At 43.1% G+C, this 281,974-nt stretch overlaps 17 protein-coding genes across 24 annotated transcripts in view; 7 read left to right on the forward strand and 10 right to left on the reverse strand.

Moving 5' to 3' along the window:
- The window catches only part of stub1 (STIP1 homology and U-Box containing protein 1), a 6,633-nt gene extending 2,046 nt beyond the window's left edge, over nucleotides 1-4,587 (forward strand). For all 3 annotated transcript variants that reach the window (XM_069665137.1, XM_069665135.1, XM_069665136.1), the window contains 5 exons: nucleotides 1-32; nucleotides 160-235; nucleotides 341-397; nucleotides 1,304-1,420; nucleotides 2,770-4,587. The exon at nucleotides 1-32 is cut by the window's left edge and continues 134 nt beyond it. In XM_069665137.1, the coding sequence (XP_069521238.1) occupies nucleotides 1-32; nucleotides 160-235; nucleotides 341-397; nucleotides 1,304-1,420; nucleotides 2,770-2,895 (408 nt within the window). In that variant the 3' untranslated portion in view covers nucleotides 2,896-4,587. The remainder of the gene's footprint in view (nucleotides 33-159; nucleotides 236-340; nucleotides 398-1,303; nucleotides 1,421-2,769) is intronic.
- A 4,034-nt stretch (nucleotides 4,588-8,621) lies between these two features.
- On the forward strand, nucleotides 8,622-10,570 carry crp1 (C-reactive protein 1). Of its 2 annotated transcripts, XM_069664347.1 has the most exons (3): nucleotides 8,622-8,703; nucleotides 8,827-8,893; nucleotides 9,012-10,570. In XM_069664347.1, the coding sequence occupies exons 1-3, from the start codon at nucleotides 8,695-8,697 to the stop codon at nucleotides 9,620-9,622; spliced, it is 687 nt and encodes a 228-aa protein (XP_069520448.1). In that variant the 5' UTR covers nucleotides 8,622-8,694; the 3' UTR covers nucleotides 9,623-10,570. The 2 variants fall into 2 exon arrangements, with proteins under 2 accessions (XP_069520448.1, XP_069520446.1); XM_069664345.1 differs by lacking the exon at nucleotides 8,622-8,703 and having other exon boundaries at nucleotides 8,765-8,893.
- A 23,848-nt stretch (nucleotides 10,571-34,418) lies between these two features.
- Nucleotides 34,419-36,980, forward strand: prr35 (proline rich 35). Its single transcript, XM_069663862.1, has 2 exons — nucleotides 34,419-35,818; nucleotides 36,161-36,980. The coding sequence occupies exons 1-2, from the start codon at nucleotides 34,419-34,421 to the stop codon at nucleotides 36,978-36,980; spliced, it is 2,220 nt and encodes a 739-aa protein (XP_069519963.1).
- A 2,455-nt stretch (nucleotides 36,981-39,435) lies between these two features.
- LOC138593457 (toll-like receptor 13) lies at nucleotides 39,436-45,438 on the forward strand. The gene is made up of 6 exons (XM_069664470.1): nucleotides 39,436-40,263; nucleotides 40,351-40,913; nucleotides 40,996-41,143; nucleotides 41,251-41,621; nucleotides 43,327-43,420; nucleotides 43,500-45,438. Exons 1-6 carry the CDS (start codon nucleotides 39,436-39,438, stop codon nucleotides 44,250-44,252), a joined length of 2,757 nt encoding a protein of 918 aa, XP_069520571.1. The 3' UTR covers nucleotides 44,253-45,438.
- Nucleotides 45,439-45,550: 112 nt separating this feature from the next.
- LOC138593053 (myosin phosphatase Rho-interacting protein) lies at nucleotides 45,551-95,183 on the reverse strand. Of its 5 annotated transcripts, none has more exons than XM_069663885.1 (26): nucleotides 94,378-95,183; nucleotides 92,131-92,208; nucleotides 89,887-89,952; nucleotides 70,887-71,038; nucleotides 68,590-68,674; nucleotides 65,845-65,898; nucleotides 64,890-65,115; nucleotides 64,051-64,609; nucleotides 62,708-62,849; nucleotides 62,446-62,562; nucleotides 60,463-60,519; nucleotides 60,273-60,341; nucleotides 60,072-60,161; nucleotides 57,832-57,941; nucleotides 57,643-57,681; nucleotides 55,892-56,672; nucleotides 55,686-55,802; nucleotides 51,075-54,797; nucleotides 50,137-50,284; nucleotides 49,940-50,045; nucleotides 49,674-49,833; nucleotides 49,482-49,589; nucleotides 49,311-49,397; nucleotides 49,064-49,226; nucleotides 48,442-48,527; nucleotides 45,551-46,935 (listed from the first exon to the last, which is right to left on the reverse strand). In XM_069663885.1, the coding sequence occupies exons 1-26, from the start codon at nucleotides 94,495-94,497 to the stop codon at nucleotides 46,864-46,866; spliced, it is 7,515 nt and encodes a 2,504-aa protein (XP_069519986.1). In that variant the 5' UTR covers nucleotides 94,498-95,183; the 3' UTR covers nucleotides 45,551-46,863. The 5 variants fall into 5 exon arrangements, 3 of the variants coding, with proteins under 3 accessions (XP_069519986.1, XP_069519987.1, XP_069519989.1); XR_011308313.1 differs by lacking the exon at nucleotides 51,075-54,797 and adding an exon at nucleotides 48,093-48,175 and having other exon boundaries at nucleotides 46,848-46,935; XM_069663886.1 differs by lacking the exon at nucleotides 51,075-54,797.
- Nucleotides 95,184-97,152: 1,969 nt separating this feature from the next.
- On the reverse strand, nucleotides 97,153-115,670 carry LOC138593312 (actin-binding LIM protein 1-like). Its single transcript, XM_069664263.1, has 21 exons — nucleotides 115,361-115,670; nucleotides 110,673-110,816; nucleotides 108,412-108,595; nucleotides 108,215-108,324; nucleotides 107,478-107,604; nucleotides 107,284-107,377; nucleotides 106,969-107,056; nucleotides 106,800-106,861; nucleotides 106,616-106,672; nucleotides 105,247-105,321; nucleotides 103,195-103,365; nucleotides 101,650-101,679; nucleotides 101,386-101,515; nucleotides 101,155-101,244; nucleotides 100,428-100,475; nucleotides 99,348-99,412; nucleotides 99,150-99,195; nucleotides 99,030-99,037; nucleotides 98,641-98,715; nucleotides 98,092-98,172; nucleotides 97,153-97,766 (listed from the first exon to the last, which is right to left on the reverse strand). The coding sequence occupies exons 1-21, from the start codon at nucleotides 115,668-115,670 to the stop codon at nucleotides 97,653-97,655; spliced, it is 2,109 nt and encodes a 702-aa protein (XP_069520364.1). The 3' UTR covers nucleotides 97,153-97,652.
- Nucleotides 115,671-117,151: 1,481 nt separating this feature from the next.
- On the reverse strand, nucleotides 117,152-122,633 carry LOC138593718 (lysosomal dipeptide transporter MFSD1-like). The gene is made up of 13 exons (XM_069664806.1): nucleotides 122,523-122,633; nucleotides 121,177-121,277; nucleotides 120,985-121,094; nucleotides 120,839-120,894; nucleotides 120,598-120,741; nucleotides 120,354-120,512; nucleotides 120,115-120,230; nucleotides 119,926-120,026; nucleotides 118,704-118,815; nucleotides 118,438-118,575; nucleotides 118,181-118,320; nucleotides 117,994-118,105; nucleotides 117,152-117,885 (listed from the first exon to the last, which is right to left on the reverse strand). The coding sequence occupies exons 1-13, from the start codon at nucleotides 122,542-122,544 to the stop codon at nucleotides 117,745-117,747; spliced, it is 1,452 nt and encodes a 483-aa protein (XP_069520907.1). The 5' UTR covers nucleotides 122,545-122,633; the 3' UTR covers nucleotides 117,152-117,744.
- A 2,758-nt stretch (nucleotides 122,634-125,391) lies between these two features.
- LOC138593980 (lysosomal dipeptide transporter MFSD1-like) lies at nucleotides 125,392-137,363 on the reverse strand. Its single transcript, XM_069665067.1, has 13 exons — nucleotides 137,342-137,363; nucleotides 135,350-135,450; nucleotides 135,080-135,189; nucleotides 134,934-134,989; nucleotides 134,693-134,836; nucleotides 134,449-134,607; nucleotides 133,150-133,265; nucleotides 132,963-133,063; nucleotides 127,070-127,181; nucleotides 126,836-126,973; nucleotides 126,576-126,715; nucleotides 126,389-126,500; nucleotides 125,392-125,523 (listed from the first exon to the last, which is right to left on the reverse strand). Exons 1-13 carry the CDS (start codon nucleotides 137,361-137,363, stop codon nucleotides 125,392-125,394), a joined length of 1,443 nt encoding a protein of 480 aa, XP_069521168.1.
- A 5,019-nt stretch (nucleotides 137,364-142,382) lies between these two features.
- On the reverse strand, nucleotides 142,383-155,217 carry LOC138593979 (lysosomal dipeptide transporter MFSD1-like). The gene is made up of 13 exons (XM_069665066.1): nucleotides 155,196-155,217; nucleotides 153,204-153,304; nucleotides 152,934-153,043; nucleotides 152,789-152,844; nucleotides 152,548-152,691; nucleotides 152,304-152,462; nucleotides 150,673-150,788; nucleotides 150,486-150,586; nucleotides 143,304-143,415; nucleotides 143,070-143,207; nucleotides 142,810-142,949; nucleotides 142,623-142,734; nucleotides 142,383-142,514 (listed from the first exon to the last, which is right to left on the reverse strand). Exons 1-13 carry the CDS (start codon nucleotides 155,215-155,217, stop codon nucleotides 142,383-142,385), a joined length of 1,443 nt encoding a protein of 480 aa, XP_069521167.1.
- Nucleotides 155,218-160,253: 5,036 nt separating this feature from the next.
- On the reverse strand, nucleotides 160,254-173,113 carry LOC138593952 (lysosomal dipeptide transporter MFSD1-like). The gene is made up of 13 exons (XM_069665037.1): nucleotides 173,092-173,113; nucleotides 171,101-171,201; nucleotides 170,831-170,940; nucleotides 170,686-170,741; nucleotides 170,445-170,588; nucleotides 170,201-170,359; nucleotides 168,570-168,685; nucleotides 168,383-168,483; nucleotides 161,175-161,286; nucleotides 160,941-161,078; nucleotides 160,681-160,820; nucleotides 160,494-160,605; nucleotides 160,254-160,385 (listed from the first exon to the last, which is right to left on the reverse strand). Exons 1-13 carry the CDS (start codon nucleotides 173,111-173,113, stop codon nucleotides 160,254-160,256), a joined length of 1,443 nt encoding a protein of 480 aa, XP_069521138.1.
- A 6,013-nt stretch (nucleotides 173,114-179,126) lies between these two features.
- Nucleotides 179,127-192,733, reverse strand: LOC138593951 (lysosomal dipeptide transporter MFSD1-like). The gene is made up of 13 exons (XM_069665036.1): nucleotides 192,712-192,733; nucleotides 183,449-183,549; nucleotides 183,179-183,288; nucleotides 183,034-183,089; nucleotides 182,793-182,936; nucleotides 182,550-182,708; nucleotides 182,310-182,425; nucleotides 182,120-182,220; nucleotides 180,135-180,246; nucleotides 179,901-180,038; nucleotides 179,554-179,693; nucleotides 179,367-179,478; nucleotides 179,127-179,258 (listed from the first exon to the last, which is right to left on the reverse strand). Exons 1-13 carry the CDS (start codon nucleotides 192,731-192,733, stop codon nucleotides 179,127-179,129), a joined length of 1,443 nt encoding a protein of 480 aa, XP_069521137.1.
- Nucleotides 192,734-198,681: 5,948 nt separating this feature from the next.
- Nucleotides 198,682-202,432, forward strand: eme2 (essential meiotic structure-specific endonuclease subunit 2). Its single transcript, XM_069664924.1, has 8 exons — nucleotides 198,682-199,231; nucleotides 199,600-199,721; nucleotides 199,838-199,933; nucleotides 200,056-200,177; nucleotides 200,273-200,351; nucleotides 200,530-200,645; nucleotides 200,759-200,948; nucleotides 201,999-202,432. The coding sequence occupies exons 1-8, from the start codon at nucleotides 198,766-198,768 to the stop codon at nucleotides 202,152-202,154; spliced, it is 1,347 nt and encodes a 448-aa protein (XP_069521025.1). The 5' UTR covers nucleotides 198,682-198,765; the 3' UTR covers nucleotides 202,155-202,432.
- A 44-nt stretch (nucleotides 202,433-202,476) lies between these two features.
- spsb3b (splA/ryanodine receptor domain and SOCS box containing 3b) lies at nucleotides 202,477-206,373 on the reverse strand. Its single transcript, XM_069664904.1, has 6 exons — nucleotides 206,245-206,373; nucleotides 205,232-205,565; nucleotides 204,884-205,071; nucleotides 204,629-204,731; nucleotides 203,639-203,764; nucleotides 202,477-203,544 (listed from the first exon to the last, which is right to left on the reverse strand). The coding sequence occupies exons 1-6, from the start codon at nucleotides 206,371-206,373 to the stop codon at nucleotides 203,009-203,011; spliced, it is 1,416 nt and encodes a 471-aa protein (XP_069521005.1). The 3' UTR covers nucleotides 202,477-203,008.
- A 2,597-nt stretch (nucleotides 206,374-208,970) lies between these two features.
- Nucleotides 208,971-211,778, forward strand: nubp2 (nucleotide binding protein 2 (MinD homolog, E. coli)). The gene is made up of 7 exons (XM_069664253.1): nucleotides 208,971-209,017; nucleotides 209,550-209,665; nucleotides 209,836-210,034; nucleotides 210,204-210,358; nucleotides 210,553-210,663; nucleotides 210,742-210,811; nucleotides 211,313-211,778. Exons 1-7 carry the CDS (start codon nucleotides 209,002-209,004, stop codon nucleotides 211,450-211,452), a joined length of 807 nt encoding a protein of 268 aa, XP_069520354.1. The 5' UTR covers nucleotides 208,971-209,001; the 3' UTR covers nucleotides 211,453-211,778.
- An 83-nt stretch (nucleotides 211,779-211,861) lies between these two features.
- atp6v0cb (ATPase H+ transporting V0 subunit cb) lies at nucleotides 211,862-219,870 on the reverse strand. Its single transcript, XM_069664254.1, has 3 exons — nucleotides 219,591-219,870; nucleotides 214,312-214,495; nucleotides 211,862-213,356 (listed from the first exon to the last, which is right to left on the reverse strand). Exons 1-3 carry the CDS (start codon nucleotides 219,661-219,663, stop codon nucleotides 213,152-213,154), a joined length of 462 nt encoding a protein of 153 aa, XP_069520355.1. The 5' UTR covers nucleotides 219,664-219,870; the 3' UTR covers nucleotides 211,862-213,151.
- Nucleotides 219,871-222,893: 3,023 nt separating this feature from the next.
- tbc1d24 (TBC1 domain family, member 24) lies at nucleotides 222,894-234,474 on the reverse strand. The gene is made up of 7 exons (XM_069664512.1): nucleotides 234,405-234,474; nucleotides 229,514-230,623; nucleotides 227,962-228,120; nucleotides 227,083-227,146; nucleotides 226,384-226,479; nucleotides 224,167-224,413; nucleotides 222,894-224,064 (listed from the first exon to the last, which is right to left on the reverse strand). Exons 2-7 carry the CDS (start codon nucleotides 230,500-230,502, stop codon nucleotides 223,910-223,912), a joined length of 1,710 nt encoding a protein of 569 aa, XP_069520613.1. The 5' UTR covers nucleotides 230,503-230,623; nucleotides 234,405-234,474; the 3' UTR covers nucleotides 222,894-223,909.
- A 3,964-nt stretch (nucleotides 234,475-238,438) lies between these two features.
- LOC138593925 (alpha-1,6-mannosylglycoprotein 6-beta-N-acetylglucosaminyltransferase B-like) lies at nucleotides 238,439-251,930 on the forward strand. Its single transcript, XM_069665008.1, has 17 exons — nucleotides 238,439-238,464; nucleotides 240,665-240,780; nucleotides 243,071-243,200; nucleotides 243,290-243,429; nucleotides 245,754-245,818; nucleotides 246,765-246,938; nucleotides 247,036-247,203; nucleotides 247,401-247,570; nucleotides 247,688-247,819; nucleotides 248,106-248,239; nucleotides 249,435-249,577; nucleotides 250,408-250,563; nucleotides 250,657-250,803; nucleotides 250,903-251,019; nucleotides 251,098-251,172; nucleotides 251,320-251,480; nucleotides 251,732-251,930. The coding sequence occupies exons 1-17, from the start codon at nucleotides 238,439-238,441 to the stop codon at nucleotides 251,928-251,930; spliced, it is 2,253 nt and encodes a 750-aa protein (XP_069521109.1).
- The last annotated feature ends 30,044 nt before the right edge of the window (nucleotides 251,931-281,974 follow it).

Here is a 281,974-nt window from a genome sequence, read left to right on the forward strand (position 1 = left end):
CTCACCAAACTCATACTTGCTGAGAAGGAAAGGTAAGGCTGCAGGGCCTTTGTGCTTAGTGATGAAGGCTGCAAATCACTGTAATGAGTGTGTCATGTGGGTATCATTATTACGTTGTTCTGAGTAGAGGTTAAATCATCCTAACTTTTGTTTACGCAGAGAACAAGAAGAATACAAAGAGAAACAGGACGACAATCAAAACGGAGGCGATGTGGCCAAGATTGCATCTAAACATGTACAAATGTCTTCAGCTTCCTATGCTGCCAAGCTTTAAGTAAACAAATACAGTGATTATAGATTCTAATTGAATATGTGCTGACATGCAAATGTGTGCTCTTAGGACAAGTATCTAATGGACATGGATGAGCTCTTCTCTCAAGTGGACGAGAAGAGAAAAGTGAGTATGAAAATTAACTTGTGATGACTGTCGCTTCAGCATGTTATTGTGTGTAGACGTATTTATCCATGCAGTCATTTCCTATGCTAACTTATTCCTATTATAGGAGAAGTGGAGTTAATACTGGCATGCATTGAGCAAAAAGCGGGGAAACATCCTGCATAGGTCACCACCATCATCCATCACGGGGCTAACAAACAGACACTGATTACATTCACCCACACAAATGCATCTTTGCAAACAGCACACACCTACTTCACACCATCTCCTTTGATCGTTGACATGGCAACAAGGGAAATAGACGGAAACACTCTTTCAGACTGTGTGCAGTTATGAACGCTCTTTTTTTTTGTAGCAGGTGGACATTCTGTCCGCCTGTGTTGTTTAATGAAGCTGTCATTAATGCTCTGTGAGAGGAGCACATTTACCAAAGACAGACAGACGGTTATGTCCCATTACCAACCCAAACTGTTTCCATGGTAACCGTCAGTATTTGTTGCAGGGGTGTAAAAAGGTTCATTATCCTTGCTGTAGATAGCTGAGCTGAGGTAGTTGTCATGTAATTGTCTGCTGCGATGACACCTGACAGACTGCTAACAGGGTGTCTGTCTTCTGAGGGTGTCGAACGAGGAAATCCTGATGGAAGAAATACAGTTTTTGTTCTATTTTGTACCTTGATGTCAACAATTTGATGATATTATGGGATGAGCATTGTTAGCTTGACAGCTTTTTATACAATATTCTGTCTGAACTTGGATGGATGACGTAGTTTCAGAGGGGAAAAAACCTTGGAGTGAATTGCCGAGGAGTTAATAAGCATGCAACACCAGAATAACACAAGATAACTGCTAACATATGTTTGCTTTTTAAGCGTTTGACTCTCTTTGTGTTGCCTTGTTCGTTCAGAAGCGGGAGATTCCTGATTACCTGTGTGGGAAGATCAGTTTTGAGCTCATGAGGGAGCCCTGCATCACACCCAGTGGAATCACCTACGATCGTAAGGACATCGAAGAGCACCTACAGGTGAGATCAGCAGCAGCAGCTGCACTCTGCATCTCTTATAGAGTTTAAGGGGCGCTTTCACACCTAAAGTCAGTTTGTTTGGTCTGAAATCAAAGACCAAATTCTTACAATGTTGCATTTTGCCTGGAGTTTGGTTTGTGTTCACATGCCAGCTTTTACCTGCAGAAAAAAGTTTTGATGCGCGAGGAAACTGCTCTCTGATTGGTCAGAATTTCCATGTGGGAAATGAAACGAAGTAAACTGAGAGAGAGAGAGCACACTCCTCAATCACACTCAACACACTCACGGACTTTTATGTATCGTTGTCAGGGTTTTTGACTTTTAACCAACATTGTTCCACAGATCGATCAGTTCCATTCTCCTTTAGTTTTCCACTGAACAGTTTGAGTACCTCCGTGTTCTTGTGCATTTGGACAAACATTTGTGAAATTGTTTAGTCAGCCCATATTTCTATTAGCGCCCTCACCTCGTCGCTCCCCCACGTCTGTCATCTACTCGTCTTGCTGCCTGGCTGCGTGGCCGTCTCTGCCAATGTCAAATCGAACCGGACTGTGGTTCGTTCGGAAACGGACCAAGTCCTGTCTTTTCTGGTGGACCATTGTCAAGTAGTTTGGTCCGCACCAGAGTTAGAATGTATGTTCTCACCTGTCCAAACGAACCAGACGTTCAGAGTAAAGTCCGAACGTCCAGACCAAAGCTGTCAGTTGTGAAAGTACTTAATATTCTAACTAGTTGGCCTTTTGTTCATAAACCCCAGTCACGTTAACATATTGCACCCAGACATTTTTTACGTTTGAACAACCTAAACAGGGAAGAAGAAATACTGTAGTGTGCCAAAAACGTCTGCTGTCACAAAGTAAACAGGAAATACTGTTTAAAATAATGTGTTTACTTTGGTTAACTTAACTTCTGTTAAACTTGTTTTGTTTTTCTGTCAATATCGAAAAAAAGCATAAGCAACTGAATACTTATAGTTTTAATATTATTACTTGTCAATGCTTAATGGTGAAATTGCTTTGACTACCACTGATGTGCAGTCATTGTGCTCTCAATTACACTCTTTGAAATTTTCAGTAGTTAGTTAACGTTGTGCATTTTCAAAAAACATTATTTCCAGAATTTACATTAAATTTTTGTTACAAAAGTTACACATGTCTAAATGAGGTCATACCCAAAGACAATACAATACAATTGTGGCAGTGTAAGCAGTGGTTTTGCCTGTAACCTTCAGGAGGGTGAACAGAAAATACTCTTTTACCTAAACACATAAAAGCTTTATATTTGCATAGAATATGTGTAAGAGTTAAGCACAGATGCTAACGTTAGCATGTCACCTGCTCTGTGTGCAGCGAGTGGGTCACTTTGACCCGGTCACCAGGAGTCCCCTGACCCAGGACCAGCTGATCCCCAACCTGGCCATGAAGGAAGTGATCGATGCCTTTATCCAGGAGAACGGCTGGGTGGAGGACTACTGAAGGGCCCCCCCCCCTTCCCACCTCCCATGTCTCCATCATACCCCTCCCTGATCCTCAACACAAAGCCTGGACAACACGAGACTATAGAGAACAGATCACCCTCTTGCCTGGATATGAACTCTACACAAGCGGGGAAAGCCACACTATGGACTACCAGACGGGAGCCATGTTCCTCTGTCCGCCTCTCTCTCTCTCTCTCTCTCTCTCTCTCGCCCCACATTTTATCTTTGCTGTAAAACTTCCCGCTTCAATCTTCTGAGGCGTTCAAGGCCTGCTGCTCCCTTTAAAAACCTCCTTCAATCTGCTCCTTCTGTACTCTTCTCTCTACTATCACTTCCTGTCATGATGTTTCTAGTCTTTCAGGCCTGACTCCTTTCTTTACTCTTGATAAGGGGCCATGCTCTCAGGTCTCTCTCCCTCCCTCCTCTCTCTCTCTCTATCTCTGAGTGCCACAATCCTTGGAAAGCATCAGCATTGCACTCCAGTCTTTCACAGAAACCACCGATATTTAAAAGATGACACATGGTGGTGGAATTCATTAAGACGTTGGCCTTTATTTGGCATTTACTCCAGTATTTCTTAGTCTTTTTTTTGTTCATTTAACAGTGAAAGTTTGCCCACTTCTTGATGTACATTTGCTGAAGTGGAACTTAAAATGCCAAAAACCTGTTCTCACGAGGGTGACCAGTTTGTATGCAAGTTTTACATGATCATAATAGAGTAGTAGTCATAGAGAGATAAGCCCCTTCTCCCCCTGTTTGTCAGCATACTGTAAGATTTTAAGTAGAATGCTATTTTTCTGTTTGCATATCAATCACAGCTCGTTACAGACAATTTAAATACGTTGAATGTATGCATCATCTACTCTTTAGGTTTAGTTTTGACCTACGGTAATTCAAAGTGTTTTTTATCAGGACAATGAACAAAGGTTTTCATGAGAAGCGGCCTTGAACTGGATACAAAACACGAACGGAAACAACCGCTGCTCACATTAAACAGTTTTCACATTGCTGGATATTAATCGAAAGTGTTTGAATTTTGATGGAAGACATCAGCTGCTCTGGTTGATGTCGCGCTGGTCTGTGCTGTCTGTGTCGATCATAGAAACAAAAATGTGTTTGGACGTCGTGTTTGGCTCGTGCTGTCTGCCTGGAATGAAATTGGAACTCACATGTTCACGCATGAAGTGAATTTATTTTCCTTAAAAAAGACGTCTCGCCTTTTTGCTGTTAATTTGATGGATCTCTTCACAGTTATTAAGAAAAACGGTTGCAAACAGCTTCAATCTTTGTTATAAATGCTGGAAGAGTTACGACCATCTCCTCTCATCCTTACCTCAGTCCAAGTTCCCGTGTGCTGGTTTGCTGGGATTCTCCATTAAAGCAACATTTCTGCTTGTATTTCACAGGTTTTTCAGCTGAACGTGCGTCTGTGGTGATTTAGGCCTGTCGGTGGTTCACGTCCGCGTGCAGGCAGTGTAAATAAGTTGCTTGTGTATCTCAGATTTTATTTCTTGACAACATAGGTTTCTTTCTTTCTTGAGATTCCTAGAGCTTGAGAAAGTGTATTAAATGTAGATATGTTGATAACATAAACGCCTGGTTCAGTTTTCATTTGTCCCCATTAAACGGTGAACTTTGACTTTTGTTTGTTGTTGTGTTTTTGACACAAGATTATCATTAAAGAGATACCAAGTATGATGACTGTAGTCTTTCTCATTTCTATAGGAAGCAGATTGTTTCCAACACTGAATCATTTATTACTTTTGTGCTACTGATTAAACAATATCACATGAGAGGGAGTGATGCTCTGCTGAATATCACAGTTCTGATATTCAGTAGAACATCACCACCTCAAGTGTGATATTGCTTCTTAACAACAGTTACACAAGCATCAAATAGTAGTAAAAAGTAACACTCAACAACAGGTTATTTTTTGCTCCACCAACTTAACTGAAACTGGACTTTTGTTGCCAAGCAACCCAAACATCTCCTGCACTCTGTGTCTACAGGTAGCACAGATCAGCTGTTTTTTATCATGTACATTTATGTTGGTTTTAATTTATCATCAACCAGTGAAATAAGAGTCTGGTGTGTGATTCTGATCACCTGGCCGAGGCGGAGTGATATACTGAGTGAAAAGTCCCAGAGATGTTGTACACTAGCAGCACTCATGGAATGCCTCTTGTCCAATCAGATTACTAACTGTAAATGTTACTAAACTGAAACTAACTGCTGTATAATTAAAAACAGATTTGCAGAACAATTCATGACCTGGACGCAGCAATAATGCTGCGTTCCAGACAACTGGGAACTCGAGAACTTCCCAGTAGAAATTTCTAGCATCCGAGCTCAGAGCGTTCCAAGTGTACGACGCCAAGTGTAACTAAAAAACATGGCCGACCGTGACGAACTGATGTTTCTTTGGCAAGTCTTTAGCTAATCAGCAGTTCAGCCTACTTGCCTAACTTAACTTAACTTTTTGTTAGACCTATTACGGCCTGTCACAGACCTAGATTTTATCAGAGCATTGATTCATGGATTGGTGTTGGGATGTAAAGAGAATTTCAGCGAAGACAACAGCAAATGCTTCAAAGATTATTGAACCATAAGACCTGCTGTTGTGAATGGCCGACAAAGCTAGCAGCCAGCCTCTCCAAAACGGGCAGTCCCAGCTGGAAATGTTTTGTTCTAAGAACGTCCTGCGAATGTTACATGCCATGTTCTGGTAATGTCTTGAGAGGGAAGTTTTTATTTGGTTTCCAGAATGTTCCTTTTAATATTAGCAGAACCTTCAAAATCAGCAAGAATGTTCAAATCACATTTCAGGAATGTCTTATAAATCATGTTCTGACAGTTAAGGCCGTACTAACATCCTGAAAAGATCCTCAGAATGTTGCAGTCAGCATTTTCTACCTTTGTTTTTATGTAACATGGAGCAAATGTTTTATAAAGGGTGTTCTGACATCCCAGGCCTCAATAACATCCTGAAAATATCTTCAGAATGTTGCAGTTACAACGTTATGCCTTAGTTTAAGTTTTAACGTTACAAGAACGTTATTTGAAGTGATAAACATCCTTAAAACGTTCTTTGAATATTAGATTAAAACGTTTTCTTTCAAACGTGATTAGAACTAGTAGCTAACGTTAGCCAGTGTTATGGGAACCTGCCCTGCTAGCTGGGCTACCCACTGCCATCTACTGTAGGTGATAAACTCACTACTGGTTAGTGAATGGTAAATGGACTGTACTTCTACACTACATGTCACATTCACCCTTTTACAGTCACGTTCACACACTGATGGCCTAAGTGCCAGTCAGGAACTATGCACATTCATAGCTATGTGGGGTTCACTGTCTTGCCCTAGGACACCGCAACATTTTTCTGTAGCAGTCAGGGATTGAACCCTTAAGCCTCCGATTAGAGTTACCTACCGACTGTACCACTGAACCATAGCCGTACCTCATACGACCCCAATTAAATCAAAACTATCTTTAAAGTAGACTTGAGATCTGTATCAGAGCATGACTGATAAATCTGCAAGGTCCCGCGTGCTGGTTTGCTATTACTTTTGTGCTACTGATTAAACTGCTGAGTATCACAGCCGTGCTGATATTCAGTAAAACATCACCACCTCGAGTGTGATATCTCTTCTTAACAACAGTTACACAAGCATCAAATAGTAGTAAAAAGTAACACTCAACAACAGATAATTTTTTGCTCCACCAACTTAACTGAAACTGGACTTTTGTTGCCAAGCAACCCAAACATCTCCTGCACTCTTTGTCTACAGGTTACCACAGATCAGCTGTTTTTTTATCATGTACATTTATGTTGGTTTTAATTTATCATCAACCAGTGAAATAAGAGTCTGCTGTGTGATTCAGAACACCTAGCTAAGGCGGAGTGATACACAGAGTGAAAAGTCCCAGAGATGTTGTACTCTATATCGACACTCATGGAATGCCTCTTGTCCAATCAGATTACTAACTGTAAATGTTACTAAACTGAAACTAACTGTTATATAATTAAAAAACAGATTTGCAGTATAATTCATGACCTTACCATGACAATTCCAGACAACTGGGAACTCGAGAACTTCCCAGTAGAAATTTCCAACATCCGAGCTCAGAGCGTTCCAAGTGTACGACGCCAAATGTAACTAAAAAACATGGCCGACCGTGACGAACTGATGTTTCTTTGGCAAGTCTTTACCCAATTTAACAGTCAGCAGTTCAGCCTACTTGCCTAACTTAACTTAACTTTTTGTTAGACCTATTACGGCCTGTCACATACCTAGATTTTGTCAGAGCATTGATTCATGGATTGGTGTTGGGATGTAAAGAGAATTTCAGCGAAGACAACAGCAAAATGCTTCAAAGATTATTGAACCATAAGACCTGCTGTTGTGAATAACTTACAAAGCTAGCAGCCAGCCTCTCCAAAACGAGCAGTCCCAGCTGGAAATGTTTTATTCTAAGAACGTTCTGAGAATGTAACATGCAATGTTCTGGTAATGTTTTGAGCGGTTTGGTTCCCAGAATGTTCCTTTTAGTAGTAGGAGAATGTTCTCTGAAAACATCTTCAGAAAGTTCAAATCACATTTCAGGAATGTTTTATTAATCACATTCTGATAGTTCAGGCCAAACTAACATCCTGAAAAGATCCTCAGAAATTTGCAGTCAGCATGTTCTACCTTTGTTTTTATGTAACATTGAGCAAATGTTTTATAAAGGGCGTTCTGATATCCCAGGCCTCAATAACATCCTGAAAATATCTTCAGAATGTTGCAGTTACAATGTTATGTCTCAGTCTAAGTTTTAACGTTACAATAACTTTATTTGAATTGATAAACATCCTTAAAACGTTCTTTAAATATTAGATTAAAACGTTTTCTTTCAAACGTGATTAGAACTAGTAGCTAATATTAGCCAGTGTTATGGGAACCTTCCCTGCTAGCTGGGCTGCCCACTGCCATCTACTGTAGGTGATAAACTCACTACTGGTAAGTGAATGGTAAATGGACTGTACTTTTACACTACATGTCACATTCACCCTTTCACAGTCACGTTCACACACTGGTGGCAAAGGCCTAAGTGCCAGTCAGGATCAATGCACATTCATAGCTATGTGGGGTTCACTGTCCTGCCCTTGGACACCGCGACATTTTTCTGTAGCCGTCAGGGATTGAACCCTGTCTACCGACTCTACCACTGAGCTACAGCCGTACCTCATACGATGTATCAGTACAATGACTGTATATATATATATATCTCTCTTTTTACACAGTCTATGTATCAGCTAAAATCATAAAGCGGATGTGCTTGTTTTCTTTTGTTAATTTAGTGTTAACTAATGCTTTAAAATTGCTGTACAAACACCCTCTATCGTTCATGGACCTGAAGTAATAGTTTTGTAGACCTGCTCTTTTGATAAAGTGTCTCGAGATCATTTGGCGCCATACAAATACAATTTGATTGATTGATTGATTGATTGATAACAACAAAACAAACTGCAGAGATCTCTGACACTCGCTTACGAAACATTATTCCAACACTCTGTAAGTCTACCATGTGACACAGACACACACTCACACACACTGAGGGGACAGTATGTGTGTTTACACCAGTCACACGATAAAGGCAGCGTCACTCGGAAGCTCACACACCGGGCCTTTTGTCAGAGCATCCTCTGATGAAGAGCTGACATCACGGCCGGTGCCAGGAGGGACGAGGAGCGGGGCACGCGGGCGTTAGCAGGCGGGACTGAGTTAGCAACATCGAGGAACAACAACACAACATGAAAATGGTAAGAGAGGCTGATTTTTCTTGTTTTCACATATAGTTTACTCTCTACTGCGACGTGTGTGTTCAGGGAGCTTAATTATGGGATGTTGTTGGATGATAATGGATGTTTTGTGTGTGTTTGCAGGGTGTCAACACTGTGAGGTTTGCTGTGGTCGTACTTGGGCTCTTTGGACTTTCCTCAGCCACCCAAAGTATTAATTCAAAACTCCATAAGAAAATGTTAATTTTACTCCTGCTGTAGATGTATGCTGTTTAAGACTTATTGTTGGTGTTTCATTAACTCTCTCGTCCCTGTTTGCGTTCCTCCAGTGGGTCTCAGCGACAAAGTCCTGATCTTCCCGTATGAAACCGACTTCAGCTTCGTGGCCCTGTTCCCGCAGAAGGAGATGGGACTCAAGGCCTTCACCCTCTGCATGCGAGTGGCCACTGAACTCCCAGAGGAACGTCAGATCATCCTCTTCGCGTACCGCACGGCCGACTACGACGAGCTCAACGTGTGGCGCGAGAAGGACGGCCGAGTCTCCTTCTACATGAGCGGCGACGGCACCTTCTTCCACCTGCCGCCCATCACCACCTTCCGCACCAGCCTCTGCCTCACCTGGGAGTCCCGCACCGGCCTCGCTGCTTTCTGGGTTGAAGGGAAACGCAGCACCTACCAGGTGTACAAACCGGGGCACACCATCCGACCAAAGGGCACCGTCCTCCTGGGGCAGGACCCGGACAAGCACCTGGGCGGTTTGGAGGCTGTGCAGAGCTTCGTAGGCGAGGTGACCGATCTGAACATGTGGGACTACGTGCTCTCCAGGAGCATGATCCAAGCGTGGCACTACGGCCACAAGGTCCCCAAGGGCAACGTGTTCGACTGGGCCACCATGGAGTACGAGCTGAGCGGGAACGTGATGGTGGTGGACGATGACTGACTGGATGTGGAGTCGAACGGGAGGAGGGACGAGGCTTTGGAGATCTGTGTTGGACTGATACTCATATGTGTGATGGTCCTGCTTAGATTCAGTGTTGTTTTATGTTAGGGTCTATGGTCTAATGTTGTGAGGAGAACATCTAGAAAACTGGGTAAAAATCTTGGTATCTCATCATCTTCCTGTATGTAACCTGTAGCTTTTTTTCAGCATCAAAATGCACTAAAAACACCAAAATCAGTTGTTTTAAATCATAATTTCTAGATTTATTTAATCTCAAAGCTTCCTCCTGTGATTCTCTGAAAGCAAACTAGTAAATATTAAGCAGAAAATGTTGCCTGATGTGTCCATGAGGTGGCACTCTACTACTAGTTCACATCAAACAGAAGCATCACTGTGCTCGCATCCGGCGCTGTGATTCGGCACAGATCCTTTAACAGAGGTTTTTAACAAGGCCTACAGTGAGTGATTAAAATGTAATGCAAAGATTTAGACTAATTTAAATGTATTTATGGTGGTTTTATTTGCAGAGGAAGATTAAACAGAATAAAAACATCACATGATTTAGTAATCAGCTGACATCCTCATCCCCAGAGCCTTTAATAATCACATTTTAAATTAATAACTGCAACTATCTAACATTATAGAGGATAAAAAATCAAAATGTTTTCTAAGAGAATTGAACATATCATAAAATATTATAGATGCCTGTAATAAGTACACAGCACTGACGGATTCCTCCTGCAGACGTCCTGATTTAACGGCACTCTGAGACAAATAACAATTATCATGTTTAATATCCAGCGTCGTGACGCTGCCTTCGGTCAGAGGGCTCACTCATGAATTTTCCATGTTATGATGTAAGAACGCTTTCGGGTCTGAAATAAAAATCTCACCACGATGTGCAGAACTAACAATGTTTGTAATTAAAGAGGATTTTTCTCCTTTGAACTCTTCGCAGCTTCCTTTTCTTAAATATTTCAATTTTGGGGGGAATTTTAAAAGGACTAAAAACTTGGAAACATAATTCTAAAAGGGGAGTTTTTATAGTGTATTGTGTCATTTATAGGATTTAACTCATCTGGCTGAAAGAGGAACAGGACACTACATCTTTTTAGAATCAGATTCAAAAAGTGGGTTTAACAACTACAAGGATTTTTCTTGGTGTTTTGGTTCACAAAAATAAACAGGAAGTAAGCAGCAGCACGCTTCTACCTGCAATAACTTAAATAAAAGTGGAATTATCTATCATGGACTCTGCTTGTGCTCCCTCGATAAAGTCTCATTTTCAGACGACCGTTTGAAAGCTCCGGGCTGGAAGAGAAAGAAAAACTCACAGCTCACAGTTAAGGACAAGGGTAAAACAAGTGATGGTTAATAAATGCAAGGACAAAATGACATTAATAAATTACAATAATAATAAACATACGCACTATGTACACCTTTTAGTTTTTGCTCGACAGAAGAATTGCACGGTGTGTATCATGCTGACACGGCTGTGGTCGTGTGATGGATGGCCTGCGGTGGCGCTTCTTCTTGCAAGGTAGGTGAAGAGAAGCTGTCCGTTCTTTTTGGGCCTTTTCTCCCACATTTTATTCTCATGTAGACATAAAGTGCCCCTTTTTGTAATCTCTCTCTGTATTTGTTCAATTCTTGTTCTCCTTTCCGTCTGATATTTTCCTTTCTTTAACCGGTCTTTCCAGGTCGTCATGGTGGAGAGGAGGTCGCGGGGTCACGTTCCTATCTGTTTGGCAGCACCTGGAAGTTGCGCAGCTACCTCCTGGATCCACATTCTTCTTTTATTTTTACATTTTGATTGTTTGGACATTAAATATGCACAATCTTTCCTCTGATATTCTTCCTAAAGTTTCTACATTTTTTCCCTGTTAAAGGGCTTTTAGCAGAGTGTTTACCCGTCCAAATCAAGGGTCAGGGTTCAGGCCTAGAGAGGGTGTGGAGATCTGCCCCTTAAGACAAATTTGTGACTTCAGGATGTATTAATAAAACAGACTTGATTTGACTTAACTCAGATGAATTGTTACATGCTTCTTGCAGAAATCGACTCATATGGAGCTCCTTCCTGAACAACCGCCCTCAGAATAAGCTCAGGGTCAGCCCCTCTCCATCCGAGTGTAACACAGTAACCCCAAGTTCCTCTCCTCCTCCTCCTCCTCGCTGCCTCGCACCACCATCGTGACCTCCTTGCAGAGACGAGGAGGGAGAAGTTTCCAGCGCACAGCCCTGCGCAGGCTCCCTTCAGGGTGGGAAAGTGCTGGGTCTTTTCTGAGTGTGTGTGTGTGCGTGTGTGTGTGTGTTTATTCCGACCGAATCAGCCGTCGGCTCTCTCGCTGCAGCTAAATAAGGAGAAGGAGGGCCAACGAGTTCTGACTGCGGGTCAGCAGCCAAATGTTCCACCTTCTTGGATGTTGCAATGCATCAATCGCAGTGCCCACTCACTGTGCTGTAACACCTTTGTGGACCATCTGCCCAGGCCTGGCTTCTCAGCCCTCTGGTACACACACAGTAACGCACACAGAAACACACACACACAAGGTCTGTTATTTCCTTCTTTTTGCATCTCTGCCCAAGAGGTGGAATAATCCGTCTTACATGCAAAAATTCCGACTTATAAACCTTAAACTTCGGTGACTTTTTTAAGCTTCATTTCAAGTTGAAATCATCTCAGAATTCTGCACAGAATCTAAACTTCACGGTTCATTTTAAAGGTTTGTTTTGCAGATAAAATGCTGGTAAAATCTCAGTTTTCCTCCAATAAAAACCTTTTGTTTCTGGAAATGTTTGGTCCTTTTTTTGCAGATATTCTGGGGCCACACACTCTTCTGTTTCCGCACCAAAAAAAGCGACTTAAAATAAGTGACAGAAGGACAAAAAGAGTGTCCGGGCCTCTTCACAGACTGGATAATTACTCCCTCTGTCTCTCTCTATTGCATGTTTTATCCACCCGAGCAAACAGTTGCAGGGCTCCTTGTCCCGCTCGCGGACAGGGGCCCCGCCAGTGTGGGCCTGTGAGATCTGCATATTGGCCCATGGTGCTTTCAGCTGTCTGAGGCGAGGCGGTGCCCCCTGCGCTGACTGTGTGTCCGTGCGTGTGGAGCTGGTGAATGTGTTTTCCACGCGAGAGGAGATAGACGGCGTGAGGGAGGCCCGCGTGAGCCGGGGCGCGGGGGGGGGGGAGACAGAAGGAGGGCCGTTCTGGATTCCTTCGAGCAACTCCAAATAGATTTCCAGGCAAAACATATTTGCATACGCTAAGACAGTGCTACGAGCTATCTGAGGGAGCTGCGGCATGTGTGCATTGAACAGATGGGTAATTTTTTTAGAGCTTTCTTGCAGAAATTTCAGCCCATTAAAGCGAGAGCTCGGGCATCAGTCAGCCTGCGTTTTGTTCATGAAGCTCATACAGAACAACCCGGATCAAGTTGGTCTTTATTAGCAGATCTGATCACATTATAGATCATAGATTTATAAATTTAAAAAAAAGGAAACATTAAAGAAACTCTGCTTCTTCTGGGAATTCATGCATTAAGAAATCAGGGATGCAAAGGAACTTGAATGCAACACAGAAACCTTTGAAAGCACCACAGCTTGCTGTCTACTCATTTACAATCATTTCTTTCTTTTATGCGCAACAAAAACATTTGTTCTGATCCAAATATTTGCCTTATTATTAAGCCGTTTTATTTTTAGAGAAGAATTAAGTGTAAATTGAACTTTCAGAGGCTTGTACTTAAAAAATGTTGTGACTTCTGTAAAGTTTAAAGCACCTTTTCTTAGATAGAAGGTAAATCTACGACCTGGATGTCACTACTCCCTCACGCTCCTGCTCTCTCTCTCTCTCTCTGTGCCAGTATGCTCGCTCGTCCTCCCCCTCTGGGCTGTATGAAAAATTCACCAGGCCTTCCCATTAGAGTCAGTCCGAATCAGGGTGCAGGCGTTGCCACGGCCACACACATCACACTTTCATCAATCCACGCTTAGCAACGCAAATGTTGTGTTTACCAAACAGGAAAAAAAAATCACAGCACTTGCATTTTTTCCCCTCTGCAGGTCAGGTCAAGTACACACACAGCTGCACGTTCACAACCATCAGCAGTCCTGCAGAGTTCAAAGCAGATGGACTTTTTACCCTTTTCAGTGCAGCTTTTCACACTGATGGTGCGAGAGCTGACCTTTACTGTGAGCGAGGGCGAGAGCAGTTGGCTCGTCGCGGTGCGACACCTCCTCCGGGCAGGACGGCTGACAATGCAGCGTGTACCTCTGAGCAACCTGCTTCTGTCAGGAGGAGTAATACTGAAACATGAAGCAGTGAGGGGGGACAGGGAGAGGCCGAATCACAGGAACACCTGGGAAGAAAGTAGTCCTGCAAAAACGTATACTTTTATGGAAGATAAAAAGTGTGTCCAAGAGGTTCAACTATATTAAAGAGTCTACAGGCTGTAATCTTTGGTTTTGATGCATTACCATAAGTGAAAATTAAAGGGCCAGTACGCAAAATCTACACACATAAAGACAGGTCATTGGAAGTAGTTTTACATTTTTTTAAGTGGCTCAGGTTTGTCAGAACAATTTCTGATTTTTACTAAGAAATGAGGCGAAAGAAGCAGCCACTTTACCCCGATCAGTATGGAGGCCTTTGATCCATCCATCCATTATCTATACCGCTTATCCTGTCCAGGATCGTTCGTGCTTCTCAGTCTATCCCCGGATGGCAAGAGGCGAGATACACCCTGCTCTGATCACCAGTCATCACAGGGCTGACACACAGAGACAGACAACCTTTCACGCTCACACTCACGCCTACATAAACCTATCGAGCGTGTGTTTGGACTGTGGGAGGAAGCCGGAGTACCTGGAGGGAACATGCAAACTCCACACAGAAAGGCCCACTACGTTCGAACTGGGATCCGAACCAGGAACCTTCTAGCTGTGAGGAGACAGTTACAAACTTGCTGTATGGAGATTAAATGATTAGTATAAAAAGTAGGAAAGGTTTAGTCTGTAAGATGCTTTGTGCCGAATTTTTGTCCGACTCTGAGCTAAAAAACTAGAATATCTTTGCTCTGCTGCAAAAACTTCTTTTAAAATCTGTCTCCAAACGAAATGAAATAAGTCCCCAAAACTATATAACTCATAAAAAATCACTGACGAGGCCTTTAATGTTTTTTACATTTAATTTTAATTTGACAATCAATAGATTATTGAAGCCGTTTATTAAACAAAGTTATCAAAGAGTTTCTGGTTCAGCTTCTGAAATGTTGATGGCTGTAATTTAAATATTTTGGGATAAAACAAACATTTTAAAGAATTCGCTTTAAAGCATTTTCTTCACATCAAATAAATATCAAACAGATATTCAAGAAATGTATTAACAATATATGACACAAATGTATTTTTAATGACATTGGAAATGATTTGTGTTATTTTGTCCCTCCCCTGCAGAAACCTCTCACTTTGGATGTGATGTTGTTTCATGTAGATTTAATTAATTCATACAAAGAAGTGACACAGTTCATGTTGTATTTATGAGACAGCAGCTCAGTCAGCTGTGGCTCTGCAGTGTGTGATGGTTCAGGGGATGACTGTTTTAATCCTTACAGTATTTAATCAGCATATTTAACAACAAAAGCAGAAGCTCCAGTCTCTTTACATCCTTTTCTGTAACTTACTCTGGCTTGGTGTTCTCCTGCCGGCTCCATCCAAAGACCCTGCAGAGTAAAAGCGAGTGAGGGGCTCTGTGGTTTGAGTGCGTTGTGGCTTTCAGCAGCGAGTTCCCTCCGTCGCCTCTGGGCTGGCCTCTCCTGTGAACATATGAAGCGTGCCACAGCGTGTGGCGCTGCGAGACGCTCCACGGCCTCCTGATTAAATATTACAGGCCTCTAAATGGATGGAGATTAGCCTCTGTGGGAATGTTAGGGCTTAATTTACCCCCCGGCCACATGTGTGTGTGCTTATGGGACTGTGTGTGTGTGTGCGAGGAAATGAAAGGGAAGCAGGCAGGGCTTGTTGTACATGTGCCTCAGTGTAAATGCATGTTGCAGCAGTGGGTCAGCGGAGGATGAGCTGCGGTTTGATGTTCCTGCTGCAGCTCAGAGGTGTGAGCGGGTTCACAGGGTCCTGCTCAGCCGATTGGAAAACATTTCTCCATGTCGGCTCTTCAGGTTCAGTATTTAAAATTTGAAAAAGAAGAGAATTATAAAAATGTTTTGGGATGATGGTGAACAATTAAAACTTAAAATACTAGAGGAGAGAAGGCCGAGTGATGAGCATAAACACCTGATGGCTATAATCCAAACTTGTACACTTATAACCTGTAAAATAAACTGCAATACGTCACACACACGTTTCTAAATATCTATAATAATGCACACTTAACCCTACAGCAGTCTCTGCTATATAAATGTTTCTCAAATGGTTTATTAAAACAGAAGAAGAGAAACAGATACTTCTATGTAACATTCTACCACAATACAGACTTGACTCCTGCAGGACAGAAAGCAAGAGTGTGAGATCAATTTATTTCCTTGACAGAATATTATGTTTTAATTACCATAAAAGAAATCAGAATAATCGTCAGAAAAATGTTCACACAGGTAAATAGTAATCTAAATTACTACGGAAGCCCTAAGTGGCCATGAATCCATATTCACCTTGCTTTCTCGAGATCTCGACTTATACATCCCGTTATCTCGTGATAACAAAGCTTGTTTTCTCGCGCTAACAGTATAATTTTCTGGCTTTAATTACAGACCAGGGCATGCCATGCTGCCATTGCCCACACTAATGAGGTACGTTAAGCCTGCTTCTATGTTTGTTGTGGTTATGTTTGTTTTGTTGCTTTTGCAGCTCTGGGGATACGAGTCATGATCATCTGACGTTACGGTGGTTCGGCGTTGTTATCTCGAGATAAAAAGTTTTGAGAAAACAAAGGGAAATTCCTCATTATCAAAGGAAAATGTAAATAAAATGTCAGTGAATTAAAATCAAGTAAATAAATGTATGGATGCATGTCCGCTTAGGGCTTCCGTAGAAAAAGAAAATGGTTAAAATAAGTTTATAAAAAGGTTTTTTACATCTTCACTCACACATAGTCTCCAACATTTTCTGTATAGCTTTTAATATGATATAAACTGCTTAAATGAAATTAAATAAATAACTAACTCAATTCCCGTCCACTGTGTTCGTAGTGAAGGAATGGTTCAATCACACATACAGAGTGAACGACTGTCATTTTAATTGCAGCCTGTTCTCTGTGTTGTGTTATGCCATCTCGACATCCGCTCTGAATTATTGATCGGCTTGGTTTTGTAGTTCACCTCGTTTAAAATGCTTTTAAGGACGTGAGTGCGTGTTTTGAGGTCTTTGCATGAAAACCCTTGAACTTTATTATTTATAAACACACGTAACCTTTTTCTATTTAATGTAGTCTTTCACCTTTATGGTGCGCGCTCTCACGTGGACGTGTCTGCAGCCCCGATAAACATATGTCTCCTGCTGCATCAGATGTATCACTGCGAGGCCTTAATTCTGTTCATTTTCCTCTCAGAGCGGACAAACACATCCATCAAACACACACCACATATGTGTACAGCATCCACAGACAATGGCAACTGCATACACACACAAAAACGCAGCAAAACACCCTCTCACACATGCACAAACACACACACACACACACACACAAGCACTCTGCGCCACTGGGCAGGGACTAGCCTGAAAGATTGAAAGCAATTAAAACTATCATCTGCAGTGGCTCTGGGCAGGCCTGTGGCTGCGAGGGGGGAGCTGCCACTGTGCATCAGCCTCTCAGTCTCAGCAACGCGCAGCGACATGAGAGGGAGAGTCGCAGCCGCACCGAAACACACAGCCACTGACACACATGTACGCTCGCGCAGGGCTTTGTCATACAACTGCCATAACACTTAATCCACACTGCAGATCTTTCACCTGCTCCTGTGTCTCTGTGTCTTCTTCTAAAGCTGAGCACATGATGAAGCTCACAGCTGAAGTCTCAGAACACTTGGACTCTCTGTGAAGTTCAATAACTCCACGTGCAGGGACTGAGATAAGCTGTTAGATTGCATTATTGAGATTTATACCACGGTCTGGGTGAATGCTCAATTCTGATTGGCTAAAGGGTGTCCATTATTTCCCGATAATTTAACACCTATGAAGTCGTTTGGGTCTGTTCATTGTTCTGGGTACATATCAGCCTTTGGTTTACATTAATGATCATCTCACATCCTATTGGCTGTTACACTCGCTACTTAAAGCTGCGGTGGACTGTAAAGATGACCTGCTATTAGTTCATGAAAATCTTGATGGCTGGTTAGCTAGCTAGTCTTCTTGTTAAACATACTGCCAAATTATATCTGTTTTATGTCGACTGTACACAATGTAGTTGACTGTAAATCTTGTTAGCATACCGTTAGCTTTCTGGCTAATAGCTGAACCACGAGCTGCATAATGAATCTCCTGTTGCTAATTTGTAGTTAAGATCTGTTCTATTTACTGGAGTAGTGAACAACAGGAGGAACAGGAGTTGCATCTTGTTAAAAACTTCAGAATTTTGATTGCAAAATGCATCAAAACAAAATGTAATGGTTTTATTTTTATCTTTAGCAAGTGACCATGGTATAAGCAGGACAGCTCCTTTAAAGAAGGGGTCATATTCAGGAATTTATGGACTCCATGTCCTGCATTAAATCCCTGATAATGTACACCTTGTCAGGTGTCGTTCCTAGCAGGAACAGTGTGTATGGCTTCATAATGCGCCTGGCCTGAAGCACAGGTAACCGATGTGTCTCCAGAGGTGAAGTAACACAAACAGTGAGGAGGGAAAAAGTTTTGCGAGATGCCTTCAGTGCCCTGATAAATGCTTGTTTTTTCTACGTGCATGTCTTACACAAAAAGTGTGCAGAGCCTTGGGTACATTCCAGCGCAAACAGAGGAAATAGTTATTGTTCCAGTAAATACTTTGGTGGTTCGGGATGCTTCGTTGGAGCACACACACACACACACACACACACCTGCACACATGGCTCATCAGTCTGCTCTCATTAAATGTAAAGTGCTGTATCTCCAAGCTGTTTGGGCCAAACTTGGAGCAGTTTACCTGCGTTCAGATCCCTGGGAATGATCCCTGTCTGCCTCTGTCTGTACCGGCCCTTAACAAGTCTCCTCAGGACAACCACGCGACCATTATCAGCGACTGTTACTCTTCCTCTCTCTCTCTCTCTCCGTCCTCTCCCTCCGATCAGCTCTCCACCTGTCACTCTCACTTAGCGTCGACATTAGCACCGGTGTTTTCCTCATCCTGGTCCTCTTCACCCCTCCCCCGCCACCATCTCCCCTCGGTGCGTTTGAATACATATCTCCGATATTCTGCCCCTACTTAATTTGACAGGCCCCTGTTTTGTCAGTCTGACAGGCCCATAGCGAGACACTAATAGGCCACGGAGACCACCAGCAAAGGCACCAGCCAGGGAGGCCCCCGCGGTGCCAGTCCCCATCACACTCCGCGTCTCTCGAGGCCATGCAGGCAGGAGAGAGGGGGTCAGGGTTGGCCGTGCTGTCACACCAAGGCCACGGCAGACTGGACCAGGCCTCAGCGCTGACACCCGTCACTGCTCCACCACGCACACACACAAAAGAGGGCGAAAAGAGCAGCCAGTGGGGGTATCGAGGGATCTAATGACTGCGCCTGCCACTCACAGCCGTGACTGGAGTCGTCACAGAGATGGCTGCTGAGAGGGAATCAACTCCACGCTGTTTGATGATGGACCCGTGGTGGAGCAGCTGGGACGGAGGAGGCTTATCTGTGTTTATGTGTGTTTGTGTGTCCCTTTAGGCGCCTGTCTGACTGATTGTGACCTGCGAAACTCTGATCGTAGTTAATTGGTGGCCGGTGGAGGTGGACGGAGGTACCCTAAATTTGAGACAGTGGCTCGTTTTCTTCTTTTGTCTGCTTCTGAGACAGGTAACTAAAACAGGAAGTAACCATGGTAACCAGAGGATGAACCCTACTGACTTTTGTGACCCCCTGTTAAAAGGAACTTTTTCAGGGTGTCGGTTCTCAGCGGGCCCAGTCCTTGACGCAGCAGCCTCATGTTCAACTCCAACCCTCGGCACTTTGCTGCAGGTCATCCCCCTTTCTCTCTCCCCACATTTCCAACTCCATCCACTGTCCCATCGAATAAAGGAAAATCCCCAGTTTTTCCATTCCACTGTTACCACATGCGTTCACATGGTGGATTACTGTTGGGTCTCTGTAAATGATATAACAAAGAGTACAGTCTAGACCTGCTCTTCTTCATGTCCTGAGATAACTTTTGTTGATTTGGCAAAATATAAATAAAGTTGATTGATTGATGGATTTGCAGAGAGGTTCCCAGGAGCCAATGGTTTTGTTTATGCTCACACAAAATGTGGTACAGACATGTATGTCCATATAGTAGAGGTGTTTCACCATAAAAAGCTTCCAATAGAATCTACTCAATAAAACTGAGGCAACAATTTGCACTTTATTGGATTGAGTAAATTTTACCCTGTTTTGAGTGAAGAGTAACTAAATCTAACAATTATATGATGCACTAAAATAAATTAGTTTGTCATTAGATTACACAACTAATTACTTAATAAAAATGAGTATCAATAGTTCTTGACACGTAGGGACAACTTTTCAAGCTCACACTCACAGGCAATTTAGAGTCACCAATGAACCTAACGAGCATGTGTTTGGGAGGAAGTCCCGGAGGGAACCAACGCATTCACATGCCAACTCCACACAGAAAGGCCCGCTCCGTCCGATCCGGGGTTCAAACTATAGGAACCTTCTAGCTGTGAGGTGACAGCGCTAACCACTGCAGCACCGTGCAGCCTTTGGGGAACTCAAGATGCTCAAGTAAAAAAGAATTATATTTAACAACATTAGCCTGCCCGTGTTAATTTGCTGACTAGTATTCAGGAAAGTCGGCCAGTGTAAGCGCACACAGCAAAATGTTAAATAGGAATCTTAACCGCAACCCTGATGGCACACAGACTCTGCCAATACTCGCACCGATTAATCCAACTCTGCAGCCTAGAACAATCATTGACACGTGCTCACTTTGCAGGCCCGATATCTTTGGGTAGACTTTATTAGCATTAAAGGCAGAGTCACCAGACTGATCAACAGCTTCCTCCCACAAGCTGTTTGGATGCTGAACTGCAGATCTGGAATATGCACACTACTGCACCTTAGTCTCAGTTAGAGTCATAGTTCTAGTTTCAATTATTTATTCTTGTAGTCATTTTAAATTTTTTTATTTTGCACTTTAATCACAGGTTGCTGCTATGGACATTTTATTACTGTCACTTTTATTGAGTCCTAGAGAAACGCTCTATGTATGTATGGCCGAATGACAAAGTTTGATTTGATTTGATTATGTTATTTTGGGTTCCATTGGTCACTGTTGAAAATTAGGTAATGCAGGTAAACCTTATTCAGTTCAATTAATTCACTCGCTGACTGATATACTTTTAGTATAATGTACATAATTTGCATGGATTTTATTTACTACCCTTAAAAATCTATTTTTACAGTGTGAAGAAGAAGAAGAAGAATCAACGTCTCTTGCAAATATTTTTTTCGTCTTAATGTCATTGTGCTGATGTCAGTTGGTGACTGATTGCACATAGGAAGGAGCTTTTTGAACATATGATATTTATGACAGAAAATGATGCTCACGAATGAAACATTTTAAACATGGTTTAACACTGGAAACAACTGCTGATGAAGAGAATGTGATATATAATGACTAAACGCACTTTGTGATCACATTGATTTCTTAACTACCGTCTGGTCTCATGACGTTTTGATTCAGAGCAAAAATTCAATACGTATCAGAACGTCTGCCAACAGCAGGGCGTTTATTATTTAGGACTAAGTGGATGTTTCTGTCAGTCGCAGGGTCAAAAGAATAAAGATAAAATGTCCTAACAGATATCATCAGCCGGTTTGAATCCTTCTGGACTCTTGTCTTCGATTCAGACTGTGAACAGGCACGCTGACAGAGAGCGAGAGAAAGATCCAGGGGACGTACAGGCTGGGATGAGAGCCAGAGACAGGGGGTCGGTCGGGGGGACTCCGGGGGTCTTTCATTTAGTGAATTATTAAGGTTTACTAATACTTCATAAATCTCCTCTTTGTCCTGTCCATTACCAGCCTGTCACATCCTCTCGCCGCTCCTCCACTGACTCGCTGGCTTCATCTTAATGACAGAAGTTAAACTGTGTTCCAGAGGAGATGGGGGAGGAGGGGTGGAGCGGGGAGGGGGCAACAGCACTCTGCAAGTAGGCCCCAGGGCTGGATGGCTTGGTGAGGGTGTGCGTCAGTTCAGACTGTGAGTGTGTGCGTGTCGCTCCTGCTTGTGTTTGTGTGTCTCTCGACTCAAAATTGAAGTAAAAGTGAGTATTTGAAGAAACAGGAAGTCAGTGTGTATCGTTTCTCAGGTCCACGCTTCCTCATTAACTCCTCATGCATCTACACCACCAGCTCGCTCCCTGTCCTCCCCCCCCCCCGCCCTCCTCCATCTCTCCTCCTCCCAAAACAGCGAACCTTGCCTCAGTGCGTGCCTGGCGGACTCTCTCCGCGGTCTCGACAGCCGAGCTGGTCGTTGCCCCGAGCGCTGAGGAGCTGTCGCCTCTCGTTAGTGTCGCTGCTGCGACCCAGAGTCCTGCCTGCCTGCTCCTTGATTAGAGAGTGAGGTGGATGGTGTGTGTGTGTGTGTGTGTGTGTGTGTTTAGAGGAGCAGGGGGGGTTCGTACTCAACTCCTCGCCTGCCCGCAGAGCTGCTTTTAAAGATCAGTGATTTGGTCAATTGGCCTGGCAACTCCAATCCCACGGAAGGTCATTGATGACTCAATGGACCAGTCAGCGAGGCAGGCTGTCATGTCACTTTGTGTGAGTCCATGTTTGTGTGTTTGTGTGTGGATGGCAGCTACCAAGCCCCTGACAAAATCAATGAGGGCAAAATCTATAAAAATGTGATCGGTATGTCAGAAATTCCACAAGATCGCTCCGGCTTCGGTTACTTTAAGTTACATAAAGCGACCTCATGGATTAAACTTTACATAGAGATGTTTTACAGAACATATCCAAGAGAAACGCTGCAATACACTTTGACCTGAACTTGAACTATTCACAGTCATAGACGTGAAAGAAAGTGTAACATGGGTCACCAAATTGAGTTTCACTGCTTTATGTTGAAAGGGTCCTGAGAAATCCTCAGCGCACTTCTGTTAGACAAATCCTAGCTTCCTCCTCCTGTAACCTCAAACTTTGATGGATGATAGATGGTGTCTGACCTTGGGAAAAACTTTGGACAGCCAACTGTCTGCTGCAGCATGGCCAGGTCAGTGAGTCGCTACACCCTGAGGGAGCCATAAATACTGTGTGTGATTTCACTTCCTGTATGCCCTGCCCTGGGCACAGCTGTCCATCTCTGGGAAATTTCTCTGCCCAAAGGGAGGACTGACTGGCTGCATGGACCTTGTACACAAGCTGCCCATCTGTTTGAGACTGTCTTTCATTCACCCCCTGGAAAACTGAAGCAGACAACTTGTTTCATTTTGAATTTAAATTATAACAAATTAAATATACAGTCAGTGAGATTGAACTCAGACTGGACCGAGCTAAAATTCCCTTCTAAAATTAGCATTATTGATCTTCCAAAATGCCCAATTTGAGAGACCCAGAGCTGAGATTAGTTCAACATTTTTGGTGCTTCAAAACCAAAGACCAAGACTATATCTCAAACATATTGGATGGATTGCTGTGATTGCAGGAGTTATTCATGGTGCCCAGAGGATGAATCCAAATGGCCTCCATGATCTGGTATCTTCTCTTCTACCGTCACCATCAGGTCAAAGGTTTAGTTTGCCCAATATTTTGGGTCTTAGCATGTGCTACACGTATCCACCAACCTCAGCTTTACTCTGAGTTTAATGCAAGTTAGCAAATATGAGCATACAAACACTTAACTAGGATGGTGAAAATGCTAACACACTGTTTCTGTACCATTTATGAGCATGTTGGAATGCTGACATTAGCATTCAGCTCAAAGCACCACTGTACATCCTCACAGAGCTGCTAACATGTCTGTAGACTGTAAGACTTGCAGATAAGATATTTGAGGTTTGGTATAACTTATATCTTAAAGCAATGCTTAACTGTTTTTGATAATTGGTGCTTCGTTAAGACTTTTGTCGTTCCAAAAAGCAAATGCTTTTGCAGCACAGGAAAACCTGATTATGTTCAAGACAATATTTGTTGGGGTTTTATTCGTCCAATGCATGCAGCTTTGGCATGGTTAAGGTTAAAGAAGGATTAGGTTAGGGAAAATAAACTTAAGGTAAGTGAAAGTTAAGGGATTAAAACATACTTGGATATGGTGATAGATCAGGGTGAAGGATAACACAAAGGGAAATGCTACAAGACTGTTCCCAACTTTGACCTTCACCACCTTCTCTTTTTTTACTGGTGACGTGGCTTCAAAACATTATGAAGCCTTACAGTTCTTTTTTCTTTATCAAAAGTGTAAAAATCCATTGTACTTGATGGACTATAGATAAAAGACAAAAAAAGATATCACACATTCTCCATCATCCATCTACTGTGTACCACAGCTCTAAATCGCTGGATGTGAGAGGAGAGAGTCTGCAAGCAGCAGTGAAGATCCGAGAGCCACTGAGAGGGAAACAAGACTTCCCTCTAGCTATGGCTTCCTGACTTGTTTATTTGCTAACTGAGTGGGGGTGGAGAGAGCGGGGGTTGGGTTGGGGAGAGGGTGAACATATGGTTTGCTAAAACATGGACTTGTAGTTGGGAGGCCAAGGCACCCTAAGGGATGGAGCTGACGGGCTTTGGTCCCTGTCTCCCTCAATTCCTCCCGCTTGGACAGCCAGAGTCGAACAGCCGTCCTCCCGGAGTTCGCAGCACACTGCAGCCTCTCTCTCTCCCTGCTGCTGCCCACACCCCCACACCCATCCATCCTCGGTCAAACCTAGAGAGGAAAGAGGGGGAGGTGAGGGGCTAAAGGCATTGGGGTGGTTTATGGGAGGGGGCCCCGGCTGCAGCTGGGAAACTGACTGACACCATCCTCTTGTCCCTGGTCCCCAGAGTGTGCCGAGCCCTGTTGCTGAGGGAATAAAAGCTCTGGTTCCTGCAAGAGGGCATGCTGGTACTTTGGTCCCAACACATATGGATGTTTGCTGTGCATTAGCGATCAGACTTTGAACACATTTGTTGGGTAACAGATAGTCTCTTCTCTGGGAATTTGTCAGAACTCGAAGAGATGTGGGAGGAAAAGATCAGTAGCTCACAGAGACGATACTAGGTAGGCCAGGAGCTTACAAGAGACGGTACTGGGTAAGGTCAAGAGTGAGAAGAGACAGTACTGGGTAAGGTCAAGATTGAAAAGAGACAGTACTGGGTAAGGTCAAGAGTGAAGAGACAGTACTGGGTAAGGTCAAGAGTGAAAAGAGACAGTACTGGGTAAGGTCAAGAGCTAAAAGAGACAGTACTGGGTAAGGTCAAGAGTGAAGAGACAGTACTGGGTAAGGTCAAGAGCTAAAAGAGACAGTACTGGGTAAGGTCAAGAGTGAAGAGACAGTACTGGGTAAGGTCAAGAGTGAAGAGACAGTACTGGGTAAGGTCAAGAGCTAAAAGAGACAGTACTGGGTAAGGTCAAGAGTGAAAAGAGACAGTACTGGGTAAGGTCAAGAGCTAAAAGAGACGGTACTGGGTAAGGTCAAGAGCTAAAAGAGACAGTACTGGGTAAGGTCAAGAGCTAAAAGAGACAGTACTGGGTAAGGTCAAGAGCTAAAAGAGACAGTACTGGGTAAGGTCAAGAGCTAAAAGAGACAGTACTGGGTAAGGTCAAGAGTGTAAAGAGACAGTACTGGGTAAGGTCAAGAGCTAAAAGAGACAGTACTGGGTAAGGTCAAGAGTGTAAAGAGACAGTACTGGGTAAGGTCAAGAGCTAAAAGAGATGGTACCGAGTAAGGTTCGAATCTTAAAAGAGATGTTATTGGGTAAGGTCAAGAGCTAAAAGAGACGGTATAGGGTAAGGTGAAGAGCTTAAAAGAGATGGCACTGGGTAAGGTCAAGAGCAAAAAGAGACGGGTATAGGGTAAGGTCAAGAGCTTAAAAGAGATGGTACTGTTAACTCAGAACTCAAAGACAGTACTAGTTAAGTCAGAAGCTTTGGTTGGTGAGTTGAGGGTTGTCAATGACCTGCCAGCTACTGCAGCTATCTTATACAGATCACTGCACTGAGATAGACTGTTACACACACCCTCATACACACACCCTCGAGGTCTATGTGTTTACAGACACACTCATCCACTGAGATCAAGGCGCTAATGTACACACATGGTCTCACACACCCTGCATTGATGAACAAACATATGCACACACTCGCATACTCTCCCTGTGGGTCAGTGACTTAATATGCACATACTTACACACACACACACACACTGGGTCAGTTGTTGATAGACTTACACATGCACACGCCCTGCACACACCCTGAAGGTCAGCGCTGTGATGGACAGCAGTCCTGATGCGCTCTGACAGACTCGCCTGCTTCCTTTCATTTCCACTTGCTTTTCCCCCATCAGGTGACACCCACAGGTGCCTTGGCAAGTGAGACCCCGCCTCCTGCGGGTGTGTTCGGGGGCAGCTGGTGGAAACGGGAGGGTGGAGACTGAGATGATGAGCGAAAGAAAGTGGGCGACCAAGACACCAGCTGCTTCCTGTCAGTGACCAGCAGCACAGCCGTGGGTGTGAACTCCACCTCTCCTCACACTCACAGATATGACTGATAAACAGTGAATGTTAGGCATCAGCTGCATCTCCTTCCAAGTGAATGACCCTGACAGACTGATAGTTGCCCCTCTTACCCTCTGATTCTGCCACAAACTTGGATCCATACCCAGAGTTGGAACTCCTTGAAGGGCGTAGATATCTGCAGAGAAAAATCAGACGAGTCATTGGTCCAGTCATGACTAAACGTTCACGTTGCCCTTTTCAGTTATCAACCCGGCTCACATTGAAGGCCGTGTTTTCATCTTGGATAACAGCCAGTGTTCATCTCACCCTCTTCTGTATAATTGTGTGTGTTCATTTAAGTGTGAAGCTCAAAATGTCTCATAGTGCGCTCCCAGCGCTGTTCCCTGACATACTGTGGGGGCAATTCACCTCTGAAAAGGACACTTGTCTGTTCGTCAGGACTGTTGGATGTGGAAAGTGCATCTGATAGCTTAAGAGACATTATTGACCTTTGGAAGGAGTAACTCTTACAAAGACGCTTATTTGATGATGAAAAGATACAACTCTCTTGTCTTCTCATTAAACGTGAAGGTATGAAGAAGGTCAGCAACCTGTTAGCATAGCTTAGCATAATCAGCATGTAGGTTATGTGTTTGCTGGGAGCAGGGACTTCCTGGAGCCGTGTAAAATCACAGATTGACATTTTCAAAATTTTGTTTTTGTAATGTTTGAGCATCACACTAAGCTAAGCTAACCTTAGATAGCAGCCTTCAAAATGCACCATTATCTTTAGCATACAGACATATTTCCAATCTTTACACTAAGCTTAGCTAACCTAAGCTAGCAGCCTGCAAAATGCACCATCATCTTTAGCATACAGACATATTTCCAATCTTTACACTAAGCTAAGCTAACCTAAGCTAGCAGCCTGCAAAATGCACCATTATCTTTAGCATACAGACATATTTCCAATCTTTACACTAAGCTAAGCTAACCTAAGCTAGCAGCCTGCAAAATGCACCATTATCTTTAGCATACAGACATATTTCCAATCTTTACACTAAGCTAAGCTAACCTAAGCTAGCAGCCTGCAAAATGCACCATCATCTTTAGCATACAGACATATTTCCAATCTTTACACTAAGCTTAGCTAACCTAAGCTAGCAGCCTGCAAAATGCACCATCATCTTTAGCATACAGACATGTTTCCAGTCTTCACACTAAGCTAAGTTAACCTAAGCTAGCAGCCTGCAAAATGCACCATTATCTTTAACATACAGACATGTGAGTTGTATCAGTCTTCTCGTCTAACTCTTACCAAGAAAGCATAAGAATGTTGAGCTATTGCTTTAAATATGCACTTGCACTTCTTCATAAAACAAACAAACATTGTCAGACACAGATGCATCAAACTTAGGAGGAAGAAAACTGATACATCATTAAAAAAACTGTAGCACAAAACGACGGCTCAGTTTGAACAGAGGTTACAAAATGTACATTTTACACACAACAGCCATCTGCACTGTGAATCATATCAAGACCTTACTCATTCCAGTTGCAAAGAGGTCAAGCGGACACTGCATACAGCTCAAAATCACAGGTTCAAGCCTCTGTTGTTGGATCTACTCTTCTGAAGTGTCCTTGAGCAGAACGCTGAAGCTCCTCTTGCTCCAGGACATCTCGAGTGCCTTTAAGGAAATTTAGGCCCCAATACAGAGAAAAATGTGTTCAATTATAGATGAAGCAGCTGAAGTTTATAGTTTTATTGCAACAATGACGTAAGACCGTTATTAGCATGTAAAAGAATATTATTAAGATTATAATGACAATTTGAAGTTCTAAAACACACCTAAAGAAAACTGTGTTAGTAAGCTGGGAATGGCTGTTGGAGTTGATCTCCTTTGAAAATGGGAGAAAAGAGGGGAAAGAGGGGAAAGAGGGGAAGGGGGTGGTGAATAATTGATAGTGGCTGAGAGCGATATGAGTTTAGTTAATGTGCCCAGCAGCGCAGGCTAAGAGAGGAGCAGTTAGCTATTCCACCTCGGGCCTTAAACTCAGGCAGTGGAAAGACGACTCAGCCTGGGTTAGAGGTCGCTTTATTACTCATCCATCTTTCTATCCGTATATATGTCTCTCAAACCGCATCTCGTCGGATGATGTTTGCACGTGTATGTTTGAGCTTCTTTTATTAATTTGCATGGGTTTGTATGTGTGTGTGTTTGGAGGCGTCTGCACAGCTGGATCTCCCTGGTAGCGGTGTTGTTGCAGCCCTCAGGTTCCTTTCTCTGAGTGGTAATAGAGTGCTCCTGTCAGCCGCCCCAGATGCCGCTCCATAAGGACTCTCAACTCTCGCAACTCGCCAGGAGAGTTCTGCGTTCACACTGCAAGTCTCTGCTTCTTCACATTCCTACTTTTCCTGCTCTAAGTAAACACTGCAGTTTATACTTGTATAGTTTGAATAGACGTTTATACTTTATAGACTTATATTCTATCTGCTACTTGAGATATGATCTACAGTACAGGCACAGAAAAGCCAAGAAAACAGGCCGTGCCAAATTGAGGGCGTATGTAATATCCTACACTACATCCTGAGATCATTTGTGACAATTAAATCATTTAGTACAGGTTAGACTGATTCATAACGTTCCACAGTGAAATATTATATTCATCTTTTACACATATACAAATTTGTAGGATTACAGTTAAGCCTGTAATCAGTAAATGTTTTTGCGTCCTTTCCCAAAAGCAATAAAAAAATGTAAACACAAGCGCAACAGCCATTTTTCAGGGTTAATTGATTTCTGCAGTGTAACAAAGGAGTCAAACGCGTCAGCCACAAGTAGCTGCCAATGTATTTTAAAAACCAGACAGACTCGTATTAAACTGTGGATAAATGAGATCTAAATATAATGCATGCATTTCTTAGTGGAAGTCGGAAATGAGAAACAGCAGAAAATAACGACGCTTGACGAAGCTTTCTGCTGACTACATTCACAATTATAGGGCTTTTTAAGGTGAATTATTATATATATATACAGTATATATATCACACGACAAAGGCCAGATTGGGAATATGTGTGGCAAAAAACTCCATTAACTACAAAAAAACATCCTGAATAAATATGAAGTTGGTGATTGAATGAGCCTGGTGTTTGAGTGATTGAACAAGGCATAAAATGTTGTATTACTCATGTTCTTTTTTTACATACTGATTTGTTTCACATATTAGAATGCTGCACTAAAGATGAATGGATGCTTTTTTGGTCGCACGTTCCTGATCCTTAAGACTGTAAATTAATCATGTCAACTGTGTATGTAGCAACACTCCAATGTGCACTTAATGGCTTTATTATAAGCAATGCAACACTATTTTACTCATGGTTATTTATGTGATTTAGAGGGAAACATCACATATTAGTGGTTTATTCTGATTTAATTCCTTTAACACTAATATTTATATTATTTGTTAAGGGTTAGACTGTATGAATTAGTTGCACTGTTCAAACATAAACACACATCGTATTTGACATGTTTCTCTGTATTTCTCCATTATAATTTCGTTACTTATGTGAACTTATGGGACTTTGAATTTGAAATTAATTTGTAAGAGTTTTAAGAAATCAGTGCAAGAGAGATTTGGGTTAAATTAAATATTAGACTGTAAAAACTTGCATCTCTAATTCTAAAAATCTTCCCCCAAACTACAACAGACTGATGAGAAACACTGCAGAAGGAGTCAGTCCTCAGTTTACACTCTTACACGCATCAGTAGAAACTGATGCCGTCTCTGTTGAGGAGAAACAGTCTATTACTCTACTGGAAAACTAACTGACACCATTTCCCATGTGCCCTTACTTTAAGAAGTGCAGTGTCTTTCTCCGGCTTCTCCTCTTCCTCCTCCATGTCACAGCGCGCTCCTGTCGTTCCTCCTGATTTACCAGACATCCTCTTTCCCCTGCTGTCACATTTGGTACAGATGGTTAGGCTCGTTGGAGCGGCCTGTCAGTCTCCATTTGGCCGCCTGGACGTGACAGCGGGTCTGATGGCTCGTGAAGGCCCCCCGACTTTCCCAGCACACGGACACTGACATTTCTCAAAGGGGCTCGCATGCACGCTTCCCGACCCAGCCAGAGGAGGGAAACCAAGAACCTGGAGTTGACCCAGAGCCCGCCACGGGCGAAGAGAGGCAGGGATGGAGGGAGCAAGGAGAAAGAAGAGGATACATATAGATTTAATTTGGAAGTAGAGGAGAAGGATAAAGTGCAAGGACATGAGGAGTGAGTGGGAGACAAAGGGAAGTATTAGGAAAGGTCAAGTACAAGAGGAGATGAGTAAAGAACTGTTAAAGACAGTTGTTATCTTATAGCTCATGCCAGTTACCACGCCAGTGTCCTGTAATGCACACTTCTTTTTAAAGTAGGCTGCTTCAACCTGGCCTACACCCAGCTTCACTTCACCTGAAGAAAGTACAGAAGAGGAAACAGAGAAACACCACCTACCTGGGTGACTTGTTCTGTTAGAGAACCAATGAGAGGCATTTAAATAGGTGTGCAGAGGCGTGCATATCTTTGAAACAGCCACACACAGGTGCACTCAGAAATGACAGGTCTGTCTCTAATCAATGCAAAGGGAGTTGTTTGCTCTTTTTCTTGCAGTATGAAAAGTGTTTCTTGTGTTTTGTGTCTTTTTTTCTCCCTTTCCTTCATCTATGTTTTTTACTCCTGTCAAAATGCTTAAAAACGCAAGCTAGACGTCACTGCAGGTGCTGGTGTAATCAGAAAGGTTGAATAAGTTTCCTGTATTACTCAGCTGGAAGCTGCTACTAACCACACAAACTGTAACTGATTGAACAGTTTATTTAATTGCAATCGTTTGGTTTAAAGACGATTAAAAACACACACGGAGCTTTCTTTAAAATGACCTCTTAATGGAGGAGTTAACCCGGACAAATGTCATCTCTGCCCTCACAGACCTAACCTTTGCCAAAATTGTGTAAGTTGTTATATTGCATCCTGGCTGCAAGGTGGAGACCACGTTTGACAATGCAGCGGGGGCAGAGAGGGGGAGAGAGAGAGGGAGGAGAGGAGGGGGGGAGCTGCTGTATTGTAGCGCCTGCGGGCAATGCTCCCAGTCAATATATATCTGCACAGTCGCTGCTGCGCTCCTGTTTGAGCGGGACGCGCTGAACCTCAGAGCCGCTGCACAGTGACAGACAGACTCACCGGGACCATCTGCAGGTACGATGCACACATTTCTCATCTACTTTCAAGAAGCTCGTTGCATGCAAGAATGTACGTTTGTTAAGATAAAGTTTTCTCTATTTTTAAAGGAAGATTAGTTAGAGGCCTGCATGCACTTTGAAGCTTTTATTTAAGCTTTGTTTATTTTATTTATTTATTTGAGCTTTTATTTTTATAACGCAGGTCTTTTATTTTGTAGGTTTTGAAAAAGAAAAGTAATTTGTTGCTTTGATGCAATTAGTTTTGCAAATTTATACGACTAAACGAGATCCCCAAATCATATAAAATATGTGTTTCCATATACACACTTTTAAAGTTAAATGTGTACACTGCATTGCCAATAATTTTAGACTTGTAATATAGAATTATAAAATGACTTTGCTTGATTTTCATTCAACCAAGAATCCTTAAATTAATTTATCAGCATATCTGAAATTTAAATGATAGTAAAAACAAATTCTGTTTAAGCAAACAATAATGTTAAGGCTTTTATTTGCTTTGTTTCAAGTCATTAAAGTGGATAAAATATAAATATTCCATAATATATATTGAGAATTAAACTAAACATGACTAATAATTAAGGTACTGATAATATATTTCTGTGTTTTTTTTTCAGAACAACTCAACTCAACATTTACCAGCTCATCATCCTGACAATTATCTAAGGTAAAGTCTTTAAATTAAAGTCTGATTCTAAATAATATAGCAGCTTAAACACATTCTCCTCTGTGTGCGTTTGCCGTACAAACAGCCCGTCACAGCGAGCTGTCAGCGGTGTGGTTGCTGTTGCATGTAACTTGTCAAAGCTTTTAGTGTGGTGAACCTCCTTAATTGCAACAATAGATGTTCAAGCGGTTTGGCTTGTTTGATCAGCAGCTCTAAAAGCTCAAAACAAGACCGCAGGGTTTGGATACGGGACAACGGGGGGCCAAAGTGCACAGTCAGTGCAGAGGCGAGCGGATAGCGGTGGCCAGGAGAGGGAAAAAAAACTACTGTAAAAATGATTTTTATTGATTGGATCGTAGCAGCAGCTGTTAGGCTCCATTATGAGCTCAAAGCCCAGGTCAGAGCCCTGGGGCGGACAAGTGAGCCAATCAAATGGTCGGCTACTAAGCGAGCCAATTCTGGGGGTCCAGTCGGGAGAGCAGCCTGCCAGCCTGAGTTAGACTCACTGTGCAGCTCATCATCACTCTGTGTGCTGTGGCCTTTATAGATGAGGTTGTCTGCTGTCTCTCAATATAACCCGCCATCCATCACCTGTGTCTGCTTCACTGGCCTTTGCCTCAAAACTTAGAGGAAGCTCTAGGTGAGATGTTTTTTGTTTTTTTTTACTTCAGCTTGGACCCTAAACTTCACACACACTTTTATCTTTAAATGACCCGAGGAAAAAGACAAAATAAAAGCCCTCAAAGCAGAATGTTTCAAACTGAGGAGCGCACTCCTCCTCACATCTTCTTTTCCTGCAGGGTTCAGCCGTCGGCCTGGCTTTGAGTCTTAAAAGATCACAAAGTTTCTGTAATTGAACAGATGAATACAAAAATAGTTCTAGGCTGTTTAATATTTATTTTAGGGGAAGAGAGAAAAGAGGGATATTCTATTAATTAAACGAAATGTTTAATGTTTCATTTCAGTCATGAAATGAAAATTCCTGTCTTTCGTAGACGATGAAGAGAGATAGAAATAAAAAGTGCACATGAGAGAGGACAGTGGACAGTTTACACTTGTGAATCAAAAATGAAAAACTGGTAGCTGTAAAAGCATCTTTCAAAGATGGAAGAAAGATGTCCGTCATAATAGTTATTGGTGTTAGAGCAGGTCTTTAACCCCCTCCTATTAAGCACATCAGAATAATTAAAATACCACATTTGACGCTTATAATCCTTATAATTACAGTGAAAACTTCCATAAATCAATGCTATTTATGCTTAACATGCAGCAAAGTATGACCAAAGTCTTCATACAGAGGTAGAGGTAGAAAGACGAGACAGAGTACAGGAGAGCAGTTGAACTTGTGCACCGTGTCCTGACCCAGATCCCAGTCCTGGCACTAATGACGCCCTTCAGGCATGACGCCAGGCTCTCATTAGGAACCAGGCCTCAAACCCCCAACTCCTCTACGCAACCCTCAGCCTGGCCTTCGTTGTGCCTGTAGCCGGCCTGCGAGGGTCTAGCCCCAAACTCAAGCAGGCCTGTAAGTGTTGTGAGGGCCCCCTGCACAGGTGCAGAGTCCCCTGTGACCGCCCTGTTTGCCCCCCAGACCTGGACCCTGCTAGCGCCTGGTGCTGCACTGGAACTAATGAGTAGTGGCAGGTACAGTGAGAACGGAGTAGCGTGGGCCTCCCTGCAGTTAGGTTAGTGGCAACAATCAGCTTAGGCAGACAACAATTGTGCACTTATGATACACATATGGACATAATGATATAGCATCCTTCACTGCACACACAACTTTATCTGGGGTGTTTAGAGTCCTTACAGAACTGCATTTCTGCAAGTAAAGTTTCATATGTGTCAATTTGTTATATTGTGTACATCTTTATTCATATGAACGAACATATGTCTTGTGTGTTCACAGGTTCAGGAAATGCTCTTTTTCATCTACCAACTAAACTGAAGACAACTTGAATCCAATGAAATGCACCCTGGCGCTTCAGATAGAAAAACTAAGAATAAATCTTGAATTATTATTTTAGTACAATCACACAATCTCCATAAATACCGAGACTCAATCATGTCCAAGGACGACGCTTGCAAAGTGACGTCCGCCAGCAAACACAAGGAGCGTAAGCCAAAGAAGCCTCACTATATTCCCCGGCCATGGGGCAAACCCTACAACTACAAGTGCTTCCAGTGCCCCTTTACCTGCATGGAGAAGTCCCACCTGTACAATCACATGAAGTACAGCCTGTGCAAGAACTCCCTTTCTCTGCTCATAGAGTCTGACTGGCCGTACAAAAAGGGCAACATCCTACACCCAGAGCAGCTACGACCCTTCCAGCAGGCACACGGCATTAACGCAAACGGCAAAGACGGGATAGAGCAGGTAACTGAGGAGAGGCAAAGGCAACGCAGGCTTGCGGAGGAGGAAGGCGAGGACAGGGAAAGTCAGGGACCAGAAGAAGACGAGGAGGGGGGACGAGGAGAGGTCGTAGAAGTCGCTAGGCTGAAGAAAGAGAGCTCAGGTGACATCCACAGAGGAGACGCAGCAGAGAGCGCTACCAAGAAAACCAAACAACCGGAGTCAGAGCTTCTGATGGCCGACATGCTCTCCCTGGAAGATCAGCTGCTACGAGCACGCTCAGTCGAAGTAGAGGCTCAGCTGAAACAGTACAATTTATCCAAGACGTGTCTAACAGCTCCTGGCTTGTTGTCGGAGCAGTGGCGACTGTTAGCGTCTAACCACACAAAGGCTAAAGCTGAGGGTTCTCAGTCCAGAGTGAGCAGTTCAATTCCCTGTTATCCTCCTCCGCCAAACCTGGTGGATTACCAAGATCCCACTGGACTCAACCTGTCAATGCTCGGGGTGGGCTACCCAATCAGCCCCAGCCTCTTTTCCTACATGAATTCGGCAATTCCCACGGCTGCAATGGGTGTCACCGCGCAGACCCACGCACAGCTCGCCCAGCTTCCTTTTCTGGCGTCGGCCGCTCAGCTGATGCACCCAGCCTCCGGCACCCACACAGACAGAACTCTTATCCCCCCTCGTCTCTACTACCCCTTCCTGTGTGAGCACACATTCGGGCCAGCCTCCAGTCAGAGTGAAGCAAGCAAAGTACTCAAGTCATCCACAAGTAGCCTGGAAGTGAATCCCCTGTCGGGTTTCCAGCCTAAAGTCAATCTGTGGAAAGTTCCTGCTTTGCGGCCAGGGACCACTGCAGTCTCTCCGGCTGGCTGGGTGTCACCTCAACGAGACTCCCCCGACCAGGGCTACAGGTTCGGGGATAAACCACAAACTACAGCCAAGGAAGGTAAAGCAAGCTGGGGCCTTAAGAGGACAGGCGCCCCACTAGGAAACCATGAGGCACCTGTGGAGAAGAAGCCGACCATGGGTTTCCCTCTGGACATCTTGAAGAATATACAGACTGCATCGACTCTAAATATGGCAGCAGACAAACTCCTCTTCCCTGCAAGGTAAGAACTTCCATAAAATGTCTTGATTTTGTGTCACTTATTGTGTAGCGTACTTTTCTAACTTTACCAACCTCCAAACATCTACAGGGAATTTTACAATTGAAGGGATTGAAGGATTTCATTTTGTTATACTGTAGTCTCTTTTTATCCTACTGTCTGGTTGCATCAGATGCTCTCCACCAATGAGTCTGTTCGAGGTTTCTGACTGTTAAAAGGAAGTTTTGGAGTATGGTCTAGATTCTGCTCTCTACGCAAAGTGTCATGAGATTTTTTTGGTGCTATTTGAAAAAAAGAATTGATTGATTGATTGATTGGAAAGCCCTAATAATCTCCTATCCTTAGTTTACAGGACGCTCAGCTTCAGACTCGGCCCACTGAACTCTGGTGCAATGATCCTGTCACCAGCCCGAACAGTGAAACGTCGTCTCTTTCTACCAGCGGGGGACCCAACAGCCAGGACTCGAGTGCTACCCGGACAATGGGGGAGGGGGCTTCACAGTCAGTGGCTGCTCTCCTCAGTGACCTCTCTAAGGCGTTGCAAGAGTACCAGGAGGCTGAACGCAAAATCTCCCACTTGGAAAAGGAGGACCTCCCTGCCCAGCGACATCTCTGGGAACACCTTAGCAAGATCCGGAGCGAACTCTCCCACATCCACCAGGCGCTGGAGCGGACGGCTCGTCAGAGTGACGGACCTCTGGACCTGTCAGTCAAGAGAACCTCAATGGATTCTGTTGGTGACCAGGGCATGAGAGAGGACAGTAGCCTTAAAGGCAACACGACAGAGACCGAGGAGGAGGACGAGGAGATGGAAGAGAAAAAAGAGGAAGAAGAGATTGAGAGTGAGAGAAAGGCGATGAAGGCCTCGTTGGAGAGTCGTAAGCAGTCGTTGGACATGCTGATCAAGATGAGTCAGGCATCGCTGGTGAACACAGAGGTTCTGTCTCCAGGTGGTCTTGGCATGAGGCCCAGTTCTGCTGAGGCCTTATGGCAGAGCAGAACCACAAAGTGTGAGGCGGACTCCAGCGTCCTGCTTTGCCCCGACGGACGCTCAGTAGTGTTCACTGATATCCCTTCCTCCGCCAAAACCCCAAAGAGACCCCCGTCCATCCAGCGACTAGAAGCCCAGTGTCCTCCGAGCCCTCTGACGGCTGCTGACAGCTGAACAGCTCGTCTTCTGACTGTATTATAACTTGCAGTTGTCTTCATTTTTACTGGCATGCCTTTGGTTTTCACTGGCTGGAAGAGGACTGTCACTCTTATTCGTAATTAACGTGACAAAACCCTCAAACATTTTGCACCTTATAAGACAAACAGAGAATGAAAGACATCTGAAAGAAAAGTCTTAAAATGCACTATGGACATTGATTGTTACGATTCTTCTATAAATAGTTTTAAATGTCAGCACTTAATTTCCATCAGGATCATTTAACAATCAAGTCCATTAAAATGATGTTGAGAGAAAACCATTTGAATGGATTTGTAAATATTGTGATTACTATAAATGTTTTAAAGGGTAAATGGTTTTATATGGAAGATGTCATGTTTGACTGCATCATTTCACCTGATGACAATAAATTGTATTATACACACTGTATTTCTTTGAATAAACTGAGTCAAAAGAATTGTATTCTTTTTATAAATGTGGAACAATAAAAGGGAACAAGAGGTACAACAAAACACAGCATCAGAAAAAAAATATAAATACTGTTTGAACATACATTTACTGGTTTCCAGAAGATCCATGGGGTTAAATGCCATAACCATCATTTCTATTCTAAATAAGACACAAACAGATGAAAAGTGGCAGCCCTACTGACTCCCCTCTATTGGGCCTGACATGGTCAGGTGGCTGTGCTAAAGGTGAAGCAGCTCCTTAAGGTAAATCACCATCAGTGGGGTCACCTGTGCCTCTGCACATGAATCTAAGGCCCCCCTGCAAAGGTCAGGGCCCCGGGGGTCGAGCTCCACATAGACTAAACAGAGGTTTACCTGTCACCCCCAGGATGGGCACATAGCGCTGAACTGCCCCACGTCCTTTGGCCCTTTCACCAGCCTCACACTTCAGACAAAAGAGCAAAGGTCTCCTGCCGGACCAGACGAGTCCAGAGTGGATGTTCAGCCTGAAGAGGTCAAAAAAAATGTTTGATAGGATATTTAAAATGTTGTAAATTTTGACAAAACAAAAATAATTAGAAGGGAAATAAAGGAAGAAAATAATAAGAAGTTAACATCAGATCACCAGAGAAAAAAAGGGAGATAACCCTCGGATGCCTGTGCTTGAGCATTTACAATTTCTTCTACAAATACAGAATTCTTATAAGAAGTAAAGCTTTTAAAATTGTGTTGACTTTAAAAGACAACAAACTGTGGCAGTATTCATCTATTTGTGTTTGTTTAGTTGTATCTAAAGGCACCAACAAAACTGTTTAGTTTCACTTGGGGTTTAACAAAAAACCCCCCTCTAATGTGTCTAAATGTTTCCGACTGATTTAAGGGTTTCTGCTAATGTGCCGATTTGGACATTTTAGACGTGAAAACTCTGGCACCATCTCCGCTGAACCACCATTAAAATCAGAACTCAAGCGGATAGCTCCCTCACGTGGGCAGAGGATTTAGAGCCAGATTTAGAGCCATCAGCTTCACACGTCTGAAACAAGAGAAGAAACAAAAAGAAAGATGTGATGATCTCTGCACACATATTTGGCCACCATTTATCAGTCACCTGGCACTAACACAAAACGAGTGTTTCTTCAAATATCGTTACCGCAGACCAGTAAAAGAGCTTCATCAGAGTGAGCGCAGACGGTGAGTATAAAAAGAGCCGTCGTCAACATCCTTCCTCCTTCACTTTCAAGCATGCAGAAACACAGAAGTGACGCCAGTAAGGCGAGCTCAAATTAAAGCACAGAAGAGGACATAAAACAGGTAGGTTCTAATATTTTATTATTGTTTTAGAAGATGCTGAATGATGCTGGAATAACAATCAGATTTAGACCTAACCAAAGGTCATTTACGTGTTAAGATAAAACAAGATGCTACGTTGCCTGAATGGAAGAAGTAATATACTCTTAGTAGGAAGAACCTGCTGCTTCAAGTTCTTCATCCAATAAACATAAATACATTCAAGGTGACAAACAAGACCGGATTCCCTTCACTGACTTAAACATCTCTTCTGTAGAGTGGATGTTATTTTAACTTAGTAGTAGTCGTAGTGGTTGTAGTATAATCCACCATTTATTGACAATGAAATTGAACTTTTACCAATTTCAAGATCTTACACAATCTTAAGTGATTTATCAAAACAAAAAAACTCCAACACTCCATCAATGAAGATGCTAAAGAGGTGCTAACAATGTAGCATTTAACAGTTAAGAGACACATAATTCCTAGAGGAGTTGGGAGGGAGCAGAAATATCTGTGTTATGTAGTGCCCCCAAGAGGCCAAAATCAGCAACTGCAGGCTTAAAAACTTTGTCTTTTCAAGATAAGTGCAGCTACCCTGTGCGATTTACTTCTAACTTCCTCAAAATGCACTGTTTTTTTCTATCTTAATGTATTTTTAGATACCCGTGGTTTGACTTTAGTTCAGTCTGTGCACAAGGAACTATCAAGTAAAGATGATGCAAACCGCCTGGTTCCTGCTTCTGCTCAACGCCTCGGCCTGCTGCGGGTATGGCTTCAAAAGCTGCTCACGGAACTACCCCCAAATAGACACCATGTGGTGCTTCAACAGGAACATCGCTAACCTCTCTGATGTCCTTAGCATGATCCCAGATAACATAACAACTATCAACCTGTCTAAGAACAAGATCAGAGTCATCCCACCTGAATCGTTCAAGTCAAGTCAAGTGCATGGGCTCAAACACCTTGACCTGAGCCAGAACCAGCTTAGCTCTCTTAAAGGAGGAGAATTCAGAGGCCTGGATGTCCTGGTTTTCCTTAATCTCACTCACAACAACATCTCGCACATCAACTCCAATGCCTTCGATGGACTCACCCACCTAAAAACCCTGCTTCTGACCCAAAACACACTTGCAACAATCTCTCCGAGCATCTTTAGTTTCCTCCCATCGATTCAAAAAGTCGATCTGTCTCTAAACACGCTCAAGGCTTTCAGCTGTGGAGGGTCCGGTGGATCCCCAAGTCTTCAATGGCTCGATCTTTTCGCAAACAACATCCAGAAGGTGAATGTGAGCTGCTTCCCCGCCCTCGAGTACATCAAGCTGTCCAACAACTCAAAGCTGGAGCTGCAGGCAGACGTTTTTGCCTCCAACCGCAGGCTCAAGAGTCTGCTTTGTCAGAGTGTTGATGCAGAAATGCTACTGACACTCTCTGCTGAGTCAAAGAGAAATCTCTCTTGGGTGGCATTTTCTCTGTTTGTGGAAAAATCTCCACTGACCATCTGTGGGCTGCTAAAAGGAATGGACCACCTTGAAAAAGTAGAGGTATGTGCACTTGTGCAAAGATGCAACAACATCTGTTTTTATGTGTTATGTGTTATGGGAATATAATGTGAATTTATTTTGACACAGGTTGACTTGAAAGGATCCAGGTTACCTCAGACTAACTCCAGCCTGCTGGACTGCTCCACTCCAGCTACGTTGGTTATTATGGACGCAAAGCTCGGGAATGTGGCCCAGCTATCACTGGGCAGGGGGAACACCAGCAGACTTTATCTCAACAACTGTGGGTTGAGGCAGATATCCTCCACTACATTTGACGGTTACCAAGGACTGAAAACGCTGCAGCTTAATCAAAATAAAATTGTGATTGAGCCGGACACATTCAAAGGCCTGACACGCCTCACATTTTTAAGCTTCGACAAGAACAAAGTTCGGGACATTGACCCTAAGTGGTTTGTCCCTCTGCAGAAACTAACACGCCTGTCCCTGCCAAAAAATGAAATCACTGAGTTGCCACCAAAGATATTCAGTGCTCTTATTCAGCTTGAGCAGCTCTACCTGCAGTTCAACCTGCTTAAATACATCACCAAGAAGCCCTTCAGTAAGCTACGCAGGCTAACGAAGCTCAACCTCAGTTTGAACATCATCGATTTCATAGAAGAAGGCTCCTTCCAAGACCTGACAAGCCTCGGGTATTAAGTATTCACTGCTTGTAAAATTATTTCCTTTACTTAAGTCACAGTTCATTATTTAACACACCAATGTGTCCCTTAGATACCTGGACTTGAGTGGGAACCGCATCAAGAGGCTGACTCCAGCTATTCTGTCTGGTCTGACGAATTTAAGGCAATTTGTTCTGTACAACAACCGCCTCCATTTTAGATCTTATGAATCTCCCTTCATCAACCTCACTTCTCTGGAGGTAGGGCATATGTTTGAAAGTTAGTTATAAAGAAGAGAGCTGCATTGTGTGTATGAATCTATTTTTTAAATCTGATTGTTTCTCAATCTTCCGTGTCTAATTTGAAGCTTCTGGAGATGAACTACCAGGGGCCCGGAGGTCAGGGCATCGGTAACATTGGACCACGTTTCTTCCAAAACGCACATCAGCTTACCTCGGTTGATATCGGGCACAGCATCAAGCTGGACATCCATCAGGACGCCTTTGTTCCTCTGGTCAAATTGAAATTCCTCCACATATCGGGAGTAGTTATGAGAACGACAAACCTGAGTGCGGTGTTTTCCCCTTTGAACACATTGAAGAGGCTGACTCTGTACAGGACTGACCTTGATGCTCTGCCTGTTAACCTGCTGCCTCTGGACAATACACTGGAAATGCTCAAGGTCCAGTCAAACCATCTTCGCACTGTGGACAAAAGAATGCTGGATGCTTTGCCAAGGTAAAGGAGCTACTGAAATATCTCTCAAGCGAGCTGCTTACAGAAAAGTGTTCTGGTTTCTGTTTGTAGTTCGAGTCGTCCTCTGGCGTTTGCACAAGTTTAGGTTGCTTGCAGGAAAAGTCTGCAAAAGGGGCGCAATGCAATCTGCCGTAATGTAACCTTGGATCCCATCTGCTATCGCTCGACGATGCTTTTGTTTTAATTAATCTCCTTAAACAAATATCTGCATGTAAGTGCAGCTAACAATCCGCTCTTTGACATCGCCTCTCAACTTCAACTTCATTCTAGCTTCTGATGTTGCTAGTGCTAGTTAGCCAGTGATATCGCCCTACTGGTTGCTACCCTAACTGGTTTCCGTTAGCCAGCTGTTTGTGTTTACTTAACAGCAGCAGTTGTTTTCTGCCTCAGTTGCCGGATTCGCCACACATTCATAAACACATCACTGACGATGTTCAGATCTCCTCTCATATCAACAGCGGCAAAAATGATTGTATAAGTGAGCAGTTCATCACAGCCGCCAACGAAAATAAATACATGTCAGAAAATAAAGTATTTCCAACACGTCAACCTGGTTTCGATCTCACCTGAGCAATAATATAATGCTCCATGTTCATCCACCAAAAAAGATCGTCACAGTTAAAAAGTATTGTATTTGTTATACTGTGTAGTGTGGTGGGCTGCTGCAATGCTGGGTCAAAAGAGCCTTAGGTTATAGAAAAACCGTGCTAAATATGTTCGGGTATTTCCTGCCACAAGCTCAAGGTAACCAGTTGTTTCAGATGAAACAAAAACAAAATGTTACCTGAATGCTGACGTAATTAATTAATGTATGACACGGATCGAGTCAGTGTGTTGTTTCGGGGGCTCACAGCGTTAAGTGGATGATCATGGAGCATTATATTATTGCTCAGGTGAGATCGAAACCAGGTTGACACGTGTTGGAAATACTTTATTTTCTGTATTTATTTTCGTTGGCGGCTGTGATGAACTGCTCACTTATACAATCATTTTTACCGCTGTTGATATGAGAGGAGATCTGAACATCGTCAGTGATGTGTTTATGAATGTGTGGCGAATCCGGCGACTGAGGCAGAAAACAACTGCTGCTGTTAAGTAAACACATAAACAGCTGGCTAACGGAAACCAGTTAGGGTAGCAACCAGTAGGGCGATATCACCGGAAGTCCTTTATCGCTAACTGCTTTCTATGGAAAAGTTTGCTGTCAAAAAGTCACTGCTCCAGGCCCAGAAATAGTCCAGGACGGAAAGGATTAAATAAACAAGATGTTGAATGTTGGTTAAAGGCTAAGCGGTGATAGCCAGATTTTGCTACCTTTAAACAAAGTCAGGCTGGTTCCTCGTTTAGCTAGGCTAATCGTCTGCTGGCTGTTAGCTTTATGTTTACCATACAAAGACATGAGAGTTGTATTGACCGTCTCATCCAACTCTCATCTTCTTTACATGTTAGTTTCACAGATTCACCCTGACCCTTTTATTCAACACTTTGTATGCTTAAACTAATGTTGTACTTTGTTACTGGGACAAAACAAACGGTCCAGACAGCATGATGAATTTACTTTCTCAACAATAATCTCAACAGATGGTCATCATATGTACATTTACGTTTGTTTTCTATCTGAATTTACCTGTATGATAATGGTGTAAATAAAATTAAATAAATAATCCTGATATATTTGTGTTGACAGATTGCGTCTCTTGGACATTACTGAAAACCCACTTAGCTGTACCTGTGATAATGCCTGGTTCAAGACCTGGGCCATCCACAACACTCAAACACAGGTAATAAAAGCTACAGACAATGTGGAAAGTGTATTAAATACAGGTGTTATACTTGCTTTTCCTGTTGTCATCTCTCCAGGTGTCTTACTTGTACAACCTGCAGTGTGACAACAACAAGAGGTCTCCTTACCTGTGGCAGTTCGACGACAAGGCCTGCTCCTACGATCAGGTGTCCTTCACCCTCTTTGTCTCCTGCTCTGTGATGGACGTGTTGTTCCTAGCTGTGTGTCTGGCCTGGCACACACAGGGCCCTGCTCTGCGCTACCTCATGCTCATGTTCAGGGCAAAACTACGTGGACGTAAGGGGGCAGCAGGGGCGAAATTCCAGTACGACGCCTTTGTCTCCTACAGCTCTAAGGATGAGGCCTGGGTGATGGAACAGCTGGTGCCCAACTTGGAGAGACCAGCTGTGGGGGAGAAGGGGCTCCGACTGTGCCTCCACCACAGAGATTTCCGCCCCGGTGCTGCGGTTCTGGAGAACATCGAGACAGCCATTTACAGCTCTCGCCACACCATCTGTGTGGTGACACGACACTTCCTGCAGAGCGACTGGTGCTCTATAGAGTTTCAGCTGGCCAGTCTGAGGCTTTTGTGCGATGGCAGTGACGTCCTGCTGCTGGTGTTTCTGGAGGAGATGCCTGAGCACTGTCTGTCTCCCTACACACGCTTACGCAAGATCGTACGTAAAAAGACCTACCTGCTGTGGCCTGAGGAACCAAAAGAGCGGGACGCTTTCTGGGTCAGGATGATCGATGCTTTAAAGGACAATGAGGAGGAGGAGGAGGAGGAAGGAAGAGGAGGAGACGATGAGCTGGCAAGACTAATTGGCTAGACAAAATGCTTTTTCCACAATTATCTTTGGAACCTTTGTAAAGCGTATGAAGCAAATATGGAAGAATTAAAAAGGTGAAGAGTGTTAATATTAAAAAGTTTGTAAAAGATGTCTAACTGAAAGAATCAACAGATGGTTTATGATGGGGAGTGGTCAGCAGTTCCCGCCAATGCAAAACGCCCCTCTCGCAAAGTATAGGACCCAAGGAGAGGTGATAAGACGAGCTGACACCCGAAGACTGATGTACTGATGTGCTGATGTGATTCTCCCTCTCTCTGGCCTAATGGCCGAAGGCCGGCGAGAGGGGGAAAGGCCTACCGTTTGGCCGCCCAAGGCCCACCAGAGAGTTCAAGCCACATCAAGCATGTTTGAAGCAACAGCCAACCAACCGGAGAAGAAAACTTCTGAATTCTGAACAATTAGAACTTGAGTCCTGCCAGCCAGGATCCCTTGTTGCTGCTTGAGCTCTTTCCCTTCTGGTTCTCACCTTGATGCTGCCATAAAAGCAACTACTGAAAGAAAATCGACTTTGAATGAAGATGACATGAAAGACAGAGACTTTGAATATGACAAAGCTGCCTTAATGACCTGTTCAGCCAAAGGACATGAGGAGATTCTCCGGCTGCTGCTGAGAGGGATGGAGGACGGAAACTTGCGGCCGCCAGGGAGAACTTCTGCTGCTGCCACTCTGTCCATCGATTTGTGTGTGTGAAATGGTAAAGTCACTGTTCACCATGGCCAAGAACCTCGTAGCAACCTTGAGATCACAAGCCTAAATTAATTAATAATAATTAAACTTACTACAGTCACTTTTTTACTTACTTGCAGTGGACCTCAGGGCCGACCTGCATGGTGGAGAAACCTTCCGAGGTCCACTACAAGCTGTGGCTTGTTTTAGCGGCAGCCTCAAGTGGCCACTTCAGGGACTGCAGGTTTTTTGCACGTCCGCGTTTGTTTCATTTTTCAACCAAGTTTAAGGATTGGATTTATTGGTGACGATCCCAGTGGCCGTATTCGCAGGAATGAGGGGCAAAATTCACTTTACATTTGGTCTGAACTCACCTGTGCTCTACCTGTTTTTTCCTGTTCATTATTATAACTGCACTGTTAGAAAAGTAATGTAAATACTAAGTTAGCTGGAGCTCTGTTACTTTTACCTTCTGGTTGGTGTCATGATTATAACAATAAAACTCACCTGATCGTTTGTGAAGACTTCACAACTTTGTTCAAAGAAAAAAATAAGAGTTTATCATAATGGCAATCCCAATTAAAGAACAAATTTAGCCAACACACACACGTTAATATTACTCAAATATTTCCAAACACTTCATTTATTTGACGTTATACATTAAAATGAAAATAAAAAATATTCATATATATTTCATATAGAGCTAGTGAGCAAGGTACAAGTTTAAAACAAAACACAGAGGTCTTCTGTGTGGCATATGTACAAGGCGTGGTTTGAATACTATACAGTGTGTATCCATAGCTGCACAGGTTTCATGGATGTTTATATTCTTCACTCAGTTGAGGCACGACTAGTGAGAGGTCAGGGATCAGGCCAAGTGCTTCAAGACTGCCGCTTACAGTAAAACAATCTCAACACCTAAACAGTAGGACTTGCAAAGCAAAGCTAATTAGTGTTAAGATCCACACTGAAGCGATAAGTAGGAAAATGAGGCAACATGATCGTTCTGCGGTTCAAATGATTCTGTACAGTCATGCAAAGTCCTAAATAGTTTTTTCGAGATGATATTCTCACACCAAAGTCAAAACTGAGCAAACACAAATTCAGGTTTTTAAAAAACTTAAAAAAAAAAAAATATCCAGTATCACTAACGAGTCACGGTTGTTCACTAAATTTGACAGAAGTCAGGATGTTTGGTTGCACTGCAATAATTGACTTGAAGGTACTACACCAATTTGAAACAAATAAAAAAAAAAAAAGATTCCTCAAGTAGTCAAGTGATAAGTGCAATCCCAGCCCTCTTTCCTCTCCACACGCAGACACTCTACTTTATAAAACTCTCATACACAAGCAGGTTAAGCATCACATTGTTTTCACTACCAATCAAACCATAGTTATTGTACAGCAGATGCCCCGACACTCAACAGCAAACCATACTCTTATATACCCAGTAGTTATGTACAACAGAACTGGTGCAACATTAAACACATTAAAAATTATTAGATATAGAAACTGTAACAATAAAATACAGCAGATACTTAATTCATATTGGGAAATATATATTATTTATACTGTGTATTGCTGTCTGTTTTGGCATTTTGGAGGATGAATAAAAATGCTGTCGTGTATCCCTCTCGCAGCTTTTTGACACTTCTCCAACGTGGACAGAGTAAATGTATTCTTTATAGAAACTTACACAGGATTGATTCAATAAAACTTTTTCTATTAATTAAAAAAAGAAATGAAACACACATAGGACCACTTATCAGAGGCTTGGAAGCAGCAGGTCCAAGTTTAGATTGACCTTCAGAGATTTTTTTTCCATTTCCTATAAGAGTCTTCAGCTGATGCAGGCACGGACGCAGCGATCGGACCAGACATTAAGGTCAGGGAAGGAGAAACGAACACGCAGATTCACGGTGTCTAAATCTTTTTGGAATCTTTTGCCTCAAAAAGCTTCATACGCTCCTGCACAGTTAATCCCTCTTTCAGGCTCTGTTGAAGAGAAGAGAAAGAGTAATCTGGGATCAATAGATGGTGAGGTTCAATCAGGTCAGAGAAGAGCAAAAACAAACGCAGACATAAGAAATAAAGTTATGTTAGCCAGCTGACAACACCACTGGATATCACCGTTTAATCTTTAGGAAAGGTGTACAGAAACTGGTTACGCTGGAATATGTTCATGCCACACACAAGAGAACTGAACGGTGCTCACAGCGCACAAACAGACTCAAACACTGAAGGTTTAGAAACTCAACAACAGACACAAGACGATTACAAAAAAGGCTTTTAGAGTAACAGAGCAAAAATATGTTAAAACGTGAGATATGCTGAAAAAAAGGGGAGTACTCTCTTTCTTCAAAACTAAATGTTGTGACTATAACTTCTGTTCCCTGAAGGAGAGGAACGAGTGAATCGGCTGAAGGGAACAGTGATCTGGGACGCTGAAATTCTTCCTCTTTCTATCCTTGTGGTGTTTTGTGCATTTTTGTCTGTAGATAGAGAGCCTTGTAAACCAGTCATATTCCTTGTATGTGTGCAAATGCTCGGCCATTAAAGCAGATTCTGAATGATCAAACTACATTTTGTGTTGAGGTGAAGGGTAATACAAAGGCGAGCATTAAGTATTAAATATGACTAAGCTGGAACACTTTATAAAGAGGTGTTGGGATTTTAACCTTCACCTTTAAACCTCACAAAGCAACATGTTATATCTTGTTTAACATGCTGTAAAACTTAAGGTTACCATGGTAACCCCGGGTCTCTGATCACCTAGTGACGTTTGTCGTTTTCTACATTTTGGGTACTGAACCAATCAAAATATGAGATGTAAAGTAAAAAGAAGTGAACTTAAAAGCAGGTAGGCAGATTTTTAACCTAGCAGGACTTCAGCTGTCCCTGTGGTTCTGATTTTTACGCTAATCTAAGCTCTGAGGCCCAGTACAGAGCTGTGAGCTGTGTTTTTTTTTTTCACAACACACTTCAACACTATTTTAAAGCAAGAAATGTTTTCATATAATTGCTTAAGACCTGCTAATGCTCACGTCTTTGATTTCCAATTAAGGGCTTTAGTTTAGGCGGTTAGGGTTTTGGGTAAGTAATCATGCAAGGGCGTAAAGGGCATGCTTTGCTTCACATCATGCTATACCTACAGCACATCTTGGGGTGGGGGTTGAGGGGGAATCACCCCACAATGGGAGTGTCAGCTATCCCATGAGACCTGTTCAGTGACGGACTGATGGACAAAAACAGACAAGACAAACTTAACGGACAAAAGAGCTTCTGCAAAACGTCCCGACCAACGAACACGTCTCTACAGCATGACGAGTTGCAACGACTAACAGTGATAAAGTTTGCACGACAGATGCTTGGACAGCACACCACAGAGGAATCTGAAGTGATAGCTTAAGCATGCATGGATTTAACTTCATCTGTATGTTGAATTTGAGAACAAATGGGGTGAATTTTGGAAGGAAAAACTGTTTTACACTTGACACTTACCTTTGACCTTAGGCCTCTTGATTGCCTGGAGTTTGATGATTGTTCTTTTTTCATGAAATCAGGATTACTTTTTGATTTCATGATATCTACAAACACAATAAAGGTATTCCATTATTACTATTATTTACATAAAGTGGCATAGTAGGAGCATAAGTGAAACAGCCAAGTCCTCGAATGGTTAATACCGAAACTAAAAGCTACACTGGTTACAATTCTTAACCGTAACATACATTACTCCAGTCTTTAGCGAATCAGGTCTATATTCCCCCCTTATATTCATGGGTTTCCTTCAAGGTAGTCTGCAAACTATTTATTTTCAGTAAAATTCTTGCCTCAGAATGCATTGATTTTCTCTTAAATGTTTTGTCAGTTCAAACCTAAAGTGGGTAAGAGTTCTTCACTTCTTATCTACAGTGTGCTGGATGCAATAAAATAAAATGCATCCTGCAGAGTTTAAGCTTCTATGAGAATTACAACCACTGATGTTTTTAAATCTGGTAAACAATATGTGCACGCCATGTTCAATTTCCCATCACAGTATTTGACTCCTGGCTGGCTTCATTAGTTACAAAACGTCAGAGTTAAAAATTAATGTCGGTTAATTCAAACATCTTCTGTTTACCGTATCCAGATGTGACCGTCCCATCGACAGTCCTCTCGCCCAAGGCTTCTGTGGCGATGAGCAGTTTCTCATTCAGTTTGCTGATGTCGCAGTCAGCCTTTGCTTTCACAATGCTGAGCTCCGTATAGATGTCCTTATATCTGTCAGTGGCATATTTCTTGTCCTGTTGAGATGGAATGAGTGATTATGCCTCGAAAAAACCTCCAAACCTTGAATACATTCTTTGCAATGCATGAAGATTGCTTACCCTTAAAGCAGACTGCAGTTCATCTTTCAAAGAGTGGATTTCCTGTTTAAGATACTGGATCTCTGACTCCTTAATTCGTAGCAACACCTGAAAGATAAAGAGAAACACTCAAGATAAAAGTGCCAACCCTGTGTGTGTTTGTGTGTGTTTGTGCACGGTCTGTTATCACACCTCCAGTTCATACACATCTTTGCCCTGGGAAAGTGATGACAGCGCTGTTTCACCGCTGAAACAAGAACGCATCCGAGTGATCTCTGCAGTCAGCCGGTTATTTAACTCCTGTTGGGAAACATAAAGTTTGTTAACCACTTCAGCCTGTAAATGTTTGTCTGTATGAACATGTGAATGTATGTGCATTCGAACCTGGTTGTGAGCGTTAAGCTCCTGGTTCTCTCTCTGACACTGCCTGAGGGCCTGCCTCTCGGCCTCCAGTGCCTGGGCCAGGTGAGCGTTCTCCAGACATTTCTGAGAGTACTGCTCCGACAACACCTCCAGTTCTCTCTGGATGGACTGCAGCTCCTCCCTACATAGTCAGACCATCACAACATCAAGCCATCAAACTAAGCCGTTATAGTAAAAATAGTACTTCTTATATAAGTGTTCATGTTCCTGTCAGAAAATAAACATACTCGTATTGTAAGCGAAGTTCGTCAATGTCAGAGTTCAGTCCACTCAGTTGGGAGCGCTGGGTCTTCTCTAGATCCTCCTTGTGGGCGTTCTTCATAGCTTCAATAGCTTCATGAAACAGAGATTAAACACATTTATATTCTGTATGTAAGTCTTGTTTAAAGTAGAGCTAATGGTGGGATGAAATACATTTATTTACCAGCAATTGTAGCAGCCGTCTCCTCAGCCAAAAGTCTCTCTCGCTCTTCCATCAGTTTGGAAATCTCCCTCTGATGCTGCCTCTGGAGGTCCAGGATGACCTTCTGGTGCGTTTCTTCCATTGCTGCAAAGCCACGTTCACAAGTGGCCTATGGAAAGAGTCAACAACAGGTCAATAATCTGTCATCGCAAAATAAATATTGCACCTAGGACCTACATTTGAATGTACGACTATTGATCCAGTGCAATATCTATTATTAATTTACAAGGCTACAAAGTGTCATGCAAAATCAGTGACAGAGGCCATGCAAGCTTTTGTGATCTTAAGCCCAGCTATGCTAGTTAGAGAGTGAGTTAAACAGGCTATTCAAGCAGTGCTGCATTTGTTATAAGAGCAATTCCTTCTAGTATTAAATGTGGGAAATGGTATGTTGACTGATACCTTTGAAACGGATTGCTTTGCTTTGCTTTTTCACATTATAATGATGGTATATAGAGCTGCTATTGGCTCTAGATGGAAAGTCTGGATCAGAGAAAGCTATCCATCCAGCAGTGGTCGAGATACTTCCTTTTGACCAAAGGGGAAGACAAACCAACCAATCCTTCCATCCCGAGACGCAATGCCTCTAGCATTGCCAAAAAATAATTTTCAGGGTATGTATAAGCAGATGAGACTGTATTTAAGGGCTCGAATGTGGGGAAATAAAGATTGGGACATTGCTGAGAGCTACAACAAGTCTGCTACAATTTGCAAGCAAAGTGAAGTAATGTCAGTTGCCGGTTTTCAAAACACAAATCACACCATTTCCCACCTCTAAACTCATTGTGCACATAAATAGATTAATGTACAAAAGTGTCAGCTAATGTACTATTTATCTACTGCTCTCGTTTTTATTCGTAATAAAGGATTTCACTAAGGTAGAATGAAAGAGCAAAAACCTTAAGACTTTCAAAGTCTCTCTGGTATTTCTCTCTCAGGCTGGCCACATCCCCTTCCAGGTGCTTGTTCTCCAGTTCGTCCCTCATGGTGTTCATCTGAGTCTCCAGCTCTTGGATTCGATCCTTCAGAACCACCATGGAGTCGACCTCTGACAGGTTCATTGAGTTCTCCCCCTTCCCCTGCTCTTCCTCTTCCATTGGTATCGCAGCCTCATCACAAGGAGGACCTTGTTTGTCCCGTTGGTGCTTTTGGACATGTTGTATGTTTTCCACATACCGGACATGTAACTTTTCGACCTCCTCTTTGTGGACATGCTGGAGCTCACAGATCCTCTGTTCAAACTGCTCCTCCAGTTTCCTCACATGGCTCTCGTGCCGCTCCTCCATGGTGTCCATGTCCACCAGCAGAACCTCCAGCTTTCGTTGGCTGTCAGCTGTTGTCTCCATGAGGGCCAGCTCTGTTGAGGCTCGACCTTTCTCTGCTTGGCTAAGCTCTTGCTTGTGCCTCTGTTTCAGCTCTTCCGTCTCCTTCTGGAAGTGCTCCTCAAGCTGACCAAGTTGCTCCTGCTGCTGGGAGAGCTGGTTCACACGCTTGGTGACTTCATCCTTGAGGGTTTGGTTCTCCTTCTGGAGAGAGGCCATGGTGTGAGTGAAGTTCACGCGCTCATCTTGTAAGGATGCTTCATATTTGTCTTTGATTGCGCCGACATTGCGAGCATGCTGCTGGACAAGAGCATCCATGTTCTGCCCTGTCTGTTTACACCAGCCCAAGTCTTGTTCATGCATCGCCCGTAACCTGCAGGCCACGTAAGCCACTTGAGCCTGGATTAGAGCTTCACGCATACAAAGAGAGGTACTTGTGAAGTTACGTGAAGTGTGGTGCCCTAGGAGAGCATGGACCATTTGAGCCAGTCCAGGATGGTTTCCACCGCTTTCTATCTCCTGAGCAAACTTATGAAGGATTGCTGCTTGTCTTTGAAGTTCATTAGCCAGGCTGTCATGTGCATTTTGAAAAGATTCAATGGCATCAACTCCGCAAGAGGGCATTTGTCCAGCCAACTGTCTGTCGACAATTTCCTCCGCCAAGTCTCTAGCCTCTTCCATTTCAATCTGCTCCATGTAGGGAGCAAGTTCAGGAGGGCGGATGTCAGCTAACTTTTGTTTACCTAACCCAAAGTTATTTTTCACTTCTTTTATCACATTTTTCAAATCAGGCCTTTTCGAAGCATCAATGATTGCTTTCAGAGCGGTTTCCCTTTGATGTAGGTTATTATGTGCTTCAGTCAACTCCCTTTTCAGTATATTGAATTTCTCTTCATAGCAATGTTTAAGGTTCTGAATAGAGTAGGCTAGCTCTGCTTTAATGAAGGTGTTAAAGATCGCGTTTGTATCAACGTCTACATCGGCCGCAACGCTGCCCTCTTTGGATTTAGCAACATCTGTCTGAGCTTTCTCCAAATCTTTCCAGAATGCTCCTTCTAACATTAACTTCCTGGTCAAGACATCAGCGTAAACTATTGCCAAGCAATCTTTGTCAGTTCTTTTAATGTTCTCTATGTCTTCCCAAATCTCTGCTAGACCTTGCAGGACGTCAGACTTTGAAGTCTGTATTAACAAAGCCATCTTGTTCAAAACTACTGCCTCATAAGACAGAGTTTTAGCAAACAGATGCAGCGCTTCATTATCTATAGTCTCTGGGGTTCGATTTTGATGGACAGCCGACGTTTGCTCTTCCAATGTCTTTTGCCCTTGTCTGATGTGCAGGGATGCATTGAACAGATCGTTCTCTATCTCAGACAGTGAGTGCAGCTGTGAACCAGTGGTATCGTGAGTGCCGCTGAGAATATCCCTGACTTTATCGCGACTGTTTTCCACGCACACCAGGGCCTTGGCGTAATGACTACTGGTTGCGCTGCTCTGTATCCCACTACTAAACTCTTTCTCAGGTTTGGTTTCTGTCATCTTTAGATCAATCTTGGACAAGTCTTCTACTTGGGTGGATCGTTGCTCTTCTAGATTCTGTGTGAGGTTTCTTAGCTTATCCTCAGTGGCTAGCAGTTTAGCTTCTAAGGCGTGTATGATGGAGATAAACTTCTCTGGGTCACTACTGTGAGGGCATGTTACATCAGAGGAGATGTTTCCTTCTTGTTGATGCATGTCTTCATTCTCACCCTGATTAACTTTTTGTCTGTTATCTGAGAAGGTGCTACTCACTTGGCTAGCATCCAGGCCCTCTAGATTTATATACTTCTGGCACTGAATACTGGAAAAACGTATCCTTGGTCTCTTAGCTTGAGACTCCTTATCGTCTGCGGAGCTCTCTGACTTGGAAATATTCTCAAAGGAAATCGGTTGCATTGTGTTTGCTGATACAGACATTGAAGTTTTAAGCCTTGCCTTCTTGTTATGTTCCGGTATTTGCTGTCTCTCCATGCGTAGGTCAGCATAGCCCAGCTGGAGGGCATTGAGATGCTGCTCTAGCTCTGCTATGCGGTCCACTGCAACCACAAGCTTGGCTTGTAGATCCTTTTCAGCACTACAGGGCTCAACCTTCGCTAAGAGGCTTTGACTCATTTGACAAAGAAGCTCCTCCTTAGCTTGTAACTTCTGTTCTGTTTCCTCCAAGCTGTTTCCGAGTGCAGTCATTTTGACGAGGGCCTCTTTCAAGTCCTCTTCCTTGCGTTCCATCAGCCTCTCATACATCTCCTTAGTCTGCCGGATCTCTTCCTCTTTTTCTCGAAGGAACTGGCTTATTTTCTGAAACTCCTGGGTAGCCCTTTCATACGAGTGTTCTAGGGTGTAGTAATCAGCCTCTTCTGATTCCAGACGATTGCGTAGCTTATTTACCTCACGGTCTGCTTCTGCAATCTGGTTAAGAAGCTCCTGACAGCGACAAGTGAGATGCCCTTTCTCCTCTTCTAGCCTATGCACACTCTGCCTCAGTGACTCAACCATGTCAGTCTTCTGGGCCAGCTCCTCTTGTAACTTCAGTATTTCTTCCCTGCTTTCTTTCCCTGCTGAGGCCTGCCTGCCTCTTAACAGGGCCTCTACCTGCTGCTCAGCCTCCAGCAGCCTCTTCTCCATCTCCTTCTGTGCAGTTTCAGCCTCAGCTAATCTTCTGCACAGATTCTGCCTTTCCCTCTCATGACTCTCCTGCATGGTATACTGCTCCTTCATCAGGCGCTCCTCCTTCAGAGCCTGACCCTCCTCGGTAGCGCCTAGCCGAGCAGTCACCTCTTGCAGTCTCTCCTGCAGCCTCTGAATCTCTCTCATGTGGTCTCGCTGCAGGGCCTGCTGGCGCTCCAGGTGCCTGAGGGCCTGGTTTCTCTCCAAGAGGCTGGCCTCTACTTCACGGAGTCTATCTTCACTGTCCTTCAGCTGGGCACGCAGGGTGCTCTCGCTACAGCCGTATTCCTCCTCCTGTTCCTTTGAGCGCTCCTGCTCTAGTTTGAGCTCATTGCGCATTCTGGCCACAGCCTGTTCACTAGCCAAGATTTCAGCCATCGCAGATGCTAGTTTAGCCTGCAGACCCTGAATATCAGCCTCATGGCGGTCTACAGCATCCTGAGCTTCTGTGTAGCTTCTTTTAAGTGTCCGAATTTGCTGTTGAGCGATGTCCTGCTTGCGCTTTTGGGTCTCCAACTCACCCTGCAGATCTTGATTAAGGGAGTGTAAGCGTTGCCATGGCGCTTTGTGCGGCGAAGAGGAAGGGGGTGTTGCACTCTTGAAAAAGATTGATGACACAGTCTCATTAATTACATCACTTATTTCCCTACCATATACGGAGAGCCACATCTCGTAGGTTACCAGGAAAAAAAGCCTTCTCCTTTCTTGATATCAATCAAGGTTTTTTCCGAGCTTCCACTGTGCTTTTTCAGAGATGACTTGGAAATGGGAAGGTTTAAATCAATTCCACCCCTTCCCACAAACAAATGGAAGAAAAAAAGTCGATGACCACTACAGTGATTTCAAAATAAAAAACAACTAATTAACTTTCAAAAATAAAAGTGTGTGATGCGATACATGAACACAATAACAACAATAACTTTCTGGATTTGCGATAAGGTCGCTGTGTAACTCAATACTGCACCATGTAAGGGAGCATATAGTTAAGTATGCAATTCTGAAACACCAATAAACATGCAGAAATCAAGCTTGAAAGAGACGCAGACAAAGCACAAACGAATGGAGAGAAAAAGCACAGCGCAAGGCTTCTTGATCAAGTTTCTTACCTTAAGCAGATCAAATCAATTAGTTTCCCAGGAGATGTGAAACTCCGTAAAAACAGTTAGTGAAAATTCATGCTAAGAACACCACAACCATGCGTAACAGAGAAAAAGCACCCACACCAGTTAGTAGAATATTAAACAAGTTACAGTCGCCTCACATTAATCTGGTTTATCATGGGCATGTAGACTGTATAATAAAAAACAATCTACACAGTGATGTGAATTTACTGTACCATGTCTGACCAGCACATTAACCTTAATATTGTTCTAAACATTTTAATGATTAAGATTTCTACATCAAAATAATTTTGTAATCTATGTCAATTTTAAAACACTAATAACTGTAATACTAATCCTGCATGTTGGATGCTGAGTGTAGTACCTGCAGTACATAGCCCTCTCTGGCACTGTGTTCTCTCCCGAGTGCATCTTCTAACTGCTCTTTTAAAACGTTGTTTTGCTTCTGCAGACGATCAAGCTCCTTCTGCTTCTGTCCCAACTGAACAAACACAGAAAGAGAAGAAACATTAATACATGGCACAACAATTATCCATTTTACCTTTTCATGGCCACTTTGTTGAAACACACCTCTTTGTCTAGCAGCGCAGCAAGCTCGTGTGCAGGCAATCTGTCAGAGGTACCAGCGTTCCCTACAGCTGTGTTGATGGGCACTTGCTTCTCTTCTCTTAAAGGCGTGGTCTCCACCTGATGCCATCGCTGCTCAATCTCTTCCTGGACATCAGAGGTTCTGCCGTCCTTCTTAACCTCACTCGCAGGATGCACAGCTGCAGGGTGGTCTACTTCCATCCTTCCCTGCTCTTGGCATTCATGTATCGATGGCTGTACTGGTGTTGCAGTGTTAAGCGTGGACATCATGGTAACAGTCACTGTATTTGGCATGTGAGTTGCACTCGATGTGCTGTGTGGAGGGATACCCCTCCTTACATTCTCTTTTTCTGCTTCTTCTGTCATAGACTGCGGATGAGAACCTGACACAGAAGATGTTTGGAGGGAGGAGGTAGAGACGGGAGAGGACGCGAGCGAGGAAGGGGATGAGGAGGCGGAGCAATATGAGGATGTGGTGGAGAACGATGAGCTGAGGTCGACCGTGTCTGCTCGCTCCTTAACAGGCTTCGCCGTCTGTTCCATTTTGAACTCAGACCAGTCGTAGGTCTTGGAGCGACCCTCTCGTCGGCGCTCGCGGACTCGGCTTTTCCGGGGCTCAGAGGGAGGGGCGGAGACGTTGTTGCCTGTTGGCTTTCTGTGGACATCAGACCTGGGGGCCTCAGGACTGGGGCTTGGCTCTGGGGTGGCCTGTGGACACGGCTCCAACATCACCTGCGGTTTGATCTTCTCATCAGGGAGCGATCTGGATTAACGAAAACACACACACAAAAAAGATACATAAATCAGTTTGACAGAGAGCGAGGATGATTTCTACATTGACACGAGCTAAAGCTACATAAAGCTGGACGAACAACCATACACATTTCTGGCAGAGCAGCATCATTAAACTGACATCGATACATTTATCTTTCTCATGCTTTCAATGCACAAAGCACATCACAATGCTTTTACTGCACACTGCATTAGGCTGAAAGCAGCTTCACAGTCATAATCTGAGATAAGCCTGACAGCAGATGCCTGCCCTTAGCTCCTATGTTATAGTAGCTTAATGTAAAGAATGTGTGCAGCACTGGTTGACACTCACAGTGTTGAGGGGCAGAGTGACCTGACGGAGTAATCTATTTTCACCACGTTGTGTGGAAGTGTCGGGAAGTGGAGGTGAGTAAGGGGAAAATGAGAAGGGACGGAGCTCCAGAATGAGAAAGGCGTCTATGCAGGAATACCAGAAGTATCACACATGCTTCAGTACGAGACACACTGGCAGAGTAAAGAGTGTGACTCAGAAAATGCGGGTCAGAGCATGTACTCGCTTCCACATGGGATGAATTTGAAAGGAAATACTTTCAAATGTTTGGGTAGGTAACAGAAAAAAACTCAGGTGAACTGTTCCAGAAAAAATAGACCTTTAGATCCGGGTTCTTCTCTCTTTACACACTAACTGTTCTGTGACCAAAAAACAGCCACAAAGATTCAAATCCATCTCTGCTGTTGATCAACATCAGGTTGGGCAGCTTATTCTAGTTTGTTGATGTGATTGCAGCGTGTGTCTCTACAGTGGCACAACTGACAGGGAGACATTACTCAACAATCACATGACATAGATACGACAAACACGCTGGGTCCGACATTGCTGAGCAATAACATCACTGTTAGAGGTAAAGGGGGAGTGGGAATTGAGGAGGGGGGGGGGTGTCACACACAAGCACTCCAACCTGGGCTTCAGAACGGATAGTTTCAGAGAGATGTTTTTCCTGGAAGCAGGTTGAAAAAACCGTGTTGATGGAGGAAGAGAAAGAAGGAAAGAGAAGGTGAGCAGGAGAGAGGGATTAAGAAAAATTAAGTGAGAAAAGCAGTCGTTATATCTGCCGGTGCTCAAAGCGTTAATCCTCTTTGGGTATTACCGGGTGACATCAGGGGCAATAGTGGGTCGCACATTCTTCATGATGGCCTGAATCCAGTTGCGGCGGATTCCAGAGGTCATGGCTGACAGGGTGCACGCTCCGTCTTTACACTGAGAGCAGAAAGGCATTTCATGTCAATGACAGACAGGAATGAGACAAAAGGCGATTTAAATAACTTTGACACTTTAAAAACACTAAGCATTTGTTTGTCACATGAAGGAGCCTTAAATAAAATACATATATGCAGCAGTGAGAATAACAATGAAGGCTTTTCATGTTTCAGTGGGCTCATTTGTTGCCATCAGGGCAACAAACTTTGACTAGGTTACATTCTACTTTTGTCTCTCCCTTGCTGCCACACCACACTTAGAATTGTAGTTATTAAAACAGTGAAATGAGGCCCCTTGGCCTCACTTTAAAACTTCATAAGCTTGCTTTAAAGCAGAAGTCCAAAGCACTACACTGAAACAGAGAAGTAGTATGTATTTAAAAGCCGTTACTATGGCTACAATTTTAACACCATCTACATAAATGTTAGAAGTAACAGAGGGTGTTCTGTGGGATGTATAAGACATTTACTTCTACTTACTTCTACTCTACTTTGATGTAACAATGTATTTTATGTCTAAAACAATGTGATGCTCATAGTGTTCGTAATGCACCAGACTGTTGTTTAAAATGGATGTAAACACACACACTTTTAGTTTAGTTTAGTGCATTGCTTTAGAATTAAAGTCCATGCTCAGCTGAACATCATATAACCACTCTCTGGCAAACATTCGTATATTCACTTTGTTCTAAATGGATCACCTTAAAGAGAGGAAAGAAAGAAGCATAGAGCGGTCTTATTGTGTTTGCATGAAGGGAAACTTAAACCTTATACACACTGACCTCTTGTGGAAGTTAAATGATTTCTTAAAGAGGGGGTATTATGCTGTTTCACATTTTAAGACATATATAACTTTACAATGTTGGATGTCCAGACTAAGCGTGGGTGAAGTTTCAAATCTGTAGGTAAAAGTATGTTGCAGTAATCCCCAGGCTTCTCAGCTCAGTCTGCAGGCTGCTGTGAATGCCAGGTTTCACTCAGTTTTTTCTACATGCTGCCTCAGACGGCTTCGGAGAGCTGGCCAATCAGAAGGAAGCAGGCTTGTAGGGGCGGGGTTTCAGGCAGAGGCTGTATGAGGGCCTCCCTCATAGAGCACCAGTGTGAGAAACATGAGTTTTTTTAACTGTGAATTATAGTAAGCTACTCCACAGGTATCACAGAGTGAAATATGAAGCTTGAAATCAGCATAATACGCCCTCTTTAAAGGTGGCAGTTACACTAGTGGGCTTAAAGAAAGCAGGTGTGTACAGACATCAGGATTGTAACTTGTATTTAACTCTACGATGCTTCGGCTGCAGTGACTAATCAGCAGCCCCTTCCAGTCTGACCACAGAGCAGAGGCAGCAGACATTAATACTGGAGTTATTCATTTCAGCCAAAAAGACAACGATCCCCTCCTGTTTGCTATTTCTGACTTCCTCCAGAAAACCTCAAGGGAGCTGCTCAAAGTGAATGTAAACAAATGAATTGACCTTGTAGTGACAGTTGTCCTCCTATAGGATTAGTTCGGCAACTTTAAGTCTATATGTAGCAGGAACAAAACCCCCACCGACATCAAATGGATAACGAATGCATTGCATTGCAACTATATGCGTCTGGTAAGTATTTTGCCAGCAACAAGTGCTAAAAATGTTTAATGGTCAAAGGATTATATGACGAAAGTATTCTGTCGTAGCAGGATTCAAAGAATTGCACAACCATTTTACTGAGGTACAATTATGGGTCAGAGTGAAACTACCATTAGCATAAATGTTTGAGTGTTGAGCAAACATGAGAAAATGTAGAGGACGGCTTTCGAACGCAGGTTAGGTAAACATAGTTTGCATGATGAGGGGCGCATGGGTTCAGAGGGACGAGCAGGGCTGGCAACGACTGCAGCAGATTTAGACCACCATGATGTCAGCCTCTCCCGGAGTGATGACAAGTCAAGTGACATCCGTCATGACAGACAAACAATCGTTTCAGACAGAGAAATGGCAAAACCTGATACCTAAAGTTGCACCACATGGTGCCTAAGGCTGTTTATAGACTGGCAGGAGACAGCAGGGCTCAAGTGCGGAGACAAAGAGTTTCATCTTCGCTGGTGATGAACGACCCGGGACGATCGATGACATGAAGAATAAACACTCACCATGATTTGGAAGCCGTAATTCCTCTGGACTGGGAACTCTTTGACGTCGTAACATGTGGAAAGGTCAATCTCACCATCCAGCTCTGAAGCCTGAGGGACAAAAACAAACATGGGACAAACAACAACAACAAAACGTGTTATATTCCTGTTCAATCTGATTTAATGTCAAAAGCGACGCAGTCTCTGGAAGAGAAGTTTTACCTCCTCAGCTATCGAGTCCTTGTAGTACCTCAGACTCTGATCGGTCAGAACAAACCAGTGTTTCTTCCACTTAGGGAGAGAAAGAAAGCCGTGGTTAGATTTCAGCAGTCCTCTATGTGCATATTATGATCTTATTCAGCAGGGGAGATAAACAGACGGTAATTCAATCCAACTATTAAAAACACATTACCATTCCGTCGTCATACAGCTTCGTCATCCATCCTTTTTTGAAGTTCAGCAGATCTGGCTGCAAACAACACAGATCAGAGTCCTTTATTATGAAGTCAGTAAAGTGCAGCACAGTCTGATAACACTTAGAAGTTACTTTCAATTATATAAACCACATTTTTACACAAAAAGGGAATAAAAAGAAACATTTTGCACCTATTTGTCACTAACTTTGCAGCATCAGTAGGTGAGTATCGATGTCACCTGATTATATATCCGATAACTCCCTGAACACTACAGCATTAATGTGCATGTGTTTACAGTTAGGTCACTTCCTCAGCTCAGCACGTATAATACGAGGCTCCAGCTAAAGAGACCGACTGGCGGGAGCTGGAGTTTCCCTGTGAAACACAAACTGCTGCACATTGAAACCAAGCTCCGGTCTGTTTATAGTCTTAAACTAAATCACGCGTCCTAAACCCAGTCCTGCTCATCACACAGTACCTTGCTTTTGTTGAGCTTCATCAGGTGCGGTGTCACCGTCTGGCAGAGAGTCATTCTGATGGCTAACACTTCTTATGTTGACAATCTGTTTCTGTCCGTCTGTCCCGGGGACACACACACGACTGGGGCTGTGCTTCTGTGCCGGCTATTTATAATCATCAGTAGCGGTGGCGTTGTGTGGTCATGAATGTGTGTTTGAGTGGGTGGGGGTTCTGGCAGCTGCAGGTTGGTCGCAGAGACCAACCACACACTGGTTGGATCGCCCCCTGCAGCTCTCAGATCAGTGGCAGTTTGTCAGACTGGTGGGAGTCAGACCTCGGGAGGATATCAGTGCAAGCTTCGCCAACACGAGGGCTACTTTAATCTCACGAGTGAGAACGGAAGAAAACAAGTGCTGATGTCAGAGTGTATATTAGGTTTTCATGTGGAGTTTGGATGAATGCGGAAGTGAAGTGAAATTATGCACACAGAGTTTATGGCTGAGCAGTGAATACCATCACTCATACAGCAGTAGACTACGTCAGTACCTTAAACTATGCTAACATACTCACAATAATATTATAATTACAGACATTCTTTTGGATTTGTCTGTGGAGTTTTAGTACGGTAAGAGTTATGGTTTCCATTTGTAGTACGTTTGTAGTCTAAGTAATATTGACCAATCACGTATCAGCAGGCTGCGGCGAATGCAGGAAAAATGAATGGAGAGCAAAAGCAGGAGGATTGTAATCCGATGTCTGATGATGATTTAGCTTCTTGTTAATCTCTATAAACAGAAATCTGCAGCAAGTTCAGCTAACAATCTGCTCTAGATCAAAAATTCAATTTGAGCGACAAATTCCCTTCAGCGTTTAGATTTCCTGACTTCCTCGAATGCATCAGATCGATCCAACCTCCGTTCAACAAACGAGCCTTTTAAAAGTAGTTCTCTTCTCATCTTGAGGACAGACCTGGCAAAGCTTCATTTTTACTTTTTACTAATCTGCATCATGATGTTGAAATTTGAGCAAACTTAAGACCCGTTAATTAAAGTCTAGCAAAAGAAAAGTGGTTTCTTTTCCGGGTTAATACCGCAGTAGTTAGCCAGTGTGCAGCCTCTGTCTAACTCACTACTCACTAGAAACATATCAACGGGCGCTCCTCCTGAACTGTGAAATGACACTTAATTTTGCTGACATCTAGAGGGGCGAACTTCGCTTCACTTTTGATCTGAACACAGTTGCTAACTGGACTGTAAACAATGCAGCGCACGGAAAAGTAAGTCTTGGCTGGAAGTCGTTTATCGCTAACAGCTGGCTAAAGCAGACACGTGCGACATGTTCACCGTTGTCCCCAGAGGCTTTATCATCTCAGACTATAGTCGATGGGTTCCGAGATCGGACAGACACTATTGATCACAACTGGTCCTGTTTCGGTGGGAAGGTGGTGACTTTCCATTGTATCTGACCTTGAAAATATTTTGTATTGCACCAATTTTGACTCCCTTAAGTACTGTACTCACAGTCATTGAGGACTCTGTGGCTCTGCGGTCCAGCGACTTCGCTCTTCTTAAATTAGCAAAAGTGGAGCTGGACACATCAGGGACAGACCGGTCCTTTCCTGCATCCAGTGACATATCCTATCAAAGACAAAATATGTATCAGAAATTAGAAATATTCCACATTTAAAGGGAGGATTATGTCTAGCTCACATAGTAAACAGGCCTTTTGGTACGTTCTGTGCACTTTTTTATATTTTCAGGATTAAAATAAAGAATAACGTACGTGTTTGTTAGCCAGGTAGCGTCTCTCGCTGCGGCCCTGCCTCTGGATCAGCGTGCTGTTCGTGGAGGGCTCATTAGAGCTGCCTGTGTCCATGTGCTCGACAGGCTGTCCCTCCTCGAATCGGCCGATGATTTGAGAACGCCTTAGAGACACAAAAAGAACGTTCTTTTCAGTGATGTACCCAGAACGCAGCACATACACATTAAAGTCTTGTCTGACATAGTTTAATAATCAAACTTGTTTTAAAAATGACATTTTGCAGCAAACTTGAAGATAGATTATTCATTAAAAACATAAAGATGCAGCATATCATCTTTAAATGGTGGCAAAATCAGCATAAAAACAAGACCAAAGCATGATATGAAAGCAAATTTGAGTCAACCTCCACAAGTAGTTCTGATCTATTGTGTGCAGAATGCAATGCTGCTATTACTGCACCAAATGTACATACAATAAACAGGAAGTTTGACATCATTGTAGACTCAAAGTCCCTTTCATAAACAACAATGTGCAACATAAGGTAGAAGTAATACCCCCAAAGCACCCTCCAGAGATACACCAAAGAATAAAGAGTCGTGTTACATAATGAGAGATTAAACTTTAGAGGAAAAGGATCGAATGGTGGATTAAACAAAAAGTAGCAGCAATGACAAACAATCCAGCGTTACCTTCAGGCACTGCACCAGTACACGTTCATGTATATGTTTAGAGATCAAACTGTATGTTAACCCACCACCAGCATGTGTGAGTGTCCACAGTCTAAACAGTAAATCAAGTATTAATGAGACAGTGTATGTGAGTGCTCCCAGGCAGTGCAGAGATGAAATGATAGAAAGCAGGAATCAGCGGTGACCAGCAGGGAACAGCATTGGGACAGGGGTGGAAGGGTTGGTTGAGCATTAGGTCTGAGAAGCTCGGTTCAGAAGCCCCTGGAAAAGATCGAAACAACAAACTAGCAAAGTAGCAAGAGCAGAAGGGAGAGATCATAGAAGAGAAAGTAACACGTGCGTTTGTATCTCAAAAAATCATTACTGGGAGACCACTGGTGAAAAGATGCTCGAGAGAGGAGTGCCTCGAGGACAGCAGCCACAGGGTGGTGCTAAAAAGCTAATGCTGAATGCTTTAAGCAATGCATGAGCTTCTTATATAAGATCACTTAGCATGCTTTATGTTTGAAGCTAACAACCAGTGGCTCAATAATGATTGTTTATGGCTGCCATTAAAGTCAATCTGCATGTATGTTTCTGCTATTTGATAGAAATGTTCAGCATCTATTTGGACAATCAGAAAGCAGGGGGGAACTTAAAATGTCTCAAGCATGACTCTTATCCATAACCTCTCACCTGCGCTCCTCCCCAAACAGCCGAGCCACCTCCTCCCTGCCGGGGCTCCGCGTCCGTGCCCTCAGCTCTTGCCGCTTTTTATCAGAGCGGAAAGCCTCGCGGTAACTCAGTCTGCGAGCCCGTGGCACATCCGACAGCGCCGTGTACTCCCTGCCAGGGCGGCCCACTCTGCCTCCTCCGCCCCCGACGCTACCGGTGCTTCCTCCACCACCGCTGTGTCCCTCCCAGGTGGGTGTAGTCGCGCTGGGATCAGAGTCCAGCGAGCTCTGGGAGGAGCTGATGGTGGAGTAGCTGGGGGAGACGAGCGCACCTGGAGAAGGGAAAGGATCTTGGGAGGGTTGGTAAGGGGAAGTTTGGGGTTCTGACTCGGACTTGTACCTGGGACTGTGGGCTCCTAAGGAGGAGGAGGATGCTGAAGAGGACAGGGGCAGATGCTGGGGAGGCTGGGGTGGCTGGAAATGCGGTGCGGACTGTGGAGAAGGCTCCGACTTGGTCTTCTCCAGGGAAAAGTAACCACTCTCCACTCGTACCTTGCGTCCAGTGCTCATGGTGGCGGCATCTGAAACGAAGACACACTGATATGAAACACTGTGGGATCTGTATACAGTGCTTAATACAGTATATAAACATGTTGCATATATTTCGTATGTAACTAAATAGCTACAGGAGTCACTTTTCATACACTGATGATGGTCAGTGTTCGGGAACATTAGCTATCAGTGAAAAATGTCACGTGACTAGCAAACTTTATGAAAGTGAACCAGTTTTGACGTCGAACAGGGAAGCATTTGATGAATACAGGATGCTGAGGAATTCCCCTGCATCATCTCATTCCTCACCGTCTTGAGTAGTGACACCGGACTCTGGCTGGCTCTGGCTCAGCTGGCTGATACAGGAGGCACTGCGGCTGCAGGGGATGGTGGCCCTGCTCCAGCGGCTCTCCTCCTGCCACAGGGTGGCGCGGCTCATGGGGACGCGCTCAGCGCTGGCGATGCTGCTGGGCAGGCAGGGGATGCTCCCTCCGGTGCTGCTGCTGGTCACAGTCACCTTGGCGGGGCCGGGCTCCTGGGTGGGAAGGATTGGAAGGGAAGAGGAGAGGACATGATGGGAGGTAAGGCCACAGAGCGACTACGACGAGGAGTACGAGGAGGAAAGAGATTAAAGAACAATTAAATACTGATGTGAACTCTAAAATTTTGAGGCTTGGTGTTCAGTGGCAGTTCTTTGTTTTTGCTTTTCGACTGTTTATGCGGATGTGCCGGTTAAATCCAAAATGATTGAATTCATGATTGGAAAATTACTGATCTTAAAAACACAGGATGATGCGTGGGTAGGAGACAGATCGATAGCTCGACAAAGAACAAAGAGTTCACTCACTGTAAACACCAGAGAACATAAATAGAACAAAGATTCTGCAGAGGTGGAATTTATTAGAATAGAATTTATAGAGTAAAGAAATCATCTTCATCTGATCAAAGAATACAAAGAGCAACCAAAATCAAACCCTCACTGCTGCTGTCTTTAAAGTCTGGAGATTATTTTCAACCATAAGAGAGAGAGCAAGGTTTCCGAAGCAAAGCAAACCCTCTGACTCTCCAACCAGCCTCTTTAATCCCACCAAACATGCTGCTGATAATCGCTCTTTCAGTATCAGAGAGGGAAGCAAAAAGCACATCCTTTTTATCCACCCTTCACCTCGATTGATGAGAATTATAATACATTTAACTGATTAGGGCTGGGATCTCAAAGCCAGAGGGTGAAGCAGGATAACAAGTTTGGCCGGGCTGAACTCACTGGGTGTCCATTCATGTCTTCAGTGGAAAAACACTGGCCTGATGTAACTCCAGCCTGCCAATCAAAGAAAGCTTTTGATGTTAATGTTTGATGTGAAGCTGAATTTATTAAATACAGATGGACCCACAAATATTTTGCCTATCACATCATTGCTTTTGTACTCGAGGTCTGATGCTTCAGTTTAGAGGCCCTGCCCAGAAGACAAACATGTCACTGAGTTTCTAAGCACATGTCGCCAGTCGGCAAGGTAAAGTTGGAAATGTGAAGTGTAGAACATCTGAGCCTAAAGACTAAAGTTTAAACACATGAACAGCGCATGAGACAATGATAGAAAATGACAGCCGCATTAGATTAGAAATTAGATAAATTAGAGCCGCATCCCTGGCAACGGTCTGTTCCTCATAGCAACGGTCTGTTATCGAGAAATAACTGACCTCGGAATGCCGTAAATGACCAATCAGAATCAAGTATTTAAAGTGATAATCTGGGAGATCCCAGATTCTTATGGCGATAAACTGCAAACGCGGGGGCACACTTTCCAGATAACCAGACATCCACGGTTGGCTACCTTTGCTACGGTTGTAACGCTTTCCTTTTTCCGTTTGCCTTCATCTGAGCGTCAAATTTGTTTCTTTTTCTTTGGATTTTCTCTTATTTTTGAAGTTGTATCTGTAGTCATCGATCTTTTCTTTGTTTGTTCAGCCATAGTAGATTACTGTTTACTCGTAACACTTGCAGAGACTGTAGCCGCTTAGCTCCGCCTACCCTCTCTGGCAGACCAACCACTGCTGGGTGATGGTAAACGCGTCATTAACTGGGCGCTGCTTGTGATTTTTTCCACAAATGTCGCCACAGACACCCAGTCTGTAATACTGCAGATGCAAAGGCTTTCATCAGTGGGCCATAGGCTCAATCACAATTGTTTTACCTCATTCGGCGATAAAAAGTGACTTAACAGACATTTATTTAAATGAAAATCTTCAAGATTATCACTTCAACACAGCATTTAACATGTAATAAAGACAATATCCTTTTAAGTTTGATCCAATTCAGACACATACAATTGCATCTCGACTGTAACCTCACTGTGAAAAGAGAATAAATGTGCCATAAGAAATGCAGGTGAACTCATGAAAGAAATGTCGATGAACCGAAACAAAGGAGGCCAGACGTGCAAAAAGAGAAGTCACATGGGACACAGTCAAGGTCAGCACGGTGTCACCGCTGTCCCTCTGCAAACGAGCCTGTTAGCTAAACTCAGCAAGGTCACAGTCTGATTCTGGCCGCCGTCATTAGAGGAACCAGACAGTGAATTTCAGAGACTATTATGTGTGCCACAAATTTGGCCTCGAATAACAAAGGAGGAAGAGAAGGGGGGAAACTGTATCACACAGTGGGTGGTCTGTAGAATATAATATGTGTCTTTATTGCATCTCCACATTTAAACCATTATTATTGTAATAAAGCTTTACGTAGTCATGTTGTTTTGTTTCTATTTATCTGGAGAAATCTGACAGTAGCAACATGAAAGGTGCATTTTTATTCCCTATTAGTTTCTAATGGATGTCAAATGATGATGCTCACCTTTCTCTCAGGGTGTTGAACGCAACTTTTTTCTAGGTAATAAACTTTGTGGAGCTATACTTAATTTTTTCCTTTCAATACATTCCTACTTGTAACATCAATGTTGAGAGTAAGGACGTAAACAGAGCTGCAGTGGAGTCTGAACAGTGGAGTCTGTAACAGCTCGGGGCTGAAATTTTGGGCCTTTTTTAAGACTTTAACCACAATTTACAGCTTTGTAATGTTAAAAAAAGGTCATACGAGGTAATTTTGAATTGGAAAAAGAGGATTTGTTTTCACCATTCAACAACAGAAACGCTCCTTTATCAGGTAATGTGATTCCACAAAGTACTGTCCCACTCCTTATTTAGCAATTTGAGCCTCTGCAGCTTCTGCACTCGCGTGTTTTCTCATCGCTCACAGAGGTGATGATTTTTCGGAAAAGAAAAATGTTTTGACCGGCGAACAAGGCTACAGGAAGGACTCGGGGCAAAAGCCTGACAGGTGAGACAGCAGCTGCTGGACGTGACAATGAAACAGAGCGCACCAGCAAATTCATACGCGAGAGGATCACGGTCACATCGCTGAAAGTTAGTGCTGGATGTTATTTTAGCTGGCAGCTGGCTCCCTTACCTTACCCTCGATTATTTGTGCAGAATATTTAGATACCTCACTGCTTCCTTATTCTGTATTAAAACCATAATACATAGTTGGAAACAAAGCACAGGTATTTCTTGTAGCTGACACTCATCCTTCATAACACCCATGATACATCTTCTGCTACTCTTAGACAGCTATGTGATATGCAGTCTTTCCGTATGTCCACAACCCATCATGTGAGTCAAGAATGCAAACATGGAGAGCCGTTGATCATGTCGCTGGCAGAAAAAACAATACATCTCTCTCTCTGAGGGGAAAACAGCTGGTGTTGTTTGAGTGGAATGAGAAGCCTCCGTGCTGCATACTCACACCGCACATGTTGTCCTTCACAATATGTGGATTTTCTTTTTTTGGTTGTAGCAGTGTGCACACGTGTGGAGCATTTATATTATGCTCACCTTAGCATTAATACACTAAAACATGACCTTCACCTGATTTTGGCTGCTTTCTGCTCAAGTCGTGTTCACTGCAAACAAAGGTAACAACACTTCACTGCGGTGTGTGTGTGAATAGGTGCATTACCTGGTGAGTGGGAGGGTCCACCTTGCGTTTTTTCTTCTGGTTCTGCTTGTTGGTCCGGGGGTAAACAGTCAGAGCCTCCTGCCACCTACAGACAGTCAAAGTGTTGTTCTCTAAATGCACTCTTTGCAAACAGTGCCAACATAACAGATCGATACATGACTTTGCTGCAGAATAAAGAACACTATTCTTGCCAGAGAATAGCATTTGCATAACAGGCAGAAAAAGATACAACGACACCGCAATAAATCAAACACCACATACTCCTTTAACAGTAAATCAGAGCAGCAACATTAAGTCGCTGTCTAATCCTCCAAATTGAAATACAGGGACAGGGAGTTTTTTTCCACATCAAAATTCTGACCAATCAGAGAGCAGTTTCCTCGCGCATCAAAACCATAGACTGTATAAAAAGATGGACGACATGACAGCTCCCTAAAAGTGAAGCCAAACCCTCTCTATCGCCCCCTGCTGACCGGCTGCAGTATAGCTCATAAAGCCCGCCTCCTCCATGTTAACAGATGGGACATGAGTCAAACTATAAAATGAAAATACAGGCCTGATACATGTTTCTCAAACATGGTTTCTGTCATTATAGTTAGTTCTTATCATGCTGATTTACATCCAAGTGTTAATTTTTCTGACAAGTTTAATTTTAATTAGTTATTTGATGCTGTAAAAAAAGATGATCGACAGCTCTGTTGACAAATACAGCTCCTGCAGCCGATCTGTTCCTGATTATCAGAGTAGAGGAGGATCGGTGAGAGGAGACGTAACTAAAACAATCACTACAGTCACTGAAGTTTACTGTTCTGCTGTTAATCACGGTGCGGTGTGGGATCCTTGCTGTTTTTTCGGTAAGTTAAGTGTGTGTTTTGGTTATATCGGCGGCCATATACAGAGGCTACAGTCCTCGATGTGGCGGCCCGGGTTCAACTCCCACCCTCGGCCCTTTGCCGCGTGTCATCCCCACTCTCTTCCCCTGTTTCCAACACTATCCACTGTCCTCTCAATGAAGGCATGAAAGGCCAAAAATATAATATTTAAAAAAAAAAAAAGTGTGTGTTTTGGTTAGCGGAAGTGGCTACGGCAGCTCCACCTGCCGATCTCTACTGTGTAACTCTGGCTCTAAATGACGTCACCATCGCAAGATGGCAGCGCCAGTCACGGAGGGCATTTTGGCTTCAATTTTGTACAATGAGAGGAGACGTGTCGTCCATCTTTATATACAGTCATTGATCAAAACTTTTGGTAAAAGCCGCTGTGTGAACACAAACCAAACTCGAGGCAAAACATTTTAACAATTTGGTCTTTGATTGGCATCAAACAGACAGACTTTAGGTGTGAACGCACCCTTAGTTTACATAAATTGAGTATAAATAAGAAAGTATATCTAAAACTCATCTGGACTTTGAACTCAGGATTTATATATAAAATGAAAACAGCCATCAAGTTTAAGATTAATTGACATGTTATAGTCGATATAGGACTTCTTGCCTTACACAAAGCCCTGGCTGTTTTGTGCTAACAGTGCCAGTACAGGCTTGCATTATTAAATATGTTTCTACACCACCCACTTTGTAAAGAGTGTCACTCTATAAACTGCCATACTGTAGGTAAACATATGACGCAGTTATAGATGAATGAGTGCCCACACAGGACACACTGTAACGCACAACAAAAAGGAACATAAAAATACATTATAATACACATGCATTTAAAAAGTCCTGGTTGTTATGTCACTGTCAGTTAATGGCAACCTTTCGAGGGCGTATATGATTGTGTGACGGCCCAGAACAAACACATGGGAGCCAGATGAAAGGAGAGTGGGAGGAGAGCAGTGATACAGCAGGTAGCATAACGGAGAGTGGGTGTTGTGAGTCACACTTCCCTAAGAATAGCCTTAATATGTATGCTAGCGCCAGGGAGGGAGAGAGAGGAGCAGAAACACACTTTAAATGTGCAGCAGTGGAGGAGAGGCACAGGAGAAAAACAAATTATGAAGCTTAAAGTGCGTGTTGTGATCTGTGTCCAGGCATACGGGGGGATTTGGAGAGGCAGGAGAGGAAACAGTTCAAGAATGTGCACTGTCACTGCAGTGTGGATTACACGGCTGTGAGGAGCAGAGCCCAAAGGAGACAGCAGGGGGCAGAGCAGATTTGGCAGCTGAAGTCTTAAGCCTCTGACATACATATCCACTGAAACCAAAAGAGAGAGAGCAGCACAGACCATAACACCCACCTGAGCCCACATAGAAAGACACAAAGGTGACTTATTGTTTCCTCGTTATTATATCTCACCCGTTGATTATTTCCTTGCACTCAGCCCGTATGAAGTGCTCCTTCTCAGGGGTCAGGATGCACAGCGAGTTCTTCTGACCCGTCCTGGACTCTCCATCGATGACGTCGGAGCACTGGTTCATGTTGATTGTCCCCTGGGGAAGGGTGCTGGGCTGGAGGAGGCAACACAGACACATAGACACAAGTGTTAAGTGAGGAAGTGAACAGACGTGCCCGCGTAACCCTCCACATGGTCTGTCTTTTCACATGATCCACCCTAGCATCAATGTTCCTGCCAAGTCCTACATGCCAAGCACTGATATAACAGTCTGTGTGTGCAGGCTGGTGTTCCTGTGAAGGCTTGCTGTGATATTTTTGATTCTTGTGATGCTTGTGTGCTGCAGAAATTAAAAGAGCAGGATTATGTATTTGCATCTTTTCTGCAGCTTCAAACTTCACTGGCTCCATTATAAATAGAAAGAATAATTCTAGCAATAACTAAAGTTGATTTTAGCCAATCCAGAGCTGCGCAGTAGAGATCGGCGGCCGTAGCCACTTTCTCTAACCACAACATACACTTAACTTAACATCCCGCACGTCGGCGTATTTAAAAGCAGCTTCTCTATGTCGGTCTGAAGCAGATGTTCACAAGTATGGAAACTTCACTGACTGTAGTGATTGTTTAAGTTATCCCACCGTTCCTCCTCTACCCCGCTAATCCAGAACAGATCGGCTGCAGGAGCCGTATTTGTCAAAAGAGCTGTCAATCAGCGTTTTGACAGCATCAAATAACGAATTAAAAGTAAACCTTGAGAAAAATGAACACTTGAATGTAAATCAGCATGATAAGAACTAACTATAATGACAGAAACCATGTTTGAGAAAAACTTATTTGACGTGTATTTTGATTTTATAGTTTGACTCATGTCCAACCTGTTATCACAGAGGAGGAGGCGGGCTTTATGACCTATACTGCAGCCAGTCAGCAGGGGGCGATAGAGAGGGTTTGGCTTCACTTTTGGAGAGCTGCCATGTCGACTATCTTTTTATACAGTCTATATCACAGCATTTATGGACTATGACATTATTGTATTTGGCTGACAATAGCAAGTTAATAATCAGCAGAGGGTTAATGATGCACTTTAAGGTACAGAATGCTGCATCTAGAATCAGGTGCAAACAAAAGGGCATTACATGACACATTTTTCACTTTTATTTTCAAGATTAATCAGATTTTAAATGAATGAAATCCAATGTGAATACAGCCTACATGTTCAGCCCCGATCTGCAAAGCCATGTTGTGTATAGCAATACTAGAAAGAGGAAGAACGACCGGTGGAAACAGTGCGAGTTCTCGGGTTCACTGAGCGGTTTTCAGTTTAATCTGTCTGATGCCGGCTGTGAGGTGGAACCATGCATGCTGACATGGACGCCATCTGTCAGTTATTAATAACACCACCGCAGGACTTGCACAATAATACTACTTTGTGTACATGCCTTAAGGTTCCTCATGCAGGTTTTTGTAAGCACGGGGTGGCTTTGTACGAAGGCACGGCTCATTTACAATGAATGGAGGCGTGCGGGTCAACTTGGAACAGATAAGATTATCTATTTATAGTCAAGTGGACTGCATCAATGCATGTGAACCTGTCGTGTTGGAGAATGTTTTTGTTAAATGATGCTTTTTTAGGTGCATGATATTGTAAAATTTGTGCAGATGCATTCTTTGAAAGACTGTATTTTTGCACACGCTAAGTTACTGACCTCCAAATGACTCCTGCTAGCAAAGGGAGAAGCCTTGTTATCTCCTGTTGACTAAGGGATTCTTATTTGTTTAATGAAATAAGCGAGTACTGCATAACTGAGCACAATGGGCACAAGTAGTTGTTTGAGCAGTTTCTGGGCGCTACCTTCCCTGCACTAAACACACAGGCAGAATTACAGACACCAAAATACCCCGGAGGTTCCAAGCTCTAAGTACCAGGTACCCACACATGATAAATTACAGCCTCTCGGCGAATCGGAATCTATTAGGAGATAGAGCCGGAGAGAAAATTAAAAGGCATCAAGTTCACGTTAGCTGGTGACCAAATAAATCTAACTAAAGGACCCAATTGGTGCCGCGAAACCACGGCCTGTCAGGAGCAGAGCAGCTGAAGCTCAGGGACGGCCTCTAATGTGGACAGAGGAGTCAATAGTTAACAGTTCGTGGTAATCCCTCCCTGAGGGCAAATGAGAGGCCTTGTTTACTTCACGACTGTTAAATGTCACTTTTTCACCCCTGTCTGTATTGTAACAGATAAGAGTCAAAATTTGGCAAAGAAAATTGGAATAAGGACGATTACATGTTGGTCTAGCTTGGGAAAGATATGAGGCAGCATGCTAAAACAAGCGTCTGAGTCTGCCGTCATGTTTTGGTTTGACGTCTTATGCCCGCGGCTTTAAATTGGCTCATCACAGAAGGGCTCTTGACACCAAGGTGAGAGGCCAGCGCAACAGCCGGGCTTGACAGACAGACGGACAAACAGACCCTGGGACAGCTGGGTGAGGGCCTGGGCCTGCTTCAGACTGGACAGAGCGACTGGCGTCAGCTTGACCTGAGAGCCCTGTCACTCTCAGACACGGCAAGAGGAAGGAGCTTTTTGGACGGAGAGTGGGAAACGTCCATGCTGAGAAAAGGGGGATTAAGTCTCAAGCTGGTGGACGAGGAAGGGGGGAAAAAAAGGGGGTTTGTGGACTATGACTTTGGGCCGCTCGGGCCATCTGTCTGAGTAAACAAATCTAGAGTACAGCACACATGTGGGCTTGTCCTTGAGCCGGAGTCAGAGGAGGATAAACGGGAAAATATTTCAAATTCTGGGAGCAGTTGTACAAGCAGATTAAGCTCCCAGTTTTATAATCACAACATCGGATTCTCTGGGATGCAGAAAATAAATCAGCGACTGACAACAGCTCTGATTAAAAAGCTATTTCCATAAAGCTGCTCACCTCTGACAGCGATGTGAGTGCTTATGTGAAGGAGGTGCCGTGTGTGGGAGTACAGTATAGCAGCACGGGACTCCTCTCACACGTGTGCACCGTGTCAGCTCAGCACCGATACACGCCCTCGCTTTGGGCCAGCCATCGCAGCCTCCAGCCCCCGGACCCAGGCCCCCCAAACCCACACCTCTCTGTCACCTAGGCTAGACCCGGTCCCCTCTCCCCGGGCCACCGCTCTCCACAATGGGCCCTTTGTGAAGCAGCAGCAGTTCACACAATGTGGGATTGTCAGCCGCCACAGTCCGCAGAGCCACTCCTCCCCTTAACCCTCAACAAGGAAATGACTGAGAGACAAGAGGCCCAAACAAGTGTCCTTTTGTGATCCCAGCATGGAAATTATGAAGGCAGCATAAACTTATTCTAGTCTCTGGAGTTGTTCAGACAATAATATGAATGCTGTCTCGATGGGAGTCATTGAGCAGCGTCTCAAGGGGAGACGGGAACAAATCAGAGAGAGATTCGGTTTCTCTGGGCCAGGCTGTGACGACTGGAGGGACAGGAGGGCTTTTTATATCTTTGAAGGCCGGTGTGCCATTTACCTGTCACATACATCTTTACTTGAGGGCGGCTGTGGCTCAGTGGTGGAGTCGGTCGTCTCTCAATCGGAAGGTTGGGGGTTCGATCCCTGTCTGCTACAGTCACATGTCGAAGTGTCCTTGTCAATCTGAAGGTTGGGGGTTCGATCCCTGACTGCTACAGTCACATGTCGAAGTGTCCTTGGGCAAGACACTGTACCCTGAATTACTCCCAAAGGCAAAGCCATTGATTCTGATTGGACATTGGCATAGCAGCCTTTGCCATCAGTGTGTGTGAATGTGAGTGCGCTTTATCAGCAGAGTCCATTTACAATTTACTTGAATTCTGTGCTTCAGTGGCTACTTTAAGTTATCTTTTGTAGAGTGGTTTTTATAGGGAACTACTTTCTCGAAAGGACAAGCATTAGTTCAAAAAAGCTTGGTTTGTTGGCATATGGTGCAGGTCAGAACATTTGGAATGGGAAAAACTAAAACTATCCAACATTTATCACTTGCTTGTTTGCACCGCTTCCAGCTACTGTAAAATTTGGTGTATAGGACGCACTCTCAATACATTGTTTTTCATCTAAAAAGTGGCTACCGGTGCGACTGATATACCAGTATAAAATTCAGAGAGAGGTATTTTATGGTGTTACGGTATTTTACTCAGACGATGGCGCGATAATCTAGCTAAAGCTTCGTCATGGACATGCGACGTCATGATCGCCAGTGCAGCAGACAACAATCAACGTTACTGTAGGCTGAGCTCAACTATCGCACCGGTAGCTAGCAGGATTGCAAACTCAACATGGCGACAACAGATGGTAGGCTGTAATTTGTGTGTTTTGAATGTGTTTCAAATGAAAATAAATTGAAATAGTGTTGAAATAACGTGTGTACAGGTTTTTATTCATAAATAGCTATAGAAAAACTTTTATCCCTCTTTGATACCTCCAAAAACGACTTATATTCCAGTGCGACTTCTATTATAAATTAATCATTAAGTTGAACAGTGATCAGGGTGAGATTGTTAAAATCTCATTGGCAATTCAATTGGAGTGAATGAAGACATTTTCAAGTTTAAAATCAGCTCCAGTCATGTTTTAAGACAAATAAAATGCTTGAAAGAAATTGTGTCCGATATGTTTTTTCTGGAAGATCTGGAAACTTGGTTTCTCCTTTCATAAAATTACAGCCGAAAACAAAACACGTCTCTGCCATCGTTTAGTAGAAACTTGTTGAAACTCAGCTAGCTTGAAATGTAGTAATTAGTTGTAGTAATGTTAACATTAAAACTCAGTAGTGAGTTTGCTAAAGTTACGATGACGGTTACAGCTGGCTCGCGCATCGCTGAAGTGGTTGCCATAAGTTGCACATAATGATAGTGTCATCCCGTCCATTAACGGGATTGGCTCCTTAGGTTTGTGACGTCTCAAACCTGCCAATCTGAAAACGTGTTGTTCAGCCTGTCCTTTGTACACTGCAGTTTAAAAGCAGACAGGCCCAGCCATGGAGATGACTGCTGATGTTGTCACTGATATGTCTTGTAGCACATGAAGAACACCACATGGAGATGTTTAAAAGGTTAAACACTGGATGTTCACTGGAGGGTCTCTTTAAATCAGTGAGGACAGCAGCTACATTCAATAATATCACGGTCATGATGCTGTATAGTTTAGGTCCATCTCTCCTCCTGTACAGTATTCAAACTTCTTGTGATCTCTGCCCAGATGTTATGTAGCTTTACAGCGTTCATTAGAAACCAACTCTCTAATTAGAAAATGGTAATTGGTAGGCTCTGTGCACGCATGCACGATGTCTTTGCACCCCTGGCTCTCTTCTTGGCCCTTCTGCAGCTTAGAGAAACATCCCATTCTCCCTCATGACACAGCACAAGAAGTATTTGCTTCTTTTGGCAGCTGCCTGTTGGTCTAACTTTCATTTTTTGGTTGCAAATTCGCCCCCCTCTGCCATCAACATTTTTGGGTTTGACAGACTCATTACTGGTCGTGGAAAGTAAGAGTGCATTTTCAACTGAGTCAGTTTAGAGAAGCATGAGGGAATGATGAAACGGCGTTTAACTGGGCGAGTGAGTCACATATTGCAACATCGTAATGCAGTCACCTAATCTCTCAGTCGCTTTCTGTCAGTCTGAGTTCATCTCAAATGTTGCTCAATGATAAAGTCAGTTATGAACACCTGTTGGCCGATCAGCAACATCTGGTATTTGTTATTAGGTGCCAGTTTGTCTGCCAACTTTCCTGGTGACAAATTCAAAAGCTACAATTCCCCTCGTTAAGTTACATTACTCTTCTTTAGACGTGTAACAGCAGGATCTCCGAGTTCTGCTTCCAAGTTCTTCCCCGTGCGTTCGGAGCCATTTCACTTTGATCATCAGAGACGTTGAAGCCAAAAGGAGAGCTGATGAACTGGCACCGCTGCACCCTGACTCATGGACATGGCCTGGAAACAGGTCTCTTCAGGGTCCAACATCCCCCTTGCTCATTACCGATAACAGCAATTATGCAATAAATCTTTCCTTAGCAACTTAGGACAACAGAGGTAAACACATTTTTGATAGCGGCGAGCATGCCAACAAGCAGCTTCGGGGGAATATCCTCAGGTGCCAGACGGATGCAGTCACCTTTAGTGTTGCTACAGAGGAATACGAACCTCTCTCCTTCTTTCCTTCCTAAGTCCACGATAATGATGCAAACACAGATATACACAGCAATCAGGCCAGGAAGTAGAGATGACGGATTGGTCATTGACAAGATTACAATCATCACCGTCTCAGAGGCTTCCCCGTCCTGTAATTTCACCGCGATCGAGACGACATTAAACCAGTACAATCACGCGTGATATTTACCCCAGCTTCAGCTATACTGCTCTAACCCCGGCCTGTACTTTACGCAAACATGTAGCTCTATAAAAAGCCATATGGTGGATATCTGACATCTCTGCTGCAGGGCCAAGTACAGTCCTCCAGGCGTTTCTCAGCTACACCTCACCTCACTGGTATGCGTTCGAATGAACACAGTATAGGCATCTGCTGTAAGCCTGGGTGCACAGAAACAGCTCTACAGTGAAGGATAACTCCATCAACATTGTATCCACACAATATTCAAAAAATGAAGCTGCATCGTTCACACATTTCTGTGCCTGGCATTTCAGAGAGGACTGTGGGTGGTAGCTGTGCTGCTCCTCTAATGGAGAGAGGTGAGAGGATGTGGGTGGTTGGATGCTGTGTTAGGAGGCCAGCAGCCGGCGAACGCAGAGGAGGAGGAAGACGAGGGAGAGTTGGCGGAGGAAGGCTATTTTTCTCTGCGAGTACGGCAGGTTCTTTTCAAACCGAGGCTTGGATTGTGCTGTCGCTCGATCAGATGGAGTTAAAAGAACCAGATCTTTGGCTTTCCATCGTGATGGTACCGAATTTAACTATTTATCAATGGTTTACAGTTCTTAATACATACGGCACTGCAGCTGAAGCTTAATGAAGTGTTTATGCAGACACGAATAATGCATGAATAACTGCAGATCAGACACAGTGTGAGAAGTCAGCCAGTCTCCGTCTGGGTGCTGACGGAGGAGTTGTGCCGGCTGGGGGAAACAGGTGCTACGATCGAGTTCTGTCATGTTGTGTTGGCTCTTCACACTCAGGCTCTTAGCTGAATTAGTGTGTGTGTGAGTGTGCGTGGTTTCCCAGGCTTCCCAGCTCCTCCTGGAAGTGTTTCTCCCAAATCTGTATTTTCCATTTTCACTCCTTCTTCACATAAAACCCTTAATGTTAATGAATGAAGAAGCACTGGACTCTTAAAGATAATGTGTGTGGATGTAGTGACAGTGATACGGCAAAACAGGAGACCTTCATTACCAGGACGTACCAATACGAGCCCATTGCAACTGTTACTATTCCCAGGGCCCAAATGATTACAACTGGATGTCCTGCACGATCTATAACAGCACTGTAGCTAAAGTATCTCATTGCTCTGTCCATTACAGTAACCCTCAGTGACTTTTGGAGCAGTGAATTGCAGCTCTAGAAACAGCTTTTGTCTCCACTGCAAAAAGAAGAAAACAGTTGCTCCAAGATCACACTGTGACCCGAAACAGCAGTGTCTGGATTACTGCAGCGTCCCGCTCTGAGCTCTGACACAGCACTTTGGAAAAGTAGGCCAAGGTGAACAGGCACCTATTATATGCTGTGGTTAGGGTCCCAATGAAAAGTGTTCACAATGCACACGTTTTAACAGAATTAACAAGACGCTGGTTTCTGCGGCTTTGTCTACAAATCTTGAAGAAAGACCTGCAGTCAGGCTTTGACTACCTCTGTGATAATGGCTGCAAATCTGCCAAAGCCTTTCTAAGTCAACGCAAATTAGCCCATCAGGCAGAAAGGAAAGGAAAATGGGGGAGGGATAGGAAAATGTTCCTTTGGGAATTCAGCTGATACCTCGCTTTTTTGAGCTGGCTGTTTTTCCACAGAGCTGAAGAGCAGCTTCCTGCAGGTCTGCTGGTTGGCAGTTAACCTGCCCAAAGCTGGGCCCACAGCAGATGAATTAAAGGATGAGACGATTCATCAAGTAGCAAAAATGTTTGGGGAAAAAATCATGTCCAGATTTCTTCAAAAATACTTTTTATAATTAATGTTTTTCTACAATCCTATCTTCTTGAATGCATCACACGCTGCCCCAACACTGGCTCAACCGGTCTTTAACATCTTATGAGCAATAATCTAACAAGAAGACAATATGTAGTCAAGCTGTGTTACATGGTTGGGTCTCAGAACGTAAACATTGACTTCTGTTTTGTCTCTGAAATAATGTGTTAATGAAGTAGTGAATAATTCAAAGGGCTGCAGTTCACTTCAGTAAAGAGGGCATTTTCGTTGCTTTCTCTTTATAGCAACGGAGAGCAATAAGCTGATTAGGTGTGAGGCTGGAAGTGGGCCAGTCCAGGGCTGCTTGAGATGGGAATTTTGGGCCAGGTCCTGAGGAAGCTGGAGGGGGTTATTAAAGAGCGAGTGGCTCACCCAACAACAATTAGCAACATGCCAACATATTTAGGTTGCAGGCTTTGTTGGATTTTACAAGTTTCACAGACGAAATGAGGCCCAGAAATGGTGATGGGAGAGATTGTTTCGAAACTTTTACCTCACTATTGTATTTATATGAATCATCACCAGACAAAATTCCAAGGCTGCATTTTCCTCTCTTTCTGAAAATATCTCTGCTGCAAAGCCTCGACCTTAACAGGTGGTTGCATTGGCAGGTCGCCAGGCTGAGGTGAAAGTTTAAAGTTCATCCACTACACCTGCACCTGTTGCAGCTCTGAAAGACGTTCGGCTGCAGCTGCAGCTACTGCAGGGCATTATAAGGCAGCAGGCTATTAGACCATGTTACAACTGGACTTCATCCAAGTGAGGCGTCTAACTGCGGTGACATAACCAACAATCGGCTCCGCCGCAACCTAAAAACCACACAGATTTACAGCTCAAAAGCAGGAATCACGCTGCACAATGTTAACTTACATTGCTGTTGTTGGTGTTAATATGTGGGCAGTATTTTCTCTCCCTTACACACATGCATGCAGACACCTTCCCACCTCTCCCACTGTTTTATTAGTGGCTGTCTCGGAGCTGGCCCCTCACCCTGATGCTTTAAATGAAACCTTTTGTCAGTGTCCTGGTCTAGTGTTTAGAACAAACTGAGCGAGCAGCCCGTCAGGCCGTGTTTGGCTTTATAGACGAGGGAGGGTTTGGAAGGGGGGGTAAGAGGTTACACAATACTGCTGGCTGCTCTCTCCAACACAAATGATTTATTGGCCAGTGAGAAACTGGAATGAAAGACGGAGATACGAGAGAGTGGCAGAAAAAGAGAAAGCGAGGAGGTAAAAGGAAGGGGAAAGTGAACGGACTGAGTAATGGGAAAGTAAGAAGTGAGGGCCGTGCGAGCGAGAGTGGACGCTGGTTTCAGCCAAAGCCTCCTGGAGCCGGCCTTTCTCTGGATGATGAATGGCTGGAAATCATTAAAAAGAACAAGAAAATGAAGCAAAGAGACGGATGGTAAAAGACGTCCTGAAATCAAAAGAGCCTTTGCCTCACTGTGTCGCAACAGTGGACCACCGTCAAGCATTCGGTTGGCAATCGTTTTCACCAAGAAGTTTAAAAGGAAAAAGTCCGAGTCACCATCAAAAGGACGGAAAACTGATCCCTTATGAGAAAGCATTTGCTAAGAGCAATATAGTACTGTTTTACCCGAGGTGCTGATAGACCTAGTGCCCTGTGTTAAATGATCCTGTCCACAGGCTCACGCTACACTGAACACTAATATAATAATAGAGCAGAGGGCTGAAGAGAAGGACCGTCTCTTCTTGCTTACAGCCCACTTTGGTGGAAGCTCAAGGATAAAGTTGGACCCTAAAATCAGTGGTTATGTTGTAAAGGGGCAAACGTTTCATTTTTATATGTTAAGAGAAGAAAAACTGCGACATACCGAGGTGAGATGTTTCCCAAGTGCTTTGTTTTGTGGTCTAACTCCTCTATTTGTCTCTGAATTTCCAGGTCAACAGCACTTTCTGCTCGTCCAATCAGAGCGAGGCAGCTCAGCCCTCTTCTCTGCGTGCACACTGGAGAACAATGCTGTTTTATTGACTGTAATTTGAATTTAATAAGAGTAATTTGACAGCAATTATTTTTAGACTCATTAAGCCGTTTGGCGTTGGAACACACACACACACAATATAAATGGGAATGGGAGTGGGTACGGAGGAGGGGGAGGTCCCTGTTATTCACATTTGATCCTCGAGAGTTTAAAACACAAACAAAAACCGCAATTAAGTTTCAAATCAGCTGGGAGCTTGTTTCCAGGCAGCTCTCCATGCGCGTCTCAACACTAACTACTCTAAATTACACTTTTAAAAGATAAAGACTGTAAAAGTGACCAAAGTGGTGCCAAGGAGAAATAGGGGCCGACACTCACGGAGCTCAGGGGGGGTTTGATGTTTAGAGAGCAGACTTGGCCCCGAGCCAGACCGGGTTACTGGACTTCTGACTGAAGAAATGGAAGAATTCAAAAGGCGGACAAGTGGGGCAGATAAGATTTTATCTAGGCAACATCCGGGATGATGTGGTGACTAAAGCCAAGGAGAAAATGGAAGATAAGAAGACACTGGAAAGTCAGATCAAAAGGCCAAAAGAGAGCTGGATTTGTCATTCATCAAGTGAAAATACAACCTCTTCTCGGAGTGCTTTCAGTGTGTTCAGCTTACTCTGCTTGTAATGGTAAACTCGTGTCTCCTCAGAGAGCTGAGCTCTGTTGAACACATTGGGTCACTTGCAGGACAGTAAGGCCCATGATGGTGGAGAACAGCCTGATTACAGACTACAAAATAGCTCCTGGTCTGATTTTTCTAGACGGTACAGTCATGTCTTTTGGTGCTTTGTCAGGTCGATCATCTCTCAGGGGATCAAAGTGGGAGGAAGGCGGACTCCTTGGCTTAGATCTGGCAGAAACACTGAGAATCAAATACACGGTGCTTGGTTAGGGTGGACAAAACCATGCTAAGTTGCCTTGACATATAGAAAGAAAAACTAGTCCCCTCTTAAGTTACGGGGCTACAAATGATAAGCCACCATGTTTTCTGACACTTTGACACAACAGTGTCTGCCATCCTAATAAAACTTTAACAGCAACGCTAACGTAACAGGAAAGCAGTGGGTGTGGCGCAGTGTTTTAAAAACCTGCGCTCCCACGAAATGACATGTTCACACTGGATCTTGTGCTCATGAGGTGGCCTAATGCGTCAGTGTACAGACGAGCAGCCAAGAGCTGTCTGAAAAGCACCACCAAGGGGACTTTTTCAATCATTTTATACCCAATTCCCTACGCCCTGGAGGGTGTAGACTGCTACCTTGGCAGGCAATGGTAGAGCACAGGGATAGACGCCCTATGCGCAATTCCAAACTTGGATTAAAAAAGTGGCAAAATTCTACAAAAAATCCCCTTTTTATCAATAAACTACACTGGAAGACAGTTTTGGAGTGTGGGGTTCCCATCAATGACATGTTCACGCCGGATCTCATGCTCATGCGGTGGCCCAAAGCGTCTGTGTACAGACGAGCAGCCCATAACTGTCTGAAAATTACCACCAAGGGGACTTTTTCAATCATTTTATGCCCAATTCCCAACACACTGGAGGGTGTAGACTCCTACCATGGCCTGCCATGGTAGGGTAAAGGGATAGACACCCTACACGCAATTCCACTCAGTGGCATATTTCCACAAAAATCCCCCTTTTTTAATCATTACACTATACTAGGCTACGGCTTTGGAGTGTGGGGTTGATTACAAGCTGTATGAATGGCTGTTCCCATGGTTCTGTGGCTTTGTCCAATGGGAACAGTGACCCCACTGTAATCCATGGCTGTTTACATTCCTGCAGATCAGTTCCTACTGGAACCACGGGGAAGGAAGGGCAGGGGTTAAAGGAGACTCTCACGCACCGTATCTCTGAAAAAACAACACACGCCTCACCCAGGACGCACACTTGGTAAACAATCCACAATGACCCAGTATGGAAAGCTTGCAATGTCTTATCAGCACAGGCAACATCTTATTCATTCTTGACCTTTCTCCTTTAAATCATACGCTGTCCCTAATCCGCCATCTTTGCATCTTGTGCTGCAGACTTCAGTACTCCCTTTCCAATCTGTTTCCCATGGCCTGCTGTGAGTGTAAGGCTGGAGCTCCCCTTTAAGTATCCCTAATTGTAAGGGGTGGGGATGTCAGCCACCACTTACTCCCTGCATAAAGTGCCTGGAGGCAACAACACAGCTCGCAGGCCCTGCCCACTCATCCATCCCCAAAAAAGCTCTCCTTAGTCCCCAAAACAACCTCGAAAAAGTGGTTAGAAATCGCCCTCAATTTCATGTTTCAAGAAGCTAAAGAAGTGGGAGCATGTTTCAGCATGTTAGAGGGTCGAACACGTCTGAGGGCAAACAGGCTTGGGTTGAAAGTGCTTATGTCAGGAAGATTCAGGAGAGAAGCAGCAGATCAGCGTGCATCAAGTTAAAAGAATGCACACGTGTGGGATATGGAGACAAGTTTGTCTAAACTCTCTCGTTCTTGGACTGTGCTGCGGGGCAGGGGTCCACTATTTGAATTCCAGTAAACACAGGAAATTAATTGAGCTGACATTAACTGAAAATGACTTCAACAAGTGAAACGTCATGAGAACATCATGTTCTGCTTGGAATAACAAGGGATGAAGCCGTGATACACGCTGAAGTAGATGCAGGTTTAAAGCAATTCCTGCAGCTCTCAATGGGCCTCCTGTGAAGTGCAACTCAATAGGTAGCCTCATTTTATTAGCAGTATACTGTTCTTGTTCTGTCTGGACTGAAATACATTAGCTGACAAGCATGAGAACATTAAGTGCACCATCTTTTCAAAGCAGCTCCAAAAGCTCCCAACAAAGTGAGGAACATTGTACACAATCCACTGTCAACAGTAATTAAAGAGCTGCAGAGCAAAGCTTCATAATCTGTGGATGTAAGAAACACTAAGGCTGTGAGTCAGCGTGAGCTCAGAGACCACAACAGACACCGAGACACTGCAAGGAAAAAAACTCCAGCCGAGATCATATGATCAGGGCTGTGTGTGTGTGTTCATGTGCGTGTGTTACAATTAGGTCAAAACAAGGTCAAAGGGAGCTAGGTGTTGTGTGGTATTTGGGGCCGCGTAGCGAAGCAGTTATCATAGTGTGGGTGTTGATCATTTTAACTCGCGCTGATGTCATCACAGTGGCTTTTCGGTGCTGGGGAGCTCTTAACACCCACGTACCTGCCCTCACCGGGAGGCGATAATGGATTTTGTGTGTGTTTTTCTCATGTCCCTTTTACAACTTGAACAGCTTGATCACACAGTTGTGCAAGGATGGCCTCTGTTCATGTTCATTTTTCATTTTCTCTACCTCTCAATGATTATAAAAAAATGTTGTTGTTGCAACGGACAGCTGCAGGTATTTTGTCTTCTTCTGGTTATGTTCTTCAGAGTTGAGTAGTAGTTTTGTTTTACCTGCCTGTAAAGTTTAAGATTCAAGATTCAGATCTTCATATTGCCACATGCTCATACAGATGGGCTATTTTAAATCATTCATACCCTCTGCAATCAGATTACTAAAAGCTTGGTCCTTTATCGTTTGTTTATTTATCAGTTAACTTAAAGGGGCGGGTATTATGGCAAGCCTCTGTGATACCTGTGGAGTAGCTTAGCATAATGTACAGTTAATAAAGACTCACACTGGTGCTCTGTGCAGGCCCTCATACAGCCTGAAACGACTCAGTCAGCTCTGTCCCTTTAAGAAACCCCGCCCCTACAAGCCCACTTTCTTCTGATTGGCCAGCTCTCTGAAGACTGCCGAGGCTCGTGTAGAAAAAACGGTGTGAAACCTGGCATTCACAGCAGCCTGCAGACTGAGCTGAGAAGCCCAGGGATTACTGCAACATACTTTTACCGACAGATTGGAACGTTTAGTACGGACATCCAACCTTCTAACATAATATATATGTCTTAAAATGTGACACAGCAAAATACCCCCTCTTTAATTATCAATATTAATGTTGGATCTGGTTGCATGGCAGCTTGTAGCGCTGTCGCCTCACAGCTAGATGGTTCCTGGTTTGTACGTAGTGGGCCTTTCGTTGTGCGTTCGTTTGCATGATCTCCCCGTGCATGCGCAAGTTCCTGCCGGTTACTCCGGCTTCCTCCCACAGTCCAGACTCTGGTGAAAGGTGGTCTTCCTCTACGTGTCAGCCCTGTGATTGACTGGCTATCAGTCGAGTGTGTACCCTGCCTCTCACACAATGACCGCTGGGATAGGCTTCCCCCTGCAACCCTGAAGAATACTTGGTATAGATAAAGGATGGATGGAATGTTGGATCCCGATATTTTAGTTCTCATACTTTGTTGTTGTCTGTATGTCACTTTTTTTAATGGTTTTTAAGTAAAAACAAATTCCTCCTAGTAGGATTAATACAGTTTTTTGATATTGAATTGAGACTGCTAAAGCTTAAGTTGTTGTAAACTGGAGGTTCCTCAAACCTTACAACACCTGTTCCTGACACGGCCTCCGCAGTCAAGCACCCTCTGTCCCAGGTGCATTCACTCACACTCACACTCACGCACAAACATGTGCAGCTCAGCACAATCTCTGACCCTATACGATCCGGCCTTGCACATTTGTTTTTCGATGCTGTGTCTGATGTTTCTGTAGAAAGGCTTGCTCACCATCTGACTGAGCCTAGAGACGGCTTCAGCCCACACACTCGTGCTTTTGCTTCCAGAGCGTTCTGTCCTCTTTCCCTTCAGTCAGGACAGAGACAGCCAGAGCGCTCCACAAAACACCATAACCTCCCTGTGCAGCACACGCCACGGTCAACTGTTGCTGGACAAAGGGACAAAACGTGTTACCACGGCAACGTATTCCTGAAATAACTGCGTGGGGTTGCTCTAGGAAAGTCTAGCTTGTACATTCAGCAAATATAAGTGATTGAATTGATATATTTATAGCTAATAAAATGTCCAGGGCTGAAACTCCCCTCTATGCTAACAGATTAGCCTTACATGGCAGCACATGTTCTATGGTACAACCAAGCACCCTCTCCATCCTTTCAATCAGAGCACATTTTCTCTTCATCTCGCTCTTACTGCTGCGACGACCTCTTCCTACCACTTGTCTCTTCAAAAGCCACAGCTGCTCTTTCAGCATTAAATGATGGCAGTGGTGTGTAGTGTTGGGCGTTCGCCGTAGGTGGGCGACCCTAAATCTATGGCTCTCTCCCGGCCGGGCCTTTTGCTAACCCATTCCTTTCCCCCCCAAGAGCCGTGCCACATCCTGAAGGTTTGGACCACAGCCCATCTGGGTTTGGTTAGAGCCAAGATACAAGAGCCATAAAACCAGGCCGAGAGGAAAACAGAGGGGCACCTCCTCATATACAACCCCAACCAGAGCCTTCTGATGGGGGTTCTGATGTGGTCTGGAACAACGTTATACTGGTGAAAGGCTGGAGGTCTTTAGATTTGACCTGATGTCTGTTAGAATACATCCTTTAAACTGATCTAGTGTGTGTCTCTTTCTTGTTTTTAAAAACGGGGTATTATGCTGTTTCACATTTTAAGACAAATATAATGTTACAATGTTGAATATCCAAACTAAACGTGGGTAAAGTTTCAAACCTGAAGGTAAAAGTATGTTGGAGTAATCCCCAGGCTGCTCAGCTCAGTCTGCAGGCTGCTGTAAACGCTAGGTTTCACGCCGTTTTTTCTACACGCTGCGCTTTGTGACATCACAAAGTGCAGCCTCAGCAGGCCAATCAGAAGAAAGTGGGCTTGTAGGGTCGGGGTTTCTTAAAGGGACAGGGCTGACTGAGTCGACAGCTGTATGAGGGCCTGCACAGAGCACCAGTGTGAGAAACTGTAAATGATGCTAAGCTACTCCAAGCTTGAAATAAACATAATGCTCGTCCTTTAATGTAAATTGCAGCCATCTGAAACTTTTGTACTAAAGCAAAGCTGAGATCACTTTATAAGGCAAAGCAACACCAGCTACTAAACCAACCAATTATGTTTGGTGGTCACAAACTCGAGACTGCTCCAGTGATATTAATAATTATTGTACTTTAACACAGTTTTTTAGCACTAAATATAATTTACATTGTTACCTATACTGGCGATAGAGCGTTAAATGCTAATAATGTTACCTCTTTGTCCACAGATATATGTATGCAGATTAGCCAAGTTAGTGCAGCTGCTTATTCAACACTAAACAATTATTCTGATGTGTTTGGTCTGACAAGTGAGGTTCTATATTTAGTGTCACTTGATATTTTCAGCCCGAGACCTTTGCTACCCCCCTCTCCTTTTGATCAGGCATTCAGAAAGGAGATGAAAAGATGAAGAGTGACATGCGGGGAGGCGGCTGAATGGGTAGGAGGACGTCCGCCTCTTTCCTTTGTTTCTTCCAGTAAACACATCGTCCATCTTTCTTCTGCACCAGTGCCTCACAAATATAATTTACCAGGCTGCATTTGAACATTAAGTCCAGTATATTTTAGTAGAAATATGCCTCTTTTCATGGTTTAATATTAAACAGTAGCCTTACATTCAACATATAGAAAATATCTATAGGGGGAAAAACATGACCCCAAAGGGCACAGACATCCACACAGCATCCGAGCTCCTGTGGCCTCTGTTACATAAAACCTCTCAGCATCTCTCCTCTCTGCCAGAGAATGCCACATACAGTATGAAAGGGTCAAACGCAACAAAGCAAGTGCTGTTTCAACTACTTCTGCTTTCAGCTCGTTTCAAAGCACATCCCACGTTTAGAAAAAACTGTCGAGCACCGCTTTGGGTCAATCAATACTCAAGCCTGCCCACACGCTGCAGCGGTTATAGTACTGACAAACTACACAGCGTTAAAACAAGTGACCTACAAAAACATGAACTCGAACGGAGACGCTGTCAGTCTACATATTAACTTTATGATGAGTGTATAGATACGGGACGACTGGTACCAATAAACCCGCTGAAGACTTGCTGGCGTTGAGTTGTTTTCTCCGTTTTTTCCTTTCAGAACAGGAAGTCATCACGGGACTCTTGCACAATAAGTGTGTAAGCCCCTTGAACAAACACACACAGCTTGGCACATGACTTTTAGTATCAACACCATGTGGTGTCACTTGATTCCTTTGACACTTTTGTGCTAGTTAGGCCGGTGTCAAACACGCTCACTAAATACTTGTTGTATTAAGAGAGCGCTGGTGTTAACAGTGTAGTGACTGCCTGGTCAGGTGGTAGTGACTGTAACGTGCCACCTTACTGTCATGGAAAGTATGGTGAGGCTTTTATTGTGAAACCTGCTGTAAATTTTTAAAATAGTGGTCAGGATTTACTCTGAAAAAGACTGATTTATATGTCTGTTTTAAGCCATCTTTTTGTGACTGTTCCCTATTTGCGTGTTGCTGCTTCATGCTGGTAATGCAAGCTCGACACTTCCTCCAGCAGTTTTACATCAAAGAAGGAGTTTTAGGGGCATAATCACTTCCCTTTCAGTGGCTGATATTGTGCTGAGTTTCATTAGCAGCATGTGAACACAGAGGAAGAAAAGCAGAGGGGAATCAATCATGAGTTTAGAGGGTTTCAACTGCTAGGAGAGAAACTCAAGAGCAAGAGGAGGGTATGTGCGGAAAGATTATGTCGAGCCAAAAGCCAAATTAGGCTGTGTAAACTGATAATAAATGATGTTATGTTTATCAAGCAATCATTAAAGCATCATCTTTTATGTGCTGGAACAGACCATGCCAGAGGCCAGTATAACCAGCCACTATCAAAATGCAGAGGTGCAAAGAGTACTGAAATGTTCTACTCAACAAAACACGGTTGCTTGAAATTGTACTCGTTCAAAAGTACTTGTGTATAAAATGATTCAAGTAAAAGTAAAAGTAGCTCACTTAAAAAGTACTCAAAGTAAAAGTTACTTAGTTACTTTCCCATCCTGATTTTTATAATAAACACATTTTGCCAAGGTTACCTTACACATGAGTCCTATGCAAATAAAATAAAACGAAACATCGTTTTCAAACCTGGGCCCTATGTTTACATGTTTTGGAGTCAAACTGATGAGAGATGAACCTTTTGTCAAAGAGTGGTGCTCTTCAGTCTGAGTAAGATCCTTCGTTTAACCAGAAACAGTATACACAGTAGTTCTCTTCATAGCCACCAGACTCCATTGACAAAAACAGTAATTTTACCTCGCAGAACACGGGAGATGCTGATCTGCCTCGATCAGTTAGTGTGTTTGTGTTATTGTGTGGTGTTTTAAAGGGTTAATTCGGTTCCGAACTAACGCCTGTTACGACGTGTAACCAGGCAGCGGTAGACCAGCAAGTCTTGTGTTCTGTGAGGTGGAATTACTGTTTTTGTTAAATGGAGTCTGGTGGCTTTGAAGAGAGCGATCTAACGGCTGCTTCTGGTTAAACAAAAAACTTTCTTCAGTCTGTGTCAAAGGTGGTGTTTCATCCGCACTCTATTCTGTCCCATTCATGGTTCACTAACGTTACGCGTCGGGTTAGTAGCTGCAGCTTCCTTCTTCGCTTCGGACTCAGTGAATATCAACCAGCACTGCTGTTTTGACGCGATGCATTTGATTGGTGTCTGGTCAACGTCAGTTTATCTTTCTAGCTCATAATATCTGTTGATAAATATTTTACTCAGTAACGGATGGATGTGCAAATGTAGCTAATTACTTTACTGTATTTAAAACATACTTAAGTACAAGTAAAATTACTGACTTTGAAAAATGCTCAAAGTCCAGTACTCGAAAAAAAAAAAGTAATATAATCAGATAATTTTTTGACTCTAGGCAGAGAAAAATCAGCAGCTGACAGAAGGAAATCTTTCACTCACCATTTCGTCCAGAGCGTAGCGGAGCAAGCCGTGCTCGTAAAGGATGAAGAACCTCCGCTGCCATTTCTGCATTAGAAACACATTTATTGGTCACATGACACATCGGGATGAATACCAGCAGTTAATCACATCAGGATTTAATAAAGGATGAAGCAACAACAAAACATCCAGCATTGATTTGAAAGTCGTTTATGTATTATGCATTCGCAAATTGTCGCCATGGCAGTTTAATAACAACTGTCAGAGGTGTAGACAGATATTTAATTCATAAAGCCACAGATTTATTATTGTTTTCTGTAAATAAATCTCTAAATGCTCCAATTATAATCCTGAATCTTGTTTACCATAGAGTACACCTCAGGGTTTACAGACTTGGCAACTCCACTGGAGCCCAATAATACAAACAGTAAATACACAGGGGCACGCAGGCCTTTGGGAAGCAGTTGCAGTGCAGTGGCAGCCAGTTATTACTTGGCAAACGTTCAGCGTTCACCACATCACAAGGTTTCCAAGCTGGCTGGGAAACATTTATTCATCATGCATCAACATCAATCATCCAGTTTCAGTTACATAAATGTATAAGGGGTACTATTACAGTAGTAGTAGTACTCTTCTGATGGTATCATGTCTGATATTGGAGTCATGTGATCCCTCGGTTATTTGAGGTATTTTTGCCGATATCCGTTCAAATGATGGCGACTCTTTCCATTGATTTCCTTCCCCATTGACCTGATGAGCTCTGCACCGCTCCCCTCTTATCTTAATGCACCGTTTTGTCTCAGTGTTAAGTATCCTGGGCTCCGATTCCAGCTGAGCCCAATCCATGAAATATTGAGAGGCGCTTTGTAACCTAAAAAGGCTTTGGACGGACTCGACGGGGGTGCTGATAAGCTGCACAGCTGATGATAGTTGATACGATTAAAAAGGTAATAGAGATCAATTCTGAAAGGCAAAATAGAGCCACAAACCCACAACCTGTCAGATTTAAGTGGTCCTACAGCATGACTGTCTGTTATTTGCTCGTTGGTCAGTCAAAACCACCAACCTGCTCACCTCAGCACTACGTACAGGGCACCAATTATTCCCCCACAGTGCCAAGCTGACTGTAAGCATAGGCAGAGCACATCAGCGATTACGTCAAAGCGACAGCAGCGGGCTGTTGACAGTAGTTGAGTTGAAGGTGCTTTTCACCAGAACCCATATGGAAGCCATCAGTGTGGCTGTGAGAACTGGGACTTTTCCCTTTTCCTCCCCCACACTCCCTCTGCTCCTCTTTGGGATGCACCAACTCCAAATAATCTGGGAGAGCTGATAAAGGAATGGGGAGCCACAGAGCAGGGCTCCTGTTACATGATGCTCAGGGAGCAGGATTGAGGAAAATAAAAGTCAATATTAGGCTCATTATAGCCTTAGAATGAGGCTTCCTCTGATAGAGGGCCAGGACTCCCACAGGAGGCTGCTGAAGCCATGAAACAGGGAGAGGAGCTGCAATAACCAGGCCTCCTGTTTGTCAGATGTCAAGTGAGTGCCAGAATGGTTAGTGAAATTAAAAGTAGGGCTGGTAGAGCAAATGGGGGTTAGTAACTACCCCGAAATAGGAATCAAACAGTTTAAGACAAAAGCAAACTGCTGCAACTTGTAATTTTTGAGCAGAAGCTTCAGACAGTGGTCAAACAAATGTTCCCTTTTAAAGGGCAAGTTTGTTGATTTTCAACCTCAGTCCTATCATGCTATTATGGGAAGTTGATGACTACGTAAAACGCGTCATCTGGCTGCCCACATCCGATGTCATGTCTCGTTCAAAATCATGAGGTTTGAAATGTAGACTGCAGATTCTTTGGAAGATCCACCGGTATATTCTCGTCGTATTTGGGATTCTTTTCGGAGCCATTGCCTGCAGCGATCAATGTCCTTGACTGGAAAACGGTAGTATTGCACTGCGACGTCTCTCGCTGGGCCGTTCCTTTCAGACGGAAGGGGTGCAATGCACGCTGGGTGTTGTAGGAATGTAGAATGGGCGAAATCAAGAGCTGTTTGTACAACTTTCTCCACAGCTATGGCGCCAATTTCAAATATTATTGCTTCTATCGATTACAGAGAACACCAGCTTTGACTGACGGTGGCTTTTTCCAGGGAAGAATTGCTCCATTTGTTTTTATGAGGCTCAAATTAAAGTTACTTCATAAAGGGAGACAAAACTAAGCCCCTGTTTGCATAAGTCATTTAAGTGTAGCAAAAACTTACCCGAGATCTGTGCAGAGGATTGTCAAAGTTTGTTCCCTCTGGTGCCAGCAGTAGCCAACCTCCATAAATAGGTTTTGCCTGGTGATGGGTAAACACAATTAAAATGTTGAAAGCAAACACAGTAACATATCGATTAGTAGTTCATTGCACACATTTTAATTAACCAAAGATACAACTATACGGATATAACTACAAATTGTAACCCAACATCATCACCCTGACACAAACACGTTTTAGTGTAGCTGCACAAAGGTGTGTATTAGTCACTACTAGCTGCCTATGGTCGACTGCAGGCTACATTCTCCAGCTGGCTGAATCCCAGAGCACCACGCTGCCCTGGAAAAAAAAAGAAAAGAAAGGAAAGGCTAACACACATGATTTTCCCTCTGATCCTCTAAGTGGGTGGACCGGTGGGTGGAAGGGGGCAGCGAGAGGCAGAAGTTAGCAAAACACTGGATCAGAAACTGGAGAGGGAAGTAGCACAGAGTCTGAGAGGGTTTGTGGCTGCAGATTTGCAATGCAAACTTGTTCTGAGAAATGCAGGTCGGCCTGGCAGTCTGACTCGAATATTTCTGTAAAATGTTGAACTCTGGCCACACTGGTCGTCAGCATTTGTTTGACAAGCCAAAAGAACCCTGCAGAACCACTGCAGGGTTGTGTGTACAGGATTTAACTAAACATGTTTACACTCAGATGTTGCATCCACCTAAAGAGCTTAATACATTAAGAGTGTTACGTAATTCAAGTGCAAGTCTGTGGACCAGTAGCCAGCAAATCAAGTCAGGAAGGCTCTGGCATTTACACCCGCCTGGCACCTCCTCGTCCCTCTATCAGTGGTTTTGATTACAGTCATAACTTCATCTGAGTATAATCCACTGTCAAATCCTCTTTCACTTCTGGAGGAACGGCACATTTCTCAGCTGAGCGACTCTGTAAACAAAGTGACATAACAGGATTGTTCTATCATAAGTCTTAACCTTGCAGTGGTATGAGTTTCTGCAAGAGGAAGAGCATCCAACTTTGTGAAAGACAACCTGAGGGGGGACGGTGTGCAGGAATAGCACCTTGCAGATGTTATTTGATAATGGGACTGCAGGAAAGGGCGGTACAGCAAAGTGTTGAGAGAATAACACCAATACTAGGACACTAGCTTCCTCCTCATCTGTGGAAAATAGTCTAACGCTCACGAACACTGAGGCTACAAAAATGTCCCGTCTCTCCTCACATGACCTGACAGCAGCACGACAAAAAGGCCTCCTAAGAGAAGGAATAGACGGGAGAAATCTAGGTCACTTTTTTACCCTTCAATGGTTCGTTTAAGTGTGGTCGTGTGTGTTCATTTTGCAAAGGCCCCTTATTCCCGACCCTCCTCATAAATGACTGTGTAATACTGCACCAATGGCTAACGTGGGTCTATGAATGAAAGGTCGGTGGAGCGGCAAAGAATGAGATTCATAGTACTCCAGGATCTTCTTGAAGTAGGACTCAAACAATGGCCAGCCTGACCCCGGCCTTTGGTCACATTATATTTGCTCAACGTATGTCCTTTTTTAGATCCACGTTGTAGACAATTCCAACTGAAGAACCATCACAGTCAGTAGCTTAATACAACTAAACTTTCTCCCTGGATACAGGTTACTCTTAACCTGTCGCATTAATCAACTTACCAAAAGGAACGATCACGATACAGGCCAATAGAGTTCAGTGTGACCTGATGCCACCATTCAAAGTCTGCCAAAATATACAACACAGCCCAGCAAGGAGTGTGGGTGATCTATAAAATATTTGAAAACAACAACTTGATCTGGACAGCCTCCCAGTCTTCCATCCATGGCACTTTAGGGAGTGAAACTGACTGCTAAATGGGGCATAAAAGTACAAAACAAAGCAGGAAATAATAAGGCAAACTGCCAAAATGATTGGACAATGGAGCAACTATTAAAAGCATTTTCAAAAAGGTATAACTATGACATAAATGATGCAACAATAAATACGCTTATATAGGCTACTGTGCTGGAAGAAGGCCCATATCTGCATGAATTAAGGTCAATATGAGCCCTTGGGCTGAAACTAATTATGTCCAATTAACCTAACCTTTGCACTGCATGATCTATTGACACATGACAAACAGTCAGAGACGTGCACATCAAACAGGAAGATAAAAACAGGGTTTCATTTTTACATTCATGCAGGTCACCTGATATAGACAATATCACAGGTAGGAAATGAATGTTTTAATTTGTTCACCTGATTTAAGTCTTCGTCGTTCAGCAAATGTGATTCTCTGGGCTTGAAGCAGTTCTGGCATTTACTTTTGTTGAAAATGTTGGCTTGAAATTTCCGACAAGGATTGTCTTTGAGTGACATGGTTAACGGAAAAGGGTGAAACTAGGTGAGAAGAATATCCAAAAAAAAGTCCTTGTTTGACAAATAAATGTGCTCAACACTCGCAGCCAAATGTGTTGGAGTCAACTTGCTGGTGGTGATATATAATAAGACAACTTTCTAGAACAAACCCATGAGAATAAAAGTCCATTTAAAAGGTAACAGTGCGTTGTTCACCTGTCCTAGGTTACCTGAGGCGGTGATATCTATGATAGTCATAGTGCGCGAGGGGTCGCCTCGGGCAGCTAACGTTGACCTGCTAACTTTTGTTTCACGTTTACAAAGAAGTTCAGTCGTCAGAGCGCAGACAGGTGTGCGCGTTATCTTCTTAATTACGTCCTGCAACGACGTGTCGACGTTTCACAGGTGACATTCCGGGCCTCGAGATCGCTGCAGACGTCCCGTCAGCCTCCATCGGGCGGAACGAGCTCTACCGAGGGAGGGAGTCCACTTTGGCCCCTCTCTCTCTCCGTCGTTCTATCTAACAAGTGATACCGCATTCATTGCCGTTAAAACTCTTGTACGCTTCTAACGTCTCTGTTTAAGGCCAAAAACCGTTATCCAAGTTTGAAAACGCCATTCACTCGGCTGTCACGCCGTCGGGTCCATAGCTTCGAGGCCCGTTCGTCGTAGTACTTCTCTCGTTGGCACTGGTACGCAGTCTGCGGTGGATGTTTTCGTGAAAATCCTCACTTGGGCCGCACATCCAGTTAGTGGGGAGATGGGGAGGGGCTCAGGAGAGAGTGGAGTGGTGAGTGACAGCAATCTCGACCAGTCACATTTGCTGACACGCCCATAATCGAGGCTTTGTCCAATAGAAAGCGTCAAAAATCTCCAATACTTTCACTCAGGCTAGGTGGGCTTTAAAGAGCCCCTGATAACAAAAACTAACTTTCATGTTCAGCTGTTATGTTTTTAATATTGGCCTGAGCTAATATTTTCATTTTAAAGTGAAAAATGAAAGTAGGCTACATTTATTCAGGTTAGACTTGTTATTAGTGGAGATTATTTGTTTAGCTGGTATTTTTGTTTTTCTATGTGGTTTGCTAATCTTCAACATCCACAACAACAGGACAGGAGATCAAACGAGAAAGAGAAAGGTAAGTATGAGTCAAACATTTCTTATCCTAATATTTTTTTATGGGATTAGAAATGTTTTGCTAAACAAGTTTAGCCTCATATGAACATGATGTTAGCTAATTGAGACCTCATTTGGTGAGGTTAACTTTACCTTTTATTATTTGTCCTTTCATGTGTGTGTATGCAAACGTCCAAAGCCATAAAATGTACTAAAATGTTTCCTTATGGCCTACTATTAAAGTGACAAGAAATGAAAGTAAGGTAACAAGAGCCATCTACAGCCATCTCTCTCTCTATATATGCCCTGTATACCCATTAGGAAAATAAAAGAAGTAAAGCATTGCAATGCAATAAACTCAAGAGTGATTTAATTTGCACACATTGATCTGTCTTGTAAATGGCTGATATATTTGGATATAAATAAGGTTACACTGATGGATGTTTTTCGACTCTACTATTACTAATGCATGGCATTTTAATAATGTACAAATAACGAGGCACATACTTTGCTAATATAACTTGTAACAACATTTGGGTAGTGTTTATTTTAAACATGGAAACCGATCCTGAAATGGTGTTTTCACTCCAGGCTCTAGAGCACCATCTGCTGGTCGTACATGGTCCAAGCTGGTAGTACAAATATTTTGGAGCCAAAACAAATGGGAATGTATGAGTTATGCATAGCAGGTGTAAGTCAGGGAATATTGGGATTCTTCCAACATGCAGCTGGTTTATTGAGTGAAAATATGAAGTGTTGCTTAATGTTGTGATGTAATGAAATTGTTGTCATACTTTGCAGTACACTGGTACACCACATGTTTTCTCATGAAGACTTTTCTGCATTTAATCCGTAAGATTGGGTAGGGTTGGGTTAGGTTAGGTTAAGTCATGTAAATTTAGCAAGATGTTATTTAAAGTCTTGGAAGAGTTATAAAGCTACTTGTGAGTTTGGGAACACTGCTGTACTTTGGTTATCCCTTGCTTGAATTATTCCATGAAGCAGTTTGTCACGATCTGGACCTACTTTCTCTTGATTTTGACAGAAGAGACAGAAAAGAATGTTACTTATTCGGTTTTCAGCTACTTCATAGTCAAGATAATATTTCTAACAATGGATTTATTACTGATTCTGATACTTTTTATATGCATACTGTGCAGAGAGCAGTATTCTTGAAGACATCTCTGCATCCATAGTGTAAAATTCTCCAGGGGTGATGCACTAAAAAAAACCTCATTGCATATACACAGCCTCATTCATTCTTTGAATTTTATATTCAATATAAAATAAGTCATACTTGTAAGAAGTGCAAGATTTTATTCAGGGCTTTTGAGGTGTTGTGCTCGGACAGCAGTGTTAAGGTAGCATACAGTGATGGCTATTGCAGCAAAGTCAGAGCTAAACATGAAACAAAAATATGTGTCAACTTTCAGCTAATTTTTGTGATAATTTAGTAGCAGAAATACAATTTTTCTTTTCTCAGTTTGGTGCTAAAACATTCTGAGTAACAAAAATATAATATAAAGTAGTAACCATGACAACGGCGGTAAATTGCATCCAGTTCTTGAAGGAATCAACAATATCTTGTATCAGGATTACATGCAGATGAAAGGTTATGTACCCCATTGCTGCACCATATATCAGGTATGGGTACTTTTATTCTGAAAGGACAATAACAATGATGTACAAAGGCTTTTAGGTAGCAATAACTAACTTTACATTTCAGTATACTACATGTTGCATTAGGATTAACCAACATAATGGTGAACTGAGTTGCCTAAAGTGAATATAGTCTCTGTGGAAACGATAACAGCTATCTATTGCTAAAGCCTAAAATGTAGCTAAGTCGAGTTCTCATGTTCGTATCTGCTTTGAGGTATAAGAAGTGTAACATTATTCATTATAGAAGCCCACATAAACTTACAGAGAAAATTAGATTTTGCCCCGGAATAAACGAACTGATCCAGTTATTGGGAGATTTCTCATTGTGCTGTGTTCAATGCAGAACTGCAAATGTGCTGCATATTCCCAATGAGTTAAACCTCGCTGTAGGCAGCGCTTAGAAGAGATTAGCGTCCTTCTTCATGTCGTTACGTTTCCACAGTGGAAGTTTGTCGAATTCTTGAATATCCATGCCGAAGATCTCAAAGAATGAATCCCTGGATAGGTGGCGCTGCAGGAAAGAAAAAGAAAAAAGTAAGTAATTTAAGAAGTTACTGTAGGGAAGCTGGTTGATCTCTTTGGTGCATGTCAATTGAAACTCATACTGTAGGTTCGTCTGAAGCATCCTAATCTGGATTTTAAGGAGAACCTCTCAGCAGATACAGATGATGATAAACTGTATGATTACTTGCATTTATTTAAAAACTAAATTGATCATTTAAAGCACATTCTAAAATTAATGCTCCTTTGATGAGCTTCAGTGTGCAATAATGTTGCTCCATTCAACACATTTTCTTTGTGTCACCCTGTAATCATGCTTTTCTCTCTCACTGCACCTCGAGTCGTGTTCTGTCAACATCCTTGGGAAGCTTCACTCGTCCTTTATTAGCGACTGTGAGTATTTCATACGGGTAGACCTTGACATAACAAAGAGAAGGCTTCAGAAGTTAATTAGCACACAAACACAACCTTATGTACACGTCTTCTATGAGCTGGTGTTAGAACATAATGTACCATGCAAATATGCATCCTGTATAAACACTGTGCAGTTATTATGGATAAAAACACTCTAAAGTATTCGTGCTTTAGCATTCAGGGGGGAAAAAACACAGTGAAGAACCTGCTTGTATTAGCTTTGGTCAAAGTAATCATGACTTTTAGGTTTGCTTTCATAAAGGAAGGAAGATAAAAAAGCTGTCCTTGAAACCTCCGCACTCAGCACTATCCTGCAGAAAGCTTGTGTCTGAAGTATTGTGCTGCAGCATTATGCAGCTTTTAAAAGGCCCTTATCTTGTAAGTGCAGAGCATGACAAGTCTTAGCAGTTAAAGCTCACACTAGCACATAATGTAAAATGTACAAATACAAACAGTAAAATAATACTTGCTTTTGGTTCCAACAAATTAGGCATAGACACTCCTCTGTCCATGTGTGTTAATGGACGCTGACCGTCATGGATGAACTACAGAATGAAGCAAACACATGCGATGGGAAAATGTCATGGCAGGGTAAGTCACTGCAGAGTTCACAGCCAACCAGTCAAATGACAAGTAAAGTAGGTTTATGAAATATGTCGTCAAATTTAATCTAAATAAATGTATGACTTATGAAATATACAGGATAAGTTCATGAAGATATCTGCAAGTGCAGCTTTGCATGTATGCTTCATAACAACATGCTCATGCAGACAGCGAGGTAAGCTCAGGCCTGTGGAGAGGCAGAAAACCAAGCAGGGTTCAAGATCACGTAAAACTCCATTTGGGTTTTCTTACATACCTTAAAGTCTGCAAGACAGGGGAAAGAAAAGAACAAGAAATATATAAATTAATTTCTAAAGATTTATCCACTAAGTGATATACAGCATCAATAATGAATGGATCCTTATGATGTACCTACCTCTGAATCTGTCACCGTTGTAGCTGGAGAAATCATCTGACTTCGGCTAAATGAGAAGAAACAGTATAACCATTTTGCAGTATGGAGTTGGGAAATTAAGCAGGAACTGAGTGATGATGTCAAGAGTTGACTTGACTCCACATGTTGTGTGCATTGTAAAATAATAAGTGAGAGTTCATCAGGTATCAGTCATCTTACCGGATGTAGGCCTTTGCGACCGTATCCTGGCAGAGATAGTGTTTGGGATGTTGGGGAATTAAGATCTGCGTGAAAGTGAAACAGCAGACAGATTAGCTCATGATCAGACGACTTACAGAGAAACTCAACTTTTAGCCAAAACGAGATCAGATTTACTGAGTAAAATAGATCTTGTGGTTCTGCTTTAATTAGCCGTTTGCTAAGTATTCTCAGTATCGCTCTATTTATAGATTTTCCATAAACCCATGTTTGAAGTAAATCCTATAGTAAATAAACTTTTAAAAAGGTTACTGGAAAGATGGCCTCAGGAAATGGTGGGGACCAAAGCAGAGCTAAAAGAAGAGTGAATACTGGATTCGTCAGTAGGACAGAAACACAATTGATGCTAATGTTTGATGTCTGCCAGATGGTAAATTGCAGAATGTTGCTAAAATTCACTATATCAAGTTTAAAGAAGACAATATGGCAACCTTGTCTTTTTTTGCTTGTTCCACTGACCCAAAACAGCCAAATAAATTGCAGCTTTAACTACATTACGGAAGCCCTAAGCGGACATGCATCCATACATTTTAATAACTCTGTTTTCCCGTGATAACGAGTCATTTCCGGTTGTTTTCTGGAGATCTCGACTTTTTTTTCTCATAACCCTGTAGTGCTTGTTTAAAGGTCTGTTTCTTCCTGTCTTCCACACTGTTAACATTTAAAAATCAATTTGGTTTGCTTTAGGCAAAAAACTACTGGTTGAATAAGATAACATGGCCTGATACACTGCCTGGCTTGATTAAAACTCAACTTTGACTGTTTGTTTTACACTGGACTCCAACCCCAGTCTACTGCTGCTTTGGTAAAAGTCCGCCGTACTCCTCCTTACTCTGCCTCAGGTAAGACCTCTAAATTGGCTCACAGTTATTTGGGTTATAAATAAACTACTTTTACTTTTTAATTACTTTTTGTAGGTTGATGTACAAACTACTACGATTTGCTCATAACATCAGTACAAATTTCAGTGCATTACCTTTCATGAGAAGCAAATCTCTATCTGTGTTTTATAACAGATTTACAGGCCCTAAAAGGCCATACCTTTCTGTTTGTAGATTGGAGGCCTCCTGTACATGTTGAAGCCCTCGTCTGTGGATAGAAAAAAAACATTCAGCGTCATGGAGGTGATACCACACAACATAGTAGATTTTTCACAGATGATTTTTTAAGGACAAAATTTGCTCATCCACACACACACACACACACACACACACACACACACACGTACACACCGAACATGATAAAACAGGCCAAGAAAAAACAGCTCTGATATAAATAGGAATGGCTGTTGAGGAATGTGAAGTGAAGTTGGGAACATAGACAGAAATATTTGCTTGTTCCTACTTTGATTAACAGAAGTTATTTTGAGCTGTGGGTGAGGAGGCGGGACAAGAAAAGGAAATCAAGTAAAACTTGAATACAGGAAAATAAAAGGAAAGGAGAAGACAGGCGAGATATCCTGAGGAGGCAGCTCACTGGTACAGTGTGTACTGAGCGGTCTCATACAGACTAGGATGTGAAAGAAGGAGTGTGTGTAGGCGGCTGACAGCCTCTCTGAACTTTGACCACTAGATGGCTCAGTGTTTCTTAAAAAGAACTGAATCACATCCTTGTTCTAAACTCCGACTCTGACCCTCGAACCACAGAGTATTTTTACCATTGCATTTACCAAATTCCTTTGTAGTTTAGAGCAAACATAACAATATTAAGGCAAAAAGAAGTGGAGAAGAAGAGGTGCAGAAAAGGGTGCAGAGAAGCAGGATCTTACCTTTGCTGGGAGTGTGGGAGTTGTGAAATAAAGGGGAAGTAGGGCAGGTGTCATTGTTGCCAGAGAATAAAGAGGGAGAGGGCTTCAACCCTGCTTGTTATAGCAGGAAAGAAGTGGAAGGAGTTGTGGAGGTTGACGAGGCAAGGGAACAGTGGAAAAAGTGAGCAGAGGGGGATTCATATCTTTGCAAAGGTGCTGAAGGAGATGGAGATACTGTGGAGCTCTTCTCACCTGGCCTGTGGAAGTGTTGTGGAGATCTGGACAGAGTCGGCGTGTAGCTGTGACGGTTGTATATTGCATGAACTCCAAAACAGCCATGGCTTGTAGATTTTGGTATGTGCTTCCTCATATCTAAACTCTCCTTTGAGAAAGAAAGACAGAACTTTAGTGTTAAATGCACAACAAATCAAGGCTTATTTAAGTGTTAAATACTGCTGTTTTTAAAGGGGGTCTGGTACATACTTGAACCTATTAAGGTAGGTACACTATATTTACCTCTGTGGTTTCAGATACATTTCCTGGTGACTAAATCAAAAATACAAAAGAAGAAAAATCAGTGTACAGTTTTAACCACGAACATAACATGCACTCCACTTGCAGCCAGTTCAGATGAAAACCTTGTATGTCCAAACTTGATATAACTGTGATATATAAAAGAACAACCTTTTTCCTCACCACTTCAAATGTTTTATAAGAGTGTAGAATTTTATGTATTTTAAACTAAAATTTGAAGGAAAAAAACATCAAATTTGGAATCATGAGGTTTTCCCATCAGGATGTATAAAAGGGGGCAAACAAAAGGATTTCATTATGAGGTTATTTCTACTAATGTTAGTTTCAGGAAGCATGCACAGATGACAGTAAACATCAAATAACAGCTTTTGTTTTTTTAATCAGTTGACTCCATATTAAGCTTAAGTAAACATTCTCTGATAGTATTGCTAGTTGCTCAGCGCAAGCAGCCAGATTCTTAAAGCCTCTGGAAATGTGGCCACAAATAGAAATAATGATTAGGCCTATTTGATATCAAAGTTGGGTCTTATTAAGCATCTGCCAAAATCTGAGCGAAAATAATCTATCATAACTATCAGAAACCTTTTTAAAAACAGTTTGGACCATTTAAGAATATGAAGGCATGACAGATCAAGTTCTGATTGACATCTCCCTGGCTCCACACACAGCAATGGCTCATGTGATAATTAGTGTAGTGCGGCCCTAAACTATGTGTTTCAGTTGTCTGAGTTAGAATCAGCCCGAACATCGAAAAATTAGTTATCACAGAAAGTGAGTTACAAAATGCTTTGCTAGCCAAATCATTAGCAGTTAGCATACACATGTAACGTTAGCTTAGATGCCCCTCAAATCTCTGTGTTGACTCAGTAGAGTTAGCTAGAGTTATTTTACAATAGAGTGATACACCCTCTGGCATTGCCCAACACCTTCAGCCAAGAATAGATAATAAAAATAGGCCATTAATAATGAACCACAGAGATGCTAGCACTAAGTGTTATTAGCCAAATAGCTGTTGTGTTACTATTGTTATGATTCGCTCGCAGAAATTAATTCAAAATTTTCATAATACATTTCTGAGCTTACAAACCCAGTATAAGTTAATTTTACGGGAACATACATGAAAAATCTTACAGTTGGATTAAAACTAATTTTATCAACTTTTTGGATGCTAACTTTTATGTAGCCTACATAACCCCCTAATTTACATAATTAAAGGCTCTTTTGGATTTGGGTTTCCAGTGGCTTTAAAAATGCTAAATTTAATAGTGTTGTATTCTGCATACTTGCCTATAATTTTAAGATATTATGTGAATGTAGAAGCACTAGAGCTGTTAAAACACACCTAGAAGCATACTGTATATTCCTTTTCAGAATAAATGTCTGCATCTTTAGCCAAACACAGTCACGTATCAGAACGACAAACACGACCTCACTTGGTTTGACTTGTACATCAAACCAAGAAAAAAAACACAACAAAACAATGACACACAAACATGTCACTGGATCACACTCGAAGCGTTGTGTTACCTCTGCAGTACTTTGTCTGTCCTGTCTGTTGCCTTTGTTGTCCAAAGTAGAGGAGGTGTCGTTCACACTCTTATAAGATATCATATCTGGATGCTCTATATCATAAATAGCCTTGACTCTGGGAATTGCGGCTAAGTCTCGGTAATCAATGATCTCATTATCTACTTTTGCCTGGGACCAGGACAGGAAGGAGAGGGGAGGAAGGGGATGAGGAGAAGGAAACACAGGGTGGAATATAGAAGGAGCAAACAGTATAGGTGAAAGGTCAAAGGTCACACAATACATCACATCATAGAGAAATTAAACTTTAATCCCAAGACACCACAGTTGTCTGACTTTGGCACATGATGATTTGCAATTTGTTTCTGTTTCACCATATTAAGTATTTCTCGGGCTTTCAAGTATAAAAAGTAATGCATTTTTTGGCTTATATTTTAAGGTGTTTTTATGGGTGTAAAGTTTATTCCACACAGTAAAGTATGGATCATAAACAAACTGTATGAAGGAAACAAAAGGACACTGAAAGGACTAGGATGTTTTTACAATAAAAAACAATCCGAATTTCCAAAAAATTCAAATTGATTAAGCAAATAAATCTAAATTCCTGTTCAATATGTGGTTGATTTTTATTCTGTATATTCATGGTTAAATTCAGAAAATTTGTAGGCATCATTCAACCACAATTGAAACCCCATTTTTCTCTCACAAGCAAGATGAAACTAGTTCCGACCAGTCAAGGTATTTTTCACAGAAAATGTCATTGAATTTAACAAAGGCTATTTTCCAAAAAAAAAAAAAAAAAGCTGACATTTACTGTCAAAAAGAAACATCTTGCATGAGAGACCCTTTGTCCATGCGATTCCCCTGTATGAATAAAGGATAAATGTAAATCAACCTATTATGAATTGTGCACCATAATCACATGGCGGCCATTTTCTTCTGAAACTTTCAGGGTAGGAAGCTCAAATGCTGTTATAATGTTATTCTGCTGTGTTCAAGGTTTGCAAATTGCATAAATGATGTGTAATCTGACAATTTGTTATCATTTCAAAATCTTTTCATTGATCAGTGATTGGAAAGACAATGGCAGTTGAAATTCCAGTCTTATTTCAGGGTAAAACTACATGTTCAATAACCGATTAACTACCAACATCTGAATCACAACAGCTAATAGTAACATTAAGCCTTTTCCAATGTGACCGTTAGCTTGGACAGTACACAGAAAATTCCTAGCTGACACAGATAGTTCCTAGCTACCATCACTGTTAGCTATGACGGTTAACAGATAGTTCCTAGCTAATATCAACGTTAGCTATGCCAGTACACACGTAGTTCCTAGCTAACATCAACATTAGCTATGGCGGTACACAGATAGTTCCTTGCTAACATCACTGTTAGCTATGGAGGTACTCAGATAGTTCCTGTAATGTTTGTTTACATTCAAGTTTTACATTAGTTTTATATTTTAGATTGACTTGAGTAGGTTTACTTTTCAGATACGTTTATATTTAGATATATGTTAGCTTATATTTTAGACTAACTAGGTTATTGTATATTATTGCAGTTACTGGATGTATATTCCTTCTTCTAGTGTTAGGGTTATTTTTACTGTGTGTTTATTTTCTCCTGTACTGTTTTCGTTTTGATAACCTGCTGCTGTAACGCCACAATTTCCCAGTTTGGGATCTGTAAAGTACATCTATCTATCTATCTATCTATCTAACAGTAATGTTAGCTAGGAGTCGGACACGTATGAATGCTAACGTTACCTGTTGTCTTACAGTGGCTAATAGTTGATTAAATATGTTGTTTTACCTTGAAATATTTTCAAATGTGCCTTCAAAGTTTTGCTATCTGTTGTCAACTGTCTTCTCAGTTGCTGATCAATGGAAAGACATGATAACAATAAATCAGATTCCTTATGAGATTTAGCAGCTAAACATTACAACAGCATTTGAGCTCTCCATCCTGAACGTGACGTCGGAAGAAAATGGCTGCTGTGTGAAAATGGTGAATGGAAGATGTGAAGTGGACGTTGTTGCTGCAACTTACACAGATAGTTCGACCAGGACTCCCAGGAGTGCATGAGCCTGGTCTGGAGGACGAGCTTTCAGATGAGGATGTGGGCTAAAGACAAAAAAAACAGCAGCTGTAAGTTTTCCTCAAAGGACAATTAGAAACATGACTTTCTGCTTCAGATTTTCTACAAGCACAACTAGTTTCCTCTCACTTGTGGATAAAAGTATAACTAGGAATCATTGTAATACATAGTACAGCGTGATCCTGGCATCATGCAGTTAAATGTGCGATTATGTGTATAATAAAGTGCCCAAGGGAAAAAAAACACTGTTTTAAATCGTAGCTACAAAAATATATTAGCCAGACTTTTTTTTTTTGGGCTTGGTACTTACATCAAGCTATTAATACTTCTGGAAATTTGGCTTGAAAAGAAAAGGATGCATAGATGATATTGAAGTCTCAAAATATCCACAAAAATCTGATTGAAACTAAACATTTATAACTGTTAGCTCCTTTGCTCTTTTAGACTGACATAGCACCGCACAAAACTTGACAATTAGCATAGTGCTATGCTACGCAGTGCTATTTCAGTCAGAATCAGAGGGGAAGCAGAAGCCTTGCTTTCTAAAAGTTATCAATGTTAACTGGGTACTGAATGGTGAGTTACAAAATGCTTTGCTATCCGTTATCAGAGTTAGCATTTAGCAAACACATGAAACGTTAGCTGCGATTTTCCTGTTTGTTCTCAAAGCTAAACATGTAATGCTAAATGATAGCTCTGTAACGTTAGCTCGTGCTATATTATTACGTGACTATACTGTACACCCCTGAGGCAACACTCAACGCAGACCACAATAGAAATGTTTCATCAATGGCCAGCACTAAACCCCGCAGCCAGAAATAGCCAACTTTAGCCAACACTCACACCCACAGCGGTAATATATAACACTTCACAAATGTTTACTTTAGGCGCAAAAAGACCAGTAGCAGCTGCATAACACATTGGTGTATATATAAACATGCAGCGGATGACTCAAAAATAACACAGCCAAGCATGCAGCACTGTAAGCATTGGAATTTCATATGCTTTAGCTAATTTGTTTTTAAAGGTATGCATTAAAGTTTGAAAATGATTGCATTACCTTTACATGTGCTCTACAAATAACGTCTCCTCTACGTCATTTTTCAATGGAAAAATGTAATTTATAAGAAGCAATCTTGTTCTATAAATCAAAAGTGTTTTCTTTTTGCTTCCATGAATCACAAACATGAGATCTAACAGGCCGGCCCAGTGAGCAAAGTGTTCACACTGCATGTGCCGTTAATCTCAAATCGTGAGATTAAGCCCACTCACTCTAGGAATTCTACGAGTGCAAACGGCAAGCTGGTTCACAATATTAACCTTCAGCTCACGTGGGGGGTAAAAGAAATCAAGACAAGAGGTTTTTGTTCTGCCGACCTGGGGAGGAAGAGAACGTGTAATAAAATGACAGTGTTCATGTTATCATATGTCGGAGTTTAGACACCCACATCCTCTCTGTAACAGCACAAACACACGTAAATTACATGTTACACTGAGATCTCACCCTGTAATTGTCCTCAGTTCTGCTGCTGATGTCTCTGCAGTGTGGGTGCCAAATTGTTTTTCCTGTAAATGCAGGTAAATAAATAAATAATAAATATAATACAGCATGTCAAAGAAATGTACACATATATAAAGGCATTGTTTCCACATAGTTGCTATCTCAAACTGACCTTTAAGATACATTTCTTCACCTTCTCTGAAGGTTCTATCACATCGGCTGCATCTCGCACAGCTGGGGTGATAATGTTTGTGTCCTGCCTGGACAACATAATGGAGAGGCACATGCATCAGTGTAAGGCCTTATTACCATGTGCAAAAATGAATATGTACTACCTACTTCACTTCAAAGTCCATTCTAAGAGAAGGTACAAAGGAGGTTTAAGCTTAGGAATGCTAAAGCAAACTCACTGCACAGTGTCGCTCCAACATCCAGGTGAAGTTACAATAGATTTACAACACATTTTTTGAAAGTAAATATTTCTCACCTCTAAGACTTTTCCAGTTATAAACTTGTGACATGCTTGACATTGTACCCCAAACTGAATCTGGTAGTCCCTCTCACAATAGGGAAAGCCGTCTCTAAAGGACAAGAAAAGAAAATACATATTCTTGTGTGTATTAGCTGAAAAGGATCATTTCTAACCGTTATATATAAATATTTATAATGGAAGGTATTTACTTGCTGATATATTCTCCGCTCAGCACTTTCCTGCAGATTTTACACTTAAAGCAGCCGAGGTGCCACTGGCCAGCCATGGCTAACAGAGCCTGTCCATTCTTGATGTCTCTACCACAGCCAGAGCAGTCTGAAAACACACACATATTTACACTTAGAGTAAAAAAAATATAGCATGTTTTTTAGTCAAGTTTATTGACTTACATAAAACTCAATTTGCTAGGCTTCTTCATGTTTCGTTTATTCCTAGATGTATAAACTGAACGATTACAGATCTAAACAAGTTCCTTTCTGTTTAGTCCTGCGGAGAGATCCTGTTAATCCCAAGGCTTTGTAAATCTGGATCCTCTATTGATCCCTCTTCTATATATAGTCCAGGTGGGGGGTTTGACTTCTATTCTGTGTCTTATGAGTACGCACTTGACCTGGAAGGCCCCAAGAGGTTGACTGGATTTTTAAGGTAAAGTCAACTCAGTGTTGTGAAAAAGATATCAGCTGCACGAGGAGAGGCTTAGACTGGAATTACAGACGCTGTTTAGTTTTATTCCTGGTGACGCCTTTCTAGACATTACAAGGGATCTCTTTGATGAAAGTTGACCTGGTTGACAGAGTCATGAAGATCTTTCACTTTTACTTCTTTGCCCTAAACAAAAACGTACTTTTATGCCTGTGAATGGCTCTTAGGCATGGAATAAATTTAACAAACAGGCCCAAACTTAATGTTACAAGGATGCACTTACTGCTGGGATAGCTGACGTTGTTAGGAGTGGGAGACATGGGTCGAATACAGCGTTGACAGAGGCAGTCTTTCCCACTGAAGGTGACGCAATCCCCCGCAGGAAAGCGCTGTCTGAGAAACAGAGACAGAGACGGATAAATGCCACAAAAGTCCTTAACAAGAATAGTACACTGCCTCCTAAATAAAAGTCACCATTACTTGCAATTAGTGCACACAAAGCAGGATGGGTGGTAGGTCTTCCCCAACACTGTGACCACCTCTCCCTCCACAAACTCCCCGCAGCTGCTGCAGAGCGTGCCGTGAAGCCTCTGGAAGTCCAGCGGGCAGAGGTAGTCGCCACTCCTCGAGAAGAAGCCGCTGTGAGCGAGATCACAGCCACACACTGTGCACACACACACACACACACACACACACACACACATAGAGGGAGACAGATGGTTTGATAATAACAGAAAACATTAAAGTTGCAATAATGATTATTATTATATAATCTTTGAACCATTGGACAATGTTTAATGTGAAAGGTGCTGATCGTTTTGTTTCACTTGTTCTGTTTTCATAGAAACAGCTGCTGATAGACCCCTGTATGCCATGCACAGAACATAGTCGACGTTAGCGACTAGCTGGTGAGCTACTGCAGCTGGTAAAGAGCGACTACATGCTAAGCAGCTTAAGGGGTGGAGAGACTTGACCCCATTCATTTAAACTTGTCTGTAGCTACATAAACGCGACAGCATGTGTGTTGTGCTTATTTGCAATGTACAAGCTGAGAACACAAGATCTGAATTATGCAGCTTTAAGAAAAAGAGTATCTCCCTACTTTTTCCCCCTGCATTCAATAGCTCTGCTACCACTTCTATTCATTCAAAATATAACACTTACAGAAGCCTCGTCTTCGTTTACCTTATTTGTTGTGTCAAACTATTTGTCTCTTCAGTAGCCAGAACACAATCTTAAATTGACAAATACTATTTGAGCTGTGACCTTTTGAGTCTGCGGGCTTTCTGAAGGGTTTATATGTATCTGTGTGCATTTGTGTGTCTGTGTATTTGAAGATGAGCTCAGTGACAAGTAACTGACAAGGAGGCACATTTTTTCTCAGCTTGTTCAGAGTCATTTGACACCTCCCAGCCCATAACTGACACTTGTCCCTCTGAACCTGCCGCAACAGAGTGCACTGAGATGCCAAGGACAGATTAACGCTGGTCTTTTCCTGTCCTACTGCGACTCATTCACAATGTACATGTGGTTTATTTTGAGGAAGATACTATTTAAAGTCTGAATTAAACATGCACAAACCTTTGTTTACATTTCCGGTGATTGTTTCACAGACATTAGAAAACAAATAATGTCATTTATTTATTTATGTTTATTAATGCAATATCGCATGAGTGGACGTGCTGTTGTATTGAATATCAGCACGGCTGTAATTTGGTCATTAGCACAAGAGTGCCAAAGTTTATGACAGCCATGCTGATATTTAGTACAACAGCACGGCCTCTCGTGTGATATTGTTTTTATCCAACAGTTCCATAAGCACAGTAGTTTTTGTTTACTACATAGTAGTAGTAGTAAACAAAAACGTGATTTGTTTTTTTCACGATTCATTAAGCTCCACCAATGCAACTACTTCTGCAACTTGACTGAAACTAGACTTTACCTTACCACAGACCAGCTACCATAATGTACTACTATAATGTATAATGTACATTTATCTGTATGTTTGATGACCGTTGCCTTGTGACCTGTGTGATTCAGAGGGAACCTGCTTGATTAATCTACACCTGCAAGCCGAGTGATAAAAGTCCCAGTGCAGTTATACTCTCTATTAGCACTTCTGGAATGCCTCTTGTCCAATCAGATTACTTGGTTGGAACTTACTGTTGTATAAAAAGGAATATTGATATAATATATGAGGGAATTCTAAATTAGTGAAGCCCACAGACCCCTTCGATCCCCAGGTCTTCCCACTGTTAAAGTACAGCATGCTTGTCTGCACTGAGAGTCTCTTTGTCTCCTCTCTGCTGTAAACACCATCACAATGCGATGAAAGGGAAACAACACGAGAAGCTTGTCAGTTTCAATTAGTGCGGACAATGGCATAATGAGGAAATATGTTCGCCACGAAACAGAGTAACTCCTGTGGGTGACTGTGTGACAACCCAGGAGGCTCTCACAACAGCCCATTGTAGAAGTGTTTTGTAATAAAGTAGGCTGAATGAATGACCCGAACTTATTACTGATAATAAGGTGTTTTAATACAAACGTAACTGCTCGCATAGGAAATGTTTAAACATTACATGTTTTTTTCCCCAAATGTACCAATTAAGACATAGAACACCTTCAAGGAGACAACCATTAAGCTTGCCATGAAACATACTATAACTCTTGTCTAACTGAGGATTGAATCTAAAAAGTGCACCTGTATCTGCTATCATCGACATGTTGATGGTACTCACCCTTGCATGAGAAGCACTTTATGTGGAAGTAGTTAGACTGGACTCGCAACACTTCTCCCTTGCACGGCTCCCCACACCTAAAGCACTGTATGACCCGCTTCCCCATCGGAGCACCCGAGTGGCAGCCGTCGTGAGCATGTAGCACTGCAAGAAAAGAATAATAGGCTGATTGAATCTGTTGAGACAAATTCATTATCAATATTTACTGTCAGTTTTTCCTATAAAATGCCTACAAAAGTCTAATGCTCCTATACTCCTACTACTAAACTGTTGTTTTCTACTAAACTACAGTTTGAATTGCTTCAGAAGTTAGCCAGTGGGCCAGCCCTATTTTTACCCTCTCATGTTTGCATTCAAAAAGTGCGTGCCTTTATCGTCTTGTTTTAATGTATTAACAAGCATGGATTATTGAAAAGTTATAAGTTTTGGTTTATTAAGCCAGGCGGTCTGTCTGTTAGAATCAAGCATGTGGAAAAAAACAATAATTACACTCCACAGCCATGCTAGCAGCGCCATTAGGCTGAACTTAAGCACAGCAGACATTTAAGCTCACACAAAAAGGCTAGCATGCTAGCTTGCTTACAATTACGATGCTAACAGGCTTTTTATGTTTAACATAGTAAACCTTACTTAAATATTAAACTTAACTGAGTATGTTTACATGCTAATCTTTGTTAATTTGGAATAAACATCAAGTTGTTGGAGTGTTCTGATTCTGCTAGCTTGAAAGTAAAACAAACTGGACAGAAGTTCACATAACATACTAATTGTCAGTGTTGGCTACTAAATTATGCCATGTAAACCATATTTGTTGTTCTAGAAGCCATATGAATTAATTATTAAAGCTAGCTAGGTACTAGCTACCTAGCTTTACTGCTAAATCTAGGGTGACAAAATTTTGAAACTTCCCTTTCGTGTGCCAAACATGAATGCTAGCTTTCAACACCATGGATGCTATGGTAGGGCTACTTTACAAAGGAAGGAGTAAGCCTTTAAGTTATCACTACAGCTAATTTTTTAGCATTTTGTGTTCCCTTAGCAAGAGCTGCAGCCTTGACAACTACACATTTTTTGTTTGACACAGACATATTAGCATTGACGCTAAGTCACATCTTATCTTATAATCTCATCTTATATCTATAGAGGCATTTTTTTCTGTGCTGATGATACACCAAGAAATTGGAAAAACAAACTGAGAGGCTCGCTAGGCTAGCAAATATTGGACAAATCTAAAGTATGGCTGCTATATGGAAATGTAGGAGTTAAAGAGGGACATGTTAGCATCATGGTGGATCACAACAGTCATTACGTTATCTTGGAAATATTAATGTCTGTACAAAAATCTGAGCCAATCCTTTCAGATGATGTTGAGAGACATGAAAATCCAAGATGAGCTGCATTTACAAAATGTTTCAATGTTCTGCTTTGATTGGAACATGCAAATCAGAAGCACAATCCTCCCAGTGTTAAGGTTGCTCATTCAGACAGCGAGCAGGTTTATCCATGTCTGTTCATTACAAAACAATAGTCCCTCAGAATTGTCCTGTTGGTGCTTACATAACTGCATGTAGTGTACCAACAGGCTTTGCTTTGGCACAGAAACACACGGACATATACCTGTTGGATTATTCTACGTTAGCATTAGCACATGTACAGCAAACCTTGTTTTAAACTGTAGCAAGAAAGCTAAACTTCATTCGTTCCCTTTCTGTCTCTTTCATGTGTATAGGCGGAAGCAGCAGTGGATGCCTGTACAATCTAATCACAGCCCACTTCAGAGGTCTTGAATGTGATTAGCAGAGGAGAGAGGGGAAAGAATGTGGCACGTAGAGAGCGCTCCATCTCCCAGTGTTTGGACACACAGCACTCAAATAGATAAAGAGACACATGAGCTTCGTCTTTTCTTGTTTTATATACAGTCAGCTACAAAAAAAATCCTAACCAAATAACAGCTACACTGGAAATACATCTCAGTTAATCCCAGCTTCAGTAACATAGATTTCTCCAAACAGAAAGACGCCCAGAGCTGGAAGTGGAAATGTTTTCTTAACTATTCCTTCTGCCCGACTCAGCATCGCAAGTATCTTTCGAAAATTGAGTCAGGCACCATCGGCATGTGGCCCCAAATCAGACCCACGACGGGAGAGATTGGTCGCCATGGTAACAAGTATGCAGTAACAAACTGGATTAAGAGACCATGCCTCCAAAAGGTCAACATAAAGTTCACTGTAGCTGATTGTACGGAGCGTGAGTGTACATTGTGCAGGAATGTGGGTGTATAAACTCCCACTATAGGCCAGCTGTTGTGTTTCAGACAGAAAAATGACTCATGTTGTATCTGAAAAAGATAAAGTAAAGACAAATCTTTCATCCTCCAGATTGTCTTTTTGGCCAGATAGAAAACCGATGATGTACATAATATGGATTCTGACAGCTTGCGTAGGACGGAGTATTCTATAGCATACGCAACATACACAGTAATAAAACAGACGTAGTGCTGCAGTATATGTGTGTCTGTATTGTCCTGTATATGAAGTGTTATTCCAATGTCTTCCCCTCTTTCTTGATCTCCCAGAATGTGAAGCTGATCTGGTGTCAAGTCTTAGCAAACGGTGGATTTAGAAAGACAGCAAATGGAGAGAAACTGGAGACGGACAGTTAATCACACAACGCTATAAAATGTGCTGGTGTGTGTGTGTGTGTGTGTGTGTGTGTGTGTGTGTGTGTGTGTAAGGAGTGAGGGAGTGTCTATTTAAAGTGTCCAGAAGTTTCGATGTAGAAGTAATACTTCTTCTATTTTTGTGTAAGAAGAAAGAAAACAAATGTAAAGTATGTTCGCTAAATTTAACCATCCGGTGCAGCACAGTAAAGTCACATGATTATGATTACATGGATTACAGGCTAATAGAGTAAAGTAATAGGTTATGTCATAAGTCATGTAATAAAATAAAAAGCTTTGGAGATTCTCAAACACCTGTCAAAGTAAAGACAAAAGACATGACTAATAATAAAGTCTATATAAGTGAAGTAGTTTCAGGAGTTGCCCGAGGACATCACTCCTGAAATGAGTGTTTTCCCCTCAGCGTGATGTCACTCATTACTGCACAACAAGTGACTAACTGAGTAAAGAGTCACAATAAGACTTTGTCTCCCTATTGTTACAAAATAAAATACTTTCAGTGAAACACAGCTACCTTTCCCAAGTATTGTTGAAGTCACATGTCGGTCTTACCCAACCGTGATGATGTACGACTAGCTGTGACAGCTGGGCTCGCACTTTTACCTAGTTGGCAGCCAAAGTTTCTTTATCTCTGGATGTGCTGAATAGATTTGGGAGACGTTTAGGGGTCTTGACAAGTCAAAAAAAGCACGTAAAATAATGTGATATGGTTTTCAGAATTCTGACACGAGCACAGATTAACACAGCTTAATCTAAGGTTAACTGAATTATAACAATGTCGAGTTTAAGCAAGACTTCTCACAACGCTGTAGCTTATAAAGAACACAATATAACAGGAAGACAAAATACTTATCCTGAAGTTTAAAACAATAAAAGGACACCTCTATAGAGGTGGTATCAGGTAGAAAGCAAGTACAAAACAATCAACTGTAATTAGAATAATATCACCTGTTTCAGAACGACATTGACTAATATCTGTTGCCGTGGATGAGCCCTCGCTAAACAAAGAAAATACTTAATAAAAAGTTTGAACAGACGAAAGAAAGACGAACAGAAAACATACTTACACTTTCTTTCTTTCTCATCCTCCCACACACACACACACACACAGACTCTTATAAATGTCTACCTTTCTCTTTCATGTTGGTTTGTGCTCGTCTGTAGCGCTCACTGCAGCGGGTCAGAGAGAGGAGAGGGACTAAGTGGACTGCTGGTCCAAGAGAAAAGGGGGCTGTCCAAAACACAGCGGGCCAGAGTGTGTGTGTGTGTGTGTTCTCAAAGAGGACAGTGGGAGTGGCATTAATGGCAGAAATGTCATGCTTCTATAGTTATGTAATATTTAAAACTAAGTGCAAGTTAATTCACAGTATATTGTTTAATGGTTATGACATTCACCTGAGCATAACCAGATTATTGATGATGCAATTAAAACTATTGGAGACAGATTAATTGTTATTTTTGTGTATCTACCTGCTTAGCAAAGATTTAACACCCTCCTGCAAACTAACTTTTGTAGTACTTTTGTAGCATTTTCTGATTCTTCTTTAATTAAAAAATAACAAACTGAATGTGTGTGTTGTCTCTGTCAGTCTGCTTCGTCACGAGGCTCAATGACAGCTGTCAACAAGCTTGGATCTCATTTAACCGTTTAATTGCAGCACAGTATTGAACAAAAATGTGACTTTAAGTCGGCCAAATACATTTAGAATTAAGTTTGGATGAAAATGCAAAAGTATTTAGGTTTGTGTCAAGGCAGCAGAGCCAGTTTAGACCATTTCAAAAGGTCAAATAAAGTCTAAATGAGTTAGCTTGTCTGGATGGGGACAGCAAAGGTGTTTATTAACCACTTACAAGGGGTAATTATTGTCTATATTACAGTCAAACTGACCCAAAACCTCCAACATTTACTAGAAATTGAGAAATATATAGTGATGAATTTATATAAAATATTGAATCACATCATCGTTCAGCATTTTCCCTCTTCAAAATCACTACTTTTATGACATACCTGCCAACTCTGCAGGTGCAGAGGCCATCTTCTCACACAGGATGTAGTCGTTGGGGTTGAGGAAAGGCAGCTGCTCCATCATGGACTGTTTGGGAATAAGGTAGAGCACCTCCGCTACCTCCCCATCTTCAATAATCGACATCCGCCTCACAGAGTTCTTCCTCTTGACCCGGTCGAGGACGATCATGTCGTTGCCGGAGCCGCAGATCCGGCCGAGGCTGCTGAGGTTGAGGAGGCCCGACATGCCTGTGCCTTCGGGGCCTTCAGCCAAACAGTTGAGGCTGCAGATGGACTCCAAGTGAGAAACCATAAAGCAAACGTCAAGGTAATAAAAGCCCTCGGCTGAATGTCAGGTATTAGGTCGCCCTCTAAGACTGACTGACCCAGCGTGTGTGTGTGTGGCTGTGTTGTCAATCAGGCTGTCAAAGACTAACTCCTTCCACACACTCCTTAAGAAGATTAAGTAAGGTGTATTTTTAGGTTTTATCTGCATGGTAAACAGAGGATGAGAGACTCTTAATCAGGTGACCTTCTTCCCTCCATTCCAGTGACTTTGCCTCGCCTTCATAGAAGAAGAATGCATCCCTCTAATCCAGATTATAAACTGAAGCCGTGTGTTGTTATACTTTAAGTTAAAATCACATTATCTTAATCTTCAGTAAATTACCACCATGCCTGTATGAGCTGTGCATGTCTGATCTTTGTCTAGACTTCAATTGAGAACAAAGAACCAGCTGGACGCACTATTATTCTGTTTCTGGACCCTTTCATAACTGATGTATTTTTTACCCTCAATAATCTGCTTTTTATTCAGCCTGGACTGCAGTCTGTCAATTCTTATTTTTAGACATTTTCACCCGAAACCTGGCACAGAGTCAGGGCGAGAGGCTGGCACCATGAACCTGGGTCTTTGTGGTAATCGTTGGACTGAAGTATTTCAGGACTGCAGCTTTATTCAAGGGCAGACGAGTCAGCCTGGATCCTTTTAGCTACTCTGTAGTTAAACAAACAAAAGTAGTTTGGTGAATTTCAATCCTAAAACTAATCAGATGTCGACTGTATGTTGATTATATGAGGTTTAAAGATCCACCAGGAGGCAGTTTTCTGTACAAAAAAAAAAAAATATATATATACCCATTTAATCAATAAAATAAATAAATTACCTGCTCCGGAGCAGGTTAGATGTTCAGCATGAGTTACCCCGGTAAGAAGTGAACCACCTTTGTAGTACTGAAATGTCGGAGTTGACCCTGAAGTGACCTCGATAACCGCAAATCCAGCTTCGTAGTATATTCCCCCAGGTTGTAGCTGGATGTGTAGGTGTGCGGTCTGGTGGTGAGCAAGAAGTATATAGTGGATTTTGGAGGAAAAACAAAGACATGCAAGAACAATTAAGTTGCCGTCCAGACCATTGAACAGCCATCCTAACCTTGCTGTAAAGCTCCTTAAAGCCTAGTTGAGCAGCATATTTACAGATAATTCTCTGCAGGTGCATGAACAGGAGCCACTCCTACATTTTTCCACTGTTTTCCTGCTGTCAGTTGAAAAGTTACTATAAAAATAATGAATATAGCTGCTTTAAGTGCCATCTTTTGGTGTAAACTGTGCAAGTGGTACTGCAAAAATATTGGATTACAAACACTCTTTATGTTCTAACCAATAACCCACATATGGCTGTGATGAGTCTGAGATGACAGAAAACAACAGTCAATAATTGACTAGCTGGTACCAAGCAAACATGTAGGTTTCAAGCTCTGTTTTTAAAGACAAATAGAAGATCAAACTGTCAAAACAGGTAAACAGCATTTTATTATTGCTGTTTGGAAATGTAAAACAGATCAAATTCCCTTTTCCAAGTACATAATGACATTTCTAACCATGAACACACAGATAGCAGTAACAAATACTTGAGTGTTTTGTTAGAAATAAAATCATAAAATACAGACTGAACATTTTTGTGACGTGCATTTTAACATGACATTAAAATTACTTTTGACCTCATCAAGTGATCTTCACACAGTCTGAGACGGCAGTTCATTGCTGGGTGATGATGTGATTGATAAAATGTGTTTCAGCTAAAATAAAACGATGAGAATTATAAAAAAGGTCGATTTTTTGTGGAGTTTTGTTATTTTTCTTGTGACCCGTATCACAGAAAAAATCTGCAATACCTTCGTTACATTTAAAATAATGTTCAATACATTATTTTAAATGTATTTGTAATGTTCTGAATTATTTTACTGCTCAATTGTTCTCTGTAGCAGCCACAAACATCTGCTGAGGTCAGTGAGGTATGCAATAAAATCTGTTTGAGAACTCGTACATATAAAAAGTATATAAAAAGAGAAATAGAGGAGGGAAAAATGTTCAAACTTGAGAAAAAGTTAGGAGTTGATAGAACGAGATCTGACCCCCTCGTCCTCCTCATCCTCCTCATCATCCTCCTCCCCCTGGTTGAGCGGCTCTCTGTCTGACTCTCTCTCTGCCTGCTCTGACCTCTTGGTCGTCTTGTTCAGGGTCCCGCCCTGTAGAAGAAAGACAAGTATTAACTGAACGTACTGTATGTGGTGTAAACTCAGCTGACCCACAGAGCATATACATTATATAAAGAAGCAGTGTGTTGTATGTCTGACCTGTCTGTGGTCGACAACATTGAGCAGCACTGAGGTGACGATGCAGCTGATGGTGTTTGCCAACATGAAGATCATCATCCTCTGCCAGCGCCACAACGGGATCTTAGTTTCACTTCACAGGAGGAAACAGTGGAAGTGAGTAAAACTAAATCAGTGCACTGAGATCCTGATCTGGATAACTTCCTACCTTGACTTGGTGCCTAAAATCTGCCCGACAACCAGGTTGGACACCCCGATTCCAATCATCTGAATGGAGGTGGCCAGACCCATGGCTGTTCCCAGAGTCGCCTGAGGAACCACGAGGGGGATAGACGGCCACATGCTCGCCTGGAATACAGCACAGAAGGATTAAATAAAGACGTGAAATGTATGGATATATAAATTATAAATCTGTAACAAGGTGCATTAAAGTGTATCTATTTTCTCCTTTGGACCTAAACTCACAGCAGCAAAGGAGTAGGTGATGCCGAGCCAGATGGTGGAGACGAGAGGAGGGACGAAGGTAAAGGCGAGGAGTCCAAACACAGGCAGCGTGAGGACGGCACAGGCCAATGCGAAAATGCCCCGCAGACCCACATAATCCTGAAAAAACAAACAAAAGAGAATCCAACCTGTTAGACCGATTTGCCTACTTATTTTAGATCACTTCAGATGACATATTTTTTAATAGGTTAGGCCGCAGGAAACAGGTTGATGCCACTGATACTCACTATGAGGATGCCCACGCTGGCTGAGAGAATCAGTGAGCTGTCATAAACTGCCCCTGCGATGTACGCCGCCTCCTTCTGACTGTACCCATCATACTTATCCTGAATGAATTTACTGAAGAGAGAAAATAGAGAAGCATGTTATAGCAAAATTATTCTTGTAAGTGTCGAGGGTCACATCAAAACAGTGCTCTTATATAGACAAGGCAAGTTTATTTATACAAAGGAAATTAAAAAATGCATTTGGAAGACAAACACAAAGCAAAAGTGATATTAAAAAGTGATGTATCTAATTTATTGAAAAGCAGCAGTGAAAGATCACGTTTGAGCCCTGATTTAAATGAGCTGAGAGTTTAGGCAGGTCATGGGTCTTTATGAGGCAAAGATCCTTAAAACACTGACTAAACTTGTCCCAGATGAATGAATCATTCATTACTTACAAGTAAATCAGATATGTATTAAGGCCCAAGACCATGTAGTGCTTTATAGGCAAAAAATAGGATTTTAAAGTAATAATCTCAAAGATTTTCTTGTAAATACATGTCTATGGCCCACTGATGAAATCCTTTGCATTTGCAGTATTACAGACTGGCTGTCTGTGGCGACTTTCGCGGAAAAAATGTGGCGCCTAGTGACCAGTTTCCATCGCCCAGCAGTGGTTGGTCTGCCAGAGAGGGTAGGCGGAGCTAAGCGGCTGCTTTTCCGGTCTCTGCAAGTGTTGCGAGTAAACAGTAATCTACTATGGCTGAACAAACAAAGAAAAGATCGAGGACTACAGATACAACTTCAACAATAAGTGAAAATCCAAAGAAAAAGAAACAAACTCGACGCTCAGATGAAGGAAAACACTCAAAAAAGGAAAGCGACAGCCAGCGAGGAAAATCAAGAGTTACAGCCGGAGCCAACCGTGGACGTCACACATGCATCACTGTCTGGATATCTGGGAAGTGTGTGCCCGCAATTACCGTTTATTGCCATAGGTGTCGCCAAAGAGAACAAAACTGAGATCTACAAGATTATAACTTTAAAATCCATCTGTTGATTCACAGGAAGCAGGTGCAGTGATTTAAGGATCAATATAATGTGCTCCACTTTCGTATTCAATGTGAGGACTCTTAAAATGTGCATTCATTTACAAAAAGTCTGTTTCTACTCACTGACATCATTCTGATCCTGAAATTGACACGGTGGCCTTCAAAACTTGTTTAAAACCAAATAGCTCTACCTGGCATCTGCGATGAACGGGAAGATGCCGTTGTAGAAGAACATGATGGTGAGAACCAGCAGCCAGTATCTGAGCGACAGGAGCTTCACATCCTGAATCCTCTACAAAAACACACAAACATATCATTTAGTTCACGTTATCACTTCAGTGCACACACACGACCAAAGAAACAAAACACACTGTTCATACCACTTTGCGGGACGCCTCCTGGATGGTGCCATCAAGACCGAGCTGCCTCATTCCAACCTTGTCCAGAGTGCTGACTAAGATGGCTGAAGTGAAGCCCAGCACGCACAAAATAGCACCTAGAAAACAAGGAACAATGAGCAATGCAGCAGGAGAAACATCCTGAAACCTTCTTTTAATAATGTTTTGTTTTTATTCAGTAATGCCTTAAACTTTGAGGTTTCCATCCCTTCTTTACCTACCTCCCCAGAGCGTCCACTGCATGCCGTATTTCTCTTCAAACCTCTGGGTGAACAAGAAGTTCAGGACTGAACCGAGGCGAGAGAAAGCTAAGGTCACACCGAAAGCTAAAGCTAGCTCCTTCCCTTTGAACCAGAAGGCTGTGATGCGGTTCTGAACGACTGATAATGAAGATGAGAGAGCAGTTAAGGAACAATCCTCGGATTTAATTTAGCGATGGATGTGATTTTTGTAAAGGGGTCTTACTGGTGAGAGATCCGTTCCCTGATCCGAACAGCAGTCGGCCTGTGAGCATAAGAGGCAGCAGGTAGGGAGTTCCTTTAAAGTGTGAGCCCAGTGCAAAGAGCGAGGAGCCCAAAACACACAGGAAAGAGAAGAGAAATACTCCGACTGCAGAGAGGAGGAAAGGAGAATCAATTCACCACGAGGAACATTACATAAGTCACTTGTTTGGTTGTTGTTTTAACAGATTTAAAGATAAACTTACAGCGGTTTCCTAATTTATCAATCAGGAACCCAGCAAGGACCACAACCACTGCATTCCTGCAGATAGGAGACAAGAACATTAATTTTAGCTCTTCTTTTTAGATAAGTGTGTTACAGCTGAGTCAGTGTGTGTGTTTGTGCACTTACGTCCAAGCATATATGGCATAGAGAAGGTTGTACTGCTGAGGGCTCATCCCCAATCCCTCCACACAGTCCACTGTCCCATTGATCACCGTAGCATTGGGACATGTCAGGTTCTGCCAGTGATTAAAGATGTTATGTAAGAAGCAACAAAATCATTTTGAATCTGGTCTGCAGTGTTTCGTCTTTCTAACTTACCCCTTGGAACTGATCCTGCAAAACACTGGGGATGTCGAAGCAGAAGTAGGAGCCAAATGTGAGCAGGCAGTTGAAGAACAGCACCACAAAGCGGTAATACGCTGTGAAAACAACATATAGAGTGGAGCATATGTCACTATTGAAATGTAGTCTTTGAGAAAAACACTATAACCACTATAACAACAAAATATTAATTATTGGCTTTAACACAGTGCTTTTGAAAAAGTTTAAAGACCCCCTCCATACATTTTGAAAGAATTTTTTTACATATTATAACACTCAGTTTTGTTCACCCGATTGGTGATTTCAATACCGATATATTTGGCACATGTTTTTTTCCACCTACTTGCAGAGAACATCAAGCCTCCCCTGAAGTAGAATTGATATCATGCCAAGCATTACGTCAAGCTTTTTAGGGAATCATCATGCATTTAGGCATAATTAAAGCGTTTTATCTGCATATTGAACGATGGCAATATGTGCCTATACCGATAACGTGCCGATTATATTGTGCATAATAATAATTAATGTCAAATATAGTTTTCATATTATTTTTTAAAAATTGAATTAACCTCATTCTGCACTGTTAAGGTCAAATACATTTAACTAAGAGTACATAATTATTAATATCCAAATGTAAAAATTAACGCGCTTTAAAGTAGTCATAATGCAGAAAGGTCAAAGTTATGCAAATTAAACCGCTGGATCATAATAAGTGATGCATTCAAATGTAAACCGGTAAATCTGATAAAGACAGGGCAAACTTTTATATCCACTGCCGAGTGATTTGTTTTGTATATTCATACATTTAATCCGCAAACTCTTAACTAATACTGTCAAGTCAATGTGGAGGAATACAATATTGTACTCATTATGCATTGTAAGTGTAGTAGGCCTACTTCAGTAATTGTACTTACTAACATTACCACACTAAGAAAAACATTTTAAGGGAGGCTTCGACAAAAATCCGTCTAAGTATGTTAAGCCCTGGTTTTGAACATACATTTTAACTCTGTCCAATCGGAAACCTCTTGTGAGCCTTACAGGAAAAACAAACATGTTTTGTTAGAGGAGTTAGCTCAGTGTTTGGTAGCCTTAACGATTCAGCGTATGTTATTTTTGCCATAAGTCATTCATGAAATAGCGAAACATAAGTGCTGACGTTAAGTTTGGGCAACTTCCCATTCTGTCACATGAGCTGTTTTAAAGACACTTGACGTATAAAATGCTGACTAAGTCGTTTAGTGGCCCAGTTTTTTGGGTAAGTATACGAAGGGTTACGAGAGAGGTTTTGCAATTTGGTGACTGAAGAAATATTTGGAGCATAAAACTAAACTGAGACGTACCTTTCTCCGCCGGCTGGGTCATAGTGAGCGAAAAGGACAGTGACTGTACAGGAAAACTTTCAAATCACATCCTTGAGTGTTGTTTACGTGAAGAGGCTAGTGTAGCAGGTTAGCAGGCTGCGTTCAGGTCCGCTGCAGCTCTCCTGCTTCTGTCCGCAGACTTCAGCTCTATAAACCACATGGATCGATCCTTTCTCATGCAATGACGCTGCCGGGAGTTTAGAGATCTGCGCATGCAGCTAATCTGCATCCGCCTTGAGGTTTTTTTTTCCACCCCGAAAAACTTTATTGAAGAACATTTCTAGATGTTCATACGACACTATTTTCCTCTGAAAACGGCGTGGAAAACGTAAAAATAAATATTTAGAGGGCAAAGAAAATGGAGGTAAAATAAAGACGAAAAGTGATGCAGTTTGTGTGCTTTAACATTAAATAGTGAGATATTTCATGAAATACATTTATTTGTCTTCTTTGATATCCGATATATATTTTTAAAATGTCCCGTCACATTCTACATTTGTGGGGATATAATGATTTCAATAAGTGAAGTGGTTTAAAAATCCTTTTTAAATTAAAATATTAAAATTAAAATTAATAAGGAATCTATTTGTGTTCAGATTTACATAAAGCACACATGACTTCAGTGTAAGCAAAGGATTCAATTAAAATATCCTTGGGAACAAAAAGCAAATCAATTAAAGGTATGTTAAATCAAATAGATTTTGGATAACACCATTAACAAATCTATTATGTAGCATTTACCTTCCTTCAGATTTCTTATTGAGCCTCTTAAATCCCCACTTTTTTGTTCTTTATTGCTACTTACCCATCTGCCTTATCTGTAAAGCACTTTGGGTCAACTCCTGTGATGTTTTTACGTGCTACATAACCTTAGTGATTTAGATTGATTTAACTCGCACAGAAAATTAGGGGTACCAAAAGGAAATACACACGGCTGATTAAGGGTAAAACAAAAGAACGTAACCAATGGTACACCAGATAAAGCAGTAAAACTAACAAAGCAAAACAATTAAAATAAAAAAATATTATGGATTAAGCCTTAGTAATGTTTATGTGGTGTTATGGAGCCTAGTCATTTAACATTTGAAGCCACTGTAGTAGTATTCACCACCACTTTCTGACTACACTGTAGTTTATCCATTGCAAACAAATGTGTAAAGAGCTCCACCTACTGGCTGTAATGTGTTAACAATTCTGTGCTGAGTATGTAGAGGGAAATGACACAGTTGTCAAGTCCTTTGAAGAAATAATTTAAGTTTATACATTATATAGAATTTTAATAGTAGATTTCTTCGTTGTTTTTCGTTTCTATGTATTAACTTTGTTTGATAACAGAAAAAAACATTGAGATATTTCTTCATTGGTATTGAAATCACTACCTGCAATAACTTATAATAATTATTTAGTGAGCATTCTTCACATACCACAGCCATGCTAGTTGTGAACACAACATATCAACATCAACAGAACGTATCACTGCTTTCAAACTAGATATGGAGAACTTGTTTTTAAACAGCTGCTTATTTACACATCCATCCATCTGTGTTGCGGAGCAGATATCTGAATGCAGAGAAGCAGAGTGGTCAGCTGTTAACTACTTTGATGGAAGTCAGCAGCAGAGTCTTCGTGGGAACGTCCACCCAGTGCTTCTTCAGGAGTGTGGGACTGTTTGGTCCTAAACTCAAGAAGGCCCTCAAAGATCTGGCCGAGGAGGCAGAGCAGGGGAGCTTCTGGCTCTGGCTAAGAAGGAAGGATCAGGCTTGGTGAAAGGCAAGGACAGGGACAGCTGCTGGGGGTGACGGGGAGACGTCCCTACCGTTGCTCCACCACAACAAGATGTTCGAGGGTTAATAGAGCAAAACATATATGAAGGGTGGCACCATCGGTGGTGCTTCTAAGCTTCCATCATGCTAGGAGCAGCATAATCATTCAGCTGGATTTGTGTTTCTGGCCGTCTGGCAACAGTTAGTCTAAATTCACTCTTTCTAAAGCTCTGGTCTTGGTCTTCACAAAGTCCTGACTGCTGCACTTTGTTAAGCAGGTAATGGCTCGATGTGTCGGTCTGCTGTTGGGAGAAAGCAGTGTACAGTGGATTTCTGAGGGAAACAATGCTATGAGAGCAGTGAGAGTGAACCAGACCTTTGAACAGCATCTAAAACTCACTATAAAGCTCTGTGAAGCCAAGTGAAGCTGCAGATTCCGATGATGATTCCCTGCAGGTGCATTAACAGGAGCCACTCTGCAGTTTTCCTGCTGTAAATAGAAAATTATTATTATTATTAGTTATTATAACAATAACGAATATAGTAGCTTCAAGTGCCGTCTGTTGGTGGCAAACTGTTAGAACTGTGCACTATGCCAGTGGATTCACATAGACACTGCAAACATATCCCATTACAAACACTCTTTATGTTGTATCCAATAACCCAAACATGGCTGTGATGATGCTGAGATGACAGAAAACAAGAGTCAATCACCAACAAGCTGGTACCAAGCAAACATGTAGGTATCAAGCTCTGTTATTGAAGACAAATAGCAAAGATCAAACTGTGAAAACAGGTAAACAGCATTTTATTATTGCTGTTTGGAAATGTAAAACAGATCAAATTCCCTTTTCCAAGTACATAATGACATTTATAACCATGAACACAAAGATAACAGCAACAAATACTTCAGTGTATGTTATAAATAAAATCATAAATTTCAAACATGACATTAAAATGATTTGCCCTCATCAAGTCATCTTCTCACGATCTGTGATGGCAGTTCATCGCTGAGTAGTGATATGATTATAAGTGCTTCAGGTCAAATAAAAGGTCAAACTGATAAAAAAAAGTTGAGGAAAAGTTTAGGAGTTGATAGAACGATATCTGACCCCCTTGTCTTCCTGATTCTCCTCCTCTCCCTGGCTGAGCAGCTCTCTGTCCGACTCTCTCTCTGCCTGCTCCGACCTCTTGGTCGTCTTGTTCAGGGTCCCGCCCTGTAGGGGAAAAACTGAACGTACTGTATGTGGTGTAAACTCAGCTGACCCACAGAGCATATACAATGGGCCTCATTCACTAATATCTGCGCAGAAATGTTCTTACTCTCCGCAAAAAATAAGTACTTGCGCAAAATCACTGTCGGATTTATGACACATGCGTAGCGGGCAATTTTGTTCTCACCACCGTGCGTATGTTAGTAAATCAGAACCATTCTAACTTGACAGGCGCGTGTCCGCGATCTGCAATCAGCATACTGCCACGCCTCTATTTCTCTACATAAGGACATCTGTTTGGTGCCACATGAAGAGAGCGGTGTTACGGAGAAGCTGAAAGAACGTGAAAGATGGCCTCAAAAGAAAAAAAGAAAAATTTCACATCAGCAGAAATAGAAACAATAGTAACAAAAGTGTTACATTTCAATATGAACATTTTCATATGGTCTACTCTATTGTAAACTTAATAAACTAACTCAACTAATTGAAGATTTTTATGATATGACAATAAATTATGAGGATGACACGGCATTTACGTTTGGTCCATACATTAGTAAATTCAATTATTGTTGTCTATTAAAGCCTTTTTTTTCAATAAATGAAGTTTTAATATAGTATGCGTTTAGTTAAAAGGGTGTGTGTTAACATTTCCTAGGACATTTCTTTCATCATTTGTGCGTACGCATGGTCTGAGGGAGTTCTAAATTTGTTCGCAGAGTACGAAGACATTTAGGTAAGAACAAATTGATGAATCCCAGATTTGTGCGTCAAACGTGCGTACGCACAGTTCAAGCACAGATTCGTGCGTATGCACTGTTCGTAAATGAGGCCCATTATGTAAAGAAGCACTGTGTGTTGTATGTCTGACCTGTCTGTGGTCGACAACATTGAGCAGCACTGAGGTGATGATGCAGCTGATGGTGTTTGCCAACATGAAGATCATCATCCTCTGCCAGCGCCACAACGGGATCTTAGTTTCACTTCACAGGAGGAAACAGTGGAAGTGAGTAAAACTAAATCAGTGCACTGAGATCCTGATCTGGATTACTTCCTACCTTGACTTGGTGCCTAAAATCTGCCCAATAACCAGGTTGGACACCCCGATTCCAATCATCAGAATGGAGGTGGCCAGACCCATGGCCATTCCCAGGGTCGCCTGAGGAACCAAAAGGGGGATAGACGGCCACATGCTCGCCTGGAGTACAGCACAGAGAGTTTAAATGAAGACATAAACATGATGAAGAATTAAACAGTATGGATTAATAAATTATAATCTGGAAAGTGTATCTATTTTCTCCTTTGGAACTAAACTCACAGTGGCAAAGGAGTAGGTGATGCCGAGCCAGATGGTGGAGACGAGAGGAGGGACGAAGGTGAAGGCGAGGAGTCCAAACACAGGCAGCGTGAGGACGGCACAGGCCACTGTGAAAACGCCCCGCAGGCCCACATAGTCCTGAAAAATACATTAGAGAATGTCACATGTTGCACTGACGTACCTACTTATTTTATATCGCTTCAAACTAAACAGGTTCATGATACTGATACTCACTATGAGGATGCCCACGCCGGCTGAGAGAACTAGTGAGCTGTCATAAACTGCCCCTGCGATGTACGCCGCCTCCCTCTGACTGTACCCATCATACTTATCCTGAATGAATTTACTGAAGATAGAAAATAGAGAAGCATGTTGCTGTTTAGGGTCACATCAATACAGTGCTTTATGTGAATAGGTAAGGTAAGGCAAGTTTATATAACACCTTTAAGACACAGGAAAGTGCTTTAAAGGGGTATAAAAAACAAAAATTAAGAAAACATTCAAATTGCAGTAAAAGCAAAGAAAGAGACATTAAAAACACAAAGCAAAATTTAGCCAAAAAAGTTTAAAGAATAAACAAGTTATGTATGTGCTTTATTAGAAAGCTGCAGTGAACAATCATGTTTGAGCCCTGATTTAAATGCACTGAAAGTTTAGGCAGGTCATCTGTATTTATGAGGCAAACTAAAGGCTTGGTTATTCTTAAAACACTCACTAAACCTGTCACAGATTAATGAATCATTCGTGACTTACAAGTAAATCAGATATGTATTAAGGTCTAAGACCATGTCATGCTTCATAGACAAGAAATAATTTAAGTAATATTTTAAAATACATCCTTGGATTCACAGGAAGCTGGTGCAGTGATTTAAGAATCAATGTAATGTGCTCCAAGTCAATGTGAGGACTCAGCAGCAGCTGTTTCATAGACTTTTCACTAAGGGATCATTACAAACACAGTACAGCACCCCTTCAGTGGCCTCTCAGAAGAGTTTGTGGTGACGCGAACAAGAGGGGCCATGCAGTATAGAGACTCCAGGGACCCCAAAGTAGCAGCAGCTGGCATTGATGTCCGCACAGGCAGAAAGTTGAGTGCTGCCAGAGTGTTGCAAGTGAAATGGAAAGGAATGGCTAAGGCAGAAGGCCTTTGTTGGGACAGTGGCTAAAGTGCAATCAGGCCTGGGGTACTTTTCAAGCTGCCAGATTGGCAAAACAGGAGGAAAGGAGCGACAACATCTCCTCCAGGAAGAAGTGCGTGCAGGCATAGAGGTCGCACGAGTCAGCAAGATGGTGGTACTAAGTCAGCAAGGAGCCTGGAAAACACACTGCAGCAGAAGATCACTTGGTCAGATGTCTGGCGGACTGACATCTACCGTCAGATTCCTAGTCCAATCTGTCTATGACACCTTACCAAGTCCAGCAAACCTTCACACATGGGGCAAGAGTGAGACTCCTTCCTGCCCTCTGTGTGCTGGGAGAGGATCCCTTCAACATCTTCTCAGCAGCTGCCCCAAAGCCTTGGCCAATGGACGTTACCATTGACGCCACGACCAGGTCCAGAGAGAAAACCATCCCTTTCCTCAAGGCTGGAGAGAAGCCTCATTCTCTACCACAGACAAGATCCAGCCGACTTTCCTCAGCCCCAGATTGGCAGCTGAGAGTGGCTATTAACAAGCAACTAAAGTTTCCAGATCACATTATATAGACAAGACTCTGCCCAGACCTGATCATCTTCTCAGATTCCACCAAGCAGGTGATCATGTGGGAGCTGACTGTGCCCTGGGAAGAACACATGGAGGAGGCTCATGTGAGGAAGCTTGCCAAATACCAGCAGCTGGTGGACTGGGGCAGAAACCTGTGAGCCAGTTGAAGTGGGCTTCCGGGGGTTTGCTGGGCACTCTATCCGCACGGCATTGACAAGACTGGGAGTAACCGGAGCTGCAAAGAGGGGGACCATACATACAATCACGGAAGATGCAGAAAGAAGCCAAAAGGTGGATTTGGAATAAGAGGGCAAGCCCGTGGATTGTTGCTGCTGGGATGCAATCCGGGACTAGATCAACCCTGGATAGGTAACCTGAGCGAGGGGGTCTGATGTTGAAAGACCTGAAACCCCTGATAACCCCAGGAACATCACTGATGATGCATCCCAGCGCATCCTAGAGATCCTAGAGAGTATCTTACAACCATCACCAAAACATTTGGTCCTTGGAGACGGATCAGTGTGGTCACCGTGGGATCAAATAAAGATGGATCAGCACAGCAATCCACGCCCTGCAGATGCCCGTCCCCTCTGAAAGACCCAGCCACCAGTCTGGATTATGCAGTCTCCCTTCCAGCACAGCAGCAGACTCCCTGTACTCCTCATCAAGCAGCTTACCCTTCAGAGCAGCAGTGGCCCTACTACAGCATGGAGAGATATGCCAGGACAACGCTTCTCAATCCTTCAATGCTAGATGTGGACTGGAGCGTAGCGCAAGGAGCAGGAGCTAGATGGTCACATCAGCCCGAGTATACAGATCCCTTGTTCTGCAGTACGCCTGCATCTCCTCGGCGGAGGCCTGCAACAGAGACATCACGTGAGGTCCTTGAAGGGCTTCACATGCTAATGGAAGATAATCAGAGGCTGCAGCGACAGATGATGGACATGCACAGGCTACTACCTGAATCACCACGGCTGCCCCTTCAACAAATGCCTGAGCCACTTCAGCAGCAGCCCTACCTAGAGCAACCCCTCTTCCACCACCAGTGCAAGCTAGTGGTCAACCTCTGCCTCCAGGAGACAATGATAATTGGCCACTGCCGCCACCCCTGTAACAGATGACACCCGACTACAGACAAGCCATAGAGCACACCAGCAGCAGAGAAGCAGCCCCCTAGCAACAAGCAGCCAGAGAGGATGACATACTGCCCCTATTGTAGCAACACACTGCCCTTTCTCAACCAGTGTGCAAACTTTGCACAGCTTTGGTCACAAGTACAAGTGCACCAGTGTAAAGTGTAAAGGGAAACATCTGCAAGCTCTGCACAGCGTGAACATAAAACCTGAAGCTGATAATACATTCTGCCTCGTCAGCACAACTAATGACGTCCTGTACCTGGATGATCCTGGGTGCAGCCAGCTTCTACTCAAAATGAGTAGTGCTGCTGCACAACGGTCAACATACCTTAGAGATACATGCTATACTTGAGGATGGGTGGGAGCGAACTATTCTCCTCCCTGCAGCAGCACAGAGAATTAAGCTTACTAGTGAGCCAGAAGATCTGGTCCTCAGAACTGTAAGGTAGGAACTCAGGGTTCTGCATGGCACAGCTGTTTCTATCTCCATCTCGCCAGCTGACCAGCCACAGAAGTCCTGAAAGATATTCAGAGCATTCACCGCTGATCAGCTGGGTCTGGCCGAGCACACATACCCCATAAAGGCCCTGCAGAGAAAGTACAAACACTTCAATGGCCTTCCTCTCCAGGCACTGAACAGAGTGCACCCCCTGCTATTGATAGGGTCCAATTACCCCAATCTTATTACCCCAGTGGAGCCTGTGTGCCTGGTAGCACCAGGGGGGCCAACGGCAGTGAAGACGAGACTGGGCTGGACACTTCAGGGGCCAACAAAGCACATTAAGCAGCAGTCAACAGTACAACAGTGCCTGCACATCTCCACCCTCTAACCTACTGCTGAGCTCCTGCAGAGTGTAGAGACTGTGGCAGCTCGATGTCTTTCCCTACAGGAGTGAAAAGCTGGTCACACACTCCAGGCAGGATCAGAATCAGTCCACCTGCAAACCACACAAGTAAATGTTGATGGGATACAGCGGTACATCAACCCCCTCTTCAGTGTCAAGAACATACCACATCTTCAGGCACATAAGGAGGCTGTGTTAGCCAATCTCCGCAGCACAGAGAGGCACCTGCTGCGCGACCCTCAGAGAGCAGGGCTATGCTGTGAAAGTATCAGACGAGGAGGTGATGAAGACACAACGGAAAGAACAGGATTGTTTTTCACTGTTCCTACACATACAAAGGGGACAATCTCAATGAGCTGCTGCTGCCTGGCCCCTCCCTGAGCTTCAGTCTGATGGGTGTCCTGTTGTGCTTCAGATCGCTGTCACCAGCAATATCAAGTATTGGAGATTGTGATAATTAATGCTGGGACCACTACACAGGTAGTAATGATGTGCACTACACGCGATACTATCCCACGTGAACAATGAAGGAATCTGTTTATAACTTACTTTGTGATGTACCCATTCACCGGATGATGTGTTCTGCAGCTGCGGCGCACTTTAGGTTACAGCTATAACTCCCATTCTCAGCTGTGCTAAACTAGGATCCCGGGAAGTCCAACAAAGTGCCTGATTGAAATTAACAACATAAAAAACCCAGTCTTATCAAATAACAGGGAATTTACAACATCATGGGTATGTTCCATCAGGTGAGGCTGCTCCCTGAGGACAAATCCCTGCTTCGCTTCCTGTGGCAGGACCTGAAGACAGAGGAACCGCCCAGCATCTACATGGCAGGTCCTGCCGTTTGGAACCACATGCAGCCCCTGCTGTGTCACTTTTGCGCTGCAGAAACATGTGTTTGACCACAGCCAGCCAGGCGAGGATGTTCAAGTGTCCATAGAACAGTCCTTCTATGTGGACAATTGCCTGCAGAGCCTCCCCTCTGTGGGAGAAGCACAACACCTGGTGGACAAGTTGACATCACTACAGGTGGATTTGAGCTACACCAGTGGGTCAGAAACACTCCTGAGGTCATTAGCAACCTGCCCAGAGAAGCCAGGTATGAGAGCAGCAAGTTGTGGCTCAATGAGACAGCCACCGACCCACAAGAGCTCATCCTGGGACTGGGGCTGGCTCTGCAATTCCGACACCCTGAGGTCTGAATACCGTATGCTACCGTCTGAATACCGTAACACCCACCATGCGAAATATATACAGAGTCCTGGCACACCTGTACAACTATCTGGGATTCATCCTTCCCTTCACAATGTGGGCCAAGATCCTGGCACAGCAATTGTGGGACAAAAAAAGAGACTGGGATGACCCAGCAAGCCAAGCCAGTCTTTCTGCTGAAGACTATCAGGAAGCAGAGAGAGGTCCTGAGACAAGAACAGCAGGATAGCTTCACTGAGGAGTTCAGTCTTCAGAGTGCCGGTAAGCCAGTATCTGTGACTGGAAGGCTGCTCGAGTATGACCAGACTATGAGACTCATCGGTGTTGGAGGAAGGCTTTGCCGCAGCGACCAGCTTGAGCCAGATGCCATCCACCCAGTAGTCCTGGACCCTCGGCATAAAGTGACCCAGCTCATCATCCAAGACCTAGACAAAGATCTTCGCCATCCAGGATCAGAGCACCTCTTTGCAGAGTTGTGTTGCAAATATTGGATTCTGCATGGCCGTGAAGCTGTGAGGCGCCACCAACACTCCTGCCTGGACTACCAGAGTTGGAGAGCCACTCCAGTTGTGCCCAGGAACTTCCGCAGTCCAGATTGAGGCTGCTAAAGCCCCCAGTTTTTCTCCATTGGCATGGATAGTTTCAGTCCATACTGTGAAGATTGGCCGTCACTACGAAAAGAGGTGGGGCATACTGCCAAACGACACGTGCAGTGCACCTGGAAGTTTTGTCAAGTAAGGACACAGACTCCTTCCTGAGAGGCAGAGAGGATGGCATACTGCCCCTGCCAGCAGAGCTCTGGTATGACCAGGGCAACACCTTTAAGGCTCTGCATCCCACACTCCAAGTTCATCTGGCTAAACACCAGATCAAGGATCAAGGATCAATAATTTCTGATACATTCGAGGAAGTCAGGAAATCTAAACACTGAACGGCTTTCATAACACAGTTTGTTTGAACAGATTGTTTGCTGAACTTGCTGCAGATGTCTGTTTATAGAGATTAATAAGAAGCTAAGTGATTGACAGATAAATATTACTCGGACTTCAAGTGTACTACAAACGGAAACCAGAACACTTGCCATCCCTGAACTCCACGTCCCCGTGTCCCTTGTTTCAAACCAAATAGCTGTGTGTGTGTGTGTGTGTGTGTGTGTGTGTGTGTGTGTGTGTGTGTGTGTGTGTGTGTGTGTGTTTGTGTGTGTGTGTGTGTATGCTGATGGCTCTACCTGGCATCTGCGATGAACGGTACGATGACGTTGTAGAAGAACATGCTGGTGAAAGCCAGCAGCCAGTATCTGAGCGACAGGAGCTTCACATCCTGAATCCTCTACAAAAACACACTAACATATAATTTAGTTCACGTTATCACTTCAGTGCACACCCGAGCAAACAAACGAAACACACTGTTCATACCACTTTGTGGGACGCCTCCTGGATGGTGCCATCAAGACCGAGCTGCCTCATTCCAACCTTGTCCAGAGTGCTGACTAAAATGGCCGAAGTGAAGCCCAGCATGCACAAAATAGCACCTAGAAAACAAGGAACAATGAGCAATGTAGCAGGAGAAACGTCCCTAAACCTTCTTTTTAAAACGTTTTGTTATCATTCAGCAGTGTTGTGACCAAGTCATCTTTGCTCAAGTCCCAAGTAAGTCCCCAGTCATTTGGTCCAAGTCTTTTTTCTTGGCTAAGTCAAGTCACAGGTTATGTCAAGTCGGGGCCCAAATCAAGTCACTTTTTTTCCACCCAAGATACAGCACTCTAACCTGTAGTATCTGGTCTTCATAAAGAGAAAAGACAAGGTATAAGTAGTCCGTCTAATGATGATATTATTGGCTAATTTATATAACCTGTTCAAAAAGTATGACAGTGAATTGTATCTGTATTATAATTATTGATATTCAGTAAAATAAATGTAATCAAGCAAAAACAAATAGCTTATTTATTTAATATTCCCTCCCCATCACTTTTAAACAGTGAAATACTGACAGCTAGACTACAACGTCAAACACAAAACAAATAACCTAAATTGCGTTCAACCCAAAAAATATCCCCTTTTTAAAAGGGTTATTTAATTCGTTTTTTTTCCTTCACACATTTTTGAATCCAAAAGTGAGGACTCTTGGCACAGACGCAGCCATGATGATGGTCTGGTCTTACACCATTTTGAGTAGCAAGGAGTTATACTGACGAGGCTTCTCTTTGGGGAAAAAACATCAGGTAGTGGGAGTCTTTGATGTTGCCTGTTGCCATAGTGAGGAGTTTGACTGACAGCCAGTCTTCCAATCATGACAATCACATACTGGGGAGCTTTTTGATCGTCCAATCATGATTCCCAGTTTGCGGTGCATACATACTTGATAGTTAGACAGAAACTTGACAACATTGAATTATATGATTTTCTATATTTAAAGTAGAGATGAAACGGCATTTCGAGAGTATCTAGCTTCCGTATCGTGACGTATTTCCGAGTGAAACAGGACGTGCAGGCGGGTCATATCATTAGAGGGATTTGATTTGATCGTTGAGAAGTGGGCGGAGACAGACGTTCTCCACAGCGCAGTAGCTAGCTAACTGACCGAGCGTTCTTGGTGCTCTGCGGCTAAATGTTGCAGATTGATTGACAGGTGGATGGATATTATTGGTTGAAATTGGTTGGTCTGAGCTTACGTAAGCACATGTGATATTTTGTTCTCTTCTCCTCTTTACCTACCTCCCCAGAGCGTCCACTGCATGCCGTATTTCTCTTCAAACCTCTGGGTGAACAAGAAGTTCAGGACTGAACCGAGGCGAGAGAAAGCTAAGGTCACACCGAAAGCTAAAGCTAGCTCCTTCCCTTTGAACCAGAAGGCTGCGATGCGGCTCTGAACGACTGATAATGAAGATGAGAGAGTGATTAAGAAACATTCCTCTGGTTGGATTTAGCAAAGGATGTGTTCTTTGTAAAGAGGTCTTACTGGTGAGAGGTCCGTTCCCTGCTCCGAACAGCAGTCGGCCTGTGAGCATAAGAGGCAGCAGGTAGGGAGTTCCTTTAAAGTGTGAGCCCAGTGCAAAGAGCGAGGAGCCCAAAACAGACAGGAAAGAGAAGAGAAATACTCCGACTGCAGAGAGGAGGAAAGGAGAATCAATTCACCACGAGGAACATTACATAAGTCACTTGTTTGGTTGTTGTTTTAACAGATTTAAAGATAAACTTACAGCGGTTTCCTAATTTATCAATCAGGAACCCAGCAAGGATCACAACCACTGCATTCCTGCAGATAGGGGAGAAGAACGTTAATTTTAGCTCTTCTTTTTAGATAAGTGTGTTACAGCTGAGTCAGTGTGTGTGTTTGTGCACTTACATCCAAGCATATATGGCAAAGAGAAGGTTGTACTGCTGAGGGCTCATCCCCAATCCCTCCACACAGTCCACTGTCCCATTGATCACCGTAGCATTGGGACATGTCAGGTTCTGTCAGATGAGGGGGAGCCAGTGATTCAAGTTATAACGTAAGCAGCAACAAATGGAGGAAAGTCTTTGGAATTACGACTCTTAGCTATAACTTTAATGTTGGGTTATGTTGACAAATCATTTTGAATCTGGTCTGCAGTGTTTCATCTTTCTAACTTACCCCTTGGAACTGATCCTGCAAAACACTGGGGATGTCGAAGCAGAAGAAGGAGCCAAATGTGAGCAGGCAGTTGAAGAACAGCACCACAAAGCGGTAATATGCTGTGAACATAAAGAATGGCTCATTAGTTTTTCCTGGTGTGTTTAACTGAAGAATCTAGCACAACCGTCTGAAAAACAAACAGGAAAGAGAAACCGACACCACTGAACATATCATTATTTCAGCATGATGATTTATAGTTTAATATCTACAGAATATATAACCACAAAATATGTGAATACTTTGGCAATAACTTACACTAAAATGTCCCCTATTAATTATCAGCTTTAACATACTGCTTTTGAAAATATTAAACCAATATAAAAGCTTAAAGAACGCCTCCATGTAACAGAGTTAAAGTGCACTTTGTTATTGAGGTTTGTTTTCAATCTGTATTTGACAAGTTTAATTTTAGTCCATATTAGTCACCATCGCAAGATGGCAGCGCCTATCACAGGGGCTATTTTGGCACCAATTTCATACAGTGGGAGCAGATGGAGACGCGTTGTCCATCTATATATACAGTCATTGGTTTATACGATGTTTTATTGTGATGTTATGGGCGCCATTTGAGACACAGCGGCTTGCCTAGTGTCATGTGATAACGGTGCGCTGCAGAGTTTTCCGAGGGTAAAATCTTTCATTTTGCATGTTTAGGAGCCGAGGTTCAGAAACGAAGAACAGAAGGCATTAGATATCCAGCCACGTGTGCCTTTTTTACTTTGTCCAGTAGGTGTCATTGTTTTTCCTCTTGTGTACTGTTGCTCATGGTTTTGAGAATATTTACTGTTTACTGTGTTTTTCAGCCAATTTTGTGAGATCTTGGCAATTAATGTGCACAATAACTAACATATATATTTTCATGTTATTTGAATGTATGTCTATGCGTATGTTTATGTGTGTGCATGGCTGAGGGAGCTGAGGTGCAGAAACGAAGAACAGAAGGCTTTAAAGATGTTGTATCGTCTTCTGCCGGAGCAAATAACTATTGGAGAACAGTCCATGAGTCCCCCCTCTCACATCCGTTACATCCATACCGTTTTTAAAGCATTTCTTACATATTAAAACACTCTGTTTTGTGTAATAATTAATGTCAGTTAAAGATTTTATACAAATAACTTTAACTTCTCATTGTGCACAGTTAAGTCCAAACTGTGGTGGAAGAAGTACTTTTAATTTAACTTAAGTAACTGTAGTAATACAACAGTGTACAAATACTCTGTTACAAGTTAAAGCACTGCATTCAAAATCATACTTAACTAAAACTACATAATTATTAGTATCCAAATATGAAAGTAAAGAAGCCTTAAAGTTCTTATAATGCAAAAACGTCATAATAATGTAGGCCTATATTGTATCCCTGAGTATAATTAGTGATGCATTCAAGTGTAAATTGGTACATCTAGCCTACATCAAATTCTTTATACACTGCCCGGAAGATTTATCTATTGTAAAAATCACAATGTATTAGCTCATATATTTCATATGATATTAATACATTTTATCTGCAAACAAACAAGTAATTAATGTCGTCAAATAAATGCAGTGGAGTAAAAAATAAAAAGTAGTGGAAATACTCAAGTTAAGAACAAGTACTTCAAAGTTGTACTAAAGTGCAGTACTTGAGTAAATGTAACATTCCTACACTGAGAAAATCACATTTTAATAGGGGACTTTGAAAATAAATCCTGGTTTTGAACACATATTATAACTCGGAGCGATGGGAAACCTCTTGTGAACCTTACCGGGAAAACAAACATGTTTTGTTAGAGGAGCTGGCTTCGTGTTTAGTAGCCTTCATAATACAGCGAATGTAATTTTTGATAGCAAACCATAAGTCAGTCACATGAGCTCTTTAAAGACACTTGATGTATAAAATGCTGACTTAGTCATTCAGTGCAAAATTTGGTGACTGAAGTCATTTTTGGAAGATAAAACTAAACTCAGACGTACCTTTCTCCGCCGGCTGCTTCATAGTGACAGTGACTGTACAGGAAAACTTTCAAATCACATCCTTGAGTGTTGTTTACATTAAGAGGCTGGTATAGCAGGCTGCGTTCAGGTTTGCCGCAGCTCTCTTCCTGCTTCTGTCTGCAGACCTCAGCTCTAAAACCACATGGATCGATCCTTTCTAACGCAACGACGCAGCCTGAAGTTTACAGATCTGTGCATGCAGCGAATCTGCATCGGCTTTGAGCACCTCTGTGGTTTTTTTCCACCCCGAAAAAAAACTTTATTTAAGAACATTTCTAATTGTTCATACGACACTATTTTCCCATGACAACGACGAGGAAAACGTGAAAATAAATATCTAGAGGGCAGAGAAAATAAATGTAAAATACAGACAATAAGTGACGTACTTTGTGTGCCTTAACATTAAATAGTGAGATATTTCATGAAATACATTTATTTGTCTTCTTTGATGTCCGATATATATTTTAAAATTGTCTCGTCACATTCGAAATTTGGGTGGATATTATGACTTCTGTAAGTGAAGTGGTTTAAACATCCTTTTAAAATTAAATTAAGTAAAATTAATAAGGAATCTATTTGTGTTCAGATTTACATAAGTCACACCTTCAATGTAAGCAAATAATTCAATTAAAATATCCTTGGGAACAAAAAGCAAATCAATTAAATACATGTTAAATCAAATTAATTTTGGATAACACTAATAAAAAATCTATTATGTAGCATTTACCTTCCTTCAGATTTCTAAGTTAGCCTCTTAAATCCCTACTTTTTCTTTCTTTATTACTATTTACCCATCTGCCTTATCTGTAAAGCACTTTGGGTCAACTCCTGGGATGTTTTTTACGTCCTACATAACCTTAGTGATTTAGATTGATTTAACTGGCACAGAAAATTAGGGGTATCAAAAGGAAGAAAAGACGGCTGAATAAGGTTAAATTCATAACATTTAAGGGTAAAACAAAAGAAGACATTTTTTTACCAATGGTACACCAGATAAAACAGTAAGACTAACTAAGCGAAACAATTAAAATAAAAAAATATTATGGATTAAGCCTTAGTAATGTTTATGTGGTGTTATGGAGCCTAGTCATTTAAATTTAAAGCCACTGTAGTAGTATTCACCACCACTTTCTGACTACACTGTAGTTTATTCATTGCAAACAAATGTGTAAAGAGCTCCACATACTGGCTGTAATGTGTTAACAATTCTAGTAGAGTATGTAGAGGGAATTTTCTTTCTGTCATAGCCGTTAACTATTTATAGGATTGCCCTGCACAGTCTCTGGAACGGGAGGAATTCACAAAAACTGGCTTGATTACTAATGGGGAGCAGCTGTGTTAAAAAGTGAACTGAGTGAGCTAATGAGGTGGGTGAGCAGGCAGAGGGGAGGTGAGGGGAGAAATCTTGACCAAATCAGGCCCGAAGCAATCAATGCCTGTTGAGTAAAAGGGCGGACAGAGGAGTCTGAGGTCTTCAGGTGGCAGATCTGCCATCTGCTGAACCTTTGGCTGGACTCTCCATTATTGACAGGTCGTACATTTGAGTTGGTGGTGCTTGATAGCCTGACGTCCTCACATAATCCAGTACTGCCGCTGGAGGGCTGCATATACTCCCTCCGCATATACTCCTGGATGTAAAAGGCATTCGTCAAACTCCTTAATTAGAAGCTTTGTGGTTGGATGCTGTGGATCCAGTACGATGGGATGGACCTCATCCAAGTTGGCATTTTGCAATCTCCGTAGCCTCCAACCCGGATAATGCTGTGTGTGAAATCCGATTCAGGGTCGAGGCTGGATAGCCGACTGTGGGATGACAGTGGTTTCTGTGCCCTGAGAGCAGCCACATCTTCAGGGAAGCCTTGGACTTGGCATTCTCTTAACAGTAGGGACTCTGTGTCTTGATGACCAATGGACTGGTTATTGGCAGGGTCCATTGCTTGTCGCGTTGCTTCAACTAGCTCCTTCCATGTACTGAATCTGGTGGCATTGGGGGTGGTAGGGCCTGCATCTACTGCCGTTAAACAGCAGAAGGTAATACCCTTCAATTCAGATGAGCCTCCTGAAGGTGTGGAGTCAATCCACAGGGTAGTCTGGCGAAGGGTGAGTGTCAATTCCATCTTGATGAGCTTGGCTAGCTGAGCCCCAGCCAGTGCGGCGCAGAGTTCCAGGCGGGAGAGAGATTATTGCCTTCTTGGGGTAACCCTGAACCTGGCCATCACGAACAATGTGTGGATGATACCTTCCTTCAGTAATGTAAGGTAAGCCACTGCACCACAGGCCTGTCCTGACGCATCGCAGAACACGTGGAGGTCATATTCCAGGTCTGCATCGCCAACAGGAGCAGGTAGGTAGCAGCGTGGGATGGAGATTGTGCTGAGATGGTGCAGCTCATCCTCCCAGGCGCTCCAGGCATCTATAAAATCCAGAGGCAGGTCAGGGTCATCCCAGTCCCTTCTCTTAGACCATAGCTCATACTGGCGACCTTCCATGGTGCCTGAACAAACAGTTGAAGACCAGTCTTGGTTTACTGTTGTGGTGTACCAAGTGATGAGGGAGGTACCAAGACTCCTCTGACTGATCTACCTCCTCAGGCTCCAACTTGGTGACGTATCCTGTTAAGCTTGTCAATCTCTGCAGAATAGCTTTTTTGGACCTTTCTTGAGTCTTCTCTCTGTGCTCTTCAAGTTAGCTGTGATGGATTGGATAGAACCTTTCAGCTTGGGTGCCTCCAACTTGTGCAGGAGGGGGTAGCGTAGCGCTGAACTACCTCAATGTCAACCCGTTGAGTTTGGTTCTCAAGGAGGCTTACAACTTCTTGTTCCTCTCTGGAGTGGATGACTATCTTCTCGCTCCGATAAGGTAAGACATCGAGCTGCCACAATGTCTCTATGTTTCTGTAATGAAGTCTTCTGGACTGGTCACCAAAAGGAAAAGGCACTGATGCATGGATGGTTGGCTAGGATCACACCCCTCAGCACCTTGTAGAGCCCACCCGAGGGCAGTATGGATGGCTCTGTGGCAGTTATGAGGTGAACATGATCTGACCCTAGAAGCACCAGAGGTCGCATGTTGTGGAGAGGGAAACTTTCGCAGATGAGCATGTTGTCTCTGGAGCTTCTTTTCTGGGTAGCTTTGCTCCGCCAAGTCTAGCTCTGAAGCAGTAAATGCACCCTGGACCTTAAAGCGTTTCCTTGTATTGTTCTTGGGGGAAATCTCAAAGGTGACCTTGGATCCACTGACTTGAGTAGTGTCAGGTCATACAGTTCTGAGGGCAAGGCTATCCTGCTCAGCAGCCAACTGGAGCTGCTGTACAGCAGTAGGTAGGATCATGGTCCGCTGAGCACCGTCATCCAAGACTGCACCTCTCGGAGGTGCCCGATGGAGGGTTGATTGACCTATCTTGAGCCACCACAGTCACTGCAGGGCTTCTTAAGGTTGCATGCCTCAGGTACATGAAAGTGGGCACACTTCAAGCAACGCTTTTCCTCCTTAATCCAGGTAACAAGATTCTTGGCTGATTGTTCTTTAACGCTGCGACAGCGAGTAATATTGTGTTCTTTACTGTTACAGAAAAGACGCTGCACCTTGGGTGGCTTCTTCGATGTGGACTGTATGAGTGAGACCTTGGGCTCTGTGGTCTCTGCACCATGGTAGTCTGTTATACCTTGACTTTTACTCTTGACTGGAGGCTTCTCCTTTCCACTGGTTGGGGGCGTCTCCTGTTGGTAGCGTTTTACTAACCGGCTGTGGCTCTGACTCCTCTCTGGTTAGGTAACCTCCTGCATTTGGCTCTAGTGGTGCATAATCTGGGACCTGTCTCTTAATACAAGGCTCCGTGTTATATGACTGGCTAATCTGCTCAGCGAGGGAACGGGGAGGATAGACTGGAGGTGTGCTGTGACAGGTCCCTGTGGTAGGTGGTCCTGGTGGAGACAGTGCACCCTCTCGATGTTGAGGGGCGTCATCTACCTCTTACTCTTTTACGTATGACGAGCTGTGCTCCATTAACTCCTGATGACGACGCTGATGTTTCTCATACTGAGCTAGTTTGCTGATCAGTTGAGCTATTGCAGCAGCCTCTTCTCTTTCCTATCCAGAGATGGACTTGGCTAGTCTCCTCAATGAATCCATACTCAGAGGATCAGCCTGATCCACTCCGGCTTCCTCCCACAGTCCAAAGACATGCTTGTAAGGTTAATTGGTGACTCTGTGAGTGCGAAAGGTTGTCTGTCTCCATGTGTCAGCCCTGTGATTGACTGACGACCAGTCCAGGGTGTACCCCGCCCTTCGCCCAATGACAGCTGGGATAGGCTCCAGCCCCCCGCGACACTGAACAGGATGAGCGGTATAGATAATGGATGGATGGATATTGGATGGATGGCTTGATTACGAAAGGAGAGCAGCTGTGTTATCAGCTGAACTGAGTGAGCTAATGATGGGTGAACAGGCAGGTGAGGTGAGGAGAGAATTACTGAGACCCAAACAAAGATCAAACTCTCAGAACAGGTGAACAGCATTTTATTATTGCTGTTTGGAAATGTCAAACAGATCAAATTTCCAAATACATAATGAAATTTCTAACCATGAACACAAAGATAACAGGACCAAACACTTGAGTGTATGTTATAAATAAAATCATAAAATGCAAACATGACATTAAAATGATTTGCCCTCAAGTCATCTTCTCACAATCTGTAATTTGCAGTTCGTCGCTGAGTAAAGATATGATTATTAAAAAGTGTTTCAGCTCAAATAAAAGGTCAAACTGATTAACAAAGGTCGAGATTTTTTGTGCAGTTTGGGTATTCTTCTTCTGACCCGTATCACTTAAAAATCTGCAATACCTTTGCTACATTTAATACAACGTATTGATACTATTTGTACAGTCCGCTGTAGCAGCCACAAACAACTGTTTAAGTGAGATATGCAATCTGTGATCTATGACCATAATCTATTTGAGAATTCATACGTATAAGAAGCATACAAAAACAGAGAAAAATGTTGAAACTTGAGGAAAAGTTTAGGAGTTGATAGAACGATATCTGACCCCCTCGTCCTCCTCATCATCCTCCTCCCCCTGGCTGAGCGGCTCTCTGTCCGACTCTCTCTCTGCCTGCTCTGACCTCTTGGTCGTCTTGTTCAGGGTCCCGCCCTGTAGAAGAAAGACAAGTATTAACTGAATGTACTGTATGTGGTGTAAACTCAGCTGACCCACAGAGCATATACATTATATAAAGAAGCAGTGTGTTGTATGTCTGACCTGTCTGTGGTCGACAACATTGAGCAGCACTGAGGTGATGATGCAGCTGATGGTGTTTGCCAACATGAAGATCATCATCCTCTGCCAGCGCCACAACGGGATCTTAGTTTCACTTCACAGGAGGAAACAGTGGAAGTGAGTAAAACTAAATCAGTGCACTGAGATCCTGATCTGGATTACTTCCTACCTTGACTTGGTGCCTAAAATCTGCCCAATAACCAGGTTGGACACCCCGACTCCAATCATCAGAATGGAGGCGGCCAGACCCATGGCCAATCCCAGGGTCGCCTGAGGAACCAAAAGGGGGATAGACGGCCACATGCTCGCCTGGAGTACAGCACAGAGAGTTTAAATGAAGACAGAAACATGATGAAGAATTTAACAGTATGGATTAATAAATCATAATCTGGAAAGTGTATCTATTTTCTCCTTTGGAACTAAACTCACAGTGGCAAAGGAGAAGGTGATGCCGAGCCAGATGGTGGAGACGAGAGGAGGGACGAAGGTGAAGGCGAGGAGTCCAAACACAGGCAGCGTGAGGACGGCACAGGCCACTGTGAAAACGCCCCGCAGGCCCACATAGTCCTGAAAAATACATTAGAGAATGTCACATGTTGCACTGACGTACCTACTTATTTTATATCGCTTCAAACTAAACAGGTTCATGTTACTGATACTCACTATGAGGATGCCCACGCCGGCTGAGAGAACTAGTGAGCTGTCATAAACTGCCCCTGCGATGTACGCCGCCTCCCTCTGACTGTACCCATCATACTTACCCTGAATGAATTTACTGAAGAGAGAAAATAGAGAAGCATGTTGCTGTTTAGGGTCACATCAATACAGTGCTTTATGTGAATAGGTAAGGTAAGGCAAGTTTATATAACACCTTTAAGACACAGGAAAGTGCTTTAAAGGGGTATAAAAAACAAAAATTAAGAAAACATTCAAATTGCAGTAAAAGCAAAGAAAGAGACATTAAAAACACAAAGCAAAATTTAGCCACAAGTTATGTATGTGCTTTATTAGAAAGCTGCAGTGAACAATCATGTTTGAGCCCTGATTTAAATGCACTGAAAGTTTAGGCAGGTCATCTGTATTTATGAGGCAAACTAAAGGCTTGGTTATTCTTAAAACACTCACTAAACCTGTCACAGATGAATGAATCATTCATGACTTACAAGTAAATCAGATATGTATTAAGGTCTAAGACCATGTCATGCTTCATAGACAAGAAATAATTTAAGTAATATTTTAAAATACATCCTTTGATTCACAGGAAGCTGGTGCAGTGATTTAAGAATCAATGTAATGTGCTCCACTTTCTAAGTCAATGTGAGGACTCAGCAGCAGCTGTTTCATAGACTTTTCACTAAGGGACCATTACAAACACAGTACAGCACCCCTTCAGTGGCCTCTCAAAAGAGTTTGTGGTGACGCGAACAAGAGGGGCCATGCAGTATAGAGACTCCAGGGACCCCAAAGTAGCAGCAGCTGGCATTGATGTCCGCACAGGCAGAAAGTTGAGTGCTGCCAGAGTGTTGCAAGTGAAATGGAAAGGAATGGCTAAGGCAGAAGGCCTTTGTTGGGACAGTGGCTAAAGTGCAATCAGGCCTGGGGTACTTTTCAAGCTGCCAGATTGGCAAAACAAGAGGAAAGGAGCGACAACATCTCCTCCAGGAAGAAGTGCGTGCAGGCATAGAGGTCGCACGAGTCAGCAAGATGGTGGTACTAAGTCAGCAAGGAGCCTGGAAAACACACTGCAGCAGAAGATCACTTGGTCAGATGTCTGGCGGACTGACATCTACCGTCAGATTCCTAGTCCAATCTGTCTATGACACCTTACCAAGTCCAGCAAACCTTCACACATGGGGCAAGAGTGAGACTCCTTCCTGCCCTCTGTGTGCTGGGAGAGGATCCCTTCAACATCTTCTCAGCAGCTGCCCCAAAGCCTTGGCCAATGGATGTTACCACTGACACCACGACCAGGTCCAGAGAGAAAACCATCCCTTTCCTCAAGGCTGGAGAGAAGCCTCATTCTCTACCACAGGCAAGATCCAGCCGACTTTCCTCAGCCCCAGATTGGCAGCTGAGAGTGGCTATTAACAAGCAACTAAAGTTTCCAGATCACATTATATAGACAAGACTCTGCCCAGACCTGATCATCTTCTCAGATTCCACCAAGCAGGTGATCATGTGGGAGCTGACTGTGCCCTGGGAAGAACACATGGAGGAGGCTCATGTGAGGAAGCTTGCCAAATACCAGCAGCTGGTGGACTGGGGCAGAAACCTGTGAGCCAGTTGAAGTGGGCTGCGGGGATTTGCTGGGCACTCTATCTGCACGGCATTGACAAGACTGGGAGTAACCGGAGCTGCAAAGAGGGGGACCATACATACAATCACGGAAGATGCAGAAAGAAGCCAAAAGGTGGATTTGGAATAAGAGGGCAAGCCCGTGGATTGTTGCTGCTGGGATGCAATCCGGGACTAGATCAACCCTGGATAGGTCACCTGAGCGAGGGGGTCTGATGTTGAAAGACCTGAAACCCCTGATAACCCCAGGAACATCACTGATGATGCATCCCAGCGCATCCTAGAGATCCTAGAGAGTATCTTACAACCATTGCCAAAACATTTGGTCCTTGGAGACGGATCAGTGTGGTCACCGTGGGATCAAATAAAGATGGATCAGCACAGCAATCCACGCCCTGCAGATGCCCGTCCCCTCTGAAAGACCCGGCCACCAGTCTGGATTATGCAGTCTCCCTTCCAGCACAGCAGCAGACTCCCCGTACTCCTCATCAAGCAGCTTACCCTTCAGAGCAGCAGTGGCCCTACTACAGCATGGAGAGATATGGCAGGACAACGCTTCTCAACCCTTCAATGCTAGATGTGGACTGGAGCGTAGTGCAAGGAGCAGGAGCTAGATGGTCACATCAGCCCGAGTATACAGATCCCTTGTTCTGCAGTACGCCTGCATCTCCTCGGCGGAGGCCTGCAACAGAGACATCACGTGAGGTCCTTGAAGGGCTTCACATGCTAATGGAAGATAATCAGAGGCTGCACATCAGATGATGGACATGCACAGGCTACTACCTGAATCACCACGGCTGCCGCTGACAGCCTTCCCCCTTCAACAAATGCCTGAGCCACTTCAGCAGCAGCCCTACCTAGAGCAACCCCTCTTACTCCCACCACCAGCGCAAGCTAGTGGTCAACCTCTGCCTCCAGGAGACAATGATAATTGGCCACTGCCGCCACCCCTGTAACAGATGACACCCGACTACAGACAAGCCATAGAGCACACCAGCAGCAGAGAAGCGGCCCCCTAGCAACAAGCAGCCAGAGAGGATGACATACTGCCGCTATTGTAGCAACACACTGCCCTTTCTCAACCAGTGTGCAAACTTTGCACAGCTTTGGTCACATGCACCAGTGTAAAGTGTAAAAGGAAACATCTGCAAGCTCTGCACAGCGTGAACATAAAACCTGAAGCTGATAATACATTCTGCCTCGTCAGCACAACTAATGACGTCCTGTACCTGGATGATCCTGGGTGCAGCCAGCTTCTACTCAAAATGAGTAGTGCTGCTGCACAACGGTCAACATACCTTAGAGATACATGCTATACTTGAGGATGGGTGGGAGCGAACTATTCTCCTCCCTGCAGCAGCACAGAGAATTAAGCTTACTAGTGAGCCAGAAAATCTGGTCCTCAGAACTGTAAGGCAGGAACTCAGGGTTCTGCATGGCACAGCTGTTTCTTTCTCCATCTCGCCAGCTGACCAGCTACAGAAGTCCTGAAAGATATTCAGAGCATTCACCGCTGATCAGCTGGGTCCTGCCGAGCACACATACCCCATAAAGGCCCTGCAGAGAAAGTACAAACACTTCAATGGCCTTCCTCTCCAGGCACTGAACAGAGTGCACCCCCTGCTGTTGATAGGGTCCAATTACCCCAATCTTATTACCCCAGTGGAGCCTGTGTGCCTGGTAGCACCAGGGGGGCCAACGGCAGTGAAGACGAGACTGGGCTGGACACTTCAGGGGCCAACAAAGCACATTAAGCAGCAGTCAACAGTACAACAGTGCCTGCACATCTCCACCCTCTAACCTACTGCTGAGCTCCTGCAGAGTGTAGAGACTGTGGCAGCTCGATGTCTTTCCCTACAGGAGTGAAAAGCTGGTCACACACTCCAGGCAGGATCAGAATCAGTCCACCTGCAAACCACACAAGTAAATGTTGATGGGATACAGCGGTACATCAACCCCCTCTTCAGTGTCAAGAACATACCACATCTTCAGGCACATAAGGAGGCTGTGTTAGCCAATCTCCGCAGCACAGAGAGGCTCCTGCTGCGAGACCCTCAGAGAGCAGGGCTATGCTGTGAAAGTATCAGACGAGGAGGTGATGAAGACACAACGGAAAGAACAGGATTGTTTTTCAATGTTCCTACACACTGCCTGGCCCCTCCCTGAGCTTCAGTCTGATGGGTGTCCTGTTGTGCTTCAGATCGCTGTCAGCAGCAATATCAAGTATTGGAGATTGTGATAATTAATGCTGGGACCACTACACAGGTAGTAATGATGTGCACTACACGCGATACTATCCCACGTGAACAATGAAGGAATCTGTTTATAACTTACTTTGTGATGTACCCATTCACCGGATGACGTGTTCTGCAGCTGTGGCGCACTTTAGGTTACAGCTATAACTCCCATTCTCAGCTGCGCTAAACTAGGATCCCGGGAAGTCCAACAAAGTGCCTGATTGAAATTAACAACATAAAAAACCCAGTCTTATCAAATAACAGGGAATTTACAACATCATGGGTATGTTCCATCAGGTGAGGCTGCTCCCTGAGGACAAATCCCTGCTTCGCTTCCTGTGGCAGGACCTGAAGACAGAGGAACCCCCCAGCATCTACATGGCAGGTCCTGCCGTTTGGAACCACATGCAGCCCCTGCTGTGCCACTTTCACGCTGCAGAAACATGTGTTTGACCACAGCCAGCCAGGCGAGGATGTTCAAGTGTCCATAGAACAGTCCTTCTATGTGGACAATTGCCTGCAGAGCCTCCCCTCTGTGGGAGAAGCACAACACCTGGTGGACAAGTTGACATCACTGCTGGGTACAGGTGGATTTGAGCTACACCAGTGGGTCAGAAACACTCCTGAGGTCATTAGCAACCTGCCCAGAGAAGCCAGGTATGAGAGCAGCAGGTTGTGGCTCAATGAGACAGCCACCGACCCACAAGAGCTAACCCTGGGACTGGGGCTGGCTCTGCAATTCCGACACCCTGAGGTCTGAATACCGTATGCTGGATCGACCAACACCCACCATGCAAAATATATACAGAGTCCTGGCACACCTGTACAACCTCCTGGGATTCATCCTTCCCTTCACAATGTGGGCCAAGATCCTGGCACAGCAATTGTGGGACAAAAAAAGAGACTGGGATGACCCGTCACTGCCTGAGGATCTGCTGCAGCCATGGCTGACGTGGGAGGAGTTTCAGCATCTCACAGATTTCACTGCCGTGCTGCCATGTGGGCCCTGAGATAGACACTTCAAACCTCCAGAAAGACTTGCACATCTTTGCTGATCATCAGAGAGGGCTTATGGCTCAGTGGCCTACCTACGTGCAGAGAGCCCACAGGGCCGTGTGGAAGTGTCTTTTCTGACTGCCAGATCCAGAGTGACCCCGAAGACACAGCAGTCAGGGCCGAGACTGGAACTGTGTGCTGCACTGGCAGCTGCCCAGCTAGCCACACTGCTGCAAAAGGAGCTGACTATGAACATCCGCGACGTCATCTTCTGGATAGACTCCACAACTGTCCTCACATGGCGCCAGTCAGACTCCTGTCAATACAAGGTTTACGTAGGAACACGAGTGGCCAAGATCCAGGAGCTGACTGACTGCCAGGGCCTGGAGGTATGTGGACTGAGTCAACAACCCAGCTGATGACCCTACGTGAGGGAAGAGACTACTGGAACTGTCTGGTAAAGAGCAGGTGAAGTCACGGCCTTGCCTGCCTGCAGCAGTCACCTGAATTCTGGCCCACACAACCAGCCACAGGAGAGACAGAGGATTCCGTTGAGCTGTGAAAACCTAGTGTCTGCTGCCTCACCATTACCGTCCAGACTTCTCTGCTGCCAGACACCAACCAGTTCTCCTCCTTCAGAACGCCGAGCCAGTCTTTCTGCTGAAGACTATCAGGAAGCAGAGAGAGGTCCTGAGACAAGAACAGCAGGATAGCTTCACTGAGGAGTTCAGTCTTCTGAGTGCCGGTAAGCCAGTATCTGTGACTGGAAGGCTGCTCGAGTATGACCAGACTGTGAGACTCAGCGGTGTTGGAGGAAGGCTTTGCCGCAGCGACCAGCTTGAGCCAGATGCCATCCACCCAGTAGTCCTGGACCCTCGGCATAAAGTGACCCAGCTCATCATCCAAGACCTAGACAAAGATCTTCGCCATCCAGGATCAGAGCACCTCTTTGCAGAGTTGTGTTGCAAATATTGGATTCTGCATGGCCGTGAAGCTGTGAAGCGCCACCAACACTCCTGCCTGGACTACCAGAGGTGGAGAGCCACTCCAGTTGTGCCCAGGAACTGTCGCAGTCCAGATTGAGGCTGCTAAAGCCCCCAGTTTTTCTCCATTGGCATGGATAGTTTCGGTCCATACTGTGAAGATTGGCCGTCACTACGAAAAGAGGTGGGGCATACTGCCTAACGACACGCGCAGTGCACCTGGAAGTTTTGTCAAGTAAGGACACAGACTCCTTCCTGAGAGGCAGAGAGGATGGCATACTGCCCCTGCCAGCAGAGCTCTGGTATGACCAGGGCAACACCTTTAAGGCTCTGCATCCCACACTCCAAGATCATCTGGCTAAACACCAGATCATGTGCATCACACTTTGGAGGGGTCTGGGAGAAAGAAGTGAGATCTGTTAAAGCTGCCCTGTACACCACCATCCAGACCCAGACTGTTCCAGAAGAGGTCCTGAGGACTGTACTGATTGAGGTAGAGGGTATTTTAAACTCTAAACCATTGGGTTATATGTCAACAGATGTGGCAGATGCAGGCAGTGCCGAACTAGCTGGCTTAGCAGCAGCCACTCAGAACTGCAGTATGCAGCTCCCCTCGCAGATGAAGAGGTCTGATGCTGAGTTGGTAATACAGTTCTGAAGAGTGTGCCAGGGTGAAAAGACGACAGTTTTTGTATTGATCTTGAGAGTGTTTGCTGTGCTCCATTCCCAGCTCCTTATTAGACTGTAACCACACACACACACACACACACACACACACACACCTGCTCAATAAATATATAAAAGGAACATCTTGTCTGGTGTTAACAACCAGCAAAGTTAGACAGTCCTTTATTCACCATCACCAAAATAGTACATTCAAAAACATGTTTTATGTATCTTATTTAGACAGAAATATCTTCAGCTAAAGTCTGACGACGATATAGCCTCTGGGGACAACGGTGAATGTTGTTGAACGGAGGTCGGATCAATAATTTCTGATACATTCGAGGAAGTCGGGAAATCTAAACACTGAACGGCTTTCATAACACAGTTTGTTTGAACAGATTGTTTGCTGAACTTGCTGCAGATGTCTGTTTATAGAGATTAATAAGAAACTAAGTGATTGACAGATAAATATTACTCGGACTTCAAGTGTACTACAAACGGAAACCAGAACACTTGCCATCCCTGAACTCCATGTCCCTGTGTCCCTTGTTTCAAACCAAATAGCTGTGTGTGTGTTTGTGTGTGTGTGTGTGTGTGTGTGTGTGTGTGTGTGTGTGTGTGTGTGTGTTTGCGTGTGTGTGTGTGTGTGTGTATGCTGATGGCTCTACCTGGCATCTGCGATGAACGGTACGATGACGTTGTAGAAGAACATGCTGGTGAAAGCCAGCAGCCAGTATCTGAGTGACAGGAGCTTCACATCCTGAATCCTCTACAAAAACACACTAACATATAATTTAGTTCACGTTATCACTTCAGTGCACACCCGAGCAAACAAACGAAACACACTGTTCATACCACTTTGCGGGACGCCTCCTGGATGGTGCCATCAAGACCGAGCTGCCTCATTCCAACCTTGTCCAGAGTGCTGACTAAAATGGCTGAAGTGAAGCCCAGCATGCACAAAATAGCACCTAGAAAACAAGGAACAATGAGCAATGTAGCAGGAGAAACATCCCAAAACCTTCTTTTTAAAACATTTTGTTATCATTCAGCAGTGTTGTGACCAAGTCATCTTTGCTCAAGTCCCAGGTATGTCCCCAGTCATTTGGTCCAAGTCTTTTTTCTTGGCTAAGTCAAGTCACAGGTCATGTCAAGTCGAGTCCCAAATCAAGTCACTTTTTTTCCACCCAAGATACAGCACTCTAACCTGTAGTATCTGGTCTTCATAAAGAGAAAAGACAAGGTATTAGTAGCCCGTCTAATGATGATATTATTGGCTAATTTATATAACCTGTTCAAAAAGTATGACAGTGAATTGTATCTGTATTATAATTATTGATATTCAGTAAAATAAATGTAATCAAGCAAAAACAAATAGCTTATTTATTTAATATTCCCTCCCCATCACTTTTAAACAGTGAAATACTGACAGCTAGAATACAAGGTCAAACACAAAACAAATAACCTAAATTGCGTTCAACCCAAAAAATATCCTCTTTTTAAAAGGGTTATTTAATTCGTTTTTTTTCCTTCACACATTTTTGAATCCAAAAGTGAGGACTCTTGGCACAGACGCAGCCATGATGATGGTCTGGTCTTACACCATTTTGAGTAGTAAGGAGTTAAACTGACGAGGCTTCTCTTTGGGGAAAAAACATCAGGTAGTGGGAGTCTTTGATGTTGCCTGTTGCCATAGTGAGGAGTTTGACTGACAGCCAGTCTTCCAATCATGACAATCACATGCTGGGGAGCTTTTTGAGTCGTCCAATCATGATTCCCAGTTTGCGCTGCATACATACTTGATAGTTAGACAGAAACTTGACAACATTGAATTATATAATTTTCTATATTTAAAGTAGAGATGAAACGGCATTTCGAGAGTATCTAGCTTCCGTATCGTGACGTATTTCCGAGTGAAACAGGACATGCAGGCGGGTCATATCATTAGAGGGATTTGATTTGATCGTTGAGAAGTGGGCGGAGACAGACGTTCTCCACAGCGCAGTAGCTAGCTAACTGACCGAGCGTTCTTGGTGCTCTGCGGCTAAATGTTGCAGATTGATTGACAGGTGGATGGATATTATTGGTTGAAATTGGTTGGTCTGAGCTTACGTAAGCACATGTGATATTTTATTTTACAGGAAGAAAAAATGATCGGATTTTGATATAAGAATATGAAGAAATGGATTTTCTGTAATTTTTTTGGCCTATAGATGCACAGTAATACCGTGGATGTGATCTAAAAGGATTAAAATGAATTATTTTTCATTTCACCTCGACTTCAACAGCAAACATTCAAACTTATAGACACACACAAGTCATCCGAGTCATCATGCCTCAAGTCGAGTGTCAAGTCATTTATTTTTTGACAAGACAAGTCGCAAGTCATCAAAACAGTGACTCGAGTCCAAGTCACCATGACTCAAGTCCACATCTGTTATTCAAAATGCCTTAAACTTTGAGGTTTCCTTCCCCTCTTTACCTACCTCCCCAGAGCGTCCACTGCATGCCGTATTTCTCTTCAAACCTCTGGGTGAACAAGAAGTTCAGGACTGAACCGAGGCGAGAGAAAGCTAAGGTCACACTGAAAGCTAAAGCTAGCTCCTTCCCTTTGAACCAGAAGGCTGCGATGCGGCTCTGAACGACTGATAATGAAGATGAGAGAGTGATTAAGAAACATTCCTCTGGTTGGATTTAGCAAAGGATGTGTTCTTTGGAAAGAGGTCTTACTGAAGAGAGATCCGTTCCCTGATCCGAACAGCAGTCGGCCTGTGAGCATAAGAGGCAGCAGGTAGGGAGTTCCTTTAAAGTGTGAGCCCAGTGCAAAGAGCGAGGAGCCCAAAACACACAGGAAAGAGAAGAGAAATACTCCGACTGCAGAGAGGAGGAAAGGAGAATCAATTCACCACGAGGAACATTACATAAGTCACTTGTTTGGTTGTTGTTTTAACAGATTTAAAGATAAACTTACAGCGGTTTCCTAATTTATCAAGCAGGAACCCAGCAAGGATCACAACCACTGCACTCCTACAGATATTAGAGAAGAACATTAATTGTTGCTCTTTTAATAGATCAGTGTGTTACAGCAGAGTCAGTGTGTGTGTTTGTGCACTTACGTCCAAGCATATATGGCATAGAGAAGGTTGTACTGCTGAGGGCTCATCCCCAATCCCTCCACACAGTCCACTGTCCCATTGATCACTGTAGCATTGGGACATGTCAGGTTCTGTCAGATGAGGGGGAGCCAGTGATTCAAGTTATAACGTAAGCAGCAACAAATGGAGGAAAGTCTTTGGAATTACGACTCTTAGCTATAACTTTAATGTTGGGTTATGTCGACAAATCATTTTGAATCTGGTCTGCAGTGTTTCGTCTTTCTAACTTACCCCTTGGAACTGATCCTGCAAAACACTGGGGATGTCGAAGCAGAAGAAGGAGCCAAATGTGAGCAGGCAGTTGAAGAACAGCACCACAAAGCGGTAATATGCTGGGAACATAAAGAATGGCTCATTAGTTTTTCCTGGTGTGTTTAACTGAAGAATCTAGCACAACCGTCTGAAAAACAAACAGGAAAGAGAAACCGACACCACTGAACATATCATTATTTCAGCATGATGATTTATAGTTTAATATCTACAGAATATATAACCACAAAATATGTGAATACTTTGGCAATAACTTACACTAAAATGTCCCCTATTAATTATCAGCTTTAACATACTGCTTTTGAAAATATTAAACCAATATAAAAGCTTAAAGAACGCCTCCATGTAACAGAGTTAAAGTGCACTTTGTTATTGAGGTTTGTTTTCAATCTGTATTTGACAAGTTTAATTTTAGTCCATATTAGTCACCATCGCAAGATGGCAGCGCCTATCACAGGGGCTATTTTGGCACCAATTTCATACAGTGGGAGCAGATGGAGACGCGTTGTCCATCTATATATACAGTCATTGGTTTATACGATGTTTTATTGTGATGTTATGGGCGCCATTTGAGACACAGCGGCTTGCCTAGTGTCATGTGATAACGGTGCGCTGCAGAGTTTTCCGAGGGTAAAATCTTTCATTTTGCATGTTTAGGAGCCGAGGTTCAGAAACGAAGAACAGAAGGCATTAGATATCCAGCCACGTGTGCCTTTTTTACTTTGTCCAGTAGGTGTCATTGTTTTTCCTCTTGTGTACTGTTGCTCATGGTTTTGAGAATATTTACTGTTTACTGTGTTTTTCAGCCAATTTTGTGAGATCTTGGCAATTAATGTGCACAATAACTAACATATATACTTTCATGTTATTTGAATGTATGTCTATGCGTATGTTTATGTGTGTGCATGGCTGAGGGAGCTGAGGTGCAGAAACGAAGAACAGAAGGCTTTAAAGATGTTGTATCGTCTTCTGCCGGAGCAAATAACTATTGGAGAACAGTCCATGAGTCCCCCCTCTCACATCCGTTACATCCATACCGTTTTTAAAGCATTTCTTACATATTAAAACACTCTGTTTTGTATAATAATTAATGTCAGTTAAAGATTTTATACAAATAACTTTAACTTCTCATTGTGCACAGTTAAGTCCAAACTGTGGTGGAAGAAGTACTTTTAATTTAACTTAAGTAACTGTAGTAATACAACAGTGTACAAATACTCTGTTACAAGTTAAAGCACTGCATTCAAAATCATACTTAACTAAAACTACATAATTATTAGTATCCAAATATGAAAGTAAAGAAGCCTTAAAGTTCTTATAATGCAAAAACGTCATAATAATGTAGGCCTATATTGTATCCCTGAGTATAATTAGTGATGCATTCAAGTGTAAATTGGTACATCTAGCCTACATCAAATTCTTTATACACTGCCCGGAAGATTTATCTATTGTAAAAATCACAATGTATTAGCTCATATATTTCATATGATATTAATACATTTTATCTGCAAACAAACAAGTAATTAATGTCGTCAAATAAATGCAGTGGAGTAAAAAATAAAAAGTAGTGGAAATACTCAAGTTAAGAACAAGTACTTCAAAGTTGTACTAAAGTGCAGTACTTGAGTAAATGTAACATTCCTACACTGAGAAAATCACATTTTAATAGGGGACTTTGAAAATAAATCCTGGTTTTGAACACATATTATAACTCGGAGCGATGGGAAACCTCTTGTGAACCTTCCGGCGAAAACAAACATGTTTTGTTAGAGGAGCTGGCTTCGTGTTTAGTAGCCTTCATAATACAGCGAATGTAATTTTTGATAGCAAACCATAAGTCAGTCACATGAGCTCTTTAAAGACACTTGATGTATAAAATGCTGACTTAGTCATTCAGTGCAAAATTTGGTGACTGAAGTCATTTTTGGAAGATAAAACTAAACTCAGACGTACCTTTCTCCGCCGGCTGCTTCATAGTGACAGTGACTGTACAGGAAAACTTTCAAATCACATCCTTGAGTGTTGTTTACATTAAGAGGCTGGTATAGCAGGCTGCGTTCAGGTTTGCCGCAGCTCTCTTCCTGCTTCTGTCTGCAGACCTCAGCTCTAAAACCACATGGATCGATCCTTTCTAACGCAACGACGCAGCCTGAAGTTTACAGATCTGTGCATGCAGCGAATCTGCATCGGCTTTGAGCACCTCTGTGGTTTTTTTCCACCCCGAAAAAAAACTTTATTTAAGAACATTTCTAGTTGTTCATACGACACTATTTTCCCATGACAACGACGAGGAAAACGTGAAAATAAATATCTAGAGGGCAGAGAAAATAAATGTAAAATACAGACAATAAGTGACGTACTTTGTGTGCCTTAACATTAAATAGTGAGATATTTCATGAAATACATTTATTTGTCTTCTTTGATGTCCGATATATATTTTAAAATTGTCTCGTCACATTCGAAATTTGGGTGGATATTATGACTTCTGTAAGTGAAGTGGTTTAAACATCCTTTTAAAATTAAATTAAGTAAAATTAATAAGGAATCTATTTGTGTTCAGATTTACATAAGTCACACCTTCAATGTAAGCAAATAATTCAATTAAAATATCCTTGGGAACAAAAAGCAAATCAATTAAATACATGTTAAATCAAATTAATTTTGGATAACACCAATAACAAATCTGTTATGTAGCATTTACCTTCCTTCAGATTTCTAAGTTAGCCTCTTAAATCCCTACTTTTTCTTTCTTTATTACTACTTACCCATCTGCCTTATCTGTAAAGCACTTTGGGTCAACTCCTGGGATGTTTTTTACGTCCTACATAACCTTAGTGATTTAGATTGATTCAACTCGCACAGAAAATTAGGGGTATAAAAAGGAAGAAAAGATGGCTGAATAAGGTTAAATTCATAACATTTAAGGGTAAAACAAAAGAAGACATTTTTTTTACCAATGGTACACCAGATAAAACAGTAAGACTAACTAAGCAAAAAAAATAAAAATAAAAAAATATTATGGATTAAGCCTTAGTAATGTTTATGTGGTGTTATGGAGCCTAGTCATTTAAATTTAAAGCCACTGTAGTAGTATTCACCACCACTTTCTGACTACACTGTAGTTTATTCATTGCAAACAAATGTGTAAAGAGCTCCACATACTGGCTGTAATGTGTTAACAATTCTAGTAGAGTATGTAGAGGGAATTTTCTTTCTGTCATAGCCGTTAACTATTTATAGGATTGCCCTGCACAGTCTCTGGAACGGGAGGAATTCACAAAAACTGGCTTGATTACTAATGGGGAGCAGCTGTGTTAAAAGGTGAACTGAGTGAGCTAATGAGGTGGGTGAGCAGGCAGAGGGGAGGTGAGGGGAGAAATCTTGACCAAATCAGGCCTGAAGCAATCAATGCCTGTTGAGTAAAAGGGCGGACAGAGGAGTCTGAGGTCTTCAGGTGGCAGATCTGCCATCTGCTGAACCTTTGGCTGGACTCTCCATTATTGACAGGTCGTACATTTGAGTTGGTGGTGCTTGATAGCCTGACGTCCTCACATAATCCAGTACTGCCGCTGGAGGGCTGCATATACTCGCTCAGCATATACTCGCTCCGCATATACTCCTGGATGTAAAAGGCATTCGTCAAACTCCTTAATTAGAAGTTTCGTGGTTGGATGCTGTGGATCCAGTACGATGGGATGGACCTCATCCAAGTTGGCATTTTGCAATCTCCGTAGCCTCCAACCCGGATAATGCTGTGTGTGAAATCCGATTCAGGGTCAAGGCTGGATAGCCGACTGTGGGATGACAGTGGTTTCTGTGCCCTGAGAGCAGCCACATCTTCAGGGAAGCTTTGGACTTGGCATTCTCTTAACAGTAGGGGCTCTGTGTCTTGATGACCAATGGACTGGTTATTGGCAGGGTCCATTGCTTGTCGTGTTGCTTCAACCAGCTCCTTCCATGTACTGAATCTGGTGGCATTGGGGGTGGTAGGGCCTGCATCTACTGCCGTTAAACAGCAGAAGGTAATACCCTTCAATTCAGATGAGCCTCCTGAAGGTGTGGAGTCAATCCACAGGGTAGTCTGGCGAAGGGTGAGTGTCAATTCCATCTTGATGAGCTTGGCTAGCTGAGCCCCAGCCAGTGCGGCGCAGAGTTCCAGGCGGGAGAGAGATTATTGCCTTCTTGGGGTAACCCTGAACCTGGCCATCACGAACAATGTGTGGATGATACCTTCCTTCAGTAATGTAAGGTAAGCCACTGCACCACAGGCCTGTCCTGACGCATCGCAGAACACGTGGAGGTCATATTCCAGGTCTGCATCGCCAACAGGAGCAGGTAGGTAGCAGCGTGGGATGGAGATTGTGTTGAGATGGTGCAGCTCATCCTCCCAGGCGCTCCAGGCATCTATAAAATCCAGAGGCAGGTCAGGGTCATCCCAGTCCCTTCTCTTAGACCATAGCTCATACTGGCGACCTTCCATGGTGCCTGAACAAACAGTTGAAGACCAGTCTTGGTTTACTGTTGTGGTGTACCAAGTGATGAGGGAGGTACCAAGACTCCTCTGACTGATCTACCTCCTCAGGCTCCAACTTGGTGACGTATCCTGTTAAGCTTGTCAATCTCTGCAGAATAGCTTTTTTGGACCTTTCTTGAGTCTTCTCTCTGTGCTCTTCAAGTTAGCTGTGATGGATTGGATAGAACCTTTCAGCTTGGGTGCATCCAACTTGTGCAGGAGGGGGTAGCGTAGCGCTGAACTCCCTCAATGTCAACCCGTTGAGTTTGGTTCTCAAGGAGGCTTACAACTTCTTGTTCCTCTCTGGAGTGGATGACTATCTTCTCGCTCCGATAAGGTAAGACATCGAGCTGCCACAATGTCTCTATGTTTCTGTAATGAAGTCTTCTGGACTGGTCACCAAAAGGAAAAGGCACTGATGCATGGATGGTTGGCTAGGATCACACCCCTCAGCACCTTGTAGAGCCCACCCGAGGGCAGTATGGATGGCTCTGTGGCAGTTATGAGGTGAACATGATCTGACCCTAGAAGCACCAGAGGTCGCATGTTGTGGAGGGGGAAACTTTCACAGATGAGCATGTTGTCTCTGGAGCTTCTTTTCTGGGTAGCTTTGCTCCGCCAAGTCTAGCTCTGAAGCAGTAAATGCACCCTGGACCTTAAAGCGTTTCCTTGTATTGTTCTTGGGGGAAATCTCAAAGGTGACCTTGGATCCACTGACTTGAGTAGTGTCAGGTCATACAGTTCTGAGGGCAAGGCTATCCTGCTCAGCAGCCAACTGGAGCTGCTGTACAGCAGTAGGTAGGATCATGGTCCGCTGAGCACCGTCATCCAAGACTGCACCTCTCGGAGGTGCCCGATGGAGGGTTGATTGACCTATCTTGAGCCACCACAGTCACTGCAGGGCTTCTTAAGGTTGCATGCCTCAGGTACATGAAAGTGGGCACACTTCAAGCAACGCTTTTCCTCCTTAATCCAGGTAACAAGATTCTTGGCTGATTGTTCTTTAACGCTGCGACAGCGAGTAATATTGTGTTCTTTACTGTTACAGAAAAGACGCTGCACCTTGGGTGGCTTCTTCGATGTGGACTGTATGAGTGAGACCTTGGGCTCTGTGGTCTCTGCACCATGGTAGTCTGTTATACCTTGACTTTTACTCTTGACTGGAGGCTTCTCCTTTCCACTGGTTGGGGGCGTCTCCTGTTGGTAGCGTTTTACTAACCGGCTGTGGCTCTGACTCCTCTCTGGTTAGGTAACCTCCTGCATTTGGCTCTAGTGGTGCATAATCTGGGACCTGTCTCTTAATACAAGGCTCCGTGTTATATGACTGGCTAATCTGCTCAGCGAGGGAACGGGGAGGATAGACTGGAGGTGTGCTGTGACAGGTCCCTGTGGTAGGTGGTCCTGGTGGAGACAGTGCACCCTCTCGATGTTGAGGGGCGTCATCTACCTCTTACTCTTTTACGTATGACGAGCTGTGCTCCATTAACTCCTGATGACGACGCTGATGTTTCTCATACTGAGCTAGTTTGCTGATCAGTTGAGCTATTGCAGCAGCCTCTTCTCTTTCCTATCCAGAGATGGACTTGGCTAGTCTCCTCAATGAATCCATACTCAGAGGATCAGCCTGATCCACTCCGGCTTCCTCCCACAGTCCAAAGACATGCTTGTAAGGTTAATTGGTGACTCTGTGAGTGCGAAAGGTTGTCTGTCTCCATGTGTCAGCCCTGTGATTGACTGACGACCAGTCCAGGGTGTACCCCGCCCTTCGCCCAATGACAGCTGGGATAGGCTCCAGCCCCCCGCGACACTGAACAGGATGAGCGGTATAGATAATGGATGGATGGATATTGGATGGATGGCTTGATTACGAAAGGAGAGCAGCTGTGTTATCAGCTGAACTGAGTGAGCTAATGATGGGTGAACAGGCAGGTGAGGTGAGGGGAGAATTACTGAGACCCAAACAAAGATCAAACTCTCAGAACAGGTGAACAGCATTTTATTATTGCTGTTTGGAAATGTCAAACAGATCAAATTTCCAAATACATAATGAAATTTCTAACCATGAACACAAAGATAAAAGGAACAGTTACTTGAGTGTATGTTATAAATAAAATCATAAAATGCAAACATGACATTAAAATGATTTGCCCTCAAGTCATCTTCTCACAATCTGTAATTTGCAGTTCGTCGCTGAGTAAAGATATGATTATTAAAAAGTGTTTCAGCTCAAATAAAAGGTCAAACTGATTAACAAAGGTCGAGATTTTTTGTGCAGTTTGGGTATTCTTCTTCTGACCCGTATCACTTAAAAATCTGCAATACCTTTGCTACATTTAATACAACGTATTGATACTATTTGTACAGTCCGCTGTAGCAGCCACAAACAACTGTTTAAGTGAGATATGCAATCTGTGATCTATGACCATAATCTATTTGAGAATTCATACGTATAAGAAGCATACAAAAACAGAGAAAAATGTTGAAACTTGAGGAAAAGTTTAGGAGTTGATAGAACGATATCTGACCCCCTCGTCCTCCTCATCATCCTCCTCCCCCTGGCTGAGCGGCTCTCTGTCCGACTCTCTCTCTGCCTGCTCTGACCTCTTGGTCGTCTTGTTCAGGGTCCCGCCCTGTAGAAGAAAGACAAGTATTAACTGAATGTACTGTATGTGGTGTAAACTCAGCTGACCCACAGAGCATATACATTATATAAAGAAGCAGTGTGTTGTATGTCTGACCTGTCTGTGGTCGACAACATTGAGCAGCACTGAGGTGACGATGCAGCTGATGGTGTTTGCCAACATGAAGATCATCATCCTCTGCCAGCGCCACAACGGGATCTTAGTTTCACTTCACAGGAGGAAACAGTGGAAGTGAGTAAAACTAAATCAGTGCACTGAGATCCTGATCTGGATTACTTCCTACCTTGACTTGGTGCCTAAAATCTGCCCAATAACCAGGTTGGACACCCCGACTCCAATCATCAGAATGGAGGCGGCCAGACCCATGGCCAATCCCAGGGTCGCCTGAGGAACCAAAAGGGGGATAGACGGCCACATGCTCGCCTGGAGTACAGCACAGAGAGTTTAAATGAAGACAGAAACATGATGAAGAATTTAACAGTATGGATTAATAAATCATAATCTGGAAAGTGTATCTATTTTCTCCTTTGGAACTAAACTCACAGTGGCAAAGGAGAAGGTGATGCCGAGCCAGATGGTGGAGACGAGAGGAGGGACGAAGGTGAAGGCGAGGAGTCCAAACACAGGCAGCGTGAGGACGGCACAGGCCACTGTGAAAACGCCCCGCAGGCCCACATAGTCCTGAAAAATACATTAGAGAATGTCACATGTTGCACTGACGTACCTACTTATTTTATATCGCTTCAAACTAAACAGGTTCATGTTACTGATACTCACTATGAGGATGCCCACGCCGGCTGAGAGAACTAGTGAGCTGTCATAAACTGCCCCTGCGATGTACGCCGCCTCCCTCTGACTGTACCCATCATACTTACCCTGAATGAATTTACTGAAGAGAGAAAATAGAGAAGCATGTTGCTGTTTAGGGTCACATCAATACAGTGCTTTATGTGAATAGGTAAGGTAAGGCAAGTTTATATAACACCTTTAAGACACAGGAAAGTGCTTTAAAGGGGTATAAAAAACAAAAATTAAGAAAACATTCAAATTGCAGTAAAAGCAAAGAAAGAGACATTAAAAACACAAAGCAAAATTTAGCCACAAGTTATGTATGTGCTTTATTAGAAAGCTGCAGTGAACAATCATGTTTGAGCCCTGATTTAAATGCACTGAAAGTTTAGGCAGGTCATCTGTATTTATGAGGCAAACTAAAGGCTTGGTTATTCTTAAAACACTCACTAAACCTGTCACAGATGAATGAATCATTCGTGACTTACAAGTAAATCAGATATGTATTAAGGTCCAAGACCATGTCATGCTTCATAGACAAGAAATAATTTAAGTAATATTTTAAAATACATCCTTGGATTCACAGGAAGCTGGTGCAGTGATTTAAGAATCAATGTAATGTGCTCCACTTTCTAAGTCAATGTGAGGACTCAGCAGCAGCTGTTTCATAGACTTTTCACTAAGGGACCATTACAAACACAGTACAGCACCCCTTCAGTGGCCTCTCAAAAGAGTTTGTGGTGACGCGAACAAGAGGGGCCATGCAGTATAGAGACTCCAGGGACCCCAAAGTAGCAGCAGCTGGCATTGATGTCCGCACAGGCAGAAAGTTGAGTGCTGCCAGAGTGTTGCAAGTGAAATGGAAAGGAATGGCGAAGACAGAAGGCCTTTGTTGGGACAGTGGCTAAAGTGCAATCAGGCCTGGGGTACTTTTCAAGCTGCCAGATTGGCAAAACAAGAGGAAAGGAGCGACAACATCTCCTCCAGGAAGAAGTGCGTGCAGGCATAGAGGTCGCACGAGTCAGCAAGATGGTGGTACTAAGTCAGCAAGGAGCCTGGAAAACACACTGCAGCAGAAGATCACTTGGTCAGATGTCTGGCGGACTGACATCTACCGTCAGATTCCTAGTCCAATCTGTCTATGACACCTTACCAAGTCCAGCAAACCTTCACACATGGGGCAAGAGTGAGACTCCTTCCTGCCCTCTGTGTGCTGGGAGAGGATCCCTTCAACATCTTCTCAGCAGCTGCCCCAAAGCCTTGGCCAATGGATGTTACCACTGACGCCACGACCAGGTCCAGAGAGAAAACCATCCCTTTCCTCAAGGCTGGAGAGAAGCCTCATTCTCTACCACAGGCAAGATCCAGCCGACTTTCCTCAGCCCCAGATTGGCAGCTGAGAGTGGCTATTAACAAGCAACTAAAGTTTCCAGATCACATTATATAGACAAGACTCTGCCCAGACCTGATCATCTTCTCAGATTCCACCAAGCAGGTGATCATGTGGGAGCTGACTGTGCCCTGGGAAGAACACATGGAGGAGGCTCATGTGAGGAAGCTTGCCAAATACCAGCAGCTGGTGGACTGGGGCAGAAACCTGTGAGCCAGTTGAAGTGGGCTGCGGGGATTTGCTGGGCACTCTATCTGCACGGCATTGACAAGACTGGGAGTAACCGGAGCTGCAAAGAGGGGGACCATACATACAATCACGGAAGCCGCAGAAAGAAGCCAAAAGGTGGATTTGGAATAAGAGGGCAAGCCCGTGGATTGTTGCTGCTGGGATGCAATCCGGGACTAGATCAACCCTGGATAGGTCACCTGAGCGAGGGGGTCTGATGTTGAAAGACCTGAAACCCCTGATAACCCCAGGAACATCACTGATGATGCATCCCAGCGCATCCTAGAGATCCTAGAGAGTATCTTACAACCATTGCCAAAACATTTGGTCCTTGGAGACGGATCAGTGTGGTCACCGTGGGATCAAATAAAGATGGATCAGCACAGCAATCCACGCCCTGCAGATGCCCGTCCCCTCTGAAAGACCCGGCCACCAGTCTGGATTATGCAGTCTCCCTTCCAGCACAGCAGCAGACTCCCCGTACTCCTCATCAAGCAGCTTACCCTTCAGAGCAGCAGTGGCCCTACTACAGCATGGAGAGATATGGCAGGACAACGCTTCTCAACCCTTCAATGCTAGATGTGGACTGGAGCGTAGTGCAAGGAGCAGGAGCTAGATGGTCACATCAGCCCGAGTATACAGATCCCTTGTTCTGCAGTACGCCTGCATCTCCTCGGCGGAGGCCTGCAACAGAGACATCACGTGAGGTCCTTGAAGGGCTTCACATGCTAATGGAAGATAATCAGAGGCTGCACATCAGAGATGGACATGCACAGGCTACTACCTGAATCACCACGGCTGCCGCTGACAGCCTTCCCCCTTCAACAAATGCCTGAGCCACTTCAGCAGCAGCCCTACCTAGAGCAACCCCTCTTACTCCCACCACCAGCGCAAGCTAGTGGTCAACCTCTGCCTCCAGGAGACAATGATAATTGGCCACTGCCGCCACCCCTGTAACAGATGACACCCGACTACAGACAAGCCATAGAGCACACCAGCAGCAGAGAAGCGGCCCCCTAGCAACAAGCAGCCAGAGAGGATGACATACTGCCCCTATTGTAGCAACACACTGCCCTTTCTCAACCAGTGTGCAAACTTTGCACAGCTTTGGTCACATGCACCAGTGTAAAGTGTAAAGGGAAACATCTGCAAGCTCTGCACAGCGTGAACATAAAACCTGAAGCTGATAATACATTCTGCCTCGTCAGCACAACTAATGACGTCCTGTACCTGGATGATCCTGGGTGCAGCCAGCTTCTACTCAAAATGAGTAGTGCTGCTGCACAACGGTCAACATACCTTAGAGATACATGCTATACTTGAGGATGGGTGGGAGCGAACTATTCTCCTCCCTGCAGCAGCACAGAGAATTAAGCTTACTAGTGAGCCAGAAGATCTGGTCCTCAGAACTGTAAGGCAGGAACTCAGGGTTCTGCATGGCACAGCTGTTTCTTTCTCCATCTCGCCAGCTGACCAGCTACAGAAGTCCTGAAAGATATTCAGAGCATTCACCGCTGATCAGCTGGGTCCTGCCGAGCACACATACCCCATAAAGGCCCTGCAGAGAAAGTACAAACACTTCAATGGCCTTCCTCTCCAGGCACTGAACAGAGTGCACCCCCTGCTGTTGATAGGGTCCAATTACCCCAATCTTATTACCCCAGTGGAGCCTGTGTGCCTGGTAGCACCAGGGGGGCCAACGGCAGTGAAGACGAGACTGGGCTGGACACTTCAGGGGCCAACAAAGCACATTAAGCAGCAGTCAACAGTACAACAGTGCCTGCACATCTCCACCCTCTAACCTACTGCTGAGCTCCTGCAGAGTGTAGAGACTGTGGCAGCTCGATGTCTTTCCCTACAGGAGTGAAAAGCTGGTCACACACTCCAGGCAGGATCAGAATCAGTCCACCTGCAAACCACACAAGTAAATGTTGATGGGATACAGCGGTACATCAACCCCCTCTTCAGTGTCAAGAACATACCACATCTTCAGGCACATAAGGAGGCTGTGTTAGCCAATCTCCGCAGCACAGAGAGGCGCCTGCTGCGAGACCCTCAGAGAGCAGGGCTATGCTGTGAAAGTATCAGAAGAGGAGGTGATGAAGACACAACGGAAAGAACAGGATTGTTTTTCAATGTTCCTACACATACAAAGGGGACAATCTTAATGAGCTGCTGCTGCCTGGCCCCTCCCTGAGCTTCAGTCTGATGGGTGTCCTGTTGTGCTTCAGATCGCTGTCACCAGCAATATCAAGTATTGGAGATTGTGATAATTAATGCTGGGACCACTACACAGGTAGTAATGAGGTGCACTACATGCGATACTATCCCACGTGAACAATGAAGGAATCTGTTTATAACTTACTTTGTGATGTACCCATTCACCGGATGACGTGTTCTGCAGCTGCGGCGCACTTTAGGTTACAGCTATAACTCCCATTCTCAGCTGTGCTAAACTAGGATCCCGGGAAGTCCAACAAAGTGCCTGATTGAAATTAACAACATAAAAAACCCAGTCTTATCAAATAACAGGGAATTTACAACATCATGGGTATGTTCCATCAGGTGCTGCTCCCTGAGGACAAATCCCTGCTTCGCTTCCTGTGGCAGGACCTGAAGACAGAGGAACCACCCAGCATCTACATGGCAGGTCCTGCCGTTTGGAACCACATGCAGCCCCTGCTGTGCCACTTTCGCGCTGTAGAAACATGTGTTTGACCACAGCCAGCCAGGCGAGGATGTTCAAGTGTCCATAGAACAGTCCTTCTATGTGGACAATTGCCTGCAGAGCCTCCCCTCTGTGGGAGAAACACAACACCTGGTGGACAAGTTGACATCACTGCTGGGTACAGGTGGATTTGAGCTACACCAGTGGGTCAGAAACACTCCTGAGGTCATTAGCAACCTGCCCAGAGAAGCCAGGTATGAGAGCAGCAGGTTGTGGCTCAATGAGACAGCCACCGACCCACAAGAGCTAACCCTGGGACTGGGGCTGGCTCTGCAATTCCAACACCCTGAGGTCTGAATACCGTATGCTGGATCGACCAACACCCACCATGCAAAATATATACAGAGTCCTGGCACACCTGTACAACCTCCTGGGATTCATCCTTCCCTTCACAATGTGGGCCAAGATCCTGGCACAGCAATTGTGGGACAAAAAAAGAGACTGGGATGACACGTCACTGCCTGAGGATCTGCTGCAGCCATGGCTGACGTGGGAGGAGTTTCAGCATCTCACAGATTTAACTGCCGTGCTGCCATGTGGGCCCTGAGATAGACACTTCAAACCTCCAGAAAGACTTGCACATCTTTGCTGATCATCAGAGAGGGCTTATGGCTCAGTGGCCTACCTACGTGCAGAGAGCCCACAGGGCCGTGTGGAAGTGTCTTTTCTGACTGCCAGATCCAGAGTGACCCCGAAGACACAGCAGTCAGGGCCGAGACTGGAACTGTGTGCTGCACTGGCAGCTGCCCAGCTAGCCACACTGCTGCAAAAGGAGCTGACTATGAACATCCGCGACGTCATCTTCTGGATAGACTCCACAACTGTCCTCACATGGCGCCAGTCAGACTCCTGTCAATACAAGGTTTACGTAGGAACACGAGTGGCCAAGATCCAGGAGCTGACTGACTGCCAGGGCCTGGAGGTATGTGGACTGAGTCAACAACCCAGCTGATGACCCTACGTGAGGGAAGAGACTACTGGAACTGTCTGGTAAAGAGCAGGTGAAGTCACGGCCTTGCCTGCCTGCAGCAGTCACCTGAATTCTGGCCCACACAACCAGCCACAGGAGAGACAGAGGATTCCGTTGAGCTGTGAAAACCTAGTGTCTGCTGCCTCACCATTACCGTCCAGACTTCTCTGCTGCCAGACACCAACCAGTTCTCCTCCTTCAGAACGCCGAGCCAGTCTTTCTGCTGAAGACTATCAGGAAGCAGAGAGAGGTCCTGAGACAAGAACAGCAGGATAGCTTCACTGAGGAGTTCAGTCTTCTGAGTGCCGGTAAGCCAGTATCTGTGACTGGAAGGCTGCTCGAGTATGACCAGACTGTGAGACTCAGCGGTGTTGGAGGAAGGCTTTGCCGCAGCGACCAGCTTGAGCCAGATGCCATCCACCCAGTAGTCCTGGACCCTCGGCATAAAGTGACCCAGCTCATCATCCAAGACCTAGACAAAGATCTTCGCCATCCAGGATCAGAGCACCTCTTTGCAGAGTTGTGTTGCAAATATTGGATTCTGCATGGCCGTGAAGCTGTGAAGCGCCACCAACACTCCTGCCTGGACTACCAGAGGTGGAGAGCCACTCCAGTTGTGCCCAGGAACTGTCGCAGTCCAGATTGAGGCTGCTAAAGCCCCCAGTTTTTCTCCATTGGCATGGATAGTTTCGGTCCATACTGTGAAGATTGGCCGTCACTACGAAAAGAGGTGGGGCATACTGCCTAACGACACGCGCAGTGCACCTGGAAGTTTTGTCAAGTAAGGACACAGACTCCTTCCTGAGAGGCAGAGAGGATGGCATACTGCCCCTGCCAGCAGAGCTCTGGTATGACCAGGGCAACACCTTTAAGGCTCTGCATCCCACACTCCAAGATCATCTGGCTAAACACCAGATCATGTGCATCACACTTTGGAGGGGTCTGGGAGAAAGAAGTGAGATCTGTTAAAGCTGCCCTGTACACCACCATCCAGACCCAGACTGTTCCAGAAGAGGTCCTGAGGACTGTACTGATTGAGGTAGAGGGTATTTTAAACTCTAAACCATTGGGTTATATGTCAACAGATGTGGCAGATGCAGGCAGTGCCGAACTAGCTGGCTTAGCAGCAGCCACTCAGAACTGCAGTATGCAGCTCCCCTCGCAGATGAAGAGGTCTGATGCTGAGTTGGTAATACAGTTCTGAAGAGTGTGCCAGGGTGAAAAGACGACAGTTTTTGTATTGATCTTGAGAGTGTTTGCTGTGCTCCATTCCCAGCTCCTTATTAGACTGTAACCACACACACACACACACACACACACACACACACACCTGCTCAATAAATATATAAAAGGAACATCTTGTCTGGTGTTAACAACCAGCAAAGTTAGACAGTCCTTTATTCACCATCACCAAAATAGTACATTCAAAAACATGTTTTATGTATCTTATTTAGACAGAAATATCTTCAGCTAAAGTCTGACGACGATATAGCCTCTGGGGACAACGGTGAATGTTGTTGAACGGAGGTCGGATCAATAATTTCTGATACATTCGAGGAAGTCGGGAAATCTAAACACTGAACGGCTTTCATAACACAGTTTGTTTGAACAGATTGTTTGCTGAACTTGCTGCAGATGTCTGTTTATAGAGATTAATAAGAAGCTAAGTGATTGACAGATAAATATTACTCGGACTTCAAGTGTACTACAAACGGAAACCAGAACACTTGCCATCCCTGAACTCCATGTCCCTGTGTCCCTTGTTTCAAACCAAATAGCTGTGTGTGTGTGTGTGTGTGTGTGTGTGTGTGTGTGTGTGTGTGTGTGTGTGTGTGTGTGTGTTTGTGTGTGTGTGTGTGTGTGTATGCTGATGGCTCTACCTGGCATCTGCGATGAACGGTACGATGACGTTGTAGAAGAACATGCTGGTGAAAGCCAGCAGCCAGTATCTGAGCGACAGGAGCTTCACATCCTGAATCCTCTACAAAAACACACTAACATATAATTTAGTTCACGTTATCACTTCAGTGCACACCCGAGCAAACAAACGAAACACACTGTTCATACCACTTTGTGGGACGCCTCCTGGATGGTGCCATCAAGACCGAGCTGCCTCATTCCAACCTTGTCCAGAGTGCTGACTAAAATGGCCGAAGTGAAGCCCAGCATGCACAAAATAGCACCTAGAAAACAAGGAACAATGAGCAATGTAGCAGGAGAAACGTCCCTAAACCTTCTTTTTAAAACGTTTTGTTATCATTCAGCAGTGTTGTGACCAAGTCATCTTTGCTCAAGTCCCAAGTAAGTCCCCAGTCATTTGGTCCAAGTCTTTTTTCTTGGCTAAGTCAAGTCACAGGTTATGTCAAGTCGAGTCCCAAATCAAGTCACTTTTTTTCCACCCAAGATACAGCACTCTAACCTGTAGTATCTGGTCTTCATAAAGAGAAAAGACAAGGTATTAGTAGCCCGTCTAATGATGATATTATTGGCTAATTTATATAACCTGTTCAAAAAGTATGACAGTGAATTGTATCTGTATTATAATTATTGATATTCAGTAAAATAAATGTAATCAAGCAAAAACAAATAGCTTATTTATTTAATATTCCCTCCCCATCACTTTTAAACAGTGAAATACTGACAGCTAGACTACAACGTCAAACACAAAACAAATAACCTAAATTGCGTTCAACCCAAAAAATATCCCCTTTTTAAAAGTGTTATTTAATTCGTTTTTTTTCCTTCACATATTTTTGAATCCAAAAGTGAGGACTCTTGGCACAGACGCAGCCATGATGATGGTCTGGTCTTACACCATTTTGAGTAGTAAGGAGTTAAACTGACGAGGCTTCTCTTTGGGGAAAAAACATCAGGTAGTGGGAGTCTTTGATGTTGCCTGTTGCCATAGTGGGGAGTTTGACTGACAGCCAGTCTTCCAATCATGACAATCACATACTGGGGAGCTTTTTGAGTCGTCCAATCATGATTCCCAGTTTGCGCTGCATACATACTTGATAGTTAGACAGAAACTTGACAACATTGAATTATATAATTTTCTATATTTAAAGTAGAGATGAAACGGCATTTCGAGAGTATCTAGCTTCCGTATCGTGACGTATTTCCGAGTGAAACAGGACATGCAGGCGGGTCATATCATTAGAGGGATTTGATTTGATCGTTGAGAAGTGGGCGGAGACAGACGTTCTCCACAGCGCAGTAGCTAGCTAACTGACCGAGCGTTCTTGGTGCTCTGCGGCTAAATGTTGCAGATTGATTGACAGGTGGATGGATATTATTGGTTGAAATTGGTTGGTCTGAGCTTACGTAAGCACATGTGATATTTTATTTTACAGGAAGAAAAAATGATCGGATTTTGATATAAGAATATGAAGAAATGGATTTTCTGTAATTTTTTTGGCCTATAGATGCACAGTAATACCGTGGATGTGATCTAAAAGGATTAAAATGAATTATTTTTCATTTCACCTCGACTTCAACAGCAAACATTCAAACTTATAGACACACACAAGTCATCCGAGTCATCATGCCTCAAGTCGAGTGTCAAGTCATTTATTTTTTGACAAGACAAGTCGCAAGTCATCAAAACAGTGACTCGAGTCCAAGTCACCATGACTCAAGTCCACATCTGTTATTCAAAATGCCTTAAACTTTGAGGTTTCCTTCCCCTCTTTACCTACCTCCCCAGAGCGTCCACTGCATGCCGTATTTCTCTTCAAACCTCTGGGTGAACAAGAAGTTCAGGACTGAACCGAGGCGAGAGAAAGCTAAGGTCACACTGAAAGCTAAAGCTAGCTCCTTCCCTTTGAACCAGAAGGCTGCGATGCGGCTCTGAACGACTGATAATGAAGATGAGAGAGTGATTAAGAAACATTCCTCTGGTTGGATTTAGCAAAGGATGTGTTCTTTGGAAAGAGGTCTTACTGAAGAGAGATCCGTTCCCTGATCCGAACAGCAGTCGGCCTGTGAGCATAAGAGGCAGCAGGTAGGGAGTTCCTTTAAAGTGTGAGCCCAGTGCAAAGAGCGAGGAGCCCAAAACACACAGGAAAGAGAAGAGAAATACTCCGACTGCAGAGAGGAGGAAAGGAGAATCAATTCACCACGAGGAACATTACATAAGTCACTTGTTTGGTTGTTGTTTTAACAGATTTAAAGATAAACTTACAGCGGTTTCCTAATTTATCAATCAGGAACCCAGCAAGGACCACAACCACTGCACTCCTACAGATATTAGAGAAGAACATTAATTGTAGCTCTTTTAATAGATCAGTGTGTTACAGCAGAGTCAGTGTGTGTGTTTGTGCACTTACGTCCAAGCATATATGGCATAGAGAAGGTTGTACTGCTGAGGGCTCATCCCCAATCCCTCCACACAGTCCACTGTCCCATTGATCACTGTAGCATTGGGACATGTCAGGTTCTGTCAGATGAGGGGGAGCCAGTGATTCAAGTTATAACGTACGCAGCAACAAATGGAGGAAAGTCTTTGGAATCACGACTCTTAACTACAATTTTAATGTTGGGTTATGTTGAGAAATCATTTTGAATCTGGTCTGCAGTGTTTCGTCTTTCTAACTTACCCCTTGGAACTGATCCTGCAAAACACTGGGGATGTCGAAGCAGAAGAAGGAGCCAAATGTGAGCAGGCAGTTGAAGAACAGCACCACAAAGCGGTAATATGCTGTGAACATAAAGAATGGCTCATTAGTTTTTCCTGGTGTGTTTAACTGAAGAATCTAGCACAACCGTCTGAAAAACAAACAGGAAAGAGAAACCGACACCACTGAACATATCATTATTTCAGCATGATGATTTATAGTTTAATATCTACAGAATATATAACCACAAAATATGTGAATACTTTGGCAATAACTTACACTAAAATGTCCCCTATTAATTATCAGCTTTAACATACTGCTTTTGAAAATATTAAACCAATATAAAAGCTTAAAGAACGCCTCCATGTAACAGAGTTAAAGTGCACTTTGTTATTGAGGTTTGTTTTCAATCTGTATTTGACAAGTTTAATTTTAGTCCATATTAGTCACCATCGCAAGATGGCAGCGCCTATCACAGGGGCTATTTTGGCACCAATTTCATACAGTGGGAGCAGATGGAGACGCGTTGTCCATCTATATATACAGTCATTGGTTTATACGATGTTTTATTGTGATGTTATGGGCGCCATTTGAGACACAGCGGCTTGCCTAGTGTCATGTGATAACGGTGCGCTGCAGAGTTTTCCGAGGGTAAAATCTTTCATTTTGCATGTTTAGGAGCCGAGGTTCAGAAACGAAGAACAGAAGGCATTAGATATCCAGCCACGTGTGCCTTTTTTACTTTGTCCAGTAGGTGTCATTGTTTTTCCTCTTGTGTACTGTTGCTCATGGTTTTGAGAATATTTACTGTTTACTGTGTTTTTCAGCCAATTTTGTGAGATCTTGGCAATTAATGTGCACAATAACTAACATATATACTTTCATGTTATTTGAATGTATGTCTATGCGTATGTTTATGTGTGTGCATGGCTGAGGGAGCTGAGGTGCAGATACGAAGAACAGAAGGCTTTAAAGATGTTGTATCGTCTTCTGCCGGAGCAAATAACTATTGGAGAACAGTCCATGAGTCCCCCCTCTCACATCCGTTACATCCATACCGTTTTTAAAGCATTTCTTACATATTAAAACACTCTGTTTTGTATAATAATTAATGTCAGTTAAAGATTTTATACAAATAACTTTAACTTCTCATTGTGCACAGTTAAGTCCAAACTGTGGTGGGAGAAGTACTTTTAATTTAACTTAAGTAACTGTAGTAATACAACAGTGTACAAATACTCTGTTACAAGTTAAAGCACTGCATTCAAAATCATACTTAACTAAAACTACATAATTATTAGTATCCAAATATAAAAGTTAGAAGCCTTAAAGTTCTTATAATGCAAAAACGTCATAATAATGTAGGCCTATATCGTATCCCTGAGTATAATTAGTGATGCATTCAAGTGTAAATTGGTACATCTAGCCTACATCAAATTCTTTATACACTGCCCGGAAGATTTATCTACTGTAAAAATCACGATGTATTAGCTCATATATTTCATATGATATTAATACATTTTATCTGCAAACAAACAAGTAACTAATGTCGTCAAATAAATGCAGTGGAGTAAAAAATAAAAAGTAGTGGAAATACTCAAGTTAAGAACAAGTACTTCAAAGTTGTACTAAAGTGCAGTACTTGAGTAAATGTAACATTCCTACACTGAGAAAATCACATTTTAATAGGGGACTTTGAAAATAAATCCTGGTTTTGAACACATATTATAACTCGGAGCGATGGGAAACCTCTTGTGAACCTTACTGGGAAAACAAACATGTTTTGTTAGAGGAGCTGGCTTCGTGTTTAGTAGCCTTCATAATACAGCGAATGTAATTTTTGATAGCAAACCATAAGTCAGTCACATGAGCTCTTTAAAGACACTTGACGTATAAAATGCTGACTTACTCATTCAGTGCAGAATTTGATGACTGAAGTCATTTTTGGAAGATAAAACTAAACTCAGACGTACCTTTCTCCGCCGGCTGCGTCATAGTGACAGTGACTGTACAGGAAAACTTTCAAATCACATCCTTGAGTGTTGTTTACATTAAGAGGCTGGTATAGCAGGCTGCGTTCAGGTTTGCCGCAGCTCTCCTCTTGCTTCTGTCCGCAGACCTCAGCTCTAAAACCACATGGATCGATCCTTTCTAACGCAACGACGCAGCCTGAAGTTTACAGATCTGTGCATGCAGCGAATCTGCATCGGCTTTGAGCGCCTCTGTGGTTTTTTTCCACCCCGAAAAAAAACTTTATTTAAGAACATTTCTAGTTGTTCATACGACACTATTTTCCCATGACAACGACGAGGAAAACGTGAAAATAAATATTTAGAGGGCAGAGAAAATAAATGTAAAATACAGACAATAAGTGACGTACTTTGTGTGCCTTAACATTAAATAGTGAGATATTTAATGAAATACATTTATTTGTCTTCTTTGATGTCCGATATATATTTTAAAAATGTCTCGTCACTTTCGAAATTTGGGTGGATATTATGACTTCAGTAAGTGAAGTGGTTTAAACATCCTTTTAAAATTAAATTAAGTAAAATTAATAAGGAATCTATTTGTGTTCAGATTTACATAAGTCACACCTTCAATGTAATCAAATAATTCAATTAAAATATCCTTGGGAACAAAAAGCAAATCAATTAAATACATGTTAAATCAAATTAATTTTGGATAACACTAATAAAAAATCTATTATGTAGCATTTACCTTCCTTCAGATTTCGAAGTTAGCCTCTTAAATCCCTACTTTTTCTTTCTTTATTACTACTTACCCATCTGCCTTATCTGTAAAGCACTTTGGGTCAACTCCTGGGATGTTTTTTACGTCCTACATAACCTTAGTGATTTAGATTGATTCAACTCGCACAGAAAATTAGGGGTATCAAAAGGAAGAAAAGAAGGCTGAATAAGGTTAAATTCATAACATTTAAGGGTAAAACAAAAGAAGACATTTTTTTTACCAATGGTACACCAGATAAAACAGTAAGACTAACTAAGCAAAAAAAATAAAAATAAAAAAATATTATGGATTAAGCCTTAGTAATGTTTATGTGGTGTTATGGAGCCTAGTCATTTAAATTTAAAGCCACTGTAGTAGTATTCACCACCACTTTCTGACTACACTGTAGTTTATTCATTGCAAACAAATGTGTAAAGAGCTCCACATACTGGCTATAATGTGTTAACAATTCTAGTAGAGTATGTAGAGGGAATTTTCTTTCTGTCACAGCCGTTAACTATTTATAGGATTGCCCTGCACAGTCTCTGGAACGGGAGGAATTCACAAAAACTGGCTTGATTACTAATGGGGAGCAGCTGTGTTAAAAGGTGAACTGAGTGAGCTAATGAGGTGGGTGAGCAGGCAGAGGGGAGGTGAGGGGAGAAATCTTGACCAAATCAGGCCCGAAGCAATCAATGCAGAAAGGAAAGGCCAAAGGTTCAGCAGATCTGCCATCTGCTGAACCTTTGGCTGGACTCTCCATTATTGACAGGTCGTACATTTGAGTTGGTGGTGCTTGATAGCCTGACGTCCTCACATAATCCAGTACTGCCGCTGGAGGGCTGCATATACTCGCTCAGCATATACTCGCTCCGCATATACTCCTGGATGTAAAAGGCATTCGTCAAACTCCTTAATTAGAAGCTTTGTGGTTGGATGCTGTGGATCCAGTACGATGGGATGGACCTCATCCAAGTTGGCATTTTGCAATCTCCGTAGCCTCCAACCCGGATAATGCTGTGTGTGAAATCCGATTCAGGGTCAAGGCTGGATAGCCGACTGTGGGATGACAGTGGTTTCTGTGCCCTGAGAGCAGCCACATCTTCAGGGAAGCTTTGGACTTGGCATTCTCTTAACAGTAGGGGCTCTGTGTCTTGATGACCAATGGACTGGTTATTGGCAGGGTCCATTGCTTGTCGTGTTGCTTCAACCAGCTCCTTCCATGTACTGAATCTGGTGGCATTGGGGGTGGTAGGGCCTGCATCTACTGCCGTTAAACAGCAGAAGGTAACACCCTTCAATTCAGATGAGCCTCCTGAAGGTGTGGAGTCAATCCACAGGGTAGTCTGGCGAAGGGTGAGTGTCAATTCCATCTTGATGAGCTTGGCTAGCTGAGCCCCAGCCAGTGCGGCGCAGAGTTCCAGGCGGGAGAGAGATTATTGCCTTCTTGGGGTAACCCTGAACCTGGCCATCACGAACGATGTGTGGATGATACCTTCCTTCAGTAATGTAAGGTAGGCCACTGCACCACAGGCCTGTCCTGACGCATCGCAGAACACGTGGAGGTCATATTCCAGGTCTGCATCGCCAACAGGAGCAGGTAGGTAGCAGCGTGGGATGGAGATTGTGCTGAGATGGTGCAGCTCATCCTCCCAGGCGCTCCAGGCATCTATAACATCCAGAGGCAGGTCAGGGTCATCCCAGTCCCTTCTCTTAGACCATAGCTCATACTGGCGACCTTCCATGGTGCCTGAACAAACAGCTGAAGACCAGTCTTGGTTTACTGTTGTGGTGTACCAAGTGATGAGGGAGGTACCAAGACTCCTCTGACTGATCTACCTCCTCAGGCTCCAACTTGGTGACGTATCCTGTTAAGCTTGTCAATCTCTGCAGAATAGCTTTTTTGGATCTTTCTTGAGTCTTCTCTCTGTGCTCTTCAAGTTAGCTGTGATGGATTGGATAGAACCTTTCAGCTTGGGTGCATCCAACTTGTGCAGGAGGGGGTAGCGTAGCACTGAACTCCCTCAATGTCAACCCGTTGAGTTTGGTTCTCAAGGAGGCTTACAACTTCTTGTTCCTCTCTGGAGTGGATGACCATCTTCTCGCTCCGATAAGGTAAGACATCGAGCTGCCACAATGTCTCTATGTTTCTGTAATGAGGTCTTCTGGACTGGTCACCAAAAGGAAAAGGCACTGATGCATGGATGGTTGGCTATGGATCAGACCCCTCAGCACCTTGTAGAGCCCACCCGAGGGCAGTATGGGTGGCTAAGGGGCCACCTGAACATGATCTGACCCTACAAGCACCAGAGGTTGCATGTTGTGGAGGGGGAAACTTTCGCAGATGAGCATGTTGTCTCTGGAGCTTCTTCTCTGGGTAGCTTTGCTCCACCAAGTCTAGCTCTGAAGCAGTAAATGCACCCTGGACCTTAAAGCGTTTCCTTGGATTGTTCTTGGGGGAAATCTCAAGGGGGCCTTGGATCCACTGACGTGAGTAGTGTCAGGTTGTACAGTTCTGAGGGCAAGGCTCTCCTGCTCTGCAGCCAACTGGAGCTGCTGTACAGCAAGAGGCATATTCATGGTCCACTGAGCACCGTCATCCAAGACTGCAAAGGTTTCCAATGACTTGGAGTTGCTGTGTAGTAGAACCGGCACAACCTTCAGAAGCACTTTGCCTGATGGGATGGAGGTGTCAGATAAATGGGACTCTCGGAGGTGCCTGATGGAGGGTTGATTGACCTATCTTGAGCCACCACAGTCACTGCGGGGCTTCTTTAGGTTGCATGCCTCAGGTACATGAAAGTGGGCACACAACGCTTTTCCTCCTTAATCCAGGTAACCAGATCCTTGGCTGGTTGTTCATTAACGCTGCGACAGCGAGTAATATTGTGTTCTTTACTGTTACGGAAAAGACGCTGCACCCTGGGTGGCTTCTTCGATGTGGACTGTATGAGTGAGACCTTGGGCTCTGTGGTCTCTCCACCATGGTAGTCTGTTATACTTTGACTTTTACTCTTGACTGGAGGCTTCTCCTTTCCACTGGTTGGGGGCGTCTCCTGTTGGTAGCGTTTTACTAACCGGCTGGACAGCTGCTGCAGTTAGCCTGGAGCCGTCCCGCAATGTCCTGCAGATTGTAGGGGTTGAAGCTGGTTGAGTTGAGCTTCCCCTGCAGCTGAAGCGACTCAATAAATCCATCCCTTAGATACCTCTGCAAAAATTAAGCTCTATACCTCAGGGTCCCTCCAAGGAAAGCAGCATGCTGACTAGGAGGTGAATCCGTAGGGAGAAGCTCTGGAAGCTAAGGGTTCATTTGCTTTTACACCAGGTGAGGTGAGGATCGCTGCTATTTTGCTTTGAGCCAGCTGGTGAGGCTGGCCATACTGCAGCTGTAGAGCCTGCATAGCGCCTGAGTACGGGTATGGATCGAGATGGCACGAATGACCTATCAGTTTGGCCTCGGGCAGTTTGAGGTGTTCCAGCAGTACATGGTATTTATATTTTTCAGTCAGTCCCAGGCGTGGTTTGAAGAGGTTATCAAAAGCCGGTTCAAGATTAGCAAAGTCCCTCTCATTGTCATATGTGAAGTCTGGAATGGTGGGCTGAGGTGCACCATACAATAGAGGGGGAGGCATGCCAAAGCCGGGTGGCGCTACAGGCTGGGCTGGCGGCAGTCGAGTAGGGGCGGCTAGCGTTGGACCAGTAACTGGTGGAGCAGGGAAGAGTGTTTGAGGCAGAGGAGCTTATGGAGTTATAGGAGCATAGTGAGAGGAAGCATAGCCCAATGAAACAGGCTGGCGCCTCGTGACAGCAGATTTAGCACAGGCAGATGGCTGTGAGGCAGTGGGCTGCGTTCGTGCAGGAATTGGAGCAATTAACAGCTGTTGTACTGGAGGCGTTGAGGTAGGAGAAGGATGAGATGGTCCCATTGGATGCGACTGTATTGGTTCTGGAATTACTGCACCAACTGAACACTGGTGAAGTGAGTGAGCTTCGTGGACGCTGGGGGGCTGTGGCTCTGACTCCTCTCTGGTTAGGTAACCTCCTGCATTTGGCTCTAGTGGTGCATAATCTGGGACCTGTCTCTTAATACAAGGCTCCGTGTTATATGACTGGCTCATCTGCTCAGCGATGGAACGGGGAGGATAGACTGGAGATGTGCTGTGACAGGTCCCTGTGGTAGGCGGTCCTGGTGGAGACGGTGCACCCTCTTGACGTTGAGGGGCGTCATCTACCTCTTACTCTTTTACGTATGACGAGCTGTGCTCCATTAACTCCTGATGACGACGCTGATGTTTCTCATACTGAGCTAGTTTGCTGATCAGTTGAGCTATTGCAGCAGCCTCTTCTCTTTCCTATCCAGAGATGGACTCGGCTAGTCTCCTCAATGAATCCATACTCAGAGGATCAGCCAGATCCACTCCGGCTTCCTCCCACAGTCCAAAGACATACTTGTAAGGTTAATTGGTGACTCTGTGAGTTCGAAAGGTTGTCTGTCTCCATGTGTCAGCCCTGTGTTTGACTGACGACCAGTCCAATGTGTTCCCCGCCCTTCGCACAATGACAGCTGGGATAGGCTCCAGCCCCCCGCGACACTGAACAGGATGAGCGGTATAGATAATGGATGGATGGATATTGGATGGATGGCTTGATTACGAAAGGAGAGCAGCTGTGTTATCAGCTGAACTGAGTGAGCTAATGATGGGTGAACAGGCAGGTGAGGTGAGGGGAGAATTACTGAGACCCAAACAAAGATCAAACTCTCAGAACAGGTGAACAGCATTTTATTATTGCTGTTTGGAAATGTCAAACAGATCAAATTTCCAAATACATAATGAAATTTCTAACCATGAACACAAAGATAACAGGAACAAACACTTGAGTGTATGTTATAAATAAAATCATAAAATGCAAACATGACATTAAAATGATTTGCCCTCAAGTCATCTTCTCACAATCTGTAATTTGCAGTTCGTCGCTGAGTAAAGATATGATTATTAAAAAGTGTTTCAGCTCAAATAAAAGGTCAAACTGATTAACAAAGGTCGAGATTTTTTGTGCAATTTGGGTATTCTTCTACTGACCCATATCACCTAAAAATCTGCAATACCTTTGCTACATTTAATACAATGTATTGATACTATTTGTACAGTCCGCTGTAGCAGCCACAAACAACTGTTTAAGTGAGCTATGCAATAAAAACAATGATCTATTTGAGAACTCGTACATATAAGAAGCATACAAAAACAGAGAAAAATGTTGAAACTTGAGGAAAAGTTTAGGAGTTGATAGAACGATATCTGACCCCCTTGTCCTCCTCATCATCCTCCTCCCCCTGGCTGAGCGGCTCTCTGTCCGACTCTCTCTCTGCCTGCTCTGACCTCTTGGTCGTCTTGTTCAGGGTCCCGCCCTGTAGAAGAAAGACAGGCATTAACTGAACGTACTGTATGTGGTGTAAACTCAGCTGACCCACAGAGCATGTACATAATATATAGAAGCAGTCTGTTGTATGTCTGACCTGTCTGTGGTCGACAACATTGAGCAGCACTGAGGTGACGATGCAGCTGATGGTGTTTGCCAACATGAAGATCATCATCCTCTGCCAGCGCCACAACGGGATCTTAGTTTCACTTCACAGGAGGAAACAGTGGAAGTGAGTAAAACTAAATCAGTGCACTGAGATCCTGATCTGGATTACTTCCTACCTTGACTTGGTGCCTAAAATCTGCCCAATAACCAGGTTGGACACCCCGACTCCAATCATATGCATTAAGTCAGTCAGACCCATGGCTGTTCCCATAGTCTCCTGAGGAACCACAAGGGGGATAGACGGCCACATGCTCACCTGGCGCACAATACAGAGGGTTTAAATTAAGACATAAACACACTGTAATTTGCAGTTCGTCGCTGAGTAATGATATGATTATTAAAAAGTGGTTCAGCTGAAATAGAAGGTCAAACTGATTAAAAAAGGATAAAGAATTAAACAGTATGGACTAATAAATCATAATCTGGAAAGTGTATCTATTTTCTCCTTTGGAACTAAACTCACAGCAGCAAAGGAGTAGGTGATGCCGAGCCAGATGGTGGAGACGAGAGGAGGGACGAAGGTGAAGGCGAGGAGTCCAAAGACAGGCAGCGTGAGGACGGCACAGGCCACTGTGAAAACGCCCCGCAGGCCCACATAGTCCTGAAAAATACATTAGAGAATGTCACATGTTGCACTGACGTACCTACTTATTTTATATCGCTTCAAACTAAACAGGTTCATGATACGGATACTCACTATGAGGATGCCCATGCTGGCTGAGAGAACTAGTGAGCTGTCGTAAACTGCCCCTGCGATGTACGCCGCCTCCTTCTGACTGTACCCATCATACTTATCCTGAATGAATTTACTGAAGAGAGAAAATAGAGCAGCATGTTGCTTTTGCAAGTGTTTAGGGTCACATCAGTGCTTTATGATATATAGGTAAGGTAAGGCAAGTATATATATCACCTTTAAGACACAGGAAAGTGCTTTAAAGGGGTATAAAAAACAAAAATAAAGAAAACATTCAAATTGCAGTAAAAGCAAAGAAAGAGACATTAAAAACACAAAGCAAAATTTTGCTAAAAAGTTTAAAGAATAAAGTTATGTATGTGCTTTATTAGAAAGCTGCAGTGAACAATCATGTTTGGTTATTCTTCAAACACTCACAAAACCTGTCACAGATGAATGAATCATTCATGACTTACAAGTACGTCGTGCTTTATAGACAAAATTTACTACCATTACTATTTTTAAAATGCTCATCAGTGTCAAGGGAATTAGTCCCAGGTTTAATTTTTGATCTAGAACAGATTGTTTGCTGAACTTTCTGCAGATGTCTGTTTATAGAGATTAATAAGAAGTTAAACCAAGATGGCGCCGTGGATGGCTGCCTCGGTGTGTTGGTGCGCGTTGTTTTGTCTTCCTTAGTTATTGTCCTCGGGGATTTTAACAAAGGTAACCTCAGCCATGAACTCCCAAAATATAGACAGTTTATTAAATGTCCGACCAGAGAGGAGAATTTTTTAGATCACTGTTACACCACAGTAAGCAACGCTTATCACGCCATCCCCCCTGCTGCACTGGATCACTCTGACCACATCATGATCCATCTGATTCCTGTGTACAGGCAGAAATTAAAGCTCTGTAAACCTGTGGTGAGGACATCAAAAAAGTGGACCAGTGAAGCTGTGGAGGATCTATAGACTGTACGGATTGGGACGCTTTCAGGACTGCTGTGACGTGATACATCAGCTTCTGCGGGAATGGTTTGTAACATCACACCACGGTGAGTTACAACACCGCTGCTGCTCCTGCCAAGGACAGGTGCAGGCTGCAGCGTATCATCCGCTCTGCAGAGAGGGTGGTTGGCTGCAATTGCCATCTCTCGAGGACCTGTACACCTCCAGGACGCTGAGGCGTGCAGGTAAGATGGAGGCCGACCCCTCTCACCCCGGACACAGTCTCTTTGAGACCCTCCCCTCTGGCAAGAGGCTGCGCTCCATCAGGACCAAAACCTCACGACATAAGAACAGTTTCTTCCCTTCTGCTGCCAGCCTCGTCAACAAGGCCCCGGCCCCACCTCACCCCTCCAAGTGACATGGACTCTCATCCAGCCCCTCAGTCACTTAACACTTAACGAGTGTTAAGTCTGTAATTTGGACAATGCGTGACATTAACACACACTGGACTTTATATTGCCTGTACATGGCACTATTTTTAAATTAATACTGTAAGCTCTTTGCACTGTTTAATATTCTGCAAATCTGTACAGTTTTTATTGACACCTGTTGTACATATTTTGTATTATACGTATTGCTTTTTAAATTTTTATTCTTATTGCCTATTTTCTTTATCTTATTCTATTTTCTTATTGTTTCTAGTTCTGTGTTAATTGTTCTGCACCAAAATCACCAAAAACAAATTCCTTGTTTGTGCAAACCTACTTGGTAATAAACACTGATTCTGATTCTGATATCAGATATCCTCTGATGGGAGCCGGGATGTCATTACGGCACATTACGTTCAGCCTGCTTTTGCTCTCCTCACAGACTGTATTTCCTGCATATGCTGCAGCCTGCTGATACGTGATTGGTCAATATTACTTGGACTACAAGCTTACTTCAAACACAAACTAGACCACTTGCCGTCCTGGAAATCAATGTCCCTTCTTCCAGATTAATCTTTTCCTACTGTGTGTGTGTGTGTGTGTGCGTGTGTGTGTGTGCTGGTAGCTCTACCTGGCATCTGCCACGAACGGGTAGACGCCGTTGTAGAAGAACATGATGGTGAGAACCAGCAGCCAGTACCTGAGCGACAGGAGCTTCACATCCTGAATCCTCTACATAAACACACACACAAACGTATAATTTAGTTCACATAATCAATTCAGCACATACTCGAGCAAACAAACAAACACGCTGTTCATACCACTTTGCGGGACGCCTCTCGGATGGTGCCATCAAGACCGAGCTGCCTCATTCCAATCTTGTCCAGAGTGCCGAGTAAGATGGCCGAAGTGAAGCCCAGCACGCACAAAATAGCACCTACAAAATAAGGAACAATGAGCAATGTAGCAGGAGAAACATCCTGAAACCTTCTTTTTTACAATGTTTTGTTATTATTCCGTAATGCCTTAAACTTTGAGGTTTCCTTCCCCTCTTTACCTACCTCCCCAGAGCGTCCACTGCATGCCGTATTTCTCTTCAAACCTCTGGGTGAACAAGAAGTTCAGGACTGAACCGAGGCGAGAGAAAGCTAAGGTCACACCGAAAGCTAAAGCTAGCTCCTTCCCTTTGAACCAGAAGGCTGTGATGCAGATCTGAACGACTGATAAGAAGACAAGATAGTGATTAAGAAACATTCCTCTGGTTTGATTTAGCAAAGGATGTGTTCTTTGTAAAGAGGTCTTACTGGTGAGAGGTCCGTTCCCTGCTCCGAACAGCAGTCGGCCTGTGAGCATAAGAGGCAGCAGGTAGGGAGTTCCTTTAAAGTGTGAGCCCAGTGCAAAGAGCGAGGAGCCCAAAACACACAGGAAAGAGAAGAGAAATACTCCGACTGCAGAGAGGAGGAAAGGAGAATCAATTCACCACGAGGAACATTACATAAGTCACTTGTTTGGTTGTTGTTTTAACAGATTTAAAGATAAACTTACAGCGGTTTCCTAATTTATCAATCAGGAACCCAGCAAGGACCACAACCACTGCACTCCTACAGATATTAGAGAAGAACATTAATTGTAGCTCTTTTAATAGATCAGTGTGTTACAGCAGAGTCAGTGTGTGTGTTTGTGCACTTACGTCCAAGCATATATGGCATAGAGAAGGTTGTACTGCTGAGGGCTCATCCCCAATCCCTCCACACAGTCCACTGTCCCATTGATCACTGTAGCATTGGGACATGTCAGGTTCTGTCCGATGAGGGGGAGCCAGTGATTCAAGTTATAACATAAGCAGCAACAAATGGAGGAAAGTCTTTGGAATTACGACTCTTAGCTATAACTTTAATGTTGGGTTATGTTGAGAAATCATTTTGAATCTGGTCTGCAGTGTTTCGTCTTTCTAACTTACCCCTTGGAACTGATCCTGCAAAACACTGGGGATGTCGAAGCAGAAGTAGGAGCCAAATGTGAGCAGGCAGTTGAAGAACAGCACCACAAAGCGGTAATATGCTGTGAACATAAAGAATGGCTCATTAGTTTTTCTTGGTGTGTTCTACTGAAGAATCTAGCACAACCGTCTGAAAAACAAACAGGAAAGAGAAACCCACTGAACACGGCCTTATTTCACATGTAGCAAAAGCAGCATGATGATCTATAGTTTAATATCTGCAGAATATATAACCACAAAATATGTGAATACTTTGGCAATAACTTACACTAAAATGTCCCCTCTTAATTATTCCTCTTAGAGGTGGAAAGGGACTCTGCGGACCAAATGGAGTTTGGTAGCTCGTTCCACCACCTGGGGACTACTGAGGAGAGTCTAGTTAGCAACTTAGGGCCCTGTTGTGATGGGAGTACCAGGTGCCTTTCATTGGCAGAGCGTAGTGGACGGGACGGAGTGTTGACCTGGATGACGGCGTTCAGGTAGGCAGGAGCCATTTTTGTTGCTGTTTTGTAAGCAAACCACAGGGTTTGGAATTTGATGCGAGCAGCAACTGGGAGCCAGTGGAGGGATATGAATAGTGGAGTGACATGCCATTTTGGGTTGATTGAAGACCAGTCGCGCTGCTGCTTTCTGGATTATCTGCAGAGGTTTGAATGTGCATGCAGGAAGGCCTGCCGCTGCAGTTGTGTTGCATGCTCTAAAAGGTAGGGTCTGATTTTCCTGATGTTGTACAGGGCAAATCGACATGACCGAACAATCGAGGCCACATGAACCTTAAAGGTAAGGTGGTCGCCAATTGTGACAGCCAGGTTCCAGGCAGACTTAGTGGATATGAGTTCAGTTTGTCCAAGCTGGATATTGATGTGTGGTTGCATAAAGGGACTGGCTGGGATAACAAGGAGCTCAGTCTTAGATAGGTTGAGCTGAAAGTGGCGTTCGTTTATCTATTCAGAGATATTGGCAAGGCATGACGAGATACGTGCCGAGACTGTAGTGTCGTCTGGTGGGAATGACAGGAAGAGCTTGGTATTTTCCGCAAAGCAATGGTATGAGAAACCATGGGAGCGGATGATTGCACCAAGTGAGGTAGTATATATTGAAAAGAGAAGGGGACCGAACACTGACCCTTGAGGCACCCCTGTGGATAAGCTGTGAGGTTTTAATTGAATTGAATTGAATTTGAAAGTTTATTTTGAACAAAAAAAAACAACAAAAAAACAACAACAACAACAGACAATGAAAAGTTTGTTCAAAAGGAGTGGGAAGAAGTCGAAACGTATCTAATCCCACCCCTTCTCCCTGCACAATGATTTATAAATCTATCCTTCCTTAGAAAAACTACTATTAATAACAGTCATAATAACAACAACAACAATAATAATAATGATAATAATAATGAACATGATTTATACTAAATATACACCAATATATCCATCTACATTTATAGAAAAAGACTTAGACAAAAGGACCTAACAATAACAAAACACAACATAAAAGAAAAGAACCAACTAATAATGGATATAAATAAATATAAAAAAACATAATTAAAGAAATAAATAATCAATAACAGTACACACACCCCCACTTCATCCCTGTATCCTGTGAAAACATTTTCTTTATATTTTGTTTTAAATGTTGCATGTTTGGACATTGCTTGATCTCCTCACCTATACTGTTCCACAGTGTAACCCCACAGAATGAAATGCAAAATCTTTTTCTATTTGTACGGATTTTGGTAATTTTGAAGTTGTATTTTCCTCTTAATTGATATCCCCCTTCTCGATTCTTAAACAATTTTTGTATATTTTGTGGCTGAATGTTATTATTGGCTTTGTACATGATTTGTGCTGTTTGGAAATTCACTATGTCTGTAAATTTTAATAATTTTGACTGTATGAAAAGTGAGTGAGTATGATCCTGATAGCTGACATTATGAATGACCCGTATTGCCCTTTTTTGTAGAATCTCTACACAGTAATTGAAATATGGTAAGACAATGGAACAGTACAGGATGCGTAGTGATTTACTGTCACGATCCCACCCCTGTGAGTCCTGTTTTCCCCTGCCTTCCATGGTAACAGCACAGCTGTGTGCAATTGGATGATTGGACTGCTGAGAGCACACCTGTGGAGGATGGTCGTTAGGAGTTTATTTATGTTGAGAGCTGGCAGCAGCATGCTACCAGAACGTTGTAGCTCCCTGTCTAGACCGTAGTCGACAGTTGTAAGAAGTTTTGTCTTTTCTACCTTTGAGCATTTAGTAAACTGAAATTAGACTTTTTTGTAAAGTCTTTCAGCCTCTCAGTTTTTTAGGTTTTGTGCTGTTTCTCCTGTTTTGTACTTTGTTTTTTGATGAATCTTCAATAAAAGATTGCAACGAACCAACTCTCCTGTCTCTGAGTCTGCTTCTGGGTCCTTCTATCTACCTCGTGTCAGTACGTTCTCGCCACTATGGACCCAGCAGACTACGATACTCTGAAGCAAGCAATCTCCAACCAAGGGCAGCGCTTGGGTCACCATGAGCAGACGCTGCAAACAGTCTTGGACCAGTTAAAGGACATTTCAACTACACTGGCAACTCTCCGCTTGGAACAAACCCAAGGTATGGCAGCAACGCCCTCTTTGCCACCTATGACTGCCCAACCAGCTCTTCAGGCCAACTTTGTCTCTGAGCCCCATATCCCACCTCCTTCAAAATATTCTGGCGATCCCAACACCTGCCGTGAGTTCCTAACCCAGTGTCAGTTAACTTTTAGTGCCCAACCATCTCGCTATGGAAGTGAAGCAGCTAAGATAGCATACATTGTAAATCTGTTGGAGGGAGCCCCACTTAGCTTACATAATGCCCTCTATGAGCAAGGTTCCCCTACAGCCCTGTCATTTGCAGACTTTGTAGCAGAACTGAGACGTGTGTATGATTACCCAGTACGAGGGCAGCAGGCAGGTCAACGCTTGTTGAAGCTACAGCAGGGGAGGCTTAGTGTTTGGGAGTATGTAGGCCGATTTAGTAGTTTGGTTGTAGAGTCTGGCTGAAATGATCATGCCCTCATCACGGCTTTTCAGAATGGGCTTAACAGGGAGATTGGTAGAGAGTTAGGTTCATTAGATGAAGTTATCAAGTTAGCTATAAAGATTTCTGACCAGGTCACTCAGTGGCGTGTCGAGCCAGATTTTCCCAAAGCATTCCTTCGCTCCTCTGGCGGTGGTTGGGGTGCTAGTGCTAACCCGCCACCAGAACCAGAACCTATGCAGATAGGTACAACCCGTTTAGGACCTGAAGAGAGACGTAGACGTATGTCAAGTCGTAGCTGCCTTTATTATGGTGAGACTGGTCATTTCATTGCTGCATGCCCTGTACGGCCAAAAGACGAGGCTCGTCAGTAGCTAGGGGAGTACTGACGAGCCTTGTCCCCAGGTCCCACTGCTCCCATAGAAAGACCCAAATAGTGGCCAGGCTGTCTTGGCAATCCCAGAGTACTGAAGTAATAGCCCTCATAGACTCGGGAGCTGATGGGAATTTCATAGACAGAGCCCTTGTTAGCCAATTAGGTATTCCCATTGAGCCACTTACGAAAGCTATTGAGGCCAGTGCCCTAGATGGTCGTCGTTTAGCTTGGGTTGACTCCCGCACTGCTCCTGTCTCGCTATTGGTATCTGGCAACCACTCTGAGTGTCTTAGCTTGCATATTATCAGTTCTCCTAAAGTTCCTGTAGTGTTAGGTTACCCCTGGCTTGAGGCCCATAATCCCCAGATTGATTTGCGCACCAGTGCTATTTCCCAGTGGAGCTCTCAGTGCATGTTACATTGTCTTCTGTCAGCTTCTCCACCTGTTAGCTCAGTTACACCCAGTTATATTGAGAAGCCAGATTTATCAGCAGTACCAGAGGTTTATCACGATTTGAGGCAGGTGTTCAGTAAAGAGAGAGCCCTATCCTTACCCCCACATCGCCCCTATGACTGTGTCATCGAGTTCAAGTCTAGTGCCTCTTTGCCCACTAGTCGACTGTACAACCTCTCCCGGCCAGAGAGAGAAGCCATGGAGAATTACATCCATAAATCCCTTGCAGCAGGATTAATACGACCATCATCTTCCCCCTTGGGCTCCGGCTTCTTCTTTGTGGGAAAAAAGGATGGGACTCTGCAGCCATGTATTGACTTCCGGGGGGTGAATGATATAACGATAAAGAACAAGTACCCCCTGCCACTGATTGACTCTGCCTTCGTTCCTATCCAAGGGGCTCAGATCTTCACAAAGTTAGACCTGCGAAACGCCTACCACCTGGTGAGGATACCTAGATGACATCCTCATCTTTTCCAGTAACCCTGAGGAGCATGAGAAACATGTCCGCAAAGTTCTCCAACGCCTCCTGGAAAATCAACTGTATGTGAAGGCAGAGAAGTGCCAATTCCACGTCCACTCTGTCTCCTTCTTGGTATACATCCTTGCTGAAGGTGAGGTCAGAATGGATGTTGCCAAAGTCAAAGCAGTTAAAGATTGGCCTCATCCTCAGAGCAGAAAGGAGCTCCAGAGGTTTCTCGGCTTCACAAACTTTTACAGGCGATTCATCAGGAATTACAGCAAGGTGGTAGCCCCCCTTACAGCTCTTACCTCCACCCTTCAACGCTTCAAGTGGTCCGCTGAAGCTGAGGAAGCATTTGAGAGGCTGAAGAGTCTGTTTTCGTCAGAGTCTATCCTGATCTCCCCAGATTCGTCTATGCAGTTTGTAGTGGAGGTTGATGCCTCAGAACTTTGTGCTGACCTACAGGCCTGGGTCTAAGAACGGCAAGCCAGACGCACTCTCCAGGTAGCATGCTAAAGACGGACCGGATGCTCCACCTGAGCCCATAATCTCGGAATCTTGTGTCGTTGGCTTGGTAACCTGGGATATAGAAAAGGAGGTCCAAGAGGCTCAGCATCAGCAGCCAGATCCAGGAAATGGACCACTCAACAGACTGTTCATGCCTAATTCCATAAAGTCTCGTGTATTGGAGTGGGCACATTCATCAAAACTGACCTGTCACCCCGGGGTAACTCGCACACTCTCTTTCCTTCGTAGACGGTTCTGGTGGCCGTCTATGGAGCAGGACACCAGAGAGTTTGTTGGGGCCTGTCCAGTCTGTTCACAAAATAAGGGATCCAACAAACCAAGCCCTGGCCTCCTACGCCCCCTGCCAGTGCCCCGTCGGCCATGGTGTCCTATTGCCATAGATTTTGTAACCGGCTTGCCTGAGTCAGATGGTAATAAAGATATTCTTTCTGTGATAGACAGATTCTCCAAGTTTGCCCACTTTGTAGCTCTTCCCAAGCTCCCCTCAGCCAAAGACACAGCTGACGTCCTAGTAAAGGAAGTGTTCAGGCTCCATGGTCTGCCCTCTGACATTCTGTCTGACCGTGGATCCCAGTTTACTTCTTCAGTATGGAGGGCCTTCTGTTCTGCCATCAGGGCCTCTACAAGCCTCAATTCCGGTTGATGGAGATGGAGGTTACTCTACGGTGTCTCGTCTCTCAGAACCCCTCAATGTGGTCCACACACCTGCCTTGGATGGAATATGCCCACAATACGTTGCTCAGCTCTGCGCCTGGTATGTCACCCTTTCAGTGTCTCTATGGTTATCAGCCACACCTATTCCCTTCCCAGGAGAAAGAGTTGGAGGTCCCTTCTGTCCAAGCACACATGAGGCGGTGCCATCGCACTTGGCATCGAGCCAGAGCAGCTGAAAACTGGGGGATGGTATGAGAGACTTGCCAACCGCCATCGGTCAGCTGCACCCACATACACCCCAGGGCAAAAGGTGTGGTTCTCCACTAAGAACCTACCTCTGCGAGTTGAATCCCGCAAGCTGGCTCCCCGGTTCATTGGCCCATTCCCTGTGAAAAAGTTCTTAACCCTGTGGCGGTCCAGTTAAAGCTCCCGAGGTCCATGAGAGTCAATCCTGTGTTCCACGTGTCTCATGTTAAGCCAGTGATCTCTAGTCCCCTGGTCCCCCCACAGGTCTGTAGTTGGTGTAATGATGTTTGTTCCCAGTTTTGTACAGCGGAATGACTTTGGCTATTTTCATTTTGTTTGGAAATGAACCAGTTTGAAATGATAAATTACAGATGTATGTTAATGGTTTTGTAATCCCTTCAATGACCTCGAGGTTTGGACACTTCTGCTTTCCAAGATACTCTAAAAGATCTCCCTGAGAGGTAGGACATGAACCAGAGGAGGGCAGATCCTGAGATATCAAGCTCAGAGAGAGTAGAGAGGAGGATTTACTGGTTCACCGTGTCAAAGGCGGCTGTCAGATCTAGCAGCAATAGAGCTGAGGACTGTCCAGCAGCTTTAGCCAGACGCAGTGATTCCGTTACCGACAGGAGTGCCGTTTCGGTAGAGTGGCCCCGCTTAAAGCCAGACTGATTTGGGTCCAACAGATTATTCTTGGACAGGAAGTCAGTGACTTGATTAAAGACTGTGCGCTCAAGTATTTTTGACAGGAAGGGTAGAAGTGAGACTGGTCTCTAGTTTTCAACCTGGTTTGGGTTGAGGGCTTGCTTGAATGCAGTGGGGAACACACCCCGGCTGTGGCTCAGTGGTAGAATTGGTCGTCTTTCAATCCCCAGCTCCCTCAGGCTACAAGACACTGCTCCCGGTGGCATAGCCAACGGGTCTGAATGTGATAACTGATTGACAGTTGGGCTCGTGTATGAATTTGTGTGTGAATGTGATATGTCGTGTAAAAGCAGCTCTGAGTGGTCTCACAAAGACTAGAAAAGCACTTTATAAGTACAGTACATTTACCATTTACCCGTTGACATTGAAGAGTTGATAATGTGCGTGACTGCAGGATTAAGTGTGGGGGAAATGGTCTGTAGGAGGTTTGATGGTATTGGGTCCAGTGGACAGGTTTAATGCATAGATTAATGCAGGATGTATTATGAATTCCTGTTGCTCACCATTAAGAAATGATGAAGTCACTGTGACTTTATGTGATTTGTTTACACTGAATAGATCATCAATTAAGGAATGTTAATTCACAGTTACTTCATACATTGATTGATATACAACAATTACGAGTATTACGACGTCACTTGACTTGGGGGGGACACAAGTCAAGGAAGTAATGGGCACCTCGTGCGAAGTGATGATTTAGTAATGATGATTAATGATCAATTTAGTAATATTCAATTAGAAAATACTCCCTTTTAGTGAATGTTCATTAAGTAATCATTTACAAATGAGTATTACGACGTGAGCAATGCAACAGCAGAACTTTTCTAAAATGCTATCAAATGTTAGCATGTAAAGCTAGCTAATGTTTACTCACTATAAGCTTTGATGGGTTAGCCTATGCATTGTGTCATTTGTGTCATATTTGCGGTAGAACAAGTCTGAGTTTATTTGCCGGAGGCGAGGAAGAGACACGAGGAGAGAGGAGTCGAGGCAACAGACATTTAACAACATGAAACATCCCTGCTTCAGAGCCGTCATTTAAAAGCGACGTCAATTAAATATGATGTGTGGCACAGCTGCATCAGCTGTTACAGCCTGCTGTTTTTTATGATCTCTGTCAGCAGAACAGTGTTTATGACAAGTTATTTTTAATTCACTTCACAACGTGGCATATTGTCACGCGAATGTACGGATGTCATACATGTTTATTTTTTAATTTAACACACACACTTACACAAATAAAATAAAATGAAAAGAGTAAATTTATTATAATCCTCAAGCATAACTACGTGGCACCAACAATCATGCCCACAGATATGAATTGTCCAGTGTCCGTTTTATGCACACACGTGAGCATACTGCCGTGTGATCCAGCAGCAACAATAAGTACATAAACATTTACAGCCGACCTTTCATTGATGGTCAGCACACAGAACTTTAGTAAACATGAGATCCTGTCCGGACCTGACGGCGTGTCTGCAGATTTAAATAATTAATGAGTTACCTGCTGTGCCTCGCGCCAAAATGTTATGTTCTGTTCAAAAACAGTCAATACATGAACATCAGGCTGTAGAAACTTAAAATAAAAAGTCCACGCCTACACCAGTCCTTATTTTATAGGAGACAATTTGCCTTCTGGTTTTGATGAAGAAATAGCACCTTGTGGACATGCTGTGGGTTAGTCTGGTGCGCCCTCTGTTAAATGTGAGACACGCCGCGGAGAATACCTGCTCAGACGGAACAGGTGTCCAAGGAGCAGAGATATGCAGCAGAAGGCTCCTGCCGTGGTTTGTATATTCAAGCTGTGTTTCACGCCTCTTTTTACGTCACGTGCCGACAAGACTTTCGCAAAGGATACACTGGTGTATCCTCGCTCATAGCTCCTCCGGCAAGTCTCCTCGATCCTCGAGATGCATTTTATGAATTGAGACATCCTTCAAGATGGCGTGCTGAGATCGATTTCCGGGTCACAGGCAGGAGGACCGAGTAGCGAGGAGGCACAAAATAGAGAAATGAGAAAGGCCTATGGAGTCACACAGGCTTCATTCATTGTTGCTTAGAGGCGGCTTGCGCGAGAGCTTTTATTTTGGTGTACTTCCTACCGCTAACCATCAGTGTGAATTTGCATATAAGCTAAATATTTAGTTTTATCAAGCACATTCATATATAACATTTAACATTTAGATTTAGATATAATATTTAGAATGTTATATATAAATGTGCTTGATAAAACTAAATATTACTAACTAAATACATCTAGCCTACATCAAATTCTTTATACACTGCCCGGAAGTTTTATCTATTGTAAAAATCACAATGTATTAGCTCATATATTTCATATGATATTAATACATTTTATCTGCAAACAAACAAGTAACTAATGTCGTCAAATAAATGCAGTGGAGTAAAAAATAAAAAGTTGTGGAAATACTCAAGTTAAGAACAAGTAATTGAGTAAATGTAAGATTCTATACTGTGAAAATCACATTTTTAAGGGGGACTTTGAAAATAAATCCTGGTTTTGAACACATATTACAACTCGGTCCGATGGGAAACCTCTGAACCTTACTGGGAAAACAAACATGTTTTATTAGAGGAGCTGGCTCAGTGTTTGGTAGCCTTAATGATGCAGCGAATGTTTTTTTTGTCATTAGGCATTCATGAGATAGCAAACCATAAGTCAGTCACATGCGCTCTTTAAAGACACTTGACACTTGCTGACTTAGTCATTCAGTGCAAAATTTGGTGACTGAAGTCATTCTTGGAAGATAAAACTGAACTCAGACGTACCTTTCTCCGCCGGCTGCGTCATAGTGACAGTGACTGTACAGGAAAACTTTCAAATCACATCCTTGAGTGTTATTTACGCTAAGAGGGTGGTGTTGCAGGTTAGCAGGATGCGTTCAGGTCCCCTGCAGCTCTCCTGCTTCTGTCCGCAGACGTCAGCTCTAAAAACCACATGGGTCGATCCTTTCTAACGCAACGACGCAGCTGGGAGCTTACAGATCTGCGCACGCCTTGAGCACCTCTGTGGGTTTTTTCCACCCCGAAAAACTTTATTTAAGAACATTTCTAGATGTTCATACTACACTATTTTCCCATGACAACGACGAGGAAAACGTGAAAATAAATATTTAGAGGGCAGAGAAAATGTGGCGGTAAAATATACTAAAAGTGACGTTATCTGTGTGCTTTAACATTAAATAGTAGAGAGATTTTTAATTAAATACATTTGTGTGTCTTCTTTGATATCCGTTATGAAACGGAGTAGATTTTTCATGGTTAAATTCTTGCCAAAGTAGTGCAACAGCGCCATCTACTGGCACAGTGCGAGTGCATGACTTTGTGGGGTGGCGAGGTTCCTTCCTGCACGGAGCTGAAGTGAATGCACAGGTGGTGTCCTATGTCTGGTCTTGGAAAATGAATGATTTTGTGCTGTTTTGGATGGTTATTTTTCATATTTTATCATGTATTTAACTCAAAATTCCCTTAGGTAACTATCCTATTTTAGTTCAGGATTTATCCAGAGTTTAAACCGATTTTCTGGAGAAATATTAAACATGCATCAATAAAAGCATAAATATCTGTACCTGTTACGTTTGTTATCCAGACTGTTGTCCTGAGACCGCTGAGATTTCCACTCGTCATTCCTCTGTGTTGCAGAACAATAAATACCATCAGTAATCCACCTGGCTGTCTGTGGTGTGTAGAAGAAAGTAGAGCGGAGCTGCATCTTATCACATCTGGTTGTGACCCGTCACAGATACATATTTTAAAGATGTCTCGTCACATTTGAAATTTGTGGGGATATTATGACTTCAATAAGTGAAGTGGTCTAAACATCCTTTTTAAATTAAATTAATTAAATTTAAATTAAATAAGGAATCTATTTGTGTTCAGACTTACATAAAGCACACATGACTTCAATGTAAAAATAAATAAATAAAAGCAAATCAATTAAATGTATGTTAAATAAAATTAATTTTGGATACCACCAATAACAAATCTATTATGTAGCATTTACCTTCTTTCAGATTTCTAACAGAGCCGAAAGAAAAAAACCCATAAACGATGGTACACCAGATAAAACAATAAGACTAATTAAGCAAAACAATTAAAATAAAAGAAGATGATGGATTAAACCTGAGTATTTATTACTAAGTATTTCTGTGGTATTATGGAGCATAGACATTTAAACTTTAAAGCCACTGTAGTAGTTTTCACCACCACTTTCTGACTACACCATAGTTTTACCATTTAAGCCTTTCTTGTTTTTCATTTCTATGTATTAACTTTGTTTGATAACAGAAAAAAACATTGAGATATTTCCCCATTTGTATTGAAATCACTACTTGCAATAACTTATAATAATTAGTTAGTGAGCATACTTCACATACCACAGCCATGCTAGTTGTGAACACAACATATCAACAGAACGTATTACTGCTTTCAAAATAGATATGGAGAACTTGTTTTTAAACAGCTGCTTATTTACACATCCATCCATCTGTGTTGCGGAGCAGATATCTGAATGCAGAGAAGCAGAGTGGTCAGCTGTTAACTACCTTGATAGAAGTCAGCAGCGGAGTCTTCGTGGGAACATCCACCCCGTGCTTCTTCAGGAGTGTGGGAGTGTCTGGTCCTAAACTCAAGAAGGCCCTTAAAGATCTGACCAAAGATCAAAAGCTGCTGGGGGTGGCGGGGAGACGTCCCTACCGTTGCTTCACCACAACAATGATGTTCGAGGGTTAATGGAGCAAAACATAAATGAAGGGTGGCAGTGACGGGCAGCAATGCCCTGCAGGTAGCCTTTTACGTAAGCTTCCATCATGTTCATCAGCATAATCATTCAGTTGGATTTGTGTTTCTGGCCGTCTGGCAACAGTAAGTCAAATATTCACTCTTTCTAAAGTTCTGGTCTTGGTCTTCACAAAGTCCTGACTGCTGCACTTTGTTAAGCAGGTAATAGCTCGATGTGTCGGTCTGCTGTTTGGAGAAAGCGACGTACAGTGGATTTCTGAGGGAAACAATGCTATGAGAGCAGTGAGAGTGAACCAGACCTTTGAACAGCATCTAAAACTCATTATAAAACTCTGTGAAGCCAAGTGAAGTTGCAGATTCCGATGATGATTCTCTGCAGGTGTGTTAACAGGAGTTACTCTTAAATTTTCCACTGTTTTCATGCTGTGAATAGAAACGTTATTATCAAAATACTGAATATAGTAGCTTCAAGTGTCGTCTGTTTGCGTGTTGACACAGGTTTTTCAGACCCGGGAAGACCTCCTTATAGATGCCAATTCTCTCTTTTCCCATTGCCAGTGAAGTATACTCTTTTTGGTCTCTTTTCTCCTGCGACGTCACAACTGTGCCTGAAACAGGGTTAGTAAACAGTGAAGATGTTACGCTGGTTAGGTCTTTAATGTATCTATAACTCAGTGCTATAATTCAGTCTGTCTATTAAACTCGGCGCGCCAAATTTGGAACGATATTCGAGCGCTGCTTGGAGGGAGACAGGCGGAATTTGTAGCTGAGATGACGAGGAGTAACAGAAGTTACCTACGGAGCATAGCATCGTGCCGAAGAGGGGTAGGAGATTAGCATGTTGACAGGGGTTTGGTGTTCCCATCAATGCCGATCTGAGCCAAGGCGATAATTACTACTGATCTACTGCAGAGTCATTTGACCCGGGTCTGAATGCCGATTGTAGCCTTTCCCATTAAGCAAAAAAGCTGGATGTTAGTGGGGTTTTTGACCAGTGGGAAAGCAGTGGGCCACAGTGACCCACATTAAAGTCAGTTCTACTTGATCCCGTGAGTGCCGGAGCTTTCTGTTTTTTCTAAATAGCAGAAGGTAACACCCTTCACTTCAGATGAGCCTCCTGAAGGTGTTTTTTTAGATCTCTTAGGCCAGCGATCAGGGCTCTGTTTCAGGAAAGGTGACCCCAGACTCCATCGACCAGGCTCAGCTAAACCTAGGAGTGGTTTGCCACGTGTTATATCGTCAGCTGGGCTGAGCGAGGAGCTATCAAATAAGAGACTTGGGCTGCTTCCCAAGTCTCTTATTTGATAGCTCCTCGCTCCTCGCTCCTCGCTCCTCGCCCGAACCGGAAGTAGTTCCAGAGCCGCCATATTGAGGACCGTCTCAAAGCTCTTATCGCTGCTCGGAGGAGCGAGGAGGGAGGAGGGAGTTCCGAGGAGCGATAAGTGAGGATACACGTGAGCAGCCTCTACGGAAGTCTTTTACTGGCCGACACGCCCCCTTATTACAGATCAGTTAGTGATTGGACGCTGCAGCAGATCGGACTTATGTGAAACTTCACAACATCACCGGAGTTTCATACCGCAGAGAGGAGGAAGCAGACCTTAAAACAGACTTTACAGGGCGCCTTGAAACCGACCATAAACAACGCCGGTATAATGAGTTGGTATCTGACAAGCTGAGATCGTTTAGAATGAAATATTGATCATAACTAAAATATATAAAATGCAGTGAATAACTGCAGATTTGATTTGTTTTCTGGGTCAACATCTGAGTAAAAATAAGTTGTCTAAAAATCAAAAGTGGCAAAAACAGATTAATTTCTATTAAATTTAATCTAAAGAAATACCTCTCGTCATGATCAGTTATTTCCCTGCTAACTCTTATTACAGATGAATGAATGAATTCAGAGGGAGCAGGAGAGTCTCTCTGTCAGCAGGTAACACTTTTTACGTGTGAGAGTGATCATCAGGTCGGGTTTGATCAGCGTGACGTGATTTCTATTTATCCTGAAACTTTTAGCCTAATCAATAATGTTCATAGTTCATGAACAGACAGTATTTGGGCTTATTAAATAATTAATTCAGATCAGATTATCTGTGATCGAAAATGTAAATAATGAACAAATAATATAAAGACACAGTGCTGTAGGAAATGTCCGTCTGGCTCTGCAGCAGGAACATAGACTGCGGCCTGTTCTTCATGTGCAGGTGTTTGTTACACAGGTAACAGGTTACAGAGAGAAAACACTGTTACGGTGTGTTTTATTAGAATTAATACAGTGCACATGTGTGCAGACACAAACAGCTGTTAAAGCAGACTGACGGCTGATCCGATCATCACAAACGGACGTCGCAGCACGTGACGCTTCATCGAAGGACGTCTCATGTCTCTTAAAAAACATTCCCTCGTTTCCTCTCTCCTCTATTGGTTTCCTCGCGTCTCTCCATGCATCTCTGGTGGGAGGGACTAAGACGCAAGTGAACGACGCAAGTGAAGGGAACATGGATGCAATTTAAGAGACTTGGGAAGCAGCCATAGTATTGCCCCGCAGAGGAGGCTGTCATGCGCGCGCAGGCTAGTAACCACAGCAACTGAAGGAGCCAGATATACACTATGTAAAAACGTGAAATGACAACAACCACAGCCGTTGTATTACACCACCAACACCATTGAAGCAGATACACATCAAACCAGCGGAAATCAGTGTTTTTGCTGTGTACGGTAATCTACAGCTAATTCTATTTCGGGAAACCACCAGCATTTAGATTGCAAACAGAGACTGTGGAAAAAACAGTGCCAACTAAGCAGTAACACACTGATGTTGAGAACATTTAGCCGTGAGAGCAAAGGGACACAGAACTATCAGGAGAAAGTCCGACACGGTAACACTGCCTGGGCACTTCACAAACATATTTTCTGCCACACCGCCATGAAACGCTGAACAGCAGCCACATTGAGAACAAGCTAACATTAGCCCGACTGCAACACCAACGTAACACAACATCACAGTAACCGCAGATATCTTGCAATGTGAAACGTGGAAGCTGGGGTAATTACCTGTCGAGCAGAACTGCCTAACTCAGCATTGCTTTTTAATACTTTCAGGTCCGGTAGCTCTCTCCACCTCGGAAATGCCACTCCAATGTTTACTCTCGTTTCATTTCTGTCTTGGTCCAACTCTTTCTTTTTTAGCTTGCTTTTCTTCATTTCCCTTCTTCGGTTCAACGGTCTTTGTAGTATAAGCCTACGAGGCAATGGAGGAAAGGGCAGGTTTTTCATTCCTGGTGGTTGTTTTAAGCCTTTGTGGACACAAACCGGCTGACACTAAGCACACTGAAGAAATTGAGCTGCGCGGAGTAGTGATGCTGCGCAGCGTGTGATTGACAGCAGCCTGATAGACTGCTAGGCTCTGATTGGTTGTGTGTTTCGAGATCGTTGGATTCTTACAAATGCCATTAGGAGCAGTAGGAGGAGCCAGAGGAACATGAGTTTTACAGGTTGTCTCTCTTATGTACTACTGCATGTTTAAAGTGACAGTTTGAGCAAATATGTCAAAAAGTTAGTTTTAATAATGTTACCTACTACAGCTTTAATTTTCTAAAAACCAAAAGTAGCAAAAACAGATTAATTTATATATATATTTTAAAATACCTCTAGTCATGATCAGTTATTCCCTGTTAACTTTTTTAAGGATGAATGAATAAATTCAGAGGGAGCAGGAGATTCTCTCAGCAGGTAACACTTTTTATTCAGTCACGTGTGAGACTGATCATTAATGAGATCGGGTTTGATCAGCGCGGTGTGATTTCTATTGTTGGATGCAATTTAAGAGACATGAGAAGCAGCTCTGCTGTTCCTAATTAAAGCCATACTGTGACCTGTACCCTCTTGCTACGTTTTCTACGTCAAATTTCCATACGGGTAAACTAGGACATATTTAGCGCGTTTTGTGTTTTGTCCCTCAGCGTACACCGTAGAGGAAATACAAACACTGCTGCTTCACTGACTCAAGAGTGTCATGTGTTATATAAACGATGAATGTAGGAGTTTAAGAGTCTTTTGAATATGTTTTAATAATAAGAAATGTCTGTGCTGCGCAGCGCTAAAACATGGGAAATATCTGAATCTGAGGAAAGCGACGCTGAGATAAAAACCGACTCAAACCGCGAGGAGAGCAGTACGATTGTAAGAGTCAGCTGCACAGACTTTGTAGAGGGCGAGAGTTCAGACCACAAGTGCAAAAGTCTCCCACCATCTCCAACAAAAACAAGCGAGTCAGCTCAAACTTCAACTTTGTCTCCTCCACGTCAAAATGTACGAGGAAGCACACCGAGTCCTGCAAGGAAACGCCGCAGCAAGGAGGAGATAGAGGCGGACAGGGAGAGAAAAGAGAAGAGGAAGGAGGAGAGGGAGAGGCAGAGAGCTGCCAAGGTCCGGGAGAAGGAGGAGAGGAAGCAGGAGCAGCAGAGGAGGAGAGAGGCTGCTGAGAACCTGAAGAGCCTGCGGCCGGAGAACTGCCTCAAGTGTCTGTCTGTCTGCATCGACCCAGGTACACAGGCTCACCGTGCTGCCTTCATGGGCTGTCGGAAATGTTTGATTCCATCAACTATACAAGAAGGAAAAGATTGATATACATTTTTTAAAATGATGCTCGAAAATACACAATGAACACAATTAATTTTGTGATATTAATCAAGATTTAAATCTTACAACTAGATTTTATTTTTAACAATATTCAAATGTTTAGCATTAAAACACATCTGGTATGTTTACAAGTTTAGTACGTTTACATTTTGTATGCTACCAATGTTGTGTAGAAGTACATGGCACCTCCTTCATTTTGCTCCTCTAATCAAAAATATGTGTGCATCGTGTTAATCTGTAAAATGGTGTTTTCTTCTTTCTTTTCCCCTCCAGTTCTCCTGCAACAGGATGGCTCAGACATCTTGCTCGACACTCTGGTTGCCTTTGAGTGGAGGTTTAACATTGAGAGCCAGCAGCTCCCACGCAGCATCACCTGGACCAGAGACTTACCTCAGGTAGCCACCTCATGCTCCTTGTGACATGAGATCTGTGCAATTTGCTTCTAAACCTGTCGCTTCTTGCTGCTGCACAGCTAGTTATGCACATGCCCCCATCTGCATATTGTCTTTAGCAGGGAGACAATGACAAGGGGTTGGTTGAGGAGGAGCAGATGGTTCTGGTGCTTGACCTGACTGACTTTATGGACATGGTAATCTCTGTGAAGAAAGTAAGCAACCTCTTTAATGGCCTTTCGTCATGATTGTTTCCTGTATCTGGCTGCCTCATTAGCAAGTTTTTAGTAGCATCCGTGCTGCACTCCAAACCCTTCTTTACATTCCTTTGTTACAGATACTGGACAGTGAGGAGGAGACGGAGACGGGGTCCTTCCTCAGCCCTCTTTTGGAGTGTCTCAACCGTGATGCTAAGAAGGTGGTCACTCTGTTAGTGACAGGCTCTCAGCCTGATTACAGGTCAGCGTATGATGGATATATACTTAATGACCCTATTTCTCAATATTTGCTTACTTTATAAATCACTGGTGATAAATACTTACTCTTATCAACAGTTATAATGCTTGTGGAGAGGCTTTACTATATGAGACGCTGCAGTCCAAACTGGGGATGGAGAATCTGGACATTGAGGAGGTCAGTTTACCCTGAGACAAGTTTTAAAGATGTTTTACAACTTAATTCAATGCATACTTGACAGATAGATGTTTCTGTACACTTTATAGTACATGAGCTGAGCTTTGACTCATCAGATTCAAATCCAGATGATCAGGGGTTTCTTGGGTTTCTTGGTACTTCCTCCATGTCTCTCCAGGTTCTTGTGTATCTGCAGCTCTGTAAGAATGTCTCCCTGGTCTTCCTGGACAGCTGGCAAGAGGTCACTGACCACGTGTGTGCTGTCACAAAGGCCTTATCAAAACGCCCTTTCAAGTACGTAGTCACAAAGTCACTGTCACAAGGAGACTTTCTATCAGACACTAAATGTCTATTTTACCCTGTAGTTAATTAACTTGTTTAATAACATGTTCTTCTTTGTCCTCCAGGCTGCTGACAGAGAAGGCAGAGCTGCCCTTCTGCGTGGACGGCTCCTGGGCCAGCGGGGTCCGGGTGGAGAGGGACGGCTCGGGGCTGATGCAGGTCTGGAGCAAACAGATCCAACAGCTGAATAGGGTTAGCCCGGCCGTGGCCTCTGCTGTGACAGCAGCCTACCCTTCTCCTCAGCTGCTCCTACAGGTAAGCACGAGGGCTGCAGGGGGTGTGGCCTGAAGTCCCCTCGTGACTAAGCACTGTGTGCAACAGAGGCAAAAGATATTGTTTGTTGTTGCTTTGAAAAGGAGGAGTAACAACTAGCCCCGTTTGTTGGTGACAATGAATTCAAAATGCTTTACTTTGAAAGGATTTAAGTCCAAAACGTCCTCATCATACATCCACAACAGAACATGTCTTGAGGTATTTTGTATATTTTGTTTCTTTGAAAAGAAGGTATGATAAGTAAACTTGTTTCGTCTCTACCCTGATGACGATAAATGTCAAAAGGCTTCACTTTGATCATGGATGTGAATCATAAAATCACAAACATGTGTAAATGTTTATGTCCTGAAGGAAAACAAACAAAAATTATTTCTTTCCTTTTCTTTAAAAGGCAAACTTGTCTTGTCTTTTGTCTGATGACAATATATGAAATGCTTTTACTTTGAAAGGATTTAAGTCCAAAGAGTTCAAGAGATTTTTGTGTCCTGTAGGAACAACCAAAAATTGACATTTTCTTTATAAAAATGAGGGATTTTCTGTGTTATTTTTGGTTGCTTTAAAAAGGAGGTAGAAAAAGCAAACTTGTGTAATTGTTTATGTCCTGACCAAACATCCAAGAATCAAAACATAAGTTTAAAAAATAAACTTTTGGCTGCTTTGAAAAGAGGAGTAAAAACCAGCCATGTTTTTATCTTTCCTTTCGGGGAAATGTTTATCAACTGCTTTACTTTGAAAGGATTTCAGTCCAAAACATTTAAGATCATAAATGTGGTTACATAAAATGTTAAGAATGTGTGAATATTTATGTCCTGAACCACAGATGGAAAACTGAGGCGCGAACGTGTTGTTTTTTTGTTTCTTTGAAAAGCAGGTATAAAAACTTTTGTCTCTCGCTTGATTACAATATAAGAAATGCTTTTACTCTGAAAGGATTCAAGTCCAAAATGTTCAGGAGTTCCAAAATATTTAAGTGTAAATGTCCTGAAGAAACATCCACGAACGGAACATTGTTCTTTATTCTCATGTTTGTAGGCGTACTGTAGCGCGGCGTCAGAGGAGGACAGAAAGGGGCTGCTGGCCGGACTCTTAGTGAAAAGTGGAGGTAAAGAGAGACGTGTGGGACCGGAGATATCTGCCAGAGTTTACCGCTGCTTCACTGCCCAGAACCCCCAGCTGGTCCTGGACTAATGTGTCCGCGTGAGGACGAGATGGATGGATGTCAGTAATCGTCACCACTTGGCTGCTTACATGTTAATGTTGATGTTTACAAGCTAAAAATAAGCCTCAGATATCATGTTCAACTTCCTGTAGAGCACTACTTACACTCCTTAAACTTCAACAGACTGAAGGAAAATAATTTATTGAGTAAAATATGGAATATTATGTGTAAATATGTAGGAATGTTTTGTTAGTGGGATCTCTGGGAACTATTTTGTTTATGTATGAATTTGTCTATAAAAATGAGCTGCAACAGACTTCTGCTTTTTGTTTTATTTTATATAATGTCCTGAGTAAGAAAGTTCATTACAAACTGTAAATACAAAAAAAAAATCATCTTGTCAAGCAAGAACACAACCAACTGTTGGTATTCGAGCCAAATGCTGATTACAAAACACACGTATACTGTACAAAAGTCGTTTCCACGGTATCAAAAAGCAGATCCTCTCCCCCTCGGTACACTGCCCCTCAGAAATACATGTGAACACGTTCACTGGCAAACCTTTGGCCTTCCAAAGAGAATTACTGCCATATATAAAAAGTGAGACAAGATATACGGAGCAGTTTGTCCTGCTCTGCTTGTCATAAAATGCCTCACTGCCTATATACTCCCTCTCTTCTCCCCTTTCATTCACCAAGGTGTTTGAATGTCACAAACTCTCTATATAAAAAGTGGGAGCAACAATCCGCTCATTATATTGTTGAGTAATATTGGTTATATGCTGAGATTGCTCGTATCTCCATGATTTTGGACACGGAGATTTTGATGGCAATGGCAGAATCTTTTTATGCCACAAATTTACAAATAGGTTTTTAATGCTAGATCATGTCCAGCGACATCTTTTGCACTGGTAATCCTCGGGCTCGGAGCCGCAGCTGTCGTAGTCGCTGCTGGGTGGAGTTGGAGGGCAGTGGCATGTGCAGGGTTGTGTCTGCGCTGACGTCTGACAGGGGCACTGGTACGGGACTGAGTCAGGAAACGGGCTGGTGCAGGGGCTCGGGGAGGCGCAGGCACTCAGGGTGGATACCGGGCTCGGGATGGGGCTGGAAGGCAGACTCATCTCCTCCTGGAAATCCTCAGTCAAGTCCACGTGTTCTGTTGCGTCGGGTTCGGGGCTGCTGCTGAGGGTGAAGATCCAGCCCAGCTGCGTGTGGAGGAGCGTGCGGAGGCCTGGAGGAAGCTCCACGGCGTTTAGCACGTCCGGGCAGGTGGGTAAGACTTGGCGGAGCCGGGCGCAGCAGAGGTACTGCAGGGAGGTGGGTGTGTAGCAGGCACGGATCACCTTCATACTGCTCTTAGCTGCTGTGGAGCAAACCATGGGGAAGAGCTTCTTGTTCTGCAGCCGAGTGGCAGCAACACCTGTTGGAGCAGGAGAGGCGGCCCAATGAAAACACTTCAACAGGCTGTTTTTTGTGCTGTGTGACTATAGAGAAATGCTCGGAGAAGGACGCACCTATGCAGTGTCGGTTCTTGTAGAAGGTCAGGGTGCCGTGCCAGGTGTCCAGGTGCACTCCTATGATGGAGCCTTGGCCAAACCGGGTGGAGAACTTTACTTTGTCCCCTTTGTGCTGCAGGTGACCTTCAAACACACACATAATAAACATGACTTTTCCTTTCTTGAGTTAGTGACTATAATGGTCATTCTAAGCTTAATCCAAAAAGGCAACTGGACTTGGTTGAAGTTCTTGAAGACGTTTCACCTCTCATCCGGAGAAGCCTTTCGGACGAGAGGTGAAACGTCCAGTTGCCTTTTTGGATTAAGCTTAGAATTACCATGACCTGGATGACTGAGAACTGAGACGACTATAATGGTGGAAAGCAGTTAAAATCCCACTTTTGTGTAAGTACAAAAGTATATATATAATATTTATCCTCATGTATAACATTATGAGATTGTTTAAACTGATGCATTACGCAGGAATGGCTTTATATTGTGGTAACTGGTCGAGGTAGAGCTACCTTAAATGCTTCACATGTTCCTAATACAGGAGTATTAACGCACAAAGAAGTAAAAATATCTAAATTTTTGCTGAAATAAGAGATAAGTGAGACGAATATGTAGCAGAACATTATTATTTAGTCTTTTCTACCCTGTTTAATAAAACCCTGTGAAAAGTTGAATTTACTCTTTGGTGGAACGAACAATTCATACACATCTAAAAGTGAAAAAGAAACGCTACACAATGCATTATATTTTAGAATAATTGAATAGGTTTTCTTGGTAAATATCAATCTAAATATTGATAAGTAACTTCACCCATCAGATAAATGTAATGGAGTAAAAGGTACTTCCTCTAAATATGAGTGTACAACAATCAAGTGAAGTATTTTAAAAAGTACGGTCCTCAACTAAACACACGTCTCCCCACTGGTACAAAACCTTCCAATTTCAGATCACTCTAATAATTCAAGTTAGAGTTTTATTCTCATATTGCCTACTAACCTGTGTATGAGAGGCCCCAGCTGTCCTCATCGTTTCCCAGCAGGCTGCCAAAGCTGTACTTAAACTTCTCCAGGTTCACCTCGGAAGTACCGATTCCCACCATCTGCCCAATGACACAACAAAGACAGGGTTAAAGCAGGTACGGCAACAGCAGGATCTCATTAACCTCCACATCCAAGCAGAGATTAATTAACAAGTCCAGGTGCCTTTAAGGCCTCAGATATTATCATGGTAATTCAAGCTGCCTGTACCCACCATGTCAGTCCCGTAGACTGGAGACGTCATCTTGACTTCCCAGAAGTGTTGGCCATCTGCGAGCGCCTTGGTGCCGCGGATGGCCGCCGTGCCGCAGCTGTAGTCTGAGTGAAAGGTCACCTTTCTGCTGTCACAGCTGAGGAACGCTCCGGAGGACTTGAAGTGATCGTCCCAGACCCAATCGAAACCTGAGGACACGGACAAGGACTTTATTTGCTGATGCAATATTTTTGAATATGTAGTTATAACAGCTAATTACATTATCTTTTATATAGTGTTATGATACCACCATGGCCTTATAGTGTTACATTAACGTGCTCCTGTGTTCATATGCTGTGTACTGCTCACCCTGATCCTCCTCCCCGCACAGGCAGTCACTGGCGACACCGAACCCCAGGCTGAGCTCTTCCTGTCGCTCACACTGGCAGAAGGACTCCCCTGTCACCGGCTCCGTGCTGAAGGACTCCCCTATCACCGGCTCCGTGCTGAAGGACTCCCCTGTCGCCGGCTCCGTGCTGAAGGACTCCCCTGTCGCCGGCTCCGTGTTGAAGGACTCCCCTGTCGCTGGCTCCGTGCTGAAGGACTCCCCTGTTGCCAGCTCCGTGCTGGGCAGGGTCACCGCCTCAAGAATAATCTGAGAAGTCTGCAGGTAATCCACCTCAGACTCCTGTGGGTCGCTGATCTGGTTGACACAAACACAGCAAACAGCATCTGGTAAGTCCATAGATGTGGCCATGGTCCAGGCGGGGATGTTGGCTTGGTAGCAGGGAAAAGGAATTAGATCAAGTGGGGAGCGAGGCGGAGGATTTTATGGCAGCTGTGATGCCTTTTTGTAAAGAATAATCTGCACCCTAAAAGAGTGCTAGGCTGCAGTCCTGCACTTGACTTTGCATAGAGCCGAGTGAGAGCCATGACCCATATTCCATGTTTCAAAGGCTCAACAAGAGCCTGTTCCCTAAAAGTGGTCCATGCTTCCTATTGGTGAGTGTGCCAGTAAGTAAAATTAGACCCCTTCCAAAAATACTGAGCCCCCTTTCCTTGACCTGACCTGGTCTTCCACACGGCCATTTCAGACGGGGGACGACCCAGTGGAAAACTACTGGAGGTCGAGTTGGAAATTCTTCATGTGTTTCCAACTTTTCTTTTATTTAAACACCAATAGAGGCTTTAAAGTGTCTCTTTCTGCAGACTCATAATGAAAAGCAAATAGAGAGCAGTACTGGAGAGGTGGGTCTGTCTGTGTTCTTTATTCTGGTGTGTAAATCTGTTTTTATTTTGGAATTTCATGGGAAAACTGAACAGATAATCGTGTCACTTTCCAGCCTTTGCTCCACTTTTCTCTCCCCCCCCCAAAGTCTCACCTGTGTCGTGAACTGGCCCTCCCACTCCTCCCAGGCCGGTGTCTGGATCACAGCCATGGCATCTGTCTCGTGCCGTGTTTCGCTGGAGACCACATGTCGAGCCCGGCCGTTCCTGCTTCTTCTCAGCATGGCAGCTCTGAGGACAGCAGACCTGACACTTTACCACCAGCTGGTGTGTGCACAGTAGGCCACATACCTTTATATGTATGTCAAGCCACTCACTTGAACTACATTTCCACGGCACATTTATTGTTTTGCAACACGTGCAGATCTGATTACACTTTTTCAAAATCTAGCAGGCAAGGAAAAGTGACGGAAATTACTTCCTATTTCAGATTACAGAGGATGTTCTGGGAATAAACAATGTACAATATAGATTCTAACTGCATACTTGAAATGTTTAAGCATGTGAGTGCATTCTCATATTTCTCTCAAACTTGTCGAACAGGTGAAAGTAGGTCAGTTAAAACAGTGACCAGGAAACATCCTTAGTGTGTCAGCTTTTCTTACAAATGTGAAGCTGCAAACTATCCTTGTGAGGAAGCGACGCACCTACAGACTGATCAGTGTGTGCTAGCTCGCCTCTTGTTTCCATCCAGCCCATATGCCACAGTTGGCAGCAGGAAGTGTTTCCATGCACTTGTTTAACCTTTAAACCCTCTGCTCTGCCACTGTGGCAGCATGTCTGTCAGAGAGCGGTATCGGCTCATGCACAGATAAGGTCCCCTGACCCAGTGACTCCACTGTGTACCCATCATAAATCATACATTCTAATATCATTGTATTTTTATTGCTGCTTATACTGACCATTCTAATATCATTGTGTTTTTATTGCTGCTTATACTGATAATTACACCCTCCTGCATTATTATCTCGCACTTCAATTTATAAAGTGCAACATTTTGGATGTTACTCTGGAGAAATGGAAGTAAATCTATAGATTCTGTAAGAAAAATCAAACTTTTTTCCATGACCAACTGAGCTGCTAACACTTTTGGAAGAACTTTAAAGTGTAGTTTGCTCCATTGTGACAATTCCACTATGACAGTATGAACAATAAACACTGCATGCGTCTTTTTATAAATGCAAAACAAACAGAAAAGTTAATGCAGTTGTTGCAATTCCAGTGACAAGAATATTATAGGACTTGCCCCTCATTTTTACAGCATGTAAGTATAAAATGTAATATTTACAATCTCCTGAGTAGTGCTTTTCTAAATTACAAAGTATAATTTTACTCTACAGAATAAGTGTTTGAGATTTGTCCTATATTATTGTAACATACTGTATAGTTGACCTCAATACGTGTTTTTATTTTTTTAACACTACCTCCACCTGATAGCATGTCTCTGTTAATGCCTCCACTGAACGCAGCAGCTGGTGACTGCTTTGCAAGCAGGTGCAGGAGATAACTGCCATTAATTTAGATTAGCAAGTCTGGAGCTAGTCTCAATTTAATTGGTCTTTACCCTACATACTGTAAATGCATCATCTGGACAACCAAGTCAAGACACACTACAGTACATTTGTCAGCCAGTGTTCAGGGTGATATTATTTGAATACAGACACATGAGGTCTTTGACAGTGATGTGAATGTTTTCTATGTATTATATATTCAAAACACAGTCCAGGTCCTGCCCAAACTTTTTATTCAAATACACAAGAACATGACAGTGTCCTTTCTTAGTGATTCACAACAGAAAGTCTGCCTATTCTAAACAGGTCAGAGCACATGGACTATCTGTAATTCTACCTGAAAGTCAGTCTCGATAATAGCATCAGTCTAATGTCTTAAACTCAGCAGACACTGTATTTACATTCAGTACATGTAACAATAAAGTTGCTGTTCTGCTGTTAATCTTGAAACTCAGTCAACCATATTCCAGCATTAACATGTTCATTTTAAAAAAGACATGTTCTTACCTTACAGTTGTCTTCCTGTACACTGTCTTGCAGTGGCTCATTGAAAGCTACTGTTCCTCTATGTCCGAGCGTGTGACAGGTGCAGTTTGCACTCTGTCCCACTTCTGACCAGGCTAGACGTAAACATTACGTCTCCACGCCCATATCGTCTTTTCATTGGATAAGAAGTACGTGGGGGAGGAGTTTGTGTGAATTTATGTAGTTACCTTATCAAGCTGAGGTTACTTATCTGTGGCGCAAATGACGTGGAACACATTATGTTGAGTTTGCTGACAAGGGGGGAAATACTTATCATGTGCTTAAAAGCAAACGTAAGTAAAAGAAACAAACAAAACACAGGAAAAGCACTGTTACAGTTAAAATTCTTATCAGATATTCATCAGACCTGAAAAAGTGTTGTCTTCAGCTTATCTCGAAGATGAAGCAAAGTTCAGATGTCTAAAAAAAAAAAAAAGGTAAATAACTGTAGCATTTATCAAGTATTGAGAAAATTTGGTCTGATAATGTTAAAAAGGGCTAAACTTGTCAATATAAAAAAGACATGTGTATAAAGCAAGCTGCTTGGCTTTAGCACGGGTCGTTGTAGTCTAAATTTAGATTTAATAAAGTCTTAAGACACACGAAAATAGAAAATATCCTTATGCATAACAATTTTTAGCGTTTTGTTGCCATTGAATGCACCATTGTGTGCACCGGCGTGCTATTGGTTGCGTTAGAAAAGAGGCAGGACTTAAGTGTAACATGCGCTCTGTGATTGGCTAGTAAGCACGTGACGCTTTACGGAAGTATTTGAGCTCTGTACTGCGTGTGTGATTGAAGCCGCACATCAAAAACATGGAGCAAAATAATGGTATGACGAAGTTACCGGTAAACTAAGCTAATTAAGAGGTTATGTCTGTCTTTGAATCTCGACCATACGAACGTTCTTTAAAGATGGCAGCTGTCAGAAACTGATGCGTGTGGGAAATTGGTAACTTATAGTTTAGCAATACTGGCTAACGATAGCTAATTGTAAAGCAGTTTTGTAAGCATGATGCAAGTTTTAAAATTCAGCTCTAATAGCTGAAAAGTCGAAAAGGGAATGTAACCGATACGTTTTCACATCATCTGAGAACTGACTGAAAGCTATTATTTAGTGTTGACATTATTCCGAAAGATCACCTACTTGAGTTAAACTTGTGAACTCGGGTGATGAAACATGAGTCCATTCCCTAACTGCGACATTTTTCTCTGACCCTTCTACCACGATAATTCGACACTTAAAGTGGCCTATGACCTAGTCTCGTGACAGTCTTGTCCTAATTTACTGACATTTAAACTTGACATCCTTTCGTTTAGGTCGTTTCGTTCACCTTTATGTTTTTTGTCTCTTCTCTTATGAGACGGGAGCTTGTCTCAGATCAAGCATGTTGTCTTGGTCCTGTCAGGGAAAGGAGGTGTGGGCAAGAGCACCATCACCACAGAGTTGGCTCTGGCTCTCAGACATGCTGGCAAGAAGGTGAGTTCAAAGACCAGCTGTGTGCATGTTTAGCAGAATACAGAAAACCTATTTAAAACACACACAGAGAGACTATTTATGAGACTTGGTGAGTGGTTGTGATGCACATACAAAAGACTTCAAGAAATGAGCAGCCAAAGTAAACTGGGTAATTTACTAAACTCCATCAGGTCGGCATCTTAGACGTTGATCTTTGTGGGCCCAGTATCCCCCGCATGCTGAGTATGGGCCGGCCGGATGTGCACCAGTGTGACGCAGGATGGGTGCCAGTCTACACTGATGCTCAGAAGAGCCTCGCCCTCATGTCCATCGGCTTCCTGCTGGAGGACCCAGATGAAGCAGTGGTGTGGAGGGGGCCCAAGAAAACAGGTATGCTATGATCCACTTGTCCTGGTCTGTAACACTATTTAACTGACCTAATAAGTGTGCATTGGAAGGCTGTCTGCAAATCTTAACATGATTGACTGTTTTTGTGGTACTCGCATGATCTCACCTTTTGTACCTTTGTCCTTTTTTTTCTGAATGTCCTACCCTTCAGCTTTGATTGGCCAGTTTGTGTCAGACGTTGCATGGGGAGAGCTGGATGTGCTGCTGGTGGACACACCGCCAGGGACGTCTGATGAGCACATATCCGTACTAGAGAACCTTAAAAAACACAGAGTGGATGGAGCGGTTTTGGTGACCACACCTCAGGTAAATTGAGCATATGGGTGACATAGCAAATCAAGCTTTACACCAGCTCTGGCTATTTAACCTTTTCAATAACATACAATATATAGTCCTGCAAGTGTATTTTAAAGCAGCGTGAAAGACAGGTGGAGAAGCACTGTGGCTCAGTTGTCAGGCCTGTCATCCAGTTAAAAAAGCATCTCTGGTCTTGACTCCAGGCGGTGTCCACGGGGGATGTGAGGAGAGAGATCACCTTCTGTAAGAAGACAGGTGTACGGATCCTGGGCATCATTGAGAACATGAGTGGCTTTGTTTGTCCACATTGCACAGTAAGTAGCGTTTACTATAAATATGTGATGTGAATATTAATTTTTGTATCCATTCAGACACCTGTTCTGTCTTTGCAGGAGTGCAGTAACATCTTCTCAAAGGGTGGCGGTGAAGAATTAGCCAAGCTCACCGGATCAGTATTCCTAGGTGAGATCAGTTGTATTTAAATGCTTGTAATGTCAGCGTCCATCCACAAGGTGTCACAACACACTGTGATTGCACGTCACTCCTCGCCCTCCGTCCATTCATGATTTAGGAGGCATTTTACATCACTGCCATGCTGCTAAAATGGTCGATCCAGATTTCAGTGCAGAAATAGCTCCTTGAAAGCCTTTCAATAACTCTCATCCAAATTAATAGATTATTTAACGTTTCCCTCAGCGGTTATTCGCTTTGTGTGGATCAATCTCGTGAGTAATGATGCAGCTAATTCAGCTTAGCCTGTGGCTGTGAGAAGCCAGCTGTGCGTTAGTGCTGCATAGCTTTAGCCGTGCAGAATTTGATAAGTCAATACTCTTAAACATCCACTTTATTCTCACTATTAATGATCATTTATCAGCATGTTTATTGAGTGCTACTTTAAGGCACATAGGTAGTGGTGAATTACTCCTCAGCAGCTGTGAATAGTAATCATCCTCTGTGTTGCAGGTGCTGTGCCCTTGGATCCTCTGCTCAGCTCCTGTATAGAGGAGGGCAAAGACTTCATACAGTCTTTCCCCGACAGTGCCACCTTCAGCGCCATCAGCAGTATTTCTCAGACTCTGCTAAACAGCCTCCAAACAGCTTGAGTCATGAGTTTATTCTGGATTACGTTGTGGAAAAACACTGAATAACGCACAATGATTTTTATGTTGAGTTTTGGTCCTGTACATTTAAACGTCATATAAAGCTTTTACTGACAATCTCTTTTTGCACCTTGTTTTTTAATATCAGCGAGCACAATGCAGGCTTTGTAAGCCATTATCTCAGTGCTGCAATTCTACAGGGTGGTAACCACAGTGTGAAGATTATCTTGTCTCACCACAGAGTGAGAGCAAACAGGAAGCGATGAATACTCGAAAACGGCAGCTCAGCTAGTCTGTTACACCAACCACAGAGTACTCATTTTGTAATAAATGCCAAGTCATGCTTTGTGAGAATCATGTTACAGTCACACAGACAGTCCTGAAAGCACCACATAGTGTGTTCGGAAGCCAGTCAAATCTAAGTTGGAATCTTCTTTAATTCGATTGTGACACACGTCGACACATCAGGATAACTTCAATACCAGTGGTAATACAGGATTGTAGATTGGCGCTTCAGTAAACGCGTCAGCAGCAGGTCCATTTTCAGAAAACAAACTCCAGATCGATTTGTATCAGTCTTTGCCTCAAACTAGGCCAAACCTGCACTCTAATCTCACTGGATTTCTGCTACACGCTACAAAAGAGAGTCATTCTGTGTCTTTTTTTTTTTTTGGAGAAGCTGTAAGACATTAAAGTATTTTTATGATCTGGATTAAATCTTCTGAAACTAGCCTGCTCTTCAGCTTCATATCCAACAGCAACAAGACACCGAAACCCATGCAGGATTTTAATGGCTGGAATGTGGAAGAGATGAAGTACAGCCACAGATGAGAGGGGAGGAGGGAGAGGGGGGATGATGGGGGACGATGGAGCTGAGATGGAAATTTTGGAAATTACACTTGTGAGACCCAACACGGGGCACACACACCTTTAATGCAAACAGCAGTACTACAGGAAAAACACTGAAGTTTGAGAATGTTTGCGTAATGATTAGAATACAGCTACACACAAAACTCCCACTTCACCAGCAACATACTAAAGGCAATCTTAATTATTAAACCAAGAGTTACATCCAGAGGAATTCCAACCACTTATCACAATTACCCCACAGTGCATTAAATCTATCTATATAGATATTTATATGTCTGTATATAATATGTATAATATATCCTGGGGAATTAAAGACTTTTGCTGCATTAAACAGTTCAATGAACAATTTCTTATAAATAAAATCAGTGGAAAAAAATCGTAAGTCCATATACATTTCTCTTTACAAATAGATCCTCAAGATTTATGCAGAAATTGTGTCAACTCCCGAGTTGATGAGGGAGGAGAAAAAGCTGTGCGGCCCTTTGGTCAGCTCTCTACGACCAGAGGCGCGGCCGCCTCAGCCGGCCTCGAGGCCTGAAATAAGTGGAGGGAAAAAAGGAATCTTCATCATACAACTGTTTTGAAACACACACACGCACACAAGACAGACAAATCACTACATTGCGCATTTACAAGTTGACTATCAAATCGGGACGACTGTACACATTGTTGATAAGACCATATTTATGGAGCCATTTTAATTCATTTTTTCCCCGCCTGCACTTCTTTCATCGCGTGTGGCAGAAATTTTTACAATTTTTTCCCGTTTTACACTTTTTCTCCAGCAGCAACATAAAGGACAGATCTTTGTAGTGGAGATGTTTTGGGTGTTTTATTTCGTGGAGAGAATGAGGGCGACGATGAGCCCGTAGAGACCCAAGACCTCAGCGAAAATCAAAATGAGGATCATGCCCACAAAAAGCCTCGGCTGCTGAGCTGTGCCCCTAACGCCTGCGTCTCCCACGATGCCGATAGCGAAGCCCGCCGCCAGCCCGCTGAGGCCCACGCTCAGCCCGGCTCCCAGATGGAGGAAACTCCTGAACACAAAGAGAGCAGTGTTGGTTAGCACGAGGGAGAGGGGTATTACAGAATTAAGTGATTTCAGAGATTACAGCAGAAAATGCAAAAGTCAGAGCATCTTGAAAAATGTGTGCAACTGTGATCAGACCCTGATGTACTCATGGATGTGCAGTTATTACTGCTTAGTAAATGTCTGCAGCTTCTCATCCAGCCAATCACTGCGCTCCCTGCTTGTTTAACTGATCCTGTAGAGCTAAATTTTGTGATTCAAACCAATCTGAAAATCAGATTCCTTTCAAGATTTTTGCATGCACGCTAATCCTTCTTTAAAACAGAACTACAGTGAACAGAGTTTGCACACAACCCTTGGTTCACACATGATCTCAAATAAATTAACAAGGGTATAACCTTTGACCTTTGCCCTAAAACTCTCTTCTTGTCCAACAACTATTTCCCAAAAAAAATACACTCCTTCATTGTGGGACAAATATTTGTATTTGTCCCACATTGTATTTGTCAAACAATAAGTTATGCCGTTTAAACTCAGTGTAAACTCAGGAACTAGTCCTGAGCATGTGCAGTGATGGGACTGGAACTGCAGTCAGAGGTGTTAAGACTACAATGGCTACATTCATTGTAATGAAGGGGCATGTCACAGGGCTTGTATGCGTTTGATAATTTATGATTAATGGAGCTAGTGGAACTACATCAGGGAGTGGCTACAAAAACAGAAACTTGGCAAAGGACAAATTCATTTTTGGTTTTGGTCTCTGCAGGGTTTTTGTGTTTTATAAAGTGACACCAAAGTCTCTGCATTTGTTTTGCTGTTATTAATGTAGCTTATGACAAGCCTCACAAGTGACAGGGCATCATCAATACTGCATAAGAACCAGTTAAATGAGCCTATCCGAAAAATCTGTCTTGCAAGATGTCTCGACACATAAATGAAAAGCTGCGGTCGACCGAACTCACTTGTAGAGGGTGACTTTTTCTGAGATGTTGTTGGCAATCAGCACTGCTACTACCAGGCCGTAGATGGCTATAATACCCGCCATGACCACGGGGATGATTGACTTCATGATGAGCTCCGGCCTCATCACAGACATGGCGGCGATCCCCGTACCGCTCTTGGCTGTGCCGTAGGCTGCTCCCAGGGCTGGTAGGAAACAGAGAGAGGATAAGTTAAGTTAAATAAACAATAAAAAAACACACAATACAATGCAAGGTCAAAGGCTGGGAGGCTGGTTACAGAAACAAGAAGGCACAGCTGAATAATGAAGCAGAAGTGAAAGAAGAGATGGAGCAACTGTTTCGGTTGCTCTTCCCTTAAAAAATCCAACATGGCTGCAACTGGGGAATTTTTACTCTTATCACAGAGGAAATAACCGGTCTCGTTTTGACGCAAACTTTGTCACACTTTCTCATCTCCTTAAACTGCTTCAGACCCTGTAATTTTCAGAGAAGACTCTGCCAGACAGAGTAGCAAATCACTCTGAATGAGAAAGCCTCATTAGGCTTAATCACACGGCGATCTGCTGACATCATGAAAGAAGCCGGATCTCCAGAAGCAGCAGCAGCAGCAGCACAGGATGGAGAACTAGCAGTACGCACACATCTGCTGTGGGCCTCCTACAGTGCGCACGAGTCTCTGGCCAGCATCAGTGAAATGTGACGGGGAAGGGAGGAGGACAAAAAGCTTCATCAGCATATTAGCTCTGTGGGGCTGTGACGCTGAGGAGAAGGCAGAGTGCGCCTACGTCACGAGAGTCTGGCTGCAGGAGGAGGTAAAAGAAATCAATGATCACTGTGCTCTAAAATTAGAAAACGTATATAGCCAGGTATAGAACAGCGAGCATCCATTAAGGATTGGTTTTAATTAAAGACAGCGACAAAGACGAGAGCTTCCAGGTGGGATAAAGTTGGTGGGTTTTTTTTAAAGGGAAAAAACATGGAAGAAACCTCATCTTGAGCAACAGAGGGGGGTCCCTCTTGCAGGACAGATCCAGCAGATCTGCTACAGATCAAGAACAAAGCCTGTCAGATCACAGCTATGTGTTATGAACCAGAAGCCGGTTTGACAAGTTTTGCCTGATGTGAACGTGTTTATTCCTCATCTACAGTACAAGCAAGGTAAAGCAGAAGCGCACAGACAGCTGTGACCACAGTACAGCCTGTGGTTACATCTAGCAACATGACACACAGATCTATAGGTTGATAATTTACACGGATTTTAAGATGCAGCTTTGATGCTAAATATATTCGTCCGCCATCTGTGTGGCTTCCATACTGCAAAAACAAGACATGCCACATCTCGTTCCCAGCTCAAAGTGGCAGTAAAACTTATGCAACACGGTTAAACATTCATCCTTGATTATAAAGATGATCTCGTCCGGCCACTAGCGTACTAAACAAAGACCTGGCAATGCAGCTTTCCTGCCTAGCCAACACGCTGACAATGATTAAATCTGAAAAGTCTCCTGAGATATTATCTTGGGAGGCAGCCTTGTGCACACAGCCCGAGGTGTCCTGCCCTGCGTGTTCTCATTTCTTCGAACAGTGTGTCAGTTAAGCCTGGGGATGGTTCTGGTTAACTCAGACTAGAGCTGCGAGGCTTTCTGGCAAAAGGATCCAGGAGGCCGACAGGAAGATGAGGCGGGCCAATCTTCAAATGTGCTCGTGGCAGCCGGCCACGTCCCCCTTCATTGATTTATCACCGGGATGATGCCGTCAATACAAGGTTAAATCACTCCGGCCCATTTATAGAGATGTGTTTGAGTCTTACTTGGTTTTCTGCAGATGCACGAGAAAGAATCTTTTAGTTTCTGTTCTGACTTTGTGGGAAACTGTTTGCTTGCAGGATAAATTCTTTAAAGCCAGCAAAAAACTATACAGTGCTTCACATCTAACGAATTATACCTTAGAAAGGACGCAAAACCTATGTCAGTAATTCAAAGATAGCAGAAGCAATCAGAGAATATGCTGGAAACAACTCAGCCTGTTTCAGCCATCCGCAAACCACAAGCGTAATTTGTTACCATCAGTAACGCTATCCTCCGCCTCCCTTCTTCCTCGGTAAGCCTGGCCTCACTGAAGTGTGACAGGTGAGGCTTGATAGACAAACCCTGGAGTCCTCAAACATTCTGTCCTGACGATTACACATTTGATGGATGGCAGGGCGGCTCCTGCAGTTGTGTGGACAACCTCTGGGTTTATAATCCTAATCCCCTTCAGCTTAGGTGAACAGCTTTTTTTCCCCTCTTTTCCGCTTTCCTCCCCGCGGAATATTTCACGTATGGGATGCCCTTGTGACGTCTTGTGATGTCAGAGCGGGAGGTGCCTACAGCTAGGGATGATCTTGCATGCAATAAGCCCACGCAATTGACGGCAGACTGGTCTGCACTGAATAGAGAGTGAAATGAGGAAGCGTGCTGCTTTTAAGGAATTTAAAAAAAGGAAGGTTGTAGTTGTAAAAACGTTTTCACAGCTGCATGCTGCCTGTACCCTACACCATCTAAAAATATGAGGCTGCATGCAGAAATTCTGAGACTCGCTGACGTCTGGAGCGTATATGCTGCCATTGTGAACTACACCTCTGTTAAAGAGAGTGTGTTCAAGAGAGAGATAAAGATAACGTGAACTTAAGGTCAAACAATGAAAGGACCACTGATTGAGTACGTAAAATTAGTAGTTACGAGGCGATCCTTCTCCGAACACACGTCACACAGGAAAGTCTTTATCCAAGCCATACCGGTAAGTCGGCTTAATACTAAATATTTTATTATCCTTATATTTTAAAGAGGGAAAACTGATATATATATATATATATATATATATATATATAACTGTCAGTTCAGAACAACTGCAGCACAGCTACAATGGGAGTGGTATCTCTAATCTCATGTGTAATGGCCCCTTGTGAGTGTCACCTGCTCTGAGCCAGGCATCACTAGAGGGGAAGTCCTCACTATAGGGTGACATCACGAGACTACAAAAGAAATACAGCATCACCTGACACCAGAACATCAGAGTAAACCTGCAGCGAATCACTTTTCATGGCACATTTCATGATTGTTGAGGTAATCGTTGATTAGAACAAAGGTTCCCAACCTGGGGTGGCTCACAAAGATCACTGGGGGTGTGCGAGGCTTTGTCTGCACTGAGATTGAGAAGATTAGATTTGCACGGTAAATAAAATCATTAAAGAAGCACTAACTTGATCATCAAAATTCTGTTCAATTATTAGAAAAGAAGAATAAGGGAAAATTCTACTGACTGAAATATGGATTATATTCACAGATACGAGCTAGAATGTCCTTTCAATGACACCACAACACTCATAGTATCCTTAAAGCTGAAGTCTGAATCATCGAGTGTCTCTGTCCATCCCACCACCACCACGGCCCTGCTTTGTGCCAGCATGATCCCCTCCCTACCAGCTAATTCCCCAGCTGTCACTGTTTCACAACCACAGACCGGTCCTACTGCCGGCCTCGAGGGCCGCTGCCGCCACCACCACCACGCTGCCCTTGCCTATCACTACACATTAAACCTGAGCTATGACAAGACCAGGGTTGGCTTAGGCAAACAGGCAGCTGCCTCTCATTTCCGGGTCGGACTGGACCATGAGAAATCTCATACAGTTGCTCTACCATTGGATAAACAGGCGTCACTCGGTTAGATTATTCTCAGAAATTTCTCAAGCAGAAAAAGACTTGAAAATCAGATTTCTGTTCAGCATGCAGCCCAATGTGATTTGCTAAAAGACGATTAAAAATTCCTATCGCTCTTTGCCCGTTAAATAGGCACGTGGAGGTGGGACAGAATCAAAGATTACATTTACTCCACAAAAACTCTTTAGTAGAAACATAGGTACCACTCAACACCACAAATGGGTCAGTTCAGGCGAAAGGCCTCGAGACACAGCGGGTCATGCCCTCTGAGACATGATCAACTAGTACTAGTTGCTTGTTGATTTCTCAGTGGAGCTGCACACATCCCACCAGTCACCCTGGTCACATGCAGGCACTTGCTGTGATAATACAACATTCCCTTGGCATATGATGAAGCTCTTATCTTGATTTAAGAAAAGGAAAATGATAAACAAGGGAAGGAGCCATAAAACAAGTATGACAAACTATAAAACACTGTAACACTTCCACAATCCATCCCAAAACACTAATATTCAGAGATGTGCAAAATATTTTTTGAAAAATAAAATATATTTTCCTGCACAAGGTTTCTGCTGACTCTGTGACTTATACGTTTATATTTCACTGGATCAGAGGCCAGAGGGCAATTCCAAGTCAGAAGTCTCATCATGTGATACTCATGTGACCTCGTGTCATTCTTTACAGCAATAAGGAAGTTAACCAGCTGATCCTAGTTTCCAGTTGTCATATAAAATGTGAGAACAAGTAGTTTTCAGCTCGAACTAAATTGCAAGAAATAACATTTCAGAGCTTAGATTTGACAGACGGTAAAATATGGAAGAGCAGCAAACAGTGAACGTAGATCGACGTCAATGGTTACTGATCCTTACTTTCAAGCTAAAAGATAATTCTGAATAACTCACACCTATTGCTCGTCATATCCGTGTTAAAATGTGGCACCTACTGTGGAGTAAACGTAACCAATGTAAACCTCCTGTTAAGTGCAGCGAATAGGCAAGCAAGCAGCAGACTGTACGGTGATACATTTAATATATTTTGACACTTTTATGGCTGTTAGCTATTTAAACTAGCACTATTTCAATAAACATTCATTTTCTGGTCAGTTAGCACCATTGCCTGTTTTGTCCCTTTCATTTACATAAAAAAAATAGTTCCAGCGGACGTAGCTAACAGAAAATGCTAACATCATAGCTAACATATGTAATCGTCATCAGCTAGCCACCTAGTCTTGACTACTCTTACTGTCAATCGCGAAGATGAAAGCCGTTTATTTCTGTATAAACTAAATGGTTAAACATTTCCATGTTGAAAACGAAACTAAATTCATGGCTGCCCAAAGTAGCTGAGCTGAGCCCAGTCGAAATATGTGACAGCTCAAGATTAGCATTACGACGTTAGCGTTAGCCGGCTAACCAGGCTAACGTTAGCCGCGGAAGGCTTTAACTGAGCGTCTCATCACGGTGACAAGTCAAGCATCCTGTTTTGATTTTAAAATAAAAAGGGTTAAAGGCAAATGCACACAGTGACATTTTGTTATGAGCAAACAGCTTAAATAAGAAAAGGTAATCGTGTGATAATTACCGCTGAACACCATCGCCGCAGAGGCTCCCATCACCGCGAAGAACGGAGAGTACTCGGGACTTTCGGCCGACATCCTTACTCACACAGTATAAAAATAAACTAAATATATAAAATTAATTATAAGCGTTTGCGCAAAAATCGCACTTGGCGAACCCTTTCGAAGGCCACAGGCTTGAAATGAAAAACTGAGTACAACAGGAACCGTCTGACCACCTAACTAAGCAGTGTAAACGGGACAGTCACGACTCTTCTGATAAATACCCGGCGCAGCAGCACAAAATGGCGAAGCGGAAAATGAGTCACCTGACCGACCGTGTGGATGAAACCTATCATGTACTGGGTGTGGGGGGCGGACCATAACCGAGTTCGTTAATGATATACAGTGCTTCAAAAACACTCTTATGAACTAGGGGCGTTGATTAAACTAAAATAAGAACTACTGCGCACAAAGAAAGTATTTTATAATTTTGTAAAATTATTTTTTTCTGAAGGTCACCCCTATCGGGCATCACTTTGGTGTGCTCCGCTGCAGACTCCCCCTTTGATGTCTACGCATTCACCCTTCAGAAGCAGGAGGGTAAAATGATGAGAATAAGCAAGAGGGGTGTGGAGACAATGCCTTTTTTAAATTGAAATGTAACGTATGTAATTAATGTTATGCTAGATATAAAGGAGAGACAAGAAAATACACAATTTATTTAATGTATAGGTACATAATATAATAATAATAATATTATCATTCTCCAATAAAAACCCAGAGTGGGCTTTTTTTGACTTCTAACAGGAGGAAAAGGACAGGTGTTAATAATAACTTCAACAATGGTTCTGTTGTATTCAGGTGTCTCAGCATGCACACAACCAGGACCATGAAATTGAAGCAGCTAAATGGAATACAGCCATCATTAATGCACTAATCCTTCTTTGGTATGTCTTCTGTGAAAAAGGCCTATTGATCCAAGTGACCTCTCCAAATCCTGAAATTCCCAATGTTGCATGTGTCCAAACACATTTCTGCATTTTGCACCAGGACTCTACCACACAGCAGAGGGAGGTTTTTACAGTCAGCTGTGATATGCAGCAACGTGGAGCGTGAGAGTGAGAGAATTTGAGGTTGTGTGTGTATATGATGGTGGGGGGAGGGAACCGAGAATCCCCATACCACTGTATAGCTCCCAGCAAGTGTAGGCTCCAGAAAGGGGAGGGGTTGGGAGAGCTAGGACACCATAGGAGAGTGTGTGTATGTGTGTGTGTGTGAGTCAGAGAGTGCTTGTGCAGTCCCCATGCCTCCTCCTCCTCCTCCTGCTCCTCTTCCTCCATCCATCCCTCCATCCTGCTCCCTCTGCATTGCCTGGTGTAGTCAGCACCAGAGAAGGACCCCTCCCCCTAGTGTCGCTGAAAAGCCCCTCCATTCCAGATGCAATTTCTACACCAGCATCAGAGGCCTCCTTCCTTTGAAACACTTCACACAGCAACATCTTACTTGTGCCGCCAAATCATGGAATTGGAACAGATCATTTTGAGGCAGGGGCCATGAGTGTGTACGTGTTCGGTTGTGCATTTATAACAGAAAGGTCACGATTAATGACATGAGATGATTTTCACTCATTTCATTTTGGATATCGGTGTAGCTGCTCTGTTCAAATTGGATCATGATGTTCCTGTTTGAGCAGCCAACCAGCTCCTTTAACAACCTGCAGTAATATGATCACCTATGTATCTACTTATTGTTTGTGTTTGTTTTGGGTGAATGTTTACATGATGAGCGTGCTGCCCTTGTCCTTGAGTGGCACTGATCAGATGAGATAAGATTAGCTTTTATTTTGAAGGCTGCTCTCTCAGATTGTTTAAGGAAGGTCAACGGGGAAGTGTGAGAAACTCTCACGAGGGCATGATTAAATCAAGGTGCTATTCAAGACGCACCATAAAGCATTTAGCACACACGGTTATGTTATAATGTCATTCTAAATACACAGGCAACGCTGCTGATGTAATCCTGGATCTAGATTCTTCATCATGACGTTGTTCAGGTGCTTTAATACACAATACAATACAATCCAACAAAGAGTGCTGATTTGTGTAAGAGTTTTCCAGCAGCTGAAAAAAGGAAGTAGCTAGCTAAGCTAGTGTCAGGTTTGGTAATTTTCCCATCTGGGTTTGTTCCAGCATGACTAAAAACGTAACTTTAGAGCTCTAATTCTTCATTCAGTCCTCTGTTATAACCACATTTTAATATTTAGTCTGAGAATAAAAACAATATTCGTCGAGACCTTCTTAGTCTGCCTCCTAATCCCTCGTCCACAAGCCTTTGTTGTCTAAGGGGCAGGGGGGCTGTCCAAGGAGAGACCCACCTCAGTGTAGGGTTAAACACTTAAGCATCTTACTCCTGCGGGCTGGAAAGCATGGTTTTCAGGAGATGCGCCAGACCAACACCCAAAGGAGAGGCTAAATATAGACGTGCATGTGCGATTAGCAGAGTGTGAATCCTGAATGAAAAGCATGGAGTCAATGCTACTTACTGTAAGGAGGAATTACTCCACCACTTCGCCTTCTAGGATGGTACATAATACGTTAGGATGCGCCACGTCCACTGCTAATGAATGTCCATATATTTTAATAGAGCTACACTGTTACAACGTTGATTGATATGGAAAGCTTTTATTCTGAAATGTTTAATAAAACGTCTGAGTTGCCAAATGGCCTATATACTGTGTATTGGAAAACTGTCTGTAAAGTGGGTCCTATTTCTCTATTAGGTTTGATTGAAATTGTATGATGCGTTCAATGAACTGAATTTTGCATTATTAATAGGAGTCTTTTGCAGATATATTTATATGTATATTTGACTCATCTCTGCTATATATTTTCCAGTCATGCAGGTTGCTGTCAGCGTCCACAAAGCAGACACATCCACAAAACGTCCAAACAAAAAATAGACTGAGTGTATGAGTCATTTAGTAGTCACACAGTTAAGTGTTTTAGACCCAGACCCAAATAGAAGAGATTGGCTCAAATGAGTGTTTAGTTGAAACTAAATCATTTTAAAATTAGAGTTTAAAATGTTTTTGATCCTAAAAATGGCACAGAGGGTTAACCACACTATTTAAAAGGTAATTTAATGTAAAGTTAAGGTAAAGGAACTACTACAGGAGTAAAGACAAACGAGGGGATTAGTTAGATTGACGGTCAGCTGACTTCAAAAGGCATCTGGCACACTTCTGTGACAGTCTGAAGAAATGTCATCTTCTCTTTGCAGGACAGAGATTTAGAAGTAGAGTAACAAAGCAATGAAACAAAGAGCGCTGCTGAAAGTATAATGCTGTATTTTCACATGTAGAATACATTTGTTGATAATTAACTGATATTTCACAGGAGCACATTTGAACATACACAAACAAACAGGGCGCATGACGCCAACATCAACATCGCTTTGCCATCAGGGCACAGTTTTGGACTTTGTTGCTTTCTTCACACTAAAAAGGACGGAAGTTTCCAGTCACGGAAAATGGTAAGAAAATAAGGATGAACAAACTGCATTTATACCCACAAGTTGTAAACCAGAACAACTTGAGTTTCTTCTTTAAAAAGTTTGACTGTTGTTCACATGAATATTCACCGTACAGAGGAGAGACTGCCACAGGATCAAAAGGAAGCTTCGACATATAGTGCAAAATAGCAACACTCATATTCACCACTTATATTCACAAAAATTACCACGTTATTCAACTTAGTAAACCTTCCACATATGTACAGGAAAGAAAGTGTGTCTGAGCTGGTAGAACGTCAACATTTCTTAGTCTTATCCAACATTTAAAAACACGTCGCACCAAATCTACTCTTGACTGCACGTTTGATCTTTAACCACATTCATTGACACACGTTTCTTTTTGAAGAACTGCAGTTACCTTTAAAGTATATTTGGCAGATTGAGTTGAACCACAGAACAGAAAAATGACTTTACATTCAGAAATACAAGCCTTTTAGTTCAGCACGAACGTGAACACATCACAGGCGACATAAAAACCCTCTACATCGACTTCAACTTGACTTCTGAACACGTCATACAATTAGTTCACCATAATAACAAATCTGTAAATACAAAAATAAACAGAAACACATTTTATTCACATGTTGAGTTTGAAATTAACTGCATTAATAAATAAAAAAGGTAAGCTTTAGGACGGATGTAGTTCTGTTTGCATATCTGTGTTTCCTCAAACACTCTGCTGGACTTTTTCTATTAAGGTTTGTTTATGTTTAAGTTTGTCTTCATCTGTATGGATCTACATGTATGTGTAGTGTGTGTGTGTGTGTGTACAGCATTATTTGGCCATGGTATCCTCGAAGCCCCACGTTTCCAGCAGTGCAACCTGGAAGCTCTCAGCGCACAGCGGCGGGTTGTCGAAGGTGGTGCATCTGCCGGTGCGCCCGTGGTTCAGCTCAGAGTCGATGTAGAGAGCGTTGCCTTCACCACCACCTGATCAGACATAAAAGCACAGAGTTAACAGAAGGTTAAATCAACTAAAAAGGCCAGAAATACCAAACAACCAACAATAACACACAATAATAATCCACTCACCGACGATGATGGAGTCAAAGTTTCCAGCCATGAACATTGACGTATTCTTGGAGTTCAGGTTGAAGTGGCGGGCGGACAGGAAGGGCGACAGGTCTCCAGCAGGTTTCTCCGGCTCAGCTAAGCCGTTGTTGTCCGAGGTTGGGACTTCTGAGGCGGCTCCGTCTTCCGGGACCTGAGTTTTGATGGAGGAGGCCAGCTCAGGGTGGCGGATCACCACCCACTCATAGCGCTCCATCTCTGGCTTCAGCTAGAGAGGGGAACAGGGAGTTACACACCTACTGTATATATCACACATTGACTGGAGTCGCACTGCACACTATTTACCTGTGAAATATACAAAAAAGTTAGCAACCAATTCCCTGTGTTGACTGGACTTCTATTTTGTTTACACTTTTGTTTAGACTCTTCAGCCTCTCATATATAGATACAGTATTTATAATGCTAGGTCAAAGGATATAACATTTTTATGTACCACAGAAAGAGCTGAAAAACTCTTTAACTCTCTTATTCTGTCACTTCTCTAAATTGTATAGTGTTGTCTGAGTAAGGGTTAGAGTTTGGGTGATGCAGGACCCCGACCCTGCAGTGTTTATTATCAGCCATTATGACCCACATGCTGTTCATGATTGTGCTTATTGGGTTACTCGCCTTGATTTGGGGACGTTTTCCTTTTTTCAACTAAAATATTTGTGTTTTAGATTCTACTGTATCATAGCAACCATAAACCCAATAGCCTTATTAAAATTGTATCGCGTGTATACCTTAGTTATATCACTAACATTAAAGCCCCCCTCCAGTGAACATCCAGTGTTTAATCTTGTAAACATCTCCATGTTGTGTTCATGTGCTACAAAACATATCAGGGACAACATCAGCAGTCATCTCCATGTCTGGGCCTGTCTGCTTTTAAACTGCAGTGTACCAAGGACAGGCTGAACAACACATTTTCAGGTTGGCAGGTTTGAGACATCACAAACCTAAGGAGCCAATCCCGTTAATGGACGGGGTGACACTATGAATATTGTTATGTGTAACCTATGGCAACCACTTCCTTGATGCGCGAGCCAGCTGCAACTGTCATCGTAATTCTTGCAAACTCACTACTGACTTCTAACGTTAATGTTACTGCTACTAATTACTACATTTCAAGCTATCTGAGTTTCAACAAGCTGCCACTAAATGATGGCAGAGATGTGTTTTGTTTGCATTGTGGGCGGGACATGTCAGACACAATTTATTATTTCAAGCAGAGCATTTTATATGTCTTAAAACATTGATTGAAACTATTGATGTCGAATTGAAACAAGGTGAATGAGAACACCTGAATGCCAGCAGCAGCTGACAGAGGTTTCTGTTCTTTAACTGTCAACGTTTTGATGTTATGTTTTGTATTAACCAGTCTTTAGACGCTGCCACAGTCCATAGTGTGGTCTGTTTAGTGTTGAATTGGTGCTGAGGTCAGGTTATATCAGAACAGTGTCAATAGCAATGCTCTGTTCATCATAGCAGTGATCTGCTGTACAGAAATAACATACCATGTGTCTATACTTAATCAGAGTGTTTATTCTTTTTAAAACAGGTATGTCTCGTACATGTTTGATTACAGGATTAAATACAATTTTTAAAACACATCCGACAGACATCCGTCCCTGTTGACTGTCTCCATTTCCCCCCGGTGTCAGGTGAGGGCTGGGTCATAACACTGGATCAGGTTACAGGAGTTTCCGATCTGTGTGTGTTTAAGTATTGAGTGTGTGAGATGACGCTGTTTTGCAGGCGTGCTGGCTCAGACAGCCAGCAGCTGTGCATCAACGCAGCAGCCAGGTAAATTATTCATGGAGCAGGCATTAGAGAGGCAGGCTGCTTTGCTATTTCCAGCCCAGGTGTTCTTTTGACTCGAGCTCAATGCGGCACAATCACGAGCAGAAAAGCAACATGTTTGTGGTTTTATTTTGCAGAAGAAGACATGGTGATGTCATAATGGTGAATTGTGACCTACTAGAGCAGCTATACCGAATGAGAGTCTGGACAGTGACACTGAAATCAGGAGCAAACCAACCCAGAGTGGATATCACCATCTAGTGGCCAAAGTGTGGTACTGCAAACATTCTCTCTTTAATTGATCACTAAATCCTGTTTAAAATACACCTACATTAAGAAAAAATAAGTGATTTGTTTTGATTTAAATGAAGCCAGTATCTCAGGAAATAATCTCACCTTGAAGACGAAGCACTCCCCCGTGCCAAAGAAGCTCAATTTGTTGCCTCCTCTCTTCCGCTCCTCCCAATCTGTGGACAGGAACGCTCCACATACCTGAGGGAAAAACAGACCTATCATCAGTGGGTTAACCTCTTTGGTTTGCTCATCCGCGACAGCTTCATGCTCTGAAATACTTCAAAATTCCTTCTAGAGGACGATTACAAAGCTGCTAGTGTTCCTGCTTGGATCCCTTTGTAGCACAATAATCCAATCATACGACACATGTGAAATCATGACCTCTGATACGGATTCACCGTACATGACAAGAATAAAACCTGTCTCTATTTTGAAATACAAGCAGCTACTGTAGAAAAAATAACACTGACCAACAACGTATCGGTCAGTACAGAAGTGGTGATATTACACACAACATGCTGGTCGAACATGATTGTAGCTAGAGTTAGCAAGATCCAGTTACGGGCGTGTTCTACGTTTGATACTGACTGAGACTGAAGGCAGTTTATGAGAGGGATACCAAAACCTGTTCAGCCCACTTTGTACAGCAAACATCAATGGAGGAACCTGAATATCAAGATAGCTTACATATTTTATGGCATCAGGAAGTTATCATATCCTTTTGAGAGTATATTATTAACTTAATGTGCATCCTCATTCCCTCTGACATGGCGGAAACATGGGTGCGCGTGTGTAACTTACATCTCCATCTGTGGTCCGAATGAGGAGCAGGGTGGGCTCGTAGCCTTCACAGTGTGAGTAGAACCTGGAGGAAAGTGAAGTTTGAATTGATCGCATGTTATGTAATAAGCCTCCTGTACTGAATCTTAGGATTAAACATATTAAAAGCATGTTTAAATTGCAGCATTTATGTACTTTTGGTTGCTAGATTTAATATCGCACACACATGTAGGTACAGTTAAGAAAGAAATTCTCTGCTAACACCTTCTTAAATACTTTATAAATAGATAAACTTCTTCTGTTCCACTATATAGATAAACTATATAACAGGAGGTGGAAAGACATGAATTATTACAGCTGATATTTTCAGTTCAGTCACACAACTCATGCTTGTAATAACATGAAATGTTTATTGCAGCAGCAGCAGAACATAGTTTGTGTTTGGCGTCGCAGCTCCGGCCTCATCACTCCTCAGAGATTTATTTTTCATGCAGAAATTTGAGATGAGATGACATCATATCTTAAACCCCGTAGCCGGAGCCTGCAGGTGGATGCCTGGGTGGTGGTGGGGCTGAAAGTATTAGTGCAGTACTGGTGCAGGGCAGCGATGGCAATGACAGAGCAGAGGGAGAGACAGGAAATCTTGCAGCTTAAATAGAGTACCAATTGGGAGGAAGTGTTTGTCAGGTGACTGTGGTAAGTGACGCGTGTCGGGTGTGAAATCAGTGCAGCTTGAGTTGCCTGCCTGAACTAGCTCGCAGGCGTCGCCTCATTTTGGATTATAGCTTTAACATCTTTATACTATTTCAGCCTTCTGGCCTTAAATCAAATAATAAAACTTGACATTTTGATCAGCAAAAAGCGGGATTATTGTATTAAGGTAAACACAACATGGTGTACCTGTTCAGGCTGCAGCCATGGGTGGAGGTGGTGAAGAGGAGTTGAGGTTGGCACAGGGCGAAGCGCTCAGGGATCCACGACCAGATGTCCCGCATTTCCTTGGCACTGACGATCTCTGAGGAGAAGGTGTCAGGATTAAGGGCCAGCTGCACGTTCCTTCTGTGGAGGCAGGGAGAGACGGAGAGGGACAGGGCGTCAGACTGATCACACAGTCGATGATAAATAAAACAAGATAATAAAATAAGTGATTCACCATCACATCTATTCAGAGAGTAAATAATGAGACAGATTTAGAAAATGGATGTGGAGAGAAGCAGAGAAGAGAGAACCCACCTAGAGCTGTGAAATGGAGTGCGGACGAGACAGAAGATGGTGGATGGAAAAACGAGGCACAGACCAAACAAACAGGAAACAACAAAAATAACATAATGAGATAAGAATGCAACATAAACCTTTCACCAGAGCATGCCTGAGTATCATGATGAAAAAGAACAGCACATTTTTGCCAATGAAGCAAGCACTTGATCTATTACTTTCTGTGGTGAACACTCGAGTGAAAAGAGTCTAAAGTGGAACTATATTAACACCACATTTCTCTCGTTCTGCGCATACCTCTGTGATTTAATTTACAGTCCAGGAACTGTGTCTTAACTTTAATCATGTTCAAGTCCAATTAAGCCGGAGCAATAGACTTACAGGCAGACATTGTTTCTCAAAGTTGAATGCCAATAAAGCCTTGAATGAAGGTACTTTTACGTTTAAAGCTCCTGTGAGGAACTTTCAGTTTGTGTGTTTTGGCGCCCCCTGTGGACAACGCCGTACCTCTCATCTCTTTGCTGATTTTGTCCTGTACATGCTTAAATGGCCAGTTCGCTGATTTTCAACCTCAGTCCAATCATGCTATTATGGGGAGCTAATGTCATTATGGGAGAAAAAAAATGCAATTTCACTCAGTGCCTTTGGAGGACGCTACCCACTTCTCCAACCTGGAAAACCTCCGCCAGACTACGTAAAACGCGTCTTCTGGTGGAGGCCAGGGAGCTTGCTGAACTACACTTCCTCAATCTAGGACGCCCGCCTCTGATGTCATGTCTCAATCAAAATCGTCAGGTTTGAAATGTAGACTGCAGACCTGAAGATTTTTTAGACGACCCACCGGTATATTCTCGTCGTATTTCGGATTCTGTACCGCTCTGAGCCATCGCCTGCAGTAAAAACTCTCTCACTGGGCACTTCGTTTCGGAGGGAGGGGTGCAATGCATGTTGGGTGTTGTAGGAATGTAGAATGGGCGAAACCACAAGTTGTTTGACACCTACACTCCGCCAGCAGTTTCAGGCATTAAAAATAACTATATAGAAATAATCAATCTTGTCACTGACGGTCTGACTTGTTTTTGTAGCTCATATAGAGTCATCAGAATTAATTTCAGTCTGTTTCATAACCAACAAAAAACTCCTCATAGGAGCTTTAACTAATTCTACCAGAAGTGATGAAGGACAAGAGAAATATGATAACAATTCACCCCACACAGATCATTTTTATAGACTGTACCGCTTCTGTTTGACTGTGATTCCTTTCTGCTGCAGGGACTTCTCGTTGGTGAGCTGCAGCAGCGTGATCTCCTTTCGGCTAAACAGACGGATGGAGAAGGCCTTTTCTAGCAGCTTGTCAGGTGTGACGGTGGAGGCGATGCCTTTAATGAAAGCTTGAATGTCCGCCCTCACTTTGCTTGAATCCTGCGGCTGCTGGGTTCCCTGACCCCCCTGGACCCCTGCTTTATGCTTGCGGTAGAACTTCAGCAATGCGATAGCCACGCGGAAGAGAACCTTGTAGCCCTCCACGAGGTAGACATCCAGGATCCGGACCACGTGGCTGAAAGGCAGGTCACCCAGCACCCAGCGCTGCCAGTCAGAGTAGACCTCCATCACATCCTGGGCGGTGGCTACGATCAGTTTGTGGGCGGCTGCACAGTATTTGTTGGCCAGGTCTCCAAAAGTCATGCAGCTAGACTCATACGCCAGGAAAGTCTGGTCGAGCAGGCGTTTGCCCGGCTCGTTGCAGGCCAGCATGCGGCTCACATGCTCAAAACACTGAGCTTCGTCGGCGCTGAAGTGCAGGAGCAAGGACGTGACAGCCGGAAGTGACGGGCAGTGGGAGATATCTGGAAACTGTCCAGCCAGGCAGTTGATGATCTGATGTGCTGAGGCTACTGCGTCCGGCTTCAGGCAGTACCGCGGCACCGGGTTATCATCCACAAAATCTGGAAGTGGGATGTTGGAGGAGGGCTTCTTTGTGGCTGCATTTCCCATAATATCACGGTACACTTCTGCATCTGGGGTGACTGTGCGGCAGGGAACGGCTTTGATGAGCTGCTGGTAAACCTGTGCCCGCAGTTTGTGGTTTTTGGCCCAGTAACCCTGCCGAGCCATCTGTTTGAACTCTTTCAGGTCTTTACAGTCTACCTTGGTGGGCCCGCTGCTCTTGGCCAGATCCCCCATCTGGTTCCAGTCCACAAAGCTGCCATACTCTTCCTCAGCCATGGTGCTGGAAACTTGCTGGACTGTCTGGGTGGGAAGAGGGATACTCGGGGGTATTAGAAACCTTCTGTCCTCCACGCAGCAGATAAATTAGTCTGTTTTTATTACCCGCCCATGATGGTTACTGGAAGACACAAAGAAGAAAAAGAAGGAGCATCATTAGAATAAAAACATAAATGAAAATCAGCAGCACCGGAGCAAAATCAAACTCAAACTAACATCTATTGAGACTCTAAAACTAGGCCTTGCGGGACTCCTACAAGCATAGCTGATACTAAATAACTTGCTTTCTCCTAGACTGTGATATCAGTTAGTCAGGGATTACATAAATGTGAGAAGGTTTAACATGTTTATTATGGTTTTAGCCAAAACAAAATTTAGCCAGCTAATCTGAACTAGGAAACAAAATGAGCCACATTCACTGATCTGATTTATCTTTGGCTAAAGATCATAAGATGAAGTAAAGTATCTACAAGTTATGCAAGCTTTGAGAGAAAACAAAATCAACTGTATCCATAACCTGAATGGAATGCAGTGCAAGACCAGTGTCCAAGTTATACCATATGACAGCTGCTAAACAACTTCAGAGACATGTGATGCGCAAATATATCTTGAACAGATTTAATTGGCATAGGAAGAGTTTGATACTAAAGAAATACATTTGGCTTATTAGCATTACAGAATATTAAAAAAAATCAATAATCAGATCACTTCTTGCCGATGAAAACTCAAAGAAACAACAAGAGTCACGTCCAAAGATCAGTAGCAATATACTGGCTGTTGTACAACAATCCAATCATTTCACACTGTTTTCCAACGGTCACATGGACGTTCATGTCCAAAGATCACTTGCAATATATTTAAAATGGTGATAAAATCATATAATTTCACCGTGCCTTGCAACAAGTCACATGAAGGTGCATACCAAGACATTATGCATGTAAAACAGAAAGTATTCATGGTGACTCTTAAGAGAGATTAACTGTCAGACTACATTACCTAAATGTTGCCATTTTGCCTTTGACACATGATGTCATTTATCAGAGGAAAACTTGAATCTAGAGCCAACGAATGAAACTGAATTAGTCAAAGGCCTCTTTGACATTTAAGTAAATTAAAGTTCTCAGAATGAATAAACAAAAGCTGTCTGCACATGATTCCAACACTTAGATGAGGTCTACTACACCAAACGCTTGACCCAGTTAGTCTTCAATCAACCAAAGCTGCAAAGGGACGCATGGTAGCAGTTCATACATATACAGTGACCAATAAGCTGCCCTTCAGTTTAACTAACCAGCCCTTAAACCTTCATGCTCATAAATTAAACTGGGGCCACTTATCGTATGATGACAAAGTAACTTTACATGCTACACAGGAATGCTTGGCAAACAAGGGTCCAAAGGGTGTTGCAGCCCTGGCCACGCAGGGTAGACTAGTTTCCTGTCATAATGGCTCATCTAATGTTTTAGAAAATGCTCTTACAGTAGGTACTCGTCTCCTTTTTTTTGTTAAAGAGATTAGCCCACTTATATTTGTCATATATGTGTCCGTAAAAGCCAAAGTTCTCATGTTTATGTCAAAATCGGACAGCACATTTAGGGTTAACAATACACTGCCCTGTGTTAAACCTGAGTGAGTGATCATACCTCACAGGATTCATACACAGTTCAAAATTATGAGCCAATTCTTTTGACCATTGACTTTTAGGGTCAGTTTCCTGGCTAAGTTTTAAGCTCTGGCCTAGACTAAGAGGTTTCAATGGATATATTTGCTGAACCTTGTTTTAACCTTAACCTGATTTAAATAAATGTCTGTAAGGTCACTTTCTATCGCCAAATGAGGTAAAACAATGCTGATTGAGCCTATGGCCCACTGATGAAAGCTTTTGCATTTGCAGTATTACGGACTGGGTGTCTGTGGCGACTTTGTTGCGCCCAGTTAGTGATGCGTTTTCCATCACCCAGCAGTGGTTGGTCTGCCAGAGAGGGTAGGCGGAGCTAAGCAGCTGCTTTTCCGGTTTCTGTAAGTGTTGCGAGTAAACAGTAATCTACTATCGCTGAACAAACAAAAAAAAGATCGATGACGACAGATACAACTTAAAAATAAGTTAAAAGATTCAACGCTCAGATGAAGGCAAACAGTCTAAAAAGGAAAGCGACCGTCAGCGAGGAAAAAACGCTGGCTGTGTTAAAAATGCCGTACTATATACTACATGCTACATACTATATACTGCATACTGCATTCGGCGGTAGTTTAGTATATGGAGGAGCTTTTCAAATTCATTTTGTAGTATGCTACGCCAGGCAGAAGTAAACAATAACCGCCGCTTCTTTAGCTATAGCGCCCCCTTCTGCTGGGATGCTGCTGCAGTCCGTTATCTCAGTTGCCGCTGTGACGTTCCAGCGCTTTGCATTGTGGGACACAGTAGGAAAGGTAGATTAGTCCGATGCATACTGGAGATTTTTTCTGAATCAGTGAGACATCCGGGCATTTTTGGCACACTGTACATTTTGCTTTTGTTTGCATACTGCATTCTACATTTTGGCCAAATCAGTACGTACTGCTAGTATAATGCGGCATTTCGAACACAGCATCTGTCTGGACATCTGGGAAGTGGGAAGCAATTACCGTTTATCGCCATAGGTGCTGCAAAAAGAAGGAAACTGAGATCTTCTAGACTATAACTTTAAAAGTTGGTTGAATTACTTAAAACCTTTATTGCCCCTAGGGGAATTTGTCTTGCACCATGAGCATAAAAAACATAAAAAGACATCAACAACCTTACAGGACATCACATAATTAACAGGAAACAAATCATCAATCATCGCGTGGTTATCTGTGAGGGATATCAAGCGCCAAATTTGTTCTCAATAGTAAATAATATGCAGCCATTAAATGTAGATAAGAAATGACAGCAATAGCATGCTTTGTTTATTGAATAAGCACTGACAACTCTCATCAGGAAAATTTGAACAAGAAATAATACAACTTCATATTTTTTTCATACTTCTATGCTATACAGCTTTTTATCTGCAAATTGGATTAAAAAACTTCCAGCACTAAATGAAACAGGAGGCAGACTACTAGCCTTAAGGAAATTCTTATTGTAGCTCATTGAACTGTACCTCTGCAAAACTGGACAGAGTTAGTTAACCCTACAGCAGGCGGAAGAAGGATTTCTATTTTATTTTGGAGAGACAGCTAATACAAACGCATTTGCAGAGCAACTGTTAACGTTACGCTGTTTGCCACCTTGTCCCCGAGCTGTAGATAACATTACAGGTACAGTTGAGTCAACACAAACTGGACTGACAGCTGCACGCGCACCTAAAGCTGTCTAAACTACATTTTCAGTGTTAACAACCTATTACCGTCAGCTAGCCAGCTCAGGCTGACTCTTGCTAACATGTTAGTTGGAAGCAAGTGCACACGGGTCACCAGGTATTTAACATTACCGCCCGACTAAATCTGATACGCCCTTTTCCATTTACACTTGCCAAGTTAGCAGTGCTAGCATTAGCTAGCCGCAAGCTGCTCCTGTCAGTGCACGACAGCAGCAAACGAAACCTTCACCGGACACACAGAACAAGCTGCCAAAATACAAAACATGCAAGACACACACGAAGCCATGCAATTGTCAGAGACGCCAAAACAACGCGGTAAAAATGTTGGCTAACGTTGCAGCACAAGCTAGCATGAATGATAGCAACCCCAATTTGATTTGGTGCTCAGGCTGTCTTAGAGATAGTTGGTGTGGGGAGATTTTAGCTTCAATTTGTGGAGATGCGGTGCATATGAAACACACAGCCGGCGAAAGGAACTAGAAATACCTCCACCACACAAGACTAAAGACTGGTAAGCAAATTATAAGTAACTGACAGCAAGTAAACGGACGTTATCCTTACCTGGATGGGAGATGTCTTGAGACGTGAAGCAGCATTCATATTAAGTTGCCTCGGGCATGCGCAGTGGCTCCAACCTCGGTCACTGTCCGCGTCTGTGAGCGTGCTGCTGCTGGAGCTGCAGAGGGGCTCAGGTGGGTTAAATATACACTGTTTACAGCCAATTCTGTGGTTAAATCACAGGATTAGAACAATTTATTGAAGTAAGATCAGGTTTTAAACACTCTAAATGAAGAAAACCAACTATATGACAGGCTTCTACTGTTTCTACTGTATTTCCTATGTACTATATCATATACAAATATTCATACTCAGCCTTAAAATTCATGGGTATGGATGGGGTATCATAGAAATACCAAACAACATTCCCATTGCATCTCATCACAATTATTAGCTTATTCTTACAGAGGCATAGCTAGTCCTTGAAGCCACCTTAACACTAATTTGATCATGTAGAGGTTGCATGACAGATCTTAGTATCTGATTTGTCTTGTTTACTTGCAGACATTCTCTGTCACGTAAGGGATGGCATTGAGACAGGAAGTACCCTCGCAAGGCCAACAAACTCTGCCTTTGTCCTGTACTCAAAGCAACCGCCCAACACATGACAGTTATTACTGATAATTTGATTGAGGGTCCATTAGTGCCTTACAGGAGAACTCAGTGTAAAATGTTGTTGGGCCTCTTCGTGCTCCTCTTAGAAACAGCTCATGTTCTTCATGTCCTCATTTTCGAATGACATTAAAAAGATAAGAAAAAGTAGCTTGGCATCTAAAAAACATCTTTGACGTCATTGTTCGGCAAAGATCAAAATGTAGGGCCACTTGTATTAAACATTAGCAACCTTGTGGTGTAAGTTTACTTGTTTACATGCAGATTTTGGATCATCTTTGTAGCTAATGTGTTTCCCATCCACATAAGCACACATTACATTACTCAGTATTATCTAATATCTTCATGATATTGACTAAATGCGGTCTATATTGAAGATTTATGTCTCCTTTATTAATAAAACAGCATCCACATCCTGTAACTTGTCCACTTTAAACAGCCTGTGTTGATATGTGTGGCTCTGAAGGGAGCTTGAAAAGCAAGCAGCCATGTCACATGAGGTAGACAGAGCATCATAATCTGCAGGAACTTCATGGCATGATGATTTTCTGTTTAATTTGCGTATACAGCCTGAAACATTTGGGTCAAAGTAAGAGTTGTACTCCAAAGACAGTGTGTGTGTGTGTGTGTGTGTGTGTGTGTCGGAAATCTGAAATGAATGTGAACATGCAAGTGTGGTACTGTATTCACGAGAGGGGAATTATTATGAAGAAAACTGATGAAAAATGTGATTTTGCGGGATTGTCAGCAAATGTGTGTGTGTGTGTGTGTGTGTGTGAGAGAGAGAGAGAGAGAGAGAGAGAGAGAGACAGATGGGTGTAAAGCCAGTAAGCCTTTAGGTTCAAGCTTATGGAGGTTTATGCTCATCAAATCCTTCCGCTCCCACACGCTGCGTGACATCACTCCATGAACTAGCCCCGCCCCTTCCTCCTATCACACATGTATACACGTAGACACAGTAGTGCACACATAGACATAGGTTGTACATGCACACTTGTCTAACACATAAGGCTGGCTGTACAAACTCTTTTCATTTTTTTAATTCAGCGGCCTCCTGTAAACATGCGACTAAGAAGAAGGTTTGACTGTAATAAACACAAGTTAATTAGAGAATAAGACGGCCTCTGTAGACCGATTGATAATATCTCTATGTGGGTACAGAGGCAAAGTGAATGTGCAATTGTTTTACCTCTCAGCAGTTGCCCTTGAAAAAGTCTCTAAATCTGCAACTCTTGCAGCTTTACTGTGCAGCTGCAGCTGAATGTTTATCCACAAAAACTTAACGCAGGCTTATTTTGTTAATCTGTCTGTCTTGAATGTCTGTAAATGTTTAATTATTTGCAGCAGCTTTTCTTTGCTTCAGTGAATTGAAAACCTGGTGTTTTGTTTTTGCTGTTGGACAGAGGAATGAGAAAACATGAGTGTAACATACGTGGGAATAATTGGGACGTTTTTTTAACCAAAGCAGGAGATAATAAATAGTTGAACATTTTGTAGATGGAGCTCTAGTCGTCATATGTCCCGCTCCATAAACAGTAGCTACAGAGTCTGAAGTCAGGAGGAATGACCTAGTGTTCCTTATCACTTGTGGTCAGTGATGATCATCCATCCATTATATATACCGCTTATCCTGTTCAGGGATGCTCACTCTCACACCTACGGGCAATTTAGAGTCACAAAGGAACCTAACGAGCATGTGTTTGGACTGTGGAAGGAGGCCCGGAGAAGCCGCATCCACTGGGAGAACATGCAAACTCCACACGGAAAGGCCCACTTCATCTGAACCAGGATTTGAACTAGGAACCTTTTAGCTGTGAGGCGACAGCGCTAACCGCTGCACCACTGTGCAGCCTTAGTAATGATCAGTGTATTTGATCTGGCATCCAAATCAGCTGAGATGGAGAAGCCAATCAGGGCTCAGTGTAGCTGGAATCTGGGCTCTACGGTTGATTTCTAAATGTGTTCATGGCCCATTTTGTTGTGCTACCCTTCCTGTTTGTAGCATTAGTAATTTTCCACGTGAAATACATGTCCTATCCTGCTCCATCCAAGCGCTTATTAAGAAGTTAATTGGTGTGGAAAGGTTTGGCATATTGTTCGGCACTGTGGTCTGTAATTACTGTTGCATGCTTGTTCTTGTGATCAGCCCTTCCAGTGGCAAACTTCAAGGGGGAAAATATTTTTTGTTTGCCTCAACTTTTTGAAGTTTTCGTGCAGTTCATTTAGTTTAACTCATGTATGAATTGTGAAATAATGCGTGGCTCCTAAAGGCTGTGTTTGCAGGTGGGTGTAGCCAATGTTCTTCAATCTGCAGGCCTTTTCCAGCTGTTGGCATGATGTTAATTTAGGGCCTTTTCGCCAAGAGTGCACGTTTCAAGTATTTTGTCTAAAAATAAAGGATATCTTGACACAGTTTCTTTCATTCACTTCTCGCACTTTAAACCAAAATTAACCCTCATTAATTGCATCAATCCCCGTCTGATTGAGTGACTTGACAATTGCAACAGAGCAAGTTGGAATTACAACTTAAAATCATTTAATTGTAATTGATAAAGTTTCCACTGGGTATTTCCTTGTGTCTTTTATTATGCTCTGTATTGTCACCATCATTAATTTGTACTGTCTTTTGTCTCTTTTGTGCCGTTCTGTCCCAAAGGTTTGAACCATTTAAGCAATTTAAATGAGCTCCCTGCTGGAGTATCACTTCACAACCGAGGCTTAAGTCTGGCCAGCGAGACTGAAAGAAACTGTGTCACCCAATAGCGTGGGCTCCATTGTATCTCTGAAAGGCCTAAGCACCACTCTGGGTATTGTTTTCTTTAAAGGGGAGTCAGGTTACCTTGACAACGGCAGGATGCCCACCCATAGGCCCTGAGACAGAGAAAAGGGTCGGCCACAGAAGGAGGGAAAGAAAGCGAAAAGAGACAAAAAAAAGAGGAGGCGAGATCATTCTCAGCCCCAACTTTTATTTCCTTTTTTTAAAGTTTGTGTGTTTTGAAAACAGGCCCGATGGTTGCCAGCGGGCCGGGACGGAGACCAGAGGAGGTGAGGTTTTGTGTGTGTGTCGGTGTGTGTGTTTGCGTGCGTGTGTGTGGCCATCCTTTAGATGGTTGGCTGGTGCGCTCAGACTGTTGACATCTCTGTATCTGTGTCACATTAGCACACAATAACAGTTCAGTATAGCATTATTATTTTGGTTTGATGGAGTATTTTTGGCTTTTCTGCCTTATTTGATGCTGTTCCTTGAAAGTGTGATCTTTTATTTGCATTCATTTTCATTTAATCTTTAACACTTAAACCAAAGATTAGAGCTATTCTTTGTGGCAGACTCAAGTTCACATTTCTATCTGACCGTGTTGCGTTCACTGGTATTTTAAATGTCCATGTTTTGACAGTGAGATCCAACATCCTGTAAACAGAGGGCCATGCATGTTGCACTGAGGCCACGCAGGTAAGTCTCAGCATCTTTGGATAAGATAGAAAATATTAAAAATGTTCAGTAAAATGTAACTGATGCACCTTGTCCAGGTCTACAACTGTAGTGTGATTTACTGTAGCTAGCATAAAGCAGACAAGTGCAGTTGTTATTCGTATGTTGACCGCAGATAGGTCTATGTGCACCTAGAGGTGACTGTCGGGCTTGTTGACAAAGTACAATATAATGTGTAGATGTTTACATTCATCGTCATGTCTGGATCTCCCCAACATGTGCGTCACCTGTAGTAGAAATCAGGCCAACAATAACAAGGCATGATTCCTCTTGTGCACTTTTATAGCCGTGCTACCTCAACCAAAGTCATGTGATGCCGAGATGAGTGATCTGACAACTTTGATGAAATGCTGATTGAGAAATAATTTGCCCGGGTCTAAATTTTTAGCTTTATAGGCACTAAGGGAGCCTAGAAACTGTTTGTGTACGTACTTGAGCTTGACCGCCCCGCGTTTCTTCGGGTAAGGGTTGGTGGGTTTACGGGCCTGATGAAAGCGAGAGTGAAGAGACTGCTCTCTCTGCCCCAGTTAAACCGAGGCTGGGAGCTCATGTGAGCAGTGAGCTGACACATGCTTTAATGCTACATAACGCTTCTAGTATTTTCACACACCCGGGTCTTCACTCGAAGTCATGGAACAATTTTTGCTCTCCACAGTCTCAGTGTATTTGATGAAAGGCAACATCAGGCGGTTAAGCTCTTTTGCATTACATTTGCTCTTAAAATAAAATCTATAAAATTGTTGGTTATGACACAGATGGTTAAGAACTGACCTTTTATGACATGTCCAATATATATACTAAGAAAATATAACAAGATATATGTATGACATATGTATAATTTAAGACTCAATTGCTAGTACATGGAAAAACTGTAGCTCAACTAACTCAAGAAAATAGAAATGATGGTATTATTAAAGACTACACATATTGAGTCAGCTGTTATAGGCCTACCTCAAAGGGAGAATGTGTACTAGCTGGAAAAAGTCTGAGTTGGTAAATATAATGGATAAATACTAATGACCTACAGCGGCTTATATTTCTAGCTCCGTCCACCAGTCAGAACTGAAGAAGCCTTTCGGATGAGAGGTGAAACGTCTTCAAGAACTTCAACCAAGTCCAGTTGCCTTTTGGGTTAAGCTAAATTGTTCAATTAAAATAAATTAGATAAATAAAAAATTTAAATTGTTAGCTAAAAGTAAGGAAAACATGTTCGTAGTTGTTAGCTAAAAGTAAAGCATGAGTGTTAAAACGTTAGCTAAAAGTAATGAATAAATACATAGCCTACATTTTTTTGTGCTTGGAATTGTTAGCGTGAAGTAATGGATAAATGCTTGGATTGTTCGCATAAAGTTATGACTAAGTGCTTGCAATTGTTAGCGTAATGTAATCGATATGCTTGAAAATTGCACAGTAAAGGTAATAATGCCTCAAAATATTTGCTAAAAATGAGGAATAAATGCATGAAAGTTGTAAGCTAAACGTACTGAATAAATAGTTGAAACGGTTCGCTAAAGGTAATAGACTAATACTTAAATTAATTAATAAAGAGTTGACATTTTTGGCTTAAAGTAGGCTAATGGATAAAAACCTCAAAGTTGTACGCTAAAATTGCTCGATATTTTAATCAAAAGTAATGGATACATGTATGAACTTTCTTTTGTTTAAAAGAGCTTGGAACTGTTAGCCTAGCTTGTAAATTGTACAGTAAAGGTAATAAGTAGCTTAAAGTAACAGATAGATGCATGAAAGTGTTAGCTCAAAGGAATTGATAAAAGCATTGACAAACATTAGCTTAAAATAATGGATGAATGCTAAATAAGCATTAGCTAAAAAACATAGCTGAAACAGTTAGCTAACGGAAATAGATGAATGCTTTATTGGATAAGAACTTAAATGCTAGCTAAAGAAGTAGTTGATATTTTTGGCTAAAAGTAAGCTTGATTTCTGCCACTGCAAACAAGAAGTGCAAATGTAAACTTGGCCAAAACCTTCACAGTTCAATGTAACAAAACACTCCTGAATGTCACCCAGTCTGAAATCAGGTTGAACAGCGTGGTATCACGGGGGAACATGAATTCAAAAGATGAAAAGGTTGTGATCTGCTGATGTACCGTCTGCTGTGACATCTGAAGACGTTTTCTCTGTGAATTGTGCCCTCTAGTGGTTGCCTGGTGCTCTGCCTGTGCCTGTCTGTGTTGACCCTGCTACTGCAGAGCCTTTGGGTGCCGCTTGAGATGCCCAGGGATGAACCTGCTGGGAGGTCACCTGAGGAACAAGGTAACACACACACACACACACACACACACACACACACACACACACACACACACACACACACACACACACACACACAAACGTTCTAGTATAGAAGTTTTAAAGGAAATGAAACAGTAGGGCTAAGTTTTTTTTAACTGAGACGTTTAAAGAACAGTGATCATGAATAAAATAAACCAAAAATACTCAAAAACAAATACAATTTCAGAAACATAAACCTCAGTAAAATGTGATTTCCTCACACTAAGTATTTATTTGTGACCTGACCTAGCAGGAGTTTTGTATATTTTTGCAGAGATTTACTGTCTTCTAGTGTTAGATGAAGCTTTGTACACAATGCGCGGTGGGTCCTCCCATGGGTCTGACAGTTGTGGGTTTGTGGCCAAGATATTACCTTGTCCAATTCAATTGTCTGGCTAAACTGTTTCTTTAAAGGAGGGTATTTAAGAAGGCAGTAGACAGGGTTGTTTGGGCTAAAGATTCTTTCCTGGTTTACATGTGAAGAGACGAATGTTGTCAACAATCTCCTCCAGAGATTCTTCCTGTAAAATCAGCATTCTTTCTTATGCACGCAGTGAATACATTTGCATATTCTGGCATCGCATCTCTTCAAATCTTGACCTTTGAGTCACTTTAAACATCATCAGGAATAGACCCAGCTAGCTTTACTTTGTCTTGTAGTTGTTTAGCCGTTTTTGCATCGTTTTGATTGCGGCTCGAAATGTTTTGTTTTTCAATTACGTCTAAAAATGATAATTTAATACAGATGCAGATCAAAGCTGGCTGAACCTTCATATTAAACCTATTTTGCACAACATTTAACTCCATAATCAGTAAAAGTAGCCATTTTTAATGGTGAATAATGAAATACAGTTCAACTTAAGACAGAACAAACTTTTCATGAAAGACTCAGCCAATGTGGCTACCGATGAATCAGTTTCAAAACATAACCACAGACAATTACTTTTTATCCAAACATCCCAAACCATTTCTTCTCAAATTGTAGGAAAATTGTTTTTGCAGACAATGTAACCCACGGGTGCTTCTCAGCCACACAGCCACAATTGCTGTGCTTAGAGGGACCCACCGCGAGCTGTGTACAGAGAGTCAGTGTTGTGTTGGAAAATATGCCACATGGGGGAAGCGGTTGGTGAGCAGTTAATCCAGCTCAAATTCATCAACAAATACTCTGTTTTCAAGCAGTCTCTGTTTAAATCACTGACTGACTAAGGCGACTTTTCATATGAGGAAAATCAAGTTGTCCCTTATGGAGGTTTGTTTTAGAATAAAAGGACACGTAAAGGAATGGTCTCTATGTTGGCTCTGACACAGAGGAAACTCATATCAGTAGACTGTCATTATTGCATTAAAAAATTATTATATAATAGAGCCACATAATAGGAAGCTTTGTACTGCATATTTGCTGTCTCCATGTGGTCTGATAATGTGCTGAAGCAAGTTTTAGTATATTTCCTACTAAGCGATATGGGTAAGCGTTGCGCCCACGTACACACATTATAGTTTTATAAGATGTATGTGCTCACGTTGTGTAGTTATCTCACACAACCGGCATTAAGTTGTTGTTTCAGTACCCCACCTCTTCTCTCCCATTTATCTTTCATTGCATCATTCATTGGGCATGTAAGTCGTGATACGCCGACAGTCAGCTGAACAAACAGAGATGGAGTGACATCATCAGTCGGTGTGGTTTTACTGCATATCACAGGTTACAGCTCCATCCCCAAGGAGATCCTTTCTCTGCCCTCAAATTAACCCGAACTCCACCAGAAACCCCCTAGCTCACGATATAGAAACAACATGGCTTCAAAAGCGTTTCCTAACAACTGTCCCCGAAATATAACAACTCCATATTCATAATCACTGACTCACACGTCTTTTAAACAAGCTTTTAAAACACACTCTCACTGCTTGAACAGTTATGGCGTGTCTGTCTGCTAACATCAGTAGATTGTAGCTAGGTGGCTAACAGAGTGCTAACAGGAAGAGATTACAAAACTAACAGCGTAAGAAGTCAGCAAATACAAGCTTACATTCAACCATGAAGGTGTCTGTGAAAACATTCATAAAAACATATGCATACAGTTTGTCTTTGTGAGTGTATGTGGCTGTGTGTTTGTGTTTGTGTTTGTGTTTGTGTTTGTGTGGGCTGTCTCTGAAACCATGAAGCAATGCTACATGACCGATAAGCCCACAGTTCAACTCAATTTACAAATTAGGAAACATTAACCATCTTAATCTGTCATTAAATTGTACACTATGCTTTTTGTTCCAGGTCAGCGTGGTGTTGGCTTTCGCAGGCTGGCTCTTCGCTTGGAGGCTTTGAGTACTCAGGTGCAGAGACTGAGCAGAGAGAGAGACGTCACTAAGCTGACCAGAGAGGATATCAGTCTGTTACTGCAGACGTGAGTGTTTCAGTGAAAGGAAATTACACACAGTATATAGCTGACAGTATTTGTCCGCACATGTGTGATCACCTGTGTTTGTTTTCCAGCTTTAGACAGGACCAACAAGGCTTGGTCCACCTAGTAGAGAGAGAGCTGAAGAGAGTGTCCCAGCGGCTCGACCAGCTCAGCCATCACCATCATCAGTCTCACACACCAACACCACATGATGATCTCAGACTACACACAGGTAAAGCCAGGACTTTTCTCTTTTTTAACTAATTGTTATTCACCACACATTACACAGGCCTGTGCAGTGGTTAGCGCTGTTGCCCCACAGCCAGCAGCTTCCTGGTTTGAATCCTGGATCAGATGTAGGAGGCCTTTCTGTGTGGAGTTTGCATGTTCTCCCCGTGCATGCGTGGGTTGACTTGCACTTCTAAAGATTTTACAGTTTCATTGAACAAGGATTTGTTAGTCGAAATAATCTGAATTTATCACTCGACACTTTAGTAAACTGCAGACAGCATGCTTATGATTACCAGCCCTGATGCATTATAGTATGAATGACACTAGGCAAAAAGATCTACTGTTTGTGTGTTCCAATTTTCTCTGGATTGTCATAAGTTTTGTCTGCTTAAAGGTATAATAAGGATTTATTATTTCCTTGCATTTTGTCAACAACACATTCCAACTGGGCCCCTCCTCCTGGGCTCTTCATCACCAGAAGCGTACTCTCACTCTCTCGTGCGAGAACACGCCCACCCTGCTGGGCTAACACCGACAGCATCACGGTTACCTTTGCACTAGCATGCTATCCCCCGGTTAGCTTGTCCTACCTGGTTTGAGGCACCTACCTGTCCAACAGAAAGAAAGCCAACTCTGCATCGCTCTTTCGCCATGTTCGCCGGTCTGAATGGGGCCCAGCTGCTAATTTGAACCACTCCCATCACGCTGTGATTGGCTCAAGGAACGACAACAGCACCCCTCCTGAAAACGTCCCGTGCAAGGCAAAACAACAGAATAGATGCAGAGGGAAGGGTCTCACAAGTGTCTGCACACACACTCACCAATACACATGTATAGAGGCCTATAAGTGATGATTTATATTATATTTGTAAAAGTCTATATTTTATTTTTCTAGGATAATCCTACTTATTATACCTTTAAGTTTATTATATCCTGTGCATAGACATTGTACAATAATTTCAGGATATTTGGAGGATCTGTGAGGCCCCATAGTGAGATTAAGACAGAAAAGAAACATGTAAAAAGCTGTAACATACAAATCTAACCCTGTTTAACAATAATTTCACTTTTCCAAAAGCCGTTTATCATCCAGGCTAAAAGAGTGATTTTAGGATTAGTTCCAGCCATAATATGCTTTAATATTCTTGCTACACCAAATAAATACACCCTCCTCTTCCTCCCTGTTGCCAGCTACAATAATTGCCCAATAATTGCAAAGCTTTTCTGTGGTTTACTGCTGCGGTAGTGTCACACTCGGAGCCAAATGCATGGTTCAGAGCCTCAAAAGAGGTTAACCACACAGTGAAATTAACAAGCTGTGATAATGGTGGGTGTGAATGGGGGGGGGGGGTTAAAGGGCAGCGGGTGCAGGTGGTTATGGGGGATGAAGTCCTTGAATAGAAGTTTAACAAGTCCCTCAGAGCCAGTGCCGATCATCTGGACGTGGGGAGGGAAAAAAAAGTTTACGTCTTTGCTACGACCCTCCTGAGAGGTGTCAGGTGAGAGACGGGTTACGCACCCTGGTTGGCACGCGAGGCTGTGTGTGTGTGTGTGGGCAGTGGAGATTAGTAGGTACATGCTTACTTCTTCCTGAGAAAGCCTAGGCCACACAGACACTGTACCGTGCATATGTCGACATGCACAAACTTATATTATGTGCACACATGCCACCCGCACGCACACAAACACACGTCCCCATCACCAGCCTGTTCGCCCCTTCCCCTCGTCCTCTCACATTACCTCACACCAATAAAATACGACCGAATTACCCACGAGTCCTTTCACCAACTTGTCTACTCATACTCTTGTTTTTGCAGAGGGAGCACTTTTTTCTCTCCTCCTATAGCAGATCACTGTTTTCAGGCTTTCACACCTCACACATGCCTTCAGGTTTTTCTTATCTTTTTTTCCCCTCTTTTCCTTTTTACTACGTTGTTTTACAAAGTTAAGGACTGTGTGTTTTGGCAAAGCCTCGCATTGTAAAAAGGGGGTATGTTTGGTAGGAGGCAGGTGGGTCAGGTGTGTGTGAGCGTGTCTGTTCATTCCAGTTGATTGACATTGGCTGGAGATGGTGGGGGGGCTTACGGGAAGGGGCCTCTGAGAACACACTGCCTCTACTCTCATGCCTCTTACACGCACAGCAGCGCTATACACGGCGCTGATGGCTGCTATTCATTGTGAACGCCTCAGCCGGGAGGTTGTATATCAAAGTTATTATCCTCTGTTCTTCATTACGTGTAGTGAGTTCACTTTACAATGTACGTTCTGTTACTTCAAATGTCCACATAAAGAAAAACTACCTGACAGGTAATATCTAACCCATAGGGCCCAATGAGAAGTGTGAGGTGCCGATGGATCCTGCATATCCGGTGTGTGCAGAGAAAGTGGAGGTGAGAAAGTGGAAAGATATGAGGAAGCATGTGTGTGCACTTTTTTGGATGTATTGCCTGCTCGACTTAAAGAGGGGGTATTATGCTGTTTCACATTTTAAGATGTGACAATGTTGGATGTCCAGACTAAATGTGGGTGAAGTTTCAAATCTGTAGGTAAAAGTATGTTGGAGTTATCCCCTGCTAAAAAAGTCTCAGACAGACTTCTCCAGATGCTTCACTTTGTGATGTCACAAAGTGGAGGAACTCTATATTTGGGCATCTGCCTGAGACACATCAGAGCTTCCTACCTCTGGCACCGTTCAAGGACACACCCACCCAGCAGCTCAGTTTTTCACTCCACCACTCTGCTCAACAGCTCTGCTCATCCAGTTGGTTAAGATTGCCTTGGAGAAAATGTTTCTTTGGCTGTGAAGGAAAGACATCAGTGTTTACTTTTCCAAAGGACCAAAGCACCAGACATTCATTTCAAATCGAACAAGTGAAGTTAACTCTTTGCCGACAACTCTGTAATTCGGCAACAGGGTAGGAGGCACTGAGTTCTGGCACTCGGCAGGCTTCAGAGGGCTGGCCAATCAGAAGCAAGCTGGCTTGTAGGGGCGGGGTTTCTTAAAGAGACAGAGCTGACTGAGTTGTTTCAGGCAGAGGCAGTATGAGCGCCTGCACAGAGCACCAGTGTGAGAAAAATGAAGACTTTTTTTTTGGCTATAAATTACGCTAAGCTACTCCAGAGTGAAATATAAATCTTGAAATTAGCATAATACCCCCCCTTTAAAGTTAGTTATTTATTATAAGAGCAAATTTGAGCTGCAAATGAAAGTTCCATTTGAAAATCATGGGAACTATAGCATAGCATGTGCTTAGCTTAGCTAATGATAAATTACTGTATTTAACACAAAGTGTGTCGTTATTTATACTGATTATTGTTTTGATTCCTCTCTGGCAGTTCCTGCAGGCCCGTTGGCAGACAGACCCCTGTTATGGCTTCTATGGGGTGGATGGTACCGTCTGCTCCATACTGAATTACCTCAGCCAAATAGAGGACTTTTGTCCTCCTCGTCTTGGAAGAAACAACTCTGCACTGCCGTGGCACCACAAACCTCACTCCTTTACAGAGAAGGTATCAGGTTCAGGCCCCTGTGAATGACTGGACTATGAATGTAGAAGGATTAAACTCATGTTCAAAATCACTGTTTTCACACTACGATTGTGCACAGGCTGAGATGCGTACAACTCTGAGCCCTCTGTATGAGGTCATCAGCAACAACAGTGGTTCTGCTATGAACTTCATCCGGTCCAGAGTGGAGAGGATGTCTGAGCGGTGGATACGGGCCGGTCTGAGGATGAGGCGGAGCAGCAACAACACAGTCTCCAACCAGATGAGGGTAAAACCAGCAAATTAGCTCCGCCATTCGTACCCCAACATGTAATATCTATAGGATATTAATGTTTATTTAAAGGGTTTTAAAGGTGAACATAATGATTTTTAATATTTAAAAAAAAAATCTGTTTTTCTATGTTGCACACTGAATGACACCCATTAAACATAAGACATCATAACATCTCCTTTCCCATCCTCAAGGTGCTGCTTTATCCCGGCGCCCTGGCTGGCAGTGTCGGCCAGCGTTTTGAAGCCATGGTGAAGAGAGGGGGTCCTCTCGGGGAGCTGGTCCAGTGGGCTGACCTCAGTGCCTGTCTGACAATCCTGGGCCACAACCTCACCTTCAGCAACTCACAGCACCAACTGCACAGGTTGGCATCACTTGGCATACTCTCATCTGACACAAACTATTACATGGCGGGATTCAAACGTGCTGAATGTTTCTGAGCCATTAGTGTTCTGATGTGTGTTTATTGTGATTGGTCCAGCCTGATAGGTGCAGCTCCAGGCCGGGGCAGCTGTCCAATCCAGAGGCCCCTGACTTTTGACCTCATCTATACTGACTATCACGGCCTTGCTCACCTTCAAGGCACCATGGGACTGGCTTTCCTGCATTACAAGTACAGCCTTAATTTTTCTTATTACATTATAATGATTCTAGAATATCACTAGTTATTTATAATCTGAATACATTACATATTTATTTTAAATTTACTGAGTTTTCGAAAGTCTGCAAAGAGCTGCGAGTGTGTTTTATGATCTTTTCTGTCATGATTTTCAAAATAAAAGACCTGAAAAATGTAAAGAAAAATAAATACACACGTTACGTTGTTGGTAATTATTGCTGAATTCAAAAGTTGTACCACAGTGTATAAAAAGAAACATACATTTTGTGATACATTGCAGGTGTCGCTTCAGAATCCTGGACTCCTTCGGCACTGAACCAGCCTTTAACTTGGGGAGTTATGCCCGTGATCGAGGATATAAAACCCTGTGGGGCAGCTGGGGTCTGCAGCCTCTGCAGTACATGACCATGTTCCGTAAGTCTGTGTGTGTGTTTGCATTTTCTCGTGTGCATGCGCATCTGTAAAGATGCAAACGTGTGAATCAGTTTGTGTGTGAGAACACATCTGTGACACTGTATGATATATACAGATATATGTATATCTTGCTGCCGCAGCACTGATCCCTCACACACACCCCTGTAAGCGTCCTCACAGTCAGAGGATTAATCGCTGAGGTTACATGAACTTGGTGCCCAGACTGAACTCTCATTGCAACACCTCTCGCTGTCATCTCCTCCACCCTGCCGGGAGATGGAGACAAGCTGGACGCACTGGGCCGAGAGCCACCCTTCACGTCTCGGCCTGGATCACTGTTTATTTGTCCTGCTGAGGGGGAGAGAGCGATGGCTGTAAGCTGATGGAGGAGAGAGGACAGAAAGAAGCTTGAGAAAAGAGCGGGCGGTTGTTTATGCTTCTGTTTTGAAATGAAGGAGAGGATAGATAGACGATTAAGAACAAGCCGATGAAGCAGAACTGTAACAAGCAGCACGAAGACTGAAACTTTATTCCTTCAGAGCTTCCCACTGAACCCCCACATGTGGCCCGATCTTGATCATATCAGTTTGCATATCTCTGCTGATGTTCAGCACTGAACCGAGGCAGGTGTAAGAGACAAGTGTCTGTGCTGCTTTAAGGGTCAAAGAGGGCGGATCTGAGATACATTGAGATAGGGCGGAAAGAAACACATACACACAAATGAGCTCAAATTGCACACTCGTCCACACACACCTTTGCTGGCACATTCCTAATAAAGTAAATACTCATCTTTCACACCTACTTCGGTGTGTCAGAGGGCAGCAGGGTGGCAGCTGCCTATCCAAACAGCCAGACATTAAGCTCTTGTATATGTTTGAATTCTCATTTCCTCTAACTGTTGATTTATACAGCACAGCGTGGTCGTCTTCGCTTACAGAATGTTCATCTTAACTGTTATTCACCTATAATATTTGAAGCCATCATTAATACCTGTCCAAAAGTATTTATTTCCACACTGTATCTCTTTTTGTGTCGTCTTCAGGAAAGTGTGTGGACAGGCGTTCATACAGAACGTTTCATACTGCTCTCTCTTCTCAAAAACTAGTTTAGATATGCACACGTTTATAGAAAATTACATTTATTCTTGATATCTGTCTTTCTAAAACTGTTCTGTCTTTTTTTTTTGTACCACTAGCTCATACTGCTGATAACTCCTTTCTGGGTTTTGTGAGCGAGGAGGCGGCGAGGAAGGAGACGAGGGAGGAAGAGCTGGAGCCGGACGCCTACAGGAAAGACAAGATAGCAGTGGTTTACGGCAAACAGGACTATATGTGGCAGGTATAACATTATATAGGTAGTTAGCAAGAAACATTAGTTAGCAAGAAGCATGTCAAAAAGCTAGCTACTGCACAATTTTACATGATGGAAGAGATTTGCACACAAGCCTTGATCCTTCTTGTGTGTGTCTCTGTAAGTGTGTGTATCAATGACTGCATATAAAGATGTACGATCCGTCTCCATCTGCTCTCATTGTACGAAATTGAGGCCAAAATACCCCCCCGTGACAGGCGCTGCCATCTCATGATGGTGACGTCATTTGGAGCCAGAGTTGCGCAGTAGAGATTGGCGGGTGGAGCCGCCGTAGTCACATCTGCTAACCAATACACACACTTAACTTAGCGAAAAAACTTGTCAAAGATCCCGCACGTCGGCGTGATTAACAGCAGAACAGCTTCTTGTGTTGGTCTGAAGCAGATATGTAAACTTCAGTGACTGTAGTGATTGTTTTAGTTACGTCTCCTCTCTCCGTTCATCCTCTACTCTGCTAATCCAGAACAGATCGGCTGCAGGAGCCGTATTTGTCAACAGAGCTGTCAATCATCCTTTTGACAGCATCAAATAACTTATGAAAAATAAACTTGTCAGAAAAATGAACACTTGAACGTAAATCAGCATGATAAGAATTAACTGTAATGACAGAAACCATGTTTGAGAAACATTTATTTGACATGTATTTTGATTTTATAGTCTGACTCATGTCCCATCTGTTAACATGGAGGAGGCGGGCTTTATGAGCTATACTGCAGCCAGTCAGCAGAGGGCGATAGAGAGGGTTTGGCTGTCATGTCGTCCATCTTTTTATACAGTCTGTGGTGTCTGTATTTTAGGGTAAATCTGAGTATGTGGGGCTGATCAGTGAAGAGCTGGAGACCCATGCTACAGTCTACCAGCCAGCAGGACGCACCTCAAATCTACCCAGCTTCATCAGAAACCACGGCCTGCTGACTCAGGAACACTTCTTACGACTTCTCCGCAGAGCCAAGGTCAGATGAGAGTCAGACTAAAGCTCAATATTCTCATCCTGAGTTCATGCTGGATCCTCATTATGATACAAAACATAACGTCTTCCCTCTCAGGTGTTTGTAGGTCTTGGATTCCCCTACGAGGGTCCTGCTCCCATCGAGGCGATAGCTCTGGGCTGCGTCTTCCTGCAGCCACGGTTTGACCCGCCGCACTCATCAGACAACAATGACTTCTACAAAGGCAAGCCCACCACCAGACAGGTAGCTGAGTCCTCCAACTGAAACAACTGAATGTAAATTAAGTGCTTCATCTTTAGATCGAAAGACAGTAAATAATTTGGATTTATATTTGTATCACAGATCTCCTCTCAGCACCCTTACGCTGAAAACTTTATTGGCAAACCGCACGTGTGGACTGTCGACGTGACCAACAAGACGGATGTACGGGAGGCAGTGAGAGCCATTCTGCGCACAGAGGTGGTGACCAGAGAACACGCGCAATACAGTTTATGTTTATATTCAGTAGTAGTGACAAAGTCTTGTATTTTTTGGCAGGTTAAGCCCTTCACTCCTCGAGAGTTCACATGTGAGGGAATGCTGGAGAGGGTTCGCAGTTATATCACTCACCAGGTAAGGAGCTGAAGACATGTTTGGATAGACTTGTTGTGTTTTGTCTTCTGGAGTTTCTAGACAAGATAAGTTTGGAGAGATTTTTTGTGACACATCGTTCAGTCCTTGCTTGTTTTAACCTCTACAAATCGTCTTAAATCCCTCCAGAGTTTTTGCACTAAATCAGCTCCTACTTGGCCACCAGAAAGTGCTCTGAGGGCGCACCTGGGTCCCTTGGGCCAGTCATGTGTAAGCGTGTGTCGACGGTCATCCCATGTGTGCGAGCCTGCTCTGTTTCACCACCTGAACACGCCTGCTGCTTTCAACAGGTGAGAAATCAGTAGATACACACTGAACAGGTGCAGGGAGGGAAAATTATAATGTACAAGATCAGAGTTGACAATTTACTGGTGATAAGGCCTTTATATTGTCTGTGAGGTAACTGTAAAATACATGAATTATAATGCCAAAATCAACTACGCTCCTAAACAAGAACAATATTCTGAAATGGCACCTCAATAAATACATTGTTTGCATCTTAAGTCCACCGTTAATACAATTTTAATTTCCCATTCTGTAGACTTGGCATTGGCTGCTCCAGCACGGGACAGGAGGCCAACCACCTGTTCCCTTCCTACAGCCCTTGGGGTCGACGCTGTGGCCTCCAGCAGGAGCCTCTGCTGTTCAGTTGCGCCGGCTCTGACCCTTCTCAGCGCAGACTGTGCCCCTGCAGAGCTCACCTACCTGGACAGGTGGCTCTGTGCCCTGACTGCCTCTAAACAACAATGTGAACGAACTCAGGAAAGTAGCAGGAAGAGAGTAGGAACCAGGGAATAAGATAAAGACAGCACCAAAGAGCCATCTGCAATGCAAACTGTGTGGGTAAAGATCTCGACCAAAAAGATAGAGCTGTTCTGCCAATGCTATTGAAAGCTTTGTGGTTTTGTTTGTGGATCTCACAGTGGAAAGAGTAACTATACACTGATATAGTGCCCCACCTATCACTTTAAATGATATGTGCAGGAAGTGGAAGTTGTGCCAAATGGGTCAAATTTACTTGCGTTAAAAAGTGAAATATGGCGCAGCGCAGTTTGTCAGATTTGTCAAATGCACTCGATACGTACATGACCTCTTGTAGTTTTTTCGTGTCATTTCTCAGGAAACAAAACGTAATGATTGCTATTTTAAAAGTACTTAATCTTTTAAAATATAAGGATTGAAAGCCTGTTGTCTCCTAAAGCAGAATAGTAATCTTCTTATTTTTTAAGTTTTTCCTTGATCCCTCCTACAAATAGTCTTTGCATGTCGTTGCACTTAAGGGAAATAAGTTTATTTACATAAATATAAGTGAAAAGAGGCACTTATAGCTCTAAAGCCATTTAATCCTCTGTGTTTAACTTTTCTTGTCCTGCTCCAGTGCACTCCAATATTATGCTAAAGAAAGTATCTAATCAGTCATATGCTTGCAGTAATGTATCACACTGGTCAGCGTTGCATGGGATTACGGCTCATGTAACCCCTCAATGCATTGCTGGCTGCAAATATTAGCCGGGGCCTCGGAGGAGAGCGGCTGACAGCTTAAGTGATGAGGCTCATTTTCTGAGTGAATCATGGATGACCTCTTGATGCCTTTGGGAGGTCACAGCCTTGTGACCATGATTATACTGTCATATAAACCATTGGTTCCCAATTGTCTTTGACTTAGGAAACCCCCCCCAGATCTGTTTTAATCCGTGCCCCCCCTCCCCCCGCTTGTAAAGGCAGAACCTCATTGTTTGTCTTTCAAACACATATTTTGGAGAAGGAAAAAAAGTAACTGAAGGCAGGATTAATTATGTTATTTTACTAGAAATAACACCTTAAATGATTTTGACCATAACAGATGACTCATTTCACCCAAAGTTCTCGTGTTGTTTCTTGACTGCCTCATGAACTACAGAGACTTGGAGTCTCCCCAGGAGTATTTTACACCCCAGGTTGATATGAACATGGAACATATCGTATATACAGAAATCTCAAATGGTCACACAGACTTCTCCAATCATCCCTGCCTGCAGAACAGCTTGTGTAAGAATCAAATGATAACAACTAAAGGCCAAACTACAGCCCACATCGCTGTTGTAAGTGATGGGGTGCTGCACTTACATGACGCAGCTGTTAACAAAGATGGCTCCAATAATGGCAACAAGCCGCTGTTTTGAACTGGATAGATTTGAGGTTTTTCTTGGAAACGACGCCTTCATGAATGTTAACTGGTAGAAGAAGAGACCTTTTCCGCCAGGATACACTCAATGTGACCGGAACATATTGTCACTCAGGGATCAGACCACTCAGCGCTGCAACAACTGGACCGGTTGAGGATGTGATTGACGGGTAAATTCCTGTGAAACGGACCGTGAAAACAAGACTTCTAATGACTTTGGTGGATTCTGGTTTGTTAATTTGGCCCTGTCACATGTGACTTTTGCTCTATTAGCTGAACGCTCCAAAGATGATGGAAGTAAACTTGTGTTCATGTCAAGAGGCTGTTTGGATTATAGGGAAATAAAAGTTGCTTAAGACGCAGAGGGACGTCTCTGAAACAAAGTTTTGGAAAGTGATGTGTCATTTCTGGATGAGTCATACTAATTCATATGTAATGGCATATAAAAGCTGTCACTTACCTCCCAGGGGGCTGATAGCAAAGGGTTCAAACTCAGGATTCAATAACAGCACTGAGCAGATATGGAGCAAATGTGTTAATGTGGACAGACAAAGGTTTTAGTGTTCCACACGACTGCCTCATCAAGAATAGGAATGTAAAACTAGCTGGGTTTAATACAGAGAGAGTCACTGTGCATTCACATCTGTAGACACTCAGCTCAACTTAATTTATACAGCACCTTTCATGCAACAACACAGGTAGAACAAAGAAGGGATAATAATGGACAATAATACAAACATTTTGAAGGCTAAAAACAATAAAACAAAAAATGTTAGAAATCATAAATAAAAATCTGTGCAAAGTGGAACAAAATAAATTAGACACCATAGTTAATTAATGAAAAAACTAATGATAAAAACTCTGACTCAGGCTGAACCATTTATCCAAATGAAAAGCCACATTCAGAACGTATCTCTTTAACTTTCTTTTAAAGATACAGAGAGAGCTAGCCACTTTAACACTCTCATTGTAATGCCTCATGGGACATGTAAGCAACATTTACAGAAAAGTGGTAGAAGAAGTTAGTGATCCAACAGAAACATTAAATCAAATACAATCTCTGATTTGAGGAGGAGTCACATCTTTGTTTAGAAAGGTTAAACCAATCCATACACTACTATCAGTCAAGCACACAATGAGAGCCTGCAGTGCACTGGGGTCATTTAGTGAGACAAAGATGTACTATTAAGTATCGTCAGCATAAAAGTGGTAATTGACATGGTGATGTGTAAAAATATCTCTAAGTGGTAGCATTTATAATGGAAACAAAATGGTCCAAGGATGCTTCCTTGAGGAACGCCATATTTATTATCATGAGTCTCTGATGTATAAGCAACGAGATAGATAGATAGATAGATAGATAATATTTATTTAGCTGTTTATGATCCATACAATAGTAGTTGAGATATTTCAGCCCAGACCAAACTGGTCGACTGTCGATAAGGCTGACAGTCCATCCTATCCATGGACATGCTGCTAGTATTGCTAGAAATTCTGAACTCTGTTGCATCCGCCTGCTGAATGCCACATCTGCACATTGAAATAATAATTAGACGGTCACAAAATAAGAGCTGATTGATGGAGGAGAAAAAATAAAAACCCTAGAGGAACCAAGAGAGGAAACATGAACCTGTGTCAGGGTCAGCCAGACATGGTGGAATGTTCATGCTCCAGTACGGGTTCAATAATGTTTTTCTGAGTGCGTTTTAATTTTACATGAGAGACAGGAACATTTTTTAACCACATGGGGACTCTTTCGCCTATACCTTTTAACGGTGGAATGTGTTGGCAAATCACACTTGACTGCCAAGAAAAATCTAAGATCTTATAGAAGAAAGCAATACATGAGAGTTTCACTTATATTCAAACTTTGAACCTGTGTCATGTCTGCTCAGATGACAGATACATTTATTCTGAACAAGCCTCATGCTTATAGAGAGGTGAGATATTATTTCATTAACATTTTTAAGATGGAATATTAATGTATTTACAATTTAAGGGTGCTTTTAGTTCAAAATGAGTGCACTGTGTGAACTCGAAGTTACATAAACAGAGAGATATTATAGACACAACCCACCCATGTCCTTTTCTTCCTGAGTTACTGGAAAATGTTGTAAACCCCCCAAAATTTGTAGTTATTGCTGTATTATAATTGCTCAAGTGTTTACTATCAATCACACTGTTTACACTGGCCTTTCAAGTGTTTCTCAACTTTCTTGAATCCAATGAGACTTCACTGAACAAATCCACCCTGATTTTAATTGGTCTCCTGTCTGCTTTTCCACTTCTTTTCCACTATTCTTCACATCCAATTTGCTCTGATCGTCTCCCCTTTCCTACTGCATCGTCAGTGTCCATGTTATATATACATGTCATAATCATTGTTAACATGAGTGACAATTAAAAGTCACAGATAAGAGTTCATAGACAAAACGTGTTTTAATGGAGACATAATAACTGGGCATCGGCAAAGGGAGGAAGGGGTTGAAAGGCTTCTCATCTCCAACCGCAAGAGACTGAGCTCCCCCTAGGCCCCGCCTCTTTTAAGTAATTTGGTAATTTAAAATATTTATAGATTTAAAAATGTAATTCATATATTTACATAGAGAGAGGTATCAAATATCCTTTCATATATAAAAAATAAACTATAATAAAAATTTGAATTTATGCAGTGATGTCCTTGTGACGTGTCGGTGACCGTTGACCTTGCCTGCTTGTGTTTACAGTCTTTGGTTTGAATGATTAGTTCAAATCAAATGGTTAGTATCACGCAAAACAACGTCAACAAACTGAGGCTAGCAGTTTGTAGTTAGTGTAGCATATCCAGTCCACACACAGTCAGTTCAGTGAAGTACCACAAGCTTATTCGTACTAGAGTGTTAAAGCTTGTAAGATGGTTATGGACCGCTTTACGAGGGAGAGTGGATAACTGTTGAGGGCGACGATTCAGACTGCTTTGTCCATTAACGAAGATGCTAATTGCTAATGCGGTGGAGGACATCGTAATTCTTAACATGGAGGATAATGAGGACGATGAGGAGGATGGAGTAGAGGACCTTCTGAAGGAGCTGCATTAACACTGTAAGTAAGCGTTGAGTTATGAGCTGAAAAGTTAACTACTGTTCTGTGCTCTGTGTCTCGGGCTAACGTTAGCTACAAGCTAGGTAGCCGCTAGCTAGCAGGAGTTGTGCGCGTCTGTTTTCATAGTGACGCCAGACTGCGCCGCTTTACCATGACAAAAACAAACCAGTGATACAATCGTTTTTGCTCACAGCTGAAGTTCTTAAATCCACTGATGCTTACTTTGGTGCTTATGACATGGATTGTGATTGACAGTGGTTGTTGTTGTTTACTTTTTGTATGTATTTGAGTCGTTCATTAAATCGTGCTTAGCTGTAAATATATTTAAGTGTATGTCAATCATATTCCTGAGACACTTGAATCTCGTTTATCTGTAGTAATATTATTTTTTATTTTATTTTATTTTATTTTTTTGTTTTGTCAATAATCATTAGCACCTGCTATAAACTACCCAGCCCACTATATCCACTCAATCCCGTTACATGTACCACTTTTTTTATTTAATTATTTTTTTAGAAGTAGTCTCGGTACTGGTAAAAAATCCTTTAGCCAATGTATGATGTGATGGAAACCACCAAATACAGATGGGATGGAACAGTTGGCTAAAATATGTAAATATAATAATTTTACGGCATATCACTGCATTACTTCTATTTTATTATCTTACTGATTAGCCCACGTATTTCTGAAATGGCAGGACATGCAACTGAATAATAACAATAATATTGATTTTATGGCCTATACTGTATATATTCCCCTGTCTTCAGGAACCGCGTTCTCTTTTCCTTCCCATTTGCAACTGCATGTTGTGCCCTAAAGGGGGCAGTGTGGTCAAACTAAACCAGGTAGCACAGTAGCATACCAGTTAGAACCTCAGCAACCTGCTTAAAGCAGGAGTGACAGAGATGAAAAGAAAGAATACATTTTTAGAGAAGGGTATTTTAAAATGCTAAACAAGAGAAAAAGAAATAACAGGCAACCAAACTCTTGTAGATATGTAAAGACAAATGGAGACACTTCTAGTCTTCTCTACAGCTCTCAGTTTATTCCACCAAACACACTTGCAAAAGGGGGGAGGGTGGAGAGCGGCTTAACTGCCATAAGAAAGCAGCTGCTTTTATTGAAACCTGTTATTGGCGTGCCAAGATTACACTGAACAACAACAACCCTCTTCCCTGCAAGCCAATAAAATGCCGACAACAAACACTTGGCTTGCCTACAGCGCTGTTAGAAGCCACAGAGGTTGGCCTTAATGATACTTGGTAACTATTACAGACTATTAAAGTAAATGAATAAAAGAGGAAGCCAACAAGAGTGAGAGAAGGGGGGAAAGGAGCAAATAGTTATTCCTTAAGAAGTTGTTTCCAGACACAAATAGGTAGCTGACTCATTGTTGGGAGTCGTAAAGAGATGCTCAGGAAATTGGTTTTGCTGTTGAATGAAAAATATATTTTTGTGTCTGCCCAGAGAGAGATAAAAAAGCATCCGCCTGATGTGCTGTTACATCCATCAGCAACACACACTACAGGCCAGAGAGTTGTTGTATATGCTTGAGTGGTCGGGGCATGGCTTGTCTGTGGTTTTCCCCGAACGTCTTGTGTCAGTATTCCAGCAATCTTACCACACCTGAGTAACTCTGAGGCAGACATGATCCAGTCTGTATCTTGTGTGCCTTTATGTGTGTGTGCTCAGAATGCTGTTAATCCCATTGTCTTTATGTATATATTCATCTTAATGCATTTTTAGACCTCGAGAGGATAGGAGAGGTCATCTGCAGGAGCCAAGACGTACACGCTAACACAGGCCTATACAGAAAATGCTCACATAATATTGCAGCTTTCATTTGTGCCTTCACATCTTACCAATGTTTTTTTTTTACATCTTTGGAGAGGAATGAAAATCTTTTCTGAGTTTGTGCCCATCTGGTCCATCCCTCTTTCCCAGCACAAAGGCTACAGAAGAGAAAGTTGTGAAGAAACACAGAGCTACCAACGAGCCCCCAGAAAGCCCTTGTCATCTTTCAACCTACACCTCTGAATTGCCTTCATTTTCAGGGGGGCCATAAATTGGCTCTTATTGTCCCATAAATGGCTCCTTTTGGGGTGGGATTTATAGTGAGGGGTGGCAAAGGGCTGTGCGTGTGTGTGTGTGTGTGTGTTAAAGCACACCTTTTGATGTCCCCCCAGCTTAACAGGCAGCGCAGACGCGCCCGCCCATATGCTGCACGGTGCCTTTGCCACACACTGCTAGCGTGCGACTCTTCCACACACAGGCACATAAAAAGATATTAAACTGCTTTTCTGCTTTCATTCAGAGTCATGGGATGTAACAGCCGAGCAGGGTGGTTCACGTTAAGCTTTGCCACTTCCTCCGCTGTAATTAAAGCGGCCCATGCAGGGGGTCTCTACAGGTCTTGTTTTGCTACACCCCTGATGTTGACCTTTTTAAACGGAGAGGGTGAGCCTGTTTTAACACTGTGAAATATGTTGCATTAATGCAGGCTTGAGCTTCATAGGGGATGATATGGATTTTCTGTTCTTGTGTGTTTAAAGTCCACCAAGCATTTGACAGACATTTTACATCAAACCAAACAAACACTGTAGAATTTAAAAGGAAATCATGTTAAAGCTGTTTAAAAACATTATCTGGAGGTTAATTTCAGCTCTGATTTCACCAAATGAAAATCACAGCTCTGACTTTGGCACTGCAGTGAACACTATTCGTCAGATATGTCCTTTGAAGGATGCAGCCCGTGAATTGGGACACAGCTTACAACTCAGATCTGGAACCTAAAAGCAGACTTACTGGGAATTTACACTGACACCGTAGCGCCAGACGAACGTCACGTAAGCATCACGGCAGCATCTATTTTGTAATGTACACCAGCTGCGACTACAGCAAAGATGAGTCTGAAAGTTAGCCAATGGTAGTTGCGATTCCTGGCCATAAATAGGGGTGGCAGTAATGTGTGCAGTGTGCCAGAAGCAGTAGAAGAAGACAGCTTTGCAACTGACTTGTAGTCTGTGTAATTTTTTTTGGCTTTTTTGGCTTTATAAGTTAGGACAGCTGAAGAGAGACAGGAAACATGGGGAGTAGAGAGTGGGGGATGACATGCACCAAATGATAGGCAGACCAGGAGTCGAACCTGCGATCAGTGCGGTGAGGACTGAAGCCTCTGTATATAGGGCGCATGCTCCACCGACAGAGCTTAACTAGCGCCCTAAGTGAAGACATTTTAATGTATGTTTTTAGAGTAGAGCCGATTGCATATTTTACTTGAATTAAAGTAGGACATTTCTGATGGCATTGAGGAAATGCAGAATTATTATTCACTGTAGGCTCTGTCACTTTGTCAGTGGTTTCAATCAGGATGCTTGAACTTTCAGTATAAAATAATGTATAGACTTATATGTTATGTAGGATGAAGAAGTCAGAATGAATTAATAGGATTCGTATACCCAGATGTTGAGGAAATGTATATTCATTGCTCTTTCAAATTAATCTTGCCTGCTCATCTAGCCTATCAATAACTTCCATAGGACTCAGTTTGCATATAAACCTTGAGTGTTTGTTGCCATTTTAGCACTATAAACACATCTTCATTGTGCCTTTGCGTAGATTCTCCAAAATAACTGTCAACCACATTACTCGAAAATCAATCAGTTCGACATCTGGTGACTGTGTAGGCCAAAACATATGTTCCCCATTATTTTCTTAATTAACCATTTAGTGTCGCCCTCTACCCTGAAGGGAAGCATCTGCATTTGTTGTGTTATTTCATTAATTTCTTTAGATTTTCCCATTAAATTGTCACCTGTCTGGGGGTCAAAAAGCAGACTCAGACTCAGGAGTGAGAGGACAATCAGACAAGACGCTCCAGGATAACGGCTGAACCAGCCAACAGGAACCTGGCAGGAAGTGATTGATAGCTGTCCTTAATACAGTCCGCTTGTGGCAATTAAGAAGCAGCAGGGTGAGCCGTTGACAGGGTTCAGTGATGAGCAGAGGTGGGAAACTGAAGTGACGGTGTGTGGGCAGGTGAGGAATGTCAGGAAGTTAATAAAGTTTAGAAGAGAGGAGAAAAGAAAAGTTAACATAGAACACACACAGGGCTAGGTAAAAAAACAAACGTTTTTTTCCATTCAAATCAATTCTCATTTGAATGACGCAACATCAATTAATAATTGTGTCTGATCACTCACGTTTCTGAGTGCTCCTGAACGCAGCACGACTCATCCCCGGCAGTGAGGGAGACATACCCGGACTTGTTTACTACACCAACTGTGGAGACATCAGTGTTCGCCGACGGACTCGTTTTATCGTGTGTGCGCCCATGAATATTTAGGTTAGTTTTGCACTGATGATTATGTTACTCTCTGCTCTCGGCTTTGATTGGAGTGTATTTTGGGCGTGTTGTTACAATATACAGTGTTTCTGCTACATACATGTTGCAGCGGCGGTCCGGTGCGGCACAACTTTTGCCGGCGCTGCTTCAAATTTCTGTCCCGAAGTTGCAATTAAACGACTCCATGGAGATGTCCGCTACAAATGTCGTTCTCCCGCTCTCCTCATTGAGGAAGAGCACTGAAACAGTGACAGGAGACACAGGACATCAATCACACTTGAAGTCGTGGCAACCAAATAAACAACAGTGGGACCAGCTTGCTCCTCACACTGTGTTCTAACGGCAAAAGAGGATACGACATCGGACGCTCTCTGTCCACACACAATCGTACGCAGTTCTGTTACGCAATGTAAACAATCATATTGTGTATCTCCGTATGTCCCTACTGTAAATGCAGTGTTTATAAAGCTTATAAAAAGGTGCAGATGTCATTTGGTAGCGATCGATCGATTATTTTGTAGTCCGTAGTAAGTGTACATGTGATGTGCTTCTTACAGAAATCATTGATATATGCGATTAATTGCGATTAATTACAAAGCCTGTAATTAATGAGATTAACTTTTCTTATCACCCCAATGCTGCTGAAAAAAAAATCCAAGAGGAAACACTTTATATACCTTTCCCCATATCTTCTTCTTCTTGTGGTGTTTTATGGCGGTTGGCAAACAACGTTATGGTGCATTACTGCCACCAACTGGTATGGAGTGTGGATCGGGATTCTAACTACTGTATTCAAAACTACATTTTTAAGAAAAAAAGGAAAGGTAGAATTAACAAATATCTCTTAGTCTCGTGTGGATTTGTTCTTCTGAAGCTGAAGCCCAGGTCGTTTAATCAAAACCAGGATCCAGAACAAAAAGTTCATAAGCCGTCTAATTCATAACATTTTTACTATTGTTTTGGCTGCTGTGTGTTGGTCACGTTAAATCAAAAGTACATGATGTAACTTCTTTGGGATTAATTCTTAATGTAAACATTAAAAATGTCAATGCACCAGGTTAGAGGTGCATTGATATTGTAACTGAAATACCCCTAACAAAAATCGATATTGAATCGGATCGGGAATCGAATCGGGACCTTGTGAATCGGAATCAAATCGAATTGACAAATTCTTATCTATACCCAGCCCTAAACACACATCTCGTCAGTGAAAAGATGTCACTGATGCAAAAATATATGTTTTTTGTTTGTTTGTTTCTAAGATAATCCTTTACTATTTTTGTTATTGTTTGCTGCCTTTCTCTAACCCATAAACACCTTCACACTCTTTCAGTCGGCCTTGTCCACCTCCTCCTTTTCTGTCGACTTCTCTCTCTCTTTCCGTAGCAGATGAGCCAGGTGATAGTGACACAGCCAGATGTATGCCAGTTACCACCGTGATGACAGCTGCCAGCCCAGGTGCACAGGCAGCTGGGAAGGCTAGGAATGTGTGTGTGTGAGAGAGAGGGAGATGTGTGTGCCACTGGTATCTGTGTGTATGCATGCTTTTCTGTGTGTGACTGATAGGGGGGGAAAAGGGACCTGGGTGCTAGTGAGGACACAGGTGTGTTGGTCGTAGCGTGGGAGAAGGCCAGGAAAGGCGGGGGGGGGGGGAGGAACAGTGGTGGGGGGATAACCCGACCTTTGACCCTTTTGGTCGTCTGCGCAGTTCCCAAGATTCATCTGCAGCGACTCGGATGTGTCTCAGCGTCTGCTCTTTGTCTAGACGTTTGTCCGTCACTCACTGCTCGCGATCGTGTCTCGTGGAGCGTAATTGAGTCAAGACATGAAATCATAGCAGGAAACACGCAGCGAGCCTAGTTAGTGCTCGCATGACATCAGCTTGTTAAATTGGAGCCTGTCAAATAAAACAAGGTTATGCGATGAACTAGAAAGATAAGTGGAATCCTGACCATTCCCACAGATTTGTTTTTTTTTCTTTGCTATTTCATTGATGGTTCAAGCGCTATTGAGTCATCACAGCGAAGCACATTCCTCCTGCGGTGCACCTGTGAGACGAGCACAGATGATACAACTGCCGTCCCTTCAAACAGCCTCTTTCTGTTTCTTTCTTTCTTTTTAGCGCTCTCTGTCTCTTCTGGGAACATTCCAATCTACTCCTCTTGTGCACCTTCTCCTCTTCTCCTCCTCCCCCTCCTCACCCCGTTCCCTCTCCTGAGAGCGGGAGGCCGCGGCGCCATCACTCACCACTTGCTGATAACTGGCACAAAAGGGGCCTTGCTATTCCCGGCTGCGGCCGCTCGAGGTGCACCGCCACTGGGGAGAGAGTTGAGGGAAGTCCCCCACCTCTGCCGATTCCGTCCAGTCCTCCGTCGTCCCCACCTCCTCAGACGATGAAAACTCTGTCAGTGCGGATTAGGAAGGAGCGGTGTGCGTCGGCAGAGGGAATAACGGTGATAAAAGCCGTGCCGCCGCACCTCTGCATGTCCACCCCTCTGTCAACCGACTCACTGTTTGTCACTTTAGACCAATTTTGGGATTTCAGACCTTTTCATGTTGCTTTCACGATGCCAAACTGTTAAGCTTCATTTTTTTATGTGGAGTTTTAATGGGATCCATTTAGCTTTGCTAGTGAATTTTGGTGATCAAAGGCAAGTTTTTTATTATATACCTTAGTACATCTTTGATTTTACACAGGTGCTACACAGTAAAACAGCTTGCTCATGGGTAAAATGAAACTGATGCAGTGTGTGGTCTCAACTTACGTTGAGTTCCATTTTCGTATTAAAGTTATATAATCACATTACATGTACAGACTTGAGATATATGGAGTACAGATGAGGGCTAGGAAGGAAGTGAGACTGGTGCCGATGGCGGGCGCCACCAGGGCACAGCCCTGAAGGATTCTGGGACGGGGTTGGGGGCAATAAGTTTGGGACGGTGGGTGTACTTATTCTCAAGCTGGCACAGAAACCGTCTCGCTTCATGGTGAGAGAAAATGGGCGCTGAAGAAGGGTGGTGGGAGGGTGCAGGCTCCAAAATTGATTTCATGCCGGAGTCAGACACAGCCCCAAGGAAGGGATGTGTGTGTGTGTGTGTGTGTGTGTGTGTGTGTGTGTGTGTGTGTGGAAGGAAGAGAGCGAGAGCAAGAGAGTCCAGTGTGAATTCTGAGGGGCACACAATGGCAGAAGTAGAGAGGGAGAGGCAGAAAAGAGAGGGGCCGACCTGCATCAAAGAGGCTGGATCTGCATGAGAAAAAGCACGATGCTATTTTGCTGTTGACATCGGCGGCAGGCAGCGGCACAAAAAGTGGGTGTTTGTTGTTTGCTGATTATTTATTTTCAATGCGATTACAACCGTTACTTTCACTCATTATGTCAGTCGGCTTCAAAAAGATCTTACGTTGGATTTGTAAAACCAGAAATGATGTGTGTCCATAAACGCTGACACAAGCCTGGCCACAATTTAACTGAAACAAAGTTAATTAAAATGCTTAACATGCTTTTTATGGAGATGTAACATCACTTAAATCAAGTTTTAACAGATAAAATTAACATATGATAAAAACCAGGCAGGGACTGAAAAGGCGGTTACAATATTACACCAGAAAGAATCTCATCAGTGCCATTTATGTAAAACACATGCGGCAGGCTCGCAGTGATTTCCATACACTGAAAAATAGTGAGACCTTGAGGAATGGATTTGAGGTTACGAGCCATTTAAGAGTCATTTAAAATTCTGGCTGTTTCCTCCCTCTAATGTCCCTCCCACACACACTTTCATGAGCACGATTGAGCGCTCTGAATCCATCTTTATTAAGTATTCCTACACACGCACGCACGCATGTACCTACAGCGCAGACCTGCTCTGGTGCCTTTACTCGTACTCATTACACCTATCGTGAACCTCCTTCTCTTCTTACTTCCTTTTTGGAGTTTTGTTGCTCGCCCTCACTTCCCGTCGCCCTCTTACTTTCAGTCAATCTCCCCTTGATCTCTCCTTCCTTCCCTCCCTCGGTCTCTCTCCATTCTCTCTCTCTCCTCTGTCCTTTCCCCCCTTTTCTTGGCATCAGCGGCAGCATCTCTTTTAAGGCACATGTCAAGGGAACTGTCTGCCGCTTTCAAAGGCCTTTGTGTCCGGCCTTTCTTCCCCTTAATTTGGTTTCCCCAAAACACTTTCCCATAGCATGGCCGTCTCGCCCCCTTTTCCCCCAGCTACCCCTCTCCTCTCATCTCGCCCTCCTTTCACCGTTCCAACTGTCCTAAATACTTTTTGACCAAAGATGTTACGTCTAAAGTTGAGGTATCTCAGAATATTCTGTAATCTGACCTAATTTATGTCCATGCGGATATAATCAGCGTTTAAGTAAATTCATGTATTTATTTATGGAATATCTTGATTGCAAAAATAGGTCAATTCTTTGAAGATCAATGTATTATGATGAACGTGTTTGGAGTGGAATAAAGGAGATAAGAAGATACAATCAATTGAAAAAGGAAAAATGTACAGCATAGTACAAATACTTTGAAGTAAGAGACCCTCAAGTGCGTCTTGGGCATCCGTTTTCCTCCTTGCCCTCTTCCCATGACTTCTCTGACTGCATAGGTTTCTTCAGGGAGCTTTTTGTCATGGCAATGCTTACCAAAGTATTCTTCTGTAAGCCGGCCGAGTGAGAAAAAAAAAAAGCGCATTTATTTATTTGTTTTGCAAGAGGGAAGAGATGAAGGACGCAGAGGAGATGACACGTTAAAAGTTTTTTTGCAGGCAGCAGAAAGTTGGCAGGAGAAACGAATTCTGGAAACGAGCGCGCGGTGCCCCTGGTGAGTGCAAGTGACGCCATTCTTCCTCACATGTGTGTGTAGCGTTGCGGTGTCCTCACCTCAGGCAGACACATGTGGTTTTAATCCACCGTATACGGACAGACTCCTTCAATGCATCTGCATCTCTTTCTTCCCCCAAAAACCTCTCTTGTGTCTCTTCATCTATCCCATCAGCCCTGCATTTCCTCCCAGTCCTGCGTCTTTGACAGCGGTCTTCCTTCCTTTCACAATTTATATATTTCCTTTTCATATCCCTTGCCAACATCTTTTCTACATTGTCTCACCTTTTTGATGAAGTCCTTTATTCCTCTCTTCCCTCTTTGTGTCTCCAGAACACATCAGCTATCTCTGTACCTGTCATCTTTTCCACTCTGGAACCTTTGAAGTATTTTCCAACAGGAGCATCACAACTGTGTCACCACAGGATGTACCTCTCACAACAGACCGCTTTGAGAGAGTCATGCCAAAACCATCTCTCTTCTCCAGGGATGTGTGATTGTGTGTGTTTTTGATGGTTAGAGTTGTATCCTAAACCACAATGGGTCAGACAAACAAACTGCGTGTTTTTATAACTGTCCAGGGACTTCACAAGTCCAAATCTGGAGTAGATCTTTTCTTTGAGACATTCTTGCGTGTGTGTGCTTGTGTGTGTGTGTGTGTGGTCGACTGGATAAGTAACTGCTTTTCCAAGAGACAGTTTTATAAGCATAATTGTGTCCAAGTGTGAAGGAGACGTGGTCTCTTGGTGCTGAGAGCTTTAGCATGATAAAAGGAAGGGCTGAAAAGGGAGATGTCTTCATTGACCCGTCCACCTCACGGAACTTATTTCATCCTCTGCCGGGGCCTTGAACTGCTGTTTACAGAAACGCTGGATGTTTCCACTTCTTGGAAAGAAAACACCGCATCACACCATCCTCATACATCTTTTAAAGCAAAAGCATCGGGGCCGGAGTCGAGCTGGACTCCCCGTATCACAGAATCAACAACGGGATTGCATTACTGACATTAAAGTAACGCTGTGAAAGCGACGAGACGTAAGAAGCTTTTGAAGCGGGTTTTCCTAAATGTATGGTCTCTTTCAGATGGATGATGGTTATTGAGAGTGATATGGAGCGATAGTGATACGGCCAAGGTCAGATCAAGTCCTCCTGCGCACAACAAAACATGAGGGAGTCATACTACAATGGAGCGATCATGATGGAGGACATTTGCTTCTAATTGACCTCCACCCTCTTGACTGGGGCCCCCCAGTCAGGCGTGGCCCCGTTGCCCCGAGTAACCCCACGCAGCATCTCCACATCGCAAAGTGGTGAATAGGCGCTCTCTCGCTCTCCCTCCTTCCATTGACACACACAGCCTTGTACCTTTGGCCTGAGACATAGTGGAGAGGTTGTTTTTGCTGTCTGAACTCAACCGACCATCAAACTGCTCACAGCTGGGACCCAGGACCATGACCTGGGACCGGCACTCTGAGGAAACTTCCTCCGATTTTCCTCCTGCAGAGAAACATCCGATATTTCAGTGGGGGTGGCGATAAATGTGGTGCATTGTTCAAATTGGTGCTATTTGAGTATAAGGCACTTGAGTCTTTCAGCTCAATGTTTTGGTTCTCAGGCCCACGTTTTTCTTGGTTCACTCTTGCAGAAGCTGCTATAAGCTCACGTACGCTTCACTGGAGGTTTCTAAAATGTGCTTTAAGGCTTCCTTTTCCACAAGTATGCAAGTATCTAAGATTTGGGGACAGTTCAGATAACTATGCAGAAAACAAAGAGAGGCACTTGATATGACATAAAACTTCTATTTTCCACAATCAGTTAAGCTGATGTCAAACAACTCAGTGAAATTGGCCATTTATTTGGTTTCCAAATGAGACAGGCAACCACTTCAAAGAGATTGATTACGGCTGCCAAGCATGCATGAAATCACAAGACATATTTTTCAGTTGCACCTAAATTATTCCAAGCACTGCGTTTTAGAGGTTAGACCTTTACTGATGGCTCAAGAGCAAGGCTGCACGCACACACGTATGCACGCATGCATACGTACACACAACAATACAGGCATACACGCACCACATCCTCAGACAGCCCAGACTACCCATATACCCCCCCTTTCTTCCTCTTTCTGTTTTTGTAAGCGAAGACTCAAAGTTGAGAGGGAACGAAGGGTTGTGTGTGTGTGTGATGGGAGGTGGGCTGAGAGAATAAGAGAGAGAAGACACTGAGAGAGAGAGAGAGCGAGTTGGTGATCTGACAGCGTTTTGATGGCCGCAGGCTGGAAACAATTTGTGGAAGAGGGGGGTTTGAATTTAATACAAATTCCTCCCAGCGCAGCCATGTGTCCCGGTCGACCTGAGCTGCCCCAGCACACCTCCCTAGAAACTCACACCTTCTGCCCGCCTCCCTCCTCACCCAACCGCCAAGCTTTCAGGCATGCTAAGCTGTCACTCATGGAGCGCCTGTCACATTCTCCTCACGCTTGATGTGTCCGTGTTTGTGTGCATAAGAAATGCGATGTTTGAAGAGAGAGGTATTCTGGGAGTCAATCATCTCACGGCCGAGAGTGACAGTCGATGGCCCCGCCGGAGGAGTTGAGTTTCACAGTACCTGAAACTGTTTTGTCTCAGCAAACCTCGCCACCATGCCGGTCTAAGAATATAATCCCGGGGCGGCTCAGCTCCTGTCATGAGGAGCTGTGACTGATCAAATGATATATTGACTTTAAACCGACGGTATGAGTAAAATGGGACATTGCTTAGAGGGAATTATGTAAGTTCAGAAAGACGGCCTCATACTGTTTCAACCTGTCTGCCGTTACTGCATCATTTGTTCCCCGTTTGATCACATAGGTTTGTGGTGAGGATTAGACAAAGACCACTCCAACTTCATCATCCACTCTTCTAGTAAAAGGATACCCTACATTTTTCTGCACCATTGGCAAGCATGATTGACCACAATTAGGCCAATTACAGCCAATTTTAATAGCTGGGACAAATTGATGACAGGGTTTATGGAAGCAGCTGTCCTTATTTTCACCGTTTTGACTCTCATCAGCCTGGACATCACTAAATGAACCTGAGACGCAGCTGGAAAGAAGGGGGAAGTTGCAGAGTGGAATGCCCCATTTGTGTGTGGATGTTGAGGGGCTAGAGTGAATGCAAGTGTTGCAAGGGTGTGTGTGTGTGTTCAGGTTGGTGTTGAGTCATGTCCAGGGCTGATCTGTAGTCACCGCTGGGCCTGAGCTGCAGGTGTCCCTGTGCCCCGTCGATTGCGAGCCGCCTCTTTTTCCCAGGAAAATGCTTTCAACCTGAATCGGGTTACCGCAAAGCAGCAGAGACATCTGAGAGACGCTAGGAATGTCCCTTCCCCATCAAAGGACAGCATTGGGCAATTTTTATATCTGCAATTAAAAAGGGAACAATAGTAGTGAAGAGAGGGAGTGCGAGGGTAGACTGAGGAGAGAGTGAAAGAGGGTTGGAATAGCGGGAAGAAGTGGAGAAGGAATGTCAGCACCTGCTATGGCCGCATGTGCTGCCAAAGAAAAAATAGCCCTTAAAAGAATGATGAGGTACGATTCTACCCCTCCCCCTGTATTATTTTTAATAAACCCTTTCATAAAAGGGAATGACCCCTCTTGACCCCCACTTTGCATCTGGTTGTAATTGTTGGGGGAAGCACCTTGCCAAGTTCAGAGACAGAAAGGGGATTAGGGTCCTGTGCAGGTGCCCTATACAGGACATTGCTGTATGGATCCTGCAGTGTGAAAGAGCCACATTTCTTTTGCAATGTGTGTATCGCATCCAAAACTTATTTGGCCCATGCAATTGAAATCCTGGCACCATCTGGGCTAACATAACATACAATAAAGGAATACGTGTAAAGAAGAACTTCAGGACGACAGGTGGTACCTCAACCACTGTCCGACCATAAGCGCTCAGCTAGCTCCGTCTCTGCACATATTTCTCTTCAAATATGCCTTTTTTTATGGGCCAGGAGAAACAGTCCAAACACAACCCAGAATGAGGCACACAATGTATACCTTTGGGTTTTTGTGGCATGATTCACCGCCACCTGAGCACGCTGACTTTGTTTTAATACTTCAGTTTTTGAAATACAAGCTGTGATTTTTTGACCAAAACAGATCGTAGCTTTAACACATTGTTCTCTTGGATTTCTCCCCAATCATTTACTTAAACGGAGATTTCAATTTTGATCCCTGAATTTCCAGTCGACAGCTGTGAAGTGGTAAAACTTAGTCGATCCTTTGAGTTGGGTGTGACTGTGTTTGGCAAAGCTACACCAGTCACTTAATAGACTTTTTTTTCACACAATGCCTAAATCCTTTGCATGCTTCCTCTGTTGTTCCCTCCTACTTTGGCTTCCCCTCTCTCTCTGTGACTTTGGGAGCTTTCAGTCGGCACATTGCGTGCGACAGTGGTGCTACAGGCTGTAAAGGCACAGTCCAGAAGCTATAACAAAGCTGGTGCAATGTAGGTGTGTGTATATTTCACTGTGTTACTAGATGGTCTGTAGCCTGTATTAGACTGTAGTTTTATTTTTTTTAGATGTCAGTCTATAGGTACATACAATCTGTGCTTAAAAGACCTAACCATCTGGCAATCGCCACCTTAGGTCCAGAAAATCGCAGTTTTGCCTGTGACACCGACTTCCCTCGCCAGCTCGAGCAGGCAGCTGTGTTCTGGCGCCCCATAAACAGAATTCCTGCCTGATTTTACAGTTCTTTCCTTTTCCTTGTTCCCGTCAACAAAATGTGGATTGGGGGGGGGGGGGTTCTTAGCCTATAGGGCTTGAGCTGGAAAGCATCTAAAGGCATCCAATTATTTGATCAGTGCCACTTTGCAAATTTAAGAAATTGCAATATTGTTTCATTGACTTGTCCAATCCAGGTAGCAAGTGAGCTAGGTAGACAATATGTACTACAATATGTACTCCCTTTACACTGAAACCTTAAGTTACTGGCATGAGTAATCTGGCTGCAGGTGTATGACCCTCTCTTTTTCAAAATATAAATTAGTCCACATGAACTAAATTGCCCTTAGGTGAACATAGGATTCTGGCTATTGATTGGCTGGTGCCCTGCTGTGATGCTACAGTGGTGGCTTTTTATTGGAGATTTTTTTGGGGGAAGCAGGAAGTCCCTTCGGACGCTATAAAGCTGGCTCATATAAAGGGGTAATCCCCAGATAATTACAGGTGGGGTGCTCTATATACAGACTAAGACTGAGGGGGTGGCACCACTACACAAGGTCAACCCCCCCTCAACCAAACTCCCCTACCTCGAAGCATGGATGATAAAACACTAATAGGCTGAGGCCAGCACAGGCTATTTCCCCCCTTACTGTGGTGGTAGAAACTGAGCCTTAACAGGTGGATTTAGAAGTGTTTTGACTAGGGCTGCACGATTTGGGCCAAAACGATAACCCCGATTACTTTGATCAATATTGAGATCATGATTATTTATCAGTTTTAGGGACGACATTTCACTTTCACATTAAATTCACATTTAAATAAACAGAGCTAGTCTTTCAGGTCCATTTTGTGCTGCATTCTGGCTCATGTGCAGATTTTGCATAAAACTGGTTAAAATTAGGCTCTTGACCTGAATTTGTTGCATCTTGGCATTGGTGCATCATTGGTCATTTCAGTCTGTCTTTGAGAATTGCGTGGATAGGGTGTTGCGCTGTATAGTCGCTGTTATGGATGTCTGACTGACAAGGATGGGCAGTAGCGACCTCTTGGCCTTCGTACATTCATCATACTGCATTTCGTGGTGTTTTTTCAGGTGGTTGAACTAGTTAGTTGGGTTGCTTTGCGGCACAGACGCAGGTTTCATGCACGCTTTGCATATTATTTTTTCTTGCCCTAAACCCGAAATACCTCCAAACAACCAATGACGAGCTGTTGTCGTGGGAACCAGCCCCTTTGTCTTCTGTTCCACACATTTGACTTTAGTTTCTCCTGACCGGTCTCTATTGTTCACTCTAAACTGCCACAACAAGGTAGGCGCTTATGACAGCTCCCCCAAAAGTGAATCCAAAACCTCTTGATTGCCCCTTGGGGGAGTGGCTGTTAGTTTAGGAGGCGCTTGATTTCATGTGTAGCAGAGGTTTTTACGTGTGGAGCACGCATTTAAACATCAATATCGCTTATCATAGGAGGGCCAAAATTGTTGATCTGGATTAATATTTGATTAATTGTTCTGCCCAAGTTTTGATTTTACATCATCTTAATGTGCAGATAAAACAATATCACAGGGGAATAAAATTCTGAACTCGATGGTAGCTCAACTTTTTGATTTATTTTGCAGGATTACGGGGTAGGAAAAGGACTTGATGCTTGTGGTTTGACCCAGAAGCTGTAGATTCAGTTTCCACAGCCAGTGGTTTAACCTCTTCCACTAATCGTAGTGTTTCTTCTACACGCTCTCATACCAGACATTCTGACTTGGTCATGGCTTGAATTACAAACCAAACAGCATAAGACAACACGGTCACCTGATAATTAAAGGAAAACATGTTACATTACTTAATAATTTAATATGGAATGTAGTTTGTTTAGCCAATTTGATCCAAATGAGAAAAAGGCCAGCCTAGATATCGACATGAGGTTCTTTAACAGATCATCGCAAGAAAGAATGTTTAACAGAGTGAAAGAGAGATATAAAAAAAAACAGAGCGGCTTTCACGTTTGAGTGCAGGTGTTTCTGTGTGTGTATGTGTGTATGGGGATTGTGACAGATAAAGTTTGTCTAGGGAAGATCTGCCCAGCATTGATAGTTTTGACTCAATGAATGTTAAACCTGTGTTTAACTGTGCTATCAGGCAGCACCTGATCGCTACATATTTCCAAGCAGGTTTTGATTATAATCTGATAAAGAAGCCTTTGACATACATGTACCTTTTGGCAAGTGGAGATGGAACTTGGATTATTACATAGTGTTCAATTGGCTGAAAAAATACTGCTCTAATGTCAGAAAGGCAAACAAGGAATGGCAAACAGTTCTAAAATAACTATATACAATATTTGTGGAGATTTAATGTTCAGTGAACAGCATGTAACCTAAAAGTTGAGGTAGGAGGGGGCAGCTTTGGGAGCATGGTATTCCCTAAAAACACTGGAGGCCAAGTGAAATTGAGCCTAATTCCCTGGAATGCCGCTTCCGTCTGGACATGTCGATAAAAATAAAGCTTATTGTGATAGTGGGGGTTCAGCCCCCAGGTAGAGTAATGAAAAGAAAACTGGCAGAGCTCCCAATGGGAAAGCTCACCTTTCCACCCTGCTGGCCATGAGTTAGATATTCATATGAAGCCATACCTACAGGAGGGAAGTGAGTGTGTTTCTGTGTGCATAAATTGTGTGTTTGTGTGCACAATTATGTGAGCACAGGCTGCTCAGAATGTCGAGCTGTAAACAAACATGCACTTATCCAGTGTCAGTGGAAGGAAAAGCTACGGAGGGAAAGTGAATAAGGGGTTTGGAACTACAACAGGTATTTAGGTGACTATGCAGGTGTGTGGTGGTGAAAGGTGAGAGTGGCTCGATCACGCTCTGACTAAAACAAATACACAGTGACTCATCAAGTTTCAAATTAGCAGCACACGCTTAAATCAAGGAAACAAGAAAAATGGTCGAGAGGTTCTAGTTGAGTGTCAGTGACCAGTTGAAAAGATAGCTGTGAAAAAGAGGGATGTGTAACAGGCGGCTAACAACCAAGAAGCCGGTGAGCAAGTCAGACAGACAGCTGCACGTTACCTGGGCTGGAAGCTTTACGAGCCGGCTCAGGTGTGCCTCTCTGAAGGGCTTTACAAGCCTGAGGATGCATTTAATGAGACTGGGTGAGTCTGACAAATGCACATGCACAATAATGCATATGCACCATAGACTATATAATAATACATTTTATTTACAGGCACCTTTCAAAGTCACCTTACACAGCAGAGTTAAAAAACTAAAAACAGTGCAACAATAAATCAACAAAACTAACAAGACAAATGTAAAGTGTATTAAGTCGTTATGTGCAGAGGTTTAGTGTGAGAGGTCAAACTGAAAATGCAAGTTTAAAAAGATGCGTTTTGAGCTGGGATTTGAAAACTGAGAGAGAGTCAACGTTACAGATGTCAGGTGGGAGGGAGTTCCAGAGGTGGGGGGAGAGCAGCAGAAGGCTCTAGATCTCGTGGTGGTGAGGCGGGCGAGTGATGCAGTGAGGTGAATGGAAGAAGAAGACCTGAGAGGGCAAGTGGGTGTGTTGATGTGCAAGAGTTCAGAGACATACAGAGGAGAGAGGTTATGGATGGCCTTTAAAGTGAGGAGCAGAATCTTGAAATTGATGCGATATATTAAAAAGATGGATGACATGAGAGCTCCCAACAAGTGAAGCCAAAACATTTCGAGCGCCCCCTGCTGACTGGCTGCAGCTAATTTTTCTGACAAGTTTATTTTTAATAAGGATGATTGACAGCTCTGTTGACAAATACGACTCCTGCAGTCGATCAGTTCCAGTAGAGAACGGACAATGAGAGGAAGCGTAACTAAAACAATCACTACAGTCATTGAAGTTTCCATATCTGTGAATGTTAACCTCATATCTATCCCTGTGTTATTATATTTACTTTAATATTTAACTCAATTTTTGACGGTTTGATACAGTTAATCATTCCCTTAAGCTGATTGGCATGTCTGTTTTATGTCGTCTGTTGTTGATTGTTTCGATCTGTTTTATTTTTATTCATATAAAAGAGGTTTCACATTTGTTTTATCAGGCTGTGATGCTTTTTGGTGTACCACAGGGTTCATTCCTCGGTCCTCTCATTTTTTAATTACATGTTGCCTTTAGATCGAATTATTTTTAATACACCCTCAATGTCCTTTGTTTTGTTTTTTTAGAGATTATTTTGACGGCCCATGTGTCAAGGACTTTGCCTCTGTAAATGGGACATTTGCTCTACCAACTGAGCTAAACCAGCGCCCCAGTGTCTTTTGTTTGGATGACAATATGTGATTATAGATTCCATAAAAAACAAGCAGATTATAAGCAAGGACATTTTCTGACCCAATCAGTCGCAGGAAATGTCTGACTGACTTAATCAGGAGCCAGGACAATCATTGCCAGCTTATCAGGCGCCATGACAATCTGACTGGGCCAATCAGGCAACAGAACACATCATCTAACATTATCCGAATGTTTCCACAACACTATAGTAGCAATCGAACAGTCAGTAGTTGATGCTAAGCAGACTTAGCAGCAGCAGCAGCAGCCACAGGGTGTATTGGAATGAAGGCTTTCTGTATGTTTGTACTGCTGCAGCTGGGCTTGGCCACAGGTATGCATGAGGCTGTGAGGTGGAATACTCCAAATGGGTGGAGGTCCATGCCATCTGCAGCCAGGCTGTGCTTTCTACCGTGGGAGAAAAGCTGAAGGATAGACACAGCAGTAAGTACGGTGGTAGAAGATGTCAAGATAAATAGACAGCAGGAGAGAGCGAGGGGAATCCTTGGGCTGGATCGAGGCTGAAGGTATGGCGGCTGGGATGCAGCTGTTCGGGATGGATCCTAGTTTCAGGGGTTAACAGACAGTCGAATTTTAAACATCAGTGACTGGCTTTTGGTTTTGACGGTATTGGTAAAACTGTCATCTGTACTATTATCAAATGCAATCTAAATGTTAGATGGGGCAATATTTCACCTCACTACCACAGACTCTAGACTTAAAACTTGCACTGAGGAAACATTTCACCTAAAACAGTTTCTTTTCTTAACTGTATGGCCACTTTTCTTCTTGGGAAGAGCTCACCTCTCAGGTATAACAGTGAACCCTGCATGTGTTACTTTCCAACTTTTGGGGGGGGTAGGGGAGTTTGCTGCTGGGGTGTCCAGATGGCCCCTTAATTAAAACCAGATGGAGGCTGTAAAAAAAAGAATGTGAAAAATGAAAGGATTTATGTATTGCACTGAGATATATAAAGATTGTCTCGTGGATAATTGCGTGTGGTTATATAGCTAATCTTTTGTTTTGGGGGAATCACAATTGTCCAACAATAAAAAACAGAATGGAGTCGTACATTGGTTTAAAATGTATTTGAATGGTTAATTCTCCTGTGGTGTTCATTTATTATGCTAGCAGACGTTGAGTCATGAGACATAAATGTCATTATGGGAAATTTATTCTCAGTTGTAGCGTATAAACAATGCTTCATAAAATGTATTTTCCCCTTTAAAAGTGATGACAGAAAGATTCTTTTTTTTGCCTTCACAAAACTTACTGAACTTATTTTGGTTAAACCTCTTAAACACGCCTGCCAAAGAAGAGAAATCTGCTTCAGATAAATATTCAGGTCCAGATATTTATAAGGTAGAAACTCTGATGGCTAGAAGTCGGCATCAATTCCCTCCAAAGTCCTTGAGTCGATCAAACTCCACAGCAGGCCGCGCTAACCACCGCTGAAAAGTCATAACCACAGTGGTTATTGTAGGGCTGGTGTTAGCCATATTGTAGCTCAACACCTAATAATGACCGTCAGCCTATTGCAGCTCACTTTGGATGTGAAACCCGATACTGCTGTTCACACCACAAACCAACAGGTCTTCAGGGACTTTTCAAAAGGTGTCTTGTAATTGACTCCCACTGAATGTCAGCCTTAACTGACTGACTGAGTACTTAGACTTGTTGGAAGGTAAATAAGGAATGAAGAGGAGTCTTTGTTGTGGGCTGAAACAGGCGAGAGCTGCCAGAGACTTATGGAGCTCCTGGCATCCACATTTTTTATTTTTGTAATCGCACGGAGCTTCAGGAGTCTGTTACAGTCAGGTGAACTTACGAAGCCCTCTCACCTGGTTATTATTATAAATGCTTTTTGTGTGGCCTCCTTCCCTTTTCCCCAATGACCCTTTCCCCACCTCAGCCTTGAAATAATAATCATAACTTTGTCATGGCACCCTGGCACACATAGCCCCCTGACCAAGAGGCCCAAGAGCTTGGACCCCAGGGATAACTGTCATTTGTAGTTTTCTAGCGCTGCAGCACCGGGGATATAGTTGGATTCAGAAGTTAAGTGCTTCTTCATGATGCTATGCTCAAGTCTGCTGTGTTTTTGATTATGCCAAAAGCTGCTTCATCTCTCCACGAAATGGCCTTCTTGTGTCAGTGGGCTATGTAAACACCCGAGCCTTCATATATGAACATCAGTGTTGACTTTCCAAAGCAAAGGCATGAGGGAAAATAAATATAGAACCTTAAGGTCATGTAGGAGTGCACGCTGGTTCAGTAAGGTCCCGATCAGACGGAGTGCATTTTAGCAGCTGGGGGCGGCTTTTTGCGCGCATCATTGGCGTTTTTCCTCATTGTCCAATCGGATGAAGATGGAGTGGCGGGCCTTCTGTGGGGGTGACAGCATCATCACCACACAGATCTCTTAATGTATTTGGAAACAGCCTCTCACCCTCCATCAAAGCCAGCGCAAACTCCGCTTGTCCATTTTTTAATGCAGATATAACTAATCTAATGAACTAAATGAAGTTAAGTATTTTGGCAGGCCAAAATAAATTGGAACAGATCAGTCAGTGTACAAAATAACGATTAGGTTAATGACAGCTAATGATTCAGTGGTTGCCTTAACAACAACTCTGTCTGATCGGGTCCTAAGTCTAGTGGATTAAGAGAAGCGTCCTTAAGAATCTGATGCTGGGGGAGACGTAAAATACTCTTGCGAATAAGCAGATCTCCTTTAGTAGACAGAAACAACAGTAAAGTCTGTTGAAATTCTTCTTCTGTCACAATCACTTCGATGGGGTTTTCCCAGCCCCCATCCCTATCTTGGGTTCCTGGGATGGCAAAGACAGGTGCACATTCAGGTGGTGCATTACTCAAAGATCCTCTCTGTTGCTCCTTACTGACAGTCTAGTATCTCAGAGTATCATTGCTCTTGTATTTTGTGCAGGTTTTTACACCTGTGTTTCGTATTTTTCAAGTGTGGGTCTTGTTGGTCCTTTGGCCAGTAACTTCAAAGCAAACATTTTCATCTCATTTTCATGTCACCTTTGAATTGCTTTAGTGAGGCAAACGGCTGCAGGTTCCATTAGCGGCACCTTACTGTAAAATCTCTTTACACAGTGGAAACCATATTCAGTGTGAAATAGGTGTAAGAAGTGATTTTTAACAGCTTCACAAAACATTATGATGGAAATAATTTTGCAGTGAAGCTTCCCTGATACAAAGCTGAGTTCTCTGTATTTAAAAGAGGAAAAGATTTCGGTCTGGTTTTGCAGCCAGTGGTTATGAGTTTCTGGTCTATGGCAGTGGTATGGATCATTTCCAGTCACTCATGTTTGCACAATGAGGTACTCTGTCTTCCCTTTCAGTGACTGCTTAAAAGTAATGATTTACCAACAAGCCACACCACTCCAAAGCCCGTCAACATTTTGTCAAGCGTGACTCTTTCATTATTCCCATAAGGAGGTAAAGGAAACAGGAATGGATCAGGCGAGGATGTTTCTTGCCCTTTTCTGAAAACTCGTCTAGCGTTGTGTTGTGTGCTTTTGAACAACTGGTGGTCTCAGATGGCATTCGTAATGCTGGCCTGAGGTTAGAGTGCCAAAGGCGGCTTTCTTGTTTTGTGGCCTCGTTCTACCACATGCAGCCACTGCTTGTGTTGCCCTGGCCGTAGCTCGGCTTCAGCCATTACCGCTCAAGAAACAGGAGTAGAGGACAGGAAATGTGGTTTCCTCTGGTTTTACAGCACCATGGCAGACCTTGGGTCCCGTACAGCGCTGCTAGCCACTGAACTGTGACATACACTCGTAGGAATTTGTTTTATTAAAAATGAGTGATTGCAACCCCAATTTATGTATTTTGGTGTTTTGCAACTGCCAAGGTTGTTATTTTTGTAGACACATGCTTTTTTCAGTCCAGAACCCATCACACAGTTTAGCAATCAACTGGCATGACTCTGCTTCACCAGAATCTGAATACACACACTATTAGTGTAATGCAGCCTCTATGCCATGAAAACCAGATCTAGTCCTTAGCCCCCTACCATCACACCAGCAAGGTGTTTTATTGGCCCACGGGTGCGGCTGCCGAGTGGCATCTGTCATCAGAGCGTGCCCTCGCTCCACGCCAAGGTGAGTTTATTTGGTTTGATACGTGGTGTACTGCCCATATTTTCACAGGTGCCTGTGTTGTTGAACCAAGAGCCTGATTCCTGCTTTCCCTGGCAGACACAAGGCCTTGGTTGTCCAGAACCTCCTCTGGTGGACAGGGGGAGAAAGACTGCCCTTCTGCTCCCTTAGGTAGCATTCCTCTTCAAAATGTCTTCTCTCAAATCTCCCAAAACGTACTTCTTTAATCAGTCATTCTGGTTGAGTTATAGTTTTTCTGAATGAACATATGTGTTAATGGGAAGCATTATTTGGGATCGATTTAGTGGATTCTGCTCTGGAACTACAGAGCACTTTGTGAGATACACAGAAGCACAGTTTGACATTAGTTTTTAATAGTTACCACGACTGTAAATGACAGACTTTATTGAGCCAGTGAATGATTTAATGTTATAACTGTCAAAAAGCCGTAGAAAATGCACCATGGATCAAATCCTTCGGTCTCTGACCGTTTTTTATATTACATCAACATATTTAAGTGCAAATGTCCATGGCCGATTTAGACATGGTGGAGGAGTAATGGTCCAGGAGCTGTCATTAGCTGTGATGGGTCTCTGGGTAGAGAGCCCTCATTGCAGAAGTACGTCCTGGTGAGCAGCTGCAGTCAAGTCACGTGAAGGGAAAGTCTGTCACATGCATAGAACGAGAGATCTAGATGTCCTATTCCCATGTAAAATGGGAAGAAGATGCTGTCTTGATTCGGCTTAATTCACCTGTTGTAAGAATTATGAAATCCCTTCCCCTTGCACCTTTCTGATACGGAGCAGACTGTGTCTGACTATTATTTTATCTTTTTGAGCTTCAAAAAGTTATAAAAGTTTGTACACTTTATATATTGATTTGCTGATAAAGTAGACAGTTTGCTAAAATTTAAATTCTTTCTCAAGCTCTAATTTGTTTTGCCAGGCAAGGTGTGGATCTAGGGAAGTTGGTGTACTGAATCATTTCAACTATTGAATGGATTATCATGTTAATTGTTAGTGATTTACATGGTGCCCCAAGGATAAATATTGATGACTGTGGTAATCCCCTTACTTTTTCATCACTAGCAACTGAACGCTTTAGTTATCCAGTTAAAAATCGAAATATGTACTCAAAGGATTAGTACCAAATGCTCTGAAGTTTCTTAAGCTTTCTTAACTCGGTTAAAGATTTGAGACATTCATGTCGGCATTGTGATGCTTATTCCCAGGAAGCTCAATCTGTTCAGCTGCTCCACCTAAACTCCATTGATTTCCTCCAGATATAAAGCCTTGTCATTTTTGGAAATCTGATCGATGATGATATTGTCATCTGCAAATGTTTAAATGAACAGGAGGGGGCTGAGCACAGAGCCCAGGGGTACTCCAGTTTTAAACTCTAGGATTGAGAGGCTAAACTTTACTGTCTGTGGTCTGTTTGTGAGGAAGTCCTGTCCAGTCATAAAGTGTGGTACTCAAGCCTAGAGTGCTACTTTGGTATTTGACCAAATACATCCTAGACTAATGACATTCCAGTCAGGTTTGGCTGTCCTTCTTGCTCGACAGTAAACAAGGTAGATATTATCCCAGCTAAACATCCGCATTTTAACCTTGACATTTAGAGCATGTAAGCATACTAACATTAGAAGTAAGCTCAAAGCACAACTGTGGTCATTTGTGGCCTATCAGAGCTGTTAGCATAATTGTGGCTTCAGAGAACTTCCATGGTGAAAGTGGATTTTTACTACTTTAAGAGGAAAAAAGGTATGGATTTTTTTCTGTGTGGTTGTGTTGTCCTGCAGACATCTAAGCATGACTGGAAGAGTCCTGGTGGGCTGTAGAGCCTGGTGAAACCTCAGTCCGGACCCATCACTGTCTTAGTTATCTCTGGAGGAGAGGGCCCCCGTCTTCACAAAACCATCAAACCACATAGGTCACTTAATATGTTTCGCAAGCCGACTTAACCGCTGCCCATTCCCACCCTTCTTGTCCCCAACCTATCATGTGGTCTCTATTCTTCATGTCATTCTCTAATCACTTTCCTTTCCTCCTTCAACCTTTTTTTTCTCTAACCCTGTTTGCCCTCTCTTGTTTTAAACCCTCCCCCTGTCCATCTTCACAGATAAGTAGGCATCCCTCACCTTTCACATAACATCACATGGTAGCAATCAGAGTGGGCTTTGGCAGACAAATTAGGGCAGTTAATGTAGACCGGAGATCAGTGCAGAGGCGGGGAAGCTGGTGCTAAATGCCAACAGATGGGACCTGAAGTGGATCGGCCGAGCCTAACGCAATGCGGTACAGTATAGCCCGGGGTGTAGAGCTGAAAGAGGGCCTGAGCCTAGAGGAGAGAAGAGCATTCTTACTAAATCGAGTTATTTATTGGAAGAAATGGACTCCAGAGCATGGAAAGTTGTGGGAAGAGAATATGACAAATTTCAAGCCACTCCAAAAAGGAAGGAAAATTGGGTTTACATTGGACAACTATTGAACAAGAGTCTTATCTTAGATCAAACTCTGTCCAGAATAAGATTTTGCTTTAAGACGTATTGTCAACACCATTCCTCCCTGGCTCTCACAACAAAACATGTTCCTCTCTGTCCATTTATAAAGAAGCCGTGTGTTAGTATTCCAAAAAATGAGTCAGATTTATTTTAAACAAAGCTTGCCCCTTAGTTCACCACTGAATTATGCATATTTAATCAAATGTTTGGCTGGGACGACCGGTGCGACTCAAAGCCAATTCAGCATGGATACTCCTCAAATGGCACAATTTCACCAATCAGTCTGTCATCACATGTAAAATATATATGAATAATGCTCACTGATATATTATAATTCTGAGTACATTCCTCAGATTGAATGCGGGGCTCGTCACAGACTCAGTGAGTATTTTCCCATGATTATTCAGTTAATCTGCTTTTATGACTTTTTTTGATTTACGCTTTACACCAGATCCAACCAGTGAACGTAAAGTCCTCTCCACCTTTCATCCAGTCCAACTAAACTGTGATTTAAAGAGTGCGAGGGGAACGATCTTTTCGACATTCCTCTCTCCTAAGATCTTGGCTAAATCAAAGCCGAGACACTCTCTGATTTCTGTATCTAACTTTTAGCGTTGGACGCCTGCCCCGGGCTCGGTCCTGAAGTAGCCCACCACAATCAGATGGAGCATTCTTGGCCAAACACAACACTGCAACAAATTGTTCTTAAAAGGTATTTATGATCACATGGATGTGAAA

The sequence above is a fragment of the Semicossyphus pulcher genome, unplaced genomic scaffold (genome assembly GCF_022749685.1).
Source record: "Semicossyphus pulcher isolate SPU_LCO1_2020_fin unplaced genomic scaffold, fSemPul1.0.p SCAF_16, whole genome shotgun sequence".
Taxonomy (NCBI): domain Eukaryota; kingdom Metazoa; phylum Chordata; class Actinopteri; order Labriformes; family Labridae; genus Semicossyphus; species Semicossyphus pulcher.

Bases quoted from the DNA above. Each gene is read 5' to 3' on its own strand.
- nubp2 (XM_069664253.1), top strand. The intron at 210,359-210,552 runs GTAAATTGAGCA...TCTTGACTCCAG, and splicing joins TTTTGGTGACCACACCTCAG to GCGGTGTCCACGGGGGATGT. The intron at 210,812-211,312 runs GTGAGATCAGTT...TCTGTGTTGCAG, and splicing joins CACCGGATCAGTATTCCTAG to GTGCTGTGCCCTTGGATCCT.
- LOC138593980 (XM_069665067.1), bottom strand. From the start codon at position 137,363: ATGAAGCAGCCGGCGGAGAAAG. The intron at 126,974-127,069 runs GTGAGTATCAGT...TGTATTTTTCAG, and splicing joins CCGGCGTGGGCATCCTCATA to GACTATGTGGGCCTGCGGGG. The intron at 125,524-126,388 runs GTCAGACATACA...TTTCCCCTACAG, and splicing joins ATGTTGTCGACCACAGACAG to GGCGGGACCCTGAACAAGAC.
- crp1 (XM_069664345.1), top strand. From the start codon at position 8,806: ATGTTTTGTGTGTGTTTGCAGGGTGTCAACACTGTGAGGTTTGCTGTG. The intron at 8,894-9,011 runs GTATTAATTCAA...GCGTTCCTCCAG, and splicing joins ACTTTCCTCAGCCACCCAAA to TGGGTCTCAGCGACAAAGTC.
- LOC138593053 (XM_069663885.1), bottom strand. From the start codon at position 94,497: ATGTCACTCAAAGACAATCCTTGTCGGAAATTTCAAGCCAACATTTTC. The intron at 60,162-60,272 runs GTAAAACTTCTC...TTTGTCCCTCAG, and splicing joins AGGACTCGATAGCTGAGGAG to GCTTCAGAGCTGGATGGTGA. The intron at 50,285-51,074 runs GTTTTTGCTCTT...CTCTTTCCATAG, and splicing joins GAGACTTTGAAAGTCTTAAG to GCCACTTGTGAACGTGGCTT.
- LOC138593925 (XM_069665008.1), top strand. From the start codon at position 238,439: ATGCATGTTGCACTGAGGCCACGCAG. The intron at 250,804-250,902 runs GTAGCTGAGTCC...TTTGTATCACAG, and splicing joins GCAAGCCCACCACCAGACAG to ATCTCCTCTCAGCACCCTTA. The intron at 251,481-251,731 runs GTGAGAAATCAG...CCCATTCTGTAG, and splicing joins ACGCCTGCTGCTTTCAACAG to ACTTGGCATTGGCTGCTCCA.
- spsb3b (XM_069664904.1), bottom strand. From the start codon at position 206,373: ATGCTGAGAAGAAGCAGGAACGGCCGGGCTCGACATGTGGTCTCCAGC. The intron at 205,566-206,244 runs GTGAGACTTTGG...TGTGTCAACCAG, and splicing joins AGGGCCAGTTCACGACACAG to ATCAGCGACCCACAGGAGTC. The intron at 203,765-204,628 runs GTTAGTAGGCAA...GTGTGTTTGAAG, and splicing joins CTGGGGCCTCTCATACACAG to GTCACCTGCAGCACAAAGGG.
- atp6v0cb (XM_069664254.1), bottom strand. From the start codon at position 219,663: ATGTCGGCCGAAAGTCCCGAGTACTCTCCGTTCTTCGCGGTGATGGGA. The intron at 214,496-219,590 runs GTAATTATCACA...GTTTCCTACCAG, and splicing joins TGCGGCGATGGTGTTCAGCG to CCCTGGGAGCAGCCTACGGC. The intron at 213,357-214,311 runs GTGAGTTCGGTC...CTTTGTGTTCAG, and splicing joins GAAAAAGTCACCCTCTACAA to GAGTTTCCTCCATCTGGGAG.
- tbc1d24 (XM_069664512.1), bottom strand. From the start codon at position 230,502: ATGGCTGAGGAAGAGTATGGCAGCTTTGTGGACTGGAACCAGATGGGG. The intron at 228,121-229,513 runs GTACAGTCTATA...CTGCCTCCACAG, and splicing joins ATCACAGTCAAACAGAAGCG to AAGGAACGTGCAGCTGGCCC. The intron at 224,414-226,383 runs GTGAGATTATTT...TCCCCTCTCTAG, and splicing joins GGGAGTGCTTCGTCTTCAAG to CTGAAGCCAGAGATGGAGCG.
- LOC138593951 (XM_069665036.1), bottom strand. From the start codon at position 192,733: ATGACGCAGCCGGCGGAGAAAG. The intron at 182,221-182,309 runs GTATGAACAGCG...GTGTTTATGTAG, and splicing joins GAGAGGCGTCCCGCAAAGTG to AGGATTCAGGATGTGAAGCT. The intron at 180,247-182,119 runs GTAGAGCTACCA...TTCTCTCTTCAG, and splicing joins CCGTTCGTGGCAGATGCCAG to TAAATTCATTCAGGATAAGT.
- LOC138593457 (XM_069664470.1), top strand. From the start codon at position 39,436: ATGATGCAAACCGCCTGGTTCCTGCTTCTGCTCAACGCCTCGGCCTGC. The intron at 40,264-40,350 runs GTATGTGCACTT...ATTTTGACACAG, and splicing joins ACCACCTTGAAAAAGTAGAG to GTTGACTTGAAAGGATCCAG. The intron at 40,914-40,995 runs GTATTAAGTATT...TGTGTCCCTTAG, and splicing joins CAAGACCTGACAAGCCTCGG to ATACCTGGACTTGAGTGGGA.
- LOC138593979 (XM_069665066.1), bottom strand. From the start codon at position 155,217: ATGAAGCAGCCGGCGGAGAAAG. The intron at 152,845-152,933 runs GTAAGTGCACAA...TAATATCTGTAG, and splicing joins TATGCCATATATGCTTGGAC to GAGTGCAGTGGTTGTGATCC. The intron at 150,789-152,303 runs GTAGGTAAAGAG...CTTGTTTTCTAG, and splicing joins GCAGTGGACGCTCTGGGGAG to GTGCTATTTTGTGCATGCTG.
- prr35 (XM_069663862.1), top strand. From the start codon at position 34,419: ATGTCCAAGGACGACGCTTGCAAAGTGACGTCCGCCAGCAAACACAAG. The intron at 35,819-36,160 runs GTAAGAACTTCC...TCCTATCCTTAG, and splicing joins AAACTCCTCTTCCCTGCAAG to TTTACAGGACGCTCAGCTTC.
- eme2 (XM_069664924.1), top strand. From the start codon at position 198,766: ATGTCTGTGCTGCGCAGCGCTAAAACATGGGAAATATCTGAATCTGAG. The intron at 199,232-199,599 runs GTACACAGGCTC...TTTCCCCTCCAG, and splicing joins GTCTGTCTGCATCGACCCAG to TTCTCCTGCAACAGGATGGC. The intron at 199,722-199,837 runs GTAGCCACCTCA...TATTGTCTTTAG, and splicing joins GGACCAGAGACTTACCTCAG to CAGGGAGACAATGACAAGGG.
- LOC138593952 (XM_069665037.1), bottom strand. From the start codon at position 173,113: ATGACGCAGCCGGCGGAGAAAG. The intron at 170,941-171,100 runs GTAAGTTAGAAA...CTCATCTGACAG, and splicing joins TGCAGGATCAGTTCCAAGGG to AACCTGACATGTCCCAATGC. The intron at 160,386-160,493 runs GTCAGACATACA...TTTCTTCTACAG, and splicing joins ATGTTGTCGACCACAGACAG to GGCGGGACCCTGAACAAGAC.
- LOC138593718 (XM_069664806.1), bottom strand. From the start codon at position 122,544: ATGACCCAGCCGGCGGAGAAAG. The intron at 118,816-119,925 runs GTAGAGCTATTT...TTCTCTCTTCAG, and splicing joins CCGTTCATCGCAGATGCCAG to TAAATTCATTCAGGATAAGT. The intron at 118,321-118,437 runs GTGAGTTTAGGT...GCTGTATTCCAG, and splicing joins TCACCTACTCCTTTGCTGCT to GCGAGCATGTGGCCGTCTAT.
- LOC138593312 (XM_069664263.1), bottom strand. From the start codon at position 115,670: ATGGTTTCTCACTTGGAGTCCATCTGCAGCCTCAACTGTTTGGCTGAA. The intron at 107,378-107,477 runs GTAAATACCTTC...CTTGTCCTTTAG, and splicing joins AGCGGAGAATATATCAGCAA to AGACGGCTTTCCCTATTGTG. The intron at 97,767-98,091 runs GTGCAGTGAGAG...TCTTTCCTGCAG, and splicing joins TTGACAGAACACGACTCGAG to CGCCACCTATCCAGGGATTC.